Source organism: Falco peregrinus, chromosome 6 (genome assembly GCF_023634155.1).
Source record: "Falco peregrinus isolate bFalPer1 chromosome 6, bFalPer1.pri, whole genome shotgun sequence".
In the NCBI taxonomy this organism is placed as follows: Eukaryota; Metazoa; Chordata; class Aves; order Falconiformes; family Falconidae; genus Falco; species Falco peregrinus.
Window position 1 is genome coordinate 28,853,642 of NC_073726.1, and position 214,367 is coordinate 29,068,008.

The following is a 214,367-nucleotide window of genomic DNA, read 5'->3' on the forward strand; positions in this document are numbered from 1 at the left end:
TAATTAGATTCTATTAGAAGCTTAGTATGCTTGTTATATATTACATTACTAGATATTTTTAACGTGAATATATATATATAGTATAGGTTATATACTGTATAGCACAGATCGACCTAACGCAAGCAAATAATATCGGCGAGTACGATCCGTGGGAACAGCGTAGGAAGGGTCCTGGCGCTCGCAGCCGCGCTAGCGCCATGCCCGCATGGACATCGCGACATACATCTGTAGAGGCGATACGCCTATGCGGGTCTGTATAGGCAAAGGTATCTATATGCACATAGGTATCGAGCTAGGCACGGAAAGGCCCCGATCCCGCATACCCCTTCCCATCCTGAGAGGAATATCTCACATGCCGGCTGTGACAGTGCTATGTCCCATCTCCCACCCCTGGCCACCCCAGCCTCACTCCTTTGCCCCCAGCACCCGGGGCTAAGCCAGCCTGTTCTCACCCGCTTCCCAAATTTCGGCTCCCTCCCCCGGCCCGGGGGGTGCCTTTCCCCAAGGTCACCGGGAAAAGCCAACTCCCCACCACCCCCTCCCCAAGCAATAAGGGGGGTCGGGTTGAGTTTCAAGCCGGCGGCCTGCTGCCCTTTGAGCCGAGATCCCCATCTTAATTCCCTCCACGTGGAGAGGGAGTAAAAGAAGGAGGCGAAGGAATTTAAAATAAATTTAAAAAAAGGAAAATAAGAAAAGAAAAAAAAAAGATAGGAGAACGGTGGTGGTGGTGGGACATACAGACACAGACAACGGAGTGTTCACTGACCTGGGCAGATGCTTTTTGTTCTGTCCGGTTCGCGGAGCTCTCAGGGCAGGAGCGCGGGCGGAGCGGAGCCGCGGCGGCGGCTGCTGGCATGTCGCAAGCTCCCACCGAGGGGGAAAACCTGGGGGAGCCGCATCCTCCAAACGCCCACCTTGCCCTCCTCCTCCCCCTCCTCCTCCTCCTCCTCCTCCGGGCTGGGCTGAAGATCAGAGCTCTTCCGGGTTGGGAAAGGGCAGAGAACGAGTGAGAGAAATATGATGGGCCATTTCTTTACACACCCATCCCGGGAAATCACATGGGGTGGCTGGGGGGGGGAGGGGGGGGGGGGGGAAGGAGGGGGAGCAGGGGCAGGGCCGGGGGGATGCGCCAGGTACTGGGGCTCGCAGTGGTGCGAGCGTGATGTAACCCGTCCCGGGAGTAACTGTCACCTCCGGGAGCCTACAGCGCCGGGAAAGAGCCAGCGAGAAAAAATAATTAAGCGTATGATCATACAAATAACGCCGGGGCTCTCCTCCGCTGCCATGGAAAGCTTTCGAGGAAAAGCGGCGACATTAGCTACGAGGGGCTGTTTCTTCTCTGTCCCCTCTTCTCCTGGGGAGGGACTTTTATTGACCCTGATTTCCTTTATTTCATTTTTTTTCAATTATTATTAATTTTTATTTTTATTTTGAATGTGTATCAGTGTAAAGCTCCAGGATCTGGACAGAAAAAAAAATCATAATCCACAAGCGTCCCCTGCCACTCCGAGAGTGGGGCAGGGGGCTGTCCCCCCTGTCCCCCACTCTTCATCAGGACGAGGAAGGCTCCCGGCCGCGGGCAGGGCCGCGGCATCTCTGCAGGGAAACACCGACCCTGGGGGTCGTCCCCCAGCCCAGAGGTCTGTGTGTGCACCCCCACACCTCCCCGTCCTGTCAGAGGTGGAGGGGGCTTGAACCCAGGGGCCCGACCCGTGCGCAGCGAACGGGAGGGTTAGGGTGCAGCTGCAGACCCCTGCTCCCCTCCCCCAGTCTCCCCCTCCCCCTATCGAAGACCCGGGGGCTTTCGAGAGCTGGCGAGGGAGGAGAACACCCCCCCACTCCCTCCAACTGCTATAGGGCCGGAGGAGAAGCCTGGGAGCTGGGCTGTGGCCATGGCCACAGGCTCCGGGGGGATGTCCCAATCTTGCAAACGATGAGAAGGACATGGAAGCACCGGTGGGCGGTGGGGGTGGGGTGTGTGTGCTGATTTGCTATATTTAAGCCCCTGCTCATGTCAGTCCCTAAAACCAAAAGCTGCAGCCTCAGTGTGCACCCCCCCGCCCCCGCCGATCCACCGGCAGATTTGCTGGCAAGAGAACTTCCCCCGCGGTTTGGTGAAGCTTTTTTCTTGTAAGGGTGGGTGCCTGTTTCTACAAGCGCCCCCCTCCCCGCGCCCCGGGGGGTGTACCACCAGCAAAGCCGAACATGACCTGGAGGACCAGCCTGGGGTGGTGGGTGGTAGGGTGTTTCGCTACGGAAAACGCGTCCTGGAGGGTCAACGCTGTTCTGCCAAGGTGGGCAGCCACTTCCCGGGGGTGGGAGGGAGAATGGGGGGGGGGGGGGCGGGGGGGAAGTGAGGAGAGGGGCGAGAACCTGCCCGCCCCCCTTTAAACATCAAAGCCCACATCCACCACTGGCGTGAAATGCTTCCACGGGAGGACACCAGAAGTGCTTTATTCCCAGGACTAAACAAGCAGTCCCCGGGCCCCACGGGTGGGACACCCGCTCGTGCTGGGGGGATGCAGAGCCGCCCTCCCCGGCGCCTCTCCGCGGTACCCGGCGGAGATGCCGCTCATCCCCGGGGCGCTGAGTCCCGGCGCAACCGGTGCTTCAGGAACGGGGCCGAAAACTGATCACGTAGGGGGAAAAGTAAGAAAAAAAATAATATATACACACACACGCACACTCCTGATCCTGGAGGGATATTGTTGGTTTTTTTCTGCTGACGCTGGGAGTTCGCTATCTCTGCTTCTAGAGTGACTCCCTGTAAGGTGAAAGGTAACGCGATCACCTCCCAATTCTATCTTTAGAAAACACATTCAATTAAAGGTAATAACTTAAAGCTCATTAGAGCTGCGAAGGAGCCTTCCCACCGCGAAACACCGATGGAAACAGCTCGAGCACCCCAACAACGAGAGTCGGGGGGTGGGGGGGTGGGAAGCGGGTTGAGTCCATCTACCCTCGCCGAGAAATGTGTTTTTTCCTAGGGAAAGGCTTCGAAAATTAGCATTTTAAAGCCACGAGGCTTGTGTAGTTTGCGCTGAACGGAGTGAAGGAGCCGGGGCTAAATCCTTGCAGGGTATGGGATAAAAAAGTAGGAGAATACAGCTAAAATGACGCGAGGGGTGCGCTTTCCCATCACCGGGCAGGGAAAATCCCTGGGAAATCTGCTTGCCACGATTTCTGCTCCCCCAAAACAGTGCTAAGGGAGGGAGGCGAGATCAAGGTGGGAGATGTTGCCGAATCCTTCAAAACTGCCCAAGGAAAAAGAAAAAAAAGAAAAAAAAGAAAAAGAGGGAGGGGGTGGTGGTGAGGGAGCTGAATTTGGGATGTCTAAGTACATGGTGAAAGTGTGGAAACGAAAAATCAAGATTTCTCCCACAAAAACGCTTAGGAAGCCCACGGAGATGGAGTCCCCGGCGCTATTGTCCCTATTGCCCGTCTAGGGCTGCCTGCGGGGGGAGAGGAATTTGGGCACAGGCGCAGGCGCATCCACACTCACACTCATACCCCCCCGCATTCACACCCGCACCGTGAAGTTCATTTCCAGCTATGATGGCTGGTGATTCAAAGGTTAAACATAACTAATGAGGCTTTAAATGGCACCCGGGGTTTATCATAAATATCACAGACCTTCCTTGATGCCTGCAGTTTAGGCTCGAACATACATTAAAAACAATAGTCAGGTAGGCAGAGGTCATTTAAATAAATAAATACATGCATTTAGATACACACACACAAACACACATATTCATATGTTTTTTCCTGGTGTGTATGTATATATATGGAATACATATGTCGAATGTGTGTATATATAGTGTGGGTATGTATAGATCTATATTCCATGGAATATATCTGTGTGGAATATATTTTTTTTCCTGTAGTTTTCTAGCTTACTGGGGGAGCCTGCGATTCTCCCAGGGCATGTGGCTGCTCCTACCTCTTGCTCTCCTCCTGGCACATATTTAGACGCGCATACATCGAAATAAATACCTACACACACACACACACAATCGATTTCGACTCCGCCTGAACCAAGATTTGCAGTCGGACCTTCCATAAATATAATCCATACGTTACTGTTAGTGATAACCGCTCCGCGGCTGCAAAAAGGAGGGTAGGGATGCTTTATTCGCTATAACGAAACGGCTCTGGAGATAAACCCTACCCCTCTCTGCCCCCACCCTGGGGAAAAGTTGCCAATAATAAATAATTTCTCCCTCCCCGGCTGTGAAAACACAGTCTCGGGATAGGTTATTTTTTAATATCATCGCTGCAATCTTCATTTCCAGGGAGGGGGGGAAAGCGCCCTTCGTCTTGATCTCCCCAAATCAGCCGTTTTGGCATTGATCCTGTGCTTTGTGTGCGCGGAGTATATTCGCTTTAAAACGATTTCCATTAAACGCAGCCCCCAACACTGGTGGGATCGACCTAATGACTTTGTGTGAACGGTGGGGAGGGAGCGGGGCTTTGGGGGGGGGAAAGCCTCGGAAATTAAAATTATCCCCCCCTCCCCTCCCCTCCTCCATCCTCATCTTCCATTCACCAGAACAAGAGACTTGGAAATAAAGTCCAAGCCAGACCCCAGCAAACAGCCCCTGTTGCAAATTCCTGTCAATTACAGCCAAGGTGCAAAATATATTTATAAAAATATATAAAGCACGTGGAAGTGGAGAATTTTAATTAAATCTTACTGCGGCTCTAACAACATCGAAGTGATATTTCATTCGGAGCCCGCCTCTTGCTTGTGTTTTATAGCGTTTTCTTGCCTCTGACTTTTTTTTTAAATATTAGACGAGGTACAGAATTATAAATGACTCTTTCCTTATCTGTGCTGCTCACATATCCAGGATCAGAGGAGCTGATTAAGAAAGAAGTCAGAGGCAACGTTGGATTCATAATGATTCGGAATAATGAATCCTTATCTCTGCTTTCCAGATTATCACCCTTTCAGCTCCCAATGTTTTGTTACATGGGATAATTTATTGCATCTAATACATCACAATGAATCTGATGGCGGAAAGCGATGGGCAAAGCTGGGGGGGAAAAAAAAAAACCAAACCCAACCCGTGGGTCCTTATTTTAGGTTGGACTTATCCTGGGGGGCAGCGAAACTGATTTTGTTTTATTAAATTGTGAAAATATAAGGTACATCTGATAATAATAATAATAGTAATAATAATAATAATAAGTTGGGTGGGGGGAGAGGAGGAGCTTTAATTAGTGTGTCACTTTCAGACTGAAATTAAGAAAATCGACCGGAGCTTCTCCTCTCGGTGGCTGCGAGATCCTAATTTTACATGATTTATTTTTTATTTAAGGGGGAGATAATGCGTCATAAACATGGAATAAAGCGCGGAGCCGGGTTAAGATAACACACAATTTGCATCTCTCTCTTTCCATCCCCCCACCCCCCCTTTTTTTTTTACGGGAGGGTTGCCAATAATGCTCAATATTTCTCCCCGCCCCGTTGCCAAATAAATACATGCATAGCAAAAAATCGATAAGATTTCTGCTAGGAGTCTCTCCCCTCTCTCTCCCTGTGTCTCTGCCTCCTTTCCCCCCCCCCCCCCCCCCCAAGCTTTTCTCATAAACTGGAGAAACTCCGTGGGTTGCTTTGTATGCAAATGAACGCTGCTCTGTGTTTCTGGCTGCAGAAATTAAAAAAAAAAAGGGAGGGGGGGGCGGGGGGGGGGGAGATTCACCTGAAATTATTGATATTTGTGTGCTTGAGGAGGGGAAGATATGCTGATATTTTGCCGGATTTTAATGTATTCGTTTGAATCCTTAAAGGGGAGCGGCAGCCGGTGCCTGCCTCCTCACCTGCGCAGGGAAAAGATGCATTTCAAACGTTTTCTGCGGCGAAGAACCCCCTTTTGCTTCCTTCTAAGGGATGGCTTGGGAGGGGGTGGGCATTCCCACAGCAATAGTAACTCAGTCCAAAAGTTCACCTCGGCTCAACTCACCCCCCAAAAACCCTGCTGAGGGGCTGGGGGATGCTCCTGACCCGTGTTAGAGCATCCCCGTCTCTGAATTTCTTGGACAGCACCGGAGAGAAAATGGTGCCTAAAATCCTCTTCGTGGTCAATTTGCTGCGCCTTCGTTTGGGTTGGTGGGTTGGTTTTTTTGTTTTTTTTTTTTTTTTTTTAATTTCTCTCTCTCTCTTCCCTCCACCCCCCTTTTCTTCTTCGTGTACAGGCACTCCTGATGCTAAAATTTCTGGGGACAGGTGCTGGCAGCCCTGTCCTGTCTTGGTTTAAGTTTCCCTGGCTCCCTCTCATCCCTTCTTGGCTCTCCCGGCATAGGGACGGTGTTTAATCATTAACCAGGTCCAGCACGGTGCTTTTTTCCAGGAAGCGGGAGATGCTTCTGAAATGAGGTTGAAACATAACTTGTTTTTCCCCTTTGCCTAAAGGGAAAGGCTCTCACCTGGGGTCTTGAGGAGGGAGACCTCCCCCCCGCCCCCTTCCAAGCCGTGTGCGTGTTGCAAAGGCACGTCTCCCTGCTATAGGTTCATCATTTTATATGTGGTGTTTCACAAATCCCATCCAAACGGTAATCTCTGCTTCCCTACTCTTCCTCCAGCGTCTGTTCCCTGCAATATTTGTCAAGGAATTTCAAGTATCAATTATAACCGCAATTTTTGATCCCCCCAATTTGAAGTGTAGATTATTTGATAGGAATATACATATATATAATACCGGTTCTCCCTCAGATGAATTTATTGGACCACGTCCACCCTCAGCTGAACATTCAATATTCCAGCATTATCTCCGCACTTAAACTCGCTTTCTCCATTTCTGTGCCAAGATAAATTTGCATAATATTTGCAGTTGTAATTAGCTGATGAACATCTCTCAGCCTTCCCCTTTGTTTTCCGTGCGTTTGGTCTTCAATTGATGCCACCTTTGATCTTTAATATTACAGTATCCCGATAGAGTATTTTATATCTTATCTGCAGCGGATGAAAGTCGCACAGAAAGGGGGGGGGGGGGGGGGGGAGGGGGGAGAAAAAAAAACCTGGAGAGAAAGGAGAGGGAGGAAAAGGCACTGAACGAAGCTGAACTAATCAGAGTTTCGAAAGGTTGTTTCAGATGCCTGAATCCGCAGTTACGGGGCAAATGCGATAAATGTTGAAATTAGAGCCATTTAAAATAACACAGGGCTTGCTCAGGTGAGGTACCGCCGGCATCTCCGCAGCATCCGCGAAGGGCGCCGGGGCTAGGCACGGAGCCGGGGCCGGGGGGGGGGCGGGGCGGGCAGCCCCTGTGCCCCCGCTCCGGGCTCGGCCACCTCGGGGGGAGACACCCGCTGCCTTTTGGAGACTCGAGCACCGAAGTTGGGCTTTACTTTTTTTATTTTTTTAGGGGTGTATGTGATGCTTTCCTTCACCCGGCAATTGCAGCAGGAGCAACCCGTGCTGGCTGCCCGGTACCCCCCGACTTCACACCCTTCCCCCGCGCCCCCCCGCCTCCCCCCCGGCTCTCGGAGCATCTCGAGAGAGCAGCCCCTGCCCCCGCCCCCCCGCCCCCCCCCCGCCCCCCCCCCCCCCCCCCCCCCGGGTCACCTCCGCTCGCGGAGCCGGGAGTAAAGGATGTTATCACGTCGGGAGGGTTATTAAACCGCTAATGAATGAGTGTCTGTGAGACTCTGGACGGGCTGGAGAGCCCTCGGGAGGGGGGCCGGGAGGAGAGGAGGCAGAAAGGCTCGATCTTCATGCCAATCTCTGGAACAAATAGCTAACATTTAACGTTTACACCCTGCTTGGCGACGAACTGGCGCTCCATGGACCCCTGATCCAGGCTAAAATGTCCAGAAAGCCTTTGGAGAGAACAAGTTCCTAGCTATCAGGTTCTTCTGATCTCTCTCCTCCTTTCATAGGGCTTCGGTTTCAGGCTGGACTTGTCCCATGTCTGCTTTACCGCTGCGCGCTCCTAAATGAGTGTCAAGGAGGCGAATATCGAATAGCAGAGAGGTCAAGGCGATTTGGTTAACCGTTGGCTGGGCTGATGGCTTTAAACTTGTGTGGGAGGCTGGGGACGTGGCGGGGGGCAGGGAAGGAAGAGGGGGAAGGAATGGGAGCGGAGGGGAAATAAACCCGAGAGAAAGGAAAGCAAGGAGGTGGGAGGGAAGAGGATGGGGGTGCAGGGAGAGATGTGGGGCTTGGAGAGCCCCCCCAAAAGCCAGGGTCAAGGGTTTCACGGTGGTGGAGGGCTATGGAAACCCTTGATGGAGGGTTTCCACCTTTACTGGTGGCTCTGGGTAGGCTGGGGGGGTTCCTCAGTCTATGGGGGTATGTGTGTTTGGGAGTGGTTGGATACATGTATTTTGATGGCACCTACATTTGGGCTTGTGTACTCTTGATCCCGGGTGTTTTTTCTGGGGGGCTGGAGGGTGGGTGCACCCCAGATGAGTGGATGCATCCGTAGGGGTTTGAAGACGCGGGGGGGATTTTGCAGCATGTGGGTGGAGGAGCCACACTCCGTGTATGTGTGTGGGGAAAACCCAAAGGTGCAGCCGAGAAGGTGCATTTGTGCAAAGGTTGTGGGAGGGCAGGGCTGGCCGGGAGGGCTGAGCACCCCGCCACGGGTTGGTGGTCCTGGGGGTGATGCAGGGCACCTGTGTTTTGGCACAAGGGCTGCAAGGGTGGTTGGGGAGATTCTGTGTGTGTCTGTGGGTTAGGAGGAGAGAGGGGTTACGGTGTGCCTCTCGTGATGGGGGTATGGCAGGATGGGGGCAGGTGAAGGTCCTGTGCACGTATGGAACATATATAGGGTGGCTGTCAAGCAGCTGTGCCTGTGGCTGAAGTATGAGGTGTGAACCAGCTGAGGGTGTAGGGTGAGCTGTGTAGGGCTCACACAGGGATGCGGGACTGTGGGTGCGAAGGGCCCATGCTGTGTGGGCAGGTGTGAGTAGGATGTGCTGGGTGACAAGTCCAGGGAAAACCTTGGGCTGTGGAGGGCTGAGTGATCTGGCAGTGCTTTTAGGGGGCAGATCCCCTCCATGAGTGCTTTTGTACTTCCCGGTGTGGAGGCCGGCTGGGCGGCTCAGCAGGCAGCAAAGAAACCAAAGAGAAATTACACTTTCCCTGTACTAATCATCTGCTTTAAAAAAAATAAATAAAAAAGAGAAAGAGAATTTCCTGGAAGAGAAAGTTTTCTATTACCAAAATGGCCAATGAACAGAGCAAATACTCGAGGCCTTTTCCAGCCACACTCCTCAGCTACGAAGCCGCACAAGCCCTCACTTCCCAGCAATCACATTTTGCTCCTAACATTAGTAGAAAACTCACTCTGGTCTCAGGTAATGTAAAGCTTGTCAGCTGAATCAAGGCAAACAATCGCCATAGGAAATGTGTGCACAGCCACACACGGCTGAGCAGCGCCAGGCAGTGTAACTACCAGAGAGTTTGCAACAGCTAAAACCAAGAGGGAGTTAATCGTGGGTTTAGTTCCCATGCCCTTGACCTGCAAGTTGCAGAACTTGGGAGTGCGATGCTGACGGGACATATCTGGGTGAAGCCACCCAGGCCCTCAGTGGAAGGCTATAGTCTCCACATTGTCCTGGCTTTTGTATTTTGAGCGTGTTACAGGGGAACATTCTGCTCTCCCTTTTGGGGGTGCACAAAGGGCTGCAGGGGGTTCAGCCCCTGGGCTGCCCTGCAGGAAGGAGGGATGCCATCGGGGATGATTTAGCGAAGCCCGGTGAGGACAGGATGAGCGAATTTCAGGATCAAATATGCATTTAGGATTATTTTAATTTATTTTTTTTTTTAAATTTGAATGGTTTTCATTTTCTTGGCTGCTCGAGGCAGCATGGAACCCAGCGAGCCTGGGGCCACGCATCGTATGGGTATCACAAAGGTGTGTCCCTATCGAGAGGTGTCTGGTGCCTGTGTTTTGACATGAATGTATGCATGTCATGTGTGCAGGGGGTGCCTGTGCATGTGCACATCGGTGCCCGCAGATATCTTGCACTACATGTATATAAAAATATATATATTCCATATGAAGCACAGAGCTATACATCCCTCCATCATGCCTGCATACATCCACATACATACACCCACTAAGGTTGCGTTTCCGGAGACATTCTCAAATAGAGCAGTGTAATTTCTCCGCTGATTTTGATTGACATGCTGTCCCTGGGATCATGTGTTAATCCCTTCTTCACTCAAGCCTTTTCATAACTCATTTCTCTCTGCTAGATGGAGACTCTGATGGTTACCGAGGCAACGATGATAGCACTAAGCCATTTCCCTCTCTGCACGGAGACCATTATTCCGCATGCATAGGCCATTTGCAACAAAGGTCGCCACAAAGTCATCCACAACACAGCACACGTTTATTAAACTTTTATTCTTTTTTTTTTTGCCCTCCCCCTAACAGAGAAACTAGCCAGCACGTGTGCAATCCCCTCCCCCCCCCCCCCTTTTTTTTGAGATCTTTGTAATATAGGTAATAATAACTGTAGCAGATATTATTGTACCCAAACTATATATCATACAGATCAGGAGCTTAGAGTTCCTGGTCTAGAAAGATCATGCTTAGATGGTGAGGTTTTGCACCAATGATTCCTATTTGTCTTTTGTTCTCCTATCAAATAGTAACTTTAATAGCAGTTGGAGGAATAAACAGCAAAAAGTGACAATATGAGAGTGGTGTGAGGTGAATATCTGAATATAAAACACACGTGGAGATTTTCCCTGCCAAGCACCTCCCAAAACCAGATAACTAAATAACCATCAGCAATGACGACCCCCTCACTGGGCTGATTTTCTTTTTAAGTCCAATTTCTATTTGGCTCCTTACCTGGGCTTCCTGGCTCTGGGTGTAAGTTATAGGGGGCCCTTCTCTTGGTGTTAGGAGCTGGTTTAAGGGTGTTAAAAGCCAGCTCCAGCTGTAAGAGGACAATGGGTTAATGCGCTGCTGGAAAGGGCCCCCACTAACCTGAGGTGCTCCCTTCCCACCAGCGAGGCTTTGCACATATGGGGCCACACTGCTGGATTTTGTTTCAGCCCCATCCTTCACCTCTGGAGACCAAATGTTGCTTTGGGCTGGCTTTTAGCGAGCAGCCCTTTCCCACCAGGAACGGTGTGGATAAAGGCACAAATGTCTTTTTGTGGATTCGTGGATTTCATGGATTGGCACTGAAGCCAACTTCAAGAAATGTTCACTATCTGCTGGCCACCTCTCGGTGCCTGGGATCACAAGTCCTTGGCCTGAAGATATTTATTACCTCTTTCTGGCTCTGTTTTAAGGCAGCTAAATGTCTCTCTAGGTCTACGTTTCCACCTGTCTCAGGGCAGAGACCCCCCTCCCCCCCCACGGCAGTGGGTCTTGCAGCCGCCATGCCTGACGGCAGCAGGGACAGGCGAGGGCTCAGCGGCTGCTCCGATAGTCCTGCAGCATCAGTTCTGCTGTGGATGTGAAAGAGGAGGAGAAGATGGCCCACGGTGATAAGCTCCCAGGAAATTTCTATGGTGCCTCCTACCCTCCTCTGTCCAGACAGCTCCAGCACTGATCCCGGATCTTATCTCTCCATATTGCTGTACCTCTCTGGCCTCCCTCCTACAGTGTCCTGCTCAGCTTGGTGCAAAACACACTCCTAATTGCACCGGCCTGGCCCAAAGCTCTGATCCCATCTGCCCTCTCCGACTCCCATCACCGGCTTCACTGGTTTTATCACCTATTTCGTTTAGATGTTTGATGCTGCCTCTTCAAAGCCAGCCAGAGGTCAGCCCAGCCCCAGCTCCTCTGCTCTTTCTCCCTTTATTTTTAGTTCAGGAATTAAAAAAAAAACAACTCATAAATTAACAACTTTTAATCATTCAGCTGCTTCTTTTGGATACAGGGAGCCGCTGAAATGACTTGGAAGTCCACATGAGTCCAACCTCTGCAAGTGCATGAATTGAGTCCTGAGCTTGGGGATCCACCTAGAGGAAAACATCTCCCAGGAGCAAACTGTCACTTGGACACAACCGCAGTGGTTTCCAAACCAGGTTATGTGCTTGTTTACAGAGTTTCTGTTTTACAAGATATTCAAATAATCGTAGACAATCAGGAGCTGGGGTTAACCCCCCAACCTGGTGTTTATCTGAAGAATCACTTTCCCACTGGGATGCAGCCACCACAGGAGGGTGAAACGCCACTGGTCTGGCTGACACATGGGAACATGGTTTATGGTGTGGGGTGAAGTGGCTCCTCCACTGAAGTGCTGATTTAGCAGAGGTGTTTGAAGAAAGCAGCTGCCCTGGATCCTCGGTGGTTGGTGTCCGAGACCTGCCACATCCACCCGTTTGAGCTGATGATGAACAAGTGCGAGGCTTGCTCTCCCTGTGCAGCATGGCGGTGGGGGGGACCCAAGAGGGACTGATGCTGCAGGCAAGGGCTTGCTGTCAGGGGCATGCACTGTCTCATGGCACTTTTCACTGTATTCCCAAACCACCTCCTGCCTTTCTGAGAAAAAACTCATTTCCCTTTTCCCCATTCCCTGCACCATCTAGCACCCTGGCTGCTCTTGCACCGCTCCTTCCATGGAAAGTCTCCAGGCTGCCTGGCTTGATATTAAAAAAAAAAAAAAAGGCTGGAAAAAAGATAATGATCATGATTTCTGCTCATAACAAGCTCTTCCAGCTCATGCAGGGATGCTCGAGGCTGGGAAACACACAAGGATATTTACTTGTGATGCAGCCCTGGGATGGTGCTGGGACTTTTGAGCGAAGCGTGGCAGGTATCTCTGAGCCCCCTGCACTAATTGATGGGCTCTCTATATATCATGCCAGATAAAGGGCTCTTGTGCAGTAAATGCTGATGTTTAGAACATCCTGATAGTGTTTTGTTAACAAGAAGATAACGGGAGAGCAAGATACGTTTGTTTAGCTGCCTATAGATAAACCCAATAGAGTCTTTGTTAAGTTTTCATGACTGATGGCAGGTACTAAATGCGATAAATAATACCCCAGGTCCTGATTGGAGCTACTGTAGCACAAATTATAACCCCCAGCACTGACCTGTGAGGGGGGATGGAGGGGCTGAAGGCTACAGGAGTGAAGACCTGGGATTTTTGGGGGGTGGTGACCCCTTGTTTCTGAACTGACGGTGGTCTGCTAAGGCTTTTCTAACACTCCTGCAAAGTGGTAACCACCAGAAAAGCCAGGGATGAAAAGGATGTTGGCAATAAGGTGTTGTGGCAGCAGAAAGGAAGAGAGGATGCAAAAATTCACAGGGAGAGAGTGGCAGTGGACAGCCCCAGTCTAAAACCAGTGGTGACCTTTTCCACAGGGCTCTTCACCAGCTCATCCAGGATGGGTTGCTCCAAGAGTCTTTGGAAATGGAGGATGAGCAAGGCTGTGTCGCAAAATCATGTCCAGCAGATCCCCAGCAACCTTCTCCCCCCACCCCAGGAGGATGCTGAGTCAAGGCAGCGTCCACCTCCCTCCCAAGTTTGCCTTCCTCAGGGTGCTTATTAGCATTTCTCCCCAAACAACCTGCTAATTGCAAGGTGGGTCGCTGCCAGCCCTCTTACAAAAGACGGAATTGTTATTGACAGGCAATGTGGTGGCCCTGGTCGTGAGTCATGGGAGGAGAAGAGGGGCCACGAGGTCTGCCCACGATGCGCCCCGGTGATGTCCCAAGGGTGTCCGCACGGATGCGCCAGCCTGCGAGGCCAAGGCTCATGTTAAGCCGGTGACAAATTGCCAGCAGGGGCAGAGCTGCTCAGCAGAGGCTCTCCAAAGCCTGTGGCTGCAAAAGCTCTTGAGGTTTAGAAGTCAGGCCATGAAACAGCCCAGCTCCCCTCAGCTGCTGAAAGGGGTTACAGCTACACTGTCTTCAGCACCACCCTCCCTGAGAAGTCAGTAACTTGCTCCCGTTTTTTGTTTTATTCTTCTCGTGCCATTTTTTTTGTTTGTTTTATTCTTCTCGTGTCTTTTAAGACAGGAGACTGCAGGAACTGTGCTGGGGTGATGCTAAAAGCATCCATGACCCTTGGGTCAGTGCCTTGCTGGTGCATCCTTCTGAGCAAGGGGATGAGGAGCGCTCCAGGCTTGGCTCCCTGGCTGGTAACCTCTGGGATGCTGGAAGTCTCTGCTCCTTTTCTGGTGGATGTGAAACCAGGAAGTAGCCACGGCACCTCCAAGCTGGTGCTGATTTTGCACGAGAGTCTGATGCCCGGCCTGACATCATGTTTTGGCTCCTGAGGGACTGGGAATGAGGAGGTTGGAGTCCTGGTTTCCATTTAGGAATGGGATAAGCCTCTGGGGAGGCTGTGCAGTTTGGGTTTTGTTTTTCTATCCCAGCTGCTCACATGCGTATTTATTTGTTGGGGATTTTTAATACTCTTGAGGAGACGCAAAAGGCTGGAGAAGAAAGCACTGAAGTGGGTGTGTGTAGTGTCCCAAGTTCTTTATGCTGATACCTGGGCTGGGCTTGCTCCTTGCCCAGGGAGATATCAAGAACTCCTAATTTCTGTGCCGGCTTCATGCACATCCCTCCCATTCAGCGCCGGGGCCGTGCTGAGCCCCCCGGGCCGCTGGGCAAAGCTGGCTCTGCCGCGGCGGGTGACAGTGATGTGGCGGTGGTGCAGCTTGCTGCATCCTGTGGGTGCTGCACATGGGGGGTCCGCTCAAAGGGCAAATGGTGCAATGCTGCCATGCTGCTCTGGTTGAGCAACCTAGCTGACGTGAGACAACCGGGCTGGAAACAATGCAGGGAGAAAGAAATGGGTGATGAAGCAGATTTTGGAAATATTTTTCCCTTTAGTTTTTCTGGTCATCAATAGCAATGGCCAGAGCACATCCATTTGCCACCCTCTGACCAGCTCTGATTTTGCCAGGGCAGCTGTAGGATTTGGCTGCAGATAAATCTATTCCTGGCACGTATGCTTGAATTCCAGATTATTTTCCAGCTATGGGTTCTCCCTAAGTGTTGTGGTTTAACCCTATCCCAGCCAAACCCAGGACACCAAGAAATATTGGAAGAGGAGAGAGACTCTGTGCCCAGAGCTGGACTATACAGATTTAAACACTCAAAGCTTGAAAATTTTTGGGTGGGGTAGAGACTCTGCACCATAACTGATGGGGAAGATCCTAAATTTCCATTTCACAACTATCTCCAGTGCAGGACTCACATTGTGGTCCTGAGCAAGTGCTCAGCCCCGGTTTCAGAGCTGGCCAAGAGTGATGGAGAGATGTAAATGAAAAACTAGTGGGTCTTCCTGAGAAAACTTTGAACAGGCATCCAAAAAATGAATGTGTTTTCTTCTAATTAGGAGTGTTCGTTATATCTCATGGTGATCTACAAAACAAGCCACATGCCAGTTATTGTTGGTACAAGCACAACAATTCTGACTGTGGGAAAAAAATATTTCCAGGCATGTAGGACACAAAACGTACTAAAGGCATTTTAATGACACTTTAATTAATCTCTAGGCATAGGTTAAACAGAGAATATCTAAAAAGGTGTGTATGTGTGTGGGGGGTAATAACAAAAGTTAGGACTCAAATCAAAAGATGCTTTAGTACCTGCAGAAGCTATTAAATATAATTATATTCATTTAAAATATCCCCACGCACAAAAAATGGTAAACTGGAACGAAGGTTGCAAGCAAATCTTAGTAAATCAAGGCATTAAAAAAAAAAGTATCAAAAGAATGTTGTGATTATCATACGAACAAACCCAAACCCAAATAAATTCAGAGTTAAGGTGAGACTTAAAAAAAGAAATCCAAAGAAGCTAGGTGTGGAAAATTACAGTGGAGGCAGCTAAACCACTTCAACTCGGAGATGCTGTGCAATAACCCAAAGGAAAAGCAAGTGTGGATTTAGAAACACATTATCCTGACCCGGGACCACAGAAATGGAAATGCTTTTCTCAGATGTTTGTTGGCTGATAGAGTTTATTGCAACCAGTTGGGAGACTCTCATTTCCAGTTTGATCACCAGCTCACGTTCCTGTCGATGTGTACATCTGTGACAAAGCACCTGGGGTCTCTGCAGAGATGTACCTTTGCGTTCAAGAAGAAATGAACCTGCTTTTATCCAAAATCACCACTTCCTACCCAATTCTTGCAAGTGCCTTGCTGAGCTTGGCTTGCTTTGTACCCTGGTTGTGGCTGGGAGGTGCGTCAGGCAGCCTTGGGGGAGCCCATGTACAGACATCTCCCCATGCCTTTGGTTTGGAAGGACCTCGCAGAGGGATCCAGACTCCTGTATGTCTATTATATGGAGATCTTGGCAGCTGAGACCTGCTTTTGGGATAAAAACTTAGCGTGAACTGGTGCCCCCAGTGATAGGTTCATATAAAGGTGCTTGGAAAAGTACCTGGAGAGGTAACCCAAGGATGAAGGAGGCTCAGAGGTATGTTTTGCAGCAGATGTCACTATTGAAGCAAGGATTAGGGGACGCAGGAAGCTTAGAAAGCAGAAGAAAGTCTCCCTTCTTGTATTATCAAGTGACTCTTCTCCATAGGTACTGACCCTCTTGGCCTCAGGTGGCTCCGGCACCAGCCTTGTCTGCTTGGTGTGGAGGGGAGCTGGAAGCTTGGAGGTGCCCATTCCTATCTCGGCTTTGCCCCTGATGTGCTCTGTGACCTGGCACAAATCACTTCACTGCCCTGCTTCGGTTTCACTGTTCCTAATGCCAGCAGAAAACAAATCCCTCCTTGTTCACAGAAAGTGAGTGATGCTAGTCTGGCCCCATCATTTCCCCAAGCACATCTGATGGGAACCACCACAGCTCTTGAGTCCTTAAGCCATTAAGCAAATACCCATGTTGAACAGGTATCTGGTTTTATTACCCAATCCCAGCAGTTGTTGGGGGCACCCACCTGCCTTGCCCAAATACATGTGTCTATAGGAATGGCAGTGGGATGTGTTGCACCACGATGGCAAAATTTGACTGGATGTCTCAGGAGGTCCCCTTATGTCTTAAATTCATATAAATAGCGGTCAGTTGTGTTCACCAGCTGTGGAGTGCGTTGCCTGCAGGGAAGAGGCAGGTTGGTGTCTGCAAAGTTCTGATCACCAGCAGCTTCCACGCTCCTGGATGCCAGAGGTGTGGAAGGTGTATCTCCAGAAGATGCCACTTGTCTGGCACAGAGGGGAAACATACAGTGTCAGACAAGTAAAAGCGAGGGATCCATTGCAAGCAGCAGGACACTTGTGATTGAGATAAAGATAACTCAAAACAGGGGTAAACAGCTAAGTTACCAAGTCGTTGCAGAAAACTGGAGTACCTTGGGGGAGGCAATGCCAAGAGCACACTCAGCTCTGAAACTATTTTGCAACGTGTGCATCCAAGGCTGGATTCATACCAGAAATGTGAGCAATACTATTTGGTAAGCGTTAACTCCATGACCAGTGCTTGCGATCCAGAAGTGAGAAGAAAAACAAAGACATGATGCAGGTCTGCAGCCATTTAAGCATGGCTTTGGTAAACAGAGCTGGTATAACACTCACCGGAGCCTCGGGCACGGGCTAAGGCACTGGCTCCTCCCTCCACCCACCTGCACACTGGATGACTTGTACAAAACTTGGCCTAGTGGGAGCCCTGGTAATTAATCTGGTCCCCCCACGTCTCCCCACCGCCCTCCTTCCCCGACACCAAATCAGCACGCTTGGTTCTGCTTGTAAACACAACCGGACCGTCAACTGAGCCCAACGGAAAATGAGGAGTTGGGCAGGCATCCCAAGATCTGCAGCCTGTTAAAAGCCTGGGGAACGTTTTCCAGCGAGCTGGTGGAGGGTAGCTTTGCCAAGATGGGCACCTGGGTGTGGGAAGAATGCTGGCAGGGCAATGAACTCATTAAGGTGGAGCTCTGTCACCACCTCCTGAAGGAATCTGAGATGAGTCCGTTGCGCTGCCGTACCCTTGTGCAAGCGGGTGTAGGAAGGATCGGTCACTGGAGCTCTGCGCTCCCCTGCTCCACACACCGAAGTCAACGCCACCAGGAGAAATAGGAGCCCTTTCCATGTAAGCAAACTGATCTGGCTGATATCAAGTGACTCATTAACGGCTTACAAAACTTAAGTAGACCATAGTGTTGCTCTCTAGTAGTGGGAACTTCTTGGCTTGGAAAGGAGGATTTGATACCTTTTTGGCAGAAGCTCACCTTGGGCCTTAACCATTGTTAGCAACACCAGATCTGCCCCTGGACGTGCTTGCAAGAAGTTGCAAACTGCACCTGTTTTGACTCTGAAAAATTAAATTTTCCAGAGATCCTGGACACAGAGATCATCTGGACCTGCACAAGGATCCTGGGCACAGAGATCATCTGGACCTGCACCAGGGTTAATGATGGATTCCAAAGCCTGCAGCGCAGGTGACAAGGGGTGAAGGTGGAATCAAGCTGTTCTTACACCAGACAAAAACATCTACTCAAACTGTGTGTTTTCTCAGTATATAACATTTCACCCTCTGCTTGCCCCTTCATCCTTTTCCCATCCAAGCCCCCCAAAAGAAAGAAAACAATCCCATGATGATTAGATCCATTAGAGACAAATGAATCTCATTTTCTATACTCACAGAAGCCGTGCTAAGAAAAACAGGTCTGTGCCCATAGCCGTACAAACGAATCTGTGTTTGGTCGGACATGGAGAAAAGACTCCAACTGGTGGAAAGGTCACTGCCACATGTATAGAGGACAGCTGAAACCCTGCCACCAGCATTAAGGATCATGTAAGAACTACCTGTGTCTCCTGCACTTCTGTTGCGACAATAATAAAGAGGAAAAAGGCACTGCAAGGTCCTGAGCACTGGTTTCCTTGTGTAGCCATCCTACCTTGTGTGCTGTGGATGGAAGAATGAATACACTTCAGATTTACTCCTTTCAAGGCACATTTGCTTTAGCAGCTGCTAATCTAGAGGCTACACAGAAAGGACAAACTTGTTATGAGTCGCCTCAGTGTGCTGCTCCTGAGGACATTTCTATCGTCCACGGCCCAGGTGCACCCTTGCTTGGAAGGGGAGGTACATACGGTGTCTTCAAAATAGCTAAACAGTCATCTTAAGCACATCTGAATTGGAATCACACAGGGCAAAACCAGTCCATCCTTCTGGCCCACATAGGTCATATAGCCAAATCCTGCAAAGCACAGAAATAACATGACAATTGTAATATATAACATGAATCAAACGGGGCAGATCAGCTTCCAAAGGGGTTGGTAGGCAAGAGATGTTTTCCTCAATTCTAAGGGACACAGGAGCTTTGCAAAACAGATCCCTTGTGATCTGATTAAAGTAAGCAAGTAGAGTCTGAATAAAGGTGAAGTGAATGCACTGCAGTGGTTGCCTGAGCTTGTGGCTTTGCCATGTTTGCTGTGAAGCCTCCAGGAAGACTGAAAAGAACATCCCAGCTGGGATGCACATATGGCACCTGAAGCTTAAGCTCAGTGAATTTGGAAGACATTTCTCCATTGCGAACTGTCCCCCAAGTCCAGACACTCTTTGGCTGGTTCTTATGTAGGTCACGGTTATATTTCTGAAACATCACCTCATGTATTGGATAGCTACTACATCTTCAGCGGGGTCCTCACCAAAAAACTGCTGAACATCTTTGCTTTGGAGAACTCCTTTGGTTTTTTGGCCAGGCCAAAGCAATTCTGAAACCAAAGACCTGCAGCATTTAGCCAGCGGCAGCTGGGAGGGCTGACGGGATGCGCTTCCTCCTGAGCTGTGGCACTGCGGATCCAGCCTTTCGGAAAGTAGGTGGCACTAGGAGTCAACGGCCAGGCTGGGTTATTAGATACTGAGGTAAAGGCCTGGATTTTGGGCTTGACTGAGCATCTGTCTTCACAGAAAATACAGAGAACAACAGCATCACTTCATCCTCGGCATCTTAATACATGCCAGCTCCAAGCACCAAGGCAGACATTTCACAGCCCACAAAGCCCAGAGAAGGCAGCTATTGTACAAATTATGAGAGGTGTATTTTGACGTCCCTGAAGTAATTTTAAGCAAGAATCTATTTCTGAGATAAACCCCACCAGATATCCCTGGAAGGAAAAAAGAGCTACTAGCAAAATAAGGTCTCAATGTGAGCCCAGCCGGGCTCCTTTCACAGAAAGGCTCAAAATCAGTGGATGAAAAGAGGGTTGGATTCATGTTGGAAAAGTTGTTGGAAGAGGGTTGGATTCACATTAGAAAATTTGTTGGAAGAGGGTTGGATTCATGTTGGAAAACTTGTTGGAAGAGGGTCAGCTAAAACCTGCGAAGCCAAAGGATCTGTCTGGTTCAGGAGTGCAGTAGGTTGTTTCCAGCTTCCGACCTCAATGAAGACACGAGTGTAGAAGTGCAGAGAAAGGCTCCGCCGAGGAGCAGGTTCAGGGACTGACCCAGCACTGAGGGAGCTCCTAACAGCTCTGCAGTTGTACCCACCCCATGTGAAGGATGTTATCCTAGTTATTTAACCCGTGGGAAGGTCTGGGCTGTCTGTACAAGCTTCACATCACCTGGGTCCAAGGCCGAAGCAGAGCTGCCAGAGCCGGAAACGTTATCCTCCTCCTGTGGATGGAAACTGGGACACGCACCGGTAAAGCCGTGACAGAGCTGAAGACTGTGTCCAGCTTTCCCACTTACAAGACGATGTGTCTCCCTTTGAATACATGCAACGGTTACTATGTGGACAACAAAACCTATGAGCAGATGTATACCCCTAAGATGACAATTCTTACAGCACTTACTGGAAAGGTGCTGTGAATGACATCTCAATTAAAAATAAAACAATTGGACATTATTCCTTGCCCCTATATCCTGAGTTGTTTCTGTCAAAGGATTTTTTTTTTTTTTTTAATTTGCATGCCAAATTAAATAAAAAAATCCACAGCAAATAGTGCCCATTCCCACACCCGGGGAGGGATCAGGTTAAAGGAAGAAGACTGAAGGTCTCCTGCATGCAGCTAAGCAGTAGTAGTGCCGGAGGCCCTGGGTGACACCAGGGTGTCAGAGCGGTGACACCCCATCACACTTGTCATTAGTCCCACAGTAAGCAAACGACAAGCACAGTAAGTTGTCAAAGCCATGCTGGTGTAGGGAGGAACTGACAGGCAAGACTTCCAAATTTGTAAAACAAATTCCTACTCCTGACAGGTGAGGAAACCTAAATTTTTGTAGATGTGTTTTAAGTCTCTTTCTCCCTCATCCCCTTGTTTAGGCAATAAAATAATCTGATTATTTTCTGTTTGGTTTTATGAATCTGTTTCAAAGTCCTTATGGGAATGCTGATGCTAAGCATGTAACAGGGAGCTGTGTTCATAAGAAAGTACTTTTTTCTTCTGTTCTAAAAAATAAGTGGAGGGTTTTCCATGCATCCTGGCCTTACTTGATGTTTTGCTTTTGGAAGAATTTGCCTTCTTGGTTGAAGCTGGAGGCAGCAACATTCCACCAGATCTCAACCATCAGCACCTGCTTGGTGCCACCACATTTGAGTGCAAGTCCCCCTTTGTTCAAGGCACACAACAGTTGCTGAGCTGCTCTGGTATCAGCACCGGCCACCAGAAAACTGAGTTGAGGGTCTGGGTCTCCAGAGCAAGCAAGGGCTGGAAGGGAAATGAAGGGGGACACTGGGAGCAGGTGAAGGGAGTACGGTGGTCCAGGATCCTCAGCTCCACTCCTCTCTCCTTCTGGGGAGTATCCCAGGATTTAAAGTCCTAGTACACAAGGTCGCTCTATGAGTGCCAAGGGCTGCATTTTAGAATCACAGAATGGTTTGGGTTGGAAGAGCGCATTAAAGCCCACCTAGTCCACCCCCCCTGCAACGAGCAGGGACATCTTGAGCTAGACCAGGCTCCTCACAGCCCTGTGCAACTTGGCCTTGAGTGTTTCCAGGGATGGGGCACCTACCACCCCTCTGGGCAACCCGTGCCAGTGTCTCACAACCTTCATTATAAAAAAAGTTCTATCTAGTCTGAATCTACCCGTAGTTTAAAACCATTCCCCCTTTCCCTATCGCTACAGACCCTGCTAAAAAGTCTGTCCCTCCACCACCCGGCGCCAACCTTAAGCAGGGTGAGAAGAACCTGCGGGGGAAAGCACGCTGGGCTCGGCTACCACTTCTCACGTTTAAAGGCTCCTGCTCACATCAGCCAGGTACGAGCTGTTTGCTGGCTGTAAATCTCCCATTACAGCCTCCTCCTCCATACAGCACACATGGATTAATAGGAGCTTTCTACTTTTTAGGTTACAGCTGATCCGAAAGTCCCCAGAAGAAAGGGAGAGTTTCCTAAGCAGCATGACTGACAAGACTGTGAAGAGGGAGTTTATTCAGAGCATTATCTAATTCATTCCCCGGCGAAGGAAACTCATCTACTTTTGAGACTTAAAACTTCTAAAGAAAACTGCTATGATCTAAAGAGATTGGCCATAAAACTATTTGTATTGAAAACTTAGCCAGCATGCCTTTAGTGAACTTCATTCATTAACATTCTTCCTGGCAAGGTTTCCATATCTCAGCGTTCATTTTATACTTTAATTTGGTTAGTAGGTCTTTGTTTAATCGTCCTATTGAAAGGAGAACAAAGAAGGTTTAGGTGATACAGTGAAGTAATACACTATATTTTATCTCTGGAAAGCTCAGACAAAGTCAGCAGGCTCTGATACCCTCCGATTCGGGTTTTTTTTTTTATCCCCTTTCTCTTCCAGGACATTTGGAATCACAAATCAGTTGCGGAGCATAAAGATCCTCACTGTACTTAGCTGCGGACACCTTCAGAAGAGAAACACCTTGTCAAGCAGAGAAATGATGCTTTGAGCACGACATACAGCCCCAAAGGAAGATTATCTTGGGAAAAGTGCATGCCCATTACTCCGGGAATGGATGCTCTGTGTTTATATCTCTGTCCTCCAATAAAAATCAGTAGTCAAGACTGATTCTTTCATTTCCCAGCTTTGTGCTTACCACCTCGATATTAACGTCATGTTTTTTTCTGGTGCAAAACTCATTAACAAGTCGCAATTTTGCCTAATGACTAACACACTTTGCAGTGAGCACTCGGCATCTCCAGCCACCTGCAGGCACAAGCTGCCCTAAAGGAGGATTTACAGGATAAAAAGGATAAAAAAATCCACCTCGTTTCACAATAAAGGGAGCTGCTCCCCAGCCTCAACGTCGGCCGCGCGAGTGGGCAGCTCCTGGGCTGGTATAAACTGACACAGCCTCAACTGACCGACTCCCAACTGACTCCAGATAATAATCTGGCCCCAGAGTAAAGGCAGGATTCGACAAGCTTTTCTCACGGGATAGCTTTTACGCTCTTTTCTTGAGCATTTACCACCAATGCTCAGCGTCCAGCTTAAATCCACTACGTATGGTGCATCAGTAAAGGGGGGAAATTGTCTTTCCTTTATACCACAGGCAGATGGCAAGTTGTCTTCTCCCCACTGCAAACTCTAATTCTTTACTTTCTAAACTGAACCAGTTCTACTCCCACTACCCATGGCAATAGACTTTTCCAGAAGCAGTGCTCACCACTGACTTTCCTCTTGGATGAAGCTGCCCAAATGCCCAAAACCATTGAGACAACGATGCTCTCCCATGACGCCCAACCAGCAAACCAACCTGCAACCCACCCACCATGCCCTCTTCCCATGGACGGTGGTGTCCAAAGCCCAAGTCATAAAAGGATTAAGAGGAACACAAACGTCTGCCCATAAAAGCAAGCAGCGCATCCAGGGAGCAGCCCTAACTCTGGCAGAGTTTATGGAGAAGAAATACAACCCGTGAAGTTAATAGCAGCAAATAAAAACATCTGGGGAAGCAGCTGGGCTTGCTCAGTGTTGGGTGGTATGAGGGGCTGTAAGGAAGGTCCATGCCACATGGCTGCTTGGGGGGGGTAACTATTTTTGGAAGCTGATTATTCTTTTATACCACCAATTCCTGATACACACCAGCATAAATGAAAGGGGAGGCTGGCTCTGCACGGCTACGGACCAAGGCTGGCTTCAAACCGCTGACCTGGAGGTGAAGGGCCCCTTCTCCTGTTACTAATCCTGTCAGACACACAAGCCTCCTGAAAATGATGCTTTGGTTTTATTGCCACAGGGGTCATTTATAAAATCATAAAACCCGGGGTAGGAAACCAGCCCAGTGGCAGCAACACACAAGCACGCATAGAAATAGCTGAATGCCCAATCCAAACGGCAAAGTTCAGCCCTCCCATGGCACCTTGAATAATTCAGTTGATTAAATGTGAGAAGTTCTGATTAATGGAAGGGAGGAGGAAATGGATAAACAACTTACCAAAAGCTAGTTCTTTATTATTGCAACCAGAAATGACCAAAGACTGTGTATTTTGTACGTCTGCACATTACACATGGAAAAAAAACCAAGAATCAGGTTTGCAACATCCAACAATTCAAAATAAAATAATAATAATAAAAAAATCAAACCGAAGAACTTTCTTGACTGGTAATTAGCAGGGACGGAATATAAATGAGATGGCATTGAACAAAGAAGGTAACAGTGCACTTTTAATAAACCAATTTCACCCATATCTCCACTGATCTGCAATTTACCAGTTCTATCAGCAAAGCCTCATTTCCCTAACTAGACTGGTACTTTTAAAAACATGACTAATTCAGTCTCATTAATATCAATTTGGATGCATCTGAAAAATAACTCTTAATATCTGCACAACAGGTTAAAGGGCCATATTCTCAAACATCAGATGTTTTTCACTGTATGGTTGAAATTAGAAATATCCCCAAATTAACCAATGAAGCCTAAGATTGCTTCGAAAACAAAAGGTATGATTTTTTTTTAAGATTTACTCTTACATTTTATTTAGCTCTGACACCCATTGCACTACACTATCTAATACTGAATTATTTTTTTTTTCCCCTGCAATTTCCCCCCTCATTTTCAACAGGGAATACAACTTGTATTCACTTTATTGGTCTTTCCAAGGCGATATACAGGGTAACACATCTCCTGGCCTTGATGCCATTCTGCATCCCCTCTGTCTAAACATGAGCCAGATCATTTTGGCAACCTGGCCACCACTTGTTAAAAAAAAAAAAAAAAAAAAGAGAGAGAGAAAAGAAATAAAAAAGCTCAGTTCCAGCTACAGATTAACACACTGTAGCTACCATCAAAAGTGCAGAGCCCCCTGGCCTAAGCTCGCAATTCAGAAGGCGTTTAAGCACATGTATAACGAAGTGTGGGAACAGGCTCCTTGAAGGCAATAGGATTACTCACTTCTTAAGAAGTTACCACATGTTTAAGTATCTGAATCGAGGCCTAATTATGGTGCTGGCCGACTCCTCGTGCACGCACCACTGGGGCAGATCTCACCAATCCCTTAAAGCCATAAGGACAGGCGTATGTCACACGGGCTTTTAATAGCTGCTAGGTTTGTATTCTCAGGCAAACAAAAATAAAAATCCTCAACATAATAATAATAATGATAATACTAAAAAAAAGTACTTTATAAATATCAGCTATTTACACGTGTGAAACTCTTTTAATGGGAAGTGTTTTTACACACCAATGAAATGTACAAGCAATGAAAAGGTACACTGACAAAGACTAAAAAACAAAAACCAAAGTATAAAATATATTACAGGTCCACCAAAATAAATTCACACGGAAGAAAAAAATTGACACAATAGAAACTTTCTCTTTTTTTAAAAATAGAAGATATATCACAAAAGCTTGAACGTGTTTATTTTATGTTAGTACTAAAAATCAAGGAAAAAAGCTTCATATATTCTCGTCACAAAAATATTTACCAGCCACTTTTTATTTCCACTTTATGATTATCTGGCTCAGCAGGAGTAGAGGCTGAACTGTATCCAGACTACAGAAATCATTCCAGAAGGTCCCTCAGTTTACAACTTACTGCAATTTACATTTTCTCCTCTTCTCAGCACCTTCCTGCGAAGGTTCAAGAGGGATTAATAACAAACTGAGAAAGAACAGGACAGGTATCTGTATTTACAACATTCATCTTTGTTGCTGCCGAGCCACAGGAGCAGGAGCGGTACCATGAACTACCGAAGTCTTCATATCGCTCTGTGCAAATTTCCCTCGGTAGGTGAAAAGACAGCATCAGAATGTACCAAAACCCAACCCCCTGGGCTCGGACAGTCTGTGAAACGCCACAGCCCCTGACAGAGAGCACCTCCTCGCCCCTGATTCACTCCAGAGTCACAACCCTACCAGCTGGTGACGGAGGGTGAGACACGAGCAGGCTGGGTCCCCCCTGCAACGGAGCCGGGGCAGAAGGTGCTGTGGCGCCCGCATGCCTTCAGTCCACTGCAAAGTCTTCAGTGTGCCCTGTGCTTCCTCTTCTTGTGTTTTTTATCCTTCTTTTTGTTGGCACACTTGGAGCAGAACCATTGTATCTCTTCTGGGGGTGCAGTTGTAATCCCCACACAAGGCCTGCGAAAGACAGGAAAATATCTTATCATCTCAGTGGAGTAATGTTACTTCTGTTTCTTATCCAAAGAAATGAAACTCTTCACTGGGAGACAGGATCTGGCCTTCAAATTAATAGAGCAATTCTATTATCATTATGTTAATGAATATAAGAACAGAAACCTAAAACCCACTTGCTTTGAAACAAAACAAACAAAAAAATTGAACTCAGATAAGAAATGTTTTTTTAATAGAAAATGTGAGCACACTTTCAGGTATAATAGGCTAGATTTAAAATAATTTCAAATGCTTCTTTAACACATCTGCAAAAAACCTTAGGATTTTATGTAGCTGTTTAAGAAAATGCCTAAAAAGTGATTAATTCCCTCCAACCCTTTTATAAGAGCTGACATTTATATTACTGTTCATACAATGCTTCATAATTTGAAATGTCTATCTGTATACACTATGCTCATAATCCTGTAGTTCTCACAAAATTACAGGAATCAGCAATATTTCCCAGCAGTTTCAAAAACAACCGTTATCATCAATGCCTATTAATTAAAACGTAACTCTTCCTCACAGCTTAAAATCCGCTTCTTCAAATTCCAGAAAAACAGAGATAAACATATCTTCCAGATTATTAAATCGGACACAGTAAAGCCCTTTAAATATTCCTGGCGTCACGAACCATTGAAAAAAAAAGGTTTTTAATAATATAGCCCAAATCTGCCAAGGAACAGCAGAATAGGATGGATGAGAGCAACTTACCAGTGATACCAATCATCGCAGTCATCACAACCTATCATTGGACTGCCATCATCTGGCTTGTTACAGCCAGGACAGATCCAGATCTGGTTACCCCACTCATCTCGGATCTGGCGCAAAGAAAAGGAAAGTTAGCTGGTTTTCAGGGCAAAGCAGGCAGCAAAACTGACATTTTTAAAAAAAAAAGTTTCTTGCTTAACTGGCAAAGCTATTCAGGAGCCACGGTTGTTATTTAGGAATTCTCTGATCCTAAGTGCTTGGCATTCTATCTCAATTGATTTTCCTATACTGTACATGATGACAAAACCATGCATTTTTCTGTATTGTCCTGTAAACCAGTAAAGCCAGTTATACCACCCAACCTAAGCACAGGCGCTCACATATAGCAGAGCCAGGGCTTAAGGACACAATTCCTTCTCTGTCTATACCATCGCGGTTTTTAAAATTCTACCCTGTTAATGGCGAGAACGAGCGACGGTAGCCTCCTGCGCAAGATAACCGTCCTATATGCATGTAAAATATACAGTGCCATGTGTATATATTGCCGTATTACTTATTAGCCAGAGCCTTCAACTTCAACTAGCTGATAAGATCAGGATATAAAAAAAGTTGTTACTGAGTAACTTTCCATTCCCCTTATGACATTTATGTCACAGTACAATTTACTAAAGGGTAAACGAAGCAAGAAACGCAGATCATTTACAGTATTAGGCAGCTGCTTACTGGATTTATCATATTTAGAGCTTTATGAATTTTTTTAGCATTTATATCCCGCTAGACCCGTTATTTGTATTTTTAAATTCCAAGTGGTTTCTTTAACAGGTCTTTGGTAAAAACATACAGGCAAAATGTCACAAAATCCACCCAAAGAAGTGCAATTAACATTACAAAGTACAAAATGTCTGGGGTATTACCCTGATTTCATCTTTCCCTTATGAAGATTTGCACATTATCACTGAATCTCAAAACCATAAACTGTTTTATTCTCAGCTTTTGTGCACTTACATATATCTAAGCAATAACTTCTTGCTATCTGTACAGCTTACAAAATTTATATTAAAAAGTAGTAGATGAAAAGCCCCAAATGCTCTTAGGAAAAAAAAAAAAAAAAAAAAAAAAAGAAGCCACTAAAGGTGGTCTGTACATCTCACACCACTTCATGAAAAATCAATACGAATGTACCAGAGCTGCAACGAACACATCACTCTTGACTGACTCCTCTTAAAGGCCCTGCTTTTTTTTTGCAGTTTAGAACTAGAAAATACAAAGCCCAGGAATATTAAGCAGGGAACAATCCCCTTTCCAACAGCGATATGGAGTAGGCAACACCATAAAATGAACTCGATTTTAAAGCGAATTGATCGCAATAATCATTCCTATCTACGCATCTAATCTTGCCTCTGCAAAATCATTTTCAGTGGCTAGAGAAGCGTTTGCTCTGCAGGTGAACTGCCTGCGCTTGGCACAAAGGGTTCCATGGCCATTTCTGGGGGGTGATCCTGCCAGGGAAGGAGGAGATGCTGTGCCGTGGTGCTGCCCAGAAGCAGTGCCGCGGGCTGCTGGGCTGACAGCTACAGCCTTTTACAACCTGCCTGAGCAACCTGGCTGCAGCCGCACCGGCCCCTGGCACAGGCACTGGCACCTGGCTGGTACCCACCGCCGTGCTGCCCGTCCCAGGCACTGCTGCTGCCAGCTGCAGGCAGCGCTGCCTGATGCTGCCCCGTTGCAAGACAGATACCCTAACTTTCCCAGCCTTAGGGGGGATGTTTTTCTGCAGAACGCCTGCCTTTCGGGGGCAGGGGAGGGGCAGGGTGGTCTGTAATCACTGAAAGCTCAGCCTGTTTGTTAAACAAGAACTTGGGCTGCTGAATGAGGATGTTAAAAATATTGCGTAACTTCTCATTCCTTAATGAGCCAAAGGTCACAGAAGGAGGGACAGCATGTGATTGCTGAATGCTATTTTAGTACAAACCACTGAGAGTTAATGACCACAGCACACTTACTGAGATGCTATCCTATAGGGAGATCCCATGCCGTATCTTTTTAAGCTATAAAATCATCCTCCCCTCCTCCCCTGCAGAAGGGAGTTGTGCACCTGTGTCACACTGGCTCCAACCTTATCTCTAAAAGAGCTTTCCCGTGCAAGCCGGGGAAAGCCATTTCATCATTCTGTGTCCTGCATCTTCATACAAGAGGCTGTTATTAATGATCCTTTCTTTCCCAACCTCTCTCTCAGCTTTTTGACTTACAATGTTTCCCATCGGGAGTCTCTGCCTGTGCACGTAGTTGGATCCTAATGCAGTAAAGCCCTAATTTCAACTATAGTATTGTAAAAGAAATAAATAACCTGGAGCCTACATCATCCTCTGCATTCTCCATAAGGTGCTAAGAGTGCTACCACTCTAAGTTACCTAGGCAATGTTCTACATTTTCCTTCTTTAAACTAACATAACCTCTAAATCATTTGCTTTTAATGCTTACTGAAGAAAACAGGAAGCAGTACAGTATTTTTTAAATGCTTTTCTCTTAAGAGTGATTTTCCAAGCTTTTGAGCACTATCGTAATACGGTGACACTGCACTTACACCTGTGATACAGAAGGCGAGGACGTGTATCCTGCACCCTAAAGACATGCACAGCCTATGTGTGGTCATCTAGTGCTGTAACTAACTTGGGAGTGAAATGTAGCAGCTGTTTAAATAGAGACCAGTAACATGATACAAGAGTTTAAGTCCAGCAGAGGAGAGCACCTTTTCCATTAGAAACGGCAGGGTAGATTTACACTGGGAATCATTACAGGAACAGAAATAATAAAAAAACCAAAACAAAACAAAAAACAAGAGAGAAAAATCATGCATATGTTGCAACTAAAATGCAAGAAACTGTAGTAAAAGCAAATTTTAGGTGTTTTAAATGGTGAGATTTTTAAACTGCTACCCACTACAGACAAGCAAGGTGCCACCAACCAAGCTGGAACTTAGCCAGGACAGGGAGGATAACAACATTGCTGCTGTTGTTAATGGTATCTGCTGCTCTTCAATGACCAGGAATGCTCAGGACTTCCATTTTACACTGCATCTAAAGCAGAAAATTTCAGTAGCACAGCAAACTTAGTCCTGCCCAGAGGTATGCCTATGTTACTCTAGAGAATGTAGCTCCTACATCACGTTAGATGGGAGACTTTTCTAAAAGAATGCTATCAGTCAGAGGCCAAGTTCAGAGCATATGTCAAACAGACTAATGAACTGTAGACTAACAAACTATTTACAGACTTTCCAAGATCCACATTTGCAATTTCTGTAGGCTGAGGAACCCAGAAAGGAGATCAGTGGACTCTACACATTTCAAATGAGGGCTAAGTCAAATTCTTGATGTTGTATGAAGGTTTTGTACTTTACCTGACTGACAGCAAAATCTATGGCAAGTTTGACATTTGAGATTTCAATTCAGCACTTATGAAAGCATCTATAAAAAAAGTCCACCTCCAAAAATAAATGCTCTAGCTCAGTTAGCAGAAAATACCCAGTGGGATATAACTGGATTTGTAAGAAGAAACTTTAACATTGAAATGGGAAAAAAGAAAAAATTCCATCCAAGTAGCAGTGTTTTAATTATTAACCCCTCAAAACATGTGCATGGAAGCAAGGGCTGGATAAAGAGTAGCTTAATGGAGAGCAACATCACAAGTCCAGGTCCCATCAGTTTGAGATGATGAGTCACCCAGGAACTCAACAATTCAAGAGATGAATGTCACTGGCATTGAGAGAAAACATGGCAGCATGTGTTACCTACCACGTAAGTACTGACGGTCTCGGTCACGACGCTCCTAACTGGAGCTTTAGAGCCTCCTGCTGCTGAGACAGCTGGAGAGGGCGGTGGGATGAGGACCGGTGAGACGGTAGCCTGTGGAGGAGGAGGGGCTGGAACTGGAGGAGGGGTGACATGAACAGGAGCTGGTACTGGTGATGGCACGGGTGGAGGTGTTTTGGGCCGGCTCACAGGAGTAGAAGGTTTGGCCTCTGGAGCCGGCACCACTTTGCTGATGACTCTGTAGGATCAAAAAAGAGAATCATTGGTTGATGGGAAAGAAAGAAACAATCGATCACTGACTAGATATGAAGAAAATACAGAGCGGCTAATTCACATCACCTTTGAGTCATCAAAGTGGCTGTTTCAACACAACCCTAGGACTGTTGTCATTGCTGCACCCCTCCGCTGGCCAGGATAAAGCACAGAGCCGCTACAAAGCGAATGCTGGGGCAGTCTGAACCTCTCTAATAGCTGGCTGTCATACAAATATTCTCCGTGGCTTTACCAAACTTTGTTTCATTAAGTTTTATTCTATTAGCTCAATTTGTGGGAAATATTAGAAAGGAAAGTTAATCAGCTGTGAACAGCACTGATTTTAACCTTCAAACTGAGAGACAATATCATCCTCTTAAGATCCTACATTAGGGGGTTCTCCAAATATTTGCTAGTTCGGTATTTCTTTCCCCAGATGTTTATGAGATCAGCAGTGGATCTAGTCAGGACAAATAAATGACGCACACTATACACTCAGCAGTTAAAATATTGTTACTTACTCGAGTAGCTAAAGTAGACAGGATGTAGCTCTAGTAAATACACAGTATAGAATAATCTTGTCCAGGAAAGGGGGATACGTAGAGGACCCAACGTTTATTAATGAATGTTGATACACAGGGTTATTGATGTGCATGCAATTTAACGGACCAGACAAAAAAGCCCTTACTATAATGCTCTTGATTAGAAACATAAAGAGAAGGAAAAGGATGTTTTAGAAAACAAAACTAAAAAAACTTCAAAAAAACCACAGGACAGATCTATTTGTTTCACCACATTTTGGTAAACATTCATTTATATTTGAATGGTAATTGTGGGAGTGCAACTGATTTGTGACAGGACTGTACGAAGACGGAGATTTAAAGAAAGGTTAGACATTCCAGAGTGGAGGAGAGCTTAAGAAAGCAAACCTTAAGAAAGCAAACCCCAGAGACATCAGTAGGAAAACCATGACAAAAATCAAATTGCAACAATTCCTGAGAACCAGGAAAGTCCAGCTCCAATGTCAATGGGAATTTTATATTCAACTTTTGAGTTTACTGCAGCTCTCATATGATATTCAGAAGGCAGGATCACTACGATGGGACACATTGTCTGCATTTCAAGTCAATGATCCGAGCCATCATTTGAGAAAGGCTTGGAATTATACAGTATTTAATGCTTGGCTGAGATAATAGTTTTTTTCTCCCAAGATACGCCACTTGCACTACTAAATCAGAACTATAGCAAGTTACAGTGAAAATACTTAGTAAAAGGAAACAGAGCAATGCGCTTGGCATTCCTGCCTAACCTGCCAACTGTAACATCACACCTACCTCCTGAGACCTGCTATCAGCGACTAGGGGAAGAAAACCAAACCCAAGGAAGTTTAGAAACTTAGAATGGAGCGGAATCTAAAAGACATTAGATGATCAGCAACACTGAAAACATTCACACCACTTGATGTCTTAGTGGTTGCTTCAGGTACCTAACCCGGGAGCTCAGGCTCTTTGTACGTGTCAGTAAGGTGCTAGGCTGAGTCAAAGTGCAGGACTCTGAATTTATATTGCCTGTAAGATGCAGAAGGAAGAAAGTCCTATTACCAGGCCATCCTGGGGGCAACCCACACATCACATCCTGCCTCTTTCTCCTTTTAGTGGAGTACATCTGTTGTCTCCCACCAAGAAAGTTTTCTCTTTGGCTCTTAAATGTCCACAATGTGTTTCTGGTTCAAGGAAAGTCTTAGTGTGCAGCTCCCCGGGGCTCCTGCCAGACTGGCCACCCCAACACAGACGCTTCTTCTGTGCCTTCCCCCTTCCAGAGCTCCCAGAGCGAGCCCTGGTTCCCAACGCTGAATGCCTGTGCCCTTGGTTGGTGGCAATATTCCCATGGTTTGCAAAATCACCCTCATGACTTGAGAGCCACCTCTCAATAAAAAGCAATCTTAGCAATAATAAAAGCGAGGAGAGGGACAGAGAGCAAAATATTTGGCACAGCAAAAGTAATTTGGACGGTTTCAAACATCATTACCCCTTCCCTTCGCTGCCTCCCCTCTTCCACCCCCTGCAAGTAAACAAAGTCCAGCTACGAGCTCTTCAGGGAGTCAATCCTCCCCAAGTCTAGACTTGGAAATGTATTAGCTAATAGGATTTTAAACATAACTTTGCACACAGTGTAAACAGTTTTAAAGAAGTATTAGCTAATACCATTTGAATAAGAGTGCCCATGCCCAGCTAACATACGAAATTAAATTACAGAGTTTCTTGGTCTAGATAAAGCCAGGTTCTCCTCCCGAACAGGGTCTTCGAAGCTACTCTGCTAATAACTGCCAAAGCTACAAGGAATATCACAAATGAAATCTTCCAAAACTACAAATATTCATTAGCAGGCGACACACACTCATCGATTGGCTGCTTTGCTTGAAGTGTGCAATTAGGACATGTTCAGTATATAGGGCAGCTTGTTTATCTTGATTTTAGAGCTCAGTTATCAAAACAGGAGATCGGCATTTCGGAGCACGCTTGGGCCTACCACTCCCTTGGGCTAATAAAGTTCAGAGACTTTAGACTCCAGGAGAAATGAATGGCTTTGTGCTACACCATTAGAGGTGACGGAGTAATCTCAGCGAGGGTGGTTTAGCCTGTCCTCTGTCCTGAAGAAGGGGCTGCACACATGGCAATATGGAGGTGGGGAGAAATCAAAGGGAAATAGCAGTCCCACGACTAATAATTAAAGTTACTTCAGACTTGAAGAGAAACCTGATATCAAAACACTATGTAAATGATGGCAAGATTTATGAGCTCTATTTTATAGACAGGAAAAGTGAGGCAGAGAGCACACTGCTAGTAGGCGGTACTCTCTACAGCAAAGCTTTGATCCTTCTGGTACCTAGGTCCCTACTAAGACTTAAACTCTACATTGGGACATCACCATACATATATCGTTACCTTCTTTCCCAAATGTGCTTTTCATACACTTCCAAAATGAGCACTTGTGCATTAGAAGGCTGCAAGTAAAATACTAAATTTAAAGGCCCAGTTCCACCTCCTTCCCCACTCCAATCCAAAACCTCTAAAACTGAGGCCGGAGTAATATTTTTTTAAGTAACCAAATGCAAATGAACATCAGCCACCACTGAAACACTCAGGAGTCTTGACACAAGAGCTAGACTTCTCTGCAGGCTGCTTGCCTGGCAATGTATCACAAACACGTTCTACACTGAAAGATAAAAAGTCAGTTAAAAGCTGTTTTTGAATCAAAATAGTTCCTGCTGAATGAAGGGGTGTGAGAAAATCCTTGGCATAGATGTGGTAGTAAGAGCCTCCATACTACTCCCTTAAAAAAAACCCCAGAATGAAACTAAGTGCTGTGTATCTGGTTGTGTCCAAGCTAAATTCACTCTGTATTTCTTTTTAAATGCTATCAGGAATTGTATTTCTTACATACACCTCTTCATAATGGTAGAGTGAATGAAAACCCATTTCAGACATTACTCCAGGGCAATCACCCCATCCACAGCTGCAGATCCAAACCAAAATTATGAAAACCAAGTGTCAGCTTGCAGGCAAAGTGAAAATTCTACCAAGATTTTAATTGTTGTGACAGGCCAGCTGGTTTATAATCGGCTCTAACTGGCATGAGCTGTAACACGCTACATCTGGAGCAAAATGATGCTCCAAGGTGTGAAATGGTTTCCTATCTTTGGAAGTAATTTATTTGATTTCACTCTGATCCTTACAGCTGAAAGCCCCATTGACTGCTTCATATAAACACAGGGAAAAGACATATGCACTGAAAGGAAATGGCTTTTCAAAAATAGGATATGAGCCACAGGGCTGAATGATTGCTATGGGTGATGAGCCTCAAAAAAATGCTCTATCAGTACTTCGAAAGGTCTAGCAAAAAATTGTTTCTCAGAGGCAGAGCTCCGAAGAAGCTGTTCTCTGCCCAAAGAAAAAATGACGTTTGAAAAGTTCTAATTCTTTTCTGAACCCGTGACCTATTTTTAAGCAAGGAACAGGAGCTAATGCGGCCTTTGTATGTAGGAAAATGACACCATCAATGACACTGACATAATTAAAACTAGTACAACTCACTTGGATTATTACGAGTGATATTATTATCTACTAGTATTGATATTCCCTTATTGATATAAGTTCCTTAATGCTAGAAAGTGGTGTAACTGTTATATTACTGAAAAATCCCACATCTGGATCTGAGCTTGTTTCACCAGAAAAAATATGAAATACTCGAAGACCTGTGGCTATGAGTGTCAAAAACACCCAGGGGAACCATGAAGATTTCCATATGGTTTAGATTCTTCAAAGATTAGAGGTGATTTTGAAATTTTTTTCCCAACTCTGGAGGAGAATCACTGTAATTTAAGCCCTGTAATGTAGGCTAACTCCCGTATTACTTTTAGAAAGGGAAATTTAGTTTTTATCTCTTATGCCCTGCTGAATATTTTATTCTGTGCAAACAAGTAATATTGGCAAATACAAGCTCCACAAATACATGCTGTGACCAACTCGTGCATTTGCTGAGTGCCAAAATGTATTAAAACTATAGTGGAGCCCCCAGAAATTCTGCAAGTGAAAAGATTTCAGTACTTAAACTTGAAATTAAAAAAAATAAATATTTTTATGTGATAAATTGCTTGCTTGCAATGTGATATTCTCTATCAAGGCAAATGAACTTTGAACACTTATTCCAAGATACCATCCATTTTTGTGGACGCTGCTTGGTATCACACAAATGGCATGGCTTCTGTGTGTGTTGACCTTCAATGGTGCCCATGGAGCTCAACAGCCCGTTCTCTGTTTCATCACCATGGCAAAACCCTGTAAACATCCCTTCCTGGGCAAGTGAGTCTAGTGATTTTGCAGGCATTGCATCACCTAATCCCATTCACAAGTTTATTGAGCATCATCTTAAAACCAGTTAATCTTTTTGCCCCCACCATTACTCTGTTCCAGGATCTCACTGCTCTGGTGGCACAGCAACCTCTTCTAATTCCCAGCCTACATTCATAGGCAATTATGTCCCATTTTATGTTGTGCCAACATTGTTCTTTGGCTGAAATCACTTTCTCCCTCCAAAACATTTACTTGTCTGAGGTATGTGTAGCCAGAAGTCATATCCCCTCTTCACATCTTAGACTAAACACACAAAGTCGCTCTCCTAGCATAACACAGACTCCCCTATGCTCCTCCTAACAGTGCTCCAAGCCCTTCTCTGCACCTGCTCTTCCCAGTTCATCCTTCCTGCACACAAGCTGCCTTCAAGAATCTGAATATAACATTTCAGTTGAAGTATCAACAGGTTCTCGTATGATGACCTGGACACTTCCACTCTGTCTACTAAAATCACTTGTATCATGCTGGCACCTCCGTCATTCTGTGATCAACTAATGATCCCTCATCCACTTAACGCACCTACCGTAGTGACAAACCTACTAATCAGGTCTTTGCTTCTGGCTGAAGTTTCCATTGGTACACTTCAAATGCAAAGCCTTAAATGCAATTTTGCATTTACTGAATTAAATACTGTTTTTCCTTTCTGTTCAAGGGGTTCCAGTTCTTTCCAGACAATCCTTAGATCCTCATTTGTACTGACATGGTCCTTCAACCTTACTGCCAACAAAAAGCATCAGTGTTCTACCTCCTTCTGTGATGAAATTTTATATGAAATTATTAAATCAAACCAGTCCTGAAATACATCCCAGAGCATGTTCACTACTAACCTCCTCTCTGGTTAGATAAGCTTTCCTACAACTCTCAGTTGCTATCTTCCTTTGAGCTAGTTCCTTACTGCTGAGCCGTTCCTCTGCTAATCCCATCTTTGCTATGAATGTTCTCTGTGATAATATCAAACGTTTTCCTGCAATCCAGCTCAAACTGGCCATCTTTTATTCATCCAGAATAGAGCATTCCTTCTTCCAACAGTAGGACAAAAGTAAACTGTATTCCAGCTCCACACATGGGAGTGTCTCACCTCTTCTCCACCACAGCTGAGACCTTCCCTTGGAGGGGAAGCAATCTGATCCTGCACCCAGTGACTTCTTCCCCAGTCCAGAAATCACCCTGCAGTGGGAGGGAAGCAGATGCTCTCAGCATTGGTGGTGGAAACAGATACCTAAGATGCACGGCAAAAAATGAGCCATTGCCAGCCCCATCTCTGGCAGGGACTGCCAACTGGCCTAGGCTAACCTAGAAAATCAATCCTTTATCAAAGACTGCTATCAAGCTCTGTTGATATGAGACAGATGTCACTTCTCTTCTGTGTATTATTCCATTACTTCTAAACCTTTAATCAGACCTTCCTCTGAGATTTGTTTTATAATTATGTGTACTGCTGTCATCAGGTGTCCAGATTATTTTTCCTTTCTTCCTTTCTTCAGTACTTGTATTTTTTCTATTATTTATTAAAAACAGACTTAACGAACATTGCATTTTGAAATAAAAATAAATGTATCAAAAATTACTTGTCACTGAGTCTGCAAATTCATGACCCAGTTCTTTTAGAACTTGGGAGAAAGATTATCCCATTCCTTGATTTCAGTGCGTAAAGGTCCCTGTATTTTGCTTCCTGATTCGTTACTGTAATTTCCACCACTGTCACTCTAATGCTGTTATCCATCTTGTCCTAGTCCTCAGCAGAGGAGAGAATGAACACAGGGTCAGAAGGAAAGTATTCTTTCTGTTCTTGGCTCATACCTGTACTACCCTTCATCTTCTCCTTGTCTTCATTTCCATGGTCCTCCTTCTTCCCTTCTTGTCCTATTTGCTCAATATCCTTCACAACATTTAATTGTTTGACTTCCATCAAGCCTGACTTCACCTCCAGTCTTCTGCCTTGAAGACCTGTAACTTCTTTGCTAATGCTCTTTTTCTCTTAGAGGTACAATGCTTATTCCCAACGTTCTTTTGGAAGGAGTTACCTATACAATTCACTTTGTAGGCATTTTGCTACACGTGCCCTGTTCCCACAGGCAGAAAACACTACTTTTGAATACATTAGGTCTTCAGCCCAGCTGACATTTCTAGCTAAGCCCTTTGGTTTATGGACATTTGCACTCTTGAAACTGAATTATAAGTATTCTACTCTTTATTTTTCCATTACTTTAAGCGAAACAGAGATCTGCCCTTGGCCTCCACCCTCTGTATCTGTTACACCAGAGTATTTCTCCCAACAACCACAAACACCTTTTTGCCAATGACTCCTCCATCTCCCTCCCATTCTTTCTCACCATTCTGACTTACATCTCCGGATGGTTCATTGCCAGTCTGGCAAAACAAAACTGAGCTGGTAGCGTGGCGTCTTGGTATCTTTCATCTTCTTTTCTCTCTTATCATCAATAACAAGCTGCTCAGAGCTTCAATGTGAAAACCACCTGGCATTATCCCCTTCTGCTGAGCTCTCAGCAGCAAACCCAGAAGCTGGTAAAACACGTTTATGCCAATGAGCTCTTTGCAAACTTTCTCTTACGTGTTCCTTGCAAATATTGTCATTTGTTTTGGGAAATGTTATAGGATGCATGATCTAGGAAGCTTGCCCATAAACCAGTCCGACACCTACCCTCTTTAATGGGAAAGAGTGTAGAATATGAATTTTACTAACTACCAGAAAATTATGCCAGCATGGGTTTAGAAACCTCTAAAACTGTAATTTCCAGCTTGTTACCAAGACATGGTTTTGAAAGAACTGAGCGAGCTAGTCAGTCCTGAACTGGGAGGCTCCATACAGCTAAGCAGCAATCGCTCACAGGATAACTTTACTAAATTCAGGTAGGACCACCTTTTCCTTTCGTGTCTATGGATGGCTTCTTCTCTATGGCTCTCTTGTCCATGTCCAGCTCCCATGAACTATAACATGAAATCTTGGCTTTATCTAGTTTCCTCACTTTTGTTTAAAAACTCTAATAAAAGAGTGCATAAAAAGAAGTGCCTCTGTCAAAGACAAGAACAAATCAGTATCTTTCTCTTGCAGCCATCTTCTGTGGAGACAAAGTATTATTTAAACGATTACCCATCTGCCTTTCTAATCTTTCACACATATTTGATTGGTTTCTGTTGTGCTTTTTAAGGGCAGTTGCTCATGCTCATTTACCCAAGCGATTTGCTTATGTGTCTAAACCTGCCTGAAGTATTTTTTTTTCTTAATTGCGGTATACAGTATACAATTTTTTTACTCTTGAGCAATAAGCAGCAAAATCAAAGAATCTCACAGTAAGTTGTTTTGTTTTCTAATGACTCAAGCCTTTTTATGGATTCACTTTTGGAGTCATCACCCAATGTGGCCAGCAGCAAAACGAAAACAATTTGCCACAGCCTACCACCTACCATAAACAGGATAAATAATTAGTTGGGGTGGCTTCAGTAAATTAAAAAAAAAAAAAGGTGGAGGGAAAGCTGAGGACTACATCTGAAGTTGAAAATAACTCACACTCAATGAAGAAAAAATTCTAAATCACTGCTACAATTATAAACAAAAATGATAATTTACTTGTTTTGGTAAAGGGATATGGTATTTTTCACTTTTTTTTTCCATGTAAAAGTGGCAATCCTGCAGCAAGGGAGAGGCTGGGGAGCCTCCACCGAAGTGAACAAGGCTTCTAGATTGATACAAGACCACACATGGGGATTTTACTGCAGGATCAGGGCCAATATGTTACATTAAAAAAGAAAAATCGTGAATGGGATAGGAATCATAACTGAGACAATATCTTCATTAAAATACATTCAGCATTTAAAAAGGCACTGAAAATCAGTCCTCCAGCTCTTAGAATTTAAAAGACTACAAAACAGAAAAATGTGGGTATGTATATACACACACAAACACACACAAAGATTTATGAAAGCTGTAAAGATCACTGGAATTCCTTAAGCACACCTTTGCAGCTTCAGAGAGGAGCACGATAATTTTTCATTACTCTGCCTCCTCACTTAGGTGGTCTATTGATCATATCAAAAATGATTTCACCATCACACGCCCTCTTCCGTCTTACAGCAAAAGTTGGATCGACACCCAGAGCGCTAATTCTGTTAATGCACGGCTAACATGGTCTTTCTCTGCTACATGCTACACTGTAAAAATAATAGGGATACCCATTAGTACAGCAATAAACACAGATTTTTGCTACCCGGACTCTATTGTTTAATTTTTTCCAAACAGTGGTTTACCCTTCTACATTTTTCTCCCTGAAGTATCACTTTTTCCCTCCTCTTTAATTCCACAATAAGTTCTCTTCCAGAGCTTTCTGTTGAATAAGCAGCGTCTCACAGGGTAACCAACACCGCCCACAGCTGTGTCCCACAATAGCTCCATGCTGCTTGCATTACGTCTTTTGGAGGATTTGGTCACGGTGCCTTAGCTGCTCCAAACACTGCTCTTATTCATAAAAACGTGCGGAAGGAGGGGCTTCCAGCAGGATTCCTTTACCTGTTTCCCCACCACAAAACAGTGAAATAAAGGGAATGGGTCACGAGCTACTTGGCTGGTAATGCAAACCTACAGCTTGACAAGTCAATAAAAAGCCAAACCTTTCCTCCCTGGCCACACGTAGGGAGCCAAGGCTAGAGGCAAACAATTTGGATATGCCTACACAGGGAGGTTAATGAACCCCATTATTCAGCTATTGTGGGCAAACACTACGAAGACAGTAATCTAAATTATCAAAGTCTGAGTAGATCTCCACCAAACAGCACCCAAAGTTCAAAGTTTCTTCACACAGTCTGATTTACCTGTACAAGAACAACCCTATTAAAAATTATAAAGCTCCTGAATATCCACCAAAGATGACCAAAGATCTTAAAAGTAAGATACATTCTTGAAAACTACATAGGGCAGAATTCTGGTTTAATTGAAGCTAACGGCAAAGTCCTGTCTCAGATATCCAGCTTTTTTTCACAACTCCAGGAAGTTTGAGCAACTTAAAAAAAAAAGTATTCACGGTACAGTAGCAACTACAGATCCCCAGTGAGCTTAGAGAAACACCAACATGGTCCTTGCCTGATTTCTTGTCTTCAACCAGGTCAATGAAAAGGGTATCAATGGATTTGCTAAAACCTTCTTCTCCCTGCCCTTGGTCCCATTACCTTTTTAAAGTCTGACTGTGTACGTACATGTGTAGTATTCCCAAGAAAATTCAGTCTCTGGAGAGTTTGCAGCTCAACTCTTACATAAATTAAGCTAGTTGCAGATAGAATATCTATGATTAAGGCATCTGTTTTTTGGAGAACATTACCCTATAATAAACTTGGTGGTACTCTGCATGCTGCAGGTTAGATATTTAAGTTTTAGAGTTCCAAAAAGTATGAATGAAGAACTACTTTACTGCAATTCTGTTGCCCAAGTGTGGTTGCACTTAAAAAATTCTTGAGCAAGGAGCAGAGATGACCCAAACCACATACATTCATCAAAACAAACTCCTCCAACAGTCCAGCTGTGCTTCAGGTAGGGTTATAGCTTCAATGAGGAGATTTCCTCAAGCTGCATTTCCTTCCAGGCTTCCACTTTTTCAGACACATGCTATTTTGACAACTTATAAAAATACATGCTATGAGCACCTTATTGTGGTAGAAGTTCTTAGATGGATGATCATAGAAACTCGGTGTAATAAAACAGAAAGCAACAGGACACCTTCCCCTGTTCTCTTAGTTCCAAAAGGATGCTTCTGGGTCACTAATATTACACAGAGAGGTCACATCTACTGGTCACAAAATAATTTGGTCTGCATTGTCACTTGGTTTTGAGATCGCCTACAAAGGATGTCAGCTAGCTACACTGGTGGCTTTTGTCATGGGGGATCACGCAGTCAAGTGAGCCTCCAAACGACCACAAATTAGGACTTGGACTGATTAATATCCTACAAAGCAATAAAAAGCTTTAGTGGAGTCAATTAAATATCTGGATAACAAAAATTTTTCTATCCCTTCATCCTTTCAGGATTCTTATTTAGTATACATACATTATTTAGTATAGTTTTTTTATAGACGTGCATACGTACCTGAGCATGCATGCAATTTGTTTTCAGAGAAATTCACATATCTACTCACTTTAAAAATATGTAAGACAAAGGGTAACTTCATTAGAGCAGCAGGTCAAGTTTACAAGTTAAACACTGTTAAAATACCTGCCTTTCCTCTTCTCATGTCTGGTTTCCAGGTTCCCTGCTGATGGCAGAGCTATGATACAATGCAGCATGAATCTGGAGCAAAAGCCTGAAATTTTAGGCTAAATTTCACAATGAGTGTTGAGGCACTGGCACAAGTTTCCTGGAGAAGCCGTGGCTGCCCCACCCCTGGCAGTGCTCAAGGCCAGGCTGGACGGGGCTGGGAGCAACCCAGGCTGGTGGGAGGGGTCCCTGCCCCTGGCAGGGGGGTTGGGGCTAGATGGTCTTCGAGGTCCCTTCCAACCCAAACCATTCTGTGATTCTATGAAATTTGCAGACTTGATTTCACAAAAAATATATATCCTGCTTCTAAGTCACTGAAGCATTGAAACGGCAGCCAGTGAGTGGTACTCTGCTTTGTGGTCTAGTGTTAGTGTCAGAAGCCCTGTGTCTTTTCTTAAAAGCTGTATTTAAATGTAGAATAAATTTATCTCATGTATCAAAAATAACAGCACATACTTTTGCTGAAGTTTATGTGAAGTATGGTAGTAGCTTGAATGTCAACACCTCATCAACAGATACGCTTTTTAAAAACTTAAGTGCATGAAAAATGATTAGGCTTAGGAAAAATAACCAGACAAAAAGAAACCATGATGCAACTGAATAAAACTATTAAATTCTGCTCATCAGTTGCAGTTGATTTAAAATTTAGAAGTCTATACTAGCTGTGGTTTTTTGTTTTGTTTTGTGTTTTTTTAAAAAGATAGCATCTCTAGTTCCTTCCTATACTAACTCAGTTAGCAATCTACCTTGATAACACTGGAATGGAAAAAAAAAAACCAACAGTGAAAAACCCTTCTGACATATCATTCAAATCATATCTAAAAAGGTGGTCATAAATATTTTAGAACACAAGCAAACCAATAAGAGCTAGGCCCATTAAGGATAAGATCTTTTACAACAAATTAAATAAAACAATTTATTGAAGCCTGGACTTGAGATAAACTAGATTTACTAGCTGACCTTTTATTCATTTAAAGAACAAAATTAGCTCTAATTGCATTAGAATGGAATCCAGTAAATTTCTTCTAATGTGGTACCCATGCAAGTATTGCTGTAATTGTTTACAACTAAGATGGAAATGCTTTGATTCTAATCTACTTTCTTTTTGTTTTACTGTGCAGTTAAAACACTTGCAAAAACCCCCAAAGCAGACCAGTTTTTCTAATACTGGCTTATCCATCCTTCAGCAAAAGTACATTTTCATGTCTATTAACCTAACGTTATTAATAGCTGTCTCTTTCGAACTGATGTATGTTGTAAGACTATTTGCACACCAGAGAAGCTCAAATGCAGTTATCACTCTGACTCTAGGAGCGGTATGTACACATATTCACAGAAACGAGAAAGAAGGAGTCTTCTCTGTCGCTACCATCACTGCTTTGTATGTTGGTCCAAGCAGAGGATGCAAAAAGTGAAATGATAAAGTGTTTGCTATGCTGCAAAGACATTTTCCTCATCACTGCTGCATCATTTGAGTAAACTTGTGTTCCCGTTGTGGTGCTGTGTTTATGGTGTGATGCGAATCTCCATTTTGAGAACCATCAACCTGACACTTTTTCTTCAGACATTTGAAGACTTCATGGCCTCACAAAGATCTGTAAATACTTCCATTGGGGACAATGTTTTATATGACACTCTTCCAAACCAACCAACCTCCAGCTGAATAGATACTTAAGTACTTCCAAAAGCCTCCAAACAGTTCTCACTAGCAGAGAAAACTGAAATAACCATTACTCCATCTAGTTGTTACTCATTTCTATATGATCATTACCAGATATTCAGAACTTCATTATCAACACAGATGAAACATAAATTTAACTTTCCCTTACCATAACACATCACAAAAGCTTTTGTCTCTGCCTGTACTTAAAAGGTTGGTGATTCTACTATGGTCTTTTCAACTAGTAACTTTAAACAGAGGTCGCAGGGACTTCTGGTGCAACTTCAGAGGTCCAGCCCACACACAGCTACATAATGCCTTGGCTCAGAGCCACACCAGTCCCTTTCATAATGATCACAACACGTGAAAATTAAAATATGCTCTGAGTTCAGGCTGAACATTAATTGTTGAGGATGAAAGCAAAAGTATTATTTAGAGAACAGCTCCACTGCGAGCCCTGCTGCACTAGACATCGGATCGACACGCAGTATAAAACAGCTGCCAGAGCCATGTGGCACAAAACTGTATTTACTTGCGTAATGGTACATTTGTTGCTGGATTTTGCCTTGGCAAACTATGAAAAATCCTAAAACCTATTACAAAGTTCTGTAAGTTCTTGTTTGCCATCAGCCAGAAGGTGCAACTGGGCGAGACAGCCATTACACTGGGAGAACTTTAGGGTGCCAGTATGGTGGGCAGTGAGGAGGTATTTAAGGTAGAAAAGGGAAACCATTAAGCAAATATCAAACCTCATTTGGTTAAACAGCCTAAAGCAATCTCAAGGACGAGTGTCATGTGGAGAATATGAAGTTCCCTTCTTAGGCCGAGCTGATGGTGCAGAGAGCTGCAGCACAACCACTTCTTTAGCATTTGCTACCAGCTGCCTCCAGGATTCCCCTGCCCCTGAAGATCTCAGCCTTAGTATTTTAATTCTCCCCTAATTTGTCTGGAAACTTTGAGCTAAGTCACCTTTGTGTATCTCCCATCCTGAAGTTGGGGTTTAAACCCTGGGCTCTGCCACACTATGGAACTCAACATCTGAGGTCCTCAGATGGTGGTCAAGGTGCCACTGAAGATGCACACAGGAAACTGGAATAGTTGCGAGTTTCCCAAAAGGCCATAAAACAAGATCTCAGTGTCTCTGACCCACTGCAGACTGGCAGGGCTGATGACAATGTACCCATATATTTTGTATCAAGCAGATGGAGTCTGAAGTCCCTTCTCAAAATATGTGTGGGTATGAGAAAGACTGGGGTGAGATAAGACGGGTAGCAAAGTCAATTCTTGGGTGCTAAATTATGGCTTCAGAACTTCAGAAGTTCTGCCTTGAAAATATGACTTCATTTTCCCCATATAAACACTTGTACAGTCCCTGAAAAAGCGGAGTTTAAAAGTATCCATAGCTTCTCAAGGAGGAAAATGGATTTGTGAACTTTAAAGGGACAGTCTGTCCAGCTGTGCACATTCAAATCGCACAGCAGGACAGAAAACTGTTCTGAGAAAGCTGGAGCTTTCGTACAGCGATCTGAGGCACAGAAATTTAGATCATACTCAAATATTGTGAAAGGAAGAAAGCAGAAACTACTGAAGAGCAGGAAAAAGCCCTGAAATTTGGGGTGGGGTGTCCCATAGAAACCAAGAAATTACTGAAGTCCTTTCAAACTTCAAACCAGTAAAAGCCACAGTTATCTACTGGGGTGAAGTTGGACACCACAGCAAAAGAGAATAATCATCAAAGATGCTATTTAACTTCTAAAAAGTAGAAAAATTAGCGATTAGGAGATTTAGTTCACAATGGCTATAAAAGAGAAGCGACTACACTAGCAATATTTAATGTGATGCATGGAAAGGAAAAATCTGTTTGGTGCTCGTGTTTACCATCAGACATGAAAGTGTGCTTTGTGTCATTAAAAACAACGTGAAAAAACTGATTAAAAGAATTCACATACAACACAGGGCCAGCCTAAGGGGCCCCGTGACGCATGGTTTCCCCAACCTCTTCAGCCACTTGTTTATGCTGTATGATCTCAGGACAGGGATCATCCTATTTACGCTCATACAGTACAAAGTAACTATTATTTGTACAACAGCACCCCATAATTAGGGAGCTAATGAACCAACATATGAAATGTGTTAGGTACACTAATGAATAAACATCAACAGTTATAATAAAACAGATGTGTATGAAGGAAATTTCAACTGTTATGTTTTAAAGCATAAAACAACTGTTAGCTGAAGAGCATTATGAAACTTAGCTGCAGGTTACACTAGGCATAACCATCCATTACGGAAACCTCACTAAATGTGACTGGAGGCATCATACGAGTCTAGATGGAGTCTTGTAATCCCCGCTCTAGAAAGGCACAGAGTAGGAGATGCAGTAGGATGGACAGAAGATGATGGGTCCCACTTGTAGAGTAGACGAGAAAGGGCAAAACGTCCAAAAAGTTTCTACTGGTAAGTGTTCTGCTTGATTATTCATTAGAATGGTCAGAACATGTCATAGCTGTATGAATATCATTTGCCACTAATTTTTAAGCATTTCCCACTGAAAGTAAGAGCTACCACAAGTGACAGAGGATGAACTGTGGTAAGCATACACCCTGCAGATGGCTTTATTCGTACTTACATCTTGTCTTGGCCTGCACCCACTCTTAATGTCAGCCGAGGAATAACTGGTGATGGAGCCGGAACAACTGGTTCCACCTTTATCTGTACAAGAGAACACAATCATCAATCAAAGACTGAAAGTAGACTCCCAAAATACATTAATTACATGAAAGGACTGGCAGAGTTAACCAGTGTACTGGCTTAATGAGGCAGCCCTACGACAGAGTGATCACCGTGCTCTCATGCTTCGTGCTGTGGCATGGACAATCAGAGTTTGTGGGGAGCTCCCAGCCATTGCAAATCACAAATATAAATTCTAGACTAAGAAATCAACTTGACACTTCGCAGCATTTGCACCTGCACATAGACTTTGTTAACAAGTCTTCCCAATTTAGTATTTTTCTCAAGACACAAAACCCCATGGTATGTTTCTAAACAATGACATGAAATGCTTTGACCTTCGCACTCAAACTTGATAGGTACCTGTTGGTGTTTGCACTTTTTTTCTGAGATTTAAATTCAATTATTTGCCAAGTCCCTTAGATAAATGTACTGTGACACTCTTGAATCACAAGTAGACACAAAGGAAGCAAATAAACTCCAAGCACCAACACTGAATACTTTAAGGAAGTACTTATCCACATAGGTATAACAGAATCATGGCTTTTTAATGCAATTAGGCTGAGGTTTCTAATGGCTATTTTTCAGATAGCCTGGTTTCTAAGCCCAGTATCTGGTGGAGTTTGGGCCACTTGAGTATGTCCTTAAACTCTTTGAACCAGTATCTGTCAAAATTACCAACTCCCATTGAGCTACCGCTTTGCAAAACCTGCACAGAATCATCTCAGATTTTGCATTTGACACTAATGATTCTCCATACATAAGTTGCTCAATTTATATCCATATATATGAGAAGTGTGTATACATTATATATGTGCATAGAGAGAAAGCAAGGGAGACTGATCTCATTTTGAGCATGTGCATCATCGTATTTAATAAAATAACAAACTAGCTGACTCTGGTCCAGGAACTTAAAGACACAGAAACAGTATGCATACACTAAATGGAAACCCAAGAAAATCTCAGTGGGAGAAATCTGTTTTAAAAAGCTTTCAAAAAGAAAGGGAGGGCCAACAATCAATTCAAAGCACAGAAAGCAGTGCAGGAGATGGCAGGCCAGAGTGGGAGGACTCAGTTAGGACTTACACTGAGGAATGGTAATGACGAAGTCCCATGCCACACACCTTGCCCAAAGAACTGAGGCTGCTCATTAGGAGATGTCTACTCCAGAGAGAGAAGGGCTGCAGCCTCAGTAGTATTTCTGTTTTGACACAGCTAACCATGCTTTTCAATAAAGCTCTCTATGGATATGTATTAGCCTACTTCACAGGCTCTCTCTACTCTTTGTTTATATAGCAAGGGGCTTTTTGTTATGTCATTCCCCTGGAGTGTTGCAAGAGCTTTTTCCCTCTGAAGCTCCTAATGCCTGCAACAGTTTCACTGCCACTTCCCATAGGTAAGTCTCTTAACTGCTTTCCTGGCATCTAAACCTGTAGCAGCATCCACGGGACAGAGACACAGAATTGAACCCTGGCTACAGGAGGCTCAGGCACATGGCTTTGCACAGATTATTTTACCTCTTTTTTTTTTTTTTTCCCTGAAACATTTTTCCTAAAGGTTTCTCCTCCTTCTGTAGTGTCTACTTTGAAAACAAAACTTCCCAGGACAGACACTGCTGCTTAGCTTCCAGCACACAGCACAGCACAATAGCCATGCCATCGGTCCTTTGTATATAGGTTCTCTATTATTATTTGTACACCACCAAGATGTTCTAAACAATGGTGGTGTGGGCTCATGTGGCAGGAGAAAAGCAAGTAAAACACTTCTTTATGCTCAGATACCGACATTGCAGTCTGCTGTAAGAGGAAAACTGGGCTCCACCACAATCCTAAATATCATCCTTTGACAGGAGAGAGGAAGCACCTTTCTACAACGTGGGTTTGTGCGTACAGTTTGCATGACTGGAGTAGAGAGAATATTAAGGAGCATTCACAGTTATATCCTGCATATCCTGGTCTTCCCCTACATTGCTGATAGGGTTTTGATTCACGAATAAGGGCAGTTTACTTTGGGGCAGCTCCAGCGAGACCTGCCCCGATGCAAGGATGGCTCCATCTCTCATGAAGCAGCTCCTCAACTACTTTAGTTTACAGCTCAGCGTATTAAGGTTAGCTGAAACTGGGTCAGCAGCTGCTTCGTGAGCTGCTCAGTCATTCCTACAGCACGCCCGGTAATTTCCATAGTAGAAATGGGGTGTAACGCTTTGACTCTTGGCTTTTAATCTGGCAGTGTGCAAAGACAGCGCCCCAGCTCGCTGTCTCCTCTTCTGGCTCCAAGGGCAGCACCCTAACGCTACTGCGGAGCACAGAGCTGCAGGGAAGCCCTGCGCAAAAGCTCCTCTTCCTCAGTGCCATCACTGAACATTTCCAGCATGCAGCCTTCAGCTCCTGCTTTCTGCCATTTACACAGAGTACTGGTTGGTGTTCGGTGTCTTGCAGCTGCTTGGGGCAAAATTACAGGGAAAACTTGATAAAAAGCTTTGATTTCCCAACAGGATGGGATGCATGCTTAGGTAATAACTGTAACAATACTCCGAAATGGAAACATTACCATTGAGTTACTCTTTTGTTTAAGTACAGCAATATTAGAAACAGAAATCTCCTATTTTCTACTGGCCACCAAGAGCTGAAGCTGCAGTTAGCCCTGCAGGTTGTGCTCACGCCTCCGAAGCGCCCGCGCCATGGAAGGCTAAACGTCCGAGCAGTAACTTGATCATTTGCTCTTACAGCACAACTGCTGGCTAAATAAGTCATTGTGTGATTTAAAAGCTAAATTAAGGAAACATGTACTTTTAGGGGTTAAAACGAAAGAGCAGCATTCTGGAGTAATACTGGGAATTGGGGCCAGCAGAAGAGCATTTACAGTGGATTACTAAGCTTCCCAAATCACCAAAGAGGTAAAGTCCAGCAATATAAGACTCCTTTGTAGCTAACTAAAAATACATTGTCAGTGGATTTGTCCAGTTTTATGTATAAGCAATACTTCTTTCACCTGAACTAATACTAGTAGTCATATAAGCCCCTTATTGCCATGTGCTGCATTTTTTTTGCTAATCTTCAAGGATTTAGCTTCTTTGCCACATACCTCAGGGCACCAACTGATAAAGCTCTAACTCTCCATTTTTCCAGGACACCAGCAGTGCGGCCTTGCAAAAAATGAAAATCGCTCAAGAGATTTAAAGGGGAAATTTATTTTTAAAATCCTGACTTGCAGCAAAGAGGTGGATTTAAAAAAAGCTTATCTATCAAGAATCAGTTTAAATTTTAATTCTATCTGGGGACTCTTTCATGCATTCTAGCTTTAAAGTTTATCTTTTGACAGGGACTTTTTGCCAAGGTAATGGGCAGCTTTGTCAATTTAATTTGTCCAAGTTTTTATTACTGTCAAACAACTTTCCTAATATATGTACGTTCAGTCTATACTGAAGTTTTACCAGTTTGTGTTTGTCTGTGTATCTGTTATACTGCTCTAAAGCAAACTAGATACAGAGATTTGCAGAAGAAATGCAAACCCGAATGCATGAAAAACAAGCAACTCATGTCTGTTCTATATGCACAAGTATTTAACTTAAAAAGAAATCTCTTCAGAAATTCTCAATGAAATACTGACAAAACAACTCAGGCATGAGGGGCAGGCAGACAAAAAAAAGGGGAATCCGTGAAAACGTTGCTGCAGTCTAAAACCAGACATTAAATTAACACGGACAGCTGGGCCACCACCCTGTCCATCCACAGCAGTCAAGATGTCAGTTTCTCCAGATCACCCAGATTCTGCATGGAAGAACCATTTGTCAACTTAAAAATATGTCAGGTTTTGAAATCAGCAGTTTGTTTCAAGCCCAGCAGACAGCATAAGAGGGTACAGTGGCAAAAAAGAAAAGTGAGGAATGTCCCAAATGTGAGCCTGTACAAATTGAGTATTATACTCAAAGTAGGATGTAAAGAGCATCTTGGTAAAACCAGAACTTCCACAGTGCTTCCTAATGCTGAGGATAGAGATTTAGGAAATCCTGTATCCAAGGTTATCAAACATGAAGACAATCTCTTTCTTTTCTTCTTTTTTACATTAACAATTTAATGCATATTATAAGGTGAAGTGACAAAAAATTAGAGCAAACCGTGAATTAGGGGAGCTTTTTCTAATGGGATTTCAAATCTGATAATATGCAAATATGCTGGTTTCATTTCTTAAATATATTTTCAAGATTAGGTGATATTGGAATGAAGAAATTATCTTTGGCTGATGTAAATCAGTAAGAGTTACAGAGTGGAAGGAGCTCAACCCACTTGAAAACTAGCTCTCACCTTCTCTCTCTCAAGCATAAGACTCAAAACGAAAGGTGACATTTGAATATTTAGACCGTAATTTTGAAATCATTTTCTTACTTCAAACAAATTGGAGCAACAAGGGGGTAGTCTGGCTAAGAGAAGATTCAGCAGCTCTTCTGAACATCTGAGATAACTGGTGAACTTGTTTATTTGAAGGCTGTCTGCTCCTCATTTCAGTCCACCCAGTAATTTACAGGTTTCTACAAGCTTTGAAACAGTAGATGCTTAGAAATGAAATTTAAAGTTTATATGAAAGGTATAGGGTTGCTGGCCCTACTAGTGGAAATGTACAGAGCAAAATTTGTACACTGCAACATTACATACCTTTGTTGTGTGTGTGCTGTTACTGAGTCTGAGCCCCAGCTTTTCTAAGTGAAAAGTGGGAAAGTCAAGGAAAACCAGAAGGGCAATCTCACATTTCAAATTCACAGAATTGGACTTCCATTGTTTGGTCTTCCAAGGAGGTTGGACAGACCCTGAAACTCTTGGCTGATGTCTTCCTTGGAACAGTTATTTTTAAAAAATACCTAACCTGTAATCACACATCTTGTCAAAGCTCTTAAACAATGCTCAGCAGCAGAGGAATCCATATGCATTTTTCAAGCAAGTACACCATCTCAACTCATCCAAACAGCTTACCTTCTCATGCTTGTGTTTCTCCTTCTCTTTCTCTTTCTTTTCTCTTTCTTTCCTCTCCTTTTCCTTCTCCTTCTTTTCCTTTTCCTTTTCTTTGTCCTTCTCCCTTTCTTTCTTTTTCTTCTTCTCTTTTTTGTCTTTTTTCTTCTCTTTTGGTTTCTCTTTGTCCTCAAACAGTTTTTCAGGAAGCATTGGAGACAAGGAAGGTAACATGCTGGGAAGCCTCATTGGAGTTGGTGTGCTGAACAAGGGCAAAGACATTTCTTTGGGAGGTAACACAAGAGGTGCTGATGAAGCCTTTATCTTATCTTCTTTACCCTTATCTTTAAGTTTTTCTTTGTCTTTCTTATCCTTGTCTTTTTTGCCTTTCTCTTTCTCTTTCTTTTTATCTTTATGTTTTTCCCTGTCTTTTTTGGTATTGCCATCTTTCAACTTTACTTTTGTGTCAGCATCCTCAAAGTCCTTTAGTTTGAATTTATAGGGATCAAGATCATCATCTTTGAGCAGTTCCTTCCACTGAAACTTCGCTTCCTTGTTTCCTTCCTTGTCTTTATCCTTCTCTTTGTTCTTTTCCTTCTCCTTACTTTTCTCCTTGTTTTTCTCTTTATCTTTCTCCTTCTGTTTTTCTTTCTTCTTCATTTTTGTCTTCAGCTCTTTTTTCAATTTCTTTTTCACTTCTACTGATGAAGCCAACTTGTTTTTCTCCTCATAGACTTTGAGAAGAGGTTCTGGAGTTGGAGGTGAAGCAGAAGGAGAGGAGAAATAAGTGAAGTTGGTAGGTGGATTAGAAGGTGTCCCCATGTTTGCCTTTCGAATGACCTCATCAATTGAGTCATCCATTGTCCATGAAATGTCTGAACTTGAAGTCCCACCTGAGGGAGGTATTGGAGTTGCTCCTGCCTTATTTGCATTATTGGCAGAAACAGAAGGTTTAGGAGTTGTAGTCTCTGAAACAGAAAGTCTTTTAGGACTGGTAAAAATTTCCCCTTCTGATTCGGAACCGGAGGAAAACTCAAAGGGATCTGGTTCACGTTCTGCACATGCACGAGCAATCACAGCATCGATTGAATCATCAATGGTCTTATCCATTACGGGTACTTTCTTAGTCTGGTTTTCAGTATTTGGCTTGGTTGCAGGCTCAGGTGGAGTCTGCCCCTGTTTTACTTGAATGTTTTCCTTTCCCATCTTGTCACTTAATGCAGCCAGAGGGGCTCTGCTTGGTGTTTCAGGCTTGACAGGTGGTTGGGGAACATGAGCAGGAACCTTTGGACTCTTAGGACTTTTTGGGCTCTTGGCACGACCCGGAGACTTTTTTTCTTTGGATCCAGTTTTTGGTGAACGTATGGGACTTCCAGTTACCACTGGTGAGGGTGTAGTTTTAGGTGATTTTGTCTTCTGTCCTGGAGAACTTGTTTTGGACTTTGTTTTGGGTACAAATGGCTTTGCCTCTGAAGTTTTTGGGGCTGGCACTTGCGGTTTTGCAATAGGAGCCAACATTGGTGGTTCTGGTGAAGGAGGGACTAAGTCTGTACTGTCCTGAACATGAACTGGAGAAAGCATTGGTGGTACTTTTTGAGTATTTATTGAGCTAAGAGGCTCGCGTGGTTCCAAAGGTCCGTCCAAGGTGTCACCTTTGGAAACAGATAGTTTTGGCCGTTTCACAGGTGGAAATTCCTCAGCATCAGGACTTTCTAACGGTCTCTTGCTCAAGTAGTTCTCATCATTAATTGCCTCATCCTCTTCCATATCTCCCTCCTCTTCCAGTGGCACCTGCATGGCTTCTGCAGATGTACCTCCATCGGTAGGCACCTGTTCCTCTTCCTCTTCTGTAACAAAGGACATTTAAAAAACATATTAGGATAATTAAAATGTGTTTTACAGACACAAACAAGCATTAGAGCAAACGTTCACATGTATCTCAGCCCATGAGAGACAACTGGCCACCTAACAGCTGGTCTGCTTGGAAGGAAAGTGTGGCATCTCCTCTGTCTCACACCAGCCACCATCACAACTGGTAGGTGCCCTCATCGCAAGCGTCACGTCAAACGCATGAGCAAAAGATAGGAAGGTAGAGCTGCCTCGTGGTGGTAGGCCTTGTGGAACAGATCCAAAGTGTCAGTTCTACCTAAAAACATCCTGATTATTTCTTACTGCAGTTGTTAGGATTACAATAACGTGAACCTGCTTCATTCATTTCAAATGAAGAGAGATTTTTTTGCTGTAACAAAATAGACTGCAAAGCATACATACAACAAAGTAAAATTCACCGGAATTAGAGCTGTCTTGCCTACATATTACACAATTCTGATTGCAGATTAACGACTAGGAAAACCTAGTCTTCCTAAACCTGGTTTGTTTTTTCCTGAAGCAGCACAGTCTGAAGGTTAAAGCAGAGGACTAAGCCCCATTCAACCTGCCAGGTTCTGTCTCTGATACCATCTTAAGAGGTTGCTGCACACGGATGTTATCTGTTATGCTTGTATGGGAACACCCCAGCACCGAGTGTGTGCGTGTTGGTTTGGATCAGGAGCACACCTTTGAAATGCATTTCCCCATCTTCTCCACTTACTGTTGTTTTATTTGTATCATGGAGCAATCCTGGAGTGCATATGCTGGCTTCCTGTTGTAGTGAAACCAACATGAAAGACAAAGTTGCCAGAGGAATACACCTACCATACTCCCGTTGCAAGTGGGCATTCAGGCTATGAGAACAAAAAAACAGCTTTTGAAAATAAGATAAACCTGAAACATGCACAGTGTGGACATCAGGCACCAACTGTTTCAAGTCAGTGTGGACACCACCTGTGTGATGGCTCTGTTTTTCTGTTTAATAGCAATTATTTTTTTCCCCTACATACAACACCATCTTCAGTCCTACACATGTGACATTATGGTGCAGAGAAAGGAGAAAATTCACTTGAGATCTCCCAGCAAATCCAAAGTGAGTTTGAGAAGAAGAGAACCTCTGATCTCCCCAACGACAGCCAAGCACTTTATCCTTTTGGATACACTTCCTCACTTTCAAAATGGATTTCTCCAAGCAGGAAAAAGGATTCTTAGTCTGGAATAAGAAAGTCCACACTGGTGTGAACCTGACACATTTATATTTGCTGTAATTATGTCATTACACCTATGCCTTTTAACATTCCTGCACAGACAACTTCACCCCATGTCTCTATTTACCCCCTGCAAAAATGCATGACATTTTGTCTAGCAGGGTTTCTGTGGAAAGGTATCAAGTGCCCTAAGATTCTCACATGAAATATGTAAAAAACGTTTATTATGACAGTGGCTAAAACCCAACTTCTTAATGAGCAGCTGGTTTTAAAGAAGCAAGCACCGAGAAACCTATAATGTTACACTAACACCATTTAGAGCTTTGTAAGACAGCATCCTTCTGAAATATCTCTTTTCAAGGCATTTATTTTCAGGTTTTCTGTGCTGGTGTTTCTCTACTGTAATGTGTCAATGCTCTGATTTAGGAGAGTTGAGTCAAGAGCCCTGGGCTGCAGCACAAATCTTGCCAGCATCACAAATTAAGTAAAATGAGCTAGCAACTCTGGCTTTTGCCAGGGCCCAGAGGATTTACAGCAGCCAGCCCAGAGAGGAGACTTTGCCTGAGGATAAAGTCTTAGCCTTCCGTGAAAAACAGAAATGTTAGGGAGTTAGGTTTTGCCTGGCTGGGCACTGACATTAAATTTTTTAAACTGCAAAGTTAGAGTATAACTGAGAAATCACTGTGGACCAAGCCTGCACCTGCTATGGGGGAAAAATCTGCTTCCAGATCATGGAAGTAATTTCAATCTCTGTTTAAGCTGTTGCAGAAATCAGCTGCCTTTATCAGCTCAAAACTGTTTTGGGGATGAAGAATTAGTATTCATCAGATGTCACACACCACCCGTTGCTACCGAGCAATTCCCTCCCAACCCCATTCAACCTAGTTCGCCACTGAGTTTGTTTTCATTTAAAATTTTAAAGAGCGATAAAATTTAAAACAAACACCTCGCTGTAAATTTCAGATTTAGAGAAGTCTTCTGCCTTGGCTACAAGACGAAAGCATAGCCAAATTCAAACATTAGGAAAGACAGGGTTTGACCATGCAGACTACAGAGATAGCAACATAAACCATTTTAATATAAAAAACATGGGGATGAAAAGAGTCAATAAAGTGGAAGAGAAATTACTGCAACAAACAGTAAAAAAATTACATTTACTAGAAAAATCAGAACATCTATTTGCTAAAGATTTCTGCCCAGTGTCTGCTTCAACAGCCACTCTGTTATACCATGTCCCATGGAAGTGCACTGCAATATTTCATATTTTTGTAACTCCTTCCTATCCCAAGGTACTTCTCATGTTTTACCTACTCAGGATTGTAGAATACCAGCAGCTGCTGGATCAAAGGCGAAAAAACAATTTCAGATGAGGTTTGGAGAACAGGGACTGGAGTTTTGTACAATAAAAAAAGAGCAATGCTTATTTTTTTTTTAATGAGGCCAAGTAAAGTTTGCACCAGGCCCATGAAGTTTCTGTGATCTTGTGTGGAGATGCCAGGGAAGGGCAGAAAAGGTTAAAGTGCAGTTTGTAGAGGTGAGACTAGAAATCGGGGTGTCTTGGCTCCAGCTTTCATACACATTCCTGCAAGCCACAAAGACAACTTTAGTAAGGAAGCAGAAGCATTACCATCCCTTTTATATGGACTTGGATTCCCCAAAACATCTGGAAAAAATTGCCTGGGTCAGTCCTGAACAATCCAGGGACTAAGGAAGTTCACGAGCACTTAACTACTGACACACATTCACCACTTTTCAGACATGCTCAGATGACAATCTGGAATCCTATCGTGGTCAAATGAAATCCAAATTTCTCCTGGAACGAGGCCACAGTCTGATGCTCAGCGAGAACTGGTTTTCTGCCAGGCAGCGGCTTTCAAACCTGAGCCACCGCAGCTGTGCCCATGGCAGAAAACAAAAAAGCACTTTTTTTTTTGGGGGGGAGGTTTAATTAGAGAAAGTGAAATCTCCATCTTGCCTTCAAGAGCTACAGGCTCTTTTTCCTCCCAAAGGATTCACACCGGAGCAGGAACCAAATATGGGAAAACATCAGCTTTTAAGTGTAATCTGCTTGACTTGGCGATGAGCATTTAAAACCATGCGGCCCCCTTTTCACCTTTGTCCATCTCATTCGCTACCCAGCACTTCTTGCCACACAATCCTTTGTGCGCAGGATTGCTTTTTAACTCTCTTTACTGCCATCTCTCCCTATCTCCGGCCACCTTATTAATGATCTGACTCCAGTTAGCATCTATAGGTCAAATGGATATCACCTCGGCCATCTGCCCTAATAACTCTCTCCTGTAATGAAAGGAGACTAGAGCTGTTTGGGAGGTTTCTCAAGATAACAGATACATTTTTTTTTTTTGGTTGTTGTTAGAGAAGTCAGTGCTGGATCAATGTTAATGTTCACATTACTAAAGCTATACAGAACAATTGTTTATTATGTCAGCAGGCCCCACGTGCAGGGCCAGTTCAGACAATCCAAGGGTTAGGGGAGGGATGAGTTCACCCATGGTAGTACAGCCCCAAAGGCGAAATTTCTCCACTGCTGAAATAAAACAGGCTGATAGCTGTTAGCACACTGCTTATGAGAAAACTGTTTGTTAAGACAGCATTTCTTACGGGAGCATATAAGGACGTGTAATGTCACCTGTGTCTATGTAACAGGGGCAAGCTCTTCACTTTTATTAAAGGATGATTTTGAAGTTAAGGGAGGATGGAATCCACTCCTCTTTTGACACGGGTTTGAAGTGTGATCTCGGGCAGGTCACACTTCGTACTGCTGATAACTTCATCTCACAGAGGTGCTGTAAAAGCCGAACTTGATATCATTACGTAGCTCCTTGGGATCTCTGGAGAGAAAGCATTAGAACCCCAAATACAAGCCATGGCGATGTGTCACCACTTCAAATGCTGGTAAATTTCTTAAGCTGAACCGTTCAGCCAAGAAATTGAAACTCCTGCACCTTTTCAAGGAAAAGCCACTAAAGAAGCACAAAATTTCTTTCTTGGTACATCATGTTCCTGTAGCACAGCAGGGACTCCAAAACCAAACACCTTCTTAATTTGGCCACGGCTCAGTTTCAGGACAGCAATACTCAACACTTCAGTAATGAACTTCCAAGTTCATGATGATCGAGGAACCATTCGACACAAGGGTCCAAAGGATCAGAACTTCTGCATTTATTGCAGAAAAAACCCATACCAGTACCTAAAGGGGCCTACAAGAAAGCTGGAGAAGGACTTTTTACAAGGGCATGGAGTGATAGGACAAGGGGGAACATCTTTAAACTGAAAGAGGGGAGACTTAGATATGGGGAATAAACTCTTCACTGTGAGGGTGGTGAGGCACTGGCACTACTCAAGGCCAGGCTGGACGGGGCTTGGAGCAACCTGGTCTAGAGGAAGGTGTTCCTGCCCCTGGCAGGGGGGTTGGGGCTAGATGGTCTTTAAGGTCCCTTCCAATACAAACTGTTCTGTGACTTTATGATTCTAAAAAGAAGTGCAATCACCTGTACCACGCTATCAGGCTCTCCTGTCTGCCTCACTGGAGGAGGCTGCACATGTTCCTCTTTCAACAATGTCAGATGAAAGTGAAGGCAAGAAAAAAAAGATGCAAAACTGATGGATGGAAGAGAAAGGCACTTACGTACAGGCATTCCTCAAGCAAGAAAACCTATTTTTAAATATACATATCTATAAAATATATATAAATATACATATATAAAATTGAAATTGTCATCATCTTGGTCATTATCAGACTTTTTACTTGGTAGGTTCAGAGACAGTAGCATAAGCACTTACAGCTAGATGATGTCCTAGAGAACATGGCGCAGACTGGGATAGGTAAGATGTCTCCTGGCTCTGCCAAAAACTTACCCTGCTGTTGGCTGGTATTTAATTTAAGGAAAGTATCAGTCTCTCTTCTGGAAACTGGATTATTATTTCCCTTTGTCACAGGGTGGTGATAGGACAAAACCATCTGGCTAAGACCTGGAGCTCTAAGAATAAACCAGCATTTCTTACATACAAGATGAAGCAGAGTCACACATGCTGGCCTAAAGCTGGACACCACTCGCTAAAGAAAGTATACCATGAAAGTAGTAACAGTAGCCTCTTACCTCCAATGCAATGGCTAAAGTACTAATTGCACAAAGCTCTGGCAAATAACAGTTCCTGTGGAAGCCAATATAATCATGCAACATTTTGGCATTTGGTATTTGATATTAACTGCAGTATGGCAGATAAACAGTATCAGCTATCAGAGCAAACCCATTAAGGATACAATACTGAATAAGCAGATGTTTCCATGCAACTCATACATGTCTATTTTCAGCAATCAAATTTCTTCCATAACCCTTTTATTTTTAAACAGAATTTAAAAACTTTATTTTCTAATGGAATGCAAAATGGCCAAATAAAGAACTATCAGATAATGCATTTCTTCCATGCAAATGCAAGAAAGGAAGTGATCATTCCCACCCAACATACGAAACCTTTTAATGAAGAAAAATACCAAAAAACTTCCTGCAGACTTCCAGAATAATTCTCCCATTGTCTAGATAAAGCATTAGATAAAGCCAAAGGTATCATTTGGGAAATTTATGTCACTACAACAGGAGCTTAACATCCCTATCATATCCTATTAAGTAGGGGCTTTTGACTTCTGCTAAAAATGAAGTTTTTTTCTTATGTCATGATAGGTTTTATCTCTTTAACTTGTAATAACAGCAGCCTGTTCCCCAAACAAACAGAAAGTGTGCTTGTGGTCCATAAAGGAAATTAATGGAAGAGTGACAAAATTCAATCCTGATATCCTACAGGCCAATATCCTGATACTCTAATGCAAAATGAACACACTAAGATACCTGCAATACATTTTCAGCTTAAAATGCCAGATTTTATATTGATGTATGTCTCTCTCTCCATTTATATATATATGTTTTATATATATGATTATATATATAATTTCTCTGCCATATGAACACAACTGATCACTGATGTGACTTGGTCACCAAACAGGTAACCACCAACAGATTTCTCTTTTACTGTATAAAGGAGATCAATCAACCTATTACCAAACCCTGACATTTTCCAATTGACACTTTCTATGGGAAGAGAGCTGGTAAGAGAGCACCATCAAGGAGCTCATCTTCCATGTGCCTCAAATTTTTCCACCAACACTGCCAGCGAGTTCATTCCAGTGCCTTCTCAGTATGCAGAAACCACAAATACATAAAAAAAAAAAGGGCTTGCAGGTGTGGCTAGTGATTTTGTGTACATAACTGAAACACTGTAAAGAGGATGTTACAGGTGCCTGAAGTTAAGCATCCAGACTCATTAGCCATATTGGAAAATTCTGGCTCAAATGGCTGGGTGGTGCCTTCAACAAACAATTAGCTAGGATTGAATTTAGGGGTGTTCAACAGGACAGAGAGACTTGGTGTGTACATTTATCAATCACCCCAAAAGCAGTTACTAATCTGCCCAAGAAGCTATAAGTGGTCAACAAAACCCCTCTCCATCCCTAATGACAAAACACATCTATCCATCCTGAAATACAGATGACGGCAATAATCTGGTTCAGGACTCACAAATTTCCAGACCAGCTCAGTTACCTCTCCATCCTGTTGAACAACTGCTTTGCACTCTTGATTAGCATTTCTTGGTGTGAAATCAACAGAGATGAACTTTGGAACACCAGCGTGAGAATAAGATACCAATAGTTTGCCAGAAACAAACCACAACTACTACAGCTGTAGTTCTACATTGCAGTGTTGCTTTAAAAAGGAACAGTCCCATCCTTTCTTTTGTCCTGGTTCAAACATTTGTGCAGGAGAACAGGGAACTAATCAAGGCTAAAAGAAGGAAGATTATCTGATAGTCTGAACTCAAATCACCAATCTGGTCTGTCATGATGCTACTCAAATTTCTGGGCTAAAACAAGCCAGAGAAAGTCCTGCACCTCCTTTCTTATATCATCATCTGCCCCCTTCTGCATAGTGCAGTGACTTCACAGGCTAATTCAAGCATTTTTCTGTCCAGTTGGCAAAGTAAAAAGCCCACCTCAGGATCAGACAAGCCTAAGGGTGAGGGAAAGAAGAGGAGAGAGGTGCGGAGGATCACCCTTTGGGCATCAGATCCTGCCTTAGGGTATAATGCGCACTATGGCTTCTAGTGCTGCTTCAGGATACTGGATGCAATGAGAATAACACTTTTAAATACTTACTAGTGGCAGACTTCATTATAATACTTTTTAGAATACGCAATGTTTATGAAGCCAAACTACCCAAGATTCTTAAAATGACACACCCACCTCCCTGCTAAGACAGAAAACCAGCATCGGCAGATTGTTATCAGTTATGCTCACGATCTCTGACCTGACAAAACATCAGTCCTGCATTTCCGCTGCACAGAGCAAGCAAAAATGTGTTTCTGTCTAAATACTAAGAAGGAGACTTCATTTTCATTTTGACTTCTTAACAGCAGCTCAACAATTTTTGTAGATCACACATACATACAGGAATAAATGCATGTGCATGGCAATGCTATGCTAATGTGTCTGGAGCTGTTACGCAGACTTGGGTGGAGAGTAAAAACAGTAACAGAAGCATCTTTAGGAAGCGAGCGAGCGAGATGTGTGAGAGCCAGTCAGCTCCCTGTCAGCAGGGCAGCCTTGGTTCAGTCACTTTGGTGTTGCTCTGAATTACCTGTGACTGAGTCTCTCCCCTGAAATTTGCAGAACGGAGCGTGACATGAAAGCCCCCGCTGTTTGATCAAAACATACAGGCAGGGACAGAACACATCCGTAAGAAAATCTGGATTCATCTGCATGGTTTGTATTTTACTTTTTACTCCCTCTGGGGTGTACAGTCCTTAACAGAATCGGGAACTTGCCCCGAAGTATACATGCAAGTATAGAGGTTTTCTCTTTAAAGGGACATTCTGACTTCTAAAAAAATAAAATTATTAGCAAAGACAAGGTAATTAGGCAATGACAATTCATAGAGTACAACCAATCAATAACAGAGTACATTAGCAAGACTGACAGAGGTGTGGAGCCGATACGTTATAAATGGCTCTATACTGACCTGTAAAAATGCAGCGTTTCCCTAACATTCGGCACAATAAAAAACTAAAATGCTATATAAGCAAGCCAACCTGAAATGACACCTAGTATTATAAATGGCCTAATCTATATGTTAATACTGTTGTATCACATAACTGCAGCAAGACTAAGATAACAATATGACTTTGGGGTTTCTATGGCTACATCCTGGGCTAACGTGCCTGAAAGGGCTTGCTGCTGACACCACACAAGCTTTCCGAGTGCTTCTCTTTGGTTATTTATGATATGATTTATGATAACGACAACATCTCCTATTTTCTCCCCTCGTCAGATACAATAAATTGCCATCGTTAATCACCGTTCTTGCTTCAGCTATGATTACAATAGTATAATAGGGCCTAGCTATGGTAATACTGTGTATTAAGGTGTTTTTTCCCTCCTTTAAAGAAATATGCACAAGTAGATCTTTGTAGCCGATGTCAGTAGTACCTGTAGTATTTTAATAATCTTCCTGGGAATGTTTCAGGATGAGAACTTCTGTTACAACTAAGATTTGCCACCGCTCCTCTTGCAAAGATCGAACTTATGATCTAAAGACTCAAAATCCACATCGCATTATCTGTATCTAACAATTCTCAAATGTAACACAAAGGGTTTATACGTATTTTTCTTGACAAAAGGAAAGCAGATGGTCAGTCTATTTGCTTTGCACCTCCATATCTAATCTTCCTGGCTGAGCTTTCCAAACGAGCTTTTCAAGTATCACAAATTTTACTGAAAACAAAATCACTGAACTTCTATAAACATTTGGAAGAATTTTGCAGTGCTTTCCTTTTATATATTATGGTCTTGGAAAAGAAAATATACTGTTCAACCTTCAGTGAAATCCTGTGCTAAAAACCCCCAGACTTTTTCAAATACTTCAGGCAGCAACAATTTATACCTCCCAGCAGAGGAACAAACTAGGAATTTATTACATTGGGGTACCTGTACTTCTGCCATACTACTAATTTGCGTTCAGGTACTTGGACTCAGAAGTGAGAAAATACAGTGATTATTTAATATCTTATTTTGCAACTGAGCCAAAGAGCCCCAGAAATGGTAAGACATCACTGTCCCATAAACATCACATTTTTTTTACCGTATTAGTTCAGACCTCACCCTTTCCTCCCAAAAGTTCAAAATTTAAACCCCAAAAGCTTTGCTTTCTGTGTAGCACACACATGACAGCAGAATGGTGGTTTAGGGCATAAGTGCTAGAATTTAAGAGTTGCATTTGTTGCCTTCAGGAGTCTGAGATAGCAAGTAAGAGACAGACATGATGGCACAATGGGGTGTTTAGATTGTATTAATAAGCATATTTATATTTATATTGCTGCTATAAATAGCCAACATGCCCTTCAGCCCAGTGATCATTATTGACCCGACTCATTATTGGTGTTGTGGCAAAGGCAGAAGAGATGGGAGGGGAGACAGTGGTAATACTGATCAGCGCAGAGCAGATGTTTGACATGAAACTGATAACATGGAAGAAATGGGAATATTAATACAGTGGTCTCCTACCAAATAATAGGCTCCTCTTGAAGTTCAGAGGACAAACATAGACAGTGCTGTGCTGCTGGGGCTCAAAACCCTCATGGAGAGAGAACACCACTGCCAGATGAGGTCTGCAATCACCTACCATTACCTGTGTCTGCTTCTGACTCCCTGAAAAGTAAACCTGGGATATTTTGGGTATTAAACTGTTATATACTTGCTCACATGATGGAGCTTCTGCAAAAATGCATTACCAGAAGGCAGCTTTGGCTCAATGCAACTTAAAAAGACCATCATCACTCTTGCTACGCAGGACAAAGATGCAACTTTGCCATCATAAAAAGGCTGCGAGCGTTTATATCACCTTCAAATAACTTCTTAGTTCAACAACTCATTTGGCCATTAATTGCCTTTCCTCTCCTCTTCCCCTTGCACATTACTTGCAATTGCAAGGGCACGTTTGAAACCAAATGATAAGCTGCTCAGGGCAAGAACCGTATCTGTATTTTCCAAAGTGCTTTGGTTACTTCTGGGCACTTTAAAAAAACCACCCCAAAACAGAGCACATATTTAGAGACTCTTCCATCCATCTGACTGTCCTCATTGGATAAGAAAGAGAAATTAAGTACTATCTCAGCAATAAAAAATATTTTATAAAAATGAGAAAAACTAGGGGAGGGAGAAGTTTGTTTTCAATATATGAACTGAGAGGTATAAAAATGTCAACCAAATCCTGTGCTCTAGAATAAACTGGAAAAAGTCTGTCTACACTGTTAGGCAAACCTCTGATCTGCAGCATCTACCCACAGTGGCACAAATGAACATAAGACATTGAAATGTAATGATAATAAAAAAATCCTGCCATTGACTGGTGACTCCCACTAATGCAAACAAAGTTACTACATCTTCAAAGTAAAAAAGGTCGTGTGTTCACCTTCTCTCTTAATGTATGTCTGCACACCATACCCAGAAGCGTTTACCAAATATTCCAGCTGTTGGGAATGGGTATATCAGCACATCTGATGATGGCTACCAGCAGCAATTAGGAATGCTTTTGCCATGCAGAGCAATGTGTTTACTCAAACAGTAGTTACCTCTGAAATACAAATGCAGTTCCAGCTTACGAATGTCTGAACAGCATCCAAAGTCTTCCCAAATATGTGCTGACAACACCCCCCCCAGGACTCCAGTACTCGGAATTGGCAGTGGCATGTCTTGGTACACACATGAAAACCCACATCTGCTGGGAAGAATTCTGAGATACAATATGAATCCCATAACAAATATAATCTTGATCTAGCAGAGAAGGAAATCACTGATGATAAGGTTTTAATAAAGCTTGACAAGCCTTAAAATTAAATTTGCTGGGAAGGGTTCACCCCCGAAACAGATACTTTCAAGCGGTCTTCACGAAAGAAGCCAAGGAAAGACTTAAAGAGAGGAGAATGTTTACTTTAAGAGGTTTTTTTTCTTACAGCTACAAATCCAATTAGTGACTCTCTTTGTCCTTCAGCCTCTTTGCTTTATTCTCTATGGGAGCACATGTGTGTCACTGGCTCTCCCTGTAACCCTGCCCTGCAAAAGGTGCCCATGGGCAGAGAGAAAACTAATCAGGGCAGTGTGATCACCTACACAGCAGTACTTCTCAGGCAGCACTCAACAGCCATTTGAAACCGGATCGGACAGCCCTATGCTACAGAGGGTTCAAAATGCTGCTGTCAGCACCGCTGAAAAAAAAGTGCTACGAGAGCACAGGGTGACTGTGCTGAGTAATAATTCTGCAGGCAGCTTCCCATTCCAGCCAGGAGCCCAATTCAGGAGGCCGTAGGAAAATTTAAACCACATCCAATTTAAAACCTCTGCTTTTTTTTCCAGCGACCTTATAATTTTTCAGGGACAGCTGCTAAAATCTATTGTTTCTTTCCATAGGACCTCATGGATCACAGCAACATCTTCAAATAAATCTCACTTCCAAGGGAGCTCAGGGGCTAAAAACAGGGCAAAGGAGTTTGTTAGATGCTCTCACCATACAAGAGCTTTTTTTGGGGGACAACTGGAAAGACCTCGTGTTCTTTTGCAAAGCCACAGCCATGAAACAATCCTACTCTTCTGCAGGTGTCACAAGCCTTTGTAGGACAATTAAGCTAAGAAAAAGCAGTGCGAAAAAAAAGAGAAAAAAAAATAAAAGAGAGATTCAGAGATATCAGTCCTGCAAGTACACTAGGAATGCTGGGCACAAAGGTGCAATGATGTGCGATAGACTCCTCTTGGGATTGCTTGCAATGGATGCAAAATAACAGAAGATGTTTTTGTGGAAATGTTAGGTAAGTTTCAACACATTATCTCTGTTTAGAAACCCTCCAACTCATTTTTTAAAATAAAAAATTACAGCTCTGACAACGACCTCAAAGCCACCATTGCCTGATGCTGCACTTTACAACCAGCTCCTTCCTAAGTATGCAGCAGCCTTCGTTTTGATGCAAGGTCTGCCCCAGTGCTCCCAATGACCTTGGCAAAATTCTTAAAACAAAACAAAAACAAAACCAAAAAACACACAAAAACCCCTTCAGGACCTCAGGCTCTAAAGCTATTTTAGAATTAGCTTTGAATAATTGTCCCACAATAGGAGTTTTCTTGATTAATTGCTTAAGATAAGGCCCCCTTTTCCTTGCTGGCCTCCAGTGACTCCCTCTACTTCCCGTAATCACTTTTGTCTCAGTCTCCTGCTCACTGGGAACTGCTAAGAGAAAAATCAGAGATACACCAACTCCATTACCTGAGGATTAGCCACGAAATAACCCTATGTATTCCATTACTGACCATTATTTGAGTAATTATTCAATCAAGTTCAGACCATGTGAAAGATGCACTAATTGTTTCGCAAAGCTTGCCCAAGCTGTGTATCTAAGGGATACAACTCATGTCCTTTAACAAAACAAAAATGATGTGCTGATTGCAAAGGAAAATGAGAAGTGGTTTTGTATTGAACTCTGCTTTTCTTTTTTTTTTTTTCCCCCTAAAAAAACTAATTAGACTTAACTAGGAGTTAAGGTTCTATTTTGATCAAGTTTCTGCACAAGCTGGATTGTATACATACCTGATTACCAAAATTTTGCAGGATATTGCTTTTCCATATGAATTATTGAAAAAATGGTACTCGACCATTAGTTTTCTAGCAGTTTGTGAGGTTAGTGTCCTGAATATAGGGAGAGCAGGGATAGTGGAGAAACAAACAAGCCAGCAACCAGCAGGTTTGATTTAAACAAGAAAGTCGTGTGCACATGTCAGTACTAGACTCAAAGGGCTTGATACCCTGATTTAAACTGAATTAATAATGTCTTTTAGCCAAGTAATATTTTCTTGGACACATGGGAGAAATGAAAAAACCTATATGAAAACAAATTTAGCAAAGGAATTGGCTTCAGTAGGCAGTTTTACGTAACATTAACTTGCCACTCAGACATAAAAAAAAAAAAAATCCTTCATTTTAGAGTTGTCAGATTCCCATGTAAACTTCCTGTTCTGTGCAGCTGAGACCAGTACACTACCAGATGACTCCACACCAAGAGGAAACTCAATTTCCCAGGGACACCAGCCGATGCTCTACAAAGACCCCCAAAGAAGTCACAAACCAAAGAGAACTTCTTCAAGACACAAAACTTCCCTTAGCTATCAAACCCCTCAAAAACATTTACAGCTGATGACAAATTAACCTGTCACTATATATTTGATCTTCTTGTTGCCACACTTTCTAAACCCATGTCCTTAAAACTGCCACCGTCAAACAAAATCTAATGCCTTTATTTTTACAAGCCCACCAACCTTCCAGCTCCAGCAGATCTCACGTAATACCTCGTATAAGACACAGACATATTTTCCTCATAATTGTAAGCACCATTCTGGTAGATGGATACAACCAGCCCCTGTTAGCATCCGGAGGAGTAGTTTGACAATTTTTAACTTAGTTGCTTGTCTTCCAGCTCTCAGCTAACACAGATAAAGCTTCCACATGGCTTCCATAAACTCAGACCTTCACCACCTCTGTCTTCATGAGTTTTGAGGGGTGGAGGGCAGATTTATCTATGGGAGTGAGCACAAACTGTTGGTATTCTTGGGATTCAGGCAGAATGGTGCATGCTCAGCCGTGGCACGGGAGCTCCTTCCAAGCTAGGATTAAAGCTAGTGGTAGGGAAGCTTGGGTTTTAATGGATAAATTGTTCCAGAGTACGCTCAGCCAAACACCTTTGCTGATGAACAGGACTTGAAATTCAGTGGGGAGGGGATTATCTTCCTGCCATGGCATATGATTTTTAAGAACCCCTCCCCTATTAATGTAGTTAACTTGCCAAGTAGTAGGCAGCAATTTGACCCAAATCCTATTAGCAACAACAATCAGTTGTTACCTCCTCTCCCCAAAATGAAATATGCTCTGGGATGCGTTACAGAGGAATAAATTGAAATGCGGGAGGTTTCTGCATTAACTTCTCCCACATCCCAATTCAAATTGTAAATTCACGGGGCAGGGACCTGAATTATGTTTGTAAAGCACTGGTCTTCACCCATACTGCTCCATGAATAAATCATGAACATAACACTGAAGATTTTCTTTACCCATTTCTTTGTTCCTTCTTTTTGTTCTGATTCTCTGTTTCCTCATCCTTGTATTTTCCTCCTTTTGTTTGGTCTTCATTGCCTGCCCTTTCCAAAACCCAGAAAAATTACAGTTTTAACTGTATTACAGTTTTCCTGCCTTTTCCTATCCCTCACACTAAGTTTTCTCTTTTGCTAGCATTTAGCGGAAAGAGAAAAATTAGAAGCAGGAAGAACGCAGTTGCTTTTCATGTCACTTGGGATATTTTCATGAAGGAGACTGGTGGCCAAAGGCAAGACTGAAGCAAAGGGTGAAGGACAAAACATCCAGGAAGCCCATGAGACATGGGATTGTAAGAGGCAGTAAGTGGGAGAGGAGATGAAGACAAGTAACACTAAAAAAGTATTTCAGGGGCAAAATGAGGAAGACGGGACAAGTAAGAATGCTGTGGACACATGGTCAAAGTGGCTGTGGAACAAGCCAGAATGTGTATGGACAGCAATCGCTTGCTAGTTTGGTTTCTCCATCACATGATGTTAAATCCTGCAAGTTTTGGTCCTTGAAGCCTCGTTTAGGGAGAGTCTCTTCCATCCTGAGTTCTTCCATCTCACATCTGTCACTGCAGATACTGTGGCTGGATTTCCTACGTACATCCAGAAAAACATAAAAATGCCTAAGTATACTCTTAGAAAAGAAGCTGTTCAGATGCGACGTATCTCAGCAGTTATTAAAAAGTAATTACACCACATATTCTCATGAAGCATTCATTACTTTCAGAAGGGATTTAGATATCTAACTTTTAGATATATAACTTTTGCAGATCCTGCTTTATTATTCATACATTATAGTAGAAACCAGAAATAGCTGAAGAATCCCAGTTTGGTCACTAAATTGTAGATTGTCTTGCTTAAAGCAGTGAATTCAGTGTCACCATGCCAAACTATGAGACTCTATCTGTCTAGCACGTTACAGCCAAGTTGAATTAGTTTACAGTCTCCTGGGGTTTTCTGGTTTCTAATGCAATGCTCAAGAGGATGAAGTTGCTTGCAATGCTCAGCAGCTGGGGACATGGGGTACCGATGCCGTCTAGTGTAGACCACCTTACCACATGGTTGCACGTTATCCTTGCTTCAAGCACAGCCATGCTCTGACATTTGTCCCACAGCATCCAGCATCAGTGCAAGCGCAGGGCAGATCAGTTCAGTGAGCTGAAGGAAAAGCCAAATTCTCCTCTCCCTCCTCCCTGAAAAAAACCCAGAACTTTTTGCCTCATCAACTTGTTTAACCAAAGGAAAGAGGGAGAAACAACCAGCCACAGATGAGAGCGTGCCTGCTCCTCCTGGCAGCATCCCACAGCTACAGCAGATAAACCTTCCACCCAGCACGCAGCAGCCTGCAGCAGACACAGAGGTATCAGTCCTCTGGCTTAAAAGAACACCACACAAGGAAAGCATAACTTTCAAGGTCAGTGTATCACAGTATACCTACGTGACTTGAGTTGCTAACTTAGCTTTTTTAATTTTAGTAGAATTATGAACCCTTCCAGGTGAGGCTAGACTTTATCTTCTTGTAAGGGTAGATAGGGATGCTTGTGTACCGATTCAGCCTCTTGCTGCAGATGGAGAAAGCTCAGGAGAAGATTTACTCAGATCTCTTACTTTACAGTAGGACAGAGGATTCTTTTTCCAGCTGGGGCAGGAGGTTTATTTCTTTTTACTGAATGATATCTTTGATTCAGCAGAGATGACTCCTCAATTTACCTTCAAAATTTTGGGTTTTTTTCCCTCTCTTTACATTGATTATTCCCTAATGAAGTGGAAGAAGGAAAACCCTTTCCTCTCGCCCTCCCACCAAGAATTGTCACTGCTCAGAGCTGAAAGACAGACAGCAGGAGAAGAACTTCAGATAACGTCTGGAAATCTCAAAGATGAAATACCATTGAAATGTACAAAAAGGATGTGCCACCACTTCTTTTGCAGGGAGCTAAAGAGCTTTTAACAAAGAATTTCAGATCCACAAATATTTGAATTTGTTTCAAGTGCTCAATAAGACCCTGGCAGACATCAGATTCTTGTTTTATTTCGATTCTCCCCCTCCTCCATCATTTTTGGGCTAAAGAAACAAACACAAAATGTTGGTGTACTCTGTGTACACCCAAGAACTCATTAAGTTCAATCAAAATGGCCTCCAAAACTGTGGGATGAAGTAACAAGAAAAACAAAGCATTAGGAATTTTAATACAATAAATCTTTATGGATCTCTAAGTTACATCTGCTACTGCAGGATAAGTATCTTGTGCTCTGGCTATTAAAGGTTCCCCCCCAAAAATCTAAGATTTATGCAGCTATCTGCACAGAAAGCTGTTTGGAAAATCTAGGTGCCTTACAGGGAGAAGGAAATCTAACCATAAAATCTGAGAACAAGAACAAGGACACCTTCTCAATCCTCTAAGTAAAAAAGGTGCTGTCAGGACCCTGCATCTATGCCTTCTGCAAATTAGATCAGAAAAAAAAAAAGTTATGGTCAAAAGCATAAGGAACTGGGAGGAGAAAAGACAGGTAACAGTTTTAGTCAGGACATCTGAGAAACTGTAAATACATTATTTCCATTTTCAATATGCTACACCACTACGAGAGAGTATTACCCTTGACATATACCAGACATGCTGAATGACAGAATGGCAAAAAAATACGATTTATCATAAGCAGTATGATTAATAAGCTCTATGACTGCTCAAGAATAGCAGGCATTTAGAAACACAAGATACCTGATTCAGAATAAAAGTCTAAATTCATTCTTGCTCAGGAATAGTATTTTTGCCAAGCCACTGTTTTGGGAATTTTCTATTACCAAGGCCAGGTATTTCAGGCCAACCTGCTCATGGTACCGCCACATATTTTTACAGGCTCTTCATCCACAGATGGCAAAGAATCTGCACAGTCAAACAAAATCAGGGGTCTCATCCTACACAGAGAAAGCTCAGAAAGGACTATTTATGCATGGTCACTGTCACACAAAATACTGGTGGCAGAGCTGAAAATTACAAGTATAGGATGAGTTTGGAAATCTAACACTGAACCTACCAGCTCCCCTTTTACTTAAGAAAAGGCGTAATCTGGCTAATCAGGTATTTTGAATACAATCGGAAGGAGAAAGTCCATCTCTCACTGCTTGGATCAGGGGAGATATCTTTAAAAAAAAAAGGAAATGGTGTTTGTTCATCTGCAATATGAGCCTGCATCTCTTCTTAGAAAAGGCAAGCACCTCCAGCCACTGAAACCACTAGTAGTTTCTTCTGGCAGAAAGAATGGGTTAAGTCCTTGCAATTCATTAGCTACTTTGGCCACTGGGCTATCACCAATTAGGGAACGGCCATCACTTTGTCGCTGATGCCCCATTCAGAAAAGGCATAGTTTTTAATTTAAAAATAAATTGCAAAATAACTCTGAGACTATAATATCCACTTTTTGTACCACATCCTTCTCCCTGTCTCCATCCCGTCCCAGTGTGGGTTAGGATGGGGAGAGGGATGAATTACGTCTGGAGAACTACAAAAGATAGAATTGATTTTTGGTAAGAACTCCAAGGAAGTTCTTAATACTGCCTTATCTTTGTGAGTAATACAGAAATGTTCCTCTGCTGAGTGAGCGCCTATCTTTGAAGCTATCCTTGCCAATGTTACCTCTACAGAAAAGCAGCTTTGAAGGATAGAAAATAAAACATGTTCCCCATTGGTTGAAACAGAATTGTGTCAAAACTTGTAATACAGAGTTTAGGTTCTACACTAGGTATTTCCATAACTTAGGGGAATTCAACAAGTTCACTGCTGTGACGCTAGCATGAGGCCAAGATAAGATTTGCTCATCTCATGTAATGAAATTTAATGACTGTGATGCACTTCAGAGCAACTGCACAAACCTGATGATATGACATCGCCCAAATTCACAGTCTTGCACGTTAGTATTTTTATTACACTGTGAATTTGTGAAGCTTCTTTAAATAAACTTTAGAAATCCACCATCTTTAAGTATTTCTTGAGGAAAGGCAACAAACTAGGTTTGTAAGGGGAAGCAATCTCCTATTAGACCAGTAAGAAAAGACAGGAAAAAAACAGATGTAGGTTTGGATGCACAAGCCGTTTGTCAGGACAGAGGCTTGTGTGCTTGAAGTTTTTTTATTTTGTTTTGTTTTGTTTTTTTGTTTTTGTTCCCCCCCCCCCCCCCCCCCCCCGAGTGCAACAGATCTAAGAGGACATACTACCTCCTCCTACAAACTGTTTGATCATGGCTGCAACGCTATCAACACCAATACTGGACTGTCCCACCCCTAATAATTTAGGGTAGTCCCCCTCCCCAACTTCTAAGTGTTTAGGTCAAATGGTTGATTTTCTGAGAAACAGAAGCCTTTGATTGAAAAGTTCCTGTTTCTAAGACAGGCTCACTTAAACGTGCATGAATCTCTGAATGTCATCTCCTTGTCAGTCCAGGGTTATGCTCATGTGCAGCACTTCCCTCTTTATTTTCAGTCCTTGACAACTAGCAAGGAGAATACACACAAAATGAGTCTTGCAGCTCCTCTAAAAACAATCCTCTGCTGCAGCCGAGCAGTCTCTTCTGAGAAAAAGAACTTCTGGTCATCTGCCGAAGCCAGTAACTGTTCTTCGGACTCCCAGGATTTCTGCTATCTGATGGAATATTTAAGCGGAGACTTCATTCCCCCGGCGGAGCGCCGACGGCTCAGCCATTCCACTCCGGTGTTCAATGAGCTCTTGTGTTCTATTACAGAAGAAATGCGATTTTCTGCCCAGCTGGAAAATGATACTTCTTCCTACTGCAGAGATTTGTACCCCACTCTAACCCATCTAAATAGGTCACAGTCACATTTTCACAATACTACCAATATATCCCTTCAGAAAATGCAAAAGCTTATTGCACCCAGGACAAAGACTATCTAACACAGAATACTGCAGACTGTCCTTAGTGAGCAAAAATAAATAAATCAAACTAAGGAATACGTCACATCTCTACCAAACCATGTCCTCTGATGCGGCGGGTTGGAATAGCCCTCCTGTATCTCTTTCTCTCATCAACTTTCTTATTTCAGGCAGATTTGAAGGCCCCACTCTGCCAGTGACCAGCTCAGCGGTGCTTGACAAGACAGAGCTCTGCGCCTTACCCCCACCCTCTATCAAATGGGGATTACTGATAATTTCTCCAAGTGCTTTGAGCTCTCTGAGTGTCCCGGGAAGCCTTATTTATTTATTTGCCTGCCCCCAATGAAACAAGCTCTGCCAGTCCTATTGGGTAGGATACTATAGGGTTGCTGTTCTACACAGTGCAAATCTGCCAAAAAAATGGAGACATTCAAAAACATTAGGAGTTTGAGGTCTGGTGAGATGTCTTGAGGAACAAAAAAAAAAAAAAAAAAAAAAAGAGTGTGATATGTTGTTTAATTTCTTCTTCAGATGTCTTCTGTGCATGCTTTTTATACGCTGTTTAAGCAGTCAAATATAGTAATTAAGCACTGGTTCACATGTCCTTCAAAAGCACATGCTGCTCCCAGCTACCCTGGTGTAAATCCGGACTAAGGCAGAAAAAAAGGCGAGTGTTAAACCGTGCATGTGAATGGACTGAAACTTTCAGTGTCAAAATACATTCGAGGTAAAATGAATCAAAACGTGGAGAAAGGGGATGCTCTGAATTGATTTTTCCAACAAGGCATTTGCAGGCACTCCAAACACGAGCTCCACTTCAGACATAAAATAGTCATTGTGCTGATTTGTTACAGTACGACTTGCTAACGTATTTGATTCCACATTATCTGAAACTCCTAGTTATCCGAGGTCTCATCTTCTTACAGGAAGGGAATGTACAAAAGTGGAGCACTCACTTTAACACACAGTATATTATCTATACAAATTGGTACTCATTCAACAGACAAACTTAAAAACCAAATTATCGTTGACTACCAATTTGATACTCTGCAGCAGAAAACACTGCTTAAAGCCTGATAGCTTATAAAGCCTTTTAACGACACTTCTTGGCATTATAAACCACCACATCTTGACTACATGCTAGAACGTGGTAGAAAGCTTCCATGAGAAGAAAGTTTTTGCTAGTTGATTGTTGCAGCTGAGACCTTACCAAGTATTAAACAAATACTGTACTGTGGGCTAAAATATCAATATTATAAAAATGTTTATTGGCATAATACCCTACTGCTGTGTCAAAAGCAAAGATTCCTGCTGAAGCAACGTGCTGGGTATCTCAAAGGAAATGATTTGGAAGAAAATTTCACAGGCAGCCCGCACCTAAGACACCCATCCGGCAGCCAGTGAACCTCAACTCTTACCTTTGCTTCGCCACAGCTGCCTCCAAACTAAGTTGCCTGTGAAATAAATTCAGAGCCTTGCCTCAGTTTCCACAGTTGCAGAGACTGCAGAACTTGCTTGAGAATGGTGAATTAAATAAGTCAAATGTGGAAACATAATTTGCCAAACATGCATATGTGCATGCATGCAACAATGCAAACCGCTTTTCCATTCCAACAGACCTTTTGCATTTAACAAAGTCAGATACTAGAGGTATTACTATTTATTCAGTTATTTCTATGTGGTAGTAAATAATACTTCCTAAAGCACGTGGGTTTCTGCCTTCAGCATAGGTATTTTTGAACTCAGGTTCATAGTCTCAACAGCACTTCAGTAGCTTAGGAATAAGAATCACAACAACTTTCAGCAGAAATAGTATTTTTTTTTTATTTCTGAGGCAATCAGCAGACCCTACTTTAATTTGCCAACTCCTTTTAATTACAATTCCTAACTTGCAATCAAAATTCTGTTAAAAAAAATGGTAAACCCCACATCTCATTCTACAGCTTTTCATCAGGCTATAAGCCAGATCCTGGCCATATAGCATCAGGCATGCTATTAACAACACAGCACACTGTACAGTTTAAATAAAAATTCCAAGTCCACAGCACAGTGACAGATACTTGGATGCTACTGGGCAGTTCATGTTATAAACAGAGGCATTTCTCTTGAAAGTTCAATAAGGTTGAAAGCCAAAACAGTGATACGGCATCAGGGATTTATCATCTAATAATAAAAGAGTGTTTGTTCCTCTGGATCTGCTCCCAACAAGTGGACTCTCATGCTGAAAGAGCAGGTTCAGTAGGCATGCAGCTTTTCAATTGCACTCCTTATTGTATGCTTTATATTAAAGAAAGCAATTTAACTTTTGAGGACAAGAAAATTATCTTGAAACTGAAGTCCTGCCTAAGCTCAAGGCCAAGCTAGAAAAGAACATACAAAATTATTAAAAGGTCTTCAATTATTACTATAGCTGGAACACTCATAACAGCTATAATTCAGGGTGCCTACACATTTTAATTAACACCCCCCCCACCCCCCCCACCCCCATTTTCAGCAGGTTATAGTGTTCCCTATCATGCTAAAATTTACCAGGTCTGGCCTGTCATAGCCTTTTAAAAAAATGGGAAAAAAAAAAGTTTAGGCCATATTGCTCACTCCTGCTCAAATCATGGGAAAGTAGAACAAAATCAAAAGTATCCGCAGTTCTGCTGCCCCACAGGTGACAGAGCAGAGGTGGAAACCCCTTAGGCAACCTCTTTAATGGTTTTGGAATTTTTGTGTGAAAACTAGGTATGATATCATTGAACTCACTCATGTAAATTCAATAAAGTATAAAATAATGAAAGTGAGAATTTACATGGCTGCCAAAGCAATGTGAAATGGACACCATCCTCCAAGGAGCTGTACTGTACCAGGCATATAAGCGAAATAATTTGCCCTACTTCCACAAGTACAAATGAGGTGTCCTACTAAAACAAGTCTGGGCTTTCAGATCTTTGCCTCACTCCTTATGAGGGAAAAGTGAGCTGGACTCTGCAGAAGTGATCTAGGACAGCATTTTCTGGACGTTAATTTTCTACTCACGGACCTTCCCACAATAATAAAGCCCCTTCCCTGACAACACAAGCTCCGGTGCAAGGCACAATGTATCACTCTGCTAGCGTGCAGCCAAAATTAATCCAATATATTATTTTTTTTAATTTTAAATATCAAAAAAATTTCATGTAAAACCACTGTGAGACAGCGACAGGAATGCCTGCTAACTCTCGAATGACTGGAAGTGCTTTGCGTTATGTATCTTTGACAATGCAGATGGGCCCAACTGATGATCTGCTGGTTGTGTATGTCCTGCCAGAACAGAAAAACCAGTCTGCTGCCCATGCTCCTATAGCAGCACACCTGGGGAATACTTGGAAAATCAGAGCAGGCTGAATGACTTGCCCTGGCCAAGGCATCTCGTTCCCGTTGTTTTCTTTTCCTAGGTCTGCTCAGAAATGAGCAGGGATTTCCTGCACACTTTGCAGGGCTGCAGGCATGGTCAGCTTTAAACTGGGAAGCACTGGACAAACCAGGCATACACGGATTTCACTGGTAGGTTTGTTCACATGACATACACTGAATAAAAATCTGCTGTTCTTCTAAAATGCTCCTCTGGACTCTGAAATACTCAATGTAAAGTATAATATTACAAGTGAATAAAATTAAAGCAGAGAAGAATCCATATATACACAACGACAAGTACCTACAAAACTGTACACCAATGACTAAATTAGGTATTAGTGCCTGGATGTAAATATCAAGCAAAATTACTATACTGTAGTTTTGTAGGTCTAGATTTGCCAAATTAAGCTCCAGCAAAACACTGCTCTGAGTGCACAACCTCTCACTGCACCCTTTCCTGTTTACAGAGTTCTGATAAGTCAAATATTAATGATATTGTGCATTTGAGAAATAAGATGTGATGGTAACACACTTGTGCAATGACATGTTAAAATTCTACGTCCAACCTCGCCACTGATATTTCCTGACTTCTTTGAGCTTAACAAATATAATGTCATACAACCTGATGTTTAAAATAATGATGTAACATAGCAGTAGCATTGAATTTATGATTGCTTTTATTAAAGAAGCATCTTGGAGACCCCCAGCTAACAACAGAACTCCATTGTGGTAGATGCTGTCCAGACTTAACCTGAAAAGCCCTCAGTCAGAACAGTTTACAAATCAAATATAGAAGTCATACCGAAGATGAGGGACAGGAAATATTACTGTAATAATAGTGACTTATGGAGGAAGTGACCTACCTAAGGTCACAAAGCAAGCCTGACCTCCATCTTTCGAATCCCAGTCCACTGCACTAATTGCAAAACTGTTTTTCATCTTCCTCCTGAGATGAGGGGTTGGCACAGCAAGGCTGAGGCTGCACCAGGAGAGCTCAGGGCTCCAGTTGGGCAAGGCAACAAAATAGTTTTACAGCTGCAGACAACAAGGATGATTTTAAGGATGGGAAGTAAAAAAATCTTTAGTTGCCCTCTCCCTTTGCCATTTTGTCTCACTTAATTTTTCTGATTTGGAAAATACGGCTCCAACAGTCTGTGCAGGATTTTTGTAAATGAGGTACAGGATCTTCCATGGTGGACTAGAAAGTTTTATTCTCACACAATACTCAAAAGCCCACAACTGCACTGTCCCTTCTACACCCTCATTGTCCAGCAAATTTAGCATATAACACTGTCCTACCACACGGCAGCAAGTTCTCCATACATAATACTCTATTTCTTTGCAGGATATACTGGTGTATTAAGTGCACTTTTAAAGTATTACATCACATTAAGCTGTTAAAACACCCATTTCACAGGTGAATAAACTGAGATTAAATGATACAAGAAGCCTCTTTGCTGGATCAGCTGAAGGCTCAACAAATTCAAAGAGCTCTTAAGTAAGACTATTCACCATAATGAACTTGCAAGATGGGCAGAGAAACTCATTAAAAATGCATTTAACGGGATCCACAATACAGAAAACAGTCACTGCAAAGATAAGTGGTCCAAGACCTTCAACTTACACTGGCTGAAGCTGATGAAGTTGAAGAACAGTAAAACATGTCACCTTTAGGCTAGTGCAGAAGTAGCAACCCCTCCAGCAGCTCTTTAACTCTCCTGGATGCTGATATGGCATTTGTATTTAAAACACACAATACCAAGATATTTTAGGTCAGTCCTAAGGAATTTAAGTACAGGTTTAGTTATGGTTTCACTGGGAAGTTCTATATATTCAAGCTGCTAAGGTAAATCATCATTATATTGATTAAACTACAAGGATTGCAATGCACTTTCAGCAGGCACAGTCTGAAAACATCCGGATGGAGCATAGAAGCTGACAGGTGTTCACGTGAGTTTATTTTTGTCTCCATCTCCCTGAAAGAAAGCAAAAAGCTCCCATTCTGGGTTAGCACAGGATCAATTAAGAGCCTATTTTAATTGAGTGGAAGCCAAGCTTTCCTTGAGAGCTATACGGGCTGTGTATTCGCTGATCACACAAATTTCTCCCTTTTGTGAGTCTTCAAGAAAGTTTCCTTGTGTGTACACAGAGCTGGAGAGACTCAGATGTCAAACTTTAATTGTTGGGCCAAGTTTTTCCTTAGGCTGATTTTTAGGTACCTTTAAACTTTTAATTTAAAACACTAAAAACAAATAAGAGGTCAACTCCTCAACCAGAGTCCACGTTAAAACAAGAGCATTTATAGGGTTACAGCTAAGGAAACAAGCACATTTATAGGGCTGCAAGAGAGAGGCAACTTGAGCTTCTGCTAGAAGCAAAAAGGGTGGGTGGGCAGGGAAAGGAATACACTGAGAGTTTCGGGCAGTTTTTGCATGACCTGCGTATTTTGGCTTCTGATTTTTCTGCCTATCAAACAGTAACACGCACAGACTCAACAAGAAAAGCTCACGAGGGACTGAAATCACTGCAGGAAAAAAATCCTGAAAATACAGGCTTGTTATCCTCTGTCAGAACAGCTCCGCTAGAAGATGCTGGCATGGGGGAGCAGAAAGGACCACCGTGGTTAGGAACCCAGAGCAAGTAATGCCAGTAACTCTTAAACTGCAGATGGTTTGCAAGTCACGCACCTCACTAAAACAGGAAAGCACCAGGGTATCCTGCCTGTTACCTGGCCTAAACCCCATTTCATCCAGAGCTATTACAGAACTAAACAAGATAAAAAAAAAAATAAAATCACACTCATTGTCCACCCCATAAATTCTGCGAAAAGGGGTTTTGCTCTTCCCTCCTCTCCCACCCCTCTCTCTGCAGCCTGGCGCCAGGCTCGGCCCAGGGAACAAAACCCACGTCCTAAGGACTGGTATTTTCAGACGCGAAGCCATTGACGACACGCAGCCATGAATACCTTCTCCTCTTACTGTAGGGAATGAAGAGCGGGCGGGTGGCATTATTGTTTTTACTCAGTTACATCCTCGAGCCTGTCATCAGGTATAGAAGAAGCCTTTATGCAGCAGTTGTACCGTCCCATTTCCTGGCTTCTGTCAAGCTTAACAAAACCCAAGTACTAAACACATTTTATGCCTTGGAGTATCAAATGTTCTTTGCTATCAGTCGAAATGGAGCTCTGTTAATTTTCATTATTGCTTCATATGAAAATGTTAGCTCTATTCATATTCCATATTCAAGATGTTTAACCTGGGTTCACTGTATGAAAAGTCAATCATGTGTGCATAAATTCAATATATTTTCCCCATTTATTGCAGTACAATGAATATCTTACAGAGAGCAATGTTTGTGTACTGATTCAAAAATATTATCTCTTTCTTTTGCCCAATTTTTTTTTTATTTATTTGAGGTGAAGCAGGTATATTTGGGTTAAATAAGCTTTATCATTGCTCAGGGTTTATTATGTTGAGCGCAAGAAAGAAAGGCGGTGTAAGAGAAGGAAATAAAAAATCCACCTTCGAAATCCTGCCAGCAAGCGGGAAGAAACACTTTTGCTGATAAACAGGAAATATTTTATTTCTAAAGTTAACATTCTTAAGTAAAAAAAACAAACACTTCAGCTAAATTTGTGGGTTTTAAAACAAACTGTGGAAAACATTAAGGGAACTAAATAGAAACCATGTTTCAAGTTGTTAAAGCTAGGACAACTCCCAACATGAGGTATTAAACAAGCCATGACAACAAACACACACACACCAACCAATTTTAACACCAGTTAAATATATCTGTGAACTTGAAAAAAAAACAATACTTTGAAAAATGTCAATCGAATTATTATGTAATAACATAAACCCATTTACATTACTGTTTATATTTCAGGAAGTTGCACATGCTCCAACTAGCGTCCAGTGCGTTCAGAGCACCCTACAACCTCCAAAAAAGGTAAATGAAGAGAACCCTTCCTCCAGAAAATATGCAGCTGATGACTAGACAAAGCTTGGGTAGATGGGCAAGAAAGGAACAATTAATTGATGGAACTTGTCTCAAAACCAGCAAATGCTGGTAATCTGCCTGGCTTCTGCTCTAACTCTAGAAAAGCACCTTTTTTGTGCTGTTCACAGGAGCTTTGATCAGGATGCCAATGGTACATAATGCTGAAATTAAAAATATAAGCGGAAATCAGCTTTGGCTGTTCTTCCCACCACTCCTTCCTGCAAGTTTGCTCAATAATGTAAATGAAAGATCTAAATGGAGTTTTCCATCTCTGCTGCCCTGTTCTGAAAGTGAAAACTGGTTTTCAGACACTTTTTAATAGCAGAATTGTAAGGTTTCCTTCTGAATCGGAAAAGCAATTTTGCTGTATTTTTTCCACAGAAGAAAGAAAATTCAACTACACACACTGTTTCTTTTCCATCAATCTGTCTGTTCTATCAAGTTTTCCCACCTAATGAGTAAACAGATCGAGCCCAATTTTTGGAATTTACAGATTAACAAGCAGTGACAGCAATCAGCTGCCCTTAACAGGCATGGGTTTCTTATGGGTAAACATGCATTTTTTGTGCAAGTAACATTAAGATTATATAGTCAGGGCACTACAACACAGAGCATGTGCTAGGGTGTAATAAGCACAAGTGACTAACGTCTGTCAGACTCCTGCCCACCACTGCACCCGCTCCAGGCACACTGCTGTACTGCAGCAAGTACTGGGCAGACTGGGATGCTGGGGAGATCAATTAATGCAGAAAACTGCTTTGAAGCTGAAAAGCAAGAAGTGCCATGTATTCTATCCCATTTCAGCACATCATTTCAACAGGTACTCAAGCTTATGATAAACACAATGTATCTTAAAAAACCCAAAGGTATGCAGGCAAGGAAAATTTAGAAATTCAGCCCAAAATTTCTACGTGCAAAACACTTTACAGAATCATGCACCACGCGGACATTCTAATCAATTCACACTGTACAGAATTCACACAAGCAGATCCCGAAGTGCTAACAAACACCCCAAACAAGCATAAAACTTTTCTTCTTCTTCTCGGGGTCGAGTCAGCAGCCACGCATTTTGCTTAAGCATGGAGCATTAGAAGGAACTTAATATTCTTGCAAAGAGAGGTGATCTGGAGGAAGCCCTGCTCTAATTTCTCTCTTCTGTTTAGATTCATACACCAATGCCAAAACATTGATGACTAAAGCAACACGAACATTATGCTATCATATTATTTACCTATGGTGGGGGAAGATAAAGAGTTTTAACGGAGTGAAAGCAAGGAAGAAAAACTCAACTTCAAAGCAAAAACTAATTATGTGTTTTACTAATTACATTTTAAAAAGATACACAGGGCATTACCAACGAACCCTGCAAAACTGAAAACACAACTGTGTCTCAGGCTGCCTTGGCCTGGAAAAGAGCTCCCGAGAATCCGAGAATTACCAAGGGATTCCTGCTTCCCGCAAACACAGCGCCACTAATATTCTCCAGATTTGCTGGCCCTGCTACGAACCATCTCAAGAAAATGTTTACATTAAAGTCGAGTTCAGCTAGGAGGTCAGCTAACTTTAAGGCTTTAAGAAATCAGCAGCCGTCTTGTCTCCCTAGCAGTGCAGGGGGATGGGCAAAGCTTGGTTTTTTGTTGGTTTTGGGTTTTTTTTGGGGGGGGATTTGTGTGTGTGTGCTTTGTTTTTTGGTTTTGGTTGGTTTTGTTTTTGTTTTTTTTTTTTTAAAGAAAATCATAACTTGCTGCATGGACAAAACCTCAGTTTTTCACTGTTTCATCTCCTGTCAGTGATGTGAAAATTTTAGTTTGTTTTTTTTTCCCTCCCCGTCTTCAGGCATCCACCAATACATTGTCAGCACATCTCCAAAGTTTCTGCATACTTCGAAGCTGCTTTTAGACTAAGCCACGACATCTCACATTTGAAACCTATAATGAAAATAACAGGCACTATCTCATACAATTAGCTGTGATTTTTATCAGGTTTCTGACTTTCAAACTGCAGGCGTACATCAAGTAAACAAGATAAGGAATTTATATTGTATGTATTCAGCCTTTATTCTTTAAAAATTGCTTCGATGAACACGAAGTGGATGTCAGATGATTTTCCATTTCATTCTGTACCACACAAGAATCAATACAATCTGGTTTTATTTGAGCCAGGCTCCTAAGCTTACATCTTATTTACATCTTCCAACTGATAAATGATAGCAATAAAAGTGTGGCATTCCACAGGAAGAAAGTGAGATTGCACTTCATCTAATTGTTTAAAGTAGGAGAAACAGTATTCCCATGCGGAAATAAATGCCTTAAAGGCTTTCACCAGTATAATTGTACTGCAAAGGTCTAACAACTATGCTGAGCAAGAACGGCTGCAAATACAACAATAAAAAGTCAGGTTTTCTTTTTTTTTTTTTTTCTTTTATAGCTATGTATACATGTAAACACATCAGAAAAACACAGTCTTTGTTCAAGGTTCTTAATAATAATCAAAAAAACCTCTATGGCAGTGACTGCATAGGAGACTGTTCATGTGGGCTGCTAAATGAAATCAGATGCACGTTAGCAAAGAGCATGAAGGCAACTGTTAATATTTGCTTCCATCACAAAATGCATTTAGCAGACTCAGGGTTACACACAGAGAACAATTTATGGCAACTGTCCCACGAGATAGGGACTTGCATTGTCGCCGATCAATTTTTTTTTTTTTTTTTTAACCCCAGCACCAGCTCCTAACAGCACACAAACAGAGGGAAAAGAAATACCTGCACTGTGTTCTGGTTCTGTCTCATTAACCATATGTCTAAGTGCAACTATTTTATCAATAAAAATAGCAGAAGCATGCATGTGCAAGCCCAGAGGTAAAAAGAGATGTAGAAACAGACAAGTAAAACCCAAATTAGAAATAATGTCTGGAATAATCTGAGTAAATTAAGAAACTGAGTTAGCACAAGGAACGTATGCAAAAAACTTTTGGAAAATAATTGTTACTGTCCATTTTTAGCTTGTGAAGTTCAGCCTTTCTGCAGGGACTGACTCTTTCAAGCAACTCCTTTTCCTGCTCAGTGAATCCCAAAATGATTTCCAAAGCTTTCACTCATTTTGACACAAAGGATACAGGAGACTGTTTAGACTCCTAATAAGCCAGGAGCCATTAAAGCTGCATGGTACTGTTAAACACTGGATGGCGGCAGCCAAGAAAACAATTCCTTGGAGAGGAAAACAGCCAGCACGTGCCCTCATGTAGAAGAAATCACTGACCAGAGGAAAAGAACTTTTCTGGGCTGGTGTATGACGTGACTGCGAGATGCTTATTGTGCAGAGGGGCTCCATTTCTCTGGTGTGCCCCTGGAACTGGATAAGGGGCATTTATGTCAGCCCCCCAACCATGCCACCACTTGCCGAAGAGCTCAGTGCTTGGCAGTGCTGGTATTGCTGTCATCTGGCAATGACTTATAAATGTTAGTGACACATTAACATTGAAACTCCTGAAGGTTATGCAGGAAGTTTTTAAAATTCTACTTTTAGAATTAATTTTAGAATGTTTCTTTTCTTTTTTTCTCCCTCTACCAGGAAGAGTTGGCCATCCCTCAAGAGCTCCTTAGAGGTGCATATAAAATTGCACTCATCTAAAGTCCAGTAATCTCCAACTATACTATAACAAGGGAAAGAGCACAGTGCAGTAATTAACACATCACTACCATATTTCTTCCAATTCAGCAAATTTACAGCTGAAAACAATTCTGTGTAACCCAATTTAATTACATTAAAAATTATGCAACTTATTTTATTAAAATGGGATTGATTGCTCTACAAAGAATTTAGATCCAACAATGACCTTCCGTGCTACTGTAAAAGGTGTTCAAAACCCAATGAACATACAATGAAGGCTCTAAACCAGAAACTAATTAGCTCACACACAAAGTATTAAATCTGTTTCACAAATTATGTAAATCATATAAAAAATTAGGTATAATACCAATGGCAAACTTTATAGTGCCAAAATGGAATAAGCTGTATGTATACCTGCCTTCAAATTAACTAAAGCAATTATACTGTAAAATCATTAGCCCAAGACATAGTTTAAAGTCAAGCTTTAATAACTTAATGCTACATGTATTTTCTAACCACAGAAAAAGCATTACATACATTTACACTTCCCACTAAATTTAGAGGAGGTTATGCTGCATTAAACCAAGCAGAAAAAATAAAGTATATAAAAAAAAAAATGCCAAAAATGTTTACTGCAGAAAATATTCACAAAATGAAACCATCATTTTCTCTGGAGCTGTTTCCCCATTAAAAAAAAAATGCATTATTATGCTTTTTGAAACATTGGCACGTTTATTCTAACTGCCACCATCAAAAAAAAATTAAATAAACAGCTCTCCTGAATGATGAGAACATAAAACACAATTTTACATGATCCTGGCAATACTCTTAAATGCCAATTATCTGGTCTCATGGCTCTGCATGTCCTATGGGCAAAATCTCCTACTGCTTCGCATCAGGGTAGGTGGAAGAAACAGCAACTCACGTTACAATCGTCTCTGTACTGCAAGGAGCGGTGCTACCTCTGCAGTCCTAAGGGACAGGCTGAAATGTTTAATTTTTTTGCAGATGTGGAGTGCTCAGAGGCCCCTGTGTGGGAAATCCTAATGGGATTTCCAACCTGGTTTTCATCCTTTTAAGATAACTGCCGTGGAGCTCGATGCATCTATGCAGCAGTGAAAGGACTGCAAATAAGGCAAAAATAAACAAGCTTTCTTACCCTGCTCAGACGTTCAATTTGTTATTGCAATTTTCACAACACTAGGGTGTGTAAGACAAAGTACTTTGTGCCATCATGTGGAAAGACAACGTTTAGGCAAAGGGCTGTGAATCATCTAACTGTTACCCTTCACAAGAGATGGCTCTACAGTATCTTCCTGTAGCCTTATGCAGGTGTGAGTTTTCAGATGCTTTGGGATTCCCTCAGCATAAAACCAAGATACCACATGCACAATTTATGTCTGAAAATGAGCACGTACAAAATACCTGCATAACAGTTTTCCTGGCCTGAACTGAGATGACTGCATCTGTCAGGAGTGAAGCTAAAAGCTGAAGCACAACTGTGATGCATGTGTGTGTATTTAGAAATAAAGATTATAGTTCAGCTTTAACAAATAACAACTCTGGCCTTTTAAAATTTCTTCTAGCAGTTCACAGCCAAAGCGTTACTGTCAAACTTTAATGGACTTTTTGGATTACTACTATTTTTTTTTCCATTTAAAAGAAAACAGCTTTTTTGTACATCAACACTGTTTGATATATTATGAACCACACAAGCTAAAATTTGGTGCTCTGTACCCTTTCTGGATAGCTGGGGTAATGTATTGTCATGATACACAGAACCTAAACACTGCTCGAGGAATGGATGTTGCTTTGCTGTGTTACCCAGGAGGAACTGCAGAGGACCTTTCCAAAAGTGAGTAAGAAAGGCAAGAACTTTTCCTCTGTTTCCAGAATACTGATTAATAAAAAAAGCAATTTCCTGAATTTGTTACAGAGCTTTTAATACTAGAAATCCAATGAGAGGCTGATCAGCAGTGAAGTCAACTGCCCAAAGATGTACAATAGCTATTTTTGTGCGTATACATATCTAGAATCACTAATCCCATGTAATCAATACACACAAATTCCACATTTACTAGGGGATGCTATCATCCTGTTTTAATACCACCTTCCTATGAGGAAGAATATAAAAATGAGGAGCAAATGCTGGGAAGGAGCTCTTGGGATGAGGGACAGAACAGAAAGAATTACAGAGGGAAGAAACTGGGAAAATCTGAGCCATATCTGGGCTAATCTGTAATGAAAATTAACGTGCACGCAGCCAACTGGGAAAGGAGTACTGCAACGCCGGATCAACGACTGAATCTTTTAATAAAATGCATTTGATTGGAAAAAGTATTTCCTTGCCTCAAACTAGTCTCACAGTGATCACGCTATGATAGAAGTAGTCTCCTAAATATCAGCTGCCTCTTGGTGTTGCATGACCACCTCCCTCACTCTCAGCAAGCCAAATATAAACACTATGGTAATTACAGTGACTGATGACATGTAAATATTTAATACATTTTAGTTTTTGTCTTTAAAATGCATTTTAGAAAGGAAAGTAAATTAATTTCCAGAGCTGATTCTGGAACTTAGTTATGGCGAATAAGTACTGAAAGGGAGATAGTCAAGGCAAATAATTTTGTCTGTCTGGCACTCTAAATTTAAGGGAAAAAGTACTTGCTGGTGTTAACTGCATTTCTCATTTGTCAAAATAATTCCAAATTAGATCTTTGTCATCAAAACAGATGCAACAAAGCCAGTTCTCTGACAATATTTTATCTGTGTCTTTTTGACTTACTGCTTGAATTGGCACACATGCCAAATGCCACAGTACTTGCTAACCACTTAATCTGTCTCCTTTGAAACTCATCATCAAATGCTCATTTTTGTACAGTTAGCTGCAGGATCTTTGTAATGTGTTTTCTTTTTAAAATGTAAATCCAGTGTCTTGGGACGGTTTTTTGTTTGGTTTGTTGGTGTTTTTTTTTCTCCACAAACTTGTGAAGTCTCATTTCATGCTTTTAAACAGCAATGTTAAATGCAACACATTAATGGAAAGAGATGCCACTGATCTGAAAATTCCTTAGAAAATAGTATTTCCCCTTCTACAACTAATATATTATTAAGTATTTTTTGAAAGAACAAAATTATAACCTTTCTGTCCATTGTTTCAGCAGCCCTACCCTCTTTACTTTTAGCTTTGAGAAATTTATATTTTTAAGGGAAAAGAGAGAGAGAGAATGAATGAACAGGTAAGGAAATATCCTAAAAACAAACAGCATGAAAAATATAATTTCACAGCTCCAATTACTACTTACACCCTATTTTCCTGGGTTAGACTGTATCTTGATCAGTGATATCCCAGCTGGTTTTAGTTGAAAAAGTTTCAATTTCTATCTCTACTAATGGTGCCACTGATAAAGAGGGAGAAATCCGTTGCGTCTGCAGCAGAACTGAAACTCCATCGAGGAATATTTATTCATACATGCATGCATGAACTGAAACCGTTAAGGAACATATATATTTATGAACCCATGTCCATACACATAACATTTAGAAATACAGAAATCCAAACAGGGGAGCAGAGTGCAAAAAGCATACCAATATTAAAAAATATTCCAGAAAAAGGACTGCAGATCTTACATTTCTAAATGCTGAATAAAAGATGAGTGGAAAGCAGGACATTTCTGCAAAGTTACATGAGAAACCCCCAGCTTTGCTATATCACCCTGTAGCACAGTATTTAGTTCCCACTTCTGATTTTTCTAAAGCACACTGCCTGCAGATACATATGCAACAGTTAGACAAAAAGAAAATATATGCAAGGTTAAGAACCCTCAGGAAGTGACTGCTAAAGCTCAGCTGATCCTTATACAGTCCCTTTCCCTTGTTTTATTACTCTTCTGATTTACAGTGAAGTGCAGGTATGAAAATGCCTCCAGAAAGGTGGTGGGAAGATACTCTCACTCCCTGCATCTGTACAACTTGGGCAGAGAAGGTAGCACAGGTAGTAGAGTCTGTTTGAAACAACCACTTTCCTCTTCTATGCAAGCTGAAAGTATGATTGAGTCGGCGCCGATCTCTGCTGCGCCCGGGGATGAAAGCACAGCCGGAGACCTGCAGCCAGGCTCCGTGACTACATCATCCCCATCCCACCCACCAAACCCACTGGAGCCCAGCATGCCTCCCCACAGCTGCAGGCTGCCCCAGCTCTGAGCTAGCAACAACATCAACATAAGGGGGAAAAAAAACCCAAACTCTAACCAAAAGCCCTCAGAGTTTGCTCCTTTTCCTTCTCTCTGCTTGTACTGGGGTTTTTGGGTGCTTGTTTCCTTTTTTCCTACTTTTTAGGCAGAGCGGAGGGCTTGGCCCACATTTAAAAACAGCAAACCATGAAAATATTTCACCATGTTCACCAAGGTTGCAAACTTTTTTTTTTTTCCCCCCTTAAACATTGCTACTGCAGGCTTAAAAGGCAAAATCAGAGAAGCATGAAGCCCAGCTTGGGCTAACAGAAGCTTTAAAGCCCAATTACTTCGACAGGGTCCTTTTCAAATTCACATTCATCTTCCAAGCAAAGCCAGTCTGGCATCGAGGATTCAACAAGTTATATTGTAACTGGGTACTTGTGTGTTCTTAAAATAAACATTTCTTCTCTTTGCGTGGAAATGTCATCCCTTTCAATTTACATCTTTGGAAACAAAAGCCCTGGAAAAGTATACAAAAAAAGCTGGAAAAACCCCATCCTAGTTTGCAAAACTGAAGTAAGATATACAAAGGAAATGAACCTGTGATACTATTGCTGTAACACAAACACCCACTGTCCACCACCACATTTAATTCACATTACGTGCTTTTTTTAATCCCGGGTTCTTCATTTAGCAATGACAAGCCACATTAAAAATGAAAACTTAAATAATTGCATTTTTGTAGCTTATGTTGTGTTTAAGGCCAAAGCAATCTGCGAAACAAAGACAGAAATGGCTTTTTTTTTTTTTTTTTTCCCGCTAATGGATTAGTGTAAATCTCTGTTGGAAGAACAGGGTGGGAAGAAAAATAGGGGAGAATCTGAGGTATTTATGTAATTTCCTTTAGACATCCAGTTTAGATATCCAGTACTTTGAATCACCTTCCTGGAGGGGTGTCTCTGTCTGTTCAATGGCTTTAGAGGGATCTTTGATTCCCATTTGTAATCACTTTTCAAACGACTTATGTATCTGTGTTAGCCTGTATTAGCCAGTATGAATATTCCTGAACCAAATCCCTCAACAGGAGCAATTTTGATTTGATTTTTTTAAACCCCCAACATTTAGACCTAAATTTCAGTGCTTAAGTCTGCCTCCATATTCAATTAAAGGAAAAGTTAATGAGATTATAGTAAAGCAACCATATAAAAGGCCTGAAAATACACTTTGTAGTTGAAATTACTTTGTTCTGCGTTTATTTTTGGGTATATATTTCAGCATAAACTCTCCTGTACAGGCAGCACATCCCCATCTATCCATCCCAAATGTTTTGTGCTCTATGCATAGCTCTTCCATAGCCAAAACCAGACTTCCCATGCATGCAGAGTTTGGCATACCAAAATCCATATTCACGTTACAACCAAAGCACATAATTTAATTTGTGGACATTTTATGAACTATGTAGCCAAATTAAAACAGCTACCAAAACCCCAAGCTTGATTTCCTGCCTTTTCTATTCTTGTATTTCTACCGCATTTTGTTAATAATAAATTTTTCCATTGGATTTTCTCCTGAGTAAGGGACCGACATGCTATTGATCATCTGTTCCAACAGGGCACAACAATTTGAACAAGCAACGTGAGATCTGAATAAAGGCACTGGCTATATCCGAGGGTCCTCACACACGTACAAGATCACACACTGAAATGAACACAGCGGGGTAAAACTCTGATGCACTGAATGCTCAAAAAATGACACTCCCATTACAATGGAGGTGAAGATCCAGAGAGCTATAGCTTGCTACATGAAAAGCTATGGTTTGGTGAGGAGGGAAATACGCAGCATGAGCAGCCTGTAAACATACAGTTTAGAATTAGCGAAAAACTTGCTAGAACCTAGAAAAAGCCACTGTTTAAAGCCAGAAAAAAGAAACCATTCCACGCCATCAAAATGCTTACAGAGTTGAGACTCTGAGGTTAAGAATAAGGAAGTGCATTCCAAGTGTTTTGCTTCTGCCCTTCAAATAAAGTTTTACGACCTTAAAAATATATTGTGAAATGGGATTCCTCCACCACAGTTACACAGCTGTGTTGCTTTGGCACTAGCCAGACCAAGCACAGTGATGCTGTAAGAAAAAAAACAAACCAAAACAACTTCATTTGGAGTTAACCCACTGGACTAACTTCTGGGAATTCATTTATGCTTTGTACTGCTACAGATCTCCCCCCCAAACACACAGACATGTAACTCTTACCATTTCAAATACTATGAAAACCCAATTTTATGGTATATGTGTAGCTAAGATAATTTCACCATCTCCATTACCAGGGAGGATGCACCTCCTATCTGATTGATGTGGTGAGCAGCCACATGCTAGAACCATTATACGGGAACCTGTGGCAGCCTATTGCTATAGCAACTGCCAATAACTAAAAGCATCAACAAAGTTGTTTATTCATCTATTACAACCCTGATTTTGCTTGTTTGGGCTGAGGCCTCTGAACAGATGACTGCCATAATAAAAAATATGCAAATATTTTTTTCATTAAAAACCCTAACAAAACACCCATTATTTCAAAATTATCATGCTTTTTAAGGTCAGGTAAGAGGCCAGGAATCAAGAAATCGTTCATGCCAATACTAGTCTGGCCACTGATTTGCTACGCAAATTGACCTAAACTGCTCCAGCAGAGTCTGGGAATGATACCTGGTACTGCAGTGACAAATACAATGATGATACCTGGTACTGCAGTGATAAATACGATTATGATACCTGGTATTGCAGTGACAAATATTTACAGGGTGGTCGAAAGAGACTCATCATTGCATTAATGAAGTACCTTCTGACATTGTTTTGTTTTAAAACAAATAAATGTTGATGTTGCACATCACATCAGCAGAAAGAATGCTTAATAGGCAAGTTCACGATTTAGCAAACTCTTAAGTGCTACCAGCAAGCATCACTGGGACCACAAGGTTGGTTTTTGTCTAAAAGATGAAACCTCAATGTAGCCTTCTAGAGCCACCATCACTCTATCTCATGGGCACTGCAGTTTGGTGCCTCCTTCCCCCGGCTCCTTGGTGCCCTATACATGCAGCTTTGCATCCAGACTGTTTTTCTCTGGTTTACCAGCACAGCTCAATGAAAAGGCACAGTCATACGGATGAAGAAACTGAAGTCCACCCAGGGAATCCCAGGCCAGGAAGAGGAGGCACAGAAGTCAAACCAGCAATGACTTCCATGCAGTGTTACAGCAGCATTTCCGAATGGAAACTCTGGTTTCTCCCTCAGAAAGCTTTTGCTGTATCAACATTTGGTGAAAATATCACATTTTCCAGGAAAAAGCCAATGTAACCTCCTCCTGTTTCCCCTCCTCTCATCCCACACATTTTTTAACATTTTAGGCTGCTGCCATGTCCGTGCAGGCGCTGCAAGTGGGACCAACCAGTACAGTTTCAGAGGAGAGAAGACAGGAAAGCATTGAAGCAGCTAAAGCTCTCAATGACAACCTTGGAAGCAAAAATACCCTGGTATTTATATTTTATTTTAATTTTCTTCCTCTTCCAGGGTACAGGCAAACGATAAAAAAGCAAGGACTTAAACCTCACATCATGTTGATAGTTTAGCATTTAGTTTCTTTAGGAGTGATGAGAAAAAACTGTAAGTGGTCTTCGCTATCTCTGTATTTTAAAGCTGGTCAGAAAATGGTTTCCTGTGAAGAACTCTTCCCTACAAGAAAAAAATAAAAAGCTTTCTGGTTTACCACAAAAAGGCAGTTTTCTACAGAAAGCAAAATCCCTTTCAATAAACGTATTAGTGCAATTGAGAACCTCATTTTCTGTTAAAGAATAGCTTGCAAATTTTTTTAACCAGCTGTTACAGTTAAAACCGTACAGATTTGGTCATCGTTTACGCTTACTGCATTATTAAATCCTACATCTGCTGCTCCAAGACTGAGCTTTTCAGGGCTAAAACTGCCCCTTGTGTGCATACAAAGCACCCAGCAAACACTGCTTGAGCACTAAGTTAAGGAACTAATGAAGTTATGGAAATATGAAGATAATGAACTCTTTCAAGTGCTATTCAATATTTTTTTTGCCATACAGAACATCTATTTATGCTATAAAACTCTACCATCTATAACTCTAAACCAAAATATTAGGTTAATGTTTTCTCTATAATAGAAGTAGGCTGCCTGAATTCAAAAATACACAGAACAGTCACGTTTACACTAACAGTCTTTAAATCCTCACTGAAAGTTTAACCCTCCAAAGAAATATCTTCTGAAATGCCAGTATAGAATATTAGTTTCTGTTTTACTGACATGCCACAAAAAATAACCACACAGTGTAATCTGATGCATTATCACCTCAAAAGCTAAACGTGGTGTCAAATTTACTGAGCCAATTTAAATCTGTAGGAAACTGGAACTCTTCTATTATTATTAATACAGCTTCATTTTGGCGCAAGTTTTGAGCTCTGCAGTGTATTTGAGGTTTCCTCTTACTGGCCCACAGCGAATCCTTTGGAAGGGAGGCAATGGCAGAGAGAAGACAGCATTTCAGTGGCTTCAGTTCACAGGATAAGCAAAGAGAAATGGTTTAAACACAACGGTGTGCTGATCTCTTTGCTGAAACTTCTCTGCTTCTCTCTCTCCCCACCTCCTCAAAGCCACGTGGCTCCATTTGGCTACCCCTGCTGTTGTCTGGGCAATACAAGGGACATGCCAGCACAGAGCAGAAGATAATCCTGTTAGTGGCAGCGTTAACTTTTCACCTGGATATTCAGGCATGGATGAAGGCAGTGTACCAATCTACTGACCAACCTCTTCTCCCCAGCAAAGGCCCTGATCTTCCCTGTGCCTTTGAAAGGAGCAGAGCAGAGGACTTCATGTCTGAGCTTGGGTCACTGCTTCAAAAAAGTGTCTGTAAAATAAATGTTATCAAATGCAAGTCCAGTACATCCCAAGCTGAGAAAATAATTAGTTCACGCTACAATTGTTACAAAAATGAAGAGGGAATAAATGACTGAATGCAGCTCTGCACATGCACTACTCCAACAACTATAAACATGGAAAATATTCCTCGTATTTCTCAAGTCTAGTATTAACCAACAGCCGAAGAGGTAAAATGGTACAAAATGTTCAAGAAAATATCTCCACTGAGGAAACAGGCTCCACTTACAGCGCCAAAGTGTTCTTATATGAATTTGAAGGTGTCTTTTTTTTAATTATTTATTTATTTAGAGTATGTAACTGGTCCCATTGCCAGAGGATCATTTAAATATCAAATGGAAACAAAAAATGCAAAAGATAATGTACCATCTTGGCTACATATGGATGTTACACGTGGTTATACCTCTGTGTGTGTACTTCTGTGTGCTTATGTGTTCTGTTTTACCTTAAAAGATTGCTTACACTGTTAGCCCACCTACAGCAAAATCCATTTCAAGTCACTCAAACTTCACATTTGTGGTATCACAGCTTCCCTGCAAACACAGCGGAGCACAGCGAAGCCTCAGTCCTGCCTGCAGCCAGCCACTGGGCATTGCTCTGCCATTGTCTTTTAGGAAAGTAAAACAAGTGGGAAGTTGTAAATTCTCTTAAAATTAATCATTTGACACCCATGAGGCCAAAGGTCCCTAAGAAGTAATGCAAAATGCAAAAAATATTAAAGCAAATCCAACAATAGTTTGACTTGGACTTTCCTGCAGACTTCTGCATCAAGAAAATATTCAAAGAGCAGTTCAGCCACAGAGGCGAGAAGCCTGTGATACCTCACCAGAGGTGGCTTTAGCAGCTAGGGATCTGAGACTGTTTGGTGAATTAGCTGGAAATGAGACACAGACTTGCCTCCCAACCGCAGATGCGAACAGCTGAGCTGTGGATGGAGTGGTGAGCAGCTCTGACCTGCACGGCTCAGTCTCACCTAGGTAAGACGGAGACACGGCACCGTGTCATTCCGATCAGCTTTTTGGAGTTGTTGACAACAAAGCTAAAAAGCTAAATCTTGACCCAAAACACAATTATCAGAGAACAGGGGAATGAAGCACAATGTGTACCTGTAAGGGGGAAGCATGGGACCTGCTGTACTTAGGGAAACTCTCGGGGTCCCAAGGACTGGTGCTGACAAGTTCCTTGTTCCTAGAAGCAGCCTTGGTGTTACCTCCAGGCACAGAGCTGGGGCACAACACAATGGTGGAAGGGAATGGGAGAAGGAGAGGAGCCTTGAAGTCAGAGGAAATGAGCAAAGGAGAAAAAAACAAAACAGATGTACGGAGTAAGTGACAGAGTCACTGAAGTGGCTTCAGTGAAAGGTGATCACCTACTTCTCCCAGCAGCACCTTTAATCATCCTTGATGCAATTTCACTAAAGCAAATTCTATTTAATTTCATTGTGCCTGACCAAGCAATGCAATTCCTACTAGCTGGACACTTTCTAGCCTTCATCAGACTTCTGCAATAGCACTCATTCCCTCGAATTTATCATTGCATTTATCACAGCAGTTCCAAAAGCGCCAGCTCCATGAGGCAGAACCTGGCGCTCAATACTTTATTTGTATTCAGCAGATCGACCTTTGCATTCTGTCCTGGTACGCTGATAATTTCCCCTGTTTCCAAGAGAACTCCTACTGCCCTGCCACGTAATCACTCCCTCGTTTGACGAGCAGAGCACTTTCCTTCACATAAGCTCCGGTGCCTTGCATATTTATACAGCTTTTAGTAGTCCATCCAGCCTTAAGTTTAACCCATGGATATTTAATTTTGTTCTGCTACAAGAACAACAAAACTCAGCTATTAAATTACCAGATTTAACCCCAAATTTCATGATTTTAGTGATCCTTTTGAGGGGAAAAATAAAAATATCTAATTCATATAGGACAATCCAAGATCGATTTGAGAATCTCCATATACAGAATGCACTTAAAAAAAAAAAAAAGTAGTATCTTTTAGCTGTGAGATCTTTACTGCCAATCTAAAGGACATCAGACACTCAATAAAAAAACCCCAGAGAATCTTCCCCTTCCAATTGTTTCAGTATGTAATCACTTGTTGGCAAAGCAGCAGGAGATTAACAGTGGAAGGAGATTATAAATTACATCGATGTATATAGAAATAGGTGAAAGTTTTACCAAAATAGTTATTCAAGATCTTCTCATGCATTATTCTCAAAATATATCTGTCAACATGTCAGCTCATCATTCAGAAGTCAGTATTTCTTAAAGTTTGGGGTCTACACTTGCACCGTTTGCCATTTTAACAGTAGAAAATGTGATCTATGTGGCATAATTCATCTTTAGCTTGGATTGGATCCAGGTCAAAGAGCTCCATATTTTCAGCCCATTAGTCATGGGAATTAGAAGTATTATGCAGTTGCTTTTAATTGGTAGTTCATGCTCAACCACTGCAATCCAGTCTATGATTGCAAAACTAGCCAAATTATATTCTCAATAAAACATCATCCAGCCTACAAAAAACCTGTCCCAAAGCAAATTACATCTCACATGCATAAGTAAAATATAACCAGCTCCACACTCAACGATCATGGGAAAAATGTTGATGACCAGCCACAACTGGCCACCGGTGCCACGTTCCACCCCAGCTCCCTTTCAAAGGAAAGTCGTTCTCAATGCTCGAATGGTCAAACACAACATTAAGTAGCAAGCACTAAAAAGTTAATTGAATGTTTGCCAGGAGATGTATGCCCCATTTTTATACTGGATAATTAATTTCTTTGTTTTTATAAGAATTTTAAAGAGTGACCAACATGCACCCTGAGGGTAATGATCTTCATTCAAGGGAGACTTCTGACTTTTTGTGACACAGGACTTACTTGTATTTGGAAACACTCCAAGTTTATTCTCATGTAGGTTCTTGTTTTTAACATTACACAAACTCTCGTATCTATTTTAGCTTAAGCAGCTGGTATCTTTGCACGCCTTTCCTAAAAGAAGACCATTTCAGTTCAAGGATCTCAAAAATAAACTTGTTCTTAACATTGTTTTACAAGCAAGGTGAGAGGGACACAGGTGAAGCACCCTGGGCTGGAGGCATGCTGAAGACTATGGATGGCTGCAGAGCAGGGGCTATATGTACTTCTAGTCATGTACTTTAAAATTAAAAGATGTGTCCTTTCTCACTGTGATAGTCTCTAAACCCTATTATACACAGTAACAGGGCTTTGTTGTTGACAGTGTGAGCTACTCATTAAGATAAACTGCAGTTTGGGGGTTTACAAATTTTTTTCTTAGGTTACTATCAACCCTGTCAAGATTAATCGTTTTAAAGTATACTTAAACTGTCAAAACAGTTCCATATTTAGAGCCAGAAAGGAAATACGGACTATTAGGATCTCACGACACCGGCCAAAGCTTCAATGTACCCACAGACTTCTGGTCTACTACTGTTTTGGAACAAAAATCCAGAATGATCTTTACCATGATTACAACTTTGCTGCTTACAATGCATGTTGATATAATTTAAAACCTTAATCGCTCCTAGACCATTGCAATCTTTGAATAGCTTTTATTGCTTGTGCAAACAAGTACTTTAAACAGCCAATCCCCTATACTAAAGAAAATATCGACAAGTAAACAAGCAATATCATACCCCTCTCTTCAAACCTTCCCTGCGATGACTGTAGGAACTACTGCTGATTACAGCTGTAAATATACTGGCTAATGTATGTGGCATTTAACTTCCCTGGGCTTTGCCATTAAACACAACCAACCGTCAGACGACCGCAGAAACACCAAACTCCTGAACAAGTGAACTCCAAAATTTCTTTAAGCTTTCATCCATTTTATTTAAAAATTACTGCAGCTTTTGGACTGATTTTTGATTGTCATCCCAACTCCTATGTCATCTAAAATTATCCCAGTTAACAGAATAAGATGTTTTTAGACTCAATAAAAATAGAATGAGGACAGGAGACTGAAAGAGCAACAGGGCAATGACACAAGTTTAGCTGCTGACCTGGGCTAACTCCTGCAGGTCTGAACACATCTCCGCTTCAACACAATCAACAGGTATTCACTCTGCACGGGTACCTCCAATCTTCTTACTGCTATCACTACTAGAAGATCTTTAAAGAAGTTTTTTCTTCACTGCCTGAATACCCGTATGAGAGCAAATTTTAACTATCTCCATTATAAAAGGCAAACTGTTATAAAGGTGTTTGCTGATGAAGCACCTCACTACCGCTAGCTGGACCTTCTTCTAACTCTCAGCTGAAATTGATGTTGGCAACAGGAGAGGTGTCAGCAAAACAAATTCTGCCATCCACCTCCCTTTGGTCTCCTTGCTGTCCAAGTTACCTGCATGCTGGTTTGGGGTACAATAGCTGGGTTACAAGCATTCACACTGCCATGACACCTTCCAATGTTCTTACTCTTGGTATTACAGTTTTCCTACTTGAATGAAATTACCCTCAACTTGTACGCTGCAGCTCCAAGCCAGCTGGAAGATCTGAGCTGAGGGGTACAGTGGTGTTCCACGGGTGAGACTCAGGCCAACAGGCACAAAGGTTAGCATGGATACTCCCATAAGGAAGCCAAATCTTTTTGTCCTCACTTGCATCTGGAAGTGACGTATCTATTGAGACAGTCTAGGGCTCTTTCCCAGTCAGCAAATGCAGCTGGAGAAGAACCTGCTTGTCCTCTATGGAGAGCAGTGAAGAGACATGGGGGCACCACCAGCATGTGGATTGCTGCCTGCAGCCCACAGACACATCCACACACTCCAGTTTGAGTGAAGGCAGCACCTGCTCCCCAGCATAGCAGCCCTGTCCAGGGTACAGGCACCTACAAATCAGATCTGCAGGTCTTCTGCATGTGGATGGCAGCAGATCTCACTTCAAATCTAAGTAAGGCAAACTAGAATGAAAATCTCCTCTCTGCACACTACCAAAAGATCAGAGAACCCAGTAACTAGGTTTTTTGCAGAGCAAGAAAAACCTGTACTCTGCTCTCTCCCAGATCTTTGTTGACATGATGACAAATAAAAGGGAAAATCTACTGCTTCTTGTGGAAGTGGAAATATTTTTCATAGCGTTCACACACATGGATATTTAGGAGCACACAAAGCTGCGGTGGTGATAAGGGGCTCACCGTGTCCCACCAGCAGCCCACAGCAATAATTCACTTTATTTTAACACAGCAACTGGAAGAATTGGAGAAGCCACTGGGTTGGTTGCATCTAATGTCTGAGGTTGTAGTAAACTCAGGTTTATACACTATCTTCCTTTCTAAGACAAAGCATGCACATTTATTGATCAAATATGAATTACTTAAATGCAAATGCTTTCACAGCTGTAGCCTTTCCAGGCACTGTACTACCATGCTGTAACACTGCCACAGTTGAGTTAAAGCTGGTATTCCACTCACACTGGCAATTTTCCACTAACAACAAACCCAAGTCTAGTAGATGCAACATTTCAAAATGCATGTAAACTATTTAGATGAATTCTTTTTATTGACAATCCCAGGGGAATGGAGAGAAAATGATTTGTTTTACCCTCAGAGCTCAAAGCTCTCTTGGGAGGTAATTCAATTGAAATTTCACATTCAGTCTAGCCAGGCAGTGATAAACAGATGCTTAAATTAGCTGCATTACACCATAATCAAATATCTTAAGAGGGGGGAAAAGTTTCCAATAAACAATGGGGGTGGAGGGAGCTTCCTCGTATTTTTAGAAGGAATGTTTTCCATACCTTTCTAAAGCTCCTGCAGCAGCTAGCACTCCTTCAGACACAGAAGCATCTAACAATGCAGGGGATATACACACAAACACAAACCCAAACACAACTGGCATTTCACCGAGATCTCCAGCAGATTAGCCTACCTGCACCCCCAGCACTTCCTGTATCTGCTACACTTAAAGATGGTTTCTGTAACCATGTCCTGCTACACCATGCTACTTCTTCCCCAATTTTACAAAAACATTTCTCTTCTTTTTGTTTAAACAAATTGTTGCGTAAAACCCTATCACACAAGGGAGTTGGAAGAAATGATCGGGCCGGTGCTGTCATTTAGCATCTGCTGCTCAGATCCAAACATCTCCCTACAGCCCTAACAATATTGTGCATCTCCATCCCCTGCTTCCACCACCTGAGCCACCAGGTACTCCCTCTCCCCCCTTCCTGGTCCTTCCCCACCCTGCCAAGCAAAAAGACAGCAAGAGCAAGAAAGCCGGTGTTTTGCTCCTGCTCAAACTGCTAGGAATGAGAAATTTCTCCAAAAATAACTAAATGCAGGGGTCCCCCCCCATTGTTACTCTTGAGAATTCACTGGAAGAGTATGAATGGTCCAGGAGAATATTAAAACCACAAACTGTATATAGTTAGCCCAACTAAATTTCCTAATCCAAGAAGCTAAAACAAATAACAGAGTGGGGGAAAGAACACTTCCTAAATTTTGCCGCTTTTTTTTTTTTTTTTTTTTTTTTTTTTTTTTTTTTAAGAGCTGTGTTGCATTTCTTCCTGGACTTTATGTACAGGTCTATGAGACTGCATGAATGATCCTAGCTTTCACTGCAAACACCTTCCAGTTTTCATGGTTATGAATGTGCTTTAAGTACATCCTGAAGTTTCAAAAATAAAAAGGAACAAAATAATCAAGATTATAATCAAGATATTCCAATAATCAAGATTTAATCACTGAGGAGTTTTCAGTTATGGGGTTTGGTGCTCACCGGGTCGCTGCAGACCTGCAGCCACCCCTTTGCACCCAAAATGCCCTGAAACAGAGGGTCAAGTTAGCAGAGGTCAGGCTTTCAAACACAGTGTGTTTTAGGGTTTGGTTTGGTTTTGTTTCTTTTGAAGTTCATTGTCACTTTTCCTTATCAGTAAGGGCTCCTTTGCCTCCCCTGCCAGTGAAAGCATTTGCCTGCTGCAAGAGGTGCACACACATGCAATATTAGAGGGGAAAATTAAAATTCCAAATTTCCTGGACTCCATACAAAGAAAGCTGATGAGAAATGTACTGCCTGTTATACTGAAGGTTGAAGTAAATGTTATAATGACTTCTCTGGCTCAAAAAGAGAAACCCATGAATACATTAATCTGACTGGAGGTTCAGTCTGGTTGTACCATCTTGTGCATCACCGTGACTGTAAAATCCAAAGTGTAAATGGCTCCTTGGGTTTGCAATGCTCAAAACCAGATGCTACTATTTTACTATTTCATAAAACTTTTTAAAAAAAAATTTATGCAAACCCAAAGAACAATACTGTGGGAAGTTCTTAAGGCGGCAATTTGTCTGCCCTCCAGGTCAGCTACCACCTAAGTTTTTAAAGTGCCTTTTGAACCAAGCATGTGTTTAGTATATGAACACTTACAAAAGAGCATTCCTACAAAGACTAGATCACGTTTGAAAGCAATATGGAGCACCACAATCTGAGAAACAAGGCTAAGAGCTAGTAGTTACTTATGGATTTCACCATTACTGGTTTGAACATTAAGCATCAAAAACGTGTGTGCTGGATCAAATAAAACACCAAATGTTGCATCGAGCTTTTTAGTCCACGGTAATAACAAGCTTCACATTGGACACATAGAAACTCCTGCCGTAAGATAAACATGGCATGCCAAAACATATTTCTCTTCAAATTACATTACGACCCATCACAACAGCTCTGGCGAAGTTCTTAGTGGCGAGCCAAACAGGAAGGTAAAAGCTCCTTCCGACCAGAGGAGGTGAAACCAGTGGATGACATGTATTTCTCTTCCCTTTTGTGCCAAACGCACCAGGAAGGAGCTGCTTGAAAAACTGCAGCCGCAGCATGCAAGCCTGAGTCGGCAGCGCAGGGAGCACCGGTTTGATGGACGTAACGACAGACCTAATGCTGCAGTTCAAGTTCGTCTGACCCTTAGGTTACCACCACACTGCAGGCGATGGTGGTGGCGGCTTTCTCTGAAACCCAATGCATCAAAGTTTTTGGTGTTTTTTTTTTTTTAAGGGACAGCTGAGTTTCCAACTTAATTTACTTACAGGGTTAACAAGATACAGTAATTGCAGCAGATTAAAAAGCAGCAAGGAAAGGGTCTTGAATAAATTTCTCCGTCGTGCCTTACACCTATGCTTTTGTAAACTAGATGACTCCAAGTTATTCAACTCCAAAAAAAAAAAACCCAGAACACAAACACACACAGCCCCCACCCCCACCCCCTCCCCGATTTCAGGCATGCAATGCTTTTTAGTGCCAATATTTCCAAATGGAACTCATGGCTTTAAAAGACTCCAGGAATTAGAATAATGCCATCAAATCACTAATCTAAATAAAGTAATATTTTAATTGATTCTGACATTCAGAGAAATTTCTTAGCACTGCCGCCTCTTTCTGACCTTTCACTCAAGTGTGTTTCGCTCCAGTGACGGGGACCAGCTATTTATTGCTGTCTTTGAAGTTATAAAAGCACAGTAGCAAAATCTGACCCCAAAGAAATAATGGGGCCATTTCCTACCAATCTTATGAAGAACAAGATTTGGCCATGAGAAGTGTAACAAAAATTGCTTAAGAATACTGAAGTAACATACACAAACACATCCAGTGAAAGGGCTACAAAATCAGAGGCCCCTTCAATTATTGTGGTTTCCCTTTACAGGAGGGTCAGGAAGAAGTAATAATAATAGGCGGCTGTTACATGCCAAATAACATAATATGAGCAATATAGCAGGGCAGCTAATTAGACTCGCAAGGGCAGTACTCGCTGGCCAAAGCTGTGGCACAAGTATGTGGCCATCTTACATACTTAGTTAAAAAGAAAAAAAAAAAAAGGGGGGGGGGGGGAAACAAAAAGCTATATAGGTAGAGGCAGAGAGAAGGTAATCAGGCATTTAATTCCCAAAGACAACAGTATAAAAATGCATCTTTCCCCCACCCCCACCCCCCAAACCCAAGAATGTACCACTGAATGCAGGAAATGTATTGCCAAAAGCCTCTAAAGTTCATTACACACTTGGACATAATTTGACACATTTAGTAAGACTAGCCAAAGCTCTAATAAAAATAAAATCTCTAAGTCCTTATGATTCAGCACAGAAGTCTTACAGAGGGAGGTAAGGGAAAATACTTTTTTTTTTTTTTGAGGGTAGGGTATTGTACAGTTGTCCTCCAAAGGACATTTCATGCTTTTCTGTGATACACTCAGAATTTTCCTATCACACACAGGGTAACAAACCAAATCCTCTATCAGGATATAAACCCCACATCACAACACCTGGGTTTCTGCGTTTTTAAAGAAGTCAGAGATCTTCGTCATTCCAGCTCTTGCTGACTCCTATTTTCACTTTTATTAATTACCAAATTCTGAAGAACTTTGTCAGCTTCTGACTCCTCCTTTACTCAGTACTCCTCCTCCCCCTCCAACCTTCACGTGACATAGCTGCCCTAGTGCCGTCTAATGATTTATCATTTCTCTTATCAGCTCTCCAGAAAAGACAGAACTATCCCTATTCACACCTAGCAGTACAAACGTTTTAAGAATTTAGTAGCCTGTATATACAATATTCCAGGTGGTTCAGATACATAACACACTACCACCTTGAGAAGATTACTTCTAAAGCAAAATTACCTAACAGAGAAATAATGTTTCTATGTTTTCCCAGAGTGAATATATATAAATATTTCCTGAGCACAGCACATTATCAGAAAATTGGGCAACAGGGGCAAGAATTCCAGCAACATGTACAAGAGTATGAAGCCTGTGAAGGTCTATCTGACAAAAGCATGAATGCAAATGCCTATGTGAAATGTAAGAAGCTCCATGCAAATCTTAAAAATTCTCCTTTAGCTTTCATTTAAAAATAAAGGTTGTTTTGAAAACTTTTGGTTTCTGTTATCTGTTGTTTGTAAAGTCAATTGTTTATTTAAGCAACAGCAAGTTATAATCCTAAACTATTTATCTGCAGCCATAAGAATATTTTTATAAAATTATTATTTACAGTTCTACTGGTTTCTCCTAAACTTCATTTTCTCAAGCTGCGCAACATACCTTTCAAATCAAGCACGCTTAGTTTCACATCAATTAAATATAAGCAGTACTTAAATTTACAGCTGAGCACAAACCCCTTTACTCCTACTACCCTACAACTGATGTAACCATGCTCAAATGAAGATGAGACAGAAGTTTTTCCCCACCTTGACATTTCTACCTTATTTCTCCGTTTTTTAATTTTAGAGTATCGCAAGTTGTCTTATCTATTCAAGCAGTATCAACACATTCCTTTTCACAAATGCGTGACCCAAACAGACACTAACTATCTTACTTTATATTTCTTTTAGCTGCAACTGTTACCAGCATGCTTTTGAAACACAAGATTAAAATCTACCATAAAAAGAGAAAAAATACAATGCAATTTATGTATATATACCATCCACATGACAACGTACCTCCTTTGTCTAATTGACTCCTGGGGAAAAAACCAGGAGGTCAGGAGGTGAGATCTGAGGAGAGGATGGAGCTCAGTGGGATGGAGGAGAGCAGAAAGCTCCCCAGACTGGGGCAACACAAGTGAGATACTGTGGAACCACAGGAAGGGGAAAAGGAGAGACTAGAGGTCAGATCCCGGTGTTTTTGCACATCAAACTCGCACCAAGGCTGGTATTTTGCACAACCAGTTTCAGGCTGCAATCCCAGGACACTGGAGTCGAGGCACGGATTTTAACAAGGCATGGTGCTGTGTTAGGGGAGCTGAGCACCTCGGGATCTGCCCGAGCCTTGCCCTAACAGGGTATGCAGTCAGGCAGTGGAAAGCACATTCTGCACAGGGAGCAAAAAAATGGAAAAGAAAGCAAACAAGGACAAGAAATGGAGAAAATGAAACAGAAGAGCAGTTTGGCTCTTGCTTTCTGGCCTCATAAATCCTTACTAGCAGAAGAGAAGTCGGATGGAACAAAGCATAAATAAAGTATGAGGTGAGTTTTAACCATTTTTCAGGGCAGGGAGAAGGAAAGCTAAACAGACTGCACCTCTCCACCCTCATTGAGATGCAAACCACACAAAGGCGAAAAACTCATCTTGATGCACTGGTAGTTACGCATGTAAATTCCAGCGCAGGGAGCTAGATAAGCCCAAAGAATGCAGTTTCTCTCACCTGAAAGATTCAGCTTTGTGTATAATGCTAGTCTAACTACTGTAACCATCAGGACGACTCTGTTTAATATCAATAAAGTGAGCAATGTGTTCACCTCATGCTAAACAAGCAGAAAACCCAGAGCAACCAATTCCCACAACCTAGAAACACCCATACGTGAAACAGCATCCAACTTTGCTTTGATACAAAAAAACCCTTCTTTCCACTTCAGGCTCTTCTTTCTTAACTGGAGCTGCACAGAAGAGTCTGAAATGAGAGCCCACCTGCGCAGTGCAATGTGAACCTGAAGTCTCCTCTGCTAGTGGAAAATAAAGTTTTATTTTAATAAGACAGGCCCGTGACATGCCCTTGTAGGAGCCATGTACACTAACACTGACAGTACCGCTCTGCAACCTCTTTCTCTTTCCTCTGCCTCATCTCTGGCTAATTATTTTATTTACTTATTTTTAGTTATTCTGGCAGCTGCAGAGCATACAAATCTGCACACAGCAGAACACTAGTTTAGTTATCTAGATGGGGATATTTTTATTTTAACCATTAACAGCAATTATGAAGCATTTCTTTTGAAAGGCCATAAATAGGGATGACAGACAAACAGTGGATGTGGCAGAAAAAGATAGTAGCAGTTCTTTGATAGTACAAAGCAAACCACCAAGGCAGTGTGATAGTACTAGTTTCATTCCTTTTGGAGTTCATCAGTTGTGAGCGATTGAATTCTGCCTTGTGACTGATAAATGCATATTTTGATTTGTTTCCCCTTGAAAGCCAAGTACTCTTTTATTGGCAGGCTGATTAAAGTGGAATTAAAATGTTCTCTGAGGAAAGAGGTGAAAACTTGTCACCTTTTCTGCAATGCTCTTTTTTCCCCCCCTTAGTAGATAAGGGTTTTTCTGAGTCACAGACACCGGATACTTGGGGGTAAATTAACCAAACTAGTCATGTTTTAAAAGGACAATTGTTCTATTTTTAAAGCTGTCATTTTCTGAATATTTGATTAGGGCTGCGCTACAAAAGATAACTTTTGCAAGCAGTCCGCTCTCCCCCACTCCCCCCCCGCCCCCGTGATTAATTTTACATTAGATTTCCACTCTGTTCCAGCAAACCCCATGGTGACTCCCTGCTCCGTAGAGGCTTCCTTACTACAGCGATCTCTGCAGGATTTCAGCACGGCAGGGTTCAGCTACATCAGCAAACAAGCAGCCAGGAACCTCAGGCTCCGAGCTGAAGTGCAGCTAAGCTTGAAAGTAATACAAATATTTAAAGACAGCGCGGAGAACCAATAAAAAACAGAAAAAAAATTTCTATGAATCATTTACATGACATAAAGCTACTAGACTAAAATAAATGTGGCCCTCGTGAATTTGCTATACTAGAAGTTTACGCTTCCCTCAATTTAAAATTTTCAAATAAAGAGACTAAGTACAAAGCCCTGGAGAGAAAAATAGTAGAAAGTAATATAGTTATGAGAGCAACGTCAGCCGTCGCGAGTGATATTGTTATTCTCCATCAAGGAAGCAATAACTTTGATGAATAATCCCCTTAATGAACACCAAGATGGGGTTCTGCCTCCCTAATTAAATTAAATTAAAAGTGTCAGGTATCAAACCTCTGTGGTAACGACGAAGAGAAGCTACACAGCTGCTTCTGAACACGGTATTATCATTCCCAATTTTGAATTTCAAAGTATTAAAAATACAAAGAAGCAATCATTGGGTGCTCGGGAGCCAGGAGGAGAAGACGACATACCGACAAAAGATGAGGATAGGGTATTAGTAAAAGACCCAAAAATAGGTGACTGTGGCAAAGGTGGAAACTTTCTCCTTAACTTAGTCCTTATGCTACCATGGCTGTGTCGCACAGTTTAAAAGATCAACTACAGAAAACAGAAAGCAAAATGAGTTCAAGCGAACCATGCAGTCTTATCACTGAATTATCTTTACCGGATATAAGTTAGATCTTCGTTATTACTTTAGTAGGATTTTTCGTGGGTTAATTTTCTTACTCTCTATCTGATGCAACAGAAAAATACAAAGCCTGAAGGAAAATAATCCCTATAATTTGCATTTTTAAATGCCCCTACATAAAATACATATTTAAGTAGATGCATCATAATGGCTTGAATTATTAAGTTACATAAGTATTTAGAGAGATTATGAAATACTTATTGATTTAACTGCATAAATACGTACCTAGGGAAATTTATATCACAAATGAAACTGGCCTAAGCCACTCTGTCAAAGCCAAAACAAAGACAATTATCTTGTCAATAAAAAATGGAAGGTAAAATTCCAAAAACCTATTAGTGTGCTAAAAATAGAGTAATTTTATAATCGTAACAGGTAACTTGCGGATAAGCCTCATAAATCCCTATACAGACGCCCAAGTGAATGGGAAGTAAATGCTTATTTTGACTGTGCCCTAAGAATCTGTCAGGATTTGGGGGAGGAGGAACATATCCATCCCTGTTAAAAACCAGAAAGTTGTACATTTTTTGTTTTTAAAAAGTACCTAACTATAATCACATGGACCTTGTGAACAACCATTCAGGGCACCCACATCACACTGATAGAGTCTTACAAGCTTTAAAAATTCATTAGGATCTTGGCAATAAATATTGCCAATGTATTTTACTGTAACTGTATCGATCCTAATGCACTTGACTTATCTATAGAGATAAAACTTATCTTGACCTTGTCGAATACAAACAGTCTGGACTAAAAACCTGTGATAGCCTCTCATGGGGAAAACATACAACAGATAACAGCTACAGAGATGATACAGGAGCAGTACATCAGTATTAATGTTTCAGAAAAAACAAGAATTTGCTTGAATATTAGCCTACCAAGCAGATATAAGGACACACTAATAAATAGGAAATGATATGAAAGAAAGCTTTAAAGAACAAAACCATACATTTAATTAGTCTTCTTGAGCACAATATTAGTCCTCTTAGAAAATATGTAACACCAGATTGTTACAACCTATTGCACAGCAATATTACAGAGTTTGGTGGGGTTTTTTTCTTTTTTTTTTTTTTTTTTGAGACGATCGCCTCACTTTGTGAAAGTAAAAGCCAGTTGCATTGCACTGCACTGACAAGAAGCGACCCAAGCAACTTTTTCCTTTGTTATTTAAAGTTGCTGTTTTCAGCCGCAATCCTAGCGGTGACTTTAGCGGCATCAGCCTTGAGACAGGAATCCTGCTGCACACAGCCGGATGGTCTGCGACACATCCCACAGGGCTGGAGCCCTCCCTTCCTACGGACCCTAGCAGACCACAAGGGCACCAGGTCCGCAGCAGGATCAGACCCTGACCCCTGGATTTCCCGTGGAAGCCCTAGAAGCGAAGAGCCGTACCGGTCTGCACCATTTGCTTTCGTTCCAAACTCTTTGGTGCTCCTTTCCTCGCAATCCTCCCAACTGTGTGTAGCTGACGATAATTTAATTGACATTTTCTACTACCAAAAGAAAGAAGAAAAAAAAGAAAAAATATTTCCCACTATTTCTAAGGCGACAGAGATTTCTGGAGATGATGTCTTTTGTGGTTTATTTTGACATGACTGTAAGAGTATCCTGCCCGCCAGCGGCAGAGTGTATCCCTCAATCTTTAATGCAAACTTCTCCGGGTTGTTCGTGTAACTCAACCAGTTTCAGACAAAGAGTCACTTTCTGAAAGAAAACTAGAACATGTTTTTTGTAATTAATTCTAATGTATTTGCCAATTTAAGAGCCAAACACACCAGAATATTAATAGACTTCCATCTTCCAGGTATCTTCTCTTTACAAGCAGTAAGAGCATTCCAATGTAATGTAAGAATTAAGATTTAAGATCTCCAGTGCCTCAGAAAATTATTTCTTTCTGACACAATGTTTTGTAGTTGGTCTTCATAAATTATAAAAAAATAAGGATGTTTACAGGTATTTGGACAAGCAAACTATTTCTAGGTCACAGTAATTACTTTGCATTTGCAATTAATGAAAAATAACTATGCCTGATCACTCTGTAATTAATATTTCAATATGCTAAACAGCACCAATACAGTACAACTTCTTGCAAAGATACAGAGGAGAACAAATTAAAGAGAAAAAAATGCTGCCAAATAAAATCAATATGTTTCCCACATAATTAAATATTATGGGTTTGCATATGTATTTTTACCAACCTGCAAGTACTGACAATCCAAAAATATTATAATACACATTGGGATACAAAGGTAAAATTATTATGGTGCATTAACTCTCCTATTTCCTGAGCCACAAGCAGGAATTTTAAAGGTTTCCTATTTAGTCTGAGCAACTAAATGAAACCAACTACAGTTTTATATTTCCACCTTTAAATATTGCTTATGCTTTGAGAGACAGCAATAAAACTTTCTACATTTTGATAGGCAACAGTATTTTGCATTGACTGAAGGCAAATAGAGACAAAAATAATACTATCCACAGCAGTGGCACAAAGAATAAGGCTCCATTGCTAATTATACAGGGAACTGAATTTAATTACATGGAGAACATTAAACACTTTCCAAAATAATAAAAAAAAAAATTATCAAGAAAAGCTGGAGATGAGACTTTCAAGTGCCTTTAATGCTACAACAGTGCCCTCTGCTGAGGCATCACAATAATGCCGAATTACCGCACGAACGCCAAGCAGGACACAAACCCAGGCAGCGGGATTTCGGGATCGTTTCTGCTGAAAATCAGGCACCCTCCCAAACCCGAATTAAGCCAACTTTCTGCAGGAGGTACAGGCCAGCGTGGCATCGTGGTAGGCGTGCATGTGTCAATGAGATTGCAACTAATCTTTTCAAAGACAGCCGCAGTTCAAAGCCATTTCAAAAGCGGTGTCTGAGGTCTGAATTGTTCCGTTCTCACTCACAGAATCCATCTAGTGAGGATACTCCCAAAGACTAACCTGTTTGGGTCCCCATACCGAAGCACTGCTTTTCTCAAGCTCCAACTTAATTTGCTTATATATTATGACAGATACAACTAGATGATACTAGAAACACCTCTGGAAGCAAACAGGCTGCAACATAATCTAAACCAAATAAAAGAAAACCCACCTGTTTTCTTATTAAAATGTACCAAATAATGAAACTAATTTATTTTTCTTCCAGATGGTAACTACCCCTGAAACACTGCTGTCTGGCTTCTGACAATAAACCAGCAAACTAAACGCCATCCTAAACACCAACAGGAGACTGGTTGGTATTTTTCAAAATTCCAGTTTCAGATGGCCAAGTGGAAAAGGGAAAGGGGAAACAAAAACAGGAGGCAAAGGATCTTAGCACAACTGAAAAGTACAGCACAGAAATTTCTGATGGCTCCCTCACGGTTCCTTTTTTCTTAAGGGGGGAAAAAAAAAAAAGAAGAAAAACAAACGACACCCACTGTCCTCCTCCCCATTACAACTGCGATTTTAAAAGGACCGAATGAAAGTAAATTCTTCCTGAGAGAGTGGGCTGTCACAATCTGGTTTCAGTGCAATCATTCTAATTTTATGTGTTTGGGGGAACTATTGCAGCAGCACAACTTCATAGCTATAAATAGAGACATTCTCAGGACTGACATCTTGCAGACAGGAGGTAAGCAGAAGATCCTCCTTTACATCCCCTTGCCTTTCCTACCTCGGTCTGGAAGAACAGGAAAAAAAAAAAAAAAGCTATTTACTTCCACTATGTTTTTTTCTTGGACCAAAGTTTTAGAATGTCAACTAATAAAAATGAACAACAGTTTTGAAAGTGTGAACGTTACTTTTTCCCCAAATGCACAAGTTATTCAATAGCTCTCTAACAATTAACTTGCAAATAGTTTTTGTCCCTTGCAAAAAACCTATAACCACAGCCATCTAGACATTTTAGATCAGATTGTAGCCATAACATGTAGATAACTTCATGGCTGCAGGAAGCACATGATGCCAAAAACGGCCATGAATTGTGTCAGCCCGTTTCCCACCAGCAGCTTCCTGGGACTCAGCTCCTCTCCACAGCAACACTGCGCGCTCTGGGTATGCAGAGGAGCAAGGTGGAGGTTAAAACTCACGGCTTTCTACCTTAGTGACACCTTTTATAAAACTGGGGTGGGGGGCGGGGAAGGAATGGTGATCCTTCCTGTTTTAATTTTAGAAGTAGGAATTCAAAAAACTACCCTATTCTGGAGAAATCTTTAATTTCTGTGGTTTAAAATGACAAAGAGCATTCTGTGTAAGACACAAATGCAGGCTGCCAGTCCTGAAACGAGGTGTTTTTGCACACACTGTAGATTACAGTAACTTTTTCACCACCTCACAAGCCTCCCAAGAGGTGGTAATCTATCAGACACTAATCTAGATGGCAATGCTGGAGAATGAGAGCAGGATGCTTGCTCAGGCTTTGATATGGACACCGTCTTCTGTGATCTTTATCGAGCATGATGGTTTGAAATCAAGATGCTAAAACTAGGTATAAACCTTCAGGGTTGGGAGTACCTACAGGTGTTGCTAATTTCAAAGAAAGGTATGAGTTCTTAGCAATCCTGACAGTCTTTTTATTTACTACACACTGTTACAAGCCCTGGGCTTTCTGCATTCAGATCTACCTCTCTTTCACCTCTGTTTCCCATCAGCAAAGCTGGAACACGTTTGGGCTAACTGAGTCCTGAAAAATGAGTCGCTTAAACACAGCAGTACAGAAAAGGCAGAGATGAAAAGTGTGTCTTTTTGAGGCATCAGGCATGCACCATCACACACCACTTAGCTCAATTGGCAATCTGTGTTGTGAGCCTAATTTTCACAAGTCTATCTCTCCCCCGGCCCCACAGTGAGAGACCACTGCACAGATAGCAGCAGGTGAGCCACCACCGGACATATATTTAAACTTACACACATCAAAGGTTAAACGGAGGTGATAAAATTACTTTAAGCCACATCGCTGCAATAACAACAAGAAAAAAAAACATATTAGTAACACTGTTTCAAGAGCGTGTAATATCACTCTAAGTTCAAGCTAGACAAAAACATTTAACAACTTGCTGGCTCAAACTGCTACACAAATGATGGAAGATCTACTGCTACTGTTGGATCCTAAAGGTCCATTTGCTGTCTGCTTAAAACTGTAGCCTTAATGCAGTATCTGCCTGCTTGTAAGCGGCCTGCCTTTTTGCCTTTCCACAAGGAGCGTTACTTTTGTGGGACAGTTGTACAATGTAAAATCTCAATCCATTGTCTTCCAGTTGTTTCAGACAGGTAGCGTCAGGAGTGATTAACTGTATTAACTTACTCCCTTTCATTCCCCAAAGGAAGACTTTTAAATTCAATGTGTATTTCTAAGGAAATTGAACATGCTGCGATTCCACAGAATTTGTCTGGCATAAACTAATTTCCTTGTCAACAAAACTTAAAAGATGATTGCACTGTTTTCCGAATAATCACAACCTTGTGAGAGGTTTGCAGTTCAATGTGCAAAATGCTACAAAGGTCCAGTAAACAATGAAGGCAGGCACAAAGCGTTTTCTTCCCCTAAGTGTTAAATCGAGGCTTTTTAAAGAGACTTGGAAGCTAAAATGGGAAGATCAGGCCACCTTCTTTTTCTACAGACAGCTTAAGCAGGCTAGTGTAATCAAAACAGCAAACAAATAATCAAGGAGAATATATAGCCCTAATTTACTATAGACCTATTGGCTCACTCCTCTGAAAACCTAGATTTTTCAGGAATTCTCAATTTGGATGCCCCAGGAAGACACATCAGCCACCTTAATTAATTTGTCACCTGGAGAGTAAGCACTGATAACTTTCTAGAGAGTTTCCCCAATCTTTGAGATCCATCTCGGAAGACATCAGCCTCTCAGCTCTCTCCCTCCTCCACTATCTGTTGCCAGTCCCTACAACAAGAAGAAAATGAAAGCTGGAGCTAGCAGAAGGGGGAGGAAAGGCAAAGCAGAGCGAAGGAGTGCCTGCCACCCGCCAAAACCATCAGTGCTCCCTGTACAAACTGGAAAGCTGCCTGTGCAAACGCAAGTTGTTTATATAAAAAGGGTGCCCATTTCAGGGGAACTCCTCCCCCCCCCCCCTTTTTTCCCCCCAACAAACAAATTGTTGGTTTTTTTTTTTAAATCAGGGGGAAAAAATGCTGAAACTTTATTTTACTTGCAAGCAATCTGTCCACAGATTCATATGGAAAGACAGAGTGGTTGTGCAGATGTCAAAAGTGAACTACAAATGGAGAGCATAAATCCACTTTCCTCTGCATGCCCCGCACACTTCAGTACACCTACAGCACAGATTTCACGGCATGTGACAGTAACTTTACAAAACAGCCTTCCCCAAACCACAAAAGTCTTGGCTTCTGTTCTAAAAGCATTTCTTTAGCATTTGGTCAGGATATGTTTAGCTCTCTGTTCAATGAAAATAAGAAGGAATGCCTTAATTTCTGTCTGCTAAGCTATCATGACATGCAGCCAGTTGCCAGTAGCTGGGATGTGTGTTGCAGCTTTTGTGATTAGTATTTATTATGATGGTGAATTCAGGCTAAAATACACAAAGCACATTATTTTTTTTCCAAGACCAAATTTACGGTTTTACTATAGATTCAAACTATTTTACCATAGAATGAAACTATTTTTTTTACAGTTATGTTTTCCACATGAAAATCAGTGATAGCATATATTAGATCTGATCCTACAGGCACACTTTTTTACTTTCAGTAAACAAATACAAGAAACATCTTCCAAGGCAGCACATCACTAACAAAGCACTAAATGGAGAACTTTTTACCCACAGATCACTCCTGTAAGATTTAATGGAGTAATCGTATTTAAACTTTGGTTGCTAAGGGAAACAAAACTTTTTGTATGCATACAGCATTAGCCCAAAGAGATGCTTGAAGTTGGGCAATTTAAAAATTATTGAAATGCACTGAAATCTGATCTCTTCCCCGCTCTAAAAAACTCAACCCAAACCAGGACACCTAATGAAAAGGAACAAGAGCAGCACATTATCTCCAAGTTGAACAGTTAGCCAAATTCAGGAAACACTATAACCCCCAAAACTCTCATTTCAGAGCATAAATAATTTGCACATATATGTAGATGGCTCTTGCCAAACTGTGATGGCTGTCAAACAAATCAAAATTGCATCATTCTCCTCTGAAAGATTTGCAAAAGATTCAGAAAAAAAATTGTGAAAGTTGAGAAAACAAAGAAGAATCATCACAAATACAAAGAAGTAATTTGAAGAAGGGAAACTAAATGTGACTGTGAGAACTTTGCTAAGAGACACCTACAGGGAACATCTTACCTTTTGGTACTTTATTATTATATTTGTTCCCTTAGATTTATACACAGTGGTATCAAATACTGTTAACAATACAGTTTGCTCATTAGGCTGACAGCACTGCTATTCTGTAAAAGTCGCGAGAACAGCAAGACAACAGGATGCTCCATAAGACCACGAGCACAGTGGTGAAAGCAACCTTAGATGGTCGCATCCAGCTTCTTGCATTCTTGCCCACTGTACCATCTAAGCTTCAGAAAGCTCACCTAGGATCTGATCAAGGCAATTAGGCAGGCTGCTCCACTGACAAAGCCATCACATTTTTCTTCCCTTTTAGACATTTGCAGAAAGTTTTGTTTATAAAAATAAAGCCAGCTGTTCATTAAAAAAACAAACCAAAACTATCTGCTGCTGTAACAGGCTAACATACTTCCAGCAAAAAAGAACTTTAAGCATTTTTCAGTCATTCTTCCTTGTTACTTCTGTCCCTTGTACCCTCAATATCTCATACCAGGCTTTACATATAAGTAAACTGATGAGAGTTTTACTGAAAATTAGGATAAGGGGGTATGTAAGCCAAGATAAGCACATTTAATAGGGAAAAATAATTGGATAGAATAGTAAATCTGCTATCTGATTAAAAAAAAATGCAGTTAGCACTGATGCAGCAGTGTCAAGATACATGTCAAAACTTTTCTTCATGTTAAGGAGACATAAACATTCAAGCCTCTAAGACATGCTAACTCTGGACTACAGCAGCCATCAAGTTTGGATATAACACCAGACAACCAGATAAACAGATTCCTGCACTGTTCAGCTATGCAAGGAAAACCCTTTTGCCTTTTCAGAAGAACACAAACTAGGGCAATAAAGGGAAACTCTAGTAAGAAAAGACTGAAAATTATGTTATTTTTATCCTTTAGCAAGAACTCTAGAGAAAAACATTTTCCTGTAAGGGTGGTCATGGGTTACAGCCACATCTCAGTATCAGCTACCAAGTGCAGCTGATCCCAAGTATGAACCCAGGGCAAGTTTCCAGGAAGGCAAACAGGGATGGAAATACAAACTGCAAACACTTTAAGCCTCTCTCTTCCACTACACTTTATGCTGACTTTTGAACTTCTTGGGCAAGTTTCCATTTTTGGCTGCTTCTGCTCACATTTCTGTAATAAAACTTGTATAGAAGAAAAGCTTTTTCAGCAATGTAGAATGAATATATTGTAATTTTGGTTTGCATTTTTTTTCATCCTGAGCGGTCTCAGACTGTAACCATCACTACCAAATTCCAGAATTATAAACTGCCAGCAGTGCACATCCCAAACCCAAGAAACTCATACATAGCAAGCAACGCCATTTTGATACTGAACCAAGAGCATCTGGATCATTTTGTCTTGCTACTCAAAATTCATGTCTCAAACTATTGTTCTGTCTCTATCAGGGGTTCACTAATTATTAAAGCTGCTTGTTATTACATGCATCTAATTAATATTATCAGTAAGTCAAGATTATATACACACTTCAAAAGAATGACCCCAATAACTACCACTTCAACCCATAAGAGAATTAGGATGTATTAAGAAAAAAACCACACTAAGATTAGACAAAAAAAAAAAAAAAAAGAAAAAAGAAAACTTGATCAAGTTTCAGACCTTTCTGAAAGAACTACAAAAATAATAGATAAATAGAAACTATAATAGAAGCTTTAAAGTTCAACATCTGACAGTATCAAAAAAATCTTACTTGAAAAGTCTTGGACAAAAAATGAAACATGCTGAAAGAATGCAGACAAGTGGTAATGAACAAGTGGAGAGAGCTATCTAGTAAGGAACCAAAAGAATATAATTTAGGCATGCTTTTATTGTGGCATATTCTAAAACCAGGGATGATACCGTTTAATGAAACTTGTCAGAAAGTGTAACATTGAAAGTGTGGCACAAATGTTCATGGAGAACGACAGCTATGAGAAATATATGCACAAACTATCGTGCCTAGAACAATGTAAGCTGATCTCAGCATGCAGAAAAAAAAATATTTAATGCATTTCAAGAAGCCTGTTAATGAGGAAGAGAAGCATGGAATACTTAGGAGTGGTAACTACTAGGGAGAGGCATGCACTGGCAAAGAGAAAAGGCACAGCAAATTTGATCATTGCATTTAGGTCTGTCTTAGCATTAAAAGACCCACAGTACCACATGGAAGCAATATGACCATTGGTCAAAACCAGGTTCCAATTCCAGCTGGAGAAGTGGCACACAAATTAGATGGGGTTTTAAAACGAAAAATTTCAGAACGCTGGAAAGATTGAGCTTTGAGGGAAACAAAAGTAATTCCTAAACATGCCAGTTTAGCAAAGTAATACACATGTAAAAGTTGAGATGGGGGGAAAAAAAAGTATACGAGGTTTGCAAAACCAGCAGCTAACAGAGAAAACCAAAGCCTCACTGAGCATCAGCAGTATTTAGTCTCTTTAGTCCCTTTCGGTAACATACATAGGCACATAGATACATGCTCTTTTTTGCATTAAGAGTGAAGTGCATTTAAATAAAAAGACTGTGAGATACTATCTGATAGCTCTATTGAATCTATTGTATCTGCCCAAATGGTTTAACTCAAGCAAATTGATAGTGACACGATGGTGAAGGCTACGACACTATTTCCATTTTAAATCATGCCTCAGACATTTGTAATTCTCAGGGAGAAAAACCAAAACAACCGTACCTATTAGAAATACAACATCTTATGCATGGATTCCACTTAGGAGCTGTAATGCAGTGAGAAAGTTGCCATATGACTTCAGCTATTTGAGTTCACAAAAAAATTCCTTCCACATTCCTTTTCTCATTAGAAAAATGCAGTTAAAACAGAAAAAAATATTTTAAATTGGAGTTTATTGAATAATTATTGCACATAATAACTGGAGCTTTTGTTGCATGTGAAGAAGTGTTTAAAAATAGCAGAACTTGCAGCTGTCTGAAAACTACATGTTCAATAGCCTTAAGTCATAACTTCTCTCAACTTGAGGCTTGGAACGATGCTATAAAATTTTTGCACGTGTGATATCTGAAGGGAGAAGAGTGATATAGACCTTTTGGGCTTTTACAGCTCAGGATTTTCTAACTAATATAAAGAAAGCTTACTGTGCTTTCAAGTTGGAAATTCCTCTGAAAATAGCATGCAAGCTATGCATCACCTGCAGTGATTTGTAAAATATCACTGTTAAAAACACACCAATGCAGTCAGTGTGGAAGTCTGAACCAATATGGTTATTGGATTTGCATTAAGCAGTAAATAAGACACAGTAACTATGACAAAAAACCACAGCTGTGTTATTGGGAAACACCTGATCTCATCCCGTTGAGTTTTAAGAGGGAAAATATCTAATTTTCCAGGGTATCTAGGAGATTGTTTTTTTCTCTTCATCACAGTGGAACATGTATTTTCTGTACAACTGGCTCATTAGCAGACTCCAATCACTGACTGATCCCCTTGTTTTGCAGGTAGAAAGGACATCTCAGAACCAGTTTAAACTTGAGAGTGGTGCACTTGTATCCCAACACCTCGCTCAGCTAGCAGAGCCAGCACAGTCCTTTAAGATGGCACACTACCTGGCTTGACATATTCTGCTTCTCAGCAGGGATTCCTGCTCTTCCTTAGACGGATCCATCAAGAAACATCGAGCAAAAAGATGTGGAGGTAGTCTCTGAATGAAGAAGTTCTTTAAACAGGTATCATCATGCATGTGCATGATAAAAGGGCACTGTGCAAGCTGTGATCTCTGCAAGCATTCTGAGTGCTCCCAATACACAGAAGTCCAGCTTGCCAAGCACAGCTGGGCTTAGATTCTTCCCAACAGTATAAACTGACTGAACAAAGTGTCCTGTTAACATGGCTCTGCTGTTTCTAATACCCACATTAATTTGTTTAGCACTATCACCATGACCTGTCACTGCAACAGACCTTAGGTACACACTTCAAGACCTGGCTTACGTCTCCTAAATCACACACCAAAACCTTCCCTTACTGAGTTACACACCAAAGCTACACTACCACAAGTTTGTGTGAAGGGTCTGGCTCCCTCCAAGTCATCATCTCCTTTCCCCCCGCATCACTGCACCCCTGGCACCTCAAATCGATGCAGGTGCAAATGGAGACAGGCTGTGGTCCTGTGCTTTTCCCAGAGCCACAAGAGGAATGGTGATGATGCTGCTGACAGCTTGGTGTGCCCTGATGACTCTGGTTCAACTCTACAGAGGAACACACTCTTCACTAGCATGGATAGCGTTTTAGTTATTTTCCCCTCTTCCCCAAACTCTAGCGACTGCTAGAGTCAGACTGCTTTGGTATCTTTTTTTTTGTCTCCTGAGGACACAGATTGCAAAATGCTGAAGCTCATCCTCCAAATTGTGCCAGGTGTATCACACACTAAGCTCTTGTTCTTTAGTAGAGACTACTGCATAGTAACTGCTAATACAACCTCCAAGAAGATACATGACTACTGTAGTTATCTGATCTCCACTGCTCAGATCGGCCTGAAACAATTTTCTTTACATGTGCTTGCCTGGCTCCTCTCGGCTTCCCTCCTGAAGTTTCCACTCTGAAAGCCAGTGTGTGGTGTACAAGCAATTGCCTTCCCTGGATATATACTCCTTTGTTTTATTTTCAAGCAAGGAAAGAGGTGGTGGTAGAAAGAACTAGTAAGAAATTTCAAGTAAACTCAAAATAAACATATTTAATTACTTCTAATTAAAATGCAGTAAACATTAATAGTCTTTTAGTGATGCTAAATTTTAGAAAAATTGCAAATTTTAACACTATGTTTAAAATATCCCACTTGTGCAATGCATTTTATAGCCACATAACACACAGCAATATAAGATGCTATATGGACTCAGATTAGAGAAAGTTTAGATATTTCATATTATTTGCTTTGCCATATGTAACCAGATTATGCTGCTGCTATTTAAAGAACACATTTTTGCTATGAATGCTGTAAATGAGACATGCACATAGAAGGCAAAATAAAAGCTCTAAAGAAATTACTTGGGTTTTGCAGAACAAAAGTTTCAGCCTTAATACTGCATCTGCAGAGTGAAGGTAGGTGTGATATAACTCAATACAGATAGCGACCATTAAAGAAATGTGAATCTTTGATGAGCACAGTATTAATATGCTCTCAAACAGAAGGGGGGGGGGGGGAGGGAGGAAACCCTGAAAAATCTCTACTTACATTTCTAACTTTCCTTACACTGAATCAGAAGGTGTGATGACAGAATACTTAAGGTGGCTCACTCTGCAACAAGAAGCAACCAGGCTGAGTATTGCTCTGGATTTTTGCCAAATGTCATTCTTTGTCAACTCTGTTGTAATTAGGAATCCAGCTCTTTGCACAAGGAAGCAAGACTTCCCTTTGCATACTGTCTCTTACAGAAATTGAACTGCCTTAAATATGTTCATGTACCATACTACCTATGACCAGGAGAGGTTCCTAGTTTAACAAAGCTTAAAATGAAAAGGTTACACCTGCTGTCTTAACACTAGAGAAAGAAATGAACTACTGTTCAGAAAAAAGAATGGCACTGATGTAGCTTGGGCTGTTCAAAAAGTAACGCCAACCTTTGCAGGACATTGGGACACGTGATGCAGGAAAGGAAACAAAGTCACCTAATTCTGGAGAATAGTGTTTAGCGTGTTATCTGATAGCTCACCTGTTCTCTCCTTGTTAATGTGATACTAAGTGGACATGACTTCTTGACAGGATCTCTCACTCTGAAGCTCACCTGTTCCCTCATCTCACTGCCCTTTCATAAAAGATTATCTAGGAAAGCAAAACTTACACCAATTAAGGCAAAGAAACTGCAAAACTGGAGATTTAAAGGCTGCAATAACTCTGAGTAGTTTGAACTGCAGTCAACTTGTGACAACCAAAAGCAAGCAGGTTTTTAAACCACATCTAAGCTTTTCCTCATACAACCAGCATCTAGTCTTTCCCTTGAGATACTACCAACATATTTCATCTCTTCTAAACAACATTAAAAAGGTATTACCAGCTTAATGTGAAGATGCACTACATTGAGAAACTGATCTAAGACAATTAGACTGCAGCAGAATCCTCCTCTGCTGTTTAACAATACGGAATGAAAACATTGTCATTTATTTTCACTTAAAAAGAAAGTCAGAGTCCTGTGACTGCATTGATAGGAATGATGTACACATACTTCTGGGCGTATTGCCTTGAACTAAGGAAAAAGGAGCTGGTTCTTTCAGATGGAGTGGCAGTGCACAGAAGTCTTCGGTTCTGACTCCCTTTGCTCTCGATAAAAGCTTGGAGCAATGAACTCTCAGGAGATTAGCGTACACACACATACACGCTAGCTCCGAAAACTTTAGGCAGCATACATGTTTCTTTGAGTCTTGTACATGTGTTGTGTATAATGTGCTCTTTTTGATATTAAAAAGTTGCTAAGTTGTTCTCAAGCTGGAAAGGGTTTTCCATTTAGATAAGGCCAATAGCTACTGCACAGAATAAGCACATGTGTAACACTGGAGGCTGAAAGCAGCACAAGCGTTAGCCGTTTTACCAGGGGCTGATAAGAATTATTCCATTTTACAAAAATCCTACTGTTAAGTTATTTAACCCCAATATGCATTCTTCTGGTGGCACACACACCACTGCCAGCAATACCTTCCCACATCACACACTTCTCTTTTGCAGCAGATTATAACCAGCTGTCCCTCTATTTGGCATCTTTGCATCTAGCTACTCTAGAAGTCCCCACACCTTTTCTATATGTTGACTGCTAAAAGTACTGCATGAAATTATTATCTATACTATGCACAAAAGCAGCCCTCATAGGCATGTGAAAGGAAGAAAAACATTTAGATAAAAGGAATGAACATTTCTGGGGGTTTTGCCTGAGTTTCTTCAGTATGTTAGCAGCACCTGCAGATTATGTATGGTTCTCTCCCTTGCAAACACAGATTTGACATCAGGGTGGGCTCTGCTCCGTGTTCTGAAAGAGCATAATGACCGTGCATTTATTTATCATCATTCACACATTATTAGGTCTAACACTAACCTAGAAAACATGCATGCACTGCTGGATTTACCATTAAAAAAGAAAAAAAAAATGCTTGCTGCATGCATTCAGTTGATAGGACCTGGCCTCAACTCAGCATCGCTTCAATTACAGCTGAAATGCAATAATCTTGGTGGGAGGATGCAACGGCTATTCAGTGGCATAGAACAGCGTCGAGCGACTTCTCCTCCATGAATTTGAAACTGCTTGGGGCATTTAGGTTGGCAGAACTCTAACCCACCTGGAACCATGCCAGCAGGGTTAACATGCTGCTCTTGAAAAGTGAGCCACTAAGGTTTTAATCACCGCAAGTGGCAAGGACTTAATTTTTCATCTCATTTGAAATATGCCAGTCTCAACAGTAGATCAAGCTTCTTATAAAACATCATCTACTAATCAACACTATTTCCTGGTTCATTGGACTGCCTTGGATGTCTCCTGTTATGAGTACTGCAGCAACTCTGCCTGGCTTAGCCCCTGACTGGGAAAACCACAGTCCGCTACGGCAGGGCACAGGACCACATCCCACACACAGTACACACAGACCACTGACACTTCAAAATTCAAGTCCAAGTTTCTTCTAACATTCTTCACTTCCTATACCAGTAGAAGGATTCTGTCTTTGACTAGGCAGCAGGGCTGGTTTTTAAGACTGCAGCTTTACACTAACATCCCATCTGTATGAAATTACACTGGGGGGTCTAGAAGACATGTTGGGAGTTTGCCTCACGCAGCTCTCTGCCTCTGCAGCTTAGATGGCCCAAAAATACATGCAAGGAGGTCAGCTTAGCAAACTCACATGAGGACGAGTATCCATATGAAGGAAAAACTCTTTAAATAGATGGGCCATTTATAAACCTGAGGTTTATACTGAGGTTTTGAAGAAATTCAGTGTTTCAGCCGGCATCACCTTAAGTTCTGAACAGATACTACGCATAAACTGCACTCCAAGAAAACTAGTTCATCTAAGAGAATGTTGTTACCTGCAATGTAAACATCAAGATACTTATCATTTTTTAATTCAGTTTACTTTCCCCAAGAATACTAAAACCTGAATTGCGTCAATATATGCAATATTGTGATAAACCCTTCATATGCTGCAACTTATAAGTGTAACTGAACTATATAGCAACACTGTAACAATAAAATTCCACCTTGATTTTTCAGCTCATCACAACCAATGAGATTTTATAGCATGTTTTTAAGGACTCCGAAAAAAATGAAAAGGTATGATGCTAAAGGAGGATAAATGGATGGCTAAATCTCACTAAAATCTAAATAGGTTTTCACTTGTAATTCTAAACCTTCTTAAAAAACCCCCAACATCCCAACTCAAGTTCCCTGGACAAGGATATGTGATTTTAATCGTAGCTTTTATCTTAAAAAAAAATGAAAATAAAAAGGTGCGTGTTTTGATCACATTGCAAATATTTGTTTGTAGAATATTTCATATTCACACATACCCCAGAAAGGTAACTGATTTACAGTCAGCCTTGCTGATCTGAACATGTAAAGCCCATAACACAGAAAATGAAAACTGTTGCACGAATGGTAATATCCACCAATTCTCTTTAAAATAGCAAAAGAAACTAGTTATCTCTGAGAGATTACAGATGAGCTATCACCTTCCACAATATCATGATTTAAAACACTCAGAACAGAAAGAAGCCTCTTAAACGAATGTGTTAAAAGTTTCTCATGCAAAACCAAACGCATCCTTGTTTCATATTTAATTTGAATAGGATACCCAACATCTGAGCTATGAGAGTTTTTCTGGCTGGTGACTCACTGCCTGCTGAGACGGACTCCACGTATAGGTAGCACACGATTGAAGACTAAATCCTCAGAGCTGCACCTCAGCTCCCTTTAAAGTTAATCTGAACACACTGGACTAGAAAGGAAATGAAAAGTGAGTTTCTCTCCCTTCCTATGGCACTGGGACTTCCTGTGTTTTAGCGATTGGTCAAGAACTATTATTTCCTCCAAGCTATTCCCAATTGTGACTGTCAGACGTAATTAGCGTTGTCTGCACACAAGCACAAGACATTTGTTTAAATACGCCTGGAACAAAAGTCCTACATGCATAGAAACCCAGAGAAACACGGAGAAACTTGGAGAATATTAAGATTCAAGTATGCTGTACCTGAATGAACATGCTGCTCTAAACATTTAGAAATGCAAAGTTCATTTGCCGAGATGAATATCCACAAAAATCTATGCAAGATAAGGGGTATTAAAATTATTCACTCTCCAATTCAGGATGGATTATTTGGCCAATCTGTTAAGCCGTACCTCTCAGACGCACAGAATCAGTACCATCCTCCTCCCCTCAGGGAACAGAACTCATAACGTTTGAAGAAAAGTATGCTCCATCCCAACCCAATTCTGTAAGAATACAGAGTCTTCCTTTAACACAACTCTTTGGAATGGGAAAGCAGCAGACACTAACATTGCAAATGCAGAGGGCAAACAAGTTCACCAAAGAAAATAAATTAAGCAGAATGCTGCAGATTGTAAAGTGCCCAGAATAAAGGCTATTTAAGTTGTTATCGGACTGTTTTAAACACACACACGCAGAGCTGAACTTCAATTTATCTCTCATATAAAATACCACCTCTGGCAGCGTGGCGTCATCACTTATAACCATGATTGAAACATTAATCTCAAACCAAGTCAGAGAAATTTGTGACTTACTGTGTTACCACCTGAAGACCCTATGTTTTCCAGCCTTGGGCTAAACACAAGCCAGATCCAGCCCTGCTCAAGTTTGACATTGCTTCTCAAAAACACAGGTATGCTATGATAGCTTTTCCTTAACCGATCCAAACAATACACATTTATACACAACATGCAGACAGAATAACATTTTACCTAGTCACACACAGCTGTTCAAAGAAACAAAATCCAAACTAAATATATAAAAATACTGTCTCGTCAAGTCAGAAAGCCGTGTTCCTAATAAGCGTAATTACAAAAATGAAAGATTAAAAAACCCCACTAAGTTACAGATGAACTTTAATCATCCAAGTGTCTTGCTACATGAATGAGGGTCATGTCTTCAAATATCTTCTAATTTGAACTCTCCCTGTTATCCATCCAATTATACATTTCTCAGGCTCTTGAAGAATTAAATGGAACTACCTACACACACAAATGAGTTATCCTTTCCTAATGACTTACACACTCACTAATATTCCCTTCAGTTGCGAGTTTGAGAAAACAGGTACACATACCAAAGGTGAAGACTGGAAGAAGACACTGAAGTTAAGAGCTGTATGGTAAGTTATAGTGCTCATCTGCGTGTGGCAAAACTCAAAGAATTCAAATGAGCTTTCTTAGTCATAATTTTAAAAATCAGAAGGCAGACTTCCTTGGTCTTAACCTGGACTCTTACCACTTGTCTGCAGAAGCTTGCAATGAGTCATTCACCTGACTAATGCAAGAGAGATACGGGTCCCATAATCCCCGAGTGATCTTTGTTTACACAATGACTTATTCGGATGCTAAAGATCCAGATTAAGCTATGCTAGACTTGAAAACATGCATGTAAACATCATGCAGTGTCTACTCTTGAACAGCTCCAAGCATGGATATTTTTCACAGGAAGAAAGAAATGTTTCAGACACTTCAAGAGTTTAACTGTAAAAAGTTACTCTGCAAGTAACTGCTCTTGGGACAGTAGCGTTATTCAGAACAACAGCCTGGAGCGCCAGCTCCTGAATGCCAGGTATGCACCTTCCCTGTGTCCATGTAAATGCCATAGCTGCTCATCAACAGCAGGAAGATGCTGGCATTGCTGGAAAAACTTAAGGCCACATGCCTCAAAATCAGATATACGTATGAGACCTAAACATGTTCTACTTCCACATCCTTCCCAAACAATTCTCTCAAATACGTACAAAATTAAGGCTTGTCTGGGTTACGAGCCATTTCTCAGGAAGTTTGGCGCAAATTCCTGTGCAGGGAGGTAACAATCAGTTTTGTGGTTTTGCTCCCAGTAGCTAAAGTAATTTTTATTCGCTTTTCAAATGCCAGGAATTGTTACTAATCACTAACATTTTCATTAACTTAAAGCACCCTCGGTGGCAAAACTCAAAGAGAAAAAAATAAAATAGGAAAAGCTCCAGCATGAAGTGAAAGCACTGTAAAATAATAAAGTTACAAGGTCAGCCCTTAAAATAGGCTAGTTGCACTTCTCTTTTATCCTGCTTTAAGCAGTGGCTAGACTCTCCATTTCCCACCCCCTCCCCTAGAGTCACCAAAAATACTCAGTGCAGTAAGGGAAAATCTGAAACGCTTGAGACCAGTAACACAGCTATCAGACGATAACCTAATTTGAAACTTATGCTTTCAAAGGCACAAAGGTGTCTGATGATCCAGATGAAATAAAATCCTCAAGTATAGTAGCAGTAGACAGTGCAGGAAGCAACAGAGGCGCTAAACAAAGTCATACATTGTCAGAAAAGGGAAAAAACTGATCTGACATGACAAGTCAAGACAAGTGACAAAAGTTCTGCTGAAAAAGGATCAGTAGGAAATTAAAATCATGACAGCATTTCTGTTCAAAATGCACAAGACAATAGAATCCTTTTATCATAAAGTCCCATTTTCTCCTCCAGTTTTATTATAGCCAAAATTGCAATTTGCACATCACAATGCAGTGAAAGAATCCATGACTTTCATTCCAATATAATGTAAATAATTTACTGAAAAAGGCTGGCTTTTATGAGTCAGCTTCTGCATTTTGCAGTTTTTATTTTGAATCCTTAAGAATCACTATCAACTTTTAAGTTATCTAAGCAGGTCTGAAAAAAGAGACATCTTTGTGGGAAGGTTTTGAAAGAATGATATATATCCCCTTGAAGAAAAGTCACATTAACTTGATTTCATTTTCTATATGCAGCAAATAAAACTAGATAGCTGAAGAAGCGAAAGAAATACATTTTCACAATGCTGGATTTTTATGGATATTATTACTAACGCCTCATTATTACTTCTAAAAAAACCCTGGAGTCAGCATCTTTATACCACGTATTTTCTGATTTACTTATTTAGGTACAGCCAGGGTCTAGCTGGTTTATTTGTTTTGAAGGACACAACACTTAAAAGACCCCAAGAAACAAAACCATGAAAATCCGTTACAGCTCTCTCCCAAACCCAATGCAAACACTTTTAATCCACTTCCTCCATTCCCCACTTCCAGCTGCCACTATGCTTCTTACAAAAATAGCAAGAGTCGTGGGTTTAGGTTTTTTTTCAGACATGAATTATTAGGAAAAGTTAGGTACTACTCTCCTACAGAATATAAACTAGTGTATGCCTCTTTCTCCATAGTCTACGGATCCCAGCTATGTGATTTGGTTTCTGCCACGGATAAAGTTTTATACTATGGCACTTATTACATTGATTATTTTTTTTCCCCCAGAAGTGCTGCAAATTAAATGAATCTCTTCAGTGAAAGGCTATTTAGCTTCACATTTTAAGCTTTTTTTAAAAAATTCTTCCTCATTAAATCCTTTCTTGCAGTATTGCACTGGAAATTATGCTTTCGATTATGATACAACTTCTTAAGAAAAGGTATAGATACAGTTGTCTTCCCAATTACAGCTTTATCAGCATGCCTTCTGTAAAAGTTATTTCTCCGTCTAATGGCAAGACTTAAACCAGGCACATTTTCTGTACACTTTTTTTTGTTCCCGTCTCCTATTTTCCTTTTTCTTTGAAACCTGCCTCTCCTATTGGCTCTCTCCCAATGCCTTTCTTCTGTCTGCATCTCAAGCTTGGCTGCCTTTCTCATTTTGTCTGTTTCTCCTGTTGCTTCTTCCTTGCTAGACTGATGCATACATGAAGACTCATTCAACACAAAAGTAATCAGCGTCTAACACTCAGCCTACTGCAAGAACGGCTAAAGGATGCTTCCAAATACTCAGCAACCAGACATGGTTAGCAGCCAGGAGCAAAGTGTTCACACTCTGGCATGGGTTTAACTCTTCAAACTGGTTGACTACACAGTACCTGTTTGTTGATGGGTGGTGGTCTCCTAACCAAGTATACTGGAAATGCTCTGTTGAAAAGATCCTTGCTGCTTTTAAATCATTGATACAGCTGTTAGAACGAAGAAGAGTTAGTCTGTGGGGTTAAAGCAGATTTGGGGAAAGGCAAAAAGGCTTACAAAATGACAACGGTGAGAACTCTGTTACCAAAATGGCAAAGCTGATATCCCAGTATCCTTTTTAAAGCCCATCGCACACTAATTTAGAAAGAGGTATTGGCTTTGTTTAACTCTTGAGGAAACCAGAGACTGAAATGATGCTGGTCTGAGAGACTTGCTACATTCAGTTCTGGACCATGGCCAAAGAAAGCACTGCTAGACTGAGGGGCCAGTGGCAATTTTAAAATCTGATATATCTAGCCACTGGAGCTAGACACTAATGCTTTATACCACCACAATTCTAGCACCGGAAGACCTTACGTATCAGATGCAAAAATCATGTTATTTTATCAACACCTTGCTTCACACTCCCCATCCCTCATCAATTCAAATGTGAATTTTAGCAACCAACATCCTACCAAAGAACTAGAGATGTTCTGAGATGATGTGTAATGATGTATAATCTGACAGCTAGGTTTCCATGCTTCCAGGTCACTGCAAGCATCAGGTTTTGGTGGGTAACAGGTCCTACCGTCACATCGAACGCAAAGAGGGCAAAAGGCAGTACTGTGAGAGGATCAACAATTTTATGCTTTGATCTGCCAGGAAAATGCTCTGACAGAAGACGCTACAAATAAATCCAAATTTGTACACCACACCAAGAACTGGTCCTGACTCGATGATCAGCAATACAATGCCAGTGCTTGAACATACATTATCAGAAACGAAAGACAACAAAACTTAATGCCTGGCAAAAATGGCATTTGTTTCCAGATCATCTTTAAGGGAAAGGAGCTGAACCTCTGTGAAGTGAGTGAAGCAGTATGAAGCAGAAGACAGAAAAGAATGATGCAAGAATTAAGGAGGAAGTTTGACTCCCTAAAAGCTATCTTTTTCCCCACAAAAAACCTCAACTACTAGAAAGACTCTCACGTCTTCTCCCTCTTGTTCTTCTGACATACACCAGCACAATTACAGTATAAGATGGGAACAAAGGTCTGATGCAAATATAGTAAGACTATGAACAGTATTGCATGCACAAAAGCAACATGTTTTCTTTGGTTTTCCAGTCAGAGAAGTGTGCATGAACTACCTATGACTTCAAAAAGACAGAAAAAAACCCAAACCCAAAACTGACATAAAGTGGTTTTTTTTAAAAAAAATCATTATTATTATTAATTGAGGTAATAAAAACAGGCAGTAAGCACAGGTAAAAATTTCATTCCATGAAGCTTAAAAATAAGGTTATCATGGCACATGTTGCACTCACACTTCACTTTTCTTTGTTTCAATTATGGAGAATGCAATACACATTCTTAAAGCATCAGAACCCAAGGCTCTCCACATTATCACAAAAGGTAATACTGATTATTATTAGCTGTGGAAAAGTATCTAGGCTTTCTCAACTGCCCTAGTTTCAGCACAGTACTGTTTTGCTTTAAATACAATCAACAAATTCTATGAAGTTGATGTATTATTGCAAAATGTATGTTGTTTTACATTAAAGCACAAGAAATAAAGCATGACCATCATGTTTTGCAACTAATTTATTTTTTTCTCTTTTTTAATCTGTCTTACAAGTTTACCATGACATTTTAGTGACAACAGCGCTAAAATAACTCAAAAAACAAAAAGGAGACTAATTAAAAATAGGCAGACAGTGAACATCATGATACATTGGCATAAAATTATCCCTTCAGTGTCCTTTGTAAAAATACTGCTAAAAACCCAACATTTGCCATGGCAATACTGAGTCAGATTGTTTTATAAAATATATAATTATATATGCAGATCCTCACAGTGCAAGCATTTTGTTAGCGCATATTACTGAAATGAGGCACTCTGTATTTAAGGCAAGAAAACATTTTCTCCTTTCTTGGAATAAAACTTGTATCAGTGAACTGAACTTCCAACTGACACAAAGTAGAAATCTCGGAAACCTATCTGCCTTCCTCTCTCTCCCCCACTATTTCTGTTATCATTCAGAGAGCTGTTTCAGTATTTCTTACTATTAAGTACATATGAAGGAAACAGCTCCTCTCAAGCTGGACAGGACTTTTTGCTCTTACCAAGTCTTTGGCAACGACAACTAAGACATCGCGCAAGCTGCTGGGTAGATTGTGTACTCTGAACACAACACCACCAGTTTTAGTGTAAGTGGAAATACGAGGTTATACGTTTGAGAAGGGGGTTAGCAACACCTACTGGTCATGGTGCATACTGAGCACTGATTTGTTTGTTAAATTAACAATAAAACCCAATAGATTTTTCTTACTAAAGCACATAGATAAATTTACCTATTAAGTCTGTTTGTCACCAGAGATAATACTTCTAATTACATCAACTGATGAAGTTAAAATATATCACCTCTCCCAATAAACCTTGTTCTGCTCATACCCTTAGACTGTCATGGCTACATTATTATTAAATTATATCAGCACTAGTTATTTCTGAATCCTATCAGTAAATAAATACTCATAACACGAGTTGAGCTCTAGGCTTTCATATAAAATGGGACATAATGAGTCTTCCTGACAGTTCCTTTAAGTGACTGAAAGATCGACACTATATATTGTCATGTGCATGAAGTCTTCCTTCATTACTAATTATTGCCTACTCGAAGCAACTTATGGACCACACAATCTTAGCAGCAGCACTTACTCTAGTCAATAAATATCTGCAAACCATTTAAACACCTTCTTCAATTTTTCAGTATTTTTATGATGTATTCCTTTAATCTGCAAAAATTAGTTTTTCTTCCAAATTTTACTTGGAGTAAAATACAACAAAAAAAATACAACAGAGTTTCTTGATGCACCTCATCCCTTCCAAAAAAACCCACCAAACACCAAACCACACATAGGGCATAAAATTACAAACATCATTTTTAGAAAATACTTCATCCAAAGTTAAAATGTCCTCAACTGTAAGTATTTTAAACCAACCATAAAAACCCTGCATTCAGCAGCTGTATTTAATGCTTGCTTTAAATTTCCATTTAGAAAAATACTGTATTCGTTTTCTGAAGTTGTGTCTATAGGTCCTCTGATACACTAGCCTTAGGCATTAGAAGTTTTCCTGGTTCTCATCCAACTTTGGAAATAATATCTTCTTGCTTTGGGTGTTAAAAGGATTCATACATTATTTATAAGGACTGCTAAAATCTAACTCCTGGATCTAACTTGCAAGAGAAAGAGTATAAAAAGTTACATACAGAAAAAAGAAGCACAACTGTCCCCATTTCAGTTTTTAGCCTCTCTTTGTATGTATGCCATGTATCGCCAGATTAAGTCTGGAGCGCTCATCTCACTCCCCATGTTCAGATACTTGTCTACAGCCACTTTGAGCCTTGTTGGATTTGATATTGCATATTTTCAAAGTATGATTTTCCAAGGAGGGAAAAAAAAAAAAAAAAAAAAAAAAAGAGAAAAACTGCCGGCTAACTTGTTATGCTTCAAAGATGCTGGATTTCTGACAGAATGGTGTTTGTTTACCTCCTGAAAAAAAACAGGCTAAAGCATTTCAAGAAAGTAGCTAGAACAGGGTAGCTAAAATACCTATTCACTACTCAATGTCTTATTCCTCTGTACTTCTCTCTTATTAATGCTGTCTACATATACGGTATTTACATTTTGTCCTTCCTGGTTTAAGAGTTAATTGTTAGATTTTAAAAACAACCCTTTTAACAAACGTGACAAGGGGGAGATTTTAGTATCTTCTTATCAATCCAAGAAAATATTTCTGCTTTGAACAGCAGTTTTACTTCCTGGGTTACATTAAGTCAAGAGACATTAAAATGCTATTGATCTAAAAAATAACTATGTATTCAATGCAATTAAAAAAACCCAGAAAAGGTCGGTCTACAGAGCTTCGGAAATACTCACCAGCTTAAGGAAGTCCTCACATTGCTACTGGAAATAGCATAAGAAATATTAAAACCATTGTATGTGACAGCCTTTTACACTTCAGATACATGTTCCTGACTAATTTCACCTGTTCTAACTGGAGCACATAGTAACTGCACCTATCTAGCTGAATGTGATGTATGAAAGACTGAACATACACAGTTTACTAAATCACTGAAATACAACATTTGTAGCAGCACAGCAATGGATTTTGTTTACCAAATAAGGTGATGTCATTTATGTTCATCTTTAGACTGGGCAGAATTTCTACACATACTTCAATGCGCATAGTTTGAGATCTCAGTTCTTTAAAAAGAACAATACACATAACAGAGCATGATATCCATCCTGTCCTCAGGGAAATTATAAATTAAGCAAAGTAGCTTGTGAGGATTGCATCTGTTCATTACAGTCTTTTGGAAAGTAAAGTTCTTCTGTCTGGGATTTTTGTACACTGTCTGTAAGCTTACATGTGTTTATTCCCCCACAAAGTATATCTGTGTGATATTCACTGTTCAAAGGGAAAGTTAGACTAGGTCACATTTCTTAAAGTTTCATCTTACTAGCAATCAAGTCTCATGTAGCTGAAAAACAGAAAAAACAATTTTGCTTTTTCCACTGCCACTGTTAAAATTCTCAGGCTAACTGCAGCTCGTGGCATTTATATAGTTGGTTTCACTGCCTCTGTGGGACAAGAAAGGGATTGAAAGCAGCTGGAACAGTGATGATGAAACCCTAATCAACATTAGCAAAGAGAATTAAAAGCAAGCACTGAGCCTCTGAATGACTCTTACTTCCTTATTTTAAATCTGAATTAATTTTAATTGGAAGAGGTGGTTTTGTGGTTTTATTTTTGTTAAATTTGTTCAATGGAAGAAGAAACAACTGTCAGGATCTGGGAATGCTGTGCCAGTCTTGCCAGACTTCCTTCTACCTTTACCAAATTATGTAAGCTCTTGCAGTATATATAAGAGGGTGGATGACACATAAAAGGTAATATAAAACATTCATTTCTATGGTAATCTAAAACCTTAAAATTTAAATGCATTACCAAAATGTGTATTAACATGGTGTATTTTAACACCAGTTAATCTGGGAGGAAAGTAAAAGAGTGGAAACCGAACTTTCCACAGCACTGCTACTACCTATTTTGAAACCATGGTTGTATAACGCCCAGTGGGTCCTTTCCTAAAGACTGCTACGGGGCAGCGCAACTCGAACTGCTCAATGATGCAAACAAATAGGCAAACACACAGGGGCTAAAACTTAAAGCAAAGAACTAATTTCGCACCTTCTTGAGAAGAGACAATAGGTGGCATATAATCAGGGATGTATTCCTTCCTTTCTTCTGCATCTTTACTTCCCGGCTGGGGAAACTGCAGGACATTGTTCTTGCTGACTGGAAACGAAGGGATTTGATGTGCGAAAGTGACAGGTTCAATATTGTGTATATAATCTTCTAGCTCATGCAGGTTAACCCCCATAAGCTTGAAGGCATCACCTACATCGTCCAAAATTGGATCTGTGCGGCCATCTGTAACAAAAAAAAACACAACAAAAAGAACAATATTTTTGCAAAAATCCACTTTAAAAAAAATTGACCCACAGATCTACACTTAGAGATTACAACCCGCCACAGCGCAGCACCAGTAATGGAGATCACTGCCCCCCATTTCTGCCAGGCTTACTGTTCACCTGGCTGTACACTGCTCCAGGGTAAGAACACACTCGCATTTAAAAGATCCATGTCACTCTGTTTCAATTCATACCATTAAGGAACTGCATGCGGTTCAAGAAGCAAATCAAGCAAAACCAAGGGAGCAGCAACAAGCAGCTTTACCTGGCAAGTCAATTAACATTGTGCAACATCATTTCAAATAATTTGAATGAAACAAGCCCTTAACAGGCAGAAAGTGCCCCTTTACCAGTATGTAACAGACTAAACATTATTTTTCAACCTAGAAAAGGCACAATTTCATTTTGTTGAGCTGATTGTAGTTTACAGGTAGCAAAAAAAGAAGATATCTTGTGTATCTCTTGATAACAAAAATACTTCACATACTATCTTTCCACCAGATGAAATCTACAGGCTTCATAAACTATGAGTCACTTTACCTACTGGTTATATACCTCCTGGATGAAACAGGAATATTAAGTAGAGATATGATGAGGAGAGAATGTTTTATACTAAGCTTCAGGGGCCAATTTCCTGGGGCGCAACTTAAGTCTGACTCTACAGCAAATTTTTTTTTTTCCCATTATGAAAAGCATAGCGAAACCTTACTGACCAAGCAGTCAGTATCTTTATTCTAATACAACCTCCAAGAGAGGATGCAGTTTGTTCTACACATGCAATTTGGCTCAAAGATTTAAACTATACCATGCAGAGGTCCTCCAAGTACCTTGGTTTCCCTGACCTGACAGGGAAATCCCTCTGAAGGCCTCTGGAGGGAGAATTGGATACCTGGCTTCGGTAGCCAAGGCACCACTTTGAGTCTCAACCTAACTTTTCATCATAACAATAACACAAAAAAAATGCCTTAACCCCCAAACATGATTTAAAAAAAATAATAAAATTATACCGAATCATTAAATTTCTGTATAGTTGGCTTATGAAGATATTACATCCCTACATGATAATAAGCTGTGATTTACTTTAAGAAGTCATTATAGAAAATGAGCCCATGCTTACTGAAGGAACACAATCGCTATTGTGAAGCCCCAGCTTCACAGAATGGGGGAGATGCTCTTTTGTTTGTCCTTTAACCTAATCTCTTCTTGGTTTATCTTGAAGCCAAAGCAGTCAAGCAGGCTGGTTCTCACATCACTGGATGAATTCAAACCCCCAGCCAAGTTACGCCTGCAGGTACATTTAGAAAATAAGAATTTTGTTCTAGAATTTCTCTTCTTAGTCATGTGGTGAAGATAAGGGTAATACTCAGATTATGGTTTTGATTCTCAGCTCTGTAACACTGGCCTCTTGTGTGACTCTGGGCAAGTTGCTTCTGTTTTAATTCTCTTCACAGCTAAAAGGGAGATCAGACCAAGTTATCGCCTCTTTTGCCTGCCTGTATTTAGAACATGAACTCTGTACAAGAATCATCTCGGATTTTGTGTTTGTATAATATCTCGTACAAGTGCAATACCAGTTTCCCCTACAGACTCCAGGGACAGAGAAATGTAGAGACTTACATAAATATTAAAGGAGGATATCACCACTCTGGAGTAGTTATGAGATCCTTGTAGTTATTAGGCAGACAGAAGAGCATTTCATCCTTGAAAAATTAAATTATAATTGACACAGCTAAGAATTTTTGCTTTGTCAGTTTCAGTTGCTTTTCAGACTACAAAGATACCTTTGAGCTTATCGAACCATCTTCTAAGGTGTCAAGACTTAACTGGTACAAGTTTTACAGCCAGTTAAAAAGAAAACTTTTCAATTTTGGGAAAACTTTTCAACAGTCCCGGGAGCCGAGTGTATTTATTCCCTGGACACTCCTGAAATCACTGGCAGTGCTGTTTGCAGAATGGAGGATTCATGGTGAGCCTCACAGCACTCATTCCCAGGTGGGCAATGCCTAAACCTGGAAAGAGTATCAACAGGCACGGACACACACGGTGCTCGTGTCCAGTTTCCCTTGGAAGAAAAACCAAGTGTACAGGCAAGGAAAATGCTGCAATACATTCTGCAGCTGGACACCCTGGGGCACAGGACTGCAAGATGCACCACAGCATCTACCCCATTACTGGGGCTCTATGAAGGCATTTCAAGTACCTTGCTCGGTGTGCCCCTCTTGACACCAGCACTGCCACATACTCAGGGTGAAAGTTTAATCCAGTTTATCACTGCAATAGGAAAAGGTCTTTTCCTAGATCTGCACGTGATCTTTTTAACCTCCCAAAAAGCGTGCCGACGTGACTAGCAAGTGCTAAATGCTAAAAAAGGACCCCTTCATACAAGTGCTTATTAAGAACACGTGGCACAGAAGCAACTACTAAGTGTAATTGAAGCATGGAAATAGTTAAGCAGCCATATCAAAAACAATTATGTGTGTTAGAAAGCAGGTTCAAAAGGTGACCAGAAAAAAATTGAAGAATACTCAGTTTTCCCATATCTTTGACATTTGCTTCCAAAAAGGCAAAGCCAAGTCACAAGATAAGATTAAAAGCTAAAAAAAAATTTAAACCTGCAACTGTCACAGGGACAAAAGGACTGACCAGTTAACCTCTCATTTTCAATGAGTGTCATCAGTGGTAAAAGTGTACACAAAAAAAGTTTCAGGTCTGTATTTATATCTGTGCTTAAATCAAAACACTTATCAGCTGAAAATATACACAGCACAAAAATGCATTAAATGTAATTTTAGGTGATTCATCCAATAAAGACATGTACCTTTATACTTTTATTTGAACAGTTAAGCATTCCTCTTTTTTCTCTGGTTTAATGAAAATTCACTAAAATAGCAGAAGCCAGACACATGAAAGAGAATGCTGACAAACATGTAACATACTCTCTCCTGGTCTTTCATTTAGTCTCAGGCTTTTTTATGTAAGTAAACGATGCCAAGGAAAAAAAAATTAATTTGTGCATCCTGAACTTGTCTCACTATTCTTCAGATATTTGTGCTATCGTCAGTTTAAAAATGAGCTGAAGCCTCCCAGTGAAATAATTAATCCAATGTCACACAGCAGGTCAGTGCCGGATCACAAACAGCTTTGGAGCTTTTGGTTTCCAGCCTCTTCTGTTCCCTATACCATGACACTTCAAATACTATCTGTTGTCCAGGATTGGGAAGAGATGGAAAGGGGTGGAAATAGTTCATCCATCAAGTTACAGCTACCTCACAAACAGTGAGCTATGAAAATATCTTTCTCACAAGCTTTTAAGCTGTACTATCTCCCTGAATGGGAACTGTGCTCCAAAACTGATATAGCTGCAGCAAACAGCAGAGCTAAATTAAGACCAATTGGTCTCAAAACAGCTCACCAGAAACCTGTGGGAATGGCCACGCAGTTATGTTACTCTCAGCTTCCCTACGCATGAAAATGAATGCTGTGTGAGGAGGAACCTACGCACAGAAATGGATCCCCCATAAAAGCACAGCACTGAAATGATGGGGAAACAGAATACACACAGAGCCAAATATTTGGGTGGAAAGTTATTCAGCCCTCAACTCTGCTGCTCAGCATCACCTGCAGATAAACCTAGCTGTTCACAAGGAAAAATCAAATCAAATAGAATGAGGGTGGTGCACTAATTCCCCTTCTAGCAATGAAAGCTCACTTTCAGTTTGTGGGGAAACAACATTTTTGGAAGCTACTAAAGCCTAGTTATTTTCGTAAAAGTCCCAAGAATTCCTACAGCCCTCCAACAAACAAGCTGACCAATGCTCACGTCATCCAAAGAAACTGTGAGGGGGTGGGTGAGGGTTAGGGAAAAACTACCTTTCCTTAAATTCAGCCTCAGGAATAGCTGACTTACTTTTGCCAAACTCACCCCCATCACCTCATCCTCCCTGGCCCAAAGTTCATAGTAATCAGTGAAAATTTAAGAACCGAGTAAGTACAGAACAGAGGAGCTTTTAATGTCATGCTGGGTTTTTTAAAGGGAGCAACTACAGCTCTGTGATAAATATATTGAGAAAAATTAGTGAGTCACTACTCATGCAACACATACAGTCTATTATAAATAGCTCAGCATTCACTCTCATGTCTGCTATAAAAGAGATTCTTCTTAAATTTTATTTTAACCAGAAAATTATTAGGTAGCTCCTCCATATTTTTATTACAGACTTTATCACAGATTCCTTGTGCTTCAGCACATCACACAACCCTGCCACACATTAAATACCCATGTATCTAGACTGGATAGTTACTCCAAGATAATTCTTTCAAGCAGACAACACGTTGCTTCCATCCAGCATCCACAAGAACAATCAGAAGCATACACAGTGGATTATTTAAGAAGTATATATATGCCTTACTTGAGTGCACTTAGTGGGGGGAGAAAAAAAGGAAGAGTCCTATTAATGTAGTTACCAGTCACGCAAAAGCATCTTCTTGCTATTGCTGCTCAGAGTCTGCTCCTTTTCCTGGTAACTTAATAAATGTCAAGCAAGACCCCAAGTTGTTCTTCTTTATTGGTAGCCAGTAAGAAGTTAATTAGCTTAAAAACATCAGCATTTAAGGTTATCAGGACATAGAGAGGTATACTTAACAGACGTTACGGGCCCTGAATAGATACTTGTTATAGCAGTCATTCAGCATCAGTATTAGCTCATTTGAAGTGATCATCAACATCTAACACCTTGATAGAGGTTATTATTGTATACTGATAAGAGTGAACTAACTAAAAAAAACCAAAATGCAAGTGAACAGAATTACAAGGTAAATTTGACATTTAATTAGAAAGAAATAAATATATGGCTGATGCCAGATGAATTTTCTCCACTGTGGAGAATTCCCAATGAAAATATCAATCTGCTCTTTACATCCTCCAAAGAAGAGATCTGCTATAATGAAGTTAAGTTTTACTTTACAGGAGATTGTGCAGTGACATTGGAGCAGGTTTTGAGCCAGCTCTATCTTGGCAAAACATTTTGCAAGATCTGTCATTTTCCCTTCCAGTTACACTGTTGTGCTCACCAGAGCAGAACCTGCCTTTCAAATAAAACGGCAGTCTCATTATTAATATCAATTTTATTATATTAATGTTATTTACATATATATATATAATTAGTTTTAGGTATTCCAGCAAGGAACAGGGAGTTGGACTTGATGTTCCCTATGAGTCCCTTCCAAACTGAAATAGTCTACGATTCTAAGTTTACATAAAAATAATCTTCAAAAAAATAATCATACAATGTGAAACTAAAGACCAACTTTTAAACTGTATTTCTTCATGGTAAGCAAATTTCAGTAGGAAAAAAACCCAACAAAGCAGCATATCCAAGCATATGTTCAGTGCTGAAAATCCAAGAGAAGAGTATTGAAAAACCCACTTCTAGATCCAACACACCTCAAAGTTAATTATCTAGTTTATCTGCTGCTAAAAGCAGAAGTGTAATAATCTAATTTTGTCCTGCTGAAAAATGCCCAGGTGCCCTCTGTGATTAAAGTTAAGTATTTTCAACCTGGTTGGTTTTTTAGCGTAATAGAAAAAACAGGCAACAGGCTTTTGAGGGCGTAAATCATGACTCCCCACCTCATCCCTCCCATGAATTGTACCACCCATGTAAACATACTGGAAACTGAATTCTCTTACTGGATGTGCTAAATCAAGAGGTGAACTGCAACATATTCTGCACTTCTATAACCAACCATCCACTTCCAAGCTGCACTGGCATAATTCCTAGCAAATGAAGCAGATACTGCTCCGTCTTCACTGGACAGTTCCCCAATACAAAAAAACCCCAACCAATACATGCAAGAAAATCCAGAGCAGTTAACCCAAAGCACCAGCTGTGCCACCACCTCTGTCAAACCACATGGACTGTGAGAGCAAAACAAAGCAGCATGTAAGACAACTCTTCCCTTTTCACCTCTGCTTAAAACTACCATCAACACAAACGCAGAACTCTGCTCTCAGAAACCACGTCTGTTTTGTAGTTCAGTACCTTAATTACATACTCCCAATACTGTTTTTCAAATGTTTTATTTATATTTTACAGTAAAAACACATGAAGCATACAGCATATTGAATAGGCTTCCTCTTACAAGCTTTCCACAAATTTGAACAGCATAATGTCATGTACTTTAACAGGAAAACCCTTATTTTCTGCCCTGTAAGTTCACCCTCTCCTCCACCCTCAACACAGTATTCAAAAGCATTTCACAGCATCAAACACATCTCAAGCCTGCTTTGCAAATCCTTTTGCCTTCTCTTTGCAGCTACAGAAGCTCCCATCAACTACAGCTACTGCAAATGCAAAGAAACAACAGCAGAAAAGTAATGAAAATCTTGAATGTAGCTCTCCTAATGGGATGTAACAGCTGGAACAAAGATCTAACACAGCTGGGAAAGCCATCATTTTCTTCTGCAACTGAGAAAATATGTGAACAGCAATGACATGCTTTTCAGAGCAATACCACACTGTCTCAATTACGTCAGAGTAAATCCATTCAGTTTCGAATACAAAGATTATGTCCCTCCAGCTGACAACCCTGCTAACTCAAACCCCACTGGTTTGACTCAGAGATAACACACTGACAATAAAGATGCTACAATTTGAATTTAATTAATTCTACTTATGCAAAACCATGGCAAAATTCAACTCATTCATCCAGAGCTGGGTTTGTACAGTAACTTATTTTAGGAGCAAAAGGCAACAATTCTGAAAAAGCAGGGAGATGTCAGCTGAGCATTAAGATGTCTTTTTACAAACCTTTTAAAGAAAGAAACACAGGAATAAGAGAGGCAATACAAAAATAATACTGTATCACTGGCATGGAAACAGCATATTCCCCTTCTCCTCCACAAAAAACCCAACAACCCAAACCCAAGAAAAAAGGGCTGTGATACTTCTCCATTCACAAGAGTACAAAAAGAATTCCCCACTCTCAGTAAGCACACCAAAGCAAGAGAGGGATACCTTAGTTCTCCACGTTTCCAATTTCTCAAGCACTTCGCATGTTTTCCTCCCAGTCTTACAAACACTGCAACACCTGTGGCAGAAGCAGCTGAGCTTGGGGGGCAATGCTACTCAACAACTCATCTCCTGCACAAGCAGTGATCCAGTTACAAAACCATCTACCCCAATATTTGTACTAGCCATATCAAAGGACAGCTCTGACCAAGCCTAGGTTAGCTCCTTTTTCACCCTGTAACTCAGTTCTCACTACTCTGTTGTACTCTAATTGCTTTACAGATCATTTCTGTTTGGATTGAGATACAGACTTCAAAGGTGCAGCAGCTGCATTTGTGCTGCTGGGAGATACAGGTTAATATTGCATAGTCCAATTTTTCCAGGCTAACTATACACAGCTTCACGTCTAACTAGCTCTCAAATTTGGGGAAAGCTTGTACAAGGAAACCTATTCAACCTAAAATTGAAATCCAAAAAGTTTGCAGCAACATCACTAAGTTCCTCCTAAGCTCACTTATACTGGCAGTGCCAGACTTGATTTCAATTATTCCTGAAATGACCAAGCAGAGGCAGGAGCAGGTATCAGGTACGTTCAGCTCATCACTCTGCTTTATCAGTGATCACTGCAGCAGTCAGAACTTTTGCTTCAGAGAAGGGACACTACCACAGCCAGCAGCAGCACCTCCAGGCCATGGCTGCTCTTCTCCCAACCAAGCCAATCGCTCCACACTTCCTGCCTCATGGGTCTTTGCTCCACACACTCTTCAAATTCACTATTGCAGAGGAAGCTGGCACTGCAGCCTTCATAGTTCCTCTGATCCTGAGGCTGCATCCACCACCAGTTGACAGCAACATGCCTCTGATATTCCCCTCATCTGTAGCTGCGACACCCTCATTAGCACAACTCCCACAACTTGGACAGAAGTGCAAGCGTGGGCAAACTTTCCCATTTACAATTTCACAGCTGCCGTCCCTTTCACCTCTTCCACAACATCCCACAATCCCCAGCACATTCTCTGAACTAGTGGTGGCTATAGTAGCCCAAACCCACCATCAGTGAGTCACCTCCTTACCCAGCACTTCAAGTGAGCAATCACATTATCTATCCCAGCTCCAAACTCTGCTTCCCTAAACAACCTCCCTGCAACCAGACCCAACCTCAGCGGCTCTGACCTCTGCCCTGGGGACTCTCCAGGAACTCCCCTTGCACAAGTACACACAGAGAAGTGGAACAGCAGCAGCTCACAACCCTACAGCTCTATACCAGCCAAAGGAAGGAACCAGTCCCTCTTGGCACAGGAGGTGCAAGCAGCCCTATTTCTCCGTGCATACACAGCCTACACCCACCCCTATTAGGGCACCCTTGCTCCCCCTGTCCCCCCCCCCGGCCATGTGCACACCTCACCCACCCCCTCCCGATAATTACAGATCCAGCAGCAGCACTGGCAGCTCCATCTCTGCACACAAATCACTGCTGTCCTCCCTGCCTGCCCCACACGTAGGGCAGCAAAGGCTTCCACACACATGGACTCATAACCCTCCAGCCACACCAAGAGCCTGCGCCTTGCTCCACACCCCCTGCAACATTCCCTGTGTTCAGGCCTAGTAAACACCCTGACAGCCTTCCCCTCTCCTGTATTTGGTTTGCATGGCAAGGTTTTGGTATCAGCAGGGCTACAGGGGTGGCTTCTGTGAGGAGCTGCTAGAAGCTTCCCATGTGTCTGATAAAGCCAATGCTAGCTGGCTCCAAGATGGACCCACCGCTGGCCAAGGCCGAGCCCATCCAGAGCTAGCGCCTCTGTGATAACATATTTAAGAAGAGGGGGAAAAAAACTGTGCAACAATTGCAGTGGAAGAGAAGCATGAGAACATGTGAGAGCAACAGCACTGCAGACACACAAGTCAGCACAGAAGGAGGAGCAGGAGATGCTCCAGGTGCAGGAGCAGGCAGCCCATGGTGAAACCCCCTGGCGAGGCAGGCTGTGCCCCCAGACGATGGAGCCCACAGGGGAGCAGATCCCCACCTGCAGCCCGTGGGGGATCCCATGCCGGAGTAGGGAGATGCCCAAAGAAGGCTGTGACCCATGGACAGCCTGTGCTGCAGCTGGCTGCTGGCAGGACCTGTGGCCCCATGGGGAGAGGAGCCCAGGCTGGAGCTGGTTTGCTGGCAGGGCTGGGGACCCTGCTGTGGACCCATGCTGGAGCAGTTTGTGAAGAACTGGAGCCTGTGGGAAGGACTCATGTTGGAGAGTTGGAGGAGGACTGTCTCCCGTGGAAGGAACCCCGTGCTGGGACAGGGGAAGAGCATGAGGAAGAAGGAGTAGCAGAGACAATGTGTGATGAACTGACTGTAATCCCCATTCCCTGTCCCCCTGCACTGCTGGCAGGGAGAAAGTAGAGAATTCAGGAGTGAAACTGAGACCAGGAAGAAAGAATGAGTTGGAGGGAGGTGTTTTAGAGTCTTGGTTTTAGTTCTTATCATCCTACTCTGATTTGAATGGTAATAAACTGATTTACCCAAGTCTAGTCTGTTTTGCCCTTCACTGTAATTGGTAAAGATCTCTCTCTGTCCTTATCTCGACCCATGAGCCTTTTGTTGTATTTTCTCTCCCCTGCCCAGCTGAGGAAGGGAATGATAGAGCAGCTTTCGTGGGCACCTGGCAATCCACCACATCCTCAAATACTGCCACCTTCCCACACCCTCCCTGACCCAAGAGGACATCAGCACCCCTTTCTTGACATTCCCACACCCAGCAGACCCCTACCCCCTTCTCATCCCCCCAGTCAGCATTACTGACCCAGCAAGCAACTGGACATCCTGTCCTCCCACACGGCATTATTCTGCAGGTACCAGCGGGTCACCCACCACTCCAGCCCTGCCCTCCCCAGCACCTCCACTGCAGGCTCTGCAGGTACACAGACAACCCCAAGGGACACAAAACTTCATCCTCTGTCACACTCACAGACCCAGCAGTGATACTTGCTGCCCTTTCTCCATCCCATACACACACTCCATACTCCTATGTGACCCAGCCAGCAGTCCTCACACTGGCTCCCAAACCTCTCTTCTTCCTCTTCTCCCCTCACCCCTTGCGCACTCCTACTCCAGCACAGCCTGACTAAATCCAGTGAGGCCCTGGGCACCCTGCCTCACACCATCACTCCCAGCTCCTTCTGCACGTGCCATCTCAATGGCAGCGTGGGCCAACTCCAGCCCCCCACATATCCAGCCAAACCTCTTCCACTGCATCCACATGAGGACACACACACCTCATGCCACATGCAGTAAAATTATCCCCAGCCTCATCCCTCCCATTCTGCATACACACCTTCCTACGTCCTGTGCACTACAGCTCCATCTCCCCAAAAACCATTCTAGTGCATCCCTGCCTTCACACGCTGCAGCCCCACACCCCCCCATACACACATTCCCAGCCCCACAGTACCATCGCTTCCCTCTGTCTGCACACAGCCCCAGCCTCATGTATATGGCCCCACAGTGCTCGGGTATGTGTCAATCCCTGTCTGTAGCCCCCTGCCCAGCCCCATACATGCGCATCCCTGACACCAGGCACCACAGCCCCATGTCATCCCTATACACATACATCCCTGACCACAAACAGCATACAATATGTGCATCCCCACATCTCCCCTTGCACACATACACCTCCAGCCCCAGAAACCACACCCCCCTTACACATATATACCCAGCCCAGAATACTCCAGCCCCAGCAACAGCATTTCCAGTCACATCTTCCCATATAGGTGACTCCACTCCCCCCAGGGCACACCTCTTGGACCCCATGTGCTGGAGATGCATCTCTTCACTCTTTACACACACCCCAGAAACACACACTACAGCCCCAGCTCTGGGGTTAACACCTCTCACCTTCCCACCCTGTACACCCAGCCCAAACCTTGTGCCCTACAGCCTCAGCACTTCCCCTTGTGCCAACACCATGAACCCTACACATACATCCCCACCTACAGTGGGTCCCCACAGCATTCCCCCCCAGGGCACAGATCCTGACCCAAAGATGAGCCAGGACAGCACAGCAACAGCATCACGTCCTTCCATGCATACATCCCACCAAGCAAGGGACCTGGCTGCCCCTTCCACCCCCCAGTACATCCCTCTCCCAGATTCAAACCACTACAGCCCCAGCAGAAGGATCAGTCCCATCTCCTCCTCCTGTACACACACCCCCTAGTACCCTGCATGCTATAGCCAGAGAAAGGGGGGCAGGAGCTCCATCTCTCCACACCCCAGACCCACTGCCACAGAGCTTTGTTTCCTGCAAGTCCACAGCCTCACAGTCCCAACTCCTCACCCATGCCCACACCCCAGACCTGCTGGGCCACAGCCCACCTCTGCCTCACAGCAGGGCTCCTGTGGACCTGCACTGTCCCATGGCTTCCCTCCCCATCCTCTTAGTCCTCTACACTGCTCCACAGCCCACCGCCCCACAGCTCCAACACTGGCCCACAAACTGACCTCCCCCACATCGACACCTCACATCCACTGCTCCACAGCCTGATTTCTCCCACTCCCCCTGCACTGCTTCACAGCCTGATCTTCCCCATGCCCACATCTCTCTGCTAAAGACCACCTCTGCACAGGCTGGTCACCCCCATGCACACACCTCGCATCCGCTGCCCCCCCAGCTCCCAGCGCTGCCAAAGCCCCCCTCCCCATGCCCTTTTGCACTGCCCCAGAGCCCACATCTCCACGACCCTCCCGCTAAAAAGCTCCTCCCCCCAGCCCCCAGCACTGCCCTACAGCCTCCCACCCCACAGCTGCCCTCCCCGTTCCTCCACGATGCTAGCCCACAGCCTTCCTCCCCACCCCAGGACCCACAGCACTGCTCCGCAGCCCCCTTCACACAACGGCCGGGGCTGGCAGGGACTTACAGGGGTCACTCAGTCCAAACCGCTGCTCAAGCAGGGCCACCCCCAGCCGCCTTCCCAGGACCGTGTCCGGCCGCCAACGACTCCGTCCTTTGCCGCAGCCCCTCTCCCCACACCACCGCCGCCCAGCGCCCGGCCCGCACTCACAGAGCTCGCAGTAACGGTGGCAGCCCCGGCCCAGCCCCTGCAGGTACCGCTGCAGAACGTCGGTGAGGAGGTCGCAGGCCGAAACCTGCACCGAGTCCCAACCCAGCGCCTGACAAATCTGCGCTACCGACACCCGCAGCAGCCACCGCGAGTAGGTCTCGCACATGCCGGCTCGGCTCGGCGCGGCGCCACCCGGGCCCGCCGCCCGCCCAGGGCCGGGAGGGCCGAGGGACGCTCACGCAGAGCCCGCCGCCGCCATCTTGGCGCCGCGCCTCCCCGCCGCCAGCGCCAGGCACCGCCGCTCCAGCGCCGAGCGCATCGAGCGGGGCGCGGCGCATCGAACGCTCGGCGGGCAGCAGGGCTCCTGGCGGCGGCGGGCGGGCACGGCCCGGCCCGGCCCCGCGGAGAAGCCCTGGAATCGCGGTTTTTTACAGAGCTGTGAGGAAAAGTTGGTGTCGGGCGGCCTTCCAGAGCGCTGGAGGCTGGCGGGGCCCGGGCTGAGCTTTCCCCGGGGCCGCCGTCCCTCCGCAGGCCCGAAGCGGCCGGGCGGGGGCCGTACCCACGAGGCACTGGAGCACAGCCCCGGCGCATCTTTTAAACCAAGCAGCGATGCCACGTGTTACCTGAAAGCTTAAAGCTCTTGGTCAAAACAGTTTGTCCGAAGCCCCGTTTCATTATTTGTCTCTCTTTTTTTTTTTTTTTTTACTTTTCATCTGGGTAGAGGTGGTGGATGTCAGCCCTCGCCATCGCTGGCGTGTGTCCATGTCCCCTGCCCCCGCCCCCGCCAGGCACCTCATAGCCGCAGACATCCAACGATTGCTGTCAAGACCATGCCATTAAACTGTTTGCATGAAGTCCTTTAATTACTTCACGGTAATCCTGTCAGTGGGTCACTTTTTGGTTTGGAGATGGCAGTTTTGGGCTCACAGGTCTGACCTCTGCACTCTGCAGCTGCGCGGCCTCGCCACACATGTCGCCACACGTGTCACGCTTGGACCAGTGGAGCAGCAGGGTGGTTTGGAGCAGCCTCCTGTGCTCAGGTGGAAGGGGCAGGGTTAGGCCTGTGCTCCGAGGAGTGGGAATCTGAGAGATGGGAGAAGATGTTTTACTGTAACGTGGAGAATCCTTTGACAGTGAAGAGACTTAAGGATGTAGGAGGGAGCACTTTAAAACAAAATTGACTTAAACGCCAGCAGACTTCTAGGGGGTATTTCTCCTTTGCAGCAAAAAAATGCTGATTTGTTACACTTGCTCCTCCCTAATTTCAGTAATTCCTGCAGAGCTAAGAAGACTTTCATGGATCTCTCCTGCAATTACAGTTTTTTTGCATGTGGTGAAACCACAAAAAAGTAATTTTTAAAAGCCACTAAGAGCCAAATTGAAGGGAAGTTTGGGGGATCTTTTGGGGAAGCAGAACCTTGCAAAGGTCACCTGTATGTAGGCAGGTATATAAATAATTACCTGTGAGGCCAAGATTGCCTAGGCAGTAGAAACATCAGCTTTGGGAACAGATGTAGCAAAACTGGCAACAAAGAGGAAAAAGTGTTTATGGGCTAGTTGTTTATTTGGGAACAAAAACAAGCAGGGAAAGGATAAAACTAGGTGGCAAAAAGGAGGATTCCAGAAGCAAAGATAACAGTTACTGAGTGGTAGAATGAGGAGCAACAGAGCTGTTTCTTGAACAGTAGCTTTAACTGTAGCTTGGTAATTGTGCGTAACTAATCAGAGTGTGAAGGACAGAATTGTATATAATAGTGGTCTATTATTAGAAGTTAATTAGTTCACCAATTAGCTTTTTGAATTATTAGACCATTAGTAGTGTGTTGATCAGTCAATAAACAGCCCAGACTCTTGTATCAGTCACATCTCAAGTCTGCAACCAGAGGAGAGGGGAGCTGGACCCATGGTGAAGTCCTGCAGCTCATTGTTGGATGAGGAACTGGTTGGATTGTTGTGTCCAAAGGGTAGTGGTCAATGGCTCAACGCCCAGATGGATATTGTGACAAATGGTGTCTCCCAAGGGTCCATGTTGGGATCAGTACTATTTAATATCTTCATCAATGACACAGACTGTGGGATCACGTGTGTCCTTAGTAAGTTTGCTGACAACACCAAGCCAAGTGGTGTGGCTGGCACGCTTGAGGGATGGGAGGCCATCCAGAGGGACCTGGACAAGCTCAAGAAATGGGCCCATATGAACCTCATGAGGTTCAACAGGGCCAAGGGCAAGGTCCTGCACCTGGGTCAGGGAAACACCTGGTATCAATACAGGCTGGGGGGTGAAAGGATTGGCAGCAGCTCTGTGGCTGAAAAGCTGGACATGACCCAGCAATGTGTGCTTGCAGCCCAGCAAGCCTACCGTATCCTGGGCTGCATCACAAGCAGCATGGCCAGCAGGGCCAGGGAGGTGATTCCCCTGCTCTGCTCTGGGGGCCCCAACATAAGGACACAGATCTGTTGGAAAGAGTCCAGAGGAGGCCATGAAGATGCTCAGAGAGCTGGGGCACCTCTCCTAGGAAGACAGGCTGAGAGAGTTGGAGAGACACTTTTTACAAAGGCATATGATAGGACAAGGTGAATGGCTTTAAACTGAAAGAAGGTGGATTTAGATTTAGATACTAGGGAGAAATTTTTTACTGTGAGGGTGGCGAGACACTGGCACAGGTTGCCCAGAGGTGGAAGATGCCCCATCCCTGAAAACATTCAAGGTCAGGTTGAACAGGGCTGTGAGCAACCTGGTTTAGTTGAAGGTGTCCCTGCTCATTGCAGGGTGGGGGGGTGGACTAAATGACCTTGAAAGGTCCTTTTCAACCCAAATCATTCTGTGATTCTATGAACATGGGATGCAAAGACTTCAAAAAGACTTCCCTCTGTGGGCACGCTACTCCTCAGGTACTTTGGCCTGACCAAGGCTGCATGCAAAGTACTGCTTTGTGTCCTGGAAGGAGGAAGGGAAGGCTGGAGGCTGCCAAAAGGATTTCCTTGCCAATCTGACAGGAAGCAAAGGACACGTATGCAGGGCAAGGAAGGGAACACTCAGATGGGTTGGGGACAGCATAAGGGTCCTTGACAGACCCAGCTGGCTTGGCACAATGCCACTGAACCATGCAAGCCCTGCCCACATGCCAGTTTCCACTTTGCCAGCCATTTCAAACACATCAGTGTTTCCCAGCTCAGCGTTACACGTGTCATCCCTCTCCCCTGAGATGACAGCTATGGATACCTGCCTGTCCCGCTGAGCCCACCCACTGCATGATCTCCATGGTAAGATGGTGACAGCAGGCCAGGCAGCCACAAAAACTCACTGTGGGAAAGCTCTGGCCCTAGCGGTGTAAACCTGGGTTCACATCCCATCAGGTCAGGAGCCTAGTGGGAACTGCATTAGAAAGGCAGTGGTAGCCATAAATTATTCCTTAACGGGGACATAATTTCACATGGAACAGAACAGAGCACATAGATAAATTAAGAGGAAAACGGCAATATAAATCACCAGGCCTGCCTCAAAAAAGTGGAAGTTGTTTAAACAATACGGCTAGCTCTCAATTTTAACAGAGTAAATTACAGTCCACTACGGTTTTAGGCTTGCACTTTCAAAGTGGTGTTTCCCACGCTTGAGCAGAAAAGGAAACACGATAAAACATGATTTAAAAGGGGTTCTAAATAAAAGTAGAATTATGCTTAAAAAAATTACAAGCTCGAGATTGTGAACTGGGAATTGCAAAGATCAGGGGCTCCTACACTATCACAGCATCCAGCAGCTGCTTTTTCTTCCCACATTTTAGTACTCCCAGAATTCCCTTTCCAACCAGTCTGCCACTCCAGTTCTGTGAATAACAGCAGTATTGGAACCAAAGTTCATTGAAAGAGGTCAGCGGCAGCGTTTTTCTAAATATGTAACAAATGTGCTCCAAGACAGTCTCTCTCATTTCTCCAAATCCCACCTCAGGTCATGATACTGTTCCCCTTACTCTGGTGTACATCCCGGTGCACACACAAAGACAGCACACTGAAAGCTGCCAGCTATCACTTCATTATGCAAACAAGTTGCCCCTAAGGAAAGACACAAGCTGAAGCTCAGCACTTGATTATCAGGTTTCTAAGCCAATTAACTTAGGTCCAACTCAACCCAACAGCAGCCTGAGGGAGCAGGTGGCTGCTTACGCCTGTCCGTGTCACATGCACAGATTCACAGCATCACAGAATGGTTTGGGTTGGAAGGGACCTTAAAGACCATCTAGTTCCAACCCCCTGGGACAACTTCCACCAGCCCAGGTTGCTCCCAGCCACGTCCAACCTGACCTTGAACACTGCCAGGGATGGGGCAACCACAGCTTACCTGGGCAGCCTGTGCCAGTGCCTCACTGCCCTCACAGGGAAGAATTTCTTCTTAACATCTCATCTAAATCTACCCTGAACTCTCTCAGCCTTATAATCAGGAGATTGCTTTGAAGCTCAAGGCCATTTCCATTCTCATTAGATCTCTTCCAATTTCTTTCATATACATTACTGAGCCCTTTAAGGCTCATTTTGTCTACCAGACCAGGAGTGGCAGCTTTCTACTTCTGTTGTTACGCTGTATCACTATTTCTTTCTTATACTTCTGCTATACACCAGTTTTTACATGTTTCCTTTCTCACATTTTTGTGATGCCTGGTGAGGACTGAGAACTGCAGTGTTACTGTACCGTATAGCATGCAAATGTATGTGTTCACATACAGACATTGACCGTGATATAAACAGCATGCATTCTAAGTAAACACAGAAATGACTCATGTAATCAGATCATTTTAGAATAGGAACATCTAGAAACAGTAGCAATATGGTATTCAAATGTGATAGAGACCCGTGTTCCAAGAGCGTGATGCAGAGGTTATTCCCGTCTCCTCCAGCACGCAATAAAATGTACATAACAAACCAGCACTTTTAAACACCAGGTGAAGGCAGGCAATCTCTTCCACTCTTCAAAGGAAACACCTGCTTACATTCTGCCTGCCAAATACATTACAAAATACAGAGCTCAGCCTTTTAAAAATTATGTTTCAAAACATACCCAAGTCAAACCCAAGTATTTAGACACCTGGAGCGTTTGCTCCATGGACAATCAGATGATTAGTTTCATGTAGGTGGTTTATTGTAAGAATGTACAGATTTCTGGGGCTTTACCATTTCTTCACAAAACAACAGAGCAGTCTGGTTAACACAGACACAGGCAGATTAAACCATATGTTCAGAAGAGCTCTTCTTCACCTACAAGGCAAATTGAAGCAAATTAAAACCTTTTCGTTTATTAAATAATTAATTTAAAACTTTTATCTCCTCCAATGTGAATGCTTCAACTCATTAATATTCCTTACCCCCCAACCTCTTTATCAAGTCTATTTTTCCTCAAATTTTAAATTTTGAATATGCTTGTTTTGCTATGGAAAGCTCTTCAAGTACAATGTCTTACATACAGATATTTTAAAGTCATTGCATAAGGTCAGAGCACTATGAAAAAATAAACACAGTAATTGCAAATGCATCCAATAACTCAGAAAAAAAACCACAGAAAATTATGTCAAATGTGGGTGTACGCTATCATGGGCATATTTTGCTTGTAATACTGACACTTCACAACAACTTTTAAAATCAGATTCAATCTAGCAATGGGCAGTTTCCCAGTATTTTGGGAAGAGGAGTTTGACGAACACCACTGAATTCCCACTTCCTCATTTGACTTCTGATTTTCTGTGTTTATTAATTTTAAAACACAATCTAGCTTCTATATTGTGACTTTACCTCTTGGTTTTGCTGAACCGCTTTTTCCAATTAATTCCTGGTTATGGTATTACGAGAAAAAACAGAACAAGCAGGTTAGGAAGCAATTCATGCAAATTCAGGCAAAACTATGCACATATTTATGACCATAAATGTATTGTGAGGAGCACAATACAGCACATAACTGCTACAGGGGTTGTATTCCAGTCATTTTGTAAACAGAGGATAGTAACACATGTATTTGCATCTGAGTATAGCAACAATTTTTATGTGTTAGATGAAACACACATGAGCTACACGCAGTTACAAATTGTGGTCTAAGCCCACACATTTGTAACTTGCTGTACACACTGTCACAAAACTTCTTTCTCAGGGAAACAAGCAAAATACTGAACTTAAAAAGTAAAATACAAATTCAGTATCAACAGACTTTGGAAATTCCTTCCTCCTTCCACCCCCACCTCCAAAGTCTCAGCTTCTAAACATCAGCACAGGCTGACTTATCCATATCCAGCTCTGTCACTTGAGCTGCTCTCCCCCATCCAACACTGCTGGGCTGTCTGAGCAAAGTAGGAAAAGTCCAAATGGAAGGGAGGAGGGAGGAAATGCACTGGAAGCCAAGAAGGAGGAAGATCACTACCTGTTCAAGCAAGGATGTGTGTTGTGGCTAAAGGTCTATTTTACCAGCTTTTTAACTTTATCTGGCCAAAAAAGACGACCAACTTCACAATTGTTAGTAGAACTGCACAAGCTGGAAATCTTGCATAGACTGTCTTCCCTTCACTTTTGGGATCCATGTGCACTAGCCTTCCCCATTAACCTGACTGAAGCAGGACATACAAGCATTACATGGCTTTGCAACAGCTCCTGTTTCACGTTTATACAGGTACTCACAGAGCAGCAGCACCAGAGATGATCTCAATAAGCTCCTTGGTAATGACGGCTTGACGGGTACGGTTGAATGTCAAGGTCAACTTGTCAATCATCTCAGCTAGAAAAAATTAAGATTGAAATTTAAACATATAATAAGTGTTCAAATACAGACAAAGAGAAGCTGTATGAACAAAGTATCAAATAGTCTTTCAAATCCATGCAAATGATCAAGAGGCTTACTGCACTTTTCATTTTTTACCCCTACAGACGACTCCACTAGTAGACAAACAAGAAACTTGATAATTTGGCTTGAGGCATCAGTTAAAAATCCCAAGAACAGCTGACAGACTAGCAAATACTGTGATATGACATAACTTATTTTAACATAACACAAGCATGCATTATTTGCTTTTAAATTAGATTTCAATGTCAATTAACTACAGTGGTATTTCCTTCAAGTTACTCTTGGTCTGGCAAAGGGAGCCAGGTTTGTCTGTTTGTTAGTGGGTTTTAGTGGGTTTTTTTGGGGGTTTTTTTTGGGTTTTTTTTTTTTTTTTTTACATGCAGAAGGTATCATCTCTTTCTCTCAAGATCAGGTGGTCAGCAGAAAGCCACACCTACAGTTCCAGGCAGCCCAACTGCACAGCACATTGGCTTCACTCAGTCACCAGTATCTTTTATGCAACACTAACTTCTAAATGCTGAAGTCTTATCACCATGCCACATTAGCTATCTCCCACTAATACTAACTGCATACTCTGCACTGCACTCAGTTTGGACACCTTCCAAGGAATACTTCTATATTCTCAACTTGCTCCATGACAGTATTAAGTATTTAATTTCAGTTTCCCCACCTTCAAATTGGTGCAGTACTAATTACATTTGGCTCACAAGTAGGTACAGGTTTATAACAATTCTGGAAATCTTCACATCAGCCACATTAGAAGGGCATAAAGAGTACCTGGCCATTACAAGATTAGTTTACTATTTAATATTCTCATTAAAGAATCTTAATCCACTTCCAGTTACCTAGTCTCATTTCTCATATACTTAACAGCAACCCCTCCTTCCAGGGACTAAATAAGGTTCACATGTTGAGAAAACAAACCCAACTGAACTGCTTCAAAAAGACCCAAAATGGAATGAAGAGAGGAAACCAGCTCATTTCTTACCATTTTTGAAGCAAAGAATTACACAAAGTGACATCAGTACTTTCACACTAAACTACTAAAGCCCTGGGAAACCCACAGAGTAGACTTACAAGCATTCTTGCTAGCATTGTCCATAGCAGTCATCCTAGCACTCTGCTCGCTGGTGGTGGATTCTTTCAGGGAGTAGTACAGAATATTTGCTAGTGTGAATTCCTGGTAGTTTCTCAGCACATTGGCATCAATATCATCATAGATACTTAGGCTTTCTGCAAAATATGGAAGAGCGGACTTGGGAGAAATGCAAGATATACTGCTTCTGGCAAAATAGTACAATGCTATGCAAAAGCCTACTAGGCTAGCCTGTTTCTCTACTTAAAGCAATGCAGAGGGATTTTCTCTGCATACCAGGTGTACTTTCACAATCTCTCTGCTACTTGAAAATTTAGTATTTTATGTGTTTTATTTCTACTTAATACCAGGAAAGTGAGATTCTGACCAAGGCCAAACACATTATTGGTGTATTATGTTTAATCTTCCCATACAATGCTGTGGAAAGATTTTTGGGTATTTTTACAGAGTAGTGCAAAGTCACTCAATACACAGGCTGTTCAGTGCTGAAAACGCTGGAAATGACAGAGTTTTGCATATGCACAATTCTTGTTTGAGAGAGAATCTCAAACCAAAATTAATATGACCTTTCCTTTTAACCTCCCTGCCTCACAGCACCTCCATAAATCAGCCTTAGACTGCCAAGATAAAACAATCTGTTAAACCTACAACACGTGAACCATAATATGATGTTTTAATACCATATTGCCATGTTCAGGGTACTGTTTCTGTGATTTATCATTTCACATATCTGGTGGTTTCTAGTTCACTACTTACCAGAACCAGCAACTGTTTCAAGGGAGAAGATTGGCTTTTCATCAGTCTTGTAGGAGATGACAGACCTGTATAAAAATAGCATTAACAGGTTCTTCAGTTCAACTAACCCTAAATTGAGTGCTTAAAATCAAATTAGAATAGACAACTTCTGGCATTCCGATTCCACCAAGTCCTGTGATAATCCTGGTGAAAAGATCTTGGATACCACGTGGATACAATGATGTTCTGGCTGTAAATATAACATCACCTACTATACAAGTAAAAAAGAATGCCAACCACAGCTATCAAAACACCCAACCAACCCACAACAAACAGCTCTTCACACATAACAAAACTCACTCCTCAAAAAATGAAGTAAACATGACAAGTCACCGTCAGTTTTCATATTACTTCATCGGGCCAACATGCTCTTTGAAGCCTCTTATCAAGTATTTTTCTAGTTGAATCTTACCTAAACCGATTGTAGATTACAGAGCCTTCATCAAATTCATACCCAGAGTTTAACAACTCTGAAGCAATCATTGAAGCATCTCCAAAGCTCGGAGGTCTCCGTCCCACTTCTTTGAACGTCAGCAGGAAGTAATTGCCATGCGTCCTGCAGTAACATTGGATATGTGTTAGAACCAAATGGATGCTATAAGGCACAACTATGTGGCAGCAAGACTTACTCAGGCAACTTACTCGTGCTCAGAATTAAGCATTTTATTGAATTACGGTCCAAGAGAAATTTTGCTTTTTTTCAGTTAAATTATGATAGATAGCTTCATGATAAACACGCACTTGTAACAGCATCACTGCTGCTGCTTTCAGACCAGTTTCAAAAATACACTAACGCTGTGCAGCAGTTTCACAAATGTCAAGATGATCAAAACCTCTCTTAGCATATTTGCAAATTTTTTTTGAAGGAAATTGAATTTAGCATAGTTCCATTTAATGCAATTTCCTGTGAATGCCACACAGCTTTTTAAGCAGTCTTAAAATTTCTACCACTCAAAACAAAGGAAACCACCCAACCAAACCCTTCTGGAGTATGAGTTTTGGGATCCATCCTTTTCACCTCTGAAGCAGGCCTCTGATCTTGTCACCTACTCCAACCACCATAACTTCTTTCCCTGCATTTGAGAGGTTGGTAATCTCACTCTTCAAGGTTTTCGCAACAGACGTATGGATAGCACCACAAAGACCTCGGTCAGAGGACACACCAATAAGAAGGTGCTTCTTCTTGTCCTCAGGTGCCTTTATTTCTGCTTTCTCATAGAGTGCTAAAAAAAAAAAAAAAAAAAAAAAAAGATGGTTAAGTTTTTCAAGGGTGCCAAGAAGTAAATAAGTCATATCAAAATACCTTTGCATTATTCTAACTAAAAACATTTCTGAAGGGGCTCCAAATCTCAGCCAGGTGAGTTTTATCTCCTTCACGAGCAAGCATGTGACCTGACCAGAGTTGACAATGAAACAATTCAAAGCCACCCACACCTCTAATCGGCCATCACACAATTGGTGTTATTACTTAGTTAAGTTCACTGTGCAGGTCCAGTGCCTCAGGAACATGTACAGCCCAAGAGTTCACAAGAAGGTTTGGCAGTAGCTGTAAGTGCTACAGAGATATGACACAATCCTATTAACAGACAGAAGCAGGCAGAAATTCTGATCTGTGGTGCTTTTATGACTAACAAAAACAACTATGCAACCACATCAAGTTAAAGAGTAATCAGAAATCACAATGAATAAGTCTTGAAAAAATCACTTTCTGTAAACTACTTATAAGGAATACTCAGAGTGGCCTACAGATGCAAATTCTTTTGGAAAAAAAAATTAACTACCAAAGGGTTTAAAAAGTCTAGGCATTTCATCACCACCATGAAAGCCTTCCTCTTCTGTTCCCACATCACACAGTGAAAGAGTCTGCTCTCACCCAGTGCTCCTGTTCCATAGACTCTAGCAGGCTTCAGCTCCCTCTCAGCTCTTGCATATTTGGCTGCAGAAACCATCTTCATGGACTTTGTAATTTTCTGAATGTTCTTGATAGACTTCAAACGCCTGGTAACTACAAGGTTAATCGTTGAAGGTCATGGGCTGTACTGGGCACAATGACATCAAAACCAAGCAATAAAATGCTAGCAACAGCCATCTAAAAATATCATGCCAAGTTCCTCAAAGAAAAAAAAAATAAACAGACAATGCACAAATAAACCTCATAAAATACCTTAGTATTTACAGTGAGATAGTAATAAGAGCGGTAATCTGGCTAACCCAAATGCATATTTACAATAGATACCTTTTTTTCCTCCAGACATAACATTTACTTGTTATTTAGCCCAACATAAAATCTATTTACTGTTCTCTTTCCAGCCAGTTCTACTTGTTTTGCAAATATATCATTTGTGGTCTATTGCCATTTTCTCCCAGAATGACAAGGAGAGGAAATAAAGACCCCATAGTAAGGAGACAATAAACTTCCTCCTCTGTTTAGAATGTGACAAAAGGAGATTCAGAAAGAAAACAAAACAGGTGTCCTACAGACAAGCACAACTCCAAGGCAATATCCTTGTATAAGAACCTATGAGGAACAGCTTAAATAAGCATTATCAAAGTGGAACCATTCAGTCAGCCTTTTTTCCCCCCAAATGCTGGATAAAACCATAAGGAAACAAACATAAAAGAAAATAAATTAATTCTTAAAGGTGAGCAAAAACCTGGTTTAGCACATATGACAGAATTATCTTTAAAATATGTTTGAGTAAAACTACATTGGTTTGCTGAAATGATATTGAAATTAGTGCTAAAACCATTTTAAGCAATGTTTTTTCTGAAGGACACTTGTTTAATGTAAGAAGTGCTGGAGGTTCATATGTAAATGTTATGGTGTATCACAATCAGTTTATGCAGTAAAAGCTAGCTGAAATTATATTTTAAGATATGTTTTTCCTGCAACACCTTCTCCTCTCTCAAAGCAAACAAAACCAGTACTTACTGTCTTTTAGAGTTGCCATATTCCTGACTTGGCCCCTGAAAATGAATGCAGGGGAAATCAGGATTGTTCACTAGTTGTTCGCAAAACAACACCTGTCAGGGGCAGGTCCCTTTCAGAGGGATGAAAATTTAAGAACTGCTGCTTCTTAAAAAGCATCTGTGCCAGGGACAGGCCACTCTAAACCACACCTTGTATGCATACTTTCTACCTTTCTCCTCATCTCCTGTATCATTTAATGCATTATCCACTACCTCGGGTACAATGTAAACGAGGGCAACAGGGCATCAGAAGGGTACAACTTCCAAAAGACGTGACTGTTGTTTTTTTTTTAAAAAAAACTATTAAATCGGAGCAGAGGAGGCTACACCACTTCCTGACAGGAGCAGAACCTCCTTGCACCGCTTGTCATCTCCGAAGCTGTCCTTTTTACTCCTCTTGCCTGGCCCCTTCACCCCGCCCCCCCTTCCCTAGGGGCTCCCGTCTCCCTCCCGCCCCCCACCCCAAGACCGCGGCCGAGAGGTCGGAGCCTTCGTCCCCGGCAGGTCACCGCCGTGCCCGGGGAGGCCGCCTGCCCTCAGCCTCACGGTCACCGCTACTCCAGCCACACCAGAGGCCACAGCACCTCAGCGGCCCGCCCGGGCGGAGACCCCGCCAAGCTCGGGCGCCCCCTCGGCCCCCCAGGGCCGGGCCCAGCCGCCCACCTCGCCGCCGCCACGCACCCCTCCCGTCCCCACAGGGTCCTTCCTATCCCACACCCCCGCCCGTTACCATTGCGGCTGGTAAAGCGCGACGGCAGCTCCACGGGCGAACATGGCGGCGCCCCCACCACAGCCCCGCTGAAGGTCAGCGCGCCCGCACGGCGCGTGCGCGCAGGGGTCCCGGCGGGGCGGGAAGCGCTTCCGGGGCGCGCGCAGCCACTTCCGGCGGCGCAGGCTGCGGGCCGGGGCGGAGCAGGCTCAGCTTTGCCGCCATGGGGAAGTCGGATTTCCTCAGCCCTAAGGCTATCGCTAACCGCATCAAGTCCAAGGGGCTGCAGAAGCTGCGCTGGTACTGTCAGATGTGCCAGAAGCAGTGCCGCGATGAGGTAAGCCCGCCTCGCTGGCGGCCGGGCCTGTGGCGGGGCGGCGCGGCGGGCCGCGAACCCTGGGGGTCTGGCGATCCTCTGGGGGGGGGGCTCCCGTCCCCTGGTACAGAACCCCAGGCCCCTTGAGGGGGGCCGCTCTCCTGGAGTTGCACAGGGGAGTCGGATGCTTTTGGTTGGGGTCCTCAGTCCCCTTGGGCGGGGGGGCCAATCTCCCACGTAAACGTCCAGAGTGCCATTGAGGAGGACACAGGGGGGATGCGATCGCGTTTGTGGGGGATCCCTAATCCTTTTGTGGGGGCTGGGATTTACTCAGGGGGTGTGGGACTTCATAACCTTCCTGTGGGTTCCCTGGTCCCCTTGCAGCGGGGGTGTAGGGTTGGTTGATTTCCCCTTGGAAGTGTCCTCAGTCTCCTTGTGGGGGCTCTGATCTTGTCTGTGGGGTGCAATCCTTCAGGGGAGCATCCTGGCCTCGCTTTCCGGGAGCATGGGGAGCCTCAACTCACTTTAGGGGAGCATAGGACAGGGCCCTTATTCTCCTTTGGGGGTCCCCAGTCTCTTGTACAGACTACGGTCCCCTGGGGGGCGGATTGGTGGGACCTGGAGGGTTCCTAGTTGCTGAGGGTGGGGTGATCCTATTGGTATCCCCAATCCCACATGGAAGAAGTCTTCATCCACTTTGGAAGAAGTGTGTTGGCTCTGATCCATCTTTGGAGATGTTCAGTCCCCTGAAGAGTGAATGATCAGCCCAGGGTGAGACGGTGCACAGGGTGGCCCCAAAACCTCTGGAGGGACGAGTCCCTCATACACCCCTTGAGAGGTTGCCAGGCTTATGAATTAGGTGGCTCCCATCCAGGAGTTGAAGGTAGCCGTGATTTTTCTTGGGAGCAAGGTGTGTGCAGTGACATGCCCAAGAGGATGCCTGTCTGGAGCATTGTGAGTCACTTTTCATAGAATCACAGAATGGTTTGGGTTGGCAGGGACCTTTAAAGGCCATCTAGTCCAACATTCCCTGCAATGAGCAAGAATACCTTCAACTAGATGAGGTTGCTCACAGCCTCATCCAACCTGACCTTGAATGTTTCCAGGGACAGGACATCTACCACCTTGCTGGGCAACCTGTGCCAGTGTTTGTTTCACCACCCTCATCATAAAAGAAGTTCTTCCTTACATATAGCCTGAATCTATTCTCTTTTAGTTTAAAACATTATCTCTTGTCCTGTTGCAACAGGCCCTGCTAAAATGTTTGTTCCCATCTTTCTTATCAGCCTCATTTAAGTAGTGAAAGGCTGCTAGAAGGTCTCCCTGGCTGTCTCTTCTCCAGGCTGAACAACTGCAGCTCTGTGAGCATTTCCTCACAGGAGAGGTGCTCCATCCCTCTGATCATTTTTGTGGCCCTCCTCTGGACCTCTCAAACAGGTCCATGTCTTTCCTGTACTGATGACTCTGTACTTCTGATTCTGGCTCAGTTTCTTCCCTTCACGAAGAGGTGCTTTTTCTCTGAAGTTTCCCCCTCTGTTTTTTCACTTGTCTGTTCACATGGACCCAGATGCCTGAAGGATGTGAGTGTCCTCTTCTTACTGATTCCCGCCAGAGCTGTGCTCCAAAAGTACCTCCACTTGGGCTAACTATGCTTTTAGTTTGCCTTTCTCCATGAACAGAATCTTTAATGTGCCTTAGAGAGGAGAAGTAAGGCATCCTGTGGATCTTTAATTGCATCATTCTTCAGCTGTTTCTGTTCCCCTCTTCCTTTCACCCAAGAAGCTCAAATCTGGTTCTCCTCCCAGTGACTGCAAGCAAAAAAGCTTCGCTGCTTTACAACCAGATCTTTTTGTAAGGGAAGTGGGGCTCCCATGGAATGAAGTTTGCTGTGGATTTAATCATATTGTGGTGAAAGAGCATTAGACAAAAAAGGGTGCAGTCAAACATCCTATGTCTGGTTGTTTTTTGGGGAGCTCTGACAGCTTCAGCCCTGTGCCAGAGGTTGCCAAACTATCACAGTCCACAGCCTGAGCGCTCCCCCCCGCCTGCTTACACATGTTGGTGTTGGTCAGGTAGGGAGCCAGCAGACATTTCCAGTGCTCTCCCACAAGCGCTCGGATGGGTCCTAGGTGGACCTGGGTGGTCCACAGCCATGTCTATGCTGTTCCACAAGGGACAAAGAGTACTGCTGGAATGTCCTGTCTCGTATCCCCTCTCACACTTGTCTGGAGGCTCTTGGCCTTGGGAGGAGTTTTGTTTCTGGCTTGCCTGGTCAGGAGGAACAACCACCCCACGCTAGGCTGAGGCTGGGCTAAGGTGTTTTCTGTAGAGCCTCCAAGAAAATTTGACTTGTAAAACATTACTTTTAACACTGTTCAGCTGTGTGAATGTTGCAAATTGAGACAAAGTCAGGCAAGGTATTTATTTTTGTTTTATAGAATGGCTTCAAATGTCATTGCATGTCAGAGTCCCACCAGAGGCAATTGCTGCTGGCTTCTGAAAATCCTCAGCAATTCATGGATTACTTTTCTGAGTAAGTTTCTATATATTCTTACCCAGATCTTCATTCCTGTACCAGGTCTGCACAGCCATACCTCTAAGGCCCAGTCACGTCCCATTGAAGACACTTTATTCTGACACATTTTAGCGTCAGCTCTTTTTTTAGAGGCAGTGTGAAAGTTTAGGCAATGTCTCTTTAGAACGCATGTGAGAGGCTTCAAGGAGCCATGATGTTTAATCAAATTTGACAGTTTTATCTTGCGTTTTGAGTCTCATTTTAAGTTGTTCTGCGTTACAAAGTACGTCACCCTTCTGCCCCAGCTAAGTGACTGCCACACACGCAGAGTTACAAAGAGCTAAAAGAACCATTACAGAGAGATAACAAATCAGGGGTGTGACAAACTTCCCACAGCTTTCCCCAGTCCTTTGTCCAGCTGACCTACATGACAGCTGGGTTGACTGGAGCTGTCTTCAGCCTGAGTCTGAAGTGAGGCTTTATACTCAAGCCCTTGAATTAGCAGTGAGATGAGTGATCAGTGTACCCTCCCCCGCCGCTGCTGCCCTTTCTCCTGCACTGTGTTTTGTGTCAGGCCAGGAAGAGACCTGGTAATGAAATACCAGCAATTAGCGGGAAGTGTTTAGATTTTGTTCTTTCCATTTTATGCCTTTGAAAGGCTATTATCCTTTTGAAGATTTAACTTGTACATGCATGTACCATATTGTGTTTCTTTGTGTGTATGTACTGCATTTAATACTACTTTATGAGACAGGGAAATGAGCATCTGATTTTCATCATGCTCATTTCAAAAGAATACTCATGCTTATGCTGCAAATATTTAATTGTTAATGGTAATAGAAAATTGCTTTGGAATCGTTAAAGTTTTATTAAAATACTTTCTTTTTATCCCCTAAGGGAATTCCGAAATGATTTCCTAGAACTGCTCAGGAGGCGATTTGGTAAATACTTTGCTCTTTGTTTGTTTTTAATGTCTTTTATTGGTTCCGTGTGAGAAGTTTTGGTTGGTTTGTCCTAGGTCCCCCACATATTTTTTAATAATAACATTAATATTAATAATAACATCATGATGATGATGTGTTTCAGGAACAAAGAGGGTCCACAATAATATTGTGTACAATGAGTATATCAGTCATCGAGAACACATCCACATGAATGCCACACAGTGGGAGACACTGACTGATTTTACTAAGTGGCTGGGGAGAGAAGGTAAGTGTAGTTTCTCGAGGTTGAGGAGTTGTAAAATTATTGGCTGATTGCATTGCTGATAATTGATCAGTAAACATTTCTGTTAGTTCTCCATTTTTCTTTCTTCCCCTTCCCTCCTGTATATATATTAACAGATGTCCAGACATATTTCTGTGCTAACCATTAGGAATTTGCTTATGAAAAATGTCTGAAACCTGGCAAACATCAGTCATGAACCTTTCCTAGTTTCATCTGCTGGTCTGTATTTACTGTTAGTATTGCTAAGTTCCAAATCAACTTCCAACAGTTGCCATTTAAAAATTAGAAACTATGATAGAACACTTCTCATGACTACAGAATCCTTCCGTATTTGAAGTGACAGGGTTTAAAGCTCAAGATCTGCAGGTTTTTTGTTCAGCAGGATTAAAAGAGATTAAATGGCACTGCGGTGTGACAGAAAGTTTACTTTGGCTCTGATTGCCTGTGTCCTACAGGACACGTTCATGAGTCATGTAAGTTAGTAACAATAATGTAGCATAGTAATGTTTCCTTTAATATGATGCTGTTAGTGTGTATTGTTCATATATGTTAGATTTCTGTTTTCTTCCCTGTTAAAACAGTGGGAAGGAAACATTTCCTTCAATAAGGAAAGTATTGCAAAACACTCTGTTCACTTTATTACATACACTGGCCTATTTCCAAATAGAACTGGCTAGCTGAAGGGCAGGAACACATACTAAAGATAATTCAAAGTCAATTCTACCAGGCCAGTAAAGGAGTACATTGTCTCTGGTAAAGTATCTGCATTGTTATAGTGAACCTGGACTGTGAAAATTATCCTTGTCCCTTGCTTGCTTTTGTTAGTATTAATCTTACTCTTTCTTCTATTGACTTCTTAGGTCTTTGCAAGGTTGATGAGACTCCAAAAGGCTGGTATATTCAGTACATTGACAGGGACCCAGAGACTATTCGCAGGCAACAAGAACAAGAAAGGAAGAAGAAACAGGACCTTGATGATGAAGAAAAAACAGCGAAATTCATTGAACAACAAGTTAGAAGAGGTTTGGAGGGGAAAGAACTGGTGAGGAAAATTGCACTGTATGTCCACCTTCAGCTCAAAACTGTTCTTGGTTAAGTTAATGGTGAATTCGACACTGGTGGGATCCTTTGGTGAATTCGACACTGGTATTTCCTGTGCAGTCAGAAGATGATGAGTAAGCTTCATGCTTTAGATTACAAGCTCATCACCAGTTCGAACTGAGAAACGGTGGGCATATTTGACTGCATTGCTGGTCTCATCTAAGCCAGAAGGAATAGTCTTCTCCCGCATACTTCTGATAGGAGCCTTGACTGACTTGTTTCTGTTGAAATTGCAACTTGTTACATTTCCTTGACTAACCAGCTTGCTGGTGTTTTTTACGGCTGATGAACATCAAGGTCCTCTATGGAATCACAGTTTCAAAAAGTAAATAAAAGAAAGCAGAGGTTTACAGCTCCTTTTTAGATTTGTTGTGGTTTTGAAATCCTGTGGCCCTTGTGTCTGATCCAGGCCATTTCAGACTGGTTTAGACTGTTTTCTTCCATACTTGAATCATGACAGCGGTTCACTTATGTCCTGAATTTTCTGCTATACAGTTATCTTAGATTAACCTGCTCTGGAGGAAAACCTGGAGTTACTTTGTACCTGGCTTGCTTTAGTACTAAAGGAGTAATAATTACTGCTTTTCAAGTGATTAGTGATTTAAAAAACACTCTTGATTTTAGGAGAGTAAACAATACAGTAACCAGCATGATGCCTCTTCATTCATGTTTCTTCACAACTTTTAGGGCTACAAGTAACAAGTAACTTGTACAGTGGAGAGACTGAAGTAAATAACTAGGGGGGAGCTGACATAATCAGATCCTTATAGTGACAAGTTTTATTTTGGTAGTACTGATGTGGTGTTTGGGATCTGTTTATTTTGCGTCATTCCGTGACTTCTATACATGTTGCCTGGGACTGGAACCTCACATTTGATCCTGGGTATTGATAGGTACATTTAAATGCTGTTATAAACGATTATCTTTTTCTTAATTTAAAACTAATTGAAATTTAAATGGTCTGAGCCTGCGGTGCTAAAAATTTGGAATGATTCCAGAATTTCCTTCTCTGAGTTAAGAGTTTGTCCAGAAACCAGTCTAATCATGCTGGTTCAAATAGAGAAAACTGCTTCAATAAGGCCACTTTCCTTTCATGCTGGAATCGAGCAAGTTCAGACAGAAACTCTGTAGAGTGTTAATTAGAGAATTTTGCACAGGAGCCTGTAATGAGATAATGTTTTCAATTTATAATCTTCAGTGGATCAAGCCAGGATGAATATTACAGTTACTTGTAATCATTTTGCAGTCGTCTGTAAAACTGAGCTAATCAATGATCACCAAAAAATGGTATCTTGGCTTAGTTTTCTGTCTGACTCTTGAAACGTGTTTTGTGGGTTTTTTTTGGCAGGAAAAGCCAGTCTATACTGAACTGAACAGAGAAAACGAAGAAGAAAAAGGTAACCAGATTTTGATACATGTAATTTTCTAGAACCTACAGAGGCTGATTTTGTGATCAAAATGAGATGTGCACTGAGGCCTGCTCGGTGCTTCATGAAGTGCTTTGAGATCAGTTCTAAGTAGCACTGGAATATAGAAATACAAAGTATTCTTTCTCATAAAGTTTAAAGTAATTTATTTTAAAAGCTGAACCAAAACATAGATTAGTAAATATTTTCAAATTTATGATCTTTTCCATTTGCAGATTTAAAAAATTTTAACATCCGTCAATGTAGTTACTTTTAAAGATAGAAATAGAGTAATGTCTTTTTATTTTTTAGTTACATTTAATTTAAACAAAGGAGCAAGTACTTCAATAGCAGCATCTTCTAAAACAAGGTGAGAAAAGAATTTAAGGGCGACCCTTACTGTTGCAAAGCACTTATTTGACAATGATATTTGTGTGGGCAGGAAGATGTATCTTGTCCCAAAATATTTGAAGTCTAATGTCTCATCCTGTCATGTTGTTCAGGAGGAGATATTAGGTGACCTCATGGTTCTTTTGTATTTGAAATGGATGAATGGGTGTATCTTAAATGTGTGCTGTGAGGAGCCTTCTCCATAAAGCAATAGGCAGTTTCCAGTTCCTGCAAGAAGATACTGGTGTGTGAAAAGGTGGATAACGGATCCAGTCAAAGCATTTGAAGTGAATGCCATCTAGTCCCAGCAGCCTTCTATGAGTGGGTATTTGTGATTTGTTAATTTTGGTTCCTAAAAGGTTTGATTGCCTTGTCTAATTGGAGGTAATAGTTTCTTTGATCATCATTTAAGAAGCCGAATCTACCTGATGTAAATCTTTCTAAAGCTCGTGAATTTAATTGTCATCATATAACCACGAGCAATGCAGGACAAAAGGGATCAATAATGCAAACAATAGTGACTTACAGCAGCCTGTGAAACTGTTTGATGAGCAGTGCATCTTTTCATGTGAGGCAATATTTTAATTAAACGTATTGCAGGTAAAATGAAAGCTTTCCTCTCATCACAAGCTCAACTCTTAGATAAGGTATCTGATGGGAGATGTGCCAGGCAGAAAATGAGACAATAAAGTAGTTCCTTGCAATAATAAATACAGATTTCAGGCTTTGAGGAAAACTTGTAATTTATCCCTAAGCATTGAGTTGTGCTTAAGATGAGTTTGAAACTTAATTCAGATGCTTACTTGAATAGTTTCAATGAGGAGTGCTTAAGGTGCTTGCTAAAATTTGGCTGAATGTGAAATCATATATCAAATAGTGTAATTTTTTTTCATAGCATATGAGAGATGCTTGTCTGTAAACTTTTTAATGGGAATGTAAAAGCAAAATTGGGATACCAACTTCATGGTAAAGTGACCAGACGGTGGTTTATATATCACAGGTGACACAGCTGCTTCCTTCTGTCAGCATAAAGGTGTGATCTGCAGCTGTTGGCTAATACTGAGGTTCAGTTGAGCTTAACCTGATGTCTGGTAGGCCAGTGCAGCATGTGGTAGGAATTCCTGGCTTCCCACCTTCTGCACTTGCTGCACAAGCTACCGAAACTTAGCACTTGTATTTCCTGAGCAGGGTGCAGAAATAGGGCCAGGAGATCGTAGTCAGTGAATGGCAGAGTTTTGAGTGTGTGGGGATGCTAGCGGTTGGGTACAGTGGTGGAGTTGGAGCCTTGCTGAGAACAGGAGTGAGGGGGGAGCTGTGCCTTTCCTTGAACATCTGTGTGGCTGACATGAAGCAAGGAGTCACCACTGCCACTGTGGACACAGTTTCTGATGCTGACTGCCCTTGAGCAAACTGGGAGCCCTGGACTTACTTTTTTCCCTCAGGAACTTGCATCCTCAAATCCCTGCTTAACTCACTCAGTGGACAAGTAAGATTAGAATTACTTCTAATTAAGGATTGAGCAGAAGCAACTGTCAAGGTCACTGACTCCTGTCTGCAGTACTGCAAAAGTGTACCAGTGTACAGTCCTGTCTGCACACTGATCAGCCTCCATTGTACACAGCTAGGATCTCTGCAGCCCTATAATCCCAAGGGAAGATCCTTCAAAACCTGTTTGCTCTAATGGTTAGGACCTTGTCTGTAATTTCACACGTAAATGTGGTTATGGTCCGTTTCATAGAATCACAGAATAGTTTGGCTTGGAAGGGACCTTAAAAAAGGCCATCTAGCCCCAACCCCCTTGGCAGGGGCAGGGACACCTTCAACTAGACCAGGTTGCTCCAAACCCCATCCAGCCTGTCCTTGAGCACTGCCAGGGATGGGGCAGCCACAGCTGCTCTGGGCAGCCTGTGCCAGTGTCTCACCACCCTCGTGGTAAGGAATTTCTTCCTAATGTCTAATCTAAATCTACCCACTTTTAGCTTCAAACCATTCCCCCTTGTCCTATTGCTACAGGTCCTTTTAAAGGTCTGTCCCCATCTTTCTGATACCAGTTTATAGCAGTTGGTCTCATGTTGGTCTGGGTGTTTAACATACATGGTTCTTTTTCTCCCTGGTGTTTGCTTTCTCAGACAATGTATTTGTAGAGAACAGTCTCAGGCTCTCTTCACTGTGCTGTTCAAGCAGGCCTGCACATTGCTGGCCTTATCTCTCCATCCCCCTGATCTGCTGAATATCCCTTCCCTTGTCCTTGTTCCAGTTTCAGCTAATCTTGAAGAGGGGAGCTGATAAATTTGTGCATGCTGCAAATGAAACGTTCCCAAGGCTTATACAAGGCACTAATGCTTTTCTGTCTTGATGCTTCCTAGGATTGCATTTGACTCTTTCATGACTGGTCCACACTGGTAGCTGTCATCTGTGATTATAGCCAGACCCCTTTCTGCTTTTGTTGTTCTTAAACAGCTCCCAGTAGATAGAAGGTAATCAGAGTAAACTTTTCCAAAATATGTGAGCTTGCATAATGTGCTATTGAATTCTGTGTGGTATTTAAAACTTGATTTTCAAGATAAACCAGTCCCTTCTGGTGTCCAATTCTTTCTTGTCTTCTCCATGTTGATGACACACCCGAACAGCGTTGGTGGTCTCTCACTTTGTCCCAGGGTCCTTAATGAATATGTTAAATAAGATTTATTTTAAAATTGACACCCAGGAATCTCTTAGTAACCTCACGGCTAAATATGTTAGCTGCCTTAAATATAGGCACTGCATTTGTTATGTTTTAATTGTATGTTACCCTTTATGAGATGTTATTTTATGTACTTGCTATTTGATTTGTGATGTAATTTGCTATTTCTTCTAGAACTCTACTATGGAGATTATCCAGACTTTCTGTGAAATACAATTTCTTTCTCGATTTTGCTTCTACTGCCATTTCTGTATCTCCATTGCCATTACTTATCTTCCCCTTGCTAGTATATCTAACATCCTCACCATAGGCAGAACATGCTGTTTGTTGCAAGGCCATATTAATATTACCTTACTCTCCACCTCACAGCAGCCGCCTTCATCTTTTTGGATGATAGAACACCTGCATGTTTTTACTGCATTTAAATGTCTTTACAAAAATGGCTTAACTCAAGCTGCCTTTAGCTTTACCTAGATGTTCCCTGATACGTAACTTTTTGTGCTGATTGCTCTTTTCTTTCATAACCTGTAGGCCATTTGCCTATTTTGAATGTCATTGTGAAGATGGTGTTTATTTGCTGGGTGTGGAGCCCTTTTCTACAGATTCCCATGTGTTTTCTCCCATTGCTGGATAGGTTAAGTATCTCTCTCTGAAATGAGTTCTAGATGTCTACCATTTTTGAGAGTTCCCCTGTCCAGGTGGCTTCTCTAAAGCCCCAAGTTTGTCCTTTCGAATTTGAAAAGCTTATTTGCCGACCTGCTTTTTTCTTCTCCATTGAACTCAAGTCCCCGATCAACACTTTGCTTTTGCACTGGTGAACTGATCGTTAGGTTGTTGTCATTCTGCTGGACTGCTAGCAACAAACATCAGTGGACATGGAGTTTACACCTCAAGATGTATCTGCCAAACGCAGTCCTAGAGAAGGGAGACGTGTAGGGTCTGGAAGGTGACTTGCACGCTGAAATTAAATAGATTAGCAGGCCTTTTTGCACAACCAGTTCATCAAATGCATCTGGGTAGAGGATACAGTGTAAGGTCTGCTGTGAAAACACCATCTTACTTTTCCAGCAGTGTCCTTGGACCAAATGCACTGAAGATGGTGGAAGGGGCAGTTAAAAGAAAAGAATCAGCTCATAGCTCTGGTCAGCCCAAAGAGAAAAAGAAGAAATCTGCACTGGATGAGATTATGGAGGTAATAATCATGCAGGATCTGTCTCTTTGTAACCCCATGCCTATGGCAATGCCCACTTTACCAGGGAGTCCCTTTGAAGTAACCTCAGACCTTCAGTTCGTATGGAATTCGGATTTTGATATCTTATCAGGCAAAATGATTTCACTTCCCCATTAAAACTGGTTTCTGCTGCTCATCTGTGCTTCCTCCCCATATGACTGAGATGTTGGAAGTAAAGGAATACAGATTTGGAAGAGAAGAAAATATATAGAAACACTTGACAAAAAAACCGTATAAATCTCCATCATTTTATCATGGATTCCTGGATCTCATCGGTTTGATTTTTATGCAGCAAACACACACTGACTTACCCTTATTTAGGGATTGTTTTTTTTTTTTTTTATTCTGCACTTGATGTGGGTCTGGAGAATTGGTTCAGCTTTTCAAAGGCATAGGAAAGCTGCAGTGAAAGGAGGAAGTAAATGGTGATTATTTGTTGTTCTGTAGCTTGAAGAGGAGAAGAAAAGAACATCTCGAAGAGACTACTGGTTGCAGCCTGTAAGTGTCTTAAAAATTACTGTTTTGCCAAACACAACTGATTCTGCATCTCTAAAGCCACTATTGATTTGTGTAAATATCCAAAAGAAGGTTCCAAACTAAATTCACTCTTACTTTCCAAGCTGCCAAGTGTGAAATATTACAGTGTCTGGGAGGAATTACTCTTCTGGTTGAGCATGATCTGCAGTGTGAAGCATGGAATGCCTGATCTCAGATGGGGTGGAATTCAATAATTAAACAGTTGGTACTGTGAATCTCTACAGATCATGTTTAAATCATGATTATTACCACAACCCCCTTCTTTCTACATAGTAGTTGACTTGCACAGAGCTGTGGAAGTCTGCATCAGCCTTTGAGCTGAGACCTCATCTCAGCTTCTACTTTTTTGATTGGACTTCTAGATCAAGAAGTCCGGACCTTGACCCATTGTGAGCTGTCACATTATATCTTGAATTCAAGTGTAGCCATATTTGTAAAACAAAAAAAAAGTCTTGAGATGCTACTTTGAGGCAATAACTCAGGGATAAAGACAAATTCCTGAAAGCTGAGTCTTTGCTGTTGTTGCTTCCCATGCTGTGTTGTGCAATCTGTGGTTGGAGTCAGAGCGACCTGAATGTGTAATTAGTTTAGATTGTGTAATTGTTTGTGTGTTTTGCCTTTTTATTTTAATTTTTTTTCTCTACTTTCAAATCTTCCAGGAAATCATTGTCAAAATTGTAACAAAAAAGCTTGGGGATAAGTATCACAAGAAGAAGGCAGTTGTGAAGGTAAAGTGTGCAAATGGAAGCATGTGGCATTGGTTGAGCTTTTCTGGTATCAGATAACTTCTGAAGTTTGTTTCATTGTGCAAGTTGTTCAGCTTTAACTCAATGCTGATAGGGCTGAAGCATCACCTTAACTCTTTTGGGACTTACTTTGGGCAGGGAGTGAATTGCTGACTTGGTTTAATGTCACGATGTACTTGGTGATCCTTTCTTAAGCACTGTTTTGTTCTGCATAGTTTGTCCCTATTAACACATCTGTCTTGGAGAACAGTCAGTCACTTTGTCAATGTGGTACAACCAAGAGCAGTGCAATGGCATTTTAGTCTGAGACTAGTCAGTTTTGCACTGATATTTAAGCTTCAGGCTGTCTTTGAGCAGGATTTCATTTGTGTACAAAATCTTCAGGCTGTAAGCCTTGCTGTGTTGTTCGGAAGGGCTTTCAGCCACTGCTAGTGGAATGGTGCTCTGCTGGGTAGTCCAAGGTTCAACAGTCTCTGGCAAAAGCACCAAAGGTGACACCCACGTGTGTTTTGAAGGATCAGCAAGAGTGTATAGAGCTCAAAATCACAGCTTTTTGATAGACATCTGGAAGGTGTATGAGTCCCAGTGGCTGTCTTCCACTGAGCTCCGAGTATGAGAGGTGGAACATGGTTTATGCTAGGCGCAAAAACCTCGGTGACATTTTGCCTCACTGAGAGGTGGTGTCCCAGTTGTCACTGTGTGGCTTCCAGCCAGCTTAACCTCCCGTGATGGAAAGAAGCCTCTAATTTGCTCTGCATCTTTGAGAGAATAGCTAAGGTAGCTGACTCAAAGGTTGACAATATCTTCAGACAAGGCTGAAAAAATTAGTAGTCAATTAAACCAGTCGTTGTTCAAGAGGAGCCCTTTTAATCTAGCCTTAACTTCAGAGTGGGGCTGGTCAGCAGTTCTTGAAAGCTGGATGCCCCTAGGGACAGCTCAGAAGTCCTTGCTGCTGCTTTTGAAAATGTAGAAGTGCAGACTTGCGGTCCTGAGTTTGTTAATTTTGAAATGTAAATTTAGAGATTTTTTTCATTATTATTTTTCTGATTGGCCTCTGCCTTTTGCAACAGGAAGTGATTGACAAATATACAGCAGTTGTGAAGATGATTGATTCTGGAGACAAACTGAAGCTTGATCAGACACATCTAGAAACTGTAATACCAGCACCAGGTACAGCTGTTTTGTTCAGTTTTCAGCTTAGTTATCACTGCAAAAACTTACATTTCAGTTCTCTTAAAACTATATATTCATCAGCTTGAAAGCACCATAACCTCTCCTAGGAAGGCAGGCTGAGAGAGTTGGGGTTGTTCAGCCTGGAGAAGAGAAGGCTCTGGGGGCACCGTATAGCAGCCTTTTGGTATGTAAAGGAGGATTATAAGAAAGACAGGGGCAAACTTTTTAGTAGGGCCTGTTGTGATGCAAGGGTAATGGTTTTAAACTAAAAGAGGGTAGATTCAGGCTAGATAAAATGAAGAGATTTCTTATGGTGAGAGTGGTGAGACACTGGCACAGGTTGCCCAGAGGGGTGATGGATGCCCCATCCTTGGAAACATTCAAGGTCAGGTTGGACGGGGCTGTGAGCAGCCTGATCCAGCTAAAGGTGTCCTTGCTTATTGCAGGGAGTTGGACCGGATGGCCTGTAAAGGACCCCGCCGACCCAAACTATTCTGTGATTCTATGGAGAGCCTCTTGAGACAACATTTCATACACTACTCTGATCGTTTAGCTAATATCCTCTGGTTACTTTCTAGGGAATTATTACATTGTTTCTGCTTTGAGTCTTCACAGTCCCTTCATGTAAGAATTAGGTTCTTTTCTGAGAGGACTGAAGTGCTTTAGGAGTGGGCTCATTTGATGAGATGAAAGCATCTCTCTTCAGCTACCAGGAAGCATCTCTGGGAGCCATACAGAGCCCTTGGTCATATTTATCCTGTATCTTACCTCCAAAGTCATGCCTTGAATAGCTGTGGATTCTTGTTAAAGCTTACCTCATCTCCTCTTTGGTTCACTGGTGGTTTTTGGCTGATACACACTAATGTTTATGTGTAGCACCAGACCAGTACTTCAGGGAACGGTCAGGGTAGCAGTGAGCAGAACACTGTCAGTGTACAGGGAAGCAGGATGTAGGATTTTGGGATTCAGAGATTCTTCAGCAGACCTGCTGCGTTTTGCATTTCTGCAGCTGGTGAAGAGCTGGTTGATGGTGCTGGTGAGTGCTCTTTAGCATAACATACTTGCAGGCGAGCTCTGCCCACCCTTGCACTAGGATTGATGCCTGTGGGAGAAGAAAGCAAAAAGGGGATACACTGAGCTGTTAGCACAGGGAATGGGATGTGGGAGAAATAGCTTTGGCTTCTTTCCCTGATGTAGGGGCAGAAGCCATTGAAATTACTATCAGCGTAGCCTGGAGCAGTAAAGTGAGGTGCACTTTGGAAATGCGCAGGGTGTGAGGCAAAGCTGGGTGCTGCTTGCTGAAGCTGCTGGGGCAAACCTCTCCCTCAGCTGCCAGTGGAGTTGAACACAACTCCGTCAAAAGGAGTTGGGAGCCCCGTGGTGTAACTGTTTTCTTATTTCTCATTTCAGGCAAGAAAGTGATGGTGTTAAATGGTGGTTACAGGGGAAATGAAGGCATCTTGGAATCTATCAATGAAAAGAAGTTTTCAGCGACAATAATCATCGACTCTGTAAGTATCAAATGCTGCAAGATCTCATTTGTTTAGAGCACTTTTCATCTGTACGTTGGAGAGCTTTCACAAAGAAAAATGGTATCATTAATCCTGTCTTACAGATGGGATTTATGGTGTGCAAGATGCTGTGGTCACCACACACCTATTCCCAACCAGTAGGAAAACAGCCACGTATTCCCCTTTGCAGACTAATGCTCCGCTTTTGCCTTTAAAAAGATGCCAGGATGCTGAATTCAGCAAGTTTTGAACTTGAAAGAGGCTTGCAAGCTATTTCGTATGTTTATTTTGAACGTGGCTGCTGTACTATTTTGTGGGAAGGTAAAAAATGTTAAGTATGCAAGGAGGTGAATTTTCTCCTGCCTTTTCCAAACTGAGTGTGGGGCTTTATGTGTGTATTTGTTGTCTTGTTCGTTAAGGTGTTTTTTTTTTTTTTTTTTTTTTTGTGGTTTGGTTTGGTTTTTTTACCTGTTGCCTTTCTCTGGGCTAAAATTAGGCCATGTTGTCATGCCTGTGTGGCTGCTTCTTTGTTCTCTGCAAAATCAACCTTTAAACTCAGTGATACAGCAGAGAGGGTATTGTCTCCAAGACAAATTTCTTAAACAGAACTTGCAGGAGAGAGACCCTTTTGGGGTCTCGTGCAAAGAAGGGCTGCAGAAACTCTGCCCATACTGGACTCTGGAAAATTTGCTTGAAAAGAGACTGTGCAGCTGTCGTGACCAAAGAAGAGCTTTGGTTGGAACTAAGGATTAGGATAACATTGGTCTTGGAAAGCAAGGGTAGTTTTTTCTCTAGTTCTGATGCTTGTAGGTGTTAAGATTTCGCCTTCCTGCATGAACTCTGAGTCTATAAATTAAAAATGGGTGAAACTACCCCTGGAAACTAGTGAAGCCTGTGAGATTTTCTTTTTAGTTGTAGGGTAACCAGAATTTTTATATATACAAGTTTGTATTCAAAATAAAATTTTTTATTACTTTTAAGTTCACAATGAATTAATTCAAAGCAGCTGCTTATGTTTGCCCCAAAATTGCAAGGACTTTAAGACAGATAGGGTCCTGAAAGTGAAAAGATTTCTGGGACAGCGTTGAGGCCCTGTCACATTCTCCAGTCAGGTTGAAAGTAATGAAACAGAAACATTGTGTTGTGAGCAAGTCCCAAACCTGCAGTTCTTTGGATGCATTCTGCTATGCAGCCCCTCTGCAGCCTCCAGTGTAGAGTTGTATGTGGCTTTTGGACAGAACACTTAAACAGAAAAGTAGTTGTTGTGCTTTTACTGTGTGCAGCACTGAGTAAAGACGCTAATGCCTGTGATTTCCAGTGCTATTCGCTTTGGTTGTACTTCTTGAAAAACATCTGAATGTGGAGAGATTTCAGACAACCCCTTTAGCTATCTTTCTTTAAGCTCCCTATTGGGAATTCAACAAACAAACAGGTTTATATTTTGATCTTACTTATTCTACTATGTTATTCTCCAGGGACCTTTAAAAGGACGCCGAGTTGAAGATATCCAGTATGAAGACATTTCCAAACTCGCCTGAGGTGCTCATCATGGATCAGAGAAGATTTTGGTTCCCAAAAACATCTTTCTAGCATCTTGCAGGCAGACACTCTACCATGTCAGGGTTTTAATTGCGTGTGTGTATGTATTTATAATGTACATAGAAATTAACCACAAGCAAACTGGGTTTATTTAAAGATCACTATGGATTTGTTACATAAAATGTTTGTGGAAATCTTATCGGTGGAAATATTTCATCTAATTCTATATCAAAGTTATAATATTTGGTTCAATTCCCTTTTGTAAAATACAGCAGATAGCTGCAAGCTGGAGAATTTTATTTACTGAAGCATGTTAGCAGTTCCCTAAGAGAGAGAATTACCTACAAATAGCTGCTTGAGGCAGGCAGTGTGCGTCGGAGCCAGTGGAGTTGAAACAACACACTTCTCAGTTTGCAGCCAAAATTGAGTTCTGGCTGCAGGAACAAGGAAAGGGATTAAGAGAATAGCAGGAAGGTAAGAGTGCTGCAGGGGATTATTCTCCTGGATGTTGAAGGAGTGGTCTGGTATATTAAGTGTTGTCACCAATGTATTTTTGGTTAGCGCGTTGGCGATAGTGGAATGCAAGTCATCACTCCTCTGTCGTGTTTGTCAGGGTTCCTCATAATACTAATATGCAATTTATCTTCATGTCGACTCCAGGGTGGATGTTACTTGTGAGGTCTCTAGGACACGAGCCAAAGTGTGTGCAGGTACAAAGTGGTGATTGTTGGTTTGGTTTTTTAGATCCTCTTCATTTGTTCGTGCTTCCATTGTTGCTCTGCTACGTGAGTAACATTACTCATGCTAAATGATGTACGATGTTACTCTTTTATTTTGTAAAAAACGTCACATTTTGTACAATGTTTAATTTCTAAGGCAGTTCAGGAATAAACATAAACCTTTCTTAGGTCAGTGTATTTCTTATCACCCTTTGAAATGTGGGAGGCGTCTGCTGGTTTACATCCACCAAGGAGCGCAGGAAGGTGCCCAGCTGGCGCACTGCCTTGGTTGGGTGGGGGCGGTGCAGGCTGTCCTGGGGAGAGTACAGACTGATGGTCCGGTCTGCCTGATGGTCCGGTCTGCCCTGGCGAGGTCGCTGTCTCTGGTGGGATGGAGACCAACAGCCCTCATACCCCTCAGCAGAGATCTCAGCTGCGGGCTGAAGTGAGGCTGGAGGGGGGCAGGATGCCGTCGTGCTGTGCACATCAGCTTTGCTGCAGTTTCAGAGTTCAGGGTCGCTAGAGGCAAAAGTCGCTGTTCCTCGTCCCTTTCCGTGCCTCAGAGGGTCACCGCCGTGTTGGTTTGTGGTTTCCAGGGGACCCCTGCAGGAGAACTGGAAGACTGCAGAGGTTTAGTGAAACGGCCGCTGCCTGGAGCAGCCCGGAAGAACCTCACACGGGATATCAAATGGTTTTCCAGGGATCCCAGACGTAAATGCAAGGCAGAGTCAAGCAGTAATGCAGTATCTAAAGAATGGAGAATTACGAGGAAGGGAACTGGAGGCAGAAGACACTTGTCTGCAAATTCAGGCTCTTTGCACGGCCTGGGTTATATGAACAGTTATGTTCTTTCTCAAAGAGAAGGTATTGGGTGAGAAGAGGCATGTAGGAGAGTCATGGGGGTAAGTGAAAGGACATCTGTATTACTCAAAATAATTAGACAACATCCGGAAGCCTGAAAAATTAAAGTGAATGTAATAGACGTGGAGTTATAAATTGTGTGGAAAAGACCAGAGAATGATTATTCTCTGCTTGTATTCACATACAAGCTAGGAAACACCATGGAATTACTGATTTGGGGATTTAAAAACACGCTCAATGGGTTTTTCCTCCCCTGACAGAGCCTGATTAAACTGGGGAACTCACTGCTGCAGGGTGTTGTGGAGGCCAAAGCTAATAAATGAGTTCGAAGAAGCAATGAATGGTTTGTGGGGAAGCTGCTTACACTTCCAAGAGTTACTCTGAAGAGACACTTAAAACATACTGATCATCTCACTCCTGACACCGTGGCTGCAAGCAAGATCAGGTACCAGCCTTTAGTTTGTATGTGAAGGAAACTGAAGTTCAGAATGGCAAGTAGATTACTTGGGTGCCCTCCCTCGATCAGGGCTGCTGAGAAGAATCTGGCCAACATTTTTTTTTCTAAGGTCGCCAGAAAGCAGGGTTTTGATTCTGGCTCTAGGTACACACACGTGCATATTTGTTTCACTGCCGGTCTGGTTCTTTGGTGAATACTCCTGAAGAGTAAGGCAGCTTTTGGAAGCTAATCCCACTGGAAGGGAAGCTTTGGGTACTGATGGCAATGTCTGTATAGTCTGAATGTTTTGTGCTTTCCCAGATTTGTATCTGTGTGTGAACTCTAATGTGATGTTGATATTTTCACAAAAAATAGACTGGAGGTTGTCTCAGACTCCTGGAACTAATTTTCCTGCACTATCAGTTACCTCGAGGACATTCCTCACCAGTGGTTAACCCATCCTTAAAAGACTGGAGTCTCCTCATGATACCCATTGCAGAGCACGTGTTCCTTTTCTGTTAAATTTCCTTTACATCTAATGCACATCCTCCTTTTGCCCCAGACCAGCAGTGTATGAACTTATTTTCCCGACAGCCTGAAAAAGCAAAGGTGTAAGTATTGATCATGGTCGTGTGTGCTGCCCACACTGCAGGAGCCGCGCTGCTGTTCCAGGTCTACTATGAAATGTATACTACAAAAGTAAATTATTAAGGGAGTTTACTATCCATTAAGTCAGACACAGCAAGATACCTACTACAGCCCAGCATGTCCCTTTATTACAGATTTTATTTTTAACAGAAAAAGGAGTTACGTTGCTTTGAAACACTGATCATTTATAAAGCAAATGGTGGTGAAGTCACCTTTGGTTGATCTGGCTTGAAAGGCTGGCAGCTACTGTTCGGAAGAGTTGTTTGGGCATGAAGGACAGGTAAGAATTTTCCATAATGAACTGGTTTCGTGTCAGAGCATTCAGGGTTTCTTCATAAAACTGTATAGGTGGGGGACGAGGTAATCTTTGTAGTGGCCGTCTATGAAACCTTTCCCGCTGTTGTGCACAAACCAGCACTGCACGTCAGTCCCGAGCACGCGGTCCGTCCTGTAGTCCTTCTGCAGTCCCCTGGGAGGAAGTGGCCACCCAAAATGAAAGTCACATGACAAGTACGCAAGAAGACATCGATAATCCTGCTCACTCATGGCACCGGTTTTTGCCATAGTGGTGAGATGTGGAAGCAACGACAAAATGCAATGAATTTTGCCATCCTATGACCTCGTGGGCCCTTTTGTGGGGGTCCCAGGCACTTTTTCGTGGCCTGTCTAAGGTCAGATGCTGGGCAGCTATAAGGGCAGAGCAGCTGGTGCACAAATACGAAAGAGCTCAACTTGTCCCCTGTGTTTTGCCAACTGCTAAAACCAGATTATTAGCAGAGGGAAAACAGAAGGATTTTTTTCCCCCCAAGATAAGCCTGCAATCATTGATGTCGTTAAAAAGAAGTCAGAGTTAGAAAAAGAGAGCGATAAAGCACATTATTCCTACCTGGTAACAGTGAGCTTGTTGCCTTTGACTTCCATGGTGGCTTGTGGTTTCTCTGGAGCTTGCCCAGGTCTTTGGTGGTGGATATACACTTCTGGTTCAGACGTAAACTGACCTGATCAAAGAGGAGGTTTAAAGCATCCTAACCTTTGAGGCGCTCATGTAGGCTGCTGCCGGGCACTCTTGGAAAATCAAACTAGCTGCAGCAGGCAAACCACTCCTGCGTGGACCACAGGGCACTGTGTCTCCAGTGCTATCAGATCACTCACACTGGGAAGTAAAAAGCTCTGCTTTTGAGCCAGCAAACTGGTGCTAAAAAAGCAGCCTGGAGTTGTGAGGCATATTTGGGAAAACAACCTCTGCTGCTCAAGATTCCCACATCTTAAAAGGAACCTTGGGTGGGTCCAGGGCTTGGAGGGCTGTTTTTCCCTGTGAACTGAGCCCTTGCTTTTGTTTTATACCATTGCCAGAAAAGGGCTGCCATTCAGGGGAGAGCTGAATTACAAATGCTAGCACAGATACCTTCACAGAAAGAAGGTTTGAGGGGTTTCAGTATTTTTGTTTTCATCCTGCAGCAGATGAGCCAGGCCGGCAAAGCCCTGTCACAGCGTCACCAAGTCTAGGCAGGCCTGTTTTGAAAACACCCTCCCCAGCTGGGAGGAGGAATAATTGGATGTTGTACAATGTCCTCGGAGCTTCCAGGCCATTACAGGACTCTCTCCCATTTTCTATCTGATTAATTTTCACACCTTCCGCATCAGGACACAAATACCAACCAATTCACTCAAAGATCTAGCAAAACCCCTTCCCAGGGCCACGCCATCCCCACCGCCTGGCCCGCAGCCCTTACCTATGAGCCCATGGGCTGCAGGAGAGAACTGGTTTTCAGGGGGAATGTAGATTCCCAGGAAGTCAACATTTACTGGATGGTTCTTCCACACACGGTGCAGTAAAACCATGAAGGACATCTCCTTGCCCACAGTGATAGTAACGTTGTTTTCTTTCTTCATGGATACGAGAAGCCTAGCAGAGATGAACCAAAGGAAGGGCTCAGTTTCACCACCCACACATAAGCTCTCAGGCCTCTTGAGATGCTCCCTGCATCCAGAACACCTGCACAGGGCTGGCAGATATGACAGGGGATCCACCAGAAACCCACAGCCTTGGGAGTGGTACCCAGAGTCTGGCAGGACAGTGCCAAATCAGACAGACATTTCACACCCGTGTTCAGGCAGCCAAATCTTGCCCTACACATTTCAGCTCTTGCTAAAATGAATGGAGATTTTGGAAGTGACACCATTGCCTAAACAGGTGTCTAGTGCTGTGGGGTGCCCAACGTGGCTGCTAGCTGTTAATCCGCAGGTGAAGGTCTCCTGGATGTTAGGAGTTATGTTTCCCATCATGTTCAGAAACCCTGAAGGTATCTCAAACAATGTTAGGTGCTTGTGTTTAGGCAACTGAATCCTGGTCTTAGCTAATGCAGTCAGCAGTAGGGAGAGCAATTCAGCTCTTTCTACTTGTGTCTGGTCAGCTGAATCGCTCTGTTGGCCCTGCTGCCTCATTTCATTACCTATAACGAGAGCTCAGACACTGAGATAAGGTGCCCGTATGCAGGCACCCCGTGACCTGGATCCCACCCATAGCTGGGTCAGTCCTGTGCTGTGTTGCAAACCATTTCCATAGGGCAAACAACAAACACTCAGCAACTTACTGTTTCCGGATGATGTGCCCTGTGTCAGACCAGGTCAGCGTGATGCCGTAAGATCCATCTTTCAGTGTTATTGTTTCTGTGGTGATCTCCACTTTCAGACCTTTGGCCTTGAAATAAAAACCAATTTTGCCAAAGTATGTGTTGAGTTTCTTATTCTCTGTTTTCTTGGCCCCAATGAGCTGGCCATTGACCACAACTCCTGCGAAGAGCAGAGAAGCACATGTTGCCTGAATGGATCACCACCTAGAGACTTGGAGTTCTGTTCTCAGCAGGGAGTACAATGGGATCAGCACAAACAGGAACCCCTCTGCTCCCCCTTGTTTTCCTCATCTTGCCAACCAAGAGAAGAAAATAATTTATTAAATCACCTCCTGATGTTGCTGTTTGCCTCCTAGCATATTAATCTGGTGGGAACTGATGTTAGGTCTTGCTGATAGTATGAGGTGATTCAGAAGCCATTCAGTCCCTTGCCGCCTGTGAAAAGCATGGGGCAAATGGGCAGTGGCAGAATGGTACCACATTTCCAGCCCAGATTAACCTGCCTCCAAATGCCCATCGCTTATCACATATATTCCAGAAGATAAGAAATGCTGATAGGTAAAGCCCTCTGAGAAGAACAGGCTGATCCCCTTTGATGCCTTTGGGACTACAGTTACACACAGCCCGCCACCAGGTGTGCCTCCAATTGTGTTTCTCTTTGTACCTATCTTCCACTTTCTTTTTCAAGTTCAAAACCTATCATGGACATTTCCTCACCTATCTTGGCTCCTTTCCCAGTGCTGGCCCATCCTCACAGTTGTCCTGGTTTCAGCTGGGATAGAGTTAATTTTCTTCTTAGCAGCTAGTACAGTGCTGTGTTTTGGCTCTCACGTGAGAACAATGCTGACAGCACACTGATGTTAATTGTTGCTGGGTGATGTTTATACTAAATCAAGGACTTTTCAGTTCCTTGGGCCCTGCCAGCCAGAGGGCTGGAGGGGCACAGAAAATGGGAGGGGACACAGCCAGGACAGGTGACCCAAGCTAGCCAAAGAGGCATTCCATACCATATGACACCATGCTGAGTCTATAAACTGGGGGAAGAACAAGGAAGGTGGGGACATCTGGCATTATAGCGTTTGTCTTCCTGAGTAACCCTTACATGTGCTGCAGCCCGGCTGTCCTGGGTTTGGCTGAACACCTGCCTGCCCATGGGAAGTGGTGAATGAATTCCTTGCTTTGCTTTGCTTGTGTGTGTGGCTTTTGCTTTACCTATTACATTGTTTTTATTTCAACCCTTGAGTTTTACATTTCTTTCCAATCGTCCTCCCCATCCCTCTGGGTGAGGGGGAGTGAGCAAGCAGCTGGGTGGTGCTTGGTTGCCGGCCAGGGGTAAACCACGACAACAGTGATAAAGGTTTTCCTAATAGCTCACTCCTGCTCTGAATTTCACCTGTTGTAACTTATCTCTGTTGCCTCTTGTCCTTTAGCTACGCATCTTGGAGATGTGTCAGGCTCCATCTTTACCTTCCAATTATTGCTTCCTACAACTGCCTGAAAGGAGGTTGTAGTGAGGTGGGGGTCGGTCTCTTCTCCCAAGTAACAAAGGACAGGACAAGAGGAAACAGCCTCAAGTTGCTCCAGGGGAGGTTTAGTCTGGCTATGAGGAAAACTTTCTTCACGGAAAGGGTGGTCGAGCATTGGAACAGGCTGCCCAGGGAGGTGGTGGAGTCACCATGCCTAGAGGTGTTTACAGGATGTGTGGATGTGATGCTTAGGGACATGGTTTAGCAGTGGACTCGGCAATGCCAGGTTAATGGTTTGACTCAATGACCTTAAAGGTCTTTTCTGACCTAAATGATTCTGTGATTCTATGATTAGGTGGTTGTAGCAGCAACAGGATTAACCATGGGTCTTTTTTTCTTAAGATTGACCGAACCCAGCTGTTTCAGCCTCTTCCTCTATGTCCTGTGCTCAGCCCCATAGTCATCTTGGTGGCCACCACTGAGTTTGATCCAGTTTGTCAACATCTTTCTTGTACTGGCAAGCCTCAAACTGGAGACAATACTCCAGATCTGGAAGGGAATAACTACTCAATAACTCAAACTGCTGGCCACAGTCATGTTAGCACACAGTCCTCCCTGTAGACATTTCCTCTGCTCCCTCTGAACACCTTTCAGACCAGAGAGAAGAAAAGTGCTGTAAAATAAACCAAGTTTCATTCCCTTACCAGTACCAGGATCGGAAACCAAGCTTAGGATCTTCCCAGGCTCTGAGTTGATATTGAAACAGATGTTCCTTTGGCTCTTGGGCAGGTGTATGATGAAATGTGGATCATTGTCAACTGAAACACAGAAAAGCAACAAGTGTGAGAAGCAGGCCAGTTCTTGCCCAGGAGGTAAGGGACACAAAACCTGAAACACCTTTCTCAGAGGATTTTGAAGGACTTTTTGGGACTCCTCAGAGTAGGACAAGAGTCCTTTCCACCCTTGCAGTAGCCAAGGAAGTTCTTAGATGCTCCTCGCAAAAGCCCCTCAGACACTTTCTCCTCATATATTTCCCCTGTTTAAGGAATGGACATGACATTATTGGATTGAGGACAGCATCAAGTGCAGTGAACTACTGGTTTAACTGGTCAGCTGCACACTAGGGTGCCATAGGCTCAACCTGAAGTTCTAGGAGATGAGCTTTATTTCTTCATGATGGAAGTAAGCCTCCAGGTGAGACCAAGGACCCATGTGGACACCAGACAGACAGGGACACACCTTTGAGGCCTAGATCCTGGAAAGGATCTAAGGCACGGAAAGCAGAATTTGGGTGACAACTGTTCAAAACTAATATCCAATCCCCCTCATGCCCAGCTGTTGTCTATTTCTAGAAGTGACACACTCCTAGAACATCATTCTCTCAAACTAAGAAGATCTCAGACGTGTTTCGAGTCCATCCACCATACTGATGTTGGCTAAAGATGCATCTTGCCTACCACCTCCCCTGAGGAATACAATCCAGGACTTGTTCTCACAGTGTGTTTAACACCCTGGTGGGACTCTCCCCCGCCCCCCCCCCCCGCCCCTGAAAGTCATATGTTCTTTAAAGTTTGCCTCCAGTGAGACAAACACCTGCAGCTATCACTGAAGGCAGCTGCCTCCAGTCTTGTCTTGAAGTGCAAAGCACTGCCCAGCTCTTGCTGGTTTGGTGGTGGTTGGCGTCTCCCTGTCAACATGCAGAGTCATACTTGTACTTAGTGTTGCCTATGGGGATAGCCAGGCCAGCTTCCATTCATTCACCGGTGTTCCTCATCTTTTGGAAGTATTTAGCTCTTCCTGTGTGCTAGGCAAATCCTAGACCCTGACCAGGAATGTCTTCACAGCAAACGGTGGGGTAGGTAGGTACCCTCCAAGGGGTGAAGGTGCTTTTGAATGTTTTGAATCTTTTGAATACATTGGGTCTCTTGCATATAGCCCTCAATCATTTTTCCTTATTCTCACCAACTGCTTGATCTTCCCCAACTTGATGACAAAGCCTGTTCTGATCAACATTTCCAGGAAGAAAAAGAATTTTCTGTGTAAAATAAATGTATAAGTTGGACAGGTAACTTTGCCTTGCTCACCTTCTTTCCCAAGCAGTTTCTTGACTATCCAAAGTCTTAGGTTAACCCTTGAGCTATGCTGAGAAGCAGTAGGGTAGCTCTTTGTTTGAAAGCTGTGTAAATACACTCATCTGCACACAGGCACACCCCCGGAGTTACTGTAGCTATACTGCTTTTATAGGCAATGGTTCTCACAGCTGGTTTGTTTAAGTAGGCACTGAACTCTGGCAAAGGCCCAAGAATTAAGAGGATCCATCAGTCATTAGTGCATTCAGAGTTTTTTATCTACCACAGGACATTAATCTGTCATTTATAATGGCAGTAACCTGACATTAGCTTTGCTACTGTGGAGAAGCTGAATGCAAGCTTAGGGAACAGCCTCAGGGAAGCGTGCAGCAGAAGGTGGGGTCACTGGGATCCTATTAGGATCTAAACTAGTCTCATGCTTGTAAGGTAGAGGATATTTTTACACATTCATCCATTCAAAGTCAAAACAATGCAGTATTTTATGAAGGAAAGCTTGACCTTTGGGTGCTAGATGGATTTGCAAAAACTGAACCTAGGTGTCTGTGATTTGAGATGTACGTGATTGTGTCCTGCTCAGACCTTTGACAGAGACTGTGCTGAGGACCTTTCACACTGGTGTTCTCTGCAACAGCAGTGAAGTAGCTTCATCAGCTAGTCACAGCAATTGATTTATTCTCTTGTGGATTAGCCCCTAAATGAAGATGCATCTTTTACAACAATTCAGAAAACTCAACAAGAAAAATAAGGACAACTGAAAGACCACCACCATTAGCATCTTGTCACAGAAGCTGAAAATGCCAATGTGCCCAATAACTTGGTTTGAATCACCTTTGTTTATTAAGTGAGGAGTGTTGCTGTCTGGTGTTTCTTTGCAGAGAAATACTGCAGCTTTTACCTCTGTTTATGCTCAGAGAGGACACAGGAGGACTCCTTTGCTCCGGCATGAAGCTGACTGGTACAGCTGTGACATTGGCCCAGGCTGGGATACCTTTGTTATTATTAGGTGCATTTGGAGTTAATCCTAGAGTACCTGTTAAATGACAGTCATAATTGTTTTTTTGTTAGTGCTGACATATTTAATGGGCAATTTTTCAAGTAATGCAGTAGATCAGAACCTGATTTTGCTATATCAATGTAAAGCAGATGCAACACTGTTTGTAACAGACAGATTTTTATAATGAAGTTAGGATGTATTTACTCCATATGGAGCATGGAATATGGAGAGGAATATGACAGGTGAAGTAACCATAAAATGGAGCCTGACTTTTTAACTCCTATTCATGTGAACGGGCCCTATTTTAGCAAAGCCCCCAATGCAAGGGCTTAAGTGTTTTGTCAAATAAAGAACTGAATTTTAAAAATTTAACATGTGGCAAAAGCCTTGTTGACTTGGGTCCTGAGTTTGAAGTGCCTGAGAAAAGGTAGGACTCTTCCTGCATGGCCTAGGATGACCCACATGAATAAAGGTTGCAAATAAGTGCAAGCATTTAATACAACATCCCTTAACATGTCTCCTTCTGCTAGAGGTCTCTCCGCTTTTGCCATGATAGAGTAGCAGAAAGTAACATGGGTTCTCTCTCTCCCACTTAGTTCATAAAGCAATATGATCTTATATGACCCATGAAATTTGGTTTGTTTTAATATGTTGGGCTGAAAATTACAAGAGCTGAAGCAGGACACATTCACATCTGCTGGCCCTGCTCTGAAGAGGAGTAAGGGGAAAAAGGAGCTGGGGGAGAACAGTAGGACAGAAGATTGCACAGCTAGATCTTCTAAATCTCTGTCAGCATCTTCTTTCTTGAACCCCTAATTGAAACCACAGGCTGTTTTTACTCAGGCAGTGTTATTACTATTAGCTCAGTTATGTGTGAAGTTGGTGCAGATAACACAGGAACTTAAAAACTGGACAGAGACTTCTGAGTTTCCAGGTCATATTAATTTCTCAGACCATTATGCGTGAAGAATCTCTCCCATGCTCAGTTCAGTATTGCAGTAAGTTTGTAATGATAAAAGAGCGATTAATCAATCCTTTGAAAAGTGATTCCAGTGGAAGTGACGATCTCTGTCTAGGAACACAGATGGTGCAGCTCTGATGGGAGCAGTATAAGAAAAACCTGTTTCAGGTTACCCACTCCAAACCTTGTATATACAAACTTTTTGGTACAGCCCACATGTTGCGCAATCCTAAGCAGAGATTTACTTTGATATTATTTTTACAAACTCTGTCCTCTGCTAAGGTTCAAGAGTCATGTCCCACTGTCCCTGAAATCCATAGGTGCCTTGACCCCAATTTCAGTGCTGTTAAGTTTTGGCTATGCCATCAAACACAAAGTCACGAGAACCTATATTAAAATAATTTAAATCCTCTACATCATCTAAATCAAGATAATTATGGTCTGAATTAGCCAGCCGGTGCCATGTATAATGAATTCATTACACATGAATGCAATATATGCTATTTCTGCACTGAACTGTTTGGCAGTTATGAGTTGTAGTATGTGGTATAAATAACAGCTATTTAATTTCTCTTTGGGTTGCAGCTGCAGACTTTAAAAATGAGAAGAAGAATAAATTAACCTAAAATTAACAACTGGCAGACATAAGGACCCTTTTCATTGAGCCAGCATCAGGACATTTTTAGAGTTATCCAGGAGCATGAGAACTGAGCATGCAGGACATGTGCTTGGAGTTTCAGCAAAGTCACAGTCACTTCCAGTGTGAAATGCCAGATAGATGATGTCTGTTGGTGTAATGTAGTCTGCTTTTTTTCCTTCACAACCAATTGTAAACTCTCCCTTTTATTAATAGGTTTTAAATCACCAGACTCAGTTGTTCAAGGAGTTGATCTTTTACTTTCAGTGCTTCCATTGCATCGCACTGGCAGTGTTTTCCTGACAGCAACAGTTGTGCTTTTTCAAATCACTGACTGGTAAGGGCACAAAATAGCTGCTGTCAAGTTTCATTCGAAGCACATGGCTGAGCAGGGATGACTTTGGATATGCTAGACACCCACAGATGTGAACAGCTATTGCTTTGAGACTGACTCTACCAAACAATGCCAGAACAAGCCAACCTCACCTCATTTGGTTGGACATAAGGTTGCTGTAACAGGGACCTTGGAACGCATATTGAAGTAATGGATTTAAATGTGGAAGTTTAATTAATGAAGGACTGTTGTTACAGTAATTCCAATTCCATGTGGGCTCAAGGCTGACTGATAACAATCTCAGGAACCTTCCAAGGCTTAAAAGTGGTAATAAAATACAGTATAGTCAATACTACAGCTTCAAGTCAGGGAACTAGACATATCTCTCCCAGTAAGATGATGTTCAATCTGTGACATTGTAGGCTTACTGGAAACCTTGTCATTGCAATGTTGGCACATTCAGTCCCCACTGAAGCCAACGGCTCCAAAGAGCATTTGTTGTAACAGGATGCTCTCGAACTGGCTGAAGATTTGGTCAGCTTTTGCTGAAAATACAAGCTATCCTATAAACACAAACGTCTGGAGTGAGCAATGAACACAGTTGTTCTTCAAGTACAAGAAGAACAAAGCCAAAACGAGAGGTAGAGTAACAGACAGACTGAGACACTGACCTGGGCAGCAGCCCCTTCTGGGGTCTTTGGGCTGGTCTGCTAGCATTATCTCATCTTTTTCAGCATTCTCTATCAGCATGGCTGTGAAGGGGGTAACAATATGATGGTCAAGGGACATCTGTAGGATGGATTTGGTGATGTTCCTCTTCAAAGCAGCAGTGGGGGCTGTGTTTCTGGGTGGAAAATGAAACAAGTGTCATGGTTAGCAGCTCTACAGGGCAGCTGCCATGACAATTGGTCCACAGGGTGGTCATAGAGCCAAGCTGGCAGGTGTTGCAAGAAGGAAAGTCTGAAGGCCTGTGTGAATGCATACTCCATAAGAAGAATATTTTTGGCTTCTATGGGCTTTGGCCTGGACTCAAAGAAGCTCAGTCCATTTTCCAGTCTCAGGAGGAGACCTCTTTCTGCTTCAGAGGGGATTCACCCTGAACTACTCCATATCTTTTACTCAGGCTCTGAAAGGCAAATCTCCCATTCATTTCATCCGCTCAGCCTCACAGCCAGGTCTGTTTGACTCTTATCCCTCTAATTAACTGCTCCCAAACTCTATCCCCTGGTATCTGTGAATGCTAAAAATAGGAGGAATGTGGCTGAAGAGATCACCTACCTTTCAGAAGGTATCGCCTAGCCATTCAGAACCCTGAGGGCTGCCTCATGGCTGTGGTCTCATAGAGAAGCAGATTGCTCTCAAGATTCTCTTCCCTCTCATCACAGACCACGTTTCTCCTCACCTCTCTGCCAGCATCTGGTTGACAGTCAGATAGGCCCACAGCTTCCTAGTGAATTCGGGATCTGCATACTTGTCTTTCTTCATGAAACCATCTAGTTCTTCAACATCTCGCAGGGTTTCCATTACGAGCTCTGCGTTTGCCTATGCAATCAAGGAGAGAGAAAGATAACAAAGGGTGAGCCAGGAGAATGGAGTTGCTTTGAGTTCCCCTCTTAGCATGGCTGGCATTAAGAACCCACTCTGGCTCTGCCCATGGTCACTTCTAGATCAAAAAGTCCCAGCACCATTGGCCTGACTGCCATGGGTGTGGGAGCTGTAACAAGAGAATCTTCTACAGACACTTTTGTGACAGTGGATTAAAATAGGTAAAGGAGCTGTCAGCACTAGCCAAAGAGAGTGCTACCATGTGCCAAAACAGGAGGCTGTTAACAGAGCTCTGCTATCCTCCCTTCAGGCTTTTTCACATCCAATTCCTACTGAGCAACAGGAACCAAATTCTACTTTCTCACCCCGACCCTTGAGCTGCACTGTGTTTTGGTAGGGAAGAGTACTGAACATGCTTGATTTTTTCCAGCAACTGACAAATGGCAGCTCCTAAGCCCTGTAAGAGTGCAGATATTATGGTTCCTCCACAGAAAGAAGGATCTGGAGGTAGTATTCCCACCCTATCCCACTCTATCTAGAAGAGCATCCCTGAAAACGTGGGAAAGTCTCCTCACACATGCCGCAAGACAGGGCATAAAAGGACAGTGCTAGTGTAGATCCACCAGCTTGAATGCCCCCAAGAGTGGGAAGTTCAGCCATGAAAGGAGCTACCTTAGGAAATCTCCCCCTGCATCTTCACAAAGCCTGAAGGAGGACTCCATAGTCTTAGTCTGGTTTGCAACTGAATTTTGTATGGTACCTTATTAGAAGGAAGGTCCTCTGGCAGGATGCAGGTAGTGACTATTCATGGCTGTACCTGAAGATATTGTGAAACATTGTTGTACAACCCCCTCCATGAGTTACCCCACACTTCCATGTGGAACGCAAGCAGACAAAACACTGCTGGCAGTAACCTCAAGCAAGGAGACTGTACACATGAGTGAGCGAACCAGACCAAACCCCAGGAACAGGTATCCCAGGGACACCTTCACTCACTGCTGTTGCTGTGACGATGCTTTCCAAGTGTTGCAGGTTATCTGTGTCGACCTTCCCAGCCACTACTATCTCTGAGCCACCAAAGTAGTTGTGGAAGCTGCTCTGGGTGACGTCTGACACTGACTCCTGGGGGTAGTTGAACTGAATCTTCTTCAAAAGTGGGGTGGAGACCTGGTTGTAGAAATTCTGAGACAGAAGGAGACAGAGGACTGAGTTGTTTCTACCTGAAGCAACCCTCCCACATATGCCACTCTTACTGAAAGGACATCAGGTGACAAAACCTGGAGCCCTAATGGGCAAGTGGAGCTCCCCTTGTCCCAGAGAATTCTTTATACTTAGACCTCAGTATACTTGGGAGGGGATACAGCAAGAAGATCTGGTCTGGTCCAAGGCTTGTGGAAGTCAAAAGATGGTCAAAAGCCCATGGACTATGCTCTTCCTAGACCTAAAAGGCTTGAGCACAAGTGTGTCTGGGCCTGAATCTATTATCAGGTTGATCAGCTCTTGGCTACTGCGTAAGACACACAGCTGCTTCCCACCTAATTCTTGCAAAAAACTAGACCTCTCTCTCACTCTACCCTTTTCTGACCCTGTTATACCTGGCTGATGTGAACTGGAATGTGTGCACTGCTGGATTTAGCATATGGGACCAGAGAGGGAAAATGGGTACCCATACAGTGCTACGGACGGAGGCTGCCTCATGCTGGGGGCTGCACTCTCAGAGCTGCTGTTTGGCAGCGTACCATGTAGCGTGTCCTGGCACACCTGTGTGTGCCCTCACAGCTGTGTTGGGAAAGAAGCTGCATAGGTGATGAAACCAGTGAATAGAAACAGAAAAAGGATGTTTGTTCATCAGCAATTGCTGCTTACAGATTTGGAGCCAGAGCCTCCTAGAATTGACCTTTTTCTTACACTGGCAAAGTTTGGATTGTCATTTAGTATTTATATTTAGGCCTCTTGTTAGTGCTGAAGTGGCCTAACGTAAAATCCAGGCCTTAATTTTAGTTCAGAATTTTTTTTTTTATGGTTAGGACTGCTTTATAGGGTATTAACCCTAAATAGAACAATAAAGTATGTATTATAGATACCACAAAAATTGTAACTAGGAGCACCTAAGTTAATACATGACCTCTTACAGGACTCTCCAGCAGAAGAAACAATGCTTTTTGTGACCTCCCCCCGTGAACCTACAGTAACTCTACTCTTGCTAATGGAGTTACCCAGCTCCACAGCCGAGAACAGAACTAAAGGGTTTCAGAAGCAATGGACCAGAACCACACCTTCATTTGGGCAGAAGTCTCCTGATTTCCAAAAATCCTCTGGGCCATGCCACGGTTGTCAGTTGCAATCCTCTGCAGGAAATCATAATCTACGTCAAACCCAATCCCGAGGCAGAAGAGAGAGAATTCGTCCTTTATGCTCTGCTTCACGTTCTTCTGGATCGTTGTCAGCTTTAGCTCACCTTAGAGACACACAAAGGGTGATATCCATCTGAGCAGTGGAGGAAACCTCCATCAAGGTAAGCACATTCATGTTCTCTTAGTATCTCTGGTTCTGTCTTCATATAAGGGAAACCTAGACAACTCAGATTGTCTATGATTTCCATCTCAGAATGCCAGATCTCCATTTTGCAGTGCCTACAGGGACATTTGAGCTTCTCTTGGGTGGAGATTAACAAATTGTTTCCACTGAAGACTATTCCTTTGAACTGATGCATGTTCTTTGTACGTTCAGGGCTTTTGTTAACTTCCTGGGGAGTTTGTGATTGTAACACATCTGGATTTCTCCCAGAATTACTGCTTCAAGCTCTCTGTGGACTAAGACATCTCCATAAAGGTTTTACTTTTTTCCTTGTACTTAAAATGTTCCCTGCCACCACTGGGACTGATGTTTTTTTCAGACTTACTGTTAATGTCAGCCTCTTCTGGGATGACATCTTGCAGTAAGTGATTGATTTTGACCTGTACCAAAACCAACCCAAATTAATTTGATTTCTACTTTATTTTTCTGATTTTGATGTAACACTCTGGACTGCATAGATCTGTGCGGGCTAAGGTCATTGGAAGAGGAAATTTTTTCTATGATTGTTGTGATTACCTGTCCTCCCAGACTTGTGCATCTCTGTAATTGAAAGAAGCACATAACTTGCATAACCTAATCTGCTCACCTTTTGAAATCTTCTGTGCAAAAAAACCCACGGCACCTATAACACTTGGCAAACAAGAGCACAGGCATTGGAAGAAAGTGGAACAGAATTTTTTTAACTTACTGTCTACATGTTGCATGCTTTTCTCAGGCTAATCCTGCTGACCTTTCTTTTCACCTAAAGCAGGATCCTTACCTACTGTCGGGTCTCCATCAGACACCAATACAATCATGGAGACTGAGTTAGGGTCCAACATGCCTAAGTTTTGGGCTTCATTCAGGATGAACGTGGCTCGGAGGAGAGCTTCATTAATATTTGTGCCTGTCAAAGACACAATGAAGAAAACAAGTTTGATTCTTCTTGGGTCTCTTGTCAAATCCAGATCAGTTCTGTGATTCTAGTGGGATTAATCAGCATGAACAAGACCTGAGATGAAGGCAGCAAACCCCCTCCTCTGTGATGCTTACAGCAGACATGCTTGCAATCTGGTTCCCTTTTTCAACCCAGGCTGTCATCTTCATGTGGCCCCTCCATTCCCCCTCACTAATTCCAGTGGAACCATTTGTGGTGTTGGGAACTATTTGCTGTGGGAAGAAGCAGTGTGTTTGCAGGCAGATGACTGAATGAGAGCATGAAGAAACTTTCTTTTCTGGCATCAGCCTGTTCCTTGGGTATCCTGATTGGAAAAGAAGAGGTGTATGTTTACTGAGCCTATCTAGAGGTTTGGCTTGCTGCACAGAAGGAAGAGAATAAGAAATTAGTATGAGAGGAACAGGAACAGGAAGACTAAACAGTCAGAAAATAGGTATTTTCTTTGTCAAGAAAGAAAAAATACCAGCAGCTCCAGAGACAGGGTAATAAAATGCTGCATTGCAGACTGGTTTTGCTGGATTGGAGCAGGTGTTTCATCTTATCTGCCAATTCTTTTGGGGTAACAAAGTCAGGCTTATGAGGCACTCATATATCCAGCATGGTTTCCTAGTCCCAGCACACTGATTACCTTGAACGAGTCTGTAAAGTCATGTTGATTCTACCTTACCTGTTGCTAGTGAAAGCTTCTGGAAATGAAGGTGCTACAGCACCAGAAGGCTCTGACATTGGGGAGAGCCTCTACACACTATCAGCATGCAAATAACTGAACAACTAAACCAGAACTGCACCTCAGAGAGCAATAGATTAAAATGATTGTGAGCCCCTCCTGTATAAATAGCTTAAACATTAACAAATGCAGTCTCCAAAGGGCTATAATACAGAAGAAGGCAACTGTCCTTGTTTATCAGACAGGGAACAAAGAATAAGGCACAAAAAGGATGGACAGTTTGCCCAGGGTAGCATTTAGTAGATCATAGAATTATAGAATCGTCGGGTCCAACCATTAACCTGGCACTGCCAAGTCCACTGCTAAACCACGTCCCTAAGCATCACATCTACACGTCTTTTAAATACCTCCAGGGATGGTGACTCCACCACCTCCCTGGGCAGCCTGTTCCAACGCTTGACAACCCTTTCCATGAAGAAAGTTTTCCTCATATCCAGACTAAATGTCCCCTGGCGCAACTTGAGGCCGTTTCCTCTCATGTTATTGCTTGTTACTTGGGAGCAGAGACCGACCCCCACATTGCTGCAGCCTCCTCTCAGGCAGCTGTAGAGAGTGACAAGGTCTCCCCTGAGCATCCTTTTCTCCAGGCTGACCCCCCTCCCTGAGTTCTCTCAGCTGCCTCTCATAAGCCTTGTGCTCCAGACCCTTCCCCAGGGGTCCAACACTGAACATGGGATCCGAGGTGCAGCCCCACCTGTGATGGGCACTGCCCCGGCCCTGCCGGCCACAGCGCTTCTGACAGCGGCCAGGGCGCTGCTGGCCCCCTTGGCCACCTGGGCACGCTGGGGGCTCCTGCCCAGCGGCTGTGCCCAGCCCCCCCGGCCCTTTCCCCCGGGCAGTTCCCAGCCCCCTGCCCCCAGCCCCGCTGCCCCTCACACACTTGGCCTCGGCCCCTCGGCCCGGCCTGCCCAGCCCCCTCAGAGCCCCCTGCCCCCGGCACATCGGCGCCCCCCGGCCGGGTGTCACCCGCAGGCGGGCTGAGGGCGCGCTCCATCCCCTCGCCCCGAGCGCCGTGCGGGTACCCGGCAGGGCTGGCCCCAGCCCTGGTCCCTGGGGAACGGCCCCTGTGCCCGGCCGCCAGCGGGATGTCACTCCGGTCCCCACCACGCGCTGGGCCCGGCCGTCCAGCAGCTTTTACCCAGGGAACAGCACGTCCACGCCAGGAGCAGCCGGCTTCTCCAGGAGAGCGCTGGGGGGAACGGTCTCACAGGCTCCGCTAAGGTCGGGGGAGCAGCACCCACAGCCTTTCCCCCATCCCGTGCGTGGGTCACCCGGGCACGGAAGGAGACCCGGTTCGCCCAGCAGGACCCACCTTGCACAGCCCCGCGCTGGCTGGGCCCCATCCCCCGGCTGTCCTGCCCGTGCCACGTGCCGGCGCTCAGGCCGACCGGCTCCATCACCTTCCCCGGCACCGGGGTCGGGCTGCCGGGCCCCTGGTTCCCCGGATCCTCCCTGCGGCCCTTCCTGCAGACGGGTGTCACACTGGGTGACCTCCAGTCAGCGGGGCCCGCCCCGCTCAGCCGGGGCTGCTGGTAAGTGATGGGCAGTGGCTCGGTGAGCGCTGCCGCCATCTCCCTCAGCACCCTTGGGTGGATTACATCCAGCCCCACAGACCTGCCCCTTCTTCCAAAGGTCATAAACTCTCCTTTTTCTCATGAGTTCCAGCCAAAGCTCTCTGTTCAGCCAGGCCGGTCCTCCCCACCAGTTCATCTTTCAGCACATGGGGACAGCCTGCTCTGTGCCTTTAAGATTGCCTTCTTGAGGAACGTCCAGCCTTCCTGGTCCCCTTGGCCCTTCAGGGCTGCCTCCCAAGGGACTCTGCCAGCCAGGCTCCTCAACAGGCCAAAGTCTGCCCTCGGGAAGCCCAGGGGAGCAGTTCTGCTGGCCCCCCTCCTTACTTCTCTGAGAATCAAAAACTATTATTTCATGATTGCTACACCCAAAACAGCCTCCAGCCTTCACATCACCCACCAGCCCTTCTCTGTTCACAAACAACAGGTCCAGCAGGTGCCTCCCCTCACCGGTTCCCTCACCAGCTGTGTCAGGAAGGTCTCTTCCATGCACTCCAGGAACCTCCTGAGCTCTTTCCACTGTGTTGTGTTTCCAGTGGACAATGGGTAAGCTGAAGTCCTCTATGAGAACAAGGACTAGCGATTGTGACACTTCTCCCAGCTGCTTATAGAATATTTTGTCTGCCTCTTCATCCTGGTTGGGTGGCCTATAACAGACTCCAAGCATGATCTCTGCCTTGTTGGCCTTCCCCCTGATTCTTACCCACAGACACTCAACCCCGTTGTCACCATCGTTAGGCTCTAGACCAGCAAAACCCTCCGTAACACACAGGGCTACCCCACCGCCTCGCCTTCCTTGTCCACCCCTTCTGAAGAGTTTACAGCCACCCACTGCAGCACTCCAGCTGTCCCAGTCATCCCACCGTGTTTTCATGATGGCAACTATGTCAGTTTCCCTGCTTTACAACGGCTTCCAGCTCCTGCTGCTCATTGCCCATGCTGTGTGCACTGGCATAGATGCACTTCAGCTGGGCTGTTGATCCTGCCACCTTTTTCGGGGGAAAATCCCTAATTTGTATGTGACCATTCTCAGGCACTTCTGTTGTTTCTAACACATCAATAACCCTTGTGTCTGCTACATGGATCTCCATCAATCATGGTGTAGTCTACAATTTACAGCCAGTGGAAACCCTGGAGATGGCCTGTTTATGATCTACTTTATAAAGGCATGAAATGGCCTTTGTCTTTCAAGGATATTTGGGATCTGTGAGGCTAGAGGTATAACCTATAGATTAAAGGCAGCTGTTCTATGGTATATGTTCTAGCTGTCATAGCTCACTCAGTAGAAGGAAATGCCATCCCATCCCCTAGCACAATAAACTGGAATCCTTCCTCTCCTTTGGCCCCAGGGCATGCTTTTCCCATCTTGGAAATCACACCTTTTGTTAGGAATACTCTACCAATATGAGGATTGTCTGAGGTACCCGTTACTGTGATATCTAACTTCCATGAGCACCTTGCAATCAAAACCTCATACCCCCATTGGGATGGATTGCCTGGATGTACTTCTTAGCATCTTCAACCTGCGCTGGTGTGGCTGAGACTAGATTATCTCTCCAGCATCGGACATTGTGGTTGAAGTCGATAAGGGAGAACTGATCAGCAGCACGGAGCTCACTCAGTATTGCCTTCATGGCCTCGATGGTCTGAGAAGAAGAAATTTAAGAGAAGACGAGTTTATGCTTCCTGTTGCTGAAAGTATCTTCTTAACTTGTGATTACAGGCAAATAGATGCCTCCCATGAGTACGAACATCAGCACTGGAATCTGAAATAGCACCTGCTATCCAAATCACTCTTCTTTTGCATTTCTTGCATAAAGTTGAACTTTTCACCAATAGAAAAAATCCAATTATCAAGAGGAAACCCATGTGACAACCCATCCTTGCTTAGCTGCTGCTAACAGAGTGAGGTGAGAGAGAGCAGCAGTTTGTGAGACATTGTGTTTCAGGAAAGAGGAATTGCCCATATCAGCTCAGGAAACACATCTATGTGCAGTGCTGTCATTTCAGGCTGGGTAATATCTGTTTGAAAATGTGTGATTCAAACACACAAAATTAGCCTGTATCCCGGTTTTTGCAGCATTGATTTCCCCAATGAAGCAACGTGCCACGCCTTAGTATTGTGATCCAAAGCAAATTCAAATGTAACTAGATCATCTCCAACTAATGTCTTTCTAGCCAGTTCTTAAAAATCTTCAGTGACACATGATATACAATATCCTGAACTCCACTTTCAGCACTAAAAAGTTTTTTTTTTAATATCTAATATAAGTGTTTCCTGCTATAAATCCATCTGATTCCACCTTATTCTACCTTGGGTGGGCATGGATGTAATTTGATGAGTTTCCCTATTAGAACAATTGTTCACATATTTTTTGCATCTCCCTGCACCTCCTTCCCACCCTGATTATGTTGTCAACAATTCTTACTGCTCCTCAGTGGGCTGTCAACAATTTGTCCACAACTTTTTGAAAGCAGGGATGTAGTATCCCCACTAAGACTTCCCCAGGATTCAGTAGAGGAGATTAGAGAAAAAGGGGGTCAGAGCTTTTGCAAAATATTTTGTGATCTGTCAATTAAAATTATAATTTAGAGCTAAAATCTGTATTCTGATGGTATCACCTCTTCCTTACAGCACAGAAGGAGAATTACAAATAAAAAGTAAGATCATGAAGTCTTTGATTCACCAAATATTGTCCAAATTCAGTGAGACTTTTGATGGAATGAAATCTAAAGAGCTAAGCTGGTAATTCTGAGTGCCAGTCTGCTACAGAGTTGTAGGCTAAGGCACAGGGGAAAGTTGGCAGAAGGTTAGTTTTGCAACAGAGGTCAAACACTAGAGGTCTAACACTTACTTGTTTCATTTTCAGTCCCCACATTGAGCCACTGACATCTATAACAAATAAAATGTTTTTGGGCAGAGGATCAAGATTTTCCGGAGCAAAGAAGTGAATAAAATACCCATTAAAAATCTGCAAAATAAAATGAAAAATGCACAGTGTAGTGAGCTATAGTAAAGATGTCAGAAAACACAAGAAAATAGCAGAGCAGAAAATGTTATTCTTCTTTACAGACCAATTCTGACTTTCAGCTCTCCATGTCTCTATAGCCTTATACCATTTGTACTTTACAGTCTTTACATTTTATCAAGGATAGCAGAACTTCCTTCTCAGACAACTGCCATGCACTAACACAGGGAGGAATGAAAAATGTTTTTAAAAAAGACTGTTCTGTCTGTAATAATTCAACCCCATAACTCTGCTTCATGTTAACATAAAAATAGTGATGTTCTGGTTGTCTCCTTGTGATGTATTGGTACAACATCCAATGACTCGGTCCTCTGATTCAACATTAAATCACTAGAGTGCTGCTAGGTATAAAAGGCATCAACTTTTGGGCAAGACAGGAATCTACTCCTGACTATATGTAGGATCATGTCTTAGTCATAAATTAAGTAAATCCATTCTGTCCACTTAAAATCCCTCTGTTCTTTCAATCAGATATAGAGCTCTTTCTCACGCTTATTCTCCTGAATGATGAAGTTTATTTAGCACAGTTTTCTTAATGACAGCAATTCTTGAATATGAACATCAGCACTGGAATCTGAAATAGCACCTGCTATCCAAATCTCTCCTCTTTTGCATTTCTTGCATAAAGTTGAACTTTACTTACTTCTAATTCGCCACCCGTGGTTTCTCTGTTCACATCATATTGCACCACAAAATTTCCATCTACTGCTGTGGATGAGCATGTGGGGCATTTTCGCTGTTGAGCCATTGTTGGCTTGAAAGAAACATGAGCCTTGAAATGAGAAGTGATTATCAGTCAATCAGATGTGTGAAAGGGGGACCACTGAAACAAAAAAAAAAGTTCTCTATTCATGAAATATCTTATTTCAGTGATTGTTTTTCTTCTTTATTTGCTTGTACCCTTATTTTCAGCAGAAAATGGACGTTGTCACTTGAAAAGAAAAACAGCGCTAAGGTTTGCCTGGGTATGCTGATTCGGTAGTAGCAACTGACACAAATAAGATGACCCATCTACAGCACCAGTATTTCAATTAGAGCTGTGCAAACCTTTTCTAGTAAGTAATATGTTGGCTTATTTAACATTTTCCTGGTTGAAACGATCCACAATTTTATCAACATTTTTAATAATTTTTTAATTGTTTGGGTTTTTTTTCACAAACAAATGAGAGCTTGTAATTTGTAGATTGAATACTAAGAATAATTTTCATTGGTCACATGATTGGTTACGCAGACTTTATGGCATTATTTCTCTGTTTTGACTGGATAACTTGAAATTTCCTGAGAAGATGACATGATATAGATAGCCATGCACTGCCTCCAAAATAATTTGCTAAACTAGGAACATGGGTGAATGAGACAAAGTTGAGGCTGGATATCTTATAGTAGTATAGACAGTTTTTGGGTCTTATTCACATATCCTGTATTAGACATCTATGTAAGAGTGAGAAGAGTTGTACCCTCCCAGAGACACTGCTTGAAGTGTCTTAACAGAAAAACTTCTCTACTGTTAGAGGGTTTACCCAAGAGCTATGCTGGAGAAAGCTAGGGTAAAAATGCTACCAGTCCTAAAATAAGTCCCTATGCAGATGTTCTTAGTTGAAATTGAGATTGTGGAGTTATTCCAGAACGGTTATTCCACTTGCTATTCATCACCTACCTTTTTTCACATCCAGCAATCTCTTTCTGCATTGCTTTTTCAGAATTACAAATTGAAAGTGCTGCACAAAGATGGACAGACTACATGCTATTTCTATAGTACTGTCACTGTAACATTTGAGCATCTTGTACATACGTTTCAATACCAATAATGAAGACACTATATTTTTTTGCCATATTTTTGCCTGCTTCCAGCAGCGATGAAAAAAATGCTATCACTACATTGGAACACTTGTGAAAACTGAAGTTTTCATACTATTTCCAGTCTGTGACTATTACCTTTTTCTCTCCCTTGGAGATGGTGGTGATTCCATCAAAATGATCTCCAAGCGAATTAGGAACATGCACATAGCGAAGTCCCTGTGGCTCGATAATGCGGACATCCACCTAAAGGCAGGAAGGGAAAACATTTAGTGTGGAGCAGTGCCAGTGTTGTACCAGGATCTTATGAACCCTCCACAGGCAAACTCCAGCTAGGGGGTGGGTTGCCCTCGAGAATGCTCCAGTAGCACTGGTCTCATCCATGGTGGGGAAACATGTAATGTTGAAAATAGACCACGATGGAAAGGCAAAAAATAAGTGTCCAAAGAATAGAAAGAATTAGGTGTAAATGCTCGTTCTTCTCTCTCTCACCCCCTAGGCCAAGTGGTGGGATGGGAATCAAGGGTGATACCATAGTTTATGTTCAAAGCACAAAAGAAGCATGAAGTGACTCTTCTTCAGTGCTGCTTTGGATTAGGAGCCCAGGAGGAACACTTGCTGATGAGTTCTCTCCCTCTCTGCTCATGCCATTGACAAGACAGAGAGTATTTTGTCTTTTGGATGGCCAAGGTGATTTGGAAAATGAAGTTTTTATCCTGTAAGCTTGAGAGAAGTCTTTTTTCTGGTTGTGATTCTAAATAGTTAGTAAGACTACTATGAGGCAGGACATGGAATCCTTTTCAGTGGGAAAACTCAGACTCTTGGACAGCTTGAAGCAGGTCACAGCCTGCACCAAGAAAATACAAGGAGCAAACTTCCATATACAGCTTGTGCTAATGCCATGGAAAGCTGTAGAAGAAATTTATGAAACAGGAACATAAGAATGGCCAGAGGGAAATTTCCAGCTAGCCCTGTATCTTGTGTCTGTTGAGGGATGACAGAGGACATCTCTGGATGAGTGTAAGAAAGAAGGTAAGAACAGACAAATAATCTTCTGGCAGAGAGTTATGGAGGGACGGTCATTCAGAGAACATCTGATCTCATTGGACACTATCTCATGAAGTTGGGAATATTGTGAAAAGCATTGTTCCAAATAAATATGTTTGTTTTCCTTCAGTCAAGGGAAGTTTACACAACAGTATATATAGCCCAAAGCTTGTTTGCCCAAGTGGTTCTGATGTGAGTCGGTCGTGATTCAGGAGATGCCCAGCTGTGTTAGTACAAGAGGAGGCAGGACACATTTGCTCCTCACTCATGTAGCTGCGTAGCTCCTGATTTGAAGTGTTTCATGCTGGTCTACACAGTGACCTTGAAGCTATTTGTGCCAAGCCCATATGAAAGGAAAGAGCTGAAGTTGAAAGGGCCTGCTGTGGGGCTTGAGGGAATCTTGGCTACTTTCTCAGCAAGGTCACCTGTGGTGTGCTACCTACATATACCAGCTCTACTTTACCTCCATGTGCTTTGCCAAGCGTCCTGGCTTCACAGAGATGACGTGCTCATAGGAGCTCAGTTTCCTTCGAATCATTTCATGGTAATGAAGTTCGAACTGGATCCTTGTCCCTGGGGGCACATTCACTTCAGTTTTGAAGTTTTCCATATCCAAGGCGTTGCTCCTGAAAAGTCAGCTGTGGGGTTAGTTTGAGAAAATGCAAGGAGAAAAAGAGTTTCTTTGCATTTTGATTTAGAGTTATGTGTTTGTTGTGTCTGATTCTAACTGTGGCCTATATCAGGGAACTGCAGTTGTCTGTTAGCAGAATTTGTTTTATCAAGCTGAAAGCAGAAACACAGGTCCTGGACAATTAAATATCAGAGCTGCTGTAAGCAAGTGACCCATTTTCCTTCCCAGGGTTTCCCCCTCATATATCTTCTCCTGGGATGGGTCACCTCAGTTCTCCTATGAATAAGTTAGTACAATATCCGTATGCCAAAGTCTTTATACCTTACTATACCAGCAGCTTTGCCTTTGGCTTTTGCTTGAGAGTACATTTTTCTGGCTTCAGATTTTTCTCGAATTTTGCTGGTAAATGTTATACCATTGACATCCCTAGGAGAGAGAAGCACAGTCAGTTTGCAAAAAAATCCCAACTTTACAATTGATGACTGTTTCTTCACTTTAGAAAAACATTAGTGAAATCTAAGCTGCTAAGCTGGTGCGAAATGAAATAATAAGGCTCTTGTTTAACCCCAAAGCAATGAAATCTGGTTTCCACTAGATCTGTATCTTTCTCCCTACCTGCTTTTTTATTTCAAGTAGCCAGCACTCTTGTACTCCGAGGAGGATCTGCTCTTCCCCACCTCCATCACACTTCCACCATTCTTTGGGCAGGGCAGGCAGTTACTCATGTCATGGCTGTTTTGGAACACAGATCAGGACATGTCGCCTGACCAGCAAGCTGGCTGCTGCCTCCCAGAATGGATACTGAACCAGGCTAGTTTCTTTCCATTCAGTGAGGGGTCTAATTTGGTCTCTCCCTCTCCTTTGATCTGGTGCCAATTTGTACAAGACAGGTGGGAGCTTAGACTGTTTGAGACTTCTGTGCTCTTGTCAAATTCTGTTGATGTTGGCCAATGGCCCAATAATTACTGGAGAGAAGAGATGGACAGACAGACAGTGTGATGACACGAGCCTTTTTAATTTTAGAAAGCTTGATAAAATTATGCTGAACCTGGAAAATAAGAGGTGTTTTGTTTTTACAAATACTTCCTTCCCACTGCATTCTGCCACCACACTGAACCCCACCAGAGCACAAAGCTGATACCTGCCCACTACTTACATAGTAAAGTTGTCAATAAAAGCTCCTTTGGGGACTTGTACATCAAACACTATGTGCTGGGACCTTTTTGCGTTATTCACCATTTTGGCTTGGATCATTGTGTTGGCCAACCGTGACGTTATAGTGGATTGAACTTTGTAGCTGTAAAGACCTATCTTGTCATCATCCTCCACCTGTAATTGACAAAATTTCTCTATAAATTTAGGACACAGCTAGAAAATGTACCCTAGAGGGCAATATCGATCCCTTTTATAGTCTTGGTGCCTTTTTTTCAAGTGTTGTTTCTTACAATACAGCAGCTAGATGGGACATAACTCAAGTTCAGGACACCTCCATATTTAACTGGCAGTTGTGACAAGATACTCATGTGAATCTAGTTCATTATAACATTTCAGCTGAAAGCAGGAATTTATAAAGCTGGAATGTTTTCCTTGCTTTGGACCATGCAACCAGTCCTTGGAATGACTCTGTTGGTACAATCCAGTATAGAGCAGTACACAGTAATTCTCAACATCATATACTGAGGAGGACAAAGCTTACATTTTCAATAGAAGTCCTGAAAAAAGGAGACCTGAAGCATTGGTTACTGACCTAGTCTTGTAAACGGTTAAACCATGGCAGTAGAAGAACATTATTAAACTGGTATATTCAGATATTGTCTTTGTCTAATCACTTTTGATGCTTATTTCTTCATATTTACCATTCCCTTCTCCCTCCAAGAGCAGTTGTATAAACAGCATTGTGCAAACAGCGCTCTGTTTAAAGAAAATATGTTAATACCCAACCAGCAGTAAAAATAAGGAACTGAACAAACAAAAGGATTGATTTCCAAAAAATGGTTAACTAGAAAATCACTTTGTTCAGTACGAATTTCCACAGAGGAATTAAAAAAACTCACCAGATCTCCAACATACCCCCAGTCGGATGTGCTTCGCTGGAAGAGAAAAATATGGAGAATGTATTTCAGCAAAGCTAAGAACACAGTCTGTGGCTGTTTCAAGACAGGTATCAGACAATGGTAACATCTAAAGCTGCTTTCCAAAATGACGAGAATTAGTTTGAGTTCCCAGACTTGGTGTGCATATTCCTTTTGTCTTATTTTACATATTTATGCATGGGGTGTTGGAGCACCTGATCTCACAACTGTGACTTACAGGCTATCAAAACCAGAAAGACAGCTCTCTTCCTCTGTATTTTTTTTTTTTTTTTATAGAAAACGTTATCTTCTAGAACAAAAATGTTCTTCCTGAAACCAAAACATGCAAGAAAAAAAGTCATACTTAGAAAAACCTGGCTTTCAACAGAAAAAATATCTTTTTGTTTTTCCAGAAAAATTGGAAAAAGCTTAAACTCAGACCTTTTTCGTTCATTTTGTTTTCATTTATGCTATAGAATATATATTTATATTATTGCATTATATGCAGTATCTATGTGTAAAAAATCCCTATTGTGTAATCGATATTACTTTTATATACTTGCATATGTGTAAAGTTAGTAAGTCATACTGCTTAGAAGAGCTGGAACTGCTTATTAATGGCCGTCGTCCGTCAATCCCCCCCCCCCCGCCCTATGAATAGTACCATTTGGAAATTTCTATGGATAGGTAGTGACATCTTGTGGCCATTTGAATAGTTCTGTTTAAATTTTAGGAATTAAACTTGGGTAAGTAATGCTGGAATGGGATTTGGCTCACCTAGTTCTAGGGAGAGAAGCAATTGTTTAATGCAGATATCTACTCTGGTGCTGTCATCACAACTAAGCAAGCTCAGATCTTCAAGGTCAATTGAGTGGGCTGCATAAAAGATGATACATGTCATAGCAAGATCATTTTAATAAGATGGTTTTAAGGATCTTTTCAAGCCAGATGGAGAGACTGCAGGATTTCTGCCTGCCTGAGAACAAATGTGGGTTTTTATTTACTAGCTGTACAGGCTCTACCTGAAACATCTAGACTGGGATTTCAGGATCTGGAAGTTCATGGCTCTTTAGAGACCCTCTGCAAAGCTTGATGGGTTGATCTTTGCTCAGTCCATCCTGACACCCCACAAACACCATTGTACAGCGAACTGGACCTTTCACATCTGATGAAGAACCAGACTGTGAAGAATGACTGTTGTCTCCACACATACTTTTCGCATAGGAAACATCACCAGCATGAACACAAATCAAGGTTAAACCAACTTTAAGTCAAACAAATTTAATCTTGAAAAGATGAAGACCAAGACCTTAGCACAGAGGGGATTTGTTTCATTGTCATACCTTTTTCGGTTCTCAGAAGAGCTTAGGGTTCCTGACTCACTTTACAAATGGCACGTAAAGCTTTCACGATGCCCTGGTTTCCTTCCTGTTTGTTTTTATGAGAGTGGAGGAGAAGCGGGAGGTGCTAACGGAGGTGTGAGCTTATCACTTGCACATGTGGTGACTCCCCCTGCTGTTGTTAGAGATCAGAAGTGGGGTGGGCCAGTCATCCCTAGGATCTCAAAGGTTGCAGAGGGCAGCCACTCCAGCAGGTCAGGAAGACAGAGTTGTAGATAATTATACTTCAGGCTTGAGGGCTGGTGTGGTTGCTGAGATCGTGGGCTTTGTAGGGACTTCTGTGGCATGTGAGATTTGTGCTATTTCTGGCATGAGGATCCATGGCTGATCCTTGCCTTCAAACCACATCCAAATCTGCTGATGACTGCACTGTGTAGAAACAGTATGTTGTGCAATATCCAATGTATGGCAAGCTGTTAATTAGACTGGAGACAACAAGTGCCTCAGGAACTGTTTTAAGGATCTGGTCTTGACAGATGCTGGGCTCTATCTTCAGGTACTGAGACCCATCTTCTGACATCTGTACAGGCTATGGATATTTAGCCCTCTGTAATGATCTTTGTTCAAATCACTGTGCATGAATGTTGTAACCACTATGCAGTCTACCACCAATAAAAGACTGGCTACTTCAAGCTAACTTTTATTCAGGGCTGCTGGCCCTGACCTCTGTCCTGTCTGTGGAGGAAGAAGCCATGGTGTCTAAGGGAGGAATGCATTACAAGAGATTGCAGTTTTTACGTCATCTATGGGACACCTAGCTTGCTATTGCTTTCAAGTTGCAGTCCACAGGCTACTTCCGAGGTGTGACTTAGTTATAGAGCGGTTTCAGAGATGTTATACTGCATTCAAAGGAAATCACTTTTCCACTGGGGCATGAAAAAGGCTGAAAAGCAGATGCCCAGTATAAGAAACCAGAAAGACAATGACATCTGCCTGGCATGTCCTCCCAAATCTTTGAGGTGATGTTTCCCCATAGGTTCACTTGTTTCCATGTAAGTTGTTTCCTGAGCGGTTGTTAGCAGACTGCAATTTCATTGCAGTCTCTTCAGACTCCTTTTGGGGATCCTGACCCTTACTGCGAGGTGCAGGAAAGAGCAATTTCAAACCCAAGGCTTGGCAGAGTTTGTCTCTGCAATGCTGCACATGGATCCCGCTCTCTCTGGTTGCATTTATACCCTGGGAGCTGGGGGGCTCTCCAGGCAGCTGATTCCACCCTCTTTTGCCTTCCCTATTTCCTTCTTGTGCTGGTTCTCATGGAGGGGAAACCAGGCAGGCAGAGCAGTAAGGAAATAGGTGTGATCTCACCTGGCTCTGGACAGCCAGCAATCAGGACCAAGACTGGGGGACATGCTACAGAACCTACCCCCTCACAGTCTAGACACAAGCTCTGTTATCTGTCTCCAAAACAGAGATAACAGCAGTGAACCATCATCACATAGAGGTTCACAAGATTACCTGCATTCCAGCCCATGGGGCACTCTGTTTCTGCGGTCACAAGGGCCATTCACATACCTGAGACACAGTATTTTTGGAATTACTCAGGAGCAAATATTTTTCACCAGAATACCTGGTCTGGACCTAGAAAAGAATTCTTTCTATTTAGAGCTAATCAGTAGAGTCTGCAGAGGAGTTCTGTTGCCTTGTTGCCAATGGGCTAGTGACCTTGCTGCAGAAAAACATAGTGCTAAACCAGTAATTTGGAAGACAGCCTTCCTTTAGTGATTAACAGTAACTGTGTGCCTGCTGTTGGCCAAAAGCTACTGTCTCAAGATGTTTTGTGTAGTTCAATTTAATCTCATTTATTAATATTTTATTGTGACTCAACTAACATAAGGGTAGCTCATCCTACAGCTGAGTTCTTAGTTCTACTGGTTTGCAAAGACTCATTTGATAAAGGTAAAGGATGGGAAATAATATATGGGAATATAAGGAATAACTGGTATAAAAACCGCCCACTAGTAGAACTGCAAATTATTGCATGCATATGTCTATACCACTATGTATCCAGAAAGTTGGGGAACAGAGGCAACATAACATTACAGCACTAATACAGACATATTAGGAAGAATTAATGCCCCGAAGAAGTGCAGCTGGGGAGGATTTCTGCTTAGATCATGGTTACATTATTTGGCTACTGGTCTGGCAAATGTGAGCTGGCTTGATTCATATTTATGCTAAAATCCTCCATTTTTCTGCTAGTGTAATGGGGGGTTTAGGTGTCAGTAAGTTAAATTTGCACTCTGTGAGGCCCCTTTTGAAAAGCCTTGGCATAAAGAGGAATTGTCTTTGCCTGTGCTTAACTTCAAAGATGCTGGGAAATCCAGCTTGACTCAAGAGGATCTTTTGTTTTCACTGTACTGAACAAGCTCAAGAAAGGCAGCACTAGAGCTGGGTGGAGGGCAAGGTCCACTCTGATCATAATTTCTTTCATGCAGTGTAATAAAATCTAATACCTTCAAACAACTGATTTCATTATTATTATCATTAGTTACTACTGTGTAAAACACAACAGAACTCCTGCAATGATGTTTTACATGTTTCTGTTTCAGAAGCTGATAGACTATACTAATCTGCAACCCATCAGCATGCTGGAAACAAATTTTCTTCCCTGGTCTCAGACCCCACCAGCTCATCACCCATGTGACACTGTGCTGTACTCTTTTGACCTGAGTTAAGTATGAATGATTGGACTACTTGCAGGACTGAAAGGCTTCAGCCTACATTGACAATTCTGAAGTCTTTTTCCATCTTCTCATGGAAAAGCCTCACCGGTATCAACAGGATTTCTCCCACACATGAAGTTGGACAGACAAGTACCTCCATTGTGTAGCATCTGTATTATGGTCCTCAGGAGTACAGATACAGAACAAAGCCTTGTGCTAGGTACTGCATAAAGAATAGTAGCAGTTCTTATCCTGACAAGAGATATGGAGCTCTCAATGACTGTAAGGACTTGTATGTCTCACCTGAGTGGACACTCCCAACCCCTGACATGGAACAAGCCACCTGGAGAGAGCTCCCAGGCATTCTTGCTTCCCTTTTTTTGAAGTGTTTCTGGGTACTGTACCTGGTACCGGCCATTTCTCATCTTGGAGCTTGAAGGAAATCCATTGATTTCTAGGTCAATCAGGCTTTCCACTTCCTAGAGGAGAAAAAGGAAGAAAGAAAGAGGTGTCACTGATGCGTTACTGTTTGATTTATCACTTGATTTATTATTTATTAGCACTCTGCTAGAGTTCCAAAGGAATTTATCTCCCCTCGGTGCAAACGGGGAGCAGAGGCACAAACTGTCTCAGACCCAAATGTTATATTCGGTTTCCCTCTGTGGCCACGAAGCTCTATATACTCCCATATATCATAACCTTTACCACCATTTTACAACCTTCCCTTCTGAAACAAGGAGTAATGTTTAGCACACTGAAAGGACCATAATGAGCAATAAGCAAATTATCATCAGGATGGGTCTAGCCATGGTAACTACAGCATTTCAGATACTGATCTCACTTAAACCAGCAATTCCAGAGAATTTCTGCTCAGATGAGTAGAAATTGTCTCTGCTTTTATACTAATATACCTGAGAACTAAATTTGTCCCATTGACAACAAAAGAACATCGGGTCTTTTCCAAGTGCAGTGCCGCACTAATTCAATTAGAAGCATGGTTCTTACACCACAACAATATTCTTAATTAAATTTAATTAGAAGTTTAATATATGGTAATAAAGAAGTCTAAGTACATGAATTGCTCTCCAACTTATATGACAGCAGACACACAAAGGTTTGCACAAAATTAACTTAGAATATTTTAGCACATTGGTATTAAACTGATATGGCATCAATAGTTAGAAAGGACCACAGGTCTGGAATATTTTTCCTGGGAATTATAAACTCAGTATGAAAATCTACCTGGGCCATGAAAAGTGCTGTAAGAAGAAAGAAAAAGAGGATAGCCTTGCTCACTAATTCTTGTTGTTAATCTTGCAAAGCAAAAGAAAGCTTCACATCATCCCCACTGACTTGACAGAAATATTGCCATACAGCAATGTGGAAATGGGGGTAGACACCCAAATCTAAGTTCACTTGGGTCCAGGGATTTAAATTTGGATTCAGCTCCAGAGTCAAAGCTGTAACTATACTCCTTTTCATCATTGCATTATTGTAATAAATTACAGGTTCTTCTATAAATTATCCCGCTGCTGAGGATTGTACAGTTAATAGGATTTTAACTCTATATTTGAATTCCTGTTAACAAAACCCTGAATCCATATGATTCTTTAATGAGGTTCATAGTAGTCCATACAGGAGACCCCATCCACAAAGATACCTAGGTGCTCTGTTTCTGCTTATTCTAAGGAAACAGGATATAAAATACGCTGAAGGTCTGAGCATAGAAGCCCACTTGAACATCTGAAGGTTAAAACCAGCAGAAAAGGCAAAGCTGAGGTAGAGATATGAATCCTGCTTAAAAAGAAAGTTGGAGTTATGCTTGCACTATCCCACCTGTAAAAACATTTAAAAAGCAACACTACGAATGACAAGTGAAAGCTAATTATCAGAACAATCCCATTTACAGCTAAAAGTAGAAGAGAATTAATGAGACACAAGCAGAGTTATGAAGCAATAACACAGTTCTGCTCCCATTGAAGCCAGCTGCAGCTTCACTACTGACTTCAGCAAGGAAGGGAGATCTAGACCCTGCCTTCAAATACTCACATCTGGGATCTCGTCGATAACAAGATCAAAGCTTCCTACTCCAGAAATGAGGAACAAACCCAGGAACCAGATCAGATGCTTCATTTTCTTCCTGCTTGTCTCCTGAAAGCAGCCCACATAGGTACTAGACACAAGATCTTTCCTTCTCTGAGACAAGTTCAAGGAAACAGCTCAGGGTTATGCAGTATTTTGAACAAAGTTTTGAAATGCTGACTTTGTTTAGGCCGTAGGTAAATATTTGTCTTGCAATGCAAGCCTGAGCTGTGGTGCCTGAGCAAGGGTTATCCAAATAGTGTCTTCACTCGCCTCTGCCCTTGATAACAGCTCAGGCTTGGATAGGCTCACTTCTTGCTTTTGTAGCTTCCCATGATGTTTGACTAATTTCCTGCTCGACACAGACCTTGGAGTATCCAAAACTTCAAAAGATCAAAGGAAGAACTCACTCCTAGGTTGTTTGTTTATAGTAAACAAGGTGAAGAATGGTTCTCAGAGCAGCAGAGGCAGCAAAGTTGTGCTTCTCCAAGGGCCCTCCCACTCAGCCATCTCAGGGACTGGGAAGAGACCTCTGGGTTGCAGCCTGACCCACAGAAATACCTTTTTCCACTCTGGCTGGGAAAGGATCATAGCTGGTGGTGAGATAGTTCTGGTTTTTCCAAGTTAGTCAAGTGAAAACATCTGATGATATTTTCAGATGCATGTTGTATGGCTCCTGGGTGCTTTTGAAACTGTTTTGGTCTCCCTGCTTCTTTGTGTACTTCAAGAGATGAGATAAAGTAGGCCAGCAAAGCAAAAGGAGGAAAGAAGGGAGGAAGCAGGTTTCTGGCAAAAGGAGCTGGGGTATCCCTTCCACTCTTCCAGGAAGAAAAGAGATTTGCAGACATCGGAGCAACCTCAATGGAAAAGACTGAATTACTAGGTGAAGCCAGGGACAAAACAGCAAACAAGAATGTATTGTATTGTATTTTATTATATTATCTATATTATATTAATTATATTATGTTCTCTTACCCTATGTTATGTTACATTTCAATGTTTCAGTAAAAGGTTTCTGCAGCACCAGTCTGCTGTTACACATCCTTCCTCCATCTTTTCAATAGATTGTTTCTGAGGCTGAGACCCGGAACTCTGTTCAGAGATTCACAAGGAACGCAAGCAGACTAGTCACCTTTCAGCTCATTGCCAGATAAAAGCTACCGAAGATGCTTAGGAAAGCATGTAGAAACTGGAGCAAGCACACAAGGTATTTTCCAAAGACCTTCCTAGTCTCCAGCTACTTGTAACTATGGTACATCCTGATCAGATGATGCTTTCCATTTATTTAGCAGTCCTTAGTTAATTTATTCTCCAAAACCCTGTCATCTCCTCTGAAGACATTGGATAAAAAATAAGCATTCATAGCATCCTGTGAGAAGAAGTTCCACACCTTAACTACACACAGAATGAACCATGGCCTTTTGATCACTTTGAACCTGTCACATGACAGCTCCATATTCTGTTTCACAAATGTTATGCTAGAAGAGGCATTGAATAATTAGTCCTGATTTGCCCTTTCCCAAATCTTTTGGGCAATCCTAGATCTTGAACTTGGAGGTGGCATAGCCCCAGATTTGCCAGAAAGCTTAAGAGCCTGTAGGCTGTATTCAAACTAGTAAAGAGCCTTCACAGCACACGTATCTTGCTTTTGCATCGATCTAGCCACACAGTGGTTCCCCCACCACCTATTTATTTACTTGCTCTCTAAATTTTGGGTCAGCTCTCAGACGGTGCACATATGGAGCTTGCAACATTGCCTCCCCTCAAGACACAGTTTCTGAATGCAGAGGTCACTTGATAAATAGTTCTGCATCCCTCTGGCCCAAATGGCATGACCTGGCCAGTTTCTTCCTCTCCCCTATGTTACTCTAGATCATCTTCTGTGTTGCAGCTTCCCATGGAAGTGGAGGTAAGTGATGTGCACAAGGGAGGGGAGTGTACAAGAGGAGAATGGGGAGGATGGGAGCAGGGTTTTTCAATAATCATAGAATCACAGAATCATTTAGGTCAGAAAAGACCTTTAAGATCATCAAGTCCAACTGTTAACCTGGCACTGCCAAGTCCACTGCTAAACCATGTCCCTAAGCATCACATCTACACGTCTTTTAAACCCTCTAGGCATGGTGACTCCACCACCTCCCTAGGCAGCCTGTTCCAATGCTTGACAACCCCTTCCATGAAGAAAGTTTTCCTCATAGCCAGACTAAACCTCCCCTGGAGCAGCTTGAGGCCATTTCCTCTCATGCTATTGCTTGTTACTTGGGAGCGGAGACCGACCCCCACATTGCTGCAGCCTCCTCTCAGGCAGCTGTAGGGAGCAAAAAGGTCCCCCCTAGAGTCCCCTCCTCTCCAGGCTGAACACCCTCAGTTCCCCCAGCTGCTCCTCATCAGCCTTGTGCCCCAGCCCCTGCCCGGCTCTGGACACGCTCCAGCATCTCAACATCCTTCTTGTAGTGAGGGGCCCAGAACTGAACACAGAATTCGAGGTGCAGCCTCACCAGTGCCAACTACATGGGGATGGTCACTGCCTTAGTCCTGCTGGCCACACTTGTTTCTGATACCGGCCAGGGTGCTACTGGCCTTCTTGGCCACCTGGGTACACTGTTGCCTGATGTTCAGTCAGCTGTCAACAAAAGTAGCATAATGAGGGATAGGATTGACCCTACTGTACATCTTTGTCTCCCTTTTTAGTCTTTTTAGATTTTTTCTGACCATATGGTGCCTGATTCAATTTCATTACCTGCCATGCCACAGAATGGTATGAATCCGGCCCTTGCTGTTTTAATTCATGCCATGCACAATATGGGTGAGCCCAGTCAGAAAGCTCAGAGCAAAACACCAGCTCTGGGGAACTTCTACACTTCATCAGATGACTCCTACCTCCTGGAGTGAGCTGCCCTGCATTTATCATCATGTAGGCTTTTTGAGCAGAGGGGAATCTCACCATTAAAATCCCAGGCACGCTGCTTCAAACTGGAGGTTGGCTTACGGCTCTGTGGTACATAAAAAAACAGGTTGGCTTTAGATTGTGTAGTCAAGGGACTGTCAGTCTAACCATATACCTTGGACTCAGTGTTTACTTGGCCTCTTTGGTGGATTTTGCTTTGTAGTCCTAGCAGTATTTAAGTCAGCTTAAGAACACCTCCATGAGTGCTGTCAGAAATATGGTTATGTCAGGGTTTAGCCAGGACTTCAAGAGCAGCAGGCATGGGGCACCCAGTCTGTGCTGTGTTGATGGTATCTAGTATAGTTTGAATTTTCTATCTAAACTGAGTTCTGTTCCCACATGTACCTCTGGCTCAGAGCGACCAGTCCTTTCTCATCAGAAACATAAAGCTTAAGATAGTTGTTCTGAAGGTATCTGGGACCCTGGACTGGGAAGATAATCACTGCTGGTCTGAGCAGATGAAAAAGTCTATTTAGAACAGAATTTTATGTAAACATTAACTTTGTAACCCCTTATTTCAGTCCCCTCATAACCACCGAATGTAGCTATTTTTTTTTCAGTAAACGTAACAAGGTTGGGAAATCAGCGTGACCACTAGATGGCAGGAACTGCTCAAATATACTGTCCCAAAATCTGAAAAATTCTCAAGAAGGTACGGAAAAAGAAAGAAAATATATGGGAGGAACAAGTGCTAAGGATGCTCAGAGCCCTACCATTTGCTACCAGGTTAAGTGAATTTCCCTAGAATTTCAGGAGGAGGACAGGGTCTCAGTAAGATGTTTTGTGGTACATACCCGTTGGGCTGTTTCATGAGTTGTTTTCTCATGGCTGGGATTCCTCTGGAAGGCAGCTCTCAGCTGTCCTCCCTGAAGTGCTTGGAGTTACTGCTGGGCCGCCTGTCCCTCAGAATAATGAATTTGTGTTAATTAAAACTTGGCTTGCACCCAGGGAGAAATGCTCACAATTTCTGTGCCATATGAGATAGTCAGTTTCCCCTTCCTGTATTGAATTTCTTATCTGTAAACTTCCAGTGATCCAGATAAGAACAGGGTTTACCTGCAAGGCAACACACCCAGGGTGCCTACTGCCCTGAGATTCATCCCACTACACACCAACCATTCAGGGAAGTGATATACAGACACACAGAAAAGGCTTTCTTGGTGCTTCAGCTTTATTCTCTTTGTACTGCCATTCAGCAGAGACACACCGGGTACTGCCTGTCTGCCCTGATAACTTCTCAAAGTGTGTTTCACAGCAGCCTCACAGACAAATCCAGACATCCCCAGCACCAAGGCCCTTTGGCAGAGACTTTGGGTGTATTTAATCAGATTTTGAAGTTCTGAAATGCTCTGCTGGGTCATGGTGCACACAGCTCATGGTAACAGGGGGATCAGCAGCCATAGGGATTCCAGAAAAGACCTTTCAGGAATACAGGCACCTCCCAAATAGCATCAGAACTGGGCACCACCAGGTTCCATCCAGATGTTTCAGAGGAGACTGATTATATTAAGACCTGAAAGAAAATATTTAATATAATTCCCTGAACTTCACTGTAATTAATTTTATCTCTGGACATTTATCTATGTCTATGCCTATGTAACCCTTTGGGACTCTTGCCAATTTCTTGGTCAAATTGCTGGCTTTGAATGCCATTAACTTCATCAGTTTGTTAGTGCTTTAGGTAGATACAGTTCCTGGTTCAGACACTTCTAGTTGGGCATTTAATGGAGATGCCTCTGCATGAAGTGGGTGTCCAGTGTCCCATTCTTCTACCTAGAACAGAGAACTGGAAATCTTTAATTTATAAATCCATGCAGCCATGGTACCAATGTTATGACCAAATGCAGCTCTGATGTTTTTCCTTCAGCTTCAGACTGGAGTCAGGAAAACCCCTGCTCTTCAGCTAGAAGGTGCCAACGTTTTCTTTAGCTTCAACACTCCCTGCAGGGTTTATTTAGCTGGTATGGTGAAAATGGGGAAGACTAGTCCTACCCATCAGCCCTGCATAGAAAAACAGGGGGATTCAGATGTGTGAAGGCAAAGTATCACCAAGATGCATGTGTTTGTGTGTCAACACAGATTCCTTGATAAAATATGATCCGTTCCAGGTGAAATGTGTGTGGAAGCTCAGCTGCTAGATCATGCCTCTCTCCCATGTCTTCACTTATGCTGGCCGCAGGCATGCCAGGCAATTTAATTTACTGAGCTCCCACCCAAAGAACAGCTGCTTATTTTGCTATGTCGGCAAAAGTCAGCATCAAACACGTCTAATGTGAACACACTTGAATAACTGCTTATCTTGGCCTCCAACAGCATCCCCAGAACAGCGTCTGCCATGTTCACCCCCAAACTCAGGAGACTGTATTCCAAGGTGGGAATAATGTGAAAAGAAGAGGGATAATGTAAACAATCAAGACCCTGGGCTTAATGTTCACTCACCAAACGTCACCTCATCTGAACAACGTTAAAACACACCTTGGTTTTATTTACCTATGTGCTGTATCCTTAAGTGCCCTTGCTGAGAAGAGCATGAGCAGAATTGGCTACTCCTAATCATTTTGGGAAGGGCAGTGCTTTTTCCAGCTCATTCTCTCATGCCTGTTGGTTATCCTGTACCTGCTCTTGGGTCCTGTTTTGGTCTGGATATCCCTTTTTCACCCAATGTGCTTAGGATCAGCTTTGTTGCCGTATCTTTGCACTTCTCACTGTTTTGATTTACTCTGGCCCTGAGCTCCTCAACTGTGCAACAGAGGAAGCAGAAGCCTCCTGATTGCCCAGTGGTTGTTTCAAACTGGCAAACATCTCCCCTTCCTGCCCAGGAACTACTTTCACCTCTAGGGTTAGCAGGGTAGCTTTGACTTGCTTTTCCAGAGGTGTCTTGGTTTCCTCTAGATTTTCCAAAACAGTAGGAAAATCATCCTATATTGTTTTAAAGGCCATTTCCAGAATTTCTAAGCATATGCTTCCAGACTTCTATTCATCTGTGTTTCCCAGTTGGTGCAACATGGACAGAGCAGGTTGAAGAGCAGCCCACCCCATTGTCAGTAGTGGAGGCACAGGAAGCTGCTGCCCTTCTCATGTTACTCCACTGCACTCCTGTGTCTGAGCCAGGCAGGACATGCAGGAGCTGAAACAAACTGGACCCAGATGAAAAATACTTCAAACCATTTTTTGTGTGTCCTTAAGCCAGGTCTCAGCCTGAATCATCGCTTTGAAGTCTTCTTGAATTCCCAGCTGGATGGTTGAGCCCTCTTCCATGTGAAATGGTGAGGAGCTGAAGATAATGCCTTGACTATCTTCTGGCAGGGACCAGATCAGCACAACAACCATTTGGGGTGTCTCTGAGGGCTTGAAGCATCCTGCCCCAGCCTCCCTCCATCTTTCTCCCGCCATCTTCCCTTCTCCAGCCACATAAGCCCTTTGTCATTCCCTGCAATGGTGCCCAGCTCTGCAGCTCCCATCGAGGATATGGCTACTCCAGAGGCCTTTGTACCTGCCAGTGGTGGACTGGTTGCAGTGGGAAGGGGGTTGGTCAGGCTTTTGATTCCTTCACTTCTGCTGGCAATGCCAGAAGGGGCCTGTGTGTGAACACGGTGTGGCCTCAGCCTAAGTCTGAGCCATTGATTTGCTAAAGGGGAGCTCCAAAGGCTTGCCGTCCCTTCACTTCACCTCCAGCTCCCCTCATCCCTTCCAAATGGGGAGCAAGCACCTTCCTGCTCCTCCATTACACAGGCTAGATATGGAGGATGTAATTCTCCCAGGACATATGCTCTTAGTGGACATACGGTTTCAGGCAGGTGCACATGTGTCTGTCCAGAAGGAGAAAATCCAGTGGCCTAAGGGTGCGTTTCCAGATCTCAGCAGGGCTGGAGGGACACACTGGACTGTCACTGCCATGGAGCGGAGCTGAAGTAAAACAGCTTCAATCCCTGATGACCCAGAGCTGGAAAGGAAAAAGAAAATACAGTGGTTCCATTCCTGACAGGTTTGTGCATGCAACACCTAGCACCTGAAAAAAAAAAAAAAAAAGCAAAGAAAAAGAGAGGAAATTTGGATCTGTTGGGTTTAAGCAGTTACTGCTGGCATAGAAAAAAGAAGTAAATGCATCTGATTTGGGGTTAGGTGAGCGCTGTAGGTGCAAGTTCCGGAATGCCTGGGGATTAGGCATGCCCGGTGTGTGCCAGCTGGCACAGCCCTGCCTGGAGGAACATCCCTGGGAGCTGCGAGGTGGGGACCCAGCCTGCCCAGCCGTGCCCACCTTGGCCCTGGGGCTGCTGGCGGAGGAGAGGGTTCTGCCTCTGGGAAACTGGAGGGAAGAGTGGGAGGCTCCCCTCAGCTTTGCCCAGCTGAGAAGTGGAGTCCAGATGATGAGAGAGGGGTGAAAGTACAATGGGTCTTGGCGGTGTTTGCCAGCGGGGAGGCACCTGGCTGCCAGGCAGGGTGCCAGGGTGAGGGTGTGGAGAGAGCCCTGCCCTGAGCCAGGGTGGTGGGCCTGGGGGGCAGCTTCCACAAACAAACCAGGGTTCTCCAGACTGCGGAAAAGGAGAAGGTGTCCCTTCAGAGGGGGTGAAACCAGAGGGTTTTACTAGCCCTTGGTAAAGCCCCGGCCTTGAAGCATGTCCTTGGGATGTGCCC

The 214,367-nt window shown here is 42.6% G+C and overlaps 5 protein-coding genes across 8 annotated transcripts in view; 1 reads left to right on the plus strand and 4 right to left on the minus strand.

The window, feature by feature from the left end:
* GATA3 (GATA binding protein 3) overlaps nucleotides 1-869 on the minus strand; it is a 30,035-nt gene extending 29,166 nt beyond the window's left edge. Inside the window, exon 1 of the mRNA XM_027790563.2 lies at nucleotides 767-869. The gene's annotated coding sequence lies outside the window, so the exon portion shown is untranslated. The remainder of the gene's footprint in view (nucleotides 1-766) is intronic.
* Nucleotides 870-25,428: 24,559 nt separating this feature from the next.
* TAF3 (TATA-box binding protein associated factor 3) lies at nucleotides 25,429-144,444 on the minus strand. Of its 3 annotated transcripts, none has more exons than XM_005240148.3 (7): nucleotides 144,170-144,444; nucleotides 131,821-132,063; nucleotides 51,711-53,533; nucleotides 46,643-46,725; nucleotides 30,911-31,166; nucleotides 27,123-27,229; nucleotides 25,429-26,375 (listed from the first exon to the last, which is right to left on the minus strand). In XM_005240148.3, exons 1-7 carry the CDS (start codon nucleotides 144,333-144,335, stop codon nucleotides 26,261-26,263), a joined length of 2,793 nt encoding a protein of 930 aa, XP_005240205.3. In that variant the 5' UTR covers nucleotides 144,336-144,444; the 3' UTR covers nucleotides 25,429-26,260. The 3 variants fall into 3 exon arrangements, with proteins under 3 accessions (XP_005240205.3, XP_055663706.1, XP_055663708.1); XM_055807731.1 differs by lacking the exon at nucleotides 144,170-144,444 and adding an exon at nucleotides 144,026-144,124; XM_055807733.1 differs by lacking the exons at nucleotides 131,821-132,063; nucleotides 144,170-144,444 and adding an exon at nucleotides 64,463-64,632.
* A 4,834-nt stretch (nucleotides 144,445-149,278) lies between these two features.
* On the minus strand, nucleotides 149,279-156,703 carry ATP5F1C (ATP synthase F1 subunit gamma). The gene is made up of 10 exons (XM_055807933.1): nucleotides 156,575-156,703; nucleotides 155,807-155,841; nucleotides 154,748-154,879; nucleotides 153,893-154,097; nucleotides 153,287-153,430; nucleotides 152,836-152,900; nucleotides 152,061-152,216; nucleotides 150,821-150,917; nucleotides 149,948-149,984; nucleotides 149,279-149,416 (listed from the first exon to the last, which is right to left on the minus strand). The coding sequence occupies exons 1-9, from the start codon at nucleotides 156,616-156,618 to the stop codon at nucleotides 149,978-149,980; spliced, it is 885 nt and encodes a 294-aa protein (XP_055663908.1). The 5' UTR covers nucleotides 156,619-156,703; the 3' UTR covers nucleotides 149,279-149,416; nucleotides 149,948-149,977.
* A 1-nt stretch (nucleotide 156,704) lies between these two features.
* KIN (Kin17 DNA and RNA binding protein) lies at nucleotides 156,705-173,835 on the plus strand. Of its 2 annotated transcripts, none has more exons than XM_027790532.2 (13): nucleotides 156,705-156,890; nucleotides 159,308-159,402; nucleotides 160,282-160,325; nucleotides 160,471-160,593; nucleotides 161,472-161,653; nucleotides 163,061-163,109; nucleotides 163,431-163,488; nucleotides 167,263-167,383; nucleotides 167,870-167,920; nucleotides 168,619-168,687; nucleotides 169,776-169,875; nucleotides 171,289-171,389; nucleotides 172,865-173,835. In XM_027790532.2, the coding sequence occupies exons 1-13, from the start codon at nucleotides 156,777-156,779 to the stop codon at nucleotides 172,925-172,927; spliced, it is 1,170 nt and encodes a 389-aa protein (XP_027646333.1). In that variant the 5' UTR covers nucleotides 156,705-156,776; the 3' UTR covers nucleotides 172,928-173,835. The 2 variants fall into 2 exon arrangements, with proteins under 2 accessions (XP_027646333.1, XP_005240203.1); XM_005240146.4 differs by having other exon boundaries at nucleotides 156,706-156,890; nucleotides 167,260-167,383.
* A 1,863-nt stretch (nucleotides 173,836-175,698) lies between these two features.
* Nucleotides 175,699-206,944, minus strand: ITIH2 (inter-alpha-trypsin inhibitor heavy chain 2). The gene is made up of 21 exons (XM_005240145.4): nucleotides 206,753-206,944; nucleotides 205,108-205,182; nucleotides 200,623-200,658; nucleotides 199,725-199,897; nucleotides 198,890-198,994; nucleotides 198,401-198,563; nucleotides 197,029-197,136; nucleotides 195,737-195,865; nucleotides 194,920-195,036; nucleotides 193,542-193,710; nucleotides 189,590-189,715; nucleotides 188,529-188,710; nucleotides 187,249-187,434; nucleotides 186,110-186,249; nucleotides 185,379-185,551; nucleotides 182,677-182,811; nucleotides 180,396-180,509; nucleotides 178,187-178,385; nucleotides 177,326-177,498; nucleotides 176,479-176,590; nucleotides 175,699-176,061 (listed from the first exon to the last, which is right to left on the minus strand). Exons 1-21 carry the CDS (start codon nucleotides 206,834-206,836, stop codon nucleotides 175,914-175,916), a joined length of 2,847 nt encoding a protein of 948 aa, XP_005240202.1. The 5' UTR covers nucleotides 206,837-206,944; the 3' UTR covers nucleotides 175,699-175,913.
* Between the last annotated feature and the right edge of the window lie 7,423 nt (nucleotides 206,945-214,367).

Coding starts and splice junctions, on each gene's coding strand:
- ATP5F1C (XM_055807933.1), bottom strand. CDS start 156,618: ATGTTCGCCCGTGGAGCTGCCGTCGCGCTTTACCAGCCGCAATG. Junction 155,842..156,574: donor GCGCTTTACCAGCCGCAATG/GTAACGGGCGGG, acceptor ATTCATTTTCAG/GGGCCAAGTCAGGAATATGG. Junction 153,431..153,892: donor ATCAGAGGCCTGCTTCAGAG/GTGAAAAGGATG, acceptor ATGTTACTGCAG/GACGCATGGCAATTACTTCC.
- TAF3 (XM_005240148.3), bottom strand. CDS start 144,335: ATGTGCGAGACCTACTCGCGGTGGCTGCTGCGGGTGTCGGTAGCGCAG. Junction 31,167..46,642: donor GGTGCAGGCCAAGACAAGAT/GTAAGTACGAAT, acceptor TTGATCCTACAG/AGTCATCAGCAAAGTGGTGC. Junction 26,376..27,122: donor TGCGATGATTGGTATCACTG/GTAAGTTGCTCT, acceptor TGTCTTTCGCAG/GCCTTGTGTGGGGATTACAA.
- KIN (XM_005240146.4), top strand. CDS start 156,777: ATGGGGAAGTCGGATTTCCTCAGCCCTAAGGCTATCGCTAACCGCATC. Junction 156,891..159,307: donor AGAAGCAGTGCCGCGATGAG/GTAAGCCCGCCT, acceptor TTTGTTTTATAG/AATGGCTTCAAATGTCATTG. Junction 167,921..168,618: donor GAGACTACTGGTTGCAGCCT/GTAAGTGTCTTA, acceptor CAAATCTTCCAG/GAAATCATTGTCAAAATTGT.
- ITIH2 (XM_005240145.4), bottom strand. CDS start 206,836: ATGAAGCATCTGATCTGGTTCCTGGGTTTGTTCCTCATTTCTGGAGTA. Junction 189,716..193,541: donor GGCAATCCATCCCAATGGGG/GTATGAGGTTTT, acceptor TGTCTTTGACAG/GCACAAATATTAATGAAGCT. Junction 176,062..176,478: donor AACAAGCTCACTGTTACCAG/GTAGGAATAATG, acceptor ACTTCCTCCCAG/GGGACTGCAGAAGGACTACA.